General features: G+C 36.9%; 3 long non-coding RNA genes and 1 pseudogene across 7 annotated transcripts; 3 read left to right on the plus strand and 1 right to left on the minus strand.

The window, feature by feature from the left end:
• Window positions 1-932: 932 nt before the first annotated feature.
• Window positions 933-129794, plus strand: LOC309654680. 4 transcript variants are annotated; one of them, XR_014260395.1, is made up of 4 exons: window positions 933-21206; window positions 21306-21384; window positions 96382-96532; window positions 118646-129794. It is a non-coding gene; the product is annotated as an uncharacterized lncRNA (long non-coding RNA). The 4 variants fall into 4 exon arrangements; XR_014260396.1 differs by lacking the exon at window positions 118646-129794 and adding an exon at window positions 104175-114235 and having other exon boundaries at window positions 96382-96630; XR_014260398.1 differs by lacking the exon at window positions 118646-129794 and adding an exon at window positions 97131-98822 and having other exon boundaries at window positions 96382-96630.
• LOC309654691 lies at window positions 49770-56428 on the plus strand. Its single transcript, XR_014260417.1, has 2 exons — window positions 49770-51904; window positions 52576-56428. It is a non-coding gene; the product is annotated as an uncharacterized lncRNA (long non-coding RNA).
• A 131803-nt stretch (window positions 129795-261597) lies between the features above and the next one.
• On the minus strand, window positions 261598-284395 carry LOC309654674 (dnaJ homolog subfamily C member 7 pseudogene; annotated as a pseudogene). The gene has a single exon. The product of its transcript is annotated as a dnaJ homolog subfamily C member 7 pseudogene (transcript).
• Window positions 284396-284458: 63 nt separating this feature from the next.
• Window positions 284459-288255, plus strand: LOC309654692. Its single transcript, XR_014260418.1, has 2 exons — window positions 284459-287972; window positions 288029-288255. It is a non-coding gene; the product is annotated as an uncharacterized lncRNA (long non-coding RNA).
• Window positions 288256-288358: the final 103 nt, after the last annotated feature.

Raw genomic sequence — 288358 nt, forward strand, 5'->3', positions numbered from 1 at the left:
ATATACATGTATCTATTCTTTTTCAAATTCTTTTCCCATTTAGGTTATTACAGAATGTTGAACAGAATTCCCTGTGCCATACAGTAGGTCCTTGCTAGTTATCTATTTTAAATACAGTAGTGTGTATATATCAATCCCAAACTCCCATTTTTATCCCTCCCCCCACATTCCCCTTTGGTAACCATAAGTTCGTTTACTAAGTCTTTGAGTCTGTTTCTGTCTTATAAATAAGTTCATTTGTATCAATTTTTTTCAGATTCCACATATAAGCAATGTCATATGATATTTGTCTTTCTCTGACTGACTTGCTTCACTTAGTTTGATAATCTCCAGGTCCATCCATGTTGCTGTCAATGGCATTATTTCATTCTTTTTAATGGCTGAGTAATATTCCACTGTATATACGTACCACATCTTCTTTATCCCTTCATCTATGGATGGATATTTACATTGTTTCCATGTCTTGGCTATTGTAAACAGTGCTGCAATACCCTTTGACAAGCATCTCTTCATTTTCTCCAGCCCCCAGCTCCTGGCTATCACCATTTTACTCTCTGTTTCCGTGAGTTTGGCTTTTTTAGATTCCATATATAAGTGAGATTATACAGTATCTTTCTTTCTCTGTCTGACTTACTTCTGTAGCATAATGCCCTTAGGCTAATCTATGTTGTTGCAGATGGTAGGATTTCCTTCCTTTATATGACAATAATACTCTTGTGTGTGTGTATTTGTACATTATTACATTTCAATCTCTATTCACTTGTTGATGAACACTTCAGTTGCTTCCAAGTTTTGACTATTGTGAATAATGGTACAATGAACATGGGGTGCAGATGCATCTTTAAGATAGTGATTTCATTTCTTTTGGATATATATACAGAAGTGAGATTGCTGGATCATATGATAGTTCTATTTTTAATTTCTTTAAGAACCTCCATACTGTTTTCCATAGTGGCTGAATCAATTTACATTCCGACCAACAATGTACAAGCGTTCACTTTTCTCCACATCCTCACCAACACTTGCTAATTCTTGTCTTTTTGATAAAAGTTACTCTAACAGGTGTGAGGTGATATCTCATTGTGGTTTTGATTTGCATTTGCCTGATGATTAATGATGTTGAGCATCTTTTCATGTTGGCTATCTATATGTCCTTTTAGAAAAAAATGTGTATTTAGATCCTCTGCCCATTTTTAACCTAATTGTTTGTTTTTCCTATTGAGTTACACTAGTTGTTTGTATATTTTGGATATTACCTACTTATCAGATATAGGATTTGCAAATGTTTTCTCCCATTCAGTAGATTGATTTTTTATTTCATTGATGATTTCCTTTGCTGTGCAGAAGTTGTTTATTTTTATGTAGTTCCACTTATTTTTGCCTTTGATGCCTTTACTTTTAGATTAAGGTCCAAAAATTCATCACCAAGATTGATGACAGGGAGCTTACTGCCTATGTTTTCTTGTAGGAATTCTATGATTTCAGGTCTTACGTTCCAATATTTAATCCATTTTGAGTTAATTTTTGTATATGGTGTAAGATAGTTGTATAATTTCATTCTCTTACATGTTACTGTCCAGTTTTCACAACACCAGACTGTTTACTCATTTTATATTCTTGCCAACTTTGCCTTAAATTAACTGACCATATATGAGGGAGTTTACTTCTGGGCTATCTATTCTGTTTCATTGATCTATGTGTCCGTTTTTATGTAAATGACTTATTGTTCTGATTACATAGCTTTGTAATATTGTTCAAAATCAGGGAGTGCAATGTCTCCAGCTTTCCTTTCTCAAGATTGTTTTGGCCATTCGGTGTCCTTTGTGATTCCATATGAATTTTAGGATTGTTTGTTCTTTTTCTGTAAAAAATGCCACTGGAATTTTAATATGAATTGCATTTGATTTGTAAATTGCTTTTTGTAGTATGGATATTTTAACAATATTAATTCTTCCAATCCATGAGCACAAAATATCTTTCCATTTATTTTTGTCTTCTTCAATTTCTTTCATCAATGTCTTATAGTTTTCAGTGTAAAGGCCTTTCACCCTTTCACCTCCTTGGTTAAATATATTCCTAGGTTTTTTTTTTTTTTGGATGCAATTGTAAATGAGGCTGTTTTGTTGTGGTATCCTTGTTTGGTATTTTGGTATCAGGGTAATCCTGGCCTTGTAAAATGAGTTTAGAAGTATTGCCTCTTTACAATTTTTTTGGTATTAATTCTTTGAATGTTTGGTAGAATTCACCAGTAAAGCCATCTTGTCTTGGACTTTTGTATTTAGGAAGGTTTTTGATTACTTATTCACTCTCCTCACTAGTAATTGGTATATTTAGATTTTGTATTTCTTCATGACTCAGTCTTGGAAGGTTGTATGTTTCTAGGAATTCATCCTTTTTTTCTAGGTTGTTTAATTTGTTGGTGTATTATTGTTCATAGTCATCTCTTAGGATCTTACGTATTTCTGTGGTCTCAGTTGTAATGTCTCTTCTTTCATTTCTGATTTTAATTTTTTGAACCCTCTCTCTTTTTTCTTAGTAAGTCTAGCTAAAAGATTTATCAATTTTCTTTATCTTTATGAAGAGCCAGCTTTTCATTGATCTTTTCTATTTTTTTTTTAGTCTCTATTTCATTTATATCTGTTCTGAACCTTGCTATTTCCTTCCTTCTACTAACTTTGGGCTTTTTTATTCTGCTTTTCCTAGTCCTCTGAGGTGTAAAGTTAGATTGTTTATTTAAGATTTTTCTTTTTCCTTGCAAAAGGCATGTATCACTATGAATTTCCCACTTAGAACTGATTTTGCTACATCTCATAAGTTTTGATATGTTGTATTTCCATATTAGTTTGTCTCAAGGAATTTTCTATTTCTCCTTTGATATTTTCATTAACCCATTGGTTGTTCAGTAGCATGTTGTTTAGTCTCCATATATTTGTGATTTTTTCCAGTTTTCTTTCTGGAATTGATTTCTAGTTTTATACCATTTTCATAGGAAAAGATGCTTTAAATGATTTCAATCTTTTAAGATTTATTAAGACTTCTTTTGTGGCCTAACATGTGATCTATCTTGGAGAATCCTCCATGTGCATTGAGAAGAATACATATTCTGCTACTTTTAGATGAAATCTTCTTTATATATCTATTAAGTCACTCTATTCCAATGTTTTGTTTAAGGCACATGTTTCCCTTATTGGTTTTCTATCTATTTGGATGATTTATCCATTGATGTAAGTGGGGTATTAAATTCCCTAATATTATTATAATACTGTATTTTTGTCCTTTTACATCTGTTAAGATTTATTTTATATATTTAGGTGTTCTTATGTTGGGTGCATAAATATTTACAATGTTATACCATCTTGTTGGATTGACCCCTTTATCATTATGTAATGCCCTTTTTGTCTTTTCTTATAATCTTTGTTTTAAAGTCTATTTTTCTGAAATAAGTATAGTTACCTCAGCTTTATTTTGCTTTCCATTTACATGAAATGTCTTTTTCTATCCCCTCACTTTTGGTCTGTGTGTGTCCTTACTGTAGTGAGTTTGTAGACAGTGTATAGATGTAGATGGGTCTTATTTATTTTTGCTCATTTAGCCACTTTATGTGATTGACCTTAAATTTTTGACAGCTATTATCAAATCCCATTAGGAAAATATTTACCTTATCTAATACTATAAAATGCAATTGCTTCTAAGGAGATATCTTCTCATGCACCATAAGTTTTTTCTAGGATAAGGTGAATTCTGTGGTCTCAAGATACCTTCCTTTGCCACAGTAAAATTATCTATGTTTAAACCAGTCATCCACCACAAGCCTTGGAATGAAAGTCAGTAATCTGGCAGTACTTAAAGAATGTTGTATCATTATTGGCATTTTTAGCCAAAGTGAGATTTCTCCAATCCATAGGTGTCTACTTCAAGAAGTATGTTCATTTTTCCTACCAATGGCCTTTCACTAGAGAGAGCAGAAGACACTCAGTCCATAATAGGCTGAGATCTCTTACTAGTAAATGGTAATCATTAAGTGTTTGGCACACATAGGCCAGTGACTGTGATCTTTAAAGTTAGTGAGCAAATCCCCCCCAGTATGTGACAACCTAAGCCCTCCTAGTATATCATATGCATACCGTGACTGGTAGTTTTAGAAGGAACAAAGAATGCAGTAAAATATAATCAGTTCTTCAAAATTGATATGTTCTAAAAAATACCTTTTTATTTATACTTTCTCTCCACAGCATAATTCTCAGAATAAATGGTGAAATCTAGGCATTAAAAAATGAGGTAATAAAGTTCCCCGCCACCCTGAGCCTTTCTTATAAGCCTGAGCATCTTCTATTACTCTCACTCAGTAATTCTCACTGACTGAATTTCCTTTTTATATGAGTACCAGAGAAACCTCCCCAATGATAAGCCAAGAGTTTCTAGGGATTAGGTTAAGAATCTAAGATTTGTCTTATTTTTGTTTATTTGCTTGTTTTACCAGTAAGAATGTGACTACTATAGCTCTGGTCTAACTTTTTTTGTAGCCTACACCCACTCTCCTCAGTCATTTCTGTTCATATCAGTATGTTGACTATTTAATATGTACTTATATTTATGCTAAAAGCTTGGAGATACAAAGATGAATAAAATAATTTCTCTTCCCACAAAGAGTTCATAGGCATGGGAGACATTCACGTATAAAAACAGCTACTCAGGATCACCAGTAAAATTCTTCCCTTCTCACACTCATATAATTCTAGGAGCAAGTAGAAATACAAAAGGTCCTAAAGTCCACTGTAAATATTCACTTACAAGGAAAAGAAAAAAGTACTTTTTCTGTGTTATCAGTGCACTTTCAACTCAAGATAAACATAAAATTTTCTAGCTGGAAAATTTACAAGTTTAAAATAATGTATTCTTCAAAAGATTATATATTTTCTGTTAGATATGTTTTCAAAGTCATTAATTTAAACTGAAAATGTTTTGTACTGAATATTTGTAAGTTGCCAATAAAATAATTTTAGCCATATTACTGTTTTTAAACAAGCAAACACTTAAAATTTTCTTTCATGGTTTTATGAATAGAATTTTATTTTTACATATAGATATTCATCTTAATTTTTTAAAAAATTGAAACTGATCGTATATTCTATGACCTGATCCTTTACTGAAATGTACAACTTTATTGTATAAAATAGATGTATTTACATAGGCTAAAACATAGGCTAAAACAGGACACCCTACAACTCTCAGTTTTGCCTAAGGCTGATTTAGCCACACCCAAAGTTTAACCCAAGTTTCTCATGCTTAATTAAACTTAAGGCAAACTTATATAGATCTAATTTAATCAAGCATCCATCTGCCCCCCCCCCACCCCCCGCCTTCATCCAGTCACCATATCTAGGTTTGGATCATGCAGTATAAATGTGGTTTCCAGAGACCCATCCCTAGAAAGAGGGAAGAGATGGGAGACATTGTGATAAACTGAATACACAACCAGTAAGACATCAACTTGATTTCCCTATTTGGAGGGTGAAAAAATCTTTTGCTTTTCCCAGGAGATTCCAGTTTTATACATAATATTCACATGTACTTATTAACAGTATCCTCTTTCACTGTTAAAGACAATATGTTGCTCTGAACAATAATTATTTGATAAGTTTAGGCTTTACTTACATGGTATAAATTGACTTTTTTATCCTAGACTTTTTTTTTTTAATGATTATTAGGTTTGGGCCATAAAATGAGGTTGTTTCTAAGATTTCAGTTTATCAAGTGCATAAGTAATGCCTATAAGTATATGCAGATTAAAATTTAGCAAAAATATAAACTCACATTTTCCCAAAATATTTACATGTAAATCGAGACAAGAAATAATTATCCAGTTCTTTAAAACATTTATAACTTATGACCAGTAAGATAAAGCATTGAGATCCTACATAGTTTATTTCACTGATTTTCTATATTTCAGGAGGCCATGTTGACTTTTTAAGGTATATTTTCAAGGTTTTTATCATGGGTATCCCTATTTAAAAACAACTCTCATTTGAATACAGAGAATGGACATCTTATTTAAAGAAATGGGAACTAGAGGTGAAACTTTTCTGGAAAGGATGTGCCAGTTTAAGAAATAAATAGAATTTTAGCCTGTTTGTTACTATGCTTCAAGTCCAGCACAGGCTGATATAACAATGGAAGATCTAGTATTAATTATTCATGTGAAATCATTGATTTTGGCATACATGTTAAGCACAGGGAGGAGGAAAGAATCAAGATAGAATGTCTTCTAAGTAGACATTCCTTAGAAAATTGTTTTGCAAACTTTGAAAGAGGTGTTGGCAGCTTTTTAATAGGTGCTAAAGATAGAAGTGTCAGAGTATACCTCTCCTGTGCTCGGAACATCATTATCTGAGAAGACCTGGGTTACGATTATGAAACTCACGGTGAAAAATTTGTCTCCCTGATCATAGAACTGTGTACATTTCACTCTGGTTTCATTTTCTTACTGAAATGCCAAGAGGAGAGGAGAGAACCATATATGCAAATTGAAACCAAAATATAAACAAGGATTCAGTCCCATGGTACAATCCTCAGAGGAATGAAAATGCTAGGAAGAAAAGACGTTTATGAACTCCATGTTCAGTGGAAGCAGGCTACAAAAGAGTTTAGCTGTCCTTCTAGAAAACAAAAATTAATTTGCTTTGGCCAAATTAAAATTAATTAAAATTATGCAATGTTGCCCTTGTGTTAATTTTAACGGTGAGGTTGTTGTGATTTAAGGCTACAATTAGTTCTAGTGTTTGAAAGAGAAGCTCTGTAATCGAGACAGGACATTTTAATAATCCTGGTTATAAACATTTAATACATCATCTTTAGGGACTCACAAACACATTGTAATTAACTTTTACAACTGAAATAAATCAGATTGCATTAGCATATTGCAAAGGAAAAAATCATTTGCATGATTGAAAACAGCTTCAGAAAATTATGTATAACTGGCTTTGTGCAAACACCAGCATAACTTTTACCAGGTTTCTTATATGGGGATTATTTTTAACAAGTACAGTTTAGGATTCTTCAGCTAATTATAACTTTCACCATAAAAGGAAATATCCTAGTTTTGAAGAAGCAGCAAGAGTCATTCTGTGGTCAGTAGGACTATGTCCAATCTTATTGTAAACTAATTGGGGAATATTCAAATAAAAGTATAATGTGTATACTTTGTCTGTAGATACTTCTATGCTATGAACAAGTAATTTGGTCAGGAGAAAAGAAATCTTATTCATGCGTTATTCTAGTATCTAGTATTAAAATCATTAGCAGAAAGAAGGATGCTAATATTGGACTCACAAGTGTTCCTTTGTCCATCACCCAATCTGTTTCATAGACTCCAATGCCTTCTTGACTGGTCGAGCTGTGACTGTTAAAATGACAGTCTGCCTGGCCACTCTGAAACTGAGCCAATGGAATAAGTTCTTATTAAATATTGGCTATTATTTTTACCAAAAATTTTCAGGTCAAGAGGACAAGTTGGATATACTCTTCATCGTTTGGCTCTGGTCAATCATTTTGTCTATTGAGTGATCCCTGGTGCCTGAGTTGTTGTTAAAAGCACAGATTCTGTAGTCATATTTCCTAGGTTTGAATCCTAGTTCCATCACTTAGTATCTGACATTGTGTTCCATGCCTCAGTTTCTCCATCTGTAAAATGAGGATAATAAAGTATGTATTGAAAAGTACTCTTGTGAGGAATAAGTGAGATAATGCATGCCATTTATCTTAGAATGATGTCTGGAATATTCAATTAGTAAGCACTCAATAAATATTAATGATTATCATTGTCATTATTATTTCTGTGGGCTACCCTTCAGTCAGTGCCTAAGCAAAGAGAAGAATCAATTCATTATTGTCTGGAAGCTAGTGACTTTCCTGCATAGAATTTAACCAGGGCTTTACCAAATACACAATTTCCATTCATTAATTCAATTAATATTGTGCCTCTACTATGTACAAAACATTATCAGATTTGCAAGGGACGACATGGTTGTGACATTGGTATTGAAGACAGAATAGACACAGCAGAGTCTGGGATCAATTAACTGGTCAGAAGTCTCACCAAGTTATAAAATCAGGGTGAGGGGCATGGCAAGTTTAGATTTCAGGTGTTTAGGCAAACAAGTAGAGGCCCACCTTCCACCCTTCCCTAACCCTCCCTCCAAAAGGGAAACAGATAAAAAAACTAACAATCCCCAAGTAGAGTAGGACAAAAGTCAACATTTATGGATCAATCTTTGGTCAGAAGAAAGGAAGCAGGGTACGGAGTGTTGTTGAGAATACTCTGAGTTGCATTGCGGCTCTGTTCCCAGGACAATTCCTTTCACTCTACTAGGTCAGATCAGTGATTAACAGTTAAATGACAAGTATAATGACAGCATTTTGGAAGGAGTTGGATTCTGGGTGAAAGGCAGGTTAAAGCTGGTCATTGTGATATGAAGTAAGACAGAGATAGTTGATTTTCTTTTTGGCAGAGTTTTTTACAAAAAGAGATAACTGGTTTCTCTTCAAGTATTTCTATTCAGATTTCCATTTAATCTTGATTATAGAAATGGACCATGAATGAACTGGAAATACATTTCACTCTTAAAAATTCTTCTTCATTTGAGTCTTTGCTTTGAAGGAAGAAGAGGGGTCCCTCTATTCTGTCCCTTTTTTGGGGAAGTACCTGGACTCTTCTAATGGGAAACTTTTTATTTCTCCTGAGGCTATAGTTTATTGACTTAAAAGAGCAGTAGCTTAATTAACAGACAAAATGAAGCCTATTGCATAATTAACTAGACATTTACCTAAAATCAATAATCTAATTGCCACACCTACATAGGGGATAATGTTCATCCTATTGAAAACAATTCATTTGTAGCTACGTGTTAACAGGGTGATTGGTGGTTTAAGAGACTAACCCGATCTGTAAAGTGATAATTCATTGAACAATCAATTAATCTCTTTAGTACTACAAATATAAACAACAAAGGAAGAACGACAGTGTGTCTGCTTATGAAAGGTCAAGTTTCACAGACTCCCATACTGAATTCTTTCTCAATCAGCAGGAAGATGTGTAGGCAATGAATAAAAATTTTATTTTAACACTATCCCCTGGACATGGAACTTTCATGGGGAGCTAATAACATGCAAAATATTTGTAAATATGTAAAACAGTTTAGACTGGTATCCTGTCTTTATAATGGATTCCTACTCTAAATTGTGTTTACCTTTTGACAGATACCCATCAGCCTGTCCCAAATGGTTTTGGTATACCCAGCTATATATATATATACATACTCTCTGGGCTTTTAGTGCAACAGAAGGAAGAATCATTTTGTATCTAGGAGAATGAATTATTACATTTATCTGAGAATATGGGGTCAATGTCAAAAAGCTTTAAGGTTTAGGTGGAATTAAGTATCCCACAGTCTGCATGATTGTCCAAAGTTTATTTTAATCTTATCACCCTGCATAATTGGATATGACGTTTCCCAAATGTAAGGTACTCCCTGTTTTATAACTGTTCTTAAAGAATTTCATTGCTTAAAATAGTGTCATAGCTTAGTATGACACTTGCATCTATCTTCAAACTTGACTATCATTTAAAAATTCCAGCATTTATACCAAGATAGTTCAACCCGCTAGAAACATAAACACTATAATAATTATATCAACCTGTGTCTAGGTAGGAAGAACAATTTAAATATTCTAACCATTTCTAAGACTTGGACTCAGTGTCTTTACAAACTTCATAAAATGGGTGTATATATGCTGAAGGGCAAATAGAGAGGTGATTATGGAAAAACACAGTATGCCAAGCTGATTCCATGAAAAGAAATTTCTAGGTTTTAGACCAAGGGTTTTAACTTGGGGTTCTAAGCACAGTCATTCTTCATTTGGGCTTCTAGAGCAAGGGGCCTATGAAATTGCACGGACAAAAGTTGCATCTTTATTTTCACTGATTTCTAACTGAAAGGTAGCATTCCCTTTCACTATGAATGTGGATAAAACATCATAACAGCACTAACAATACTTGTGAAGTGTCACCAAGAGATATCACAGATATGTTCCTACTATATTACATGTGTCACAGATAACTCACAATATCATGTATGCTCAATACTTCTTTGTGTTTTTTTTTTTTAATAAATAAGTGGGGGTTTTTTTAACTTTTTTTTTTTTTTTTAATTTGGCTGCTGCTGGCTTGCAGGATCTTAGTTCCCCTACCAGGAATTGAATCCCAGACCTCAGCAAGTGAAAGCGAGGAGTGCTAACCACTGGACCGCCAGGGAATTCCCACTCAATACATCTTTGAACGATGGTAGATGGTAGGTATGAGACCTGTCACTAGATCTCATTATTTACTATCCTAACAAAGAAACATGTATATTATGGTATGATGAGTTTGTCTTTTTAACATTTTAATGATTGTTTTTTAAAATGCATTTTGTATCCTTTTTTAAGATCACTTTTTTCTGAGACAGATTCACAGGCTTCATCAACCTCCCAAAAGAATCCACAGGCAGATTTTTTAGAAAGACACCTGCCTTGGACCCCTGCATGGTGCCGACCCTCCCCATATAGTGCACAAGGCAGGTATGTTCATGGATCAGGGACCATTTCCCTGAGTGCGGGCTCAGACTCAGAATCCTTTTTATCCAAGCACTATCACCAACTATAAACACAACTATTATCCACTGATGGTTCCTCTAAGTCTTTCATTCCCATGAGAACCATCTGAGGTAAAATTTTCTGCAGTGTTTGTAACAATGGCTATCATTTATTGAGTACCAGGTACTTTACATATTATCTCACCTAGACTCACCACAATCCCATGAAGTGGATGTTATCATTGAATAGATGTGAAAAGTAGCTTAGAAGGTAACAGAGCCAGTTTTCTAAAATCTCTGCTTCTTCCAGTATCCTAACACCAACAACTGAATTTTTTTGAGAGAAGTAATAAGGTCATATATGTTCATAGACCCGTATGTTAGCCAATAGATAATGACATAAAATATATGTTTTATCATTATCATAATATGTGGCTCTTACCAGTCAAACCGCCCTGTGGCTTTGTATGATAGTTATCTGATGCTTTATTATTGTTATTGAAAACAAAAAACAGATGATTAAGAGAGAAATCCAAAGCACTAAGAGTGAAAGGTATGTTCTAGTTAGAAGACGTTGTCATGTCTTGAGTGCCTCTCTTTAGGTAGAGCTTTTGTGCTTGGTACTGAGGTGTCAAGGAGTTGAATAAAAGTATTCCTGCCTTCAAAGGGGTAATGGATGAAGGAGAGACTGCCAAAAACTATCCAAAATAAAAGGTAAAATGATAATTAGAGCTGAGGTTTATGGAGTATCACCATATGTTAAATATTTTTCTAAGAGATTTATATGTACTAAACCATTTAATTCTCAAAATAATTTCAAGAGCTAAGCACTACTCTTATTTTCCCCCTTGTACACATGAGGAAACTAAGGCAAAGAGAGGTTAAGTTAGTTGCCTAAGGACACACAGCATATGGTGGCCGAGCTGGGATTCTGACCAGGGGACATGCTCTAAACCCCTGCCATTCATAATGAACCAAATGTTCTTAGTGTGGTGGCACCAATAATGAAGGAAGAATGGATTCTGATTGAAAAACCAACGATCGTTTTCTCAACCTGTGTGTTATATACGCTTGAACACTTATTTGACTTATTTGACTCAGTAGATATTCCCTGAGTCTCTATTATGATGGTATTAGCTGCATCTGAATGATGCATCATTTCTGCTGTTACAGAGATTTTTAACCATTTCCTATCTGACCTGTGGAAGAAAAGAGCTGATTAAGGGTATCAAAGGGCAATTTACATTTTGTGTAAATATTAAAAATTCCCATGAACATTTTCCGTTGAAAATGTGGCCAAGGCAATTTTAAATAAGGAGATTATCACTCAGGAGGAAAAATCCCAATGACTTTGGGAGGTATTTAAATATGTTCACAATGGGAGTCTCCTCCCACATTCATATACATTGATTTTTTTACATAAATTTTTGAAATTTTAGAGACAGATTTAGAGTAAGGATAGAGCATTGCTTAAATGATTTATTTATTTATTCACATTTTTAGGATTTTTATGTTACGTTATACTTGGAGGTAAGAGAAAACTTAAGTCCAAAATAATGCTGTTTTCATTGATTCCCAGTGTTTTTGTTTTTGTTTTCTTTCTTTCTTTCTTTTTTTTTCCTTGAGAAGTCATTTCTCTACTCAACTAGGGAGAGTTTATTTTTTATTATTTAATTTTTAACTTATTTTATGCTTGTTCCTAATATAATTTAAAGCATTTAAATAATTTTGGCCACTGGAATGCCTTTTTAAGAGGCATGTCCTTCGTTTTTCCATTGGGTTTCTGAAGTCATCTATGTTGACTACATTGCTGCTATTATCCAATTTATGATTTTTCTCCTTTTAAGAGTGTACTCAATAGAATGCCCTACTAATGGTAAAAAACTAATTTTCTACCTTGGAGTTGGTTAACAGCTCAGATGGGTCCTTCAGGAGTCTATGTTCAGGGTATATATCAGACTAAGAATTTTCACAATATAGTTCAAGTGTTGGAATAGAATAGTATTTACTCATGTCTAAATAGGTATCTATTTCTGGACTACAGTGGAATGTGAGATCCTCCAAATTTTCAGTGTTAAAATTGTAACAGAGAAGTCAGGCAAAGACCTGGTAAGGATAGGAGCCATGGGCAGGAGTTGCCAAGTCAAGCCAGAACAAATACCAGATTAGTCTGAAATTAGAGTTTAGAAGAATTGATGAGATCAAGCAAGACAAGAGAAACTATAATTTGTACACTGGAGGCCCAAGCAAATTTGTCTAGTCAGGATTCCGGAATAATGAAGCCTTTTTTCAAAATCCACAGACCAGCACATGGGAATGTTCCCCTGATGGATATTGAAATCTTTGTATTAAAAACTCCCTCTACTTTCTTTTACTTTGAATTCTCCTTAACTTGTCAGGGCACCCCACATCTTTGCTGGAAAAAAAACTCTGCAATTTCCTTTGACTCCTTGAAAGTAGACAAAAGGTAGGTTCCTGATGTCAGAGAAGCTGGAGTGGGAAAGTTCCAGGAGGGGAAAAGCAGCCCACACAGGTGGACCTCATTGCTTTTTTTTATCTATAAAGGGACTAGTTAGCATTGAGATTTCTTTTAAAATAGAATTTTTACTTCACCTCTCAAACTTCCCTTGATAGTTTGTTTCTAATAGTTTGCCCATTATCAATTCTGGCCTTACCTTTTCTAGAGGACCATTGTCTTACTGTATTTAACCCTTTCTAGGTTTTGCTTCCTCTTCTCTGTGTCTTACTTTGATTCCATTGGACTTTAACCAGCCATACACAAACATCCTAGCTAATCTTTCCAAATTAGCACAGCACCAGCTCTGGAGGCTCTCATTAGATGTGCAGCTGAGATTTATCAGATCTCATTTGCCTAATATGGAGCCTAACTTTGGGCACCTGGCCCTTGCAGTAGGGGGTAAGGGAGAATAGGAACCGGTCTTTTGTCACTGCTATGCAGACTCACTAATTTGCTCCGCCTAATAAAATTACAAATGAATACAGCTTTATTCACATTGCCTTTATAGGTTATAATAACCTTGATACCCCATAACCTCCTGCTAGCTGAATTAATCAGATCATATTAATATTTCTTCTTACTTTCTTTTAACTGGTTCTTCTCTTAATTAAAGGGGCCAAAGATGTAAACAGGGTAGGTGACTAGAAACATAGCGTCAGGTTATAAACAAGGCTCATTAAAAAGATGGATGTTCAGGCAGACGGCAAAAATTGCTTACTTCGCAAGTGTACATTTTGTAATTTCCTGACGACTAAAAGAACTAATGCCAAATCCCAACCCCTCCCTTTTTCACATGTATAAAAGATGATAATTTTTGAATGCTGGGGTGGGAATGGCAAAACCGAGGAACCTATTCATCAACTAGAATAAGGTCTTTCACATTACGATTCTGCTCCTTTCCGACGAGGCTCCAAATGTGAAATATATTTGAAAGTGGAGGAAAGGAGAAAAAACAATAAAAATCAGGAAATGATTTAAGAAGAAAAAAAAGATGAGGAACTTTAAAAAGAGAACATCAAATGTATTAAACCACAGCTAAACTTGAAAGAGAAAATGAGGGATTTCTTAAAAGACTGATAAATCTTCTGAACTTGCACATATTCAAGGATGCCTAGGGCCTATACACATGGATTTGTTTGCACACAGAGGGCAATGGAGAGCTTAATCTTTATGCATGAGAACAATAGTTGTCGAAGTGGACAGTCCACGGTATCAAGCTTACACAAAGTTATAAGTACAAAAATCCAGTAGATCTGGAAATGGTATGATTTAGGAAATTTAATTCAAGTGTATCTTCTATTGTTGTAAATACTTTGTACCCACGTGTACATTGAAATGATGGTGCACCTATACAATGATGATAAATAAATCGGTTCAGATAGATGGAATGATTTTTTTAATATTATACATGTATTAGATAAAATTTATATGTTATTTATTATGTATTTATAATATATAAATATTTATATGTATAATACTTTTTTTATTGGTATACTCACACACATATAGATGCTCATTCAGTTCTGGTCCTCATTTTCGAAACTTTTGCTCACATTCACTTCACCTAGCGAGATGGCACCAGCATTTTTATTCTCACAGCAATTACTAGCAAAGCCAAAGCCTCCAATTTCCTGTCCTTCCATCTCCCTTCTCAACAAGAGAGAAAGTCATTCTGACAGAATGATGCACAGCACGACCAGGCAAGACCTCGCTCCTTCATGAATAAATTAGAGATGAAAGTTTAACTGATCCCCTTGCATTTTTATGGAGGGACCTCATCCTAATTTACCTAAATGCTTTGAGTAGAAGGAAAGAAAATGTAAGAGGCTAAGGTGGAAAGGTTAAAATCCGTGTTTAAATGGAGGTTTCTTTTTTTCAACACATCACAACACACGGATGCCTGCAACTGTACTGATGTTTCCTTACAGTCCTCAAATGTTTAAGGGAGAAACCAAAGAAAGGAAGAATTTTTTTTTCCCCTGTCACTATTGCTTTTTATATGAGCTGCTGCAGGTGTGACCAATAATTCTTAGTTCAAGAAATTCTGCACAGATAGGTTATATATATATATAAAACGCAGGACTGGAGACTCTGAACAATCTGTATTTAAGATATTATTTTTCTCAATGGAGCTCAAACTGTGTGCAAATGGCATTTTTTTTTCAAGCACTTCTAGGATATGCTTCAGTGAGTGACCTATTTCAGTGTGTTCCCCACCAATGCATTTTTAGTACTAGGCCGGTGTGCCTGGAGATGGGGGGGCAGGGTATGGTTGAAATACTAGGTTTTCCCATATAGGAGCAGACCAGTGGGCTAATGGTTTTGGAATCCTGCCTTTGGCGGTGGCCATTACCTGATGCTTCAGAAGCCAGGAATGAATTTGCATGACCCCAACCCTTAAGATGTCCCCGGTGGAAAAATAGGAAATTGGCAAGTAGAATCATTTCACGGAGGTGCTGAAGTTGTCATTCCTAGAAATCTTTGGCTTCAGCTCTGTGTTTGGTGAGTTCACCTACAAATGTATGAACTGTTCCTGTTTGCAATTGACCATTTTATAGGGAGAAGAACCCTATACTCATTCTTAGTCTTCCTTGACGTTGGCTCTTGAAAAGGTTACTAAATACCATGTCCTAATAATATTGGGGTTGATTGTGCAAACTTGTCAGGCATGATTGAACCAGTGAGGAATAATACTTTTAAAGAAGGGTCAATGAAGGAAATTAAATCATTTCAATCACTGTTTTTTAATGGCAGTTTAATATTCACTTGTAAAACTGCAGAGGAAAAATAGAGGCAAGTCTATTCATTTTGTAATTCCACTATTAAAACTTAACCAAATATTCTGAAGATTTAAATATGTGTTTTATGTTTTAAATTATGTTTTCCTAGCATAAAATCATTTTGACATCTCACTGCACTTTGTCCTAATAAGGAAAACTCTAGTCTGTGGCACACCACATAAACATTTTTATAGAAAGCCTTTTGATTTTACTTGAGTTTTTCGTAATTGTCATATCCGTTTCAAAAATAAATAAACCTCAAGGATAAAATATACTATTTTCATCCCAGTGACTCAATTTTAGTAACCATTCTAATTTAGTGTTAACTAAAAGCTCTCTGTGTGACTGGAGATTCTTATTTCACATTGTGTTTTTTGCTAATATGACTAAAGTTTCTGAAATATTTACCACAATCCACCATTAAAATTTCTGACAACATCTTAATTAGCTTTTGGGTGCACCCAAGATGATTTCTACTAAACAGAAGACAGCATTTTCAAAGAGTCCCACAGACTAGCTGTGTGTATTTTTTTAATGTTAAAACTATGTTTTTTTCCCTCTTCTTTTGATCATCTTTCTGAAATGGACTGTCTCTCTTTCCCTCTCACCATTTGTCATTAGAGGAGTGTAATTTCAAGACCCTTTTATTCTACTTGCAACTTCCTCTAAACAAAAGGACACAATGAATAAACACAGGAGATAAGACAGTTTCTCCCTCCTCCCCGCCCACTCCCTTCCCTTGAATCTCTTGAGCTGCCAGAACCGCTTTAGTCCTTCAAATATTGTCCTGAATTAGTATCCACGCTGATATAGGAGGCAAGAGTGTATGATAATAATAAACACCAAAAGGGGTCTCAACTGTATTATGTGTATTGATATATATTTTTTCTAGTACTTTTGGCAAAGCTATCTTGCTGACTATACTGATGAAGGTTGCAAGTGATTGTATGCGTTTCTGTGAAAGATAAATGACCTTCCTTCCCAAGGACGCTTGGCCAGGCCTTAATCCTGAGTGTGTGTGTGTGTGTGTGTGTGTGTGTGTAACTGTTTTTTTGAAGGCCTGACAAGGCATCTTGATCATTTCCTCATTTTGAGTCCTACCCACAGCCTCGCACACGGCCCCCCTCTCTGAAATGTTATTATTCTGTCGTGAGGCCTTCTTCGGCCAGGATGTTACTTCATTTCCACGTTTTGTCTCAGCCTGAATGTGAATGATGCTCTTTCAGCAATATACAGCCGCTTAAACTCCCTGCTGCTGGCTTACATAAATATACAACACCCGTCTCGCCCTATAACTCACTTTAGGCCTGGAAAAATAGTGACTTCCTTTATTGGTCAGATTCTCTCGCAATTCCCAACAGCTGTATGTTCTCACCTCTGAGGATCCTTATCTTCAAGTTTCCATTTGTCTCAGCACTATTCCAGTGGATTGCCAATAAAAATGATTCCCATTTTTATAACCCTTGAGAACACAGGAGCTGGCTTTCCAGAGAAACTGATTTCCCCCACACAAATAAACAAAAAAAAAACCTTCCTAAGACTTACCAAAAAAGGGTGTTTTTTTGTCTTAGGAGAGATGGCCTTAAAATTGAGTGAGTTGGGGGATTCAGGAAAATGTGAAGTGTGGTCTTGAAACACATTAATTATATTCAAGAAAATCTGTGTTTATTTTCTTCCTCGAGAGAACAAGTTGGGAGATATGGCATGTAATCATTAAAATAACACATGTTCAGAGGTGTATTTAATACCCATAGATGTAAGAGACTATACCGAAAAGGAATACCACATTCATATTACATTTGTTACTTTATCTTCATTAAGAAATTTAATTACTTCCCTATGCCTCTAAATTGAGAGTGATTTTAAAATGGGTGGGTTCTTTGAATTTATTTATTAAAGGAGATGTTGTAGGAAAGAAAAGAAAAGTGCTTTTGAAATTGAAATTGCTATGCAGTTGAATGATAATACAACCGCTGAAGGCGCTTAATTTAGTTACAGACTCCAGTGAGTCGTGGACTTGAGCAAGAGCTCTGATGCTTACTGATGTGGAATTTGGGACAACTTAATACCTGTCTCTGAGCCTCAGTTGCTACATCTGTCAAATGGGGGCTAAATCCCTCCCTCTCATGATGTTTGAGAATGAAGAAAGAAGAGATGAACTAACCAGTAAAATCCAAAGTGCTCTACAAACAGAAGATCTCATATTATTTTGTTCCCTCTGTAATAAAGTTATGGTTACGATAGGCAGTTATTAAATAAAAGTATTCTGGAAGAGTAGGGGCATGAGATGAAGAGCATGAGTAGTGTGGGTAGGTGTATTTGTGTCACAAAACCATGTACTAAATGGAAGGGCAAGAATATTAAATACTAATGTGTCAAAGCTACACTTAAAAAAAATGTGAATTTAAGGAACAGGGAAATTACCAGATTAAAGTGAGTGATCTCCCTCTCTTTTATGACCTCGCAAGTCTCCATAGGAGGAAAGAAGACGGCTGCAGACATACAGTGTGTGTTAGCAGATAGAACTGCATGGGAGCTTCATGCCCAGTGGAAACTGACAATTGTTACTGTCTTACACAAAACTCTGACTTTGGGAATTGTTTTCCTTTTCTGCTCCCTCTGTCCACCATTGCCCCAAAGCATGAATGATTATTTTGGAAAGTCACCTAGCTGTGTTCAACACATTAAACCTGCCCCCAAAATTAACAAATTAACTCAAATTATCCTTTCAGCATTTATGCTCAATACATCCAAGAAATGTGCAGGTTCTTCCTTCCTACTCTCTCTCCTTGGATGTATGTGCAAAAGGTGCTTTTTATAAATTCTCCTTGACACTCTCAAATCAGACCCAAATCTCCAAAACTGTCTCTCTGAATGCAAGGTGATTGTAATCTTATAGCCCACATCACTGAAGGCAGCCTGGTCTTCTTTCTCCCTTTACCTCAAACAGCTGCGGGTAGAACTTAACATTTTCTTCGGGTCAAATGTTCCCTTGTCAGTGGGGAAATTTTTCTGCTCTGAATGAAATGTTACAAAATACATTTTCCCCCCACAAAGCTCTGGACTCAGAGCTATTTTATTTATCTGACCGTTCTGAGGACTGTAAAACATGCTGTTTCACATTGTAACATAAGCTCTTTTTTAAAGTGTGCCCTGAGTATTTGCAATTATTATCAGGCCCAGATGTATCCTAGTGTCAGCTTGAAGCTCTGCTAGTTGGCTCAGATATATAGAACGTAATTAGGTCAAAGGCCTCTGTGCTAAGTTTGTGGTAAAATCATCGCCTGAGAATAACCATTTGCTTCTCTCCCCTCCTCTTCCCCACCTCACCTCCCCCCAATCCAAAATATGGTGACAAAAGTTAGAATCTCTTGTTCCTGATGCTGAAGCTGTTCAGAGAAGTGAAAATGCATGTTTTGATTGAGATTTTTGAATGAGGGAGAGCCAGTGGCCAAAGTTAGGTAGAGAAAAGAAGCAAGATGAATAAAACCTAGTACCGGAAGTAGATGGGTTTAGAGGATCTCCAACAGAAAATGTGTGAAGACTGCGTGCTTGAAATCCCAAATCATATTATTTTGCTTTCTTCTCCATTCGATTTTCTCCTTCTAGAGCTTCAACTTTAAAAAATAGGTCCGAAAAGGGACATTTACATTTTATAGACAACATTTCCCAACCAGGGCTCCATCCTGCGGCTATTTCCAGAGAAAAATTCCTAGATATCATAAAGAAAGCAAATCTGGTATAATATGACTGAGGAGGGGCATGGACTAACCAGAGCTAAAGTCTTCAGAAAACTGATCAGTATATTTGTTTCAGAAAAAAAAAGGACAAAACCAAACAAAAGTAGGTGAGTCAGTTACCCGATGCAGTCCACATTGGTGAAGGCAGCATAATTCCTTCCTGACCCTTGCAGGAAATCAGTTTATGCCCTGAAGCATGAAATTTGATTGTAATTATTTTAGCTTGCTCGGCTACATATGTTATTGATGATCTTTCCTAAAAATCACCAGGCTTTTAGAAATCCTGCCACAGTACTTGACTCAATGACCTGTAAGGTATACATAATAGAAAATAAACCATGCAGGGTTTTGCTATTGATTGTTCCATAGAACACTCTTCCTAAAGAGCAAAGCACCCGTGTTATTCAACAGTGGTGTATAAAACAAGATTGTATTTACAAATGTCTAAATATTTATAAAATGTGCAAATTCCATATGTGTTAACCAACTGCCTGGAAATTTTAAGTGTCTTGGAAGACTCAAAGTTCAAGTTCAAGTGGACATTTTGCCCTTAGCTTATAAAATGCTGTTTTTCTTTTTTCTTTTTTTTTTTTTGCAAGTTCACTGAAGTGATGAATTGAGATAATTACCTCAATGTTATAGGTTTCCAAGCCTATTGTTGAGAATACACCTTGAGGTGAAGATCCCAGCTAGTCAATATGCACTTAGCATAGTTTTAAAATAACTTTCCAATCCCTTACTTTGCTTTCCTGCTCTATAAATGAGTAAAAATACTAGATATGTAAATAAAGAATAAAGCAATCAGATAAGCCAGGTAATACAAAATTAGAACTTCCTAGGGGTGGTCCCTGAAGCCCAATATGGAGGTTTGTAGTATTTATGGGCCTGGTGGCAGAGCTAATCTCCTTTCCTAGCTATGTCTTATCTTAAGAAAATCAAAGATTTGTCTTGGTAGGCAGAGAAAGTTCTTTTTCATAATACAGGAAATGCATGACAGTTTTCTGTTATTTTGCTCTTTGGAGAATGTTGCCTTCTGTTCTGAGCAAGAAAACCTAATTGAGAGAATTAAATCTTGACTACAACTTGAATTTCCACCCAAATCCCCTGCTAGATCAAGTTTTATGCAGGATTTGGAATAGCTTCATGTACATGTCTCTTTCTCTTTATTCTCTGTCTCCAAAAATGTAATGCAAACCTACTACATGGTGTGTGAACAAACATTTTAAAAAGTAATAATGTAGTGAATTCTTGATGATCCCGTGATAAGTATGAAGGGGAAGCAGTGAAGGGAGTGCTCTGAGGGAACGCCCAGAGAAACAGACCCCAGATTGTGGCTGGGGCGGGGGAGAGGAAGCGTTCTCAGGGAGGGACACGGAATGAGATTTGAAGCTCCAATAGGAACTGCGAAGTCACATGGGAGGTAAAACACATTTCACACAGAAGAAATATTTCTCTTTCTCAGTGAAAGGCACTTGAGTTTGCTTGGAGGTCTGAACTCTTCATTCAGAGGAAAAGTCAGCCTCAGCACATTCAGGACAAGGTATGTACAAGACACATACTTTGTGAGTTGTCACAGGGACACTCAATCTCTGGGCATTTCTGTGATTCTTTCTGATTCCACTGTGATTTCTTTTTCCAGATTCCACTTCCACAGCCCCTGATTTGGCTCTGATGAGAGATTAGAAAACCTCTCCTGCAAGGGCTATGATACTCCAAAGGTACAACTCAAACTTTTGGTAATTCAATATAAAGGGTATAAACCAGGGTAATTTCAATATAAAGAGGTAGAAGAAGCATTTTACAAAATATCATTCTATTCAGAGAAGAGGATGAAAAAGAAGTGGCAGATAATGGAGGAAAAAAGGAGTCTCTTCTTTTCTAAAGATGTTTCCTATATTGTTAATAAAAGAAATAAAAGAAATAGGCGCCCAGATGCTTAAAGGAATGACAGCAGGGAAATAATGGAGAGAAAATGGGAGAAAGCACAAATGTCTTTGTACATGAAGATGCGCTTCCTTCCCTCCCCCATCATTCCCACCTGGTTAGATTTTGCAAGCTCTCACACCTCCTCCTATGAGATAATTTTCCCCTGTAGCCTTAGTTCTGCAAAGTCAACATGGCTTATGAAAATCAAGTTGAATTCTGTATATTTAATATATCATCTCTAAGGATAATCATTTTGGAATCTGAACTTGTTTCTGTTATCTAGCTCCGCTTGACAATGATTTATGAACCAGAAAACAAGACAGCTTCATTTTCATAAAGCAAACGGAACCTTCTGGGCCAGGAAGAGCTGGGAAACTTGTTTTGACTAGTAAAGTGAAACAAACATGACATAAAAGTCAATACAACCTCACCACTGGGCTCTCATTTTACAGAATCACTTTTTCCCCCAATCCAGCAGGATGACAGTTGAAATGGTGCATTATCCAATAGCAATTTTTATCTTACTAATTACCAGCCTGGTGTGATCACGAAGGGTGCTGAAAAATGGAAATATGCATGTGACAATCATCTCCTAGAGATGTCAGTCTCACTCAGGCAGTGGGAGATTAAAAAATGTTTTAAAGGAAATATTTTACAGTTTCTATTAAAAACTCTTTGATGCCTTTAACTTAAAAAGATGTCAATATTATTTGCCTGATGTGGGCATAATTTATCTATAGTAAATGTTACTCATAATGAGAATTTGCAAAATAATTTAATGATGGACACAAACTACACTAAACATTGTGTAGACCTTTTCCCATATACGTACATACATAACATGTACAAAATTGGAGTAATAATCTTACCCATTCATATGGGATGGAGGGCAATTTATCAGAATGGTAGAGAGGACAAACCACCCACAGTTCAAACCTGAGCATAGCCACTTATTTTGGCCAAGTCTTTATATTTCCTGTGCATCAGTCTTCTCCTCTGTAAGAAGGGGATAATTAATGTAGTATGAAACTTATAGAGTTATTGAGAGAGGACAAAAGGAGATATTATGCTCTGTGTGCCCTTCATTGTTCTCCGTGAGTTGTTCAGCAAACATTATGGAGTGTCTGTCACCTCCTTCTATTTCCTGTTGGACAATAAGACAAAGGTAAAAACTATTCAAACAGTATTTACAATTTTAACACGTGAGAGTATGATTTATCTAAATCTCCTAAAATTATACAACAATGGTGACTTTCAAGTTACATCATGAACACATCTGGGGGAAATGGGATGATAGTGGTTAAAGTGTCTGATTTAGTCTTTGAAAATTGTTTTAAAAAGAGACAGGAACATAAAACAATGGGCATTTTAATGGACTGCACTTGGCTAACTTCAACGTCTGAATAATTGATTTAAAATCATAATCCCCAGGCATATTGTTAACTATTAAACGTATATGGAGAGTATTATACAGAACACACGAGATCTCATATAACTCTCATGTATATTAAATAATCTCTGTCTAGCTTTGATTTAAAGCTGATACGCTACAGAATATATTGCTGTTTGTGACATATAATGCACAAGTTAGAGGGGCGCCCATTTTTACCTACACCAAGGACAACTCAATGGTTGTGTCAGAGTCTTTTTTTTTAAGTGAAAGCAAGAGAAAGGAACAGAGGTGTATTTGAAGTCACCTCCAACCTCTCCTCTCCTTTTATTTATCTACTGTTACTATTTTGAGTTTTGAAATTTATGTTCAAAAGATGCATAATTTAGAAGTGTACATTTTAAATAATTGGTGTTTTTAAAAAACACACTTGTACCTACCTTCCAAGGTTAAGAAGTATTACATGACCAGAGCAGTAAGGAGTATCTTTACCCCTCTTCACCCTCTTCCATCATATACCCGTTCCTTAGCCCATCTACTTATCATGCCCCTATCCTGAATTTTGTGTAATAATTCTCTCCTTTTCCTTTAAAGTGTTTTCACCTTCATATGAATCCCTAATCAGTATGAGATTTATTTGATTTTTAAATTTTTTTATGGAAATGGAATCATATGTGTATATATTTCTCTGTCTTTGTGCTTTCACTCAGCATTAACTTTTGAGGTTCACTGATGGTCATACACACAGCTGTTCATTTATTTTATTCCAGTGTATAGTTTCCATTGTATGAGCATGTCGCAATTTATTTTTTAATTCTACCATTGATGAAAATTTGGGTTGTTTCCAGTTTTAGGCTAGTTTGAGTACTGCTAAGCACATTTATAAGAATTTCTGAAGGTATACATCTAGAAGTCAAATAACTATGTTGGAAGGTACACGTATTTCCACATTACCTGATAATGTCAAAATGTTTTCCAAAATGGTTACATCAACATATTGTCCATTCAACAGTGAATGAAACATCCATTCACCAAGTCAAAATAGTGAGCATATTCACTGAAAAACAATTCAACCAAGGGACATTGAATCATGAAGGTGACATTTTGATGTTACAATCAGTTGTCTTAAAGTCTTATGAGTATAATCGCATTTAACTAAAATGTTCTTAGCTAGTTAACTTAATATTAGTGTTTGCTGTGGAACACTAAAAACTGAGTCAAGATGCTTGGCCAGGACTCTGCCCAGAATGCTCTGAGCAAATGAAATGTCATACAGCCTCTGGGACCTCAAACATGGAGGTGGGGAGATAAATGATAACAGCAGACATACAGAGAGCTGATCAAGGGCCCACCTTTCCCTCATCTGGACCTGGGGAAAAAGAAATATGACAACACTTGTCCAGTGTGTATGTCAAGGAAAGGAGAGCTCAAACAGTAAAACTTGGATTTGCTGTTTCTTGTTTTAGTGATTCAGGAAGACCAGCCAGGTGATGCTGAAATTTCCTTTTAGGCCTAAGTATTATAATATTGTCTTTGAATGTCAATACAAAAGTACAGAGAAGCTACAGAGTTGTTTAGACACATGAATGACTGTCCATAAATCCTTAGTCAATGATTTTGACTAATTACTCTGCTGTTTTACACATAAAGACTTAATCAAAAGATATTTTCTCTGATAGGATCAAATGTTGTAAGCTTAGTAAATGTACAGACTTAAATGAGTCTAGTTCTTAATGATTTCTAGCAATAAATACACTAAATGATTTTATAGCCAGTCACGTGACTGATGGGGAACAGTCACATATCAACAGATATTAAAAACATATTCATATTAATGAGACTGTGTGAGCAATAACATTTTCACAGGACAACTTCTCAGCACATCAAATTAATTGTTTTTCTTCAGACAAAGAGGCATAAGATACTTAAAAAAGGTTAGGTTAGCTCCTCATGTGGTGACCAGACCCCACTGAAAAATACACGATTTAATCATTTCCTTTCTAAGAAAAATCAGCCTTAGTTACTATATAAATAATCCATCACAGGCAATTATTGTACTGACTATAAAAATAGACAGAAATATGGGGTTGACCCTGCCCTGTCTTCTTGTTCAGGTGAGTAGAGAGATGGTACAATGTATGACTTGTCTTCTTTTCACCTAAATTAGGCAAATGCAATGGGAATATAGAATTTAGGGAAGCACTCCTAATAAAAATGAAAAAAAAAAATTAACTTGACAAAATTTAACCTAACCATTCCACTTTGTGAAATATATGTTGGAATATTCGTACAACGAAGGGACATAAAGGCCATAAGTGGAGTTGGAGATAAAAGTCTAAATTCTTTTGGATTGTTTATTCTCGGAATCATGTTTTTGAACAGTTAAAAGTAAATATTTTAGATGCATGCAAATAATTTGTTAACATGCATTTTGGATTACCCAGTGGTGTCTATTTGTCAATAGACAAATTTTTTTCCCCTGTTGCCTGAAAGCATCTGCATATGGTCTTGCTGTAAACGCAGAAGCAATTACATAAGTTAGTAAAGAAAAGCATGGACTAAATTAATCTCAGATCCAACTGTCATGGCTCCTCTCATCTGATACATACTTTTTTTTTCTTGCAAGTAACCCATGTTGATGGCCATGGGCCAATAGAAAACTCAACGTAAGGTGGAAGAAATTATAGATTCATTATGCACTCTTCCAACCAATATTTTTTGATTACCTACTAAGTGCTAGGCTCTGAGCTAGGTGCAGTGATTTTGACCGAAAGGAAAGTACTCCACAGATCCCTTCATTTCTTCTTTTTTTTTTTTACATTTTTAAAATATTTTTATTGAAGTATAGTTGATTTACAATGTTGTGTTAATTACTGCTGTACAGCAAAGTGATTAAGTTATACATATATATATATATATATATATATACATTCTTTTTTAATATTCTTTTCCATTATGGTTTATCATAGGATATTGAATATAATTCCCTGTGCTATACAGTAGGACTTTGTTGTTTACCCATTCTATTAATAAATGCTTACATCTGCTAACCACAACCTCCCACTCCATCCCTCCCCAAAGCCCCTCCCCTTGGCAGCCACCAGTCTGTTCTCTATGTCTGTGATTCTGTTTCACAGATAGGTTCATTTGTGCCATATTTTAGATTCCACATATAAGTGATACCATATGGTATTTGTCTTTTACTTTCTGATTTACTTCACTCAGTATGATAATCTCTAGTTGCATCCATGTTGCTGCAAATGGCATTATTTTGTTCTTTTGTGTGGCTGAGTAATATTCCTTTGTATATATCCTTCATTTCCCATTTGAGGTAGTGGTGGTAGGGGGGTAGGGCACACATCCAGTAACTAGTTGACTACACATTTTTGGCAATGTGTAGTAAATTACATGATATCGATACTGCCCACACAAGGCTGATGTTTTGTTCTGAGCTCTGGCACAGAACTGAACTGTGTATTTGACTTTAACCTTCTTTTAAGTCATAGAACAATTTGAGGTCCTACTGGAGATAATAAAACTCCCTTGATATCGTGTGTGTATGTGTGTGTCCATCCTTAGTTTTGGTATCGATTTAAGGCTATTGTTGACAGTAATTGAAATTTTATGATAAAGGTCATATATGAGGAAATTTACAATGTTAAGAATAAACACGACCCCTATTAAGATGTATGTCCTGTTTAAACATGAGACCTAAACCAAGTTTATAATTTTATTACATTCACCAAGTAATACATGTTTATTTTTGAAATTTAAAACACATAAAACTCTTGCAGTGTTGAGTCTTTGGGTTTTCATTAGCATTGTTGATAGGCATACGTAAGTCAATATCTCATCGCGGAAAGGAAGAAAAAGCCTTACAGGATTTCTGTACTTCAAAATAAATGTGGATCCTTTGGAAATGCACCATTAGCTACAGAATATATTGTAATTTATGCTAGTTTGCACAAAGGAAGGAGTGTATGTACAGACATTTCAAAGGCAACTAATTTAGGCCTTGACTACCTGGAACATTCTTCCAGGGTTTTGATTCTGACCTGTGTCCCTCTTTCCCATGTGTGAACTCCAGAGATCTTTGGGCAAGGAGAGCAGAATGGAAAACCTCTGGGCACATAGCATAGCGGAAGTAAGCAGGCAGCAAGATTACCCCAGAAAGCCATTCATTATATGTTTTCAATATCCTCTAAAAGGGTTGCCCACCCCTAACTACATATTTATACATATTTACTTGATAATCAATAAAGGAAAATGACTACATTATTTTGATTAAAATATCAACTCTACGTGTTACTATAAAATCACATTTAAGAAGCCAGAAAAGGGGAGATAGCAGTTCAGGCTACCCTCCAGCCTATGATATATGATATTTTCAGGCTGCAAGGAGAACAGACACATTAAGAAAATAGTGCTAATGATATTAAAGTACTTTACAAGGCTTGTTACTAAGAGCTGACAAACCTGTCAAGTGTATAATGTAGGAGGCTATCGTAACATTCTCAGAAAACCATACCTCTACCCCATTTCACTGCAATCTCCTAATAATGGAGCTGCTATAAATTCTAGCCAGCAATGGGACAGCCATGGCTTCTCACCCCAATGTGAGGACATGATAAATATAAAAGAAAATGGCTGTCAGTTTTGGCGCCCGAACCTTATTACAAAGTCTTAATCTTACTGGCCTCAGCACCTTTTATCACCGCCTTGTTATGAGCTGATGGCTTTTTTATTTGCTGGGAGATGGAGGATGTGTCATTTGATGTCCTTTTATGTAGCCACTGCTCTGTCCTCTCATGAAAAAAAAATTTTTTATATGTTTATTACAGTAACCGATTAAATGCAAGACTCAGGCTGTTGGCTCAGGTACTGTGGGCTTAGAATTTAACAGAGTCTGGATTTAAATACATCATCATGAGTATTTATGTGAATGGGACTCAAATAGGAAATTAATTTTTCTCAGCACTGGAGAGAGTACATTGCAATATTCATGCTTGTTTATTCTTGCTATTATTGTTATTGGGATTGGCCATTTTTGGTTCCAAGGTCAGCCGGAAATCCCAGCTCTCGCTTTTCTTCTTTCTTTAAACATCTAGCTCCGAGGAAGGAGGCCCTGTAAACACAGTCCAGCTCAAACTCGGCTCCCGTTCAATCAGCTTGATCCTTAAGATGAGATAAATTGCAGTGATCTAAATATTAGTCTAAAAATCTCACAGCTCACTTCCCATCTTCTTCATTTATGGCAAATGAGAGTCTGAACTTCACTGGAGACACTCACCCTGCCAGAACATCTTTCCACCGGAAGTGCTGCCAAGTGCCGGCATCAGGTACTTAACGAAACCTGACATTGATGGGCTGGTCTCAAGCTGTGGCCGGAGACTCCATCACTAGATCTTATCTTCAATTTGTGTCCATAAAATGCGATGGCCCGAGTGTCTAAACACAAAGAGCCTTATCCTGTCTGTTGTGCCTGCCAGCTGAAAATCAGCCCCTCCCCTCCCCCGCTCCCAGTGGGGAAATTAGCAATTTCATTCAAGGGAGGGACTTTCATGGCATGGTCCGCAGGCTTTGGAGCTCGTGCTCACCATACGTTTCTTTTCTCCCAAAGCGTTTGCATTCCAGCGTCAAAGGCCAAAGGTCCTCAGAGATTTATTTGTCTCTATCTTGTAGGAAATTGCTAAGTTAGTTGTTCTAGTTACTTAGTCCACGTATCTCCTAGCTATGAGACAGTGTCTATTGGAAGCTGGCAAAACTGGTTTAAAAATCAACATTGTTTATTTATTTGTTGTATGACTGAGACTTCCTTTAACTACACCCTACCAAATAACTGATCTCACTAAGTTTTTGACTTATGAGTTATTCATTTTATGAAAGGGACAGAATTAGCTAGTAAATTGGGCATTACAATGGTACAAGTCACATTCTCTCCTTTGTTTATGATATCTTGAGAAATTGCCTGAGTTATGCAGGAACCCATTTCATTCTGCGGTCTAGTTTTGGCCCATGAGAAGGGATGGAAAAGACCTTATGTTCTTTTCTTTGAAAATGAAAGCATTTGAGTGCTTCCATTTCCTGAATGCACCTTACATGGGAGAGTTAAAATCTCCTTGAGTATTTTTAGAACCTTGACTTTTCACTTGGAATTCTCTGTTGAAGGAGTGGTTATACTTAAAATGCAGCTTTGAAAAAAAAAAAAAATGCAGCTTTGGCATGAGTGGGCACCCAAATGGCCCCTCCTGTGATTGTTCCTGAAATAAGCTGTTCGTGATTTGCCACTCTACGAGGAAAAAGCTGATGAAAAACCGAATACGTAGGAAAAGGCAAATTGCATGTCTAGAAATTTAATTAAAAAGGAAATAACCCTCCCTGTATAAAGGTTGGCAGCCCCCTGCACAATCCTCTTCATACCCCTCCTCTTCCCTCCTCAATCCAAGTACAAAAATTCCTTACCAGTGAGATCCACACATGCATATTAATGAGTAAAAGCAGTCTGTTGCAAGTAACTCAGAGGTTCTTGGCCCCTGAGAAGAGGTGAACAGGTTAACTGGTCTATAACTTACAGAATCTCCTCTCATTGACTTTCACTGTGCATCCCTCAACCTGCTCCTGAATTGGTGATGACTCCAAAATCAACACTAATCATCAGAGCATTCCCTCGTGTCTGAATCACATGTTACGATTTACAAAACTTTTGCATGTATAATTTTTTTCATGTCATCCTCACCATCACCCTCTAATATGGTGAGTAAACATGAATATTCTCCTTTATCAGACAAGTATTCAGTAAACAATGAATAATTTTTTAGCATAAGTTATATCCCAATATTTCATGGGGCGTTTTCTATCCTGAAAAAATTTATTTGTTGCTTATCTGAAATTCAAGATTTAACTGGACCCCCTGGATTTTTATCTGCTAAATACATAAATTCCAACTGAAGGTCAAAGAAGAACTGGCAAGTTCATACAAGTAATACATGTCAGGGTTGTTACTAGACATTATAAGAGTTGCCAACTCTGATTTGTATATATTATATCATTTAATCCTGACAGTGTGAGGTTATTCTCCACATTTTCCAGATAAGGAAACTGAGGTCTCAGGGAATAAGTAACTTGCTAAAGTGGCAGAGTAGGGGTGCAGTTCCAGACCCATGTTTTCAAGCACTCCTCTGTTTTCAATTCTCTGCTGCGTTTGGGAGCTGGGATTCTGGCTCTGCCTTGCACAGTCCAGTTTGATTGCACATTTCAGGCAACTGGTTTGTGGCTTCCATGCCAGATGTTGCAGACTCCATAAAGGCACTAGGAGAAAGTCATGCACGGATGCCCAGTGTGCACTGAGTGTCAGCTCCCCTTAGTAGAAGTGTCTATATGAGATTTTGCACTAAGGGCATCCTTAGTAAACTGCCTTGACCCTATCCTGAGAAAGTCAACATCATCAAGTGAAGTCTGACTTGCACCAAATGAGAAATAAGGCACAGATAAGGGCTCCTTACTGTATGCAATTGGTTCAGACTCCTGAGGAGGTCTTACGGGAAAAAAAGCTGTGGCAGCAGGCTTACTCTGCAGCAGAGTTGGATAAGCCCAAAAGGTCTCTAATAAAACAACTTCATATGTAAAAAACAAATAAAACAAAACAAAAAAGCCCCCAAAATGGGGAAAAAGGTGAAAAGGAAAATGACCTTAAGAAGGTAGAAATTATGTTGCAATTTTTACATCTGTTCAACATCTGCTCTCAAAGGTAGACCTCAGAGCTTTTATTTTTTCCTTCTAAGCTTCAGATCTTGTTCCCTGTAAATTGCCGACAATACACGTATAGGATCTCTGGATACCCAGAGAAGATAGACACATGAATCATACTGTTACTGAGCTATCCTTGTGCTTATTTATCTGTCAGTATGTCATTGAGTGTTTGAAACATCAATTCTGAGCCATAGTTTGGGGGGCTCCAGCATGCTTCCCAACACTTTTATTAAACCATCAATGCATGTTCTTTCTCTACTTTCTATACAGCTCCCTTTTTAAAATGTCACTGTCTTGATTAATTTTCTGTTCCCTTTCATGTTCGGAAGACATGTGGAAAACAATTCTCCCTGGAGAACCAACTTCCTATATTCCTGACCACTCCATGGCACTTGAAGTCCATGAAAATTAGATTCCCCTCGGAATCTCCACACTCGGAAAGTGTAAGATGCTTTAATTACCCTGTTGTGAGTGCTTTGTAATCACATGACTAGCACTATGGTCATGTGTTAACAAAGTGAGAGAACATTGAAAACAATGCTAAATGGTATGTTTTATGGCTATTTACAAGAAGAAGGATCACTCTCTTCTCCTTATCCTGGGTGCTTTAGAATTGAATGCAATTTCTTCTGTGAATATAAAATAAAATTCTACTGTAAATATGCATAGCTAATGAAACATTTTGAAAATTCTACTAGTTTCCCTCTTCTCCCATCTCCACCCCTCCTCAGGTAACAATTTAGGCCTGAGGCTGGAATCTGGATGCAGGAGAAAATTTCATGAGGGACGTTAATTAAGTCTGACCCTGTAAGGCAAGGGAGAAAAGATGGGAGAGGTCAGAGGGAAAGGAGATCAGTCATAGATATCCTAATCTTCCTTCTTCTAAGTTTAAGCCAAAAAAAGGAAGTTTATATAATGGATTGAGAGGAATATCATAGACAGAGGTCCTTTATCCAACTCAACGGTTGGGACCTGGTAAGAGGTTATTCAGAGCCTTCATACACAGCATCTTGGGGGCTGCCATTCCACAGTAAGCTGGGTGGTTGCAGAGTTAGAGAGATGAAAGGCGTAGTTTGCTTTTCCTATGCTACCTTCCCATACACCTGGAATGGACCTAATTTAGAGAAACACTCATGTGCTTCCTGGAGACTAAGTGAGGGATAGTCAGCTTACCATGGGGCATGCTGGGACCTGAGGCAACGTGACTCCAAAGTACAAGCCATCAAGTGCACAGCCCAGAAGCAGGGCCAGATGAATTTTGTGATGGCGACACAGAAGAGCCAGCTACACTGTGAGAGGGATGACGTGAGGCTGATTGGGGAGCACCAGTGGGCCTGACGAGGTTGAATGAGACAGACTGTAAGTTAGATCAGACAAAGGGTGCAGCCAAGGCATGTACCTTCATGCTGAGGGTCACCTATGCAGGAAACAGCCCAGAGCAGCAACCTGGTGGGAGAGGCCAGAGATACATTGAGGACTCAGGGACCTCATCTCTCCTTGAACCCTGAGGACAGAAGAAGTGTTCAGACAACAACTCTGAGAAGAGAAAGGAGGATGGGGGTATCTCCAAATGACTGGACATTTTATCTAAAGGAGATTACATTGTCTAAAAAAACTGTTCAAATTATGCTGTTAAATTGACATCACCAGATTGTTCTCCAGTGTAGGTCTCTTTCCCCTCCATCAAGCAGAGGAAGGAAGGCCCATGAGAACAATCAAATAAATTAATATAAAAATACAATAAGTATATGAACTTTCATAAGGAGGTATTTTGTGAGAAACTAGGTGATCCTGTTACACATGTTTATGTGATACATAAATGTGCATTTTGAAGATCTCAATGCTTAATGAGCCAAGATTTGAGCTACTCAAGGAACACTGGAGAGGGGTGGGCTTGGAGAAGACCAGGAGCCTCATACATAGTTTTCTATTTTTAAAGAAATTGTTACAGTCATGTGTAGGAGATATCTTCCTTGAAGGTGCTCTGAGCTGTGTAGTGGTCTCATTCCTTCTGGAACTGTGCTTGATAGAAACCTCTCCCATATAAACATTTGGCCCCATGCTCCTCAAGACTTCTTAAGTGACAAATTGCAAGCTACAGAATACCCCAGTTGAAACTAGCATACAAAAAGGAGAGTATATTGTCCCGCAGAACACAATTCTGGGGAGAGGAAAGTTGAGGAGGATATGTTCATCCTTTATCTCTGTTCTTCTCAGTTTATTCTTGCAAACGAGCTTTCTCATAGGGTCCCTTGGCAGTTCCAGATTCACATCTCCCCAACTTTGTACTTTACTCACTGGTTATACCTTAAAAATTCCTCGGGAAAATATCTTTTTTGGCCCAGCTTGGTTTACATAAACATCCTTGTATTTGTTTCCTATTGCTGCTATAACAAATTACCACAAACTTAGTGGCTTAAGTAATACAAAATTACTAGCTTGTAGTTCTGGAGGTCAGAAGTCTGAAATGGGTCTTTTTTGAGCCAAATTCAACCTGCTGGCAAAGTTGAATTCCCTTCTGGAGGCTCTAGAGGAAAATTCTTTTTTCTTTCTTTTTTTTTTTTTTTGCTGTTTTCAGCTTCTAGAGACGACTGGCATTCCTCTGTTCATACTCCTTCCCGAAGCCAGCAACGGTGAGTTGAGTTCTCATATCACATCCCACTGACCTTCTCTTCTGCCTCTCTCTTCCTCTTTTAAGTACCCTTGTGATTGCACTGTGTCCACCCAGGTAATCCAGGGTATTCTCTCTACTTTGAGGTCAGCTGATTAGCAACCTTAATTCCAACTGGCTCCTTAGTCCCCCTTTGCCATGTAACATAATATATGCACAGATTCTGAGGATCAGGATGTGAACATCTTTGGAAGGCATGGTTCTGCCTACAACAACCCTCTTGAGCCAATTGTTTTGACAAAAGAAGTGAGATGCTCTGATTTACCCAGTGTGGATCAGAATTTTACCTTTTTGGTCAGGAGAGCAGTTTGACTGGAAGCACCTTCTGGAACCACATGATCAGGACAGGGCAATATCTGTCTCTACAAAGATGATTCTTTAAAGGAAGAGGGAGGAAAGAGTGACTTTATAGACAGCAATACCTGTCTTATATTCATACTTCCTGATATTTCACTCTTCATACAATTGCAAATCACATTGAAGAACTGATGTCTCCACAAGAAGCAACTGGATATTCCCAGAAGGTCACAGGACATAGTTTAAAAAAGAAGAATTTGTTTGAACACCTTAGAGATCTTGATTGGTTAGTTACCTGAATATATTATCCAAAGTCTAGACTATATTACCTCTTTACAACCATGTTCCCAAAGTAGCAACTATCAAATTATATGTCATAACATGGGGGAGGGACTTGGGAAGGGAGGCAGAGGAAAGTGGATGCCCTTCAATGCATGTGGGTCAGAAGCAGAATGACCAGGGGCTACTGCAAACCACACATTCCCTAAATTCTGAAAATGTCCCCCAAAGAGATTATGTCCCTTTGTGTGAGACTTACGGTCACATGGGCCAATGCTACCCATGTGACCATGGGGTGTTCCTTAATGGTACCATCAGGATAAGACTGAGTATAACCTAACTAGGTGTTAACTTGAAGAGGATTACTTGAGGAAATAGGTAACTAAGTGATTGTGATACAGATGGAAGTAATATTTTATAGTAGAGAAAAATATTTTAGAGTCCAGAATTCAATAGAAGAAGAGACATATACAGGTGAATCATTAGGTACTAGGTAAGTATACATTTCCCGGATGACATTTTAAAAAAGTATGTTACATAATTAGGGATGAAACTGATGTCAAGAATGGTAATATTTTTGATGGCATGTGGAAATCTAGTATTTATCCCACCCACCTGACCTATTGTACTTAATCTTTCTGTACAGATTTTCCAAAAGCTTTCTCATATATTAATTCACTCATTTCTTATAATAATACTTTGAGGTAAGCAGAGCAATTACTACTGTCCCTAGGTTACAGATTTGTCATTTCATAGTACCTTGTGCATATCATTAAGGAGTCTCTATTTCGCTCTAATGTAATTAGTCTTCCTTTCTTCTTTTTCCGTCCCTTTCTTCCTTCCCTCTTTCCTTCCTTTTTCCTTCTTTCCTTTTCTGCGAGCGTCCTTGATTGTTTTCCCACATTCTTCCTTTCTAAAATCTACTTCCTTACCAGATTGTACCTGGAAGATATCCCCAGTGCCTCTCGTATTTCAGGAAAACAATTTCAATACACATTTATTGGGAACTCAATTCAGGCTCATTGCAACAATCACTCATGAGTGATTAGAGAAATGATGAAACATTGGACAACAGGAAAGTTTAAACATTCATGGTCTAAGCATACTGTTCAATAACTGTAAACAACTATAAACCCCCCAAAAGTGGACAGAATGAATAAATAATAATACAAGCATAAGTTACATTAAATTAAGAAAAAAAATAGATGACAATACATCTAAACACTAGTCTCAGCAATACCAAGAAAATAGACAAATAGCTGCCACTTCCACCAAGAATTTAAAAAAAAACAGCAAAAAAAGAATTAAAATAAGAAATAAAAGTTTCTGTAGATATGGAGGAAATTTTGAAATAATTGTATGAGTATACGATGTACTCCTTCATGCCAAAATAGAAATCATAGAAAAAAAATTCTAGAAAAATGCACAGTATCAAGATTCTCTCAAGAAAATGGAAACTTGAATACATCAGCAGTCACTGAAAAATATGAAAGTCTTGTCAGAGCTCTATCCCTAAAAGAAAGTCCAGGCTTTTTAGTATGAATTCTATAGACCCTTTATGTAAGGATCTGTATTATAGAAAGTGTCCCAATGCACAAAATAATGTGGACATCTTCCTAACTGATTAGATGATGCTAGTACAATCTTTTTTTTTTTTTTAATTTTTTTTATTTATTTATTTTTGGCTGCATTGGGTCTTCGTTTCTGCGTGAGGGCTTTCTCTAGTTGCAGCGAGCGGGGGCCACTCTTCATCGCGGTGCGCGGGCCTCTCACTATCGCGGCCTCTCTTGTTGCGGAGCACAGGCTCCAGACGCGCAGGCTCAGTAGTTGTGGCTCACGGGCCCAATTGCTCCGCAGCATGTGGGATCCTCCCAGACCAGGGCTCGAACCCATGTCCCCTGCATTGGCAGGCGGATTCTCAACCACTGCACCACCAGGGAAGCCCGCTAGTACAATCTTGACAACAAAACTGTATAAAGATCACAAACACACACACACACAAACTCACTCACTCACAAAGCAAGAAAACTATAGACCAAAGTATCTATTATACACAGATGGAAATATTAGTGAATACAATTCCACACTACATTAAATGAATCATGACAGGGTATATCTCAGAAATGCAAAGGTGGTGCAACATCAAGAAATGTATTAATATAAGTTACAATATGAAACAAATGTGAAAATCAAATGAACAGGTCTATAATAGTAATAATAATGATGACAATAATAATAATAAATAACTTATTGAGTGCAATACTACTAACTCATTGAGTGCTATAAATTACTCATTGAGTACCAAGCACTATTTTAAGTTCTTTAACATTAATGAGCTCATTTTATCTTTAAAATAACCTAGTGGAGGAGATCTTATTATTTCTCCCTCTTTTCAGATGAAAAATTGTGGCAAAGGAAAGTTAAATGGTGGAGTGATGCAGGAAATGCAGAATTCTGACTCTGAAACTTGCTCTCTGAACTGATACATTATGATGCTGCTGTATAAAGGCCATTCATGATTTAAATGAAAAGCACATGACAACAATGACAACACTAAATAAGCTAAAATAGAGAATAAAAGCCTCAATCTGAATTATGGTATCTACCAGAAATGTATACTCCATGTCGCACTTACTGCTGGAATATTAGAATCATTCCCATCAGAGCTCTCAAAAAAATAAAGGGAGACTGACTATCATTACTGCTATTTAGCCCTGTATTAGAGATTCTGGTTAATGAAATAAAATGAGGGAAAAAAATGAGAGAAGTAAATATTAAAATGGAAAAGAGAGAAGGGTCATGATTTAGAGACACTATGATTATTTATCTAGAAATTTAAGAAAAGAATAAGAAAGCTAGTAGTGAGAATAATATTATCTATAAAATGGTGACCAGGTACAAGATCATGCTTTCTTGAGACAGGTACAATCAATTAGAAAATATAATCGAAATCAAACATATCATTCACAACAATAAAAAGCATAAAATACCTAGGAAAAACATTAATTAGAAAGAGTAAGTACTTACGTGAACAAAACAATAAAAAGAAATTTTACCTGATAACATAAAAGAATATCTAATTAAATGGAAAGTGGAGATGTATTTGACATACATTTAACATAGAAAAATTCAATATTATAAAGATATAATTTTCCTAAATGTATTTATAGGTTAAATATAACTCAAATCAAAATTGCAGTTCAATATTTAATGGCACATGACATGGTGATGCTAAGAGAAAATATACAAAAATAGTCACGAAAATTTAGCAAACAAGAACATCAATGGGACCTTACTCTATTAGACTGCCAAACATACTACAAACTTATAATAAAACTGTGGTACTCGCAAAGTAATAGAAAAATATATCAGTGGAAGAGAAAATATGAAAAACAGACCCATGTGCATATGATAATTTATTTATGAAAAAATTTACATTTTAAATTAATGGGAAAAGGAAAACCATTTAATACATTTTGAATTGGATGATTGATTAGATCCTTAAGGAAAAACAAAATTCAAGGTAACCCTCTACTTCACAGCAGAAAAAAAAAATTTTAGGTGTACTAAAGAAGTACATTCATTTGAAACTATAAAAATATTAGAAATATTAGAATAAAGTTCTGTACTATTTTTACAGTTTTACATGTACATGAAGTGTACCAGAAAACTTAGGAGACTATCATAATGACAATATAAAGATAACACATTTATGGATAAGAAAAGACTCCATAAACAAAAAACAAGTTCCAGTTTGGAAGAATTTAATATATTAAACTAAGTATTATTATCCAGGATATATGAAGAGCTACTACACATCATTAAAAGGATAACATACCTCTTTGATACAATTCATTACATTGAACTAAAGTAACTTTTTTGTTGTTTATTTTTTATTATAAATATCTGAATAGCTTCTATCTTTATAAGATTAAAATAATCAGGATAACACTTATGTGAGGCTCTCTTTTCACCTTTCACAGACTCCCTATTCCCCCCTTCTCCTCTGACCCCTAGAAATATCAGCTTTCTACAATTTGCTATACATCCTTCCAAGTGCTCTTTGGTAAATTTATATATACATTTATCTATATAATCTTCTTTGCATATAAGCATACATTCATTGCTTGCTGACTTTTGTCTTTTTTTCCACTTAACATATCTTGGAGGTCTTTCCACGCCAGGCATTTTTAAGGGATGCCTACAGTCCTATGGTACAGACACATCAAAACTTAGGTAATCAATTATCTAAGTGATTGGACATTGAGGCTATTTGTAATGTTTCACTATTATTGACAAATCTACTTTGAATATACTCATGAACAAATGTTTCTGTGCCCATGGTAGTAGTTCTTTACAACAAATTTCTAGAAGTGAGGTTGCTGGGTCCATTCACATTTGAGAGTACAAAACTTCCTGCCAATCCCTATCAACAATATATGACCATGTATCCTTGCCAAACTCTGCTTATTAATATTTTGGTAATTATTGTCAATATTGGGAACAAAAATTGATTAGTTTCTTTATTTGCTTTTGTCTATGACAAGTGTTTCATAAACATGTTGTTTTATAATTATGTTATGTTACTTTTTCATACATTTACTGTTTATTTTTCCTAAGAATTCTCTGTTCATGTTTTGCTCTTTCTTCTATGGAATTTCTTACTGATTTGTAAGAACCCTTTGTATACTAGAATGTTAGTGTTTTGTCTCAAATCATTACAAATATTTTCTCACAGTGAATTTTCAAAGAGAAGTAGGAGTTTATTAGGGGATAAAGAGAGCACATTTAGGCATGAAGACATTTTTGGTTACTTAATTGAATCAGGGGTTTATATAATGCATTTAATTTGCATCAATTCAGGTTAAAGCTTTTATATGTAGAGACAGCCTTACCCAAATATGAATACAAGAGAGTTCCTTTAGTCGTCTTGAACTACACCTTCAAGACTTATAAGAAAGAAGATCATGGCGTATGGCTGCCTACATTGCATTGCCCACACTATGAAAGGTCTGAACAATTTGACCTATTCAAAAATAATAACTATCATCTGTCTGCCATGTTATCTATAATTTCTTTCAATAAAGTTGTATATGTGTGTGTTTTTGGAGAGGGAGGTTTTGTTGAACTGAAAGTGGGAAGGGAAGATGGGAAGGTGATTAAAGCAAGGTACCCAGGGGCATGCTGCTAACATTTGAAGGATTACTGATGTCTGGCATTGACAGTTGCCCAAATGTTTCCACATATGTCTTAATCCTCAAAGGTGACATTTTGAGAAGTATAAGGCCAGTCTGTTCTCTTATATGATATTAAATGACTTGTTCAAGCTCAAGAACTGGTAAGGAGGAAGCCTCTTTCCTTCCCCCTCCTTCTTTTCTATCTCATATGCCTATAAAGGTAACTGCTTAACCGTTAAAACATCTTCTCTTTATTTTTTTATAGACATTTTTGTTGATCAGCTTAGTGGATTGATAATCATAGTTACCATATAAGCATAAGAATGTGACACAGCTTTATTTGTTAACCCATTCAAAATATGTTTCTTCATCACCCACCATGTGCAAGGTACAATGAATAGAGGAGAGAAAACTAAAGCAATCTTTTGCCTTGCCCTCAAGGAGTTGATCTATGGGGCAGAGAATGTTTCCTTGGTTTTGTCCTGAGTTTGATTTCAGCTCAAAATATGGCATCTACCATTTAGCAGGAGGGCTATAAATATATATTTTAGTCAGTGGGACTCAGACGTTGGATTTAATGGGTCAGTTATAACAATAAGAAAGACAAAAATAATTAGTAATTGGCACACAGTTGACTGTCAACATTCTAATTTAGCAAGTAAGGCTATTTAAAAACTACTAATCAGATAGCAATAGTAAATATATATGGACCCAACATTGGAACACCTAAATATTTAAAGCAAATATTAATAGAACCAAAGGGAGTCCTTTTCTTGTATTTCTGTCTATACAATAATAGTAGGGAACTTCAATACAATACTAATACAATAATAGTAGGGGACCTCAATACCTTACTTTCAACACTGGATAGATCATCCAGACAGAAAATTAATAAGGAAACAGAGGACTTGAATAATACTATAGACCAAATGTAACTAATAGATATATACAACACATTACATCCACTAGCACCAGAATACACATTCTTCTCAAACTCACAGAGAACAGTCTCCAGGATAGATCATATGTTGGAACACAAAGCAAGTCCTACTAAATTTAAGAAAATTGAAATCAAATTTAGTATCTATTCTGACCACAAAAATAAGAAACTAGAAATCAAAAACAGAAGGAAAACTGAAATACTCATAATGCATGTAAATTAAACAATGTACTCCTTAACAGCCAATAGGCCAAAGAAGAAGTCAAAAGAAAAATCAAAAAGTATCTTGACCATAATAAAAATGAAAACACAACATAAAAACTTATGTGGTGCAGCAAAAGCTGTACAAAAGCTAACAAGTATATAGAGGTATATACTTAAATTTAAAAAAGAGAAAACTTTCATATAAACAACTTTACACCTCAAGAAATTACAAAAAGAACAAACTAAGATGAAAATTAACAAAAGGAAGGAAATAATAAAGATTACAGCACAAATAAAGAAATGAAGACTAGAAAGACAATAGAAAAAATCAAGGAAACTAAATTAGTTTTTTTGAAAGGTAAAGATTATTGACTAACCTTTAGCTAGACTAACCAAGAATAAAGAGAGAAGACTCAAATAAAATTATAAATAAAACAGGAGAGATTACAACTGACCACAGAAATACAAAGGATCATAAGAGGCTATTATGAACAATTATATGCCAACAAATTAGATAACCTAGAAGAAGTTAATAAATTCCTATAGTATACAACCTCCCAAGGCTGAATCAAGAAGAAACAGAAAATCTAAATAGATCAATAAAGACCAAAGAGTTTGAGTAATCAAAAACCTCCCAAGAAAAGTCCAGAACCAGATGGTTTCCCTGGTGAATTCTATTCTAAAGAAGAATTAACATCAATTTTAATCAAATCATAACAAAAAATTGAAGAGACCAGAACACTTTTGAATTTATTTTGAGGCCAGCTTTACCCTGACAGCAAAGCCAGGTAAGCACATTACAAGAAACAACTTTAGATTTTTAGGCCAAAATCCCTAAAAAATATGAATGAAAAAATTCTGAATAAAATTTTAGCAAATCAAATTCAACAGCACATTAAAAGGATCATACACCATGGTTAAGTGGGATTGATCCCTGGGGTGCAAGTTTGGTTCAATATATGCAAATCAATAAAGGTAATTTTCCACATTAATAGAATGAGGAATAAAAATCATATGATCCTCTCAGTAGATGCAGGAAAAAGCATTTGACAAAATTCAACACCTTTCCATTATAAAAGCTCTTAAAAATTGGGAACAGAAGGATATATGTGAGCATATAAAGTCTGTATATGACAAACCCATAACTAACAAAATCAATGGTGAAAAGCTGAAAGCTTTTCCTCTAAAATCAAGCATAAGACATGGGAGCCCACTCTCACCATTCCTACTCAACATAGTAGGAATGGAAGTCCAAGCCAGAGCACTTAGGCAAGAAAAAGAAAGAAAAACACCCAAATCAGAAAGGAAGAAATAAAATTGTCTCTATCTGTGGATGGCATGATCTTATATATGTAGAAACCCTAAGGATTCCACCAAAAATTTTTTAGAACTAATAAGTGATTTCAGTAGTTGAAGGATGCAAAATCAATATTCAAAAATCAGTTGCATTTCTATAATTAACAATGAAATATCTGAAAGAAAAAACAATCCAATTTATAATAGCATAAAAAAAAATAAAATACGTAGGAATAAACTTAACCAAGGAGGTGAAAGACCTGTACACTGAAAACTATAAAACACTGATGAAAGAAACTAAAGAAGAAACAAATGAAAAGGTATTTCTTATTTTCACAGAAATAGGAAAAAACAATCCTAAAATTCATATGGAATCACAAAAGACCCTGAATACCAAAAACAATTTTGAGAAAAAAGAACAGAGATGGAGGCATCCCACCTCCTGTTTTCAAACTATACTACAAAGCAATAGTAATCAAATCAAAAGTATGGTACTGGCATAAAACACACACACATAGAACAGTTGAATAGAATAGATAGCACAGAAATAAATCCACAAATACACTGTCAACTAATATTTGAAAAGGGAGCCAAGAATACTCAAGGGGGAAAAGAACAATCTCTTCAAGAGGCGATGCTGGGAAAACTAGGTATTCACATGCAAAAGAATGATATTGGATCCCTATCTTACATCACTCACAAAAATTAACTTAAAATGGGTTAGAGACTAAAATATATAATCTGAAACTGTAAAAATCCTGAAAGAAAAAAATGGAGAAGCTCCTTTACATTGATGTTGGCAATGAGTTTTTAGATATAACACCAAAAGCACAATCAAAAATGGCAAAATTAAACAAGTGGGACTACATCAAACTAAAAAGTTTCTCTACAGCAAAATAAACAATCAACAGAATGAAGAAGAAACCTACTGAATGGGAGAAAATATTTGCAAGCCATATATTAGATAAGATGTTAATATCCCAAATGTGTAAGGAACTCATAAAACTCAATAGCAAAAAAAAAAAATTAACCTGATTAAAAAATGAGCAGAGGACTTGAATAGACATTTTTCCAAAGACAGGCAAATAGCCAACAAATACATGAAAAGGCACTCAAAATTACTAATCATTATGGAAATAAAAATCAAATCCATGGTAAGATATTCCCTCACACCTGTTAGAATGGCTATTGTAAAAAAAGAAAGAGATAAATGTTAGTGAGGATGTGCATAAAAGAGGAACCTAGTGCACTGTTGGTAGGAAAGTAAACTGGTGCAGCCGCTATGAAAAACAGTATGGAGTTTCCTCACACAATTAGAAATAGAACTATCCTATGATCCAGCATATATAAATATATATATGTATATATATGGAATAATATTCCATTATATATGTAATGGAATAGTGTTCAGGCATTAAAAAAAAAAGAAAGAAAGAAATCCTGTCATTTACAATGACCTGGATGAAACTTGAGAGAATTATGCTAAATAAAATAAGACAGAGAAACACAAATTCTGTATAATTTTTCTTATACATAGACTCTAAAATAGAAAGTCAAACTTATAGAAACAGAGTAGACTACTGGTTGTCAGTGGTTGCAGGGGTGGGTGGTGGAGAGATGTTGGTCAAAGTGTAACTTCCAATTGCAAGATGAATAAATTCTTGGGATTGAATGTACAGCATGGAAACTATAGTTATCAATACTGTATTACATGCTGGGAAATTGCTAAGAGAGTCAATCTTTATGTGTTCTTGTCACACACACACACACACACAAAATTGTAATTATGTGAGGCAATGGATGTGTTAACTAACCATATTGTGGTAATCATTTTGCAAGATACATTTCAAATCATCACATTGTACACCTTAAACGTACACAAAGTTACATGTCAATTGTATCACAGTGACATTGGAAAGAAAGATAAAATGTAGGAGCAAGCTGTAAAAATTTTTAAAAAACTATTAATCATACAAGTGGGATAAAAAAGAAAAAAATCACATGATCATATCAATAGATGCAGAAAAAGCATTGGACAAAATCTAACCCATTTATGATAAAAACTCTAAACTAGGAATGGAGAGGAACTTTCTCAACTTGATAAAGTTTATCTGAAAAAAAACCTCAGCTAACATTATACTTAATGTTGAGAAACTCAAAACTTTCCTACTAAGATCATGTACAAGTCAAAGATGGCCCTGCTTACCACCACTATTCAACATCCCACTAGAAGTCCTTGCTAATTTCATAAGGCAAGAAAAGGAAGTAAAAAATACACAGATTGGGAAGGAAGACAAAAATTGGTTTTGTTTACAGATCACATGATCATTTATGTAGAAACTCTGAAAGAACTGACAAAACCAGAAACACCTAGAACTAATAAGTGATTAAAACAATATTGTAGGATATAAGATTAATATACAAATTTCAATTGATTTCTTATATACAAACAATGAATAACTGGAATTTGAAGTTAAAAACACAATACCATTTACATTAGCACCCCGAAAGATGAAATACTTAGGTGTAATTCTAATAAAATATGTTCATGACCTCTACGAGGAAAACTACAAAAGTCTGATGAACAAAATCAAAGAAAAATTATATAAACAGAGAGATAGTCCATGTTCACTTTATTGTGCTTTGCAGATATTACATCTTTTACAAATTGAAGATTGTTATAACCGGCATCAAGCAAATTTATCAGCACCATTTTTCCAACAGCATTTACTCACTTTTGTGTCTCTATGTCAAATTTTGGTAATTCTTGCAATGTTTCAAACTTTTTCATTATTATCATATTTGTTATGGTTATCTGCGATCAGTGATATATTTTTTTTAATTTATTTTTGGCTGTGTTGGGTCTTCATTTCTGTGCGAGGGCTTTCTCTAGTTGTGGCAAGCGGGGGCCACTCTTCATCACGGTGCGCAGGCCTCTCACTATCGCGGCCTCACTTGTTGCGGAGCACAGGCTCCAGACGTGCAGGCTCAATAGTTGTGGCTCACAGGCCCAGTTGCTCCACGGCATGTGGGATCCTCCCAGACCAGGGCTCAAACCTGTGTCCCCTGCATTGGCAGGCGGATTCTTAACCACTGCGCCACCAGGGAAGCCCCTGTGATCAGTGATCTTTGATGTTACTATTGTAATTGCTTTGGGGTGCCACAAACCATGCCCATATAAGACTGGGAACTTAATAGATAAATGTTGTCTGTGTTCTGACTGCTCCACCAACTGGCTGCTCCCCCATTTCTCTCTCTCTCTCCTTGGGCATCCCTGTACCCTGAGACATAACAATATTGAAACCAATTTCAGGCCAATTAATACCCCTACAATGGCCTCTAAATGTTCAAGTGAAAGGAACAGTCACATGTCTCTCATTTTATATCAAAAGCTAGAAATGATTAAGCTTAGTGAGGAAGGCATATAGAAAGCCACGATAGTCAGGTAGGAAATTAAAAGTATAACTCCAGTGAATACATGAATGATAAGAAAGCACACAGACTTATTGCTGATATGGATAAAGCTTTAGTTGTCTGGATAGAATATCAAATCAGCTACAACATTCCCTTCAGCCAAAGCCTAATCCATAGCAAGGCCTTAACTCTCCTCAATTCTGTGAACACTAAGAGAGGTGAGGAAGCCACAGAAGCAAAGTTTGAAGCTAGCAGAGGTTGGTTCATGAAGTTTAGGAAAGAAGCTGTCTTTATAACATAAAAGAACAAGGTGAAGCAGCAAGTGCTGATGTAGAAGCTGCTGCAAGTTATCCAGAAGATCTAGCTAAGATAATTAAGGAAGGTGGCTACACTAAACAACAGATTTTCTATGTAGACAAAACAGCCTTCTATTGGAAGAAGACACCATCTAGGACTTCCATAGCTAAAGAGGAGAAGTCAGTGCTGGATTCGAACTTCAAAGGACAGGCTGACTCTCCTGTTAGGGTCTACTGCAGCTGGCAACAAAGTTGAAGTCAATGCTCATTTACCATTCTGAAAATTCTAGGGCCCTTAAGTATTATGTTAAATTATTCTGCTTGTGCTCTATAAATGGAACAACAAAACCTGGATGACAGCACATCTGTTTACAAAATGGTTTACTGAATACTTTAAGCCTATTATTGAGATCTACCACTCACAAAAAAAAAAAAAAGATTCCTCTCAAGGTATTAGTGCTCATTGACAATTCACCTATTTTCCCAAGAGCCCTGATGGAGATGTACAAAGAGATTAATGTTGTTTTCATGCCTGCTAACACAACATCCATTCTGCAGCCTATGCATCAAGGAGTCATTTTGACTTTAAAGTTTTATTATTTAAGAAATACATTTTGTAAGACTATAACTCCCATAGATAGTGATTCCTCTGATGGATCTGAGCAAAGTCAATTTAAAACCTTTTGGAAAGGATTCACCATTCTAGTTGCCACTAAGAACATTTGTGATTCATGGGAAGAGGTCAAAATATCAACATACACAGGAGTATGGAATACGTTGATGCCCACTTTCATGGATGATTTTGAGGGGTTTAAGATTTTAGTGCAGATGTGGTAGAAATAGCAACGGAACTAGAATTAGAAGTGGAGCCTGAAGATGTGACTGAATTGCTGCAATTTCATGATAAAATTTGCACAGATAAGTTGCTTCTTATGGATGAGCAAAGAGAGTGGTTTCTTGAGATGGAGTCTACTCCTAGTGAAGATGATGTGAAGATTGATGAAACGACAACAAAGGATTTAGAATATTACATAAACTTAGTTGATAAAGCAGCAGTGGAGTTTGAAAGGATTGACTCCAATTTTCATGGAAATTCTACTGTAGGTAAAATGCTATCAAACAGCATTGCACGCTACAGAGAAATCTTTCATGAAAGGAAGAGTCAATTGATGCAGGAAAATTTATTGTGTCTTATTTTAAAAAATTGCCAAAGCCACCCCAGCTATGATGTCCCTCAGTAGGCAAATGGATATATAAACTGTGATACATCCAGAGAGTGGAACATTATTCAGCACTAAAAAGAAATGACATTACATTATGAAAACATATGGGAGAAATTTAAATGCATATTACTAAATGAAAGAAGCCAATCTGAAAAGGCTACATACCGTATGACTCCAACTATGATATTCTAGAAAGGGTGAAACAATGAAGACAATAAAAAGATCAGTGGTTGCTAGGGGTAGGCATGGGGGAGAAAGATGAATTGGCAAAGCATAGAGGAGTTGGGGGCAGTGAAAATACTCTGTATGATGTTACAACAATGAATATGTGTCATTATAGATTTATCCAAACTCATAGAGTGTACATTATCAAGAGTGAATGAGCCCTAAGATAAATAATGAACTTTCGGTAATTACAATGTGTCAATGTAGAGTAATCCTCAGTAAAAAAAAAAAAAAAAAAAAAGTACCATTCTGGTGAGTAATGTTGGTAATGGGGGAAGCCATGCATGTATGGGGCCAGGGGTATATGAGGAATCTCTGTACCTTCCTTTCAACCTTCCTAAAACTGCTCCAAAAAATTGTCTTTAATTTTTTAAAACTATTATCTACTATGACTGTTATTTTGAAATAGTCTCCTCCAGAACTTGGGAGGAAAGGGCAAGATGGTCCCCACTCCTAGCCAGTGGCTGGTTTAGCTTCTCTTCTGGGCTATGTTCCTTCTACAGGGTAAAGACTTTGCTGGCAATTATTTGGACCCTGGGCCTGCTCTGCCCATCTCTGTCCACCTTCAGACTACTGAAGATTCACTCGAATATCTGGACCTGAAGGTTTGAAGGCCCAAATTACATAGCTTTTCTTTCTACTTTAGTAAATATAAATGTAACTCTTGGTTAGTCTTCATAGACACAGGACCTGTGGAAGACATCTGGAGTGATTAGCCAAGTTATACACGAGAGTGTATGCCTCAAAATTCAACAAAATGTACATTTGTATTATGTGTTTTTACGTGTTATGCTTAGTAATAAATGTGGGGGTTTTTGGTATCTGATTATTGGATTAAAAACATCAAATATATTTCTATGAGTTCATGGTGGCGCTTAAAAAAACAAAATCTTAAAAACAAGAAATCTCACTGGTCACTTTTAGAGATTGTTAACGAAAATTTCTTTATTCTGAAAACTAGTGTTTAATAAACTGTTTAATAAACAGTGTTTAATAAAATGTGACCAAAATTTCCTTTTAGTTTGTGCCTAATAAGCTTAGACCCAGCCTGAAGAAATGAGGCTAAACTAGGCAGCACTGATTAAGTCAACTCGGCTCATCCATCTCATGACTCATGCAATGATGAGACCTATGAAAAGGACCCTAACAGTACCAGGGGTCTGCCTTAAGGAGTCACTATGGCCAGATAGGGCTGCAGCCCTTGTCTGGTTGATTTCTCCTCGTGAGCCATGAAGGCAGACCCTAAAAAGAAAAGTGGAGAAGCAGAATTAACCAAGAAGTGTAACAGGCAAGGGCTCATCTCTAAATCACATTCATCCAGAGAAAGCTCTTAGCAGCGAGATTTGCAAAGTTTCAAGGTATCCACCAACAGGTGACAAGGGCTCTAGAATGGGCAACATGCTAGAAACCCATGCATAGAGAACCAGTTTGATCTGGTTAAAAATATATTTCAGGCTCTTCATCTCTAATATCATCAGTATACAAAACCCAGAGCACTAAAATTATAACGCCAGTTGGTAGAAAAGTTAATAATAAAAAATATAATAAAAATAATAATAATGCAGATGTGAGACCAACAATAAAATCATCAACAGCAACAACGACTCTTAGATTATGTGTATGCTTCCTCTGTGCCAGGCTCTGTGCTACATACCTTGTTGAATTCTGACAAACACCAGTGATTTTCCCCACTTCACATGTGAGGTAACTGGTGACCGCAGATAGGTTAAGTAGTCTTCTAATAAGTGGCAGACATGGGATTTGAACCTAGCTATGTCTGGCTCAAATCTTGTGTTAATAAACACTGGGACACACTCCTTCTATCAATTACAACCTCAGGAAGATGTTGCAAATTATGAGAAAAAAAAAACGTTGGCATTTTATTTCCAATGATAAAAAAATCATTTCTTCAAGGAACAGGCCCTGCACTTAATCAGTATTTGCCACATGCCATCAAGCTCATTTTCACAGTGGTAATATCTATTTAACAACCTGGGATAAAAGTGATCATCTTTGAAAATGAGGCCACAATCCAGTTAAAATAAAAATGTCTGATGCAAGGTAAGCTTTAATTTAATTTAAGTCTTGGAAAACAGCTTGCCCAAAAACGACTTTTGCAAGTCACGTACAGTATTTCAATCTGTCATTTCATATTGACCTTCACAGGCCTGAAATAAATTGCACTGGACTTGTGAGGCTTGTGAGAATGATATTAAAGTTGGTAATATTTTAAAAATCTTATTTTATATCCACTCTCATTTTAACTTCACTGTGTACAATTCTTGGGAAAAGTGATTTTATAGAGCATTCTTAGATATCTACCAGTTTTCTCATTAATTAGAATTTATGGAAGTTGATTCAATAAATCACTGTAAAGGTAGAACGTCTATTCAAGTAAAATGCAGAGAATCACATATTCAGAAGAATAGTCCCTGCAATATTTCGATGCTAAGTAGTGTTTTATTTTAAGGCTTTAAGAAAGTGTGTTTAAGGCCTAGCACTCAGTTTATTAAAGTTTGCAAATGTAAGTAGAATTCAGAATAACTTACTTTAATTAAATCTTACCTCGTTGAATATAACTCTTCTATAATCTATTTCTCCTATTTTAATTTTCACTTTTCAATAACCTCATAATAGAAATTAGTCTTCTTTAATGTGTGGCACCTTTTGCTTTGTTGGCCAATGTGGAACTCAATTTTGCATCATACATTCTGCCTATTTCACTTTATAGTCAGACATTCTCTACTAATGTTGGGAATAATCAATTGTTGAAATAATAACATGTTACTTCAAAAAATAGCATTTAAACAATATAAATATATTTTTTAACATCTTTATTGGAGTATAATTGCTTTACAATGGTGTGTTAGTTTCTGCTTTATAACAAAGTGAATCAGTTGTACAAATACATATGTTCCCATATCTCTTCCCTCTTGCATCTCCCTCCCTCCTACCCTCCCTATCCCACCCCTCTAGGTGTTCACAAAGCACTGAGCTGATCTCCCTGTGCTATGCGGCTGCTTTCCACTAGCTATCTATTTTACGTTTGGTAGTGTATATATGTCCATGACACTCTCTCACCCTGTCACATCTCACCCCTCCCCCTCCCCATATCCTCAAGTCCATTCTCTAGTAGGTCTGTGTCTTTATTCCTGTCTTGCCACCAGGTTCTTCATGACCTTTTTTTTTTTTTTTTCCTTAGATTCCATATATATGTGTTAGCATACTGTATTTGTTTTTCTCTTTCTGACTTACTTCACTCTGTATGACAGACTCTAACTCCATCCACGTCACTACAAATAACTCAACTTTGTTTCCTTTTATGGCTGAGTAATAACAATATAAATATTAAAGTGATGTTAAGCAAACACTAGGACATGTGGTACACATAATTAGAATCTTCTAGAAGGGTGGAAAATTATACATTATAGTACTTTAATATTTTTAAGTAAAAAGTTTCAAAAACTACAAAATGCTTTATAATCACAAATAAAATAATAAAACTCTTCTATGGGAGGTTATGTCTTTCATTTTCATTTTAATAGATTATCTTAATTACCTTATCATCTATTTGTATTTTTTAAAAAATAACCCCAAATTGGCTTCTCAATAAAGATACCTGTAAAACTGGAAAGGAAAAGATTTTCCACCCTAGAATTCTAGTCCAAGCAGACTACTAGTTAACAGGGTGTATAAAACAAGAATAATTTTAGACTGCAAAGTTTCCCCCATCTCTTTATAGCGAGCCATAGGGAGGATGGGCTCCACATATATGAGACTAAACCAAGAAAAAGAAAGAAAAGAGATACGGAAAATAGGAGACCCAGCATAAGAGACAGGTGAAGCATCTCACAACTGGATAGTTATGAAAGGAGAGCCCAAAATGACAGCTGTGCCCAGATAACAAGGGCAGCTGGTCTAGAGGGAGGTAGAAGTTTCCAGAGTAAAAGCATAGACAGAGTAACTGAAGTCTATAAATGTCTTGAGAGGAGATTCAGAGATTGCCAGAGAATTTAGTGATGACTTAGTGGCAACTACCTAGAAAGCAAGTAAAAGAAAAAAACAAACAAACAACAACTAAACTAAACTAAATTAAAAACAAAGCAAGTATTCACTCTAGGAAAATCAGAAAATGTTCAAGAAAAGGTTTTTTTATTCCCCTGCACAGCCCTCAGTAGAATTTATTAGTGATATTACACACTGAACATTAATAAAAAATGCAACATAACTGTATTAAGAATATTAAGAACCTGAGTGTAGTTGGGGACAGGGGTAGTAAAGAAAGACAAATCGTGATATTCTTTTGTGTAAAATCCATAGATAATGCCCCAAATTAAAATAATACTAAGAAGGAGAAGAAGAGGAAGAAGTTGTTAAGAAGTAGCAATACAAACATGTTACTTACGGATATGGAAGTGAATTCTGAAGAAATACAATAGAAATGTTGGAGGTAGTTGCCTTTAGGAAAAGGGAAATGAGATGAAGGGTAGAATCAGGGCTGGTCATTCTTAATATTTTGGAATTAGATGTTTGAAACTATTGTTGGTATAACTATACTACATATAATCTGTATTGTATATAAATGCATTTTATTTAGGAGAGCAAGTTAGAAAATCCGAAGTTTAGTCTGTAGAGAATAATCAAATTTCAAGACATTCGATAATGTCTTGAAAGAATTCTTAATAAGCTATGCTATCATTCTATCAACAACAAAATACATGTTCTGTATCATATAACTTCCGTTTGAAATTTATATAGAATTTACATCTAACACAGTACATGTTTTTAGGTCTCATGTGCATTTTAGCAGTCAGTTAGCCCTGACGATGCAGAAAAGCATGTGAGCCAGGCTCTTCAAACTTGGTTTTACTAGCACAATGGAATCATAATTTTCTGAATGAAATATATAAAAAGAAACACCTTGAGGTTTTAACAGTAGCAAACCATAACACAAGATCTGATTTAATTAAAATCACTTAATATTATAAAGTTCATAATTTCCATTTGATGTACATTCCAAATGATGCATTGATGCATTTATGCATTTAATTCAAAAACCAGACTGGGGACCGTTCATCAGGTACTCATCACATGGGTATTCAGAGATGAATGATGTAACTAAGGTGTCTGCCTCATGAGTCTGCTCATTCAGTAAGTACGATATTCTAAAATTCTCAGAAAAATGCTAAAATTCCCTTATTTATATTTTTATGTTCCTTAGGCAAACCATGTTCTCAAGTTAAGATCACTAGATCAGTCTCTTTAATTAAAGGTAAGAGATCTCCTTCAATTTAGGTGCAGTTGATTAGAGTGAGAATAGGATGAAAATGGACAGCTCTATATTCATGAAAAGACTTTTCCAAAGTATTCTTAATACATCTTACTTGGAACCTAGAATTCCTTTTCCTCTGGGAATAATACCAAAATGGGAGCAGCTAATATATTAAGAGTGTGTTTGATGTTCCTGGGAACCTATAGCTTATTTATTTTCTATTGGCTATAATCACACGTGTGTATTTGGATATGCAAATATATTCAGATCATGTTTTGTGTCTAAAAGAATTAGTAGTGTTGTCAATTGGTGTAGTTAGAAGTTTTTCTTTCCTTACTCCTTTCTGAAGGCACATAGAGCACTAAAAATACAGACGTGTGCCCAGATGTTTCAGGCAGCCTATGTTTCAGCATGAAATTCGATATTGGATGGTATATTATTTTCTCATTCCCATCAACATTTTTTGCGTGGACTGCATTATGCATAGCCTAGGATTTGGGGGAGGAGGTATACAAATTAATTCTCATTGCTATGAACAATTTGCTTCCAGGTATAACGCCAAGAAAAAGAAGAAAAAGGACTTTTGCAGTAAAGTCATTTCAATATGAATCTATTAAAATCTATTCAAATAAAGAGCTTTGAGAAAATAAACTTTTTAAAAACATTATTTTGAAACAAATATAACATTTCAAAATAGACAAACATGGACAAGCTCTGTCTTGGGCATGTTACTGCATATGTATGACTTTCTCATTTCAAAAGAAAGGGACCTTTTTGTAAATACCCTTTTCTAAAATGTGGGGGAACAATTTCCATTGCAAAGTAGGTTTTGCACAGTCTCTGCAATCATACCTAAATTATTAATTTTGTTAATCAGTATATTCCCTTCACAGATATTGTAGAGGGAGACTGGTCCCACTCCCTGTCCAAACTTTCACACAATATTAATTAGTAAATTTTTATTTTTTAAACGAAGACAGTATTAAACCCAGTCAATGCTCCCTTGTCTTATATAAGATCTATGATGCAAACTACTTATAACAAAAAAATTGGTATATTCCATTACAGTTTACACAAAGGAATTTGGTCTATAGTTCCACTACATATACGATTTGCATTTCATAACTGAACAGTTCCCCTCCCCAAACCCACTACAAATAATTTTTTAGATGTATAATTAGAACACCTGCCTCAAATCCTTTGAAGCGTTTTTAGTTCATTTCTTGGAGAAGCGTTCTGGCTGTTTCTTTTCTAATCAAAGTTACTTTGGTAAATTGCTTTTCAACCAGACCTCGGAATATTAGCTAAGGCTGGCTATGGCCTTGTCGCAATTTGAATATTAACAGTCATAGTTTTACAGCCGCTCCGTGTTGAGTAATGCGCTGTAACTCCCACAATTCAGCCGTCGTCGTTTCTTCCCTTCCTCAGCTGGCCCTGGCCCTTGGAATGTTTGCGGGGTGTCACCGTGGATGTGCTCAGAGCAGAGTTATATGGCATCATTTGGAGAAACATTGCGTTAATAACCAGAGTTCAAGGGCAAAGGATATAAACGGAGCAAATTACAAGTCTGAACAGATATATAGCTTTTGCTAAAAGGGACATGGGCTGCTACTTTATTTACTGGGCACTGGTGCACTTGCAGAAGGTGCCGGAATGCATGAAGGCATTTTTAAACAATCACATCACAGTTTAAGAAAACAACACAAATTTTCAGGCTAGAAAGAAAGGCAGTACAAAGATCAATGAGCCTGGGTTTCCTAATGAGAGGATACTATTTGCTATAAAGTACCTAAAGTTTCCGGGGTAATTTCACAGATGATAATATCATTTTATGTGCCACCATGAAGGGATAGCAGAAGCCTGCTGGAAACCTAAATTCAATAGATCATGTCAAACTGCACCCTGGCCCAATTTTGTCCAGGATTTCTTGCTGTGATTATTGTGCTATGATTATCTTAACCAGGGGTTACCACCTTAGTTCAAAATTAACATCATGAAAGAGTGATTTATAAAAATGTTATATTTTATTTTTATATGTGAAGGGCTTCAGGGCTACCTCAATAATGAAATAAAAAGGGAACCAAAAATTCAAAAGAAGGGAAGCAAAAATAATTTTTTAAAAAGGAACAAAAGGACTTTATTAATAATCAAAAAAGAAATAATTTTCATCTGTTAATTACCAAATATTTAAATTAATATTCTCAGTAACACTGAGTATACTGTAAAATATGTGACCTAATATTTTCCTATTGGTAGGATGGAAGGCTATAACTTTTTTTTTTTTTTTTTGGTAAAGTAGCTTGGAAACTATTACAAAACTATCAAAATGTCCATAAAGCATGGCCTATGTGTTCCATTTAAAAATTTATTTGAAATCAATAATTTCAAACATGTAAATTTTGCCTTAAGATGTCCCTTACTGTAGTATTTACTTTACTGAAATGTAGAAGCAACCTGAATATCCAACAGTGGGGAAATGTTTAAGCAAATTTTATATACACTCCATGAAATATTATGTTATTATTAAAATTGATGAATAGGGCTATTCTCTACTAATATTAAAAATTATTTTGATATAATATTATATGAAACAATCCCACAGGATTCAAACGTACTTTCTCCTTTATAAAAGTATTTAAGCATCCAAAAAGAATTCAAAAAAGAAACATGCATGAATTTATGTGTGTACTTATTTATTTGCTTCTTTTCTTTTTTTGTATATGCTATCAGTATTAGCCTGATGATTTATTATGTTCCTTTAAATTTTTCTGTTTTCTAAACTTATAGTATTAAAATATAGTACTTAAAAGAGAAATGCATGTGGCTAAGTTCTTTCTCCCCCTACTCACTTTTCAACACAATGAGATAAAGCACATCTTTCTGACATGATTCAGTCTCACTTACTGCTATTTTAAACGTGGCTTTCATTTTCTTGGTGGTGATAGTGGCGAAGCAGAGGGGGGTGGTTTATATTCTAAAGCACAATTAGACAAGAATAATATTTCCCTCACATATTAAAAAAAAAAAAAAAAGCCACTATATTCTCCAAACTCTCCAACTATATTGTTCTCAGAAGTGACTGCATCAGCGTTCAGCCAGGACTGCCTTATTCCCTGACATGAGATGTATTACCTTCGGCTCGGCAGCTTGTGCAGGACGAAATACTCACGGTGAACCGACACGTCGTCCTTCAGTTGCCAAAGAAGAGTCTGGATGATACAATAGCTCTCTACCAGCCCCATTTCCATGATGCTTCAGGACATATTTTTTTTCCTGTTATCCGTCCGCCTGCTTCAATCCCTGCTCTTAGCCTAATAAGTTTTAAAAAGGACACTTCTTAAATCAAATTACCAAAACCACGCTCCGTCATCTTTTTGCAAGGATAAACAAAACATTCAAATTGCTCATGACTTTTAAACACGTAAGAGCCAGTCAAATTATGAAAATTTTACACATTCTAATGTGGAAACGATATCTCTAGAACACATCTTTCTATCTCATTTTATTCTTTTTGAAATAAAGTTTTGTTAAGCATATAATATCCAATTGTCATATTTGTATGCTGCAGAAAGCATCTAAAGTACATTGCCCCCCCCCCATTTTTTTAAACCTATTTTCAATGATTTTAATATTTCCTGAGATAAGAGGATGCAACTGTTCAGGTCTGATTTCATATTGTTCCTCAGATCCTGATAGGGTATCATTCACATACCACAAAAACAGGACTTGGAAACTGTTTGCAGTTTGGGAAGGGGAGGCTTAGGGATGTTTTGATGGCGAAATGATTTGTCAAACATCAGTCCTAAATTATGCGAGGTTCTCCCTCCACTTTGCCAGAGTGCGTTTTGCTTTCTCCCACAGAGATAGAATAGAAACTCATCTTCAAAACCTAAACATTCCAAGCCGGGTCCTTTTGTGCCTGCGTCTTGCTCTCCCGGCTCGGTGCCGGTCGGCGCGGAGAGCGCGCGTATTTACATTCCCGGCGCCCCGCCGCTCGGACCCCGGCTGGGAGACAGGCCGTCCATCATCCGCCCCCCTGCCGCCGAGCTTGCCGCCTCGGCCAATCGGGCAGCAGGTGGGGCCGCACCTGCGGGACCGCCCACCGCATCCCTCTTCATCCCTCGGGTCTCCTCCTCGAGCCTTGCGGGGCTGGAGGTGCCTTTGCGAGCCCTTGCTTTCTCCAAGGCCAGAACCGGACAGGTACGCTCAGGTGACATGGACGGTGTGTGCCCTGAGCCCGCCGCTGGCGGCCAGGGGGGCGGCAGGATCGCTGGGGGATTCGTTTTCCCTTAACGCGCACGCTGCTTTGGATTGTGTTTGTGGACCCACGGGCCCTCACTGGGTTTAGTCTCTAAAAACTGGAAGAATTATGATGCTTAACTTTGGGAGGCAAGTGTAAGTGATAGAATTCGTTGCCTCTGGTCTGTTTCTGTGATAGTATGAAGTTTGCCAGTCAAGTCTGAACTCGACATGGTCTCTTGCACGCTTCAGGCAATATTCCCCTAAGACCTAAGTGAACAGTATTAACAAAGCACTAATAACTAGTCTCCATAGGGTGCAAAAACTACCCCAAACAAAACCTAACCTAGATCTTAAGGGCCATGAGAACAGATTGCAACAATTCAGAAAAAGAGCTGAACCTCAAATCACAGGAAATCTTTTCCAAATACTCAAACTAATTGTATTGCAAGCACCTTGCCTTTGTAGTTCTGAGTTCCTAGGCTGTTCTGTGAAGGCAGCTTCCGACACCCTCCCCTCCCTTATATGTTCCAAGAGTGTCTATACAGTTGTCAGTTACGCCCAGACAAGGCCTTGGAACAAAACAGTGCTGCTGGTGGCTTCAAGGCTTCGAGGTTTCTCAGAAAAAGCTTATTTCCTAAAAAAAAACAAAAACAAAAAATCCCAGCAACCACAGCAGCAAGCATCATCCCCCAACCCTCCACCCCTGTCTTGCTTCTGAATCATAAATCACGAAAAAGAGAGAGAGCAGTGATTCCAGCTTTCCTGCCTTTAACAACTGGAACTGATAATGCCAAAAAGGAAGAGAAACAAACGTTTGAGCCATATCGCTGCAGGGGGAAGATGCACATGGGTAGTTCCAGGTTTGCCATTTGTTAGAGACCTCCCAGGGCTAGGAAGGGTCTCTCCTCAAAGTTAGTGCTTCTCAAATCTGGCTTCTCAGGAGACTCACCTGGGGGGTTTTAAGAAAATAGCAGTGCCCAGAGCAACATTCTGATTCTCTTGGTCTAGGGTGGGGTCTGGACAGAAGTACTTTGGAAAATCTTTCCAGTCATTGGAATGCACAGTCCTCCAGCTGCACATTCCAATTTTGTTCTGTTTTATGGGATATATGAATGGGATTCATGGGGTATTATTCTGTTCTGTTTCATGGGATACAAGTGTCCCCTCTCCTTCATCCTTTACTCTACCCCCCCAAACACAGCACAGAACCCACATTGGGTAAACAAAGTCTCTGTCTCTTGTCTTTGTGAATTTAAAAAAAAAATTTATTGAAATATAGTTGATTTACAGTATTGTGTTTGTTTCAGGCATACAGTAAAGTGATTCAGTTTTATATATATATATACATTCTTTTTTACATTCTCTTCCATTATAGGTTATTACAAGATACTGAGTATAGTTTTTCCTTATCCATCACTCAGTCTTATTCACATTCTGGTCTGTTCATTCTAGGTACTAAAAATGTATCATTCCTCATTTTAATACCTTGAGAGCAGGGTTTTTTTGCTATTGATATTTTTATGTTTTCATTATTATATAAAATACTGGTTGGGGTGGGGAGGAATGGAGGGCATGTGATAGACTTGCTGAGGAATTCTGAAGTCTAAAATATTTTTCCCAGAAAGTTGCACCTGCAGTTTGTGGCTTTTATTCATCTGCTTTAGGACCACCTTGAGCCACCCTAGATCGCCCTCCAACGTCTAGATCCACATTTTGTATGATCAGAGAATCCTTACTGTTCACCAAAGTGGAACTAGAGTTTCTCTTTCCCTGGGTTTTTTGTGCTCTCCGTGGCCAGCAGTGCAGCATTGCTGGATTATGTTGTGCACTTTTCCTTGAGAGATAGATGATCTGTTCTTTGATTAGACACACTGACGTTTTACAGGTGTTGATCATTGATCTTGATCTGGGCTGGATAGAAAGCTCTTGACTCCGAAAAGTTCCTCTGCTGCCAACAGCAGAGTGAAATTCAATTTCTGCGTCCACACAGCCACTGCAGCAGGATTTCTCCTCAATTAGGATTTCTCTCGTTATTCTTTTACTTTTATTAAGCAAGCTGCAGCCTCTGCTTTCCAGCTCTGGCTTTTAGTTACAGTAATCAATTTTTCAGTGTAACTGGCTGTAATTGTTGGCTTGGATATTGAGCTTTCATGAGGCTTAGACATAGTGTGTTCCCATGAAGGGTCTTTTCCATACCTCGTAGACAGATGGGTAATAATACCATACATTAATACCTCCACATTGGTTTATGTGTGTTTGACCATAGTGCAAGCATAATTATTTTTGCCCAGTAAAAGCTATTAGAGATCTATTTGGTAGGTTTTACGATCAATAGCTCCTGTGATATTTGTGTAGCAGCCACAGAATAATCAATTGAAGGTCATATAAAGTAAATTAGCATCCTCCTATAATGATTCTTTTTTCTAGATGAGAATTGGGTTTTATTATTTCATCAGGAGCCTCTCACAACGCATGCTCTGTCTGTTTGAGAAAGAGAGAGATGAAAGTTGTGAGCGTGTTTTGAACATAGTATTAATATCCATTACTCAAATTTATGTTATCGGATTATTGAATTAGTGGATTCACACTGGAATTCCTTCAAAACCCTTTCTTATGGACTCAGTGCCACAGTTAATAACAGGTGGGAGCACACGGACATCTTTTGATGCACGGTGGAGTGAGTCACTTTGCAAAAGTCAATCTTCATAGCTGTCTCTTTAAAGCAAATTTAGAGTTGGTTAAGTGTGTTCTATTGACAGTGTGACTGAGTTTCTCTCTTCAAACCCTTTTGGAGAGTGACTAGTGAACTAAGCAGGGGATGGAGGCCAGAATGCTGAATACACTAATGCCCACCGGTAGCTCAAGGTGCAACCGAGGTCAAGGTGGAGTGGGGGAGGGCTCTGCACCTGCTTTCCTGGGGGGCTTCTCCCTCAACCGAGATGCCTAACCTGGATTTCAGATTTGCGGTGTGGGCCAGAGCGATGGCCGTGCCTCTATAAAAGATTGCAATTTGCCAACCAGAGGCATGCAATCCCCCAACTGTCTTAAAGGGACCCATTTTCAGAGTTTAGCCTTTCTTTTCGTGGGTGCAATCAGTTGTGCACTGAAAAACTGCAGCCACAGTTGGATAACTGCAGGCACAACAGGCCACGAGAGGCCTCTTTGCTCCAAATTTTGTACCTGCAACTAATTGCACTTACAGAAAATGGGAGTGTGGTAGGAACTTTTTTAAAAATTTGGGCCAGTAAATTCTCCATGGAGGGACTAGGCAAGGAGAGAGACAATTACTCACTTTCTTAAAGACAAAGGCAAATAGAGACATCCTTTTCTTCACACACTCCATCTAGTCTGGAGAGCAGGGTTTAGGAACCAAATACCAGGTACCGAAAGTGCCCTGATCATTTGGGACACGACCTGGGAATCTGTGACATTTTGCAAATGTACCAGAAATCATCTGTTGAAAAGTACAGTAGAAAAGATATTGGTGAGTTTAAGACTACAACTTTGGTGATAAATTAGTGTTTTAGAATCAATGGCAAATGCTCTTGTTTTTCCTTTAAAGAAATGGGTATTATGGATATTACTTTTCATTTGCTTTGGGGACAGTTAATGCAGAAGTTAAGATAGGTAGTGCCTCTAGACTTTAATCAAATGATAAATCAAGAGGCATTTTAAATTTATATAAATATAATATGTATTAATGTATTTATATATATTATATATTGATATATATTCATGTACTTATACATATATATGCATTTATACAAATTATAGTTGCATGTCTCTATACACATATATATACACACATGCACATATAGAAACACACATATTTCACATACACGTGCATATTTTATTTACTTTTTTTATGAGCCCCAGGAAAAGGTGATCTGCAGCCTGGGTCCCTTCCATGTCCCTGTGACTTTGTGTGGAGGGGCTTGTGGATTTGTGTCACAGGGACCTCGTCCTACCATCTCTTCTGTACAATGTGGTGACAGTCAACCTGAGCTTGAAACCAAGAACTTGTTTTCCACCTTTTGCAGAAGACCATAAGTTAAGCACACGTTCTGGAAATTGGCAGTTTTTATACAAAATCACATTGGAAATTTGAGATACTCTTCCAACAGAAATAGTTTGAAATATAATTGTATCCCAATGACAGAAATAATAACCGAACAAACCAGCAACAGGTTTCAGTAGTTCTTACCGTTCCCAGGAAATTGATGAGGAAGAGTATAGTAGTAGCAGTAGTTAAAACGGAAAGGAGTCCAAGATACCATGGCAGACCACTCTTGGAATAAGGTGATTAAAGGCCAGGAATTGTCCCCTGTTCCTTTCAGTTTACCTACTGTCTTCATATTACAACTTGAGTGTAAGTCACGTTTAGATAGTTTTTTCCATTGAATAATGTCAAAGGGAATTGTTAAGTTCTCCCAGAAGTTTACTTTAAACCTTGGCTCTTAATGTAAATCTAAAATCCAACAACGCAGCACTGAGTGTATTTTGGTACCAATAATGGCATTTTCATCTAGGTGTGTTGGCCTGGGAATTTAGTCTCCTAGGAAAATGCCTTCAAGAGCAGAGTTGCCACTGGAAACACAAATTAACCCTCAAGCAGATTGTTAAGGGCCACCCAACCTGCACCAAGACTGGAACATGCCAGATTGCAGAGCAGCCTTTTCACTTTCTCCATCTTTCTTTTCATGACACCTTATAAAATGAAACCTCCACCATGGCCCTTTGGAGAGTCAAACCTCTGCATTTGCCTTTGGTCCTACATTTCAAAAGGGGATGGAGAACTTGGAGAGGGTTCAGATAAGAGGAATCCAAATGATTTATGGGATAGAACATTGAGACATGTTTAGAGAATCGTTTGTTCTACACAGGAGGAAGGTCGAAGATGAGGAGAGTATAAAATGATCTATGAGGAAATTGCAGGACTGTTTTTCCTCAGAGGTAATAGTAATAACAATTTGGGAAATGGACTTAAACTAGGGACAATTTCATACATACAGAAAACATCCTCTGAACCATTGAAAGTTAAAAAAAATAGTTTTTATGAACAACACGGAGATGCTACAAAATATCAATCCTTATAATTAAAAGTGCTCTATGCAAATTAGGCATTAAATAAATAAATAGCTGTTATTGGACCTGATTGATTGATGATGATAATGCTGATGATCATTAGAATCACTTCCTTCCAAGTTTCTGTAACAACTTCCCGCTCTCTAACCTCTTAGAGCTTGCCTTGCCAAACCCCAACCTTGTATTAATCTGCCTTCTCCACAACTGTGCCAGCAGCTTCACTTGGCTAATGTGGTCTGACCCTGCCTAGCTCACTTTGGTTTTACTCTAAGAATAAAATCCCAAGCCTCAGATGGGCTCTTACCGCTGCCCTGAGGCTCTATTGAGTCTGCCTGCTAAGTTAGATCTCAAAGGCAAGAAACAATTCCATGCCTTCTCTTTTCTCCTGAAACTTCCAGTTTAAGCTGACCTTGCTTCAAATGTCACCTGGAAAGTAGCCATCAGTAAGGAATTTCTCATCTTTTACATAATTTTCAGTATTAAAACTCACCTACATCTACACTGTCTCATCTTTTCCCTTCAAAATTGCAACCAATGAAAGGTGCCTTCTGTTTTCAAAGGCCAGCATTTTGACCTGGGTTCTGAATCCTATCCCCTCATCCCTTTCAAGGATTTTGTGGTCCTTGGTCCATTGATCTGCATCCAGCACTCCTTTACTGGATCAGTTTACAAACTAAACAGTTGTTGACCTGAAACAAATAGACCACCAGATATTTCTCCAGCAAAGATTGGGTTTATTGGGATCAGCGGAGAATTGCAATTCAGGCTCTGCAACCACGGCGAGCTACATCCCCTGCACAGTAAGAGAAGGAGAAGACTTTCCTAGAGAGGAGAACGAAGTTGAGAGGGCTATAATAAAGAGTGTCCATGACTTTTCATTGGTGGAGCCCTTGCCAGGAAGAAGAGAAGTCTTTCTTTCTTTTCTGTTGGGCTCTGCTATTACCACAGGGCATGAAAGCTCCCCCTTCTGGTCTTCCAACTCTATTTAATTGAGGTTTCTGTTTATTAATTTTTTACACAGTTATAAACACCTAAACAAAAAAAAAAGCAAGCAAACAAACAAAAATTAAACCATATCTCTGGTAAAGGATGATAGCTGATCTTCAATATCCACTGTCCCCTTCTCCCTTGAGTAAAGAACTTAGGCTTTTAGCTGAGCCCATAAACACCTGAAACAGACATCCGCCAGACTCTTGCACTTAGGTGTGGCCATTTTAATGAGTAAGCAGATGCAAGAAACATCCTCAGAATGGGAGGACCTGAGGATTTCCTCACTCCCTCCCATGCTGATGTTGACATAGCTATATGGTAGAAGGATCTGGACCCCTGACGTTTGGGGAGACACCAGAGCAGCCCAGAACTTCTTACTGCCTAATTTAGTGAGGGAGAGAAATAGACATCTAGTTTAAGTGGTTATTTTGGGGCTTTCTAACATTTGGAGCCAAAAGTAAACTTAACAGATATACTAACATTCCCTTGATCTGCATTTCCTTAAAAGGAATGTCATATCCTTATCTCCCGTTCATGTCCAAGTATTTTGAATCATCTATGTATACAACCCCCACATCCTCACTCCCTTCAGGTCTCAACTGATTCTGGTATGGCTTCTACCATCATCTCTACAGAGACTGCTTTCGTTAGGCTCATGGACCTCCACTTTGCCCATACTCATGGTACCCAACATCGTTGTCTGCTCTTGCTTTCTCAAAAGTCTGCCTTTCATAAGATTCTGTGATATCACACTCTGCCGAGTATTCTTTGGCCTCTCTGGTCACCACACTTCAGTCTCCTTTGCAAACCTATATTTCAGTTGCCTTCTCCACCACTCCTCCTGTGTTCAGAAGCATTTTAAACATAATGCGTCCAAAATGGAACACTTGATTCTCTGCCTCCCAAGTCTGTTCCTACCTCCAACTTTCTCATGTTAGTAAGTTGATAGTGAATTCTCTAACTAGAATGTGGGTGTCATCTTTGATTCCTCTCTCTACCTCACTCTTCAAAACCCAAATTTTAAAGCAACTACGGTTGGATCTACCTCAAGCATACAAATAACATGCCTCTATTTCTGTCCATCTTCATCTTCATCCAAGACATGATTGTTTCCCTACTGGCCTATGGAACAGCATCTGATGTGATTTTCCCACTTTCTCTCTTACCCTATTCAATCTCAGGTTAATCTAAAAAAAAAAAAAAAAAAATGAAGCATACTGCTCTGTTCTCCAGACTCTGCAGGAGGTTGAAATTACACTAAGAATAGAATCTAGGCTTATAACATGGATCTCATGGCCCTGTACAACATTATTCCCACCCACATGAACTTCAGATAGACCAAAGTTTTTCCCACCCCAGGACCTTGGTACAAGCTGTTCCTTCTCACTAGGAGTCTTTCCCATCAGTGTTTCTTGTGGTTGGCTCCTTCTCACTCTTCAGATTTCCCATTAAATATTGTTGCCTCAGCAAAACCCACACTGGCCACCTTATTTAAGGAGAAACATATGTATGCACATTATTTATTTATCACTCTCCCCTCCTTAATTCCTTTAGAGCAATAATAATTATTTTTAACTAATCACTTCTGTAGTTTATTGGCCCAATTAATTTTTAAACATTTTTAAACAGCTTTATTGAGGTATTATTTATATACCAAGGAATTCACCTATTTTAAGCATACATTCAATGTTTTCTATTGTAAATAAACTTAGAGAGTTGTACAACCATCACCACAATTCAATTTTAGGATATTTCTCTCATGCCCACCTGGAGTCATTCCTCATCCCCATCCTCACCCCCACCTCCCCAGGCTCAAACAACCACTAATCTACTTACTGTCTCTATAGACCTTTTGTGGACATTTCATATAAGTGGATTCATATAATATGTGGTCCTTTGTGTTTAGTTTCTTTCATTTAGCATAATGTTTTCAAAGTCCATCCATATGTGTTATGACTTCATCCTTTTTTATTGCCAAATACTATTTCATTGTATGGATCTACCACAGTTTGATTTTCTATTCACCAGTTGATAATCATTTAGATTGTTTCCCATTTTTGGCTATTATGTATAATGCTGTATAGTGCTTATTATATTTAACGAAACATTTAAAAATATGTTAACTGTATATATCCTTCTTAAGGAACAAGAGCAAGGCTCTGCCTGCTGTTACCATCATGTGCCTGGTACCTAGATCATGCCTGTCAGAGTAGATGCCCAATATATATCTGTTTAAATGAATGAATTAACTCCATGTTGATTTCCAAAAATCTCTTTTAAAGTTCAGAAGCCAATTCAGATGACTGCAGAAGATGTGAGAAGGGTGATTTTCTAATTTTTGGGTAACATCAGCTCTGGAGGACAAAATCTTCAAATCTGCCTCCACTTCTCCTGGTCATATCTATTGAGGAAATATTAGTCTGGGGTGGGAGGAGCCTACATTCCCTCAAGGGTAGTCTGCAGTCTGCCCATCCCTGACTCTGCAAAGTCTTGAAGTTTGAAAAAAAAAAAAAAAAAAGAATGTTATTGTATATTTGTCTGGAGCTCAGGAGGAGAATCTTTGAAGGCTGTAGGGAAGTGCCTTCCATATAGTGAAATCATAGTACATGATCTAGGAATCTGCTCCTGAATAGAAAATTAAGACCGTTTCTAGATAGAAGTATGTATGAATCTTGCCAGACCTAGAATTCTGTTTTAGGCTTGGGTCCAGGTAGTTTAATTCAGCAAGTAGCGTGCATGTTTAGGCAGACTTTATTCCCCAGGCCAGAACTAAGACTTGACTTCCAGAAACTAAGATTTACAATACCATGTGAACAAAACAGCTCTCTACCATCTAAGAAAGAGGTGAAACTTGTGGTAGCTCTTATGAAGATGCTATATATCTGTTTAATGGAAACAAGATGTTCTAAACATATTGTAAACATGCCCTGGGTGTCAACTTTTGCAAAGAAGTGCAATCCTCATTGCTTCTTCATGAAACCATTAAATAAAAGTAGAGAATCTAGAAGTCCACTGAGAGAGATGTGGTGATTGTATCCTGCTCTTCAGGGAAGAAAAGAGTCCAAGAGAAAGAGAAGCTGAGGAAAGCAGGAGCTAAATACCCGGGGCTTGTGAGAAGCCAGAATTAGGCACTTGAGGCCAATCTAACAGAGACTCTGAAGGTCCAGGCTCTCAATAGCCAAGAGGCTTAGAGAGGGAAGGTTAAGCAATTTTCTTCCCTTGTAGACAGAATAATTTAACCAAAACTGTAAGAAGAATGTGGCAAATAAATACATCACCCTCCCCTGCATGTTCTATATTTATTGGAGGAAAATAAAACAAAGCAACCCCAAGCAATGTAAGCGAACTAAATTTTGAAAGGGTAATTGGAAGAGCTTTTGATGCGTGCATCCTGTAGCCAGGAGTTGGCTGGAAGCTGCCTGATTAAACAGGGTAGGAATAAGAATGAAGAGCAAGAAAAAAGCTTTTCCTAGAGCTAGAGGTGACAGCAGGATGATCTTCTTTGGGGCTTCTGGGACAATATGGAAAGCATCAAGTGCTCAGGGATGAGTCAGTTAGAAATGACTGGGAAATGAGGAGGCACTTAGAATCTGTCACTGTAGGAAAGAAAAAAAAAAGGTCTTGATAATGAGGTCCAGGGAAGAAGAATCCAGTTGAAGGAGAGAATAGACTCATTGGGAATAGGTAAGTTAAGTTGTGGAGAAAAGGATTCTGACCTAGAAAGGAAGGCAGGCTGATGGCCAGAAAACACTTAGCAAACCCGAAGGCTATAAATAAATGAATGATGTTACAGACTTTACAAATAAATTTGGAAATATGCAGTAACCAAAGCAGTCTTTTTCTTTGAGGTGTGTCTTCATGCTAAGTCACGTAAGACCCAACATCCACAATGATTCCTCAAAGTACGCTTGCTGCAATGTGTTTCTTCCTCTTTTTAAAAATTTTTTTAACATCTTTATTGGAGTATAATTGTTTTACAATGGTGTTAGTTTCTGCTTTATAACAAAGTGAAACAACTAGACATATACATATGTCCCCATAGCTCCTCCCTCTTATGTTTCCCTCCCGCCCTCCCTGTCCACCCCCTCTAACTGGCCAAAAAGCACTGAGCTGATCTCCCTGTGCTATGTGGCTGCTTCCCACTAGCTATCTATTTTACTTTTGGTAGTATATATAAGTCCATGCCACTCTCTCACTTCGCCCCAACTTACCATTCCCCTCCCCGTGTCCTCAAATCCACAAGTCCATTCTCTACGTCTGGGTCTTTATTCTTGTCCTGCTCCTAGGTTCTTCAGAACCAATTTTTTTTTTTTTTTTTAGATTCCATATATATATGTTAGCATAAGGTATTTGTTTTCCTCTTTCTGACTTCACTCTGTATGACAGACTCTAGGTTCATCCACCTCACTACAAATAATTCAATTTCATTTCTTTTTATGGCTGAGTAATATTCCATTGTATATATGTGCCACATCTTCTTTATCCATTCATCTGTCGATGGACACATAGGTTGTTTCCTGTTTATTGTAAATAGAGCTGCGATGCACATTGTGGTACGACTCTTTTTGAATTATGGTTTTCTCAGGGTATATGCCCAGTAGTGGGATTGCTGGGTTGTATGGTAGTTCTATTTTTAGTTTTTTAGGGAACCTCCATACTGTTCTCCATAGTGACTGTATCAATTTATATTCTCAACAACAGTGCAAAAGGGTTCCCTTTCCTCCACACCCTCTCCAGCATTTTTTTTTTTTTTCCAGCATTTATTATTTGTAGAATTTTTGATGATGGCCATTCTGACTGCTGTGATGTGATAGCTCATTGTAATTTTGATTTGCATTTCTCTAATGATTAGTGATGTTGAGCATTCTTTCATGTGTGTGTTGGCAATCTGTATATCTTCTTTGGAGAAATATCTATTCAGGTCTTCAGCCCATTTTTGGATTGGGTTGTTTTTTTTTTTTGATATTGAGCTGCATGAGCTACTTGTTAATTTTGGAGATCAATCCTTTGTCGGTTTCTTCATTTGCAAATATTTTCTCCCATTCTGAGGGTTGTCTTTTCGTCTTGTTTATGGTTTCCTTTGCTGTGCAAAAGCTTTCAAGTTTCATTAGGCCCCACTTGTCTATTTTATTTTTATTTCCATTTCTCTAGGAGGTGGGTCAAAAAGGATCCTGCTGTGATTTACATCATAGACTGTTCTTCCTATGTTTTCCTCTAGGAATTTTTTAGTGTCAGGCCTTACATTTAGGTCTTTAATCCATTTTGAGTTTATTTTTGTGTATGGTGTTAGAGAGTATTCTAATTTCATTCTTTTACATATAGCTGTCCAGATTTCCCAGTACCACTTATTGAAGAGGCTGTCTTTACTCCATTGTATATTCTTGCCTCCTTTATCAAAAATAAGGTGACCATTTGTCCGTGGGTTTATCTCTGGGCTTTCTATCCTGTTCCATTGATCTATATTTCTGTTTTTGTGCCAGTACCATACTGTCTTGATGACTGTAGCTTTGTAGTATACTCTGAAGTCAGGGATCCTGATTCCTCCAGCTCCGTTTTTCTTTCTCAAGATTGCTTTGGCTATTCGGGGTCTTTTGTGTTTCCATACAAACTGAGAAATTGTTTGTTCTAGTTCTGTGAAAAATGCCATTTGTAGTTTCATAGGGATTGTATTGAATCAGTCGATTGCTTTCAGTAGTATCGTCATTTTCACAATGTTGATTCTTCCAATCCAAGAACATGGTATATCTCTCCATCTATTTGTATCATCTTTAATTTCTTTCATCAGTGTCTTATAGTTTTCTACATACAGGTCTTTTGTCTCCTTAGGTAGGTTTATTCCTAGGTATTTTATTCTTTTGTTGCAATGGTAAATGGGAGTGTTTCCTTAATTTCTCTATCAGATTTTTCATCATTAGTGTATAGGAATGCAAGAGATTTCTGTGCATTAATTTTGTATCCTGCTACTTTACCAAATTCTTTGATTAGCTCTAGTAGTTTTCTGGTAGCATCTTTAGGATTCTCTATGTATAGTATCATGTCATATGCAAACAGTGACAGCTTTACTTCTTCTTTTCCGATTTTGATTCCTTTTATTACTTTTTTTCTCTGATTGCTGTGGCTAAGACTTCCAAAACTATGTTGAATTATAGTGGTGAGAGTGGACAACCTTGTCTTGTTCCTGATCTTAGTGGAAATGGTTTCAGTTTTTCACCATTGAGAACTATGTTGGCTGTGGGTTTTTCGTATATGGTCTTTATTATGTTGAAGTAAGTTCAACATATGCTTACTATGCCTACTTTCTGGAGGGTTTTTATCATGAATGGGTGTTGAATTTTGTCAAAAGCTTTTTCTGCATCTATTGAGATGATTATATGGTTTTTCTCCTTCAATTTGTTAATATGGTGTATCACATTGATTGATTTGAGTATATTGAAGAATCCTTGCATTCATGAGATAAACCCCACTTGATCATGTTGTATGATCATTTTAATGCGCTATTGGACTCTGTTTGCTAGTATTTTGTTGAAGATTTTTGCATCTATGTTCATCAGTGATATTGGCCTGTAGTTTTCTTTCTTGGTGACATCTTTGTCTGGTTTTGGTATCAGGGTGATGGTGGCCTCGTAAAATGAGTTTGGGAGTGTTCCTCCCTCTGCTATATTTTGGAAGAGTTTGAGAAGGATAAGTGTTAGCTCTTCTCTAAATGTTTAATGGAATTCGCCTGTGAAGCCATCTGGTCCAGGGCTTTTGTTTGTTGGAAGATTTTCAATCACAGTCTCAATTTCAGTGCTTGTGATTGGTCTGTTTATATTTTCTATTTCTTCCTGGTTCAGCCTCGGAAGGTTGTGCTTTTCTAAGAATTTGTTCATTTCTTCCAGGTTGTCCATTTTTTTGGCATATAGTTGCTTGTAGTAATCTCTCATGATCGTTTGTATTTCTGCAGTGTCAGTGGTTACTTCTCCTTTTTCGTTTCTAATTCTATTGATTTGAGTCTTCTCCCTTTTTTTCTTGATGAGTCTGCATAATGCATTATCAATTTTGTTTATCTTCTCAAAGAACCAGCTTTTAATTTTATTGATCTTTGCTATTGTGTCCTTCATTTCTTTTTCATTTATTTCTGATCTGATCTTTATGATTTCTTTCCTTCTGCTAACTTTGGGGATTTTTGTTCTTCTTTCTCTAATTGCTTTAGGTGTAAGTTTAGGTTGTTTATTTGAGATATTTCTTGTTTCTTGAGGTAGGATTGTATTGCTATAAACTTCTCTATTAGAACTGCTTTTGCTGCATCCCATAGGTTTTGGGTAACTGGGTTTTCATTGTCATTTGTTTATAGTTATTTTTGATTTCTTCTTTGATTTCTTCAGTGATCTCTTGGTTATTAAGTAGTGTATTGTTTAGCCTCAATGCGTTTGTATTTTTTACAGATCTTTTCCTGTAATTGATATCTAGTCTCATAGCATTGTGGTCAGAAAAGATACTTGATACAATTTCAATTTTCTGAAATTTAACAAGGCTTGATTTGTGACCCAAGATATGATCTATCCTGGAGAATGTTCCATGAGCACTTGAGAAGAAAGTGTATTCTGTTGCTTTTGGATGGAATGTCCTATAAATATCAATTAAGTCCATCTTGTTTAATGTATCATTTAAAGCTTGTGTTTCCTTATCTATTTTCATTTTGGATGATCTGTCCATTGGTGAAAGTACAGAGTTAAAGTTCCCTACTGTTAATGTGTTACTGTCGATTTTCCCTTTTATGGCTCTTAGCATTTGCCTTATGTATTGAGGTGCTCCTACATTGGGTGCATAAATATTTACAATTGTTATATATCTTCTTCTTGCATTGATCCCTTGATCATTATGTAGTGTCCTTCTTTATCTCTTGTAATAGTCTTTGTTTCAAAGTCTGTTTTGTCTTATATGAGAATTGCTACTCCAGCTTTCTTTTGATTTCCATTTGCATGGAATATCTTTTTCCATCCCCTTACCTTCAGTCTGTATAGTCCCTAGGTCTGAAGTGGGTCTCTTATAGACAGCATATATACGGGTCGTGTTTTTGTTTCCATTCAGTCAGTCTCTGTCTTTTGGTTGGAACATTTAATCCAGTTACATTTAAGGTAGTTATCGATATGTATGTTCCTATTACCATTTTCTTAATTGTTTTTGGTTTGTTATTGTAGATCTTTTCTTTCTCTTGTGTTTCCTGCCTAGAGAAGTTCCTTTAGCATATGTTGTAAAGTTCATTTGGTTGTGCTGAATTCTCTTAGCTTTTGCTTGTCTGTAAAGGTTTTAATTTCTCTGTCGTATCTGAATGAGATCCTTGCTGGGTAGAGTAATTTTGGTTGTAGGTTTTTCCCTTTCATCACTTTAAATATGTCCTGCCACTCCCTTCTGGCTTGTAGAGTTTCTGCTGAAAGATCAGCTTTTAACCTTATGGGGATTCCCTTGTATGTCATTTGTTGTTTTTCCCTTGCTGCTTTTAATATTTTTTCCTTGTATTTAATTTTTGATAGTTTGATTAATATGTGTCTTGGCATGTTTCTCCTTGGATTTATCCTGTATGGGACTCTCTATGCTTCCTGGACTTGATTGAGCATTTCCTTTCCCATATTAGGGAAGTTTTCAACTATAATCTCTTCAAATATTTTCTCAGTCCCTTTCTTTTCCTGTTTTTCTTCTGGGACCCCTATAATTCGAATGTTGATGCATTAATGTTGTCCCAGATGTCTCTGAGACTCTCCTCAATTCTTTTCATTCTTTTTTCTTTATTCTGCTCTGCAGTAGTTATTTCCACTCTTTTATCTTCCATTTCACTTATCCGTTCTTCTGCCTCATTATTCTGCTATTGATTCCTTCTAGAGAATTTTTAATTTCATTTATTCTGTTGTTCATCATTGTTTGTTTGCTCTTTAGTTCTTCTAGGTCTTTGTTAAATGTTTCTTGTATTTTCTACGTTCTATTTCCAAGATTTTGGATCGCCTTTACTATCATTACTCTGAATTCTTTTTCAGGTAGACTGCCTACTTCCTCTTCATTTTTTTGGTCTGGTGTGTTTTTACCTTGCTCCTTCATCTGCTGGGTGTTTCTCTGTCTTCTCATTGTGTTTAACTTACTGTGCTTTGGATCTCCTTTTAGCAGGCTGCAGGTTCGTAGTTCCCATTATTTTTGTTGTCTTCCCCCAGTGGGTAAGGTTGGTTCAGTGGGTTGTGCAGGCTTCCTGGTGGACGGGGCTAGTACCTGTGTTCTGGTGGATGAGGCTGGATCTTGTCTTTCTCGTGTGCAGGACCATGTCCGGGGGTGTGTTTTGGTGTATCTGTGACCTTATTATGATTTTAGGCAGCTTCTCTGCTAATGGGTGGGGTTGTGTTCCTGTGTTGCTAGTTGTTTGGCATAGGGTGTCCAGCACTGGAGCTTGGTGGTCATTGAGTGAGGCTGGCTCTTAGCGTTGAGATCCAGATCTCTGGAAGAGCTTTCTCCATTTGATATAACATGGAGGTGGGAGGTCTCTGGTGGACCAATGTCCTGAACTCAGCTCTCTCACCTCAGAGACACAGGCCTGACTTCCAGCTGGAGCACCAAGACCCTATTAGCTACATGGCTCAGAAGAAAATGGAGAAAGAAAGAAAGAAAGAAAGAAAGAAAGAAAGAAAGAAAGAAAGAAAGAAAGAAAGAAAGAAAGAAAGAAGGAAAGAAAGAAAGAAGGAAAGAAAGAAAGAAAGAAAGAGAGAGAGGGAGAGAGAAAGAAAGAAAGAGAGAGAGAAAGAAAGAGAGAAAGAGAGAGAGGGAGAGAGAAAGAAAGAAAGAGACGTTATTAAAATAAAAAATAATTATTAGAAAAAGTATGTTGAATAGTAATAAAAAGAAGAAGAAAAAAATAGAAAGAAAGAAGAGAGCAACCAAACCAAAAAACAAACCCTCCAATGAAAACAAGTGCTAAAAAGTGTACTTAAAAAAGCAAACAAACAAAAAAAAGAACCCCCCCCCAAAAAAAAGACGGACAGACAGGACCCTAGGACAAATGGTAAAAGCAAAGCTATACAGACAAAGTCACTCAAAGAAGCATACACATACACACTCACAAAAAGAGAAAAAGGAAATATATATATATATATATTAAAAATAAAAGAGGAAGAGAGCAACCAAATCAATAAACAAATCTACCAATGATAATAAACCCTAAATACTAAACTAAGATAAACATAAAACCAGAAACAAATTAGATGCAGAAAGCAAACCCAAGTCTACAGTTGCTCCCAAAGTCCACTGCCTCAATTTTGGGATGATTCGTTGTCTATTCAGGTATTCCACAGAGGCAGGGTACATCAAGTTGATTGTGGAGATTTAATACGCTGCTCCTGAGGCTGTTGGGAGAAATTTCCCTTTCTCTTCTTTGTACACACAGCTCCTGGAGTTCAGTTTTGGATTTGGCCCTGTCTCTGCGTGTAGGTCACCTGAGGGCATCTGTTCCCACCCAGACAGGACGGGGTTAAAGTAGCAGCTGATTAGGGGGCTCTGGCTCACTCAGGCTGGGGGGACAGAGGGGTACAGAATGCGGGGCGAGCCTGCGGCGGCAGAGGCTGGCATGACATTGCACCAGCCTGAGGCATGCTGTGTGTTCTCCTGGGGTAGTTGTCCCTGGATCGCGGGACCCTGGCAGTGGCGGGCTGCACAGGCTCCCGGGAGGTGAGGTATGGATAGTGAATTGTGTTTGCACACAGGCGTCTTGGTGGCTGCAGTAGCAGCTTTAGCATTTCATACCCGTCTCTGGTGTCCTCACTGATAGCCACGGCTCACGCCCGTCTCTGAAGCTCGTTTAGGTGGTGATCTGAATCCCCTCTCCTCCCACACCCCGGAACAATGGTCTCTTGCCTCTTAGGCAGTTCCAGACTTTTTCCCGGAATTCCTCCTGGCTAGCCGTGGTCCACTAGCCCCCTTCAGGCTGTCTTCACGCATCCAACCCCAGTCCTCTACCTGGGATCTGAACTCCGAAGCCTGAGCCTCTGCTCCCAGCCCCTACCCTTCCCGGTGGGTGAGCAGACAAGCCTCTCAGGCTGGTGAGTGCTGTTCAGCACTGATCCTCTGTGCAGGAATCTCTCTGCTTTGCCCTCTGCACTCCTGTTGCTGTGCTCTCCTCTGTGGTTCCAAAGCTTCCCCCCTAGCCGCCATCCATCTCCACCAGTGAAGGTGCTTCCTAGTGTGTGGAAACTTCCTCCTTCACTGCTCCCTCCCAAAGGTGCAGGTCCTCTCCCTATTCTTTTGTCTTTGTTTTTTCTTTTTTCTTTTGCCCTGCCCAGGTACATGGGGAGTTTCTTGCCTTTTGGGAAGTCTGAGGTCTTCTGCCAGAGTTCAGTAGGTGTTCTGTAGGAGTTGTTCCACGTGTAGATGTATTTCTGATGTATTTTTGGGGAGGAAGGTGATCTCCACGTCTTACTCCTCCACCATCTTGAAGGTCTGTGTTTCTTCCTCTTGATCTTCCATCTCCCCTTCCTCCTCAGTCCTTTCTTGTCTCCTCCTACAAGAGAAAGAAAGTGTGAGAACTTTTGTTTAAAATGTCATCTGAATAGTAGCCCTCACCCCTATGAAGACACAGAAAAAGATAAAAATTAACACAACCATTGACAGATGACTCTTAACAAAATTGAGACTAATTCCCACTAACTGGAAGGATGGCCAAAAAAGGAAAACTCATCACACATGCTACGCCATCAAGACATATATCAAAAGCTCCTTTCTTTGCACTCCCTTTCTCCTTCTCATTTCCCCATACCTTCTGCTCCCCTGAGAATCACCATTTAGCTCTTTAGCAATATGATACAGCTTTCTGGAGGCTCTCAGAATTCAGTTTCTCTCTTTTATTTCCTCCCGATTAACACTTAACTTTGTAATGTTGATAGGAATTATTTATTTCCCAGAAAAAAGATAAGGAGCCACACTTGGTGACTTCTTGCGATGGGAGAGCTGTTAGTGGCAGTAAAGTGGGAAATGGCCAGAGTGAATGTCACTGCAGGTCGTGTGTTGCCTATAAGATGGGTCCTTCAGAGAAGTGGTTACTTCTACAAGGTGTAGTTTTTATATCTGTTTAATATACCACATGCCAGGCAGTAAGATTTCGATAAGATCCAATTTTTGCCTAGTAGAGTAACTGGTATGGGAATTGGGGTGGGGCCTTTGGCATGGAAATGACTCCAGCTGAAGCTCTTGGAAGAGATTTCTAGTCAGTGCGAAGTGGGCAGTGAGTGGGGTTTAGGGTGCATCACTTAGAAGTAGTCCTGGATGGAGGGTGCTTTGGTTAAGTATGAATTTGAAAAGGAAACAACAGCAACAATAACTTGGAGAACCAAGAAAATATTATGGCCAAAGTGATAAATGGCATGTGATCTATTGCCAGGACCTGAAAAAAAAAAAAATCCGAGGAACAGTTTGACTTGATCAGTAAAACACAAGAAGACCTGGTGTAGGAAGGATTCATTCACCTTCTCCTTTGTTCTGCACCTTGGCCGTCACACAATTACCACACTTACAATGCTCCTGACACCAGATGTTTGGGGTTTTTCCTACACTAAGTATTCTCTGTGACACCAGCTGCACACCCTACAATTTAACTCTTACATTATCTACATGGCAATAACTTCAGATCCCACAGATGAAGGGATCAATCCTAAAAGGGTGCCTCCTTCTCCCACTTCAGATGCCTTTGCAAGTTCAGGCTGTCACCTGTTTCTGACCCACCAGTTATCAATCCAAGTTTCCAACAATCCCCTCCTCTGGTTTGATTTACTTGCTAGAGGGGCTCATAGAACTCGGGAAAGCAGTTTACTTATTATTTACCCGTTTATTATAAAAGGAGGTGATAAAGATCCAGCCACCCTTTCTGTTAAATCAAGTAACTTGGAAGGGGAAATTAGAAGAAAAGGTCTAGTGGGCATTTGTAAATTTGCCAGTGACTGAGAAAATCATATATGAATTTAATTATAGTAGGCTGAATAATGGCCTCCCAAAGATGTCCATGTCCTAATTCTACAAACTCATAGACATGGTACTTTACATGGCAAAAGGTAACTTTGCAAATGTGAATAAGGTTCTTGAGATGGGGAGATTATTCTGAATTATCCAATGTAATCACAAGGGTTAAGAGGGAGGCAGGAGGGTCAGAGTTAGAGAAAGATATGTGGCTGAAGCAGAGGCTGGAGTGATGTGCGGTCACAAGCCCAGGGAAGCAGGTGGTTTCTAGAAGCTGGAAAAAAGCAAGGAAACAGATTGTCCCCTAGAGTCTTCAGAAGGAACACAACCCTGCCAATCTATTTTAGACTTCAGACCTCCTGAACCCTAAGGTAATAAATTAGTGTTGTTTTAACACACTAAATTTTTTACACCTGGAATACATATATATATAACTATATATATACTTTTAGGTATATATCAATATATCTTAAAGAGTTATTGGAAATAATAATATTATGTATTTTGGCATCTGTGGAAATGAGACCTGTTTGAGAGAAATTAAGCTAGCTTACACAATTAAGAAATTTCCAATTCTGAGCCTTTGCATAATATCTTAAGTGTGATGTATCATACCAGTTACACAGACTAAACTAAAAATGCAATTGCAGAATTAAAGCAAGAATTGATAGAAGAAAAGGGTAGAAATCATATTGAAAGAAAGAAAACACTAGTGATATCAGGAACAGATTTCAGCATTCAAAGAAAAACATATTTGTGAGAATATAGTAGATATTGATAACAAAATGGAGGTGGAATCTAAGAAGTTATGAGTTCTGTAAGAAGAAGACAGGACAACTGGAACAGAAACAAAGCTCAAAGACAACATTAAAGAAAACTTTATAGTGTTTGTTAGAAAAACTAGTATATGCATATCAAATGGTTTCATAACAGTACAAGTAACCTCAGTGGAAACATTAACAGGCTGGCAAGATAATTAAATTAATAAAGTAAACATCATATAAGCACAGGGGACTAAAAAAGGAAACAAACAATAAAATTACCTAAAAAATAACACAAACTGGTCTGACCTCAGACTTTTCTGCTGAAAACGCTGAAGGTAATGGAAAAGCATTTGCTAAGTTGTAAGGGAAATAGACTGTGATTCATCTTTATTGTCACTAATCAAGTTTCCTCTAGGATATAAAAGCTTCATAGGTACAATTTCAAATATTTTGAAAATTGATCATCCATGTATTATGATTTTTGAAAATAAATTCACACTTATATACTGGCCAACAGAGAGATGAATCAAAATGAATAAATCAGGAATGGGAATTTCATAGCATTAAACAGCCCCATCTTCAGTTTTAGAAACACAAATTAGGAAACCAGTTTAGAGGATGATCGTGTGCTGAGAGGTATATCTTGCAACCAGAGGCAAGTATGGTTCTGCATTGCTCTATTTAGCTACTCCTTTCTAAGACACCTTCCTAGAACTGGGAAATGAGTTTTGTGTGTGTAACTTGGTTACTTGTGTCTGATTACTACTCAAAACAATAACTGATGAAGTTCTGTTTTGCTACTTATTACAGATGACACCACTATTTACATTTTTAGGTCATGATGCTGAACTATGAACCATCCTCTCCTTACTACCTCTGCTTCCTAGAACCAGGGATACACAGAACAGCAAAATGATAGCTATTTCATTTACAAGGAAATTGCCAAATGAATTTTTTGCATCATCAAAACTCATATTGAATGATGAGTTACTTTTTTTTTTTTTAATTGGGCAAAGTATAATTATAATCCCAAGAGTGGCAGGCAGTATCTCTCATGAAGCCTCATTTTTTTCCATGTTTTTAGTTATAAAAGGTACTATATTTTGGTTTTATCTTTCAAAATAAATTTATTTATATGTATACTGGCATATAGAAAACAGCAATGCAAAAAATACATTTCATTTTTGGTTCTTTTTTTTTTTTTTTTCTTCTTTTCAACTTGTAAACTCACTTCCCCCTCTTCTCTCTCTACCCACATCAGCCTATTTCTCCACAAGGAAATGATGTGAATTACCTAGTAATAAATCTTCCATATGTCTTCAGGAACATACATTCTTATACAAATATAATCCTAGGATACTCTGTGGGTGATATAGAGGGTATGTGTGTGCATGTTTCGTGTGTGTGTGTGTGAGTGATTACTTGTTTTTCCAAAATGGGCTACACTTCCTACACAAGGATTTTCCTACTCAGCAATTCTTCATGGAATTTCATCTAAGTCATCTGACATGGTTCTAATTTTTTTCTTTTTAGTGGTTGCATCATAGTCCCTGGCAAGAATGTACAAAGCTTAGTTTTTTTTTCTTTTATGGCACTATGTAGCAAACATTCATTATGTACACATATATATGAATATGTATATGTGGATATATATATCCTATATATTCATATATATCTGTGGAGATATATATATATGTCCTATATGTGGATATATATATATATCCTATATATCCATATATATATATATATATATATATATATATCCTATTTATCCATCCATATCCTACATACTGCCTAAAAGAGGAAGAGGGGGTTTCGTTTCATTTCTTGGGGTAGATTTTTAAGGATGGGACCAGAGAGTGGAAGAATATATGTACTTTTACTTCCCTGGTGGTGCAGTGGTTAAAAATCTGCCTGCCAATGCAGGGGACACAAGTTTTATCCCTGGTCAGGGAAGATCCCACATGCCGTGGAGCAACTAAGCCCGTGCGCCACAACTACTTAGCCTGTGCTCTAGATCCTGCAAGCCACAAATACTGAGCCCACGTGCCACAACTACTGAGCCCACGTGCTGCAACTATTGAAGCCCCCGTGCCTAGATCCCTGCTCTGCAACAAGAGAAGCCACCACAATGAGAAGCCTGTGTACTGCAACGAAGAGTAGCCCCTGCTCACCGCAACTAGAAAAAGCCTGTGTGCAGCAACGAAGACCCAATGCAGCCAAAGAAATAAAATAAAATAAAATAATAAAATAAAAAAAAAGAAACAAAATAAATAAAAAATAAAGTATTCCAACAGATTGCTTTTCTAAAATGCAAAAAGTCTTCACATTTTTGCAAACTGTGTATGAATGCACCCTTTACGGCATATTTCTGTCCTCAATAGGTGATATAACATTTTAAAAAAGTTGCCAGCTTGATGAATATAAAGTGCTATTTTGCTATTTTGTTATTTTCATTTTCCTGCTGCTAAGTGACTTTAACCATCTTTTTCTTTGTTCGGGGGCCACCTGGATTCACTCTGCCTCTGTCTTCTCACCACTCCTTCTTTTGGGCAGTTTGTCTCCATCTTGACAGTTTGTAAGAGCTCTTGGTGTGTATTCCTATTAACCCTTTTTCTCCATTACCTTTGTAATTAAAAGAAGCTTTGTTTTAGAAAAAGAGACAGAAGATAAAAGGATCTGAATTTCATTCAAAGATGAAAATGCTTAAAACATTCTCTCTTGGAAAGATTTGCATTTTAATTGGTCTCAAGCCTGAAAAGAATGAAGATCCTAGAGATACTTCTAATCATCAAGGAAAGGGTATAAATCAAACCTCTTTGATGGCTTGATTTGCACTTCTCTCACTGATATTTAGTCTGTACACACTATAGTATCTGGATACTCCATCATGCTGAAAAGCTAAGTATGTTTTAAGTTCAGACTTAACAGTGGAGAAGGAGTAGGGGCACAATGGCAGGGGAAGCAGTTTGCAGAGACTTAAACTTTCAGGTCTTAGGTGACTGTAGTGGAACATTTGTTTTGCTCTTATTTTTTTATTGTGGTAAACTGCATATAACATGAAATTTTAAGTACAGAATTCAGTTCAGTGGTATTATGTACATTCATAATGTTGTGCAATCATCACCACCATCTATCTCCAGAACATTTTCATCTTCCCAAACTGAAACTCTGTACCCATTAAACACTAACTCCCCCTTCCTTCCTCTCCCTTCTCCTGGCAACCACCATTCTACTGTCTGTTTCCATCGGTTTGACTACTCTAAGTACATAATATAAATGGAATCATACAGTATATGTCTTCCGTGACTGGCTTATTTCACTTAGCATGATGTCCTCAAAGTTCATCCATGATGTAGCATGTGTCAGAAACCCCTTCTTTTTTAAGGCTGAATAATATTCCATTATATGTAAATACCACATTCTATTTATCCTTTCATGCATGCATTGATGGACACTTGCGTTGCTTCCACATTTTAGCTATTGTGAATAATATTGCCATGAACATGGGTGTACAAATATTTCTTTAAGACCTTGTTTTCAGTTTTCTTGAGTATATTCCTAGAAATGGAATTACTAGATCATGTGACAATTCTATTTTTAATTTTTTGAGGAACTGCCATAATGTTTTCCACTGTGGCTCTGCCATTTTACATCCCTATCAAGGGTGCACAAGGGCCCCAATTACTCCACATCCTTGTCAACTCTTGTCATTTTCTGTATTTTTTAAAAATATGTTAGCCATCTTAATGGGTGTGAGTTAGTATCCTATTGTAGGTTTGATTTTCTTTTCCCTAATGATTAGGGATGTTGAGTATCTTTGCATGTACTTATTGGCCATTTGTGTATCTTCTTTGGAAGGACCTTTTGTTTTGAGGTTGCCGCAGGCTTGATTCCATAAAGGGAGCTGACATGCAGACCTCCTGGGCACATAGAAAACAAACTCTCCAGTATTTCCAGAGCACCTAGAATGTCTGGAAGAAGAGAGCTGATGTTTGCCTGAACAATTTAGAGGCAATAGAGGCAGGCTGACATAGTGCAGCACCCTCCCACCACCCCATCGGATAAAAAAGACAAGGACAACAACAGAGGTCCCTGGGCAAATACTCTCCTCAGTCTCTGTATCATGTGGCCATAGATTCCCAATGTGGGTACCAGTATGGGCTCCACCACTTACTACTTGTATAAACTTGGACAACTTAGGTATGTTACTCCCCTTATAGGATGAACATTGACTTGCTTTTCTGTAAAATTAGGAAAATACCTCCAGGACCTGTTCAAGCATTATAGGATCAAGAGTTGAATGTATATGAAGTTGCCTTCCAATTGATTTAAAACATTCTAGAAATGTGACTGCTTTGGCAACTTTCCAGAGAGAGGCTAATTTCATTCTGTGAGCTGGTAAGCCCTGAAGAGTTACCATTAAATATCTTTCTAGAGTGAGAATAAGATGGTGATTTAAGTTTGGTCCTTCATAAATGTTTGTATATTATTAAAACCTCCTCTTCAGTAAAGATGTCAGAGGGAAGAGACTTCACCATGGTAGGACATCCTACTCAAAGGTATGATTCATAACAGAAGGTGCTAGGCCATGGAATCTGCTTCCCCCTTCCCCCATTCAAAATTTCAAAAAGTGCAGATGAGCTACTGGCCAGTGAATGCATGCCTACGTGCATGAAGATAGGCCTTTTATAGATGAGAATTGAGGTCCTGGGGGTGTGGACGAGCAGGCAGAGCCCACGCCAGACCTGCTAAATAGGGCCCATGTTGTTCTCTTTACCGCCTCCTCATGGCAGCCAGGTGCTTTGCGAACCCAGAAACATTATTTCTGCCATTTACATCATATTTTTTAAAAGTTTGGAAAATATAAGTAGAAAGAAAATCTGTTGGTAGGCAAAGTGTTATGAATCACAGCATCTCTCTGAAGAATTTGAGCCAAGAGGATATTTTGATTTAAACAAGTCATATAATTCAGGCCAAAATGGCTTCCAGATTTGAACTTCCCAAAACAGTCACATTTCGCCATGTCATTTGGCTGACATAGATAGGGTAATCCCCATTCCTAAGATGAAATGAAAATTCTAGGAAAAATCAAAATCGGCTAGTACCTTTTACATCTGGAGGGCATGGGAGGAAGAGAGACAAAACAGGGAGCATTACAATATTATAATCTGTTAGTCATCAAAGAAATCTTTCTCTATGTTCTATAAATCCAGCTGCATAAACTGCACTAGACTCAAGGACAGCCTACACACACACACACACACACACACACACACACACACACACACACACACAAAGAATTGAACTAGGGACCACTTTAACAGCAAAGTGGTCGTAAACCAGTGTGTTGGAATTTTTCATCAATATGACATCATTCCCAATGTGACATCGGAGCGCCTACCCTCCATTTCCTCTCCCTCTATCCCTCACACTCGCCCCCTTTCCTCTTAAAGGGATGATGAAGCTGCCTGGGCAGCACAGAAGGATAATAAAAACCTGTATCCCTTAAGCTGAATTCAGCCCACTGAACTGCACAAACAGCAATAACCAAAACAAAGCTAGCAGGAAACGTTTGCACACAGCATCTGTTATGATCACATAACCACGAGACAGCTGTTTAATCCCAACTGTTAACATAAGATCATTTGTGTGTTTGAAGAGCAATCCCATTTGGATTTCCCCCTTTATTTATTTATTTTCTAGCTTTTCCAAGAGAGAGGCTTTCTCAGCTGTAGGATGCAATTTGTGTTTCTGGCTTTTTCCACTTTCACCCTCAGCTTCCGAAGGAGAAGGGTGGTATGGTTTTCTAACTATAAATACTCAGAGGGGAGAGAGGACGGCTGTGTGGTCTCCTAGCTGAGCAGGGCATGGCCCTTTCTCAGCCTTTGGGACCTGCTTTTTGATCCCCAGAACATTTATAAACCATTCTGGTCAGATTATGGGAAAAGGCCCTCACATGAAACGCGTCTGGTGGTCTCAGCCAAATTCTGGTGAGACTTGAGTTTTCTCAGCACCACCCAGGATTGGAACCAATTCCTGTAAAGTTCAGTTCCAAAACCCAATCATTAGGCTCACAATTGCTTTGAAAGGGTCAAGGAAGGATGTCAGCAGTTTGGGTGGCCTGTCTGAGTCCCCACATTGGAACAGTGAGCAGGACACCTAGATGGCTTATGATGGTGAGTTTTAAGGTCATACTTTTTTCTGTTTTTCCATTTACATCATACTTCACTGCCTGCAGGCTCCCTAAATGCTCAGTAATGAATATGCATGCTTCACTGTTGAATTGTAGCCAGCATACCATAGAAGTGGTTGATGCCAGTGGCAAGCAGGCCAGAGCTGACCACGTGGTCCTGGGGTGAGGGGAGCTGGCCATGCAAATGTGGACAAGCATTAACTTTGAAAACTGCCTGAAATTAGCATTACATAAATCTTTCTTCACCTCCTGCTTTAAATATTTCATTCCATCGAATCCTCCAATTTGATCCCAACATGGTGATAGTATTTGTGACACTAAGTTTATCTTTCTGGGAAATTTGAAAGTCTAAGTCCTTCTAAAACTTTTAATATATGTCTTAAACCAGATTCTTAGGACAAGTTCATTTCTAGGTCATACAAACCTTGGGAATGGAAGGGACTTTTCACTCCTCTGTCATTTTCTTTTCCTTTTTTCTATTTTGTTATGCCTGATGTTTAATTTAAATTAATTTCCAGCTTTTTAAAAATTATAATTGACAAGTTAAAGTTGCATATATTTAAGGTAGCCTACTTCATATTTTGATATACATATCCATTTTAACCACCATAATCAAATTAATTAGCTTTTTTGATTTTAACTTTTGAAAAATATAAGTTGTTTAAGAGGAATTTATGTCTCTTTTAAATGAAAAATATCACAGCAACAATTTTTGAATGACTGCTGAATTTCTCCTGATTTCTTCTCTCTTGTGGCTCCACATTCTCACAATTATTGCTTTATTCTCCATCTCTGTCCCCTCAAAGAAAAGTTACTCAGGCTTCTACAGAGGTCAGTTTTATGAGATTCAGTAGGAAAAACAAAAGTAGTCAGCGATGGCTGCAGTCAAAAGAGAGTGACTATCAATGTTAGAAAAAATTAAACATTTAGATCAGTCTAGGTGGTGATTTATTATCATACTTAGGTAAAATGCATTTACCTTTAGCTTGACATTCTTTATCACACATACAAAAGTTTGCATCCAGCTGCAGGGGTGGGGGAGCTACTGTGATCTCTACAGATTTTGAACATCCATCTTAATGGTCCACTTCCCCTGCATGGGACAAAATCACCAACATCGTTAATGGGAGAAAATCCTTTATCGACTGATTCATTTCCGTGTTTTGTTTCTGCAGCGAGACGGGATATCCTGTAAGGTGGCGAAAAGGGAGGGAAAATTAGTACTATCCGTTTCTGATTTGCCGTTATTATTATTGTTATTTCTACTCTCAAGATGGTATTTTATTTATCTACTGATTTTCATATATAACATGTATTTTTGGCGATGTTTTTCTCCTCTCCTTTCCCATTTTACCCCAGTTAAAAAATTACTCTTGGCAGGATTTGGAAGGGAGTTTATCTTTGCTACATAAAGAAGTCATATCATTTAATATTTGCTACTTTTAATAAAACTAAATAATGAAATAGTTATTAGGTACCCCAGTTTACTGAATAAAAGCCCTGGTTTATTTTATTTGTTTTGCTTAAGTATGGGACCAGTTGAGGAAATAGTTTTGATTGATTTTAACTACAAGAGTGGAGAGAGAAACTCCACTGTCTGAGCAAGCACACAAAAGTTACAAGTATCTCTCAGATGCTCATTAGTCAGCTAAAACCAGGAAATAAATATCCTACTGTTTTGTGATCACTTCCAGTTACTGCTGTCACAGGAAACATAAACAAGAGGGAGATGACCTGAGAAAAACTGGGTCCCAATTGGACCCTGACCAATTCACATACTACACACACCTCACCAGAACACTTAGCCCTGGTGAAAAGAACCAGATGAATCTGCTGCTGCCCCAGTAATGTTTGAAACTGGCCACATATATTTCTGAAACTTTAGCCAAACACTCAAAGTTTCAGAAAAGTATTTTTCTGGATAAGTTTTGCTGTTTTTTTGTCAAGTACAAAACGTTACATTTCAAAGCAGTATATATCTTTGAAACAAAGCTTGAGGATTTTCCCATTCAATAGACTTGTGTTCTGTGAAACATAAGACAGATCTTGGCAAACAACTATTCATGAGATTGTGGTTTTACAAACAAGCACATTTGAAATGAGGACAGGTAGGTAGTATATTGCTTGATATCAGAGGGAGGAAAACAGAAATAAACCAATTCTAAATTAACCAATTAAGATTTCATTTTGCAAAGTGGATCCTTCCTACATTATATCTTCTTCCTTTTTGCATAATGTGACTTCTGAAGTGGCAGCCCTTTCTCAAGCTGTTCATCTTGAATATAAGAAACAAATAAACCAAAAAATGAGTAAACAGACAATGGAGGTGAAGTGTTAAGAATGTGGACGGTATGCCAGTAGGAAGTTGTCCTCAGCAGTCCAATGCATCATTTCCTACCGTTTCTGTTTCCACCTCACCTTTCTCCTGTCCATACATCCCCCTGTTTTTCCATGGTCTATGCCCCATGGCCTGTATGGATGTGTCATGCTGAGTTCCAGCTTTGCTTTTTCTAATCTACATTTCCCTTCAAGGTTAGACCAGAGGTCAAAGAGAATTTCTGCTTACCCATTATCTATTCCTCTGATTATTTCATATTACATCAGCTTTCCTCATGATTCTTAATAATGAACTCTACTTGATAACTTATTCAATATTTTTTAATATAAGACACAGGGCAAAAGTTAGAAGCACTCCCAAATTTACCTGTCACACATCCTCTGGAAAGTTTGTATCTCAGTTAAGTCTTGGGGGAAAAAATGTTTGCAATTGCTTCTAAATTGTTGGACTGTAGCCACTCTTTACTCCCTCTTCAGATCACCTCCTATGTCCCTCCCAACAATCTGCACATACTATGGAGGAAATGGAAATTCTGTCCAAGACGGCTCAGTCCCATTGTCCTTGTAAATCTGATCAGACATAACTCAGCACGATACAAAGCGTAGATTTCAATTTACTTGTTAGAAATATTCCTGAGAACATTTTATACTTTGAAATATGTGTTTTAAATTTGTTAACTCGCTTGCTTGCTGCTGTTTGGTTTTCTTTTCTTTTTTCTTTGTTTTTTAGAAAAAAACTAAATTGATAGAATTGATTGGTAATTTGAGCATTGAAAACAGAAAGATTCTTTTGACAATTGAGTCAAAGGATGTTTGTTTAATATAAGAAAGGCTTTTCACTGAGAAGAAATACTTTGAGAAAAATAGTCTGATTAAGCATTTTATACATTCAGAAAAGAAAACTATGCAAACCAATTCCCGATACTTCATTCCCTCAAACAACTGAAGTGGTAAATTGAGGCAATTATCCCAAACACCTTTCCTTAATTATAGGGATTGTCTAGGTAAGCAGGTTCTGGGCCTAAATTTTTGCAATAATTATCTTAATTTGCACTTTGTTTTGCATGTGAAGACACAGCCTTAGCATCATGGTCACTTATAATTTTGTATCTGAACTCTGTGACTAAACACATTAGGTATTTTAATACTACTGCTAACTTTATTTTTTTAATCTTACATTCTTGAGCATGCATTACATTTATAATTTGAAACAAATGAGCATATCAAAAATTATATTAGAATAAAATACATTGAATGAATTTGCAGAGTTTCTCAATGTGTGATCTGGGACGGGAGATTGTGGCAGCCATCTTTGGAAAATACAACCTGTCACAGAGCCCTTCTGGTTATATGTGGTACCTGACCACTTCCTCTCTTTAAAAACCACATGATGGATATTAGGAACATTTTCTAGTTCAATACATTCAATGATCTTATTCAAACATGTAGGGCTGGTTTCTATGAACAGGATGTTCACTTAAAGTGAACTCTCGTCCTTGGTCTGTCCCATGGGATTTGTTCTCTCCACCTACAAGGCCACCCTGGTTCTCTTTCCTTTGTCCTGCCTCACACTTCTTTAATGATGCAAGGAAAATAAAAGCAAGAAGAGCAGCTACTTCAAATTATTGTTATTAAGGCAGGTCCTCAACTCCATCTAGCTCTGGGTTAGGCATTATCTTACATTATTTACAGTCCAAAATCAAATCCAAAAGACGAAAATCATGATTCTCATTTTGCCAGTGAGTAAAACTGAGGCTTGAACAAGGTATCTTATGCCCAAGGTCACGTAATCCAAGGTCACGAAGCCAAGAAATGCAGACATGACATTTGAATATAGGTCTGCCTGACTCCCAAAACGTCACGTTTCCTGCTTTTATCATATAAAATCGCTGATGCCATTGGAATTGCAATCAGAAAGATCCCAATGGGAACTAAACTTTTCTGCAGTCCCTAGAAACAGTAAGACTGAAGTTAAACAAACTCTGTTTTATTATTTGAAAACAAACAACCAAACTTTGAACTAAGGCCAGGCCAAAGAAAAATATAATCACTTCAAAAATTATTTTCTTCTAGAACTCACTTTGAGGTGGAATCTTATATTGTAATTTGTTGTTAGGGGAAGGGAAGGAAAACTTAATTACAGAACTTATTTTTGGCCAGATATTTTACATACACTCTTTAGTATACTTCTCACACCAAACCTTTGAGGTCAGTTCCCACTTCAAAGATAAGGATCAGGTTAAGTGACTTACTCCAGGTCCCAGCTAAGAAGCCACAGACTGGATTCCAACCCAAGTCCTTCAGACTCCATAATCCATGCCTTCACTCTGTTCAGTACAGAGTTTCTTAACTTAGCACTGTTGTTATTTGAGGCAGGATAATTCTTTGTTGCATGGGGGTGGGGATGTTGAATGAAGGCTGTCTGCACTGTGGGATATTTGACAGCATCCCTGGCCTCTACCCACCAGATGCCATCAGCACCCTTCCACCAAATTATGACAACTCAAAATAACTAAAAATGTCTCCAAACACTGCCAAATGTCCCTTGGCAGCCAAAAATCACCCCTAACTGAGGATCACTGTTCTAGTATTTACATACATCTCAATTGATCCATGAAGAGAAAAAGAGTTAAGTGGGTTGGTCTTTGAAATAGACTATGTTTCAGGATGATTTTCTGTTGTTATTGTACTTGGAGTGAGTTCCGAACGATAAAAACCTGAATTTTAAGAAAACACGACAGTCTCTTCAGTTAAGAGCTACACCAGCATATATCCTAGAATGAGGGAGAAAAATAGTAGCTAGAAGACTTCTAGTTAGGTGAAATCAGATAGGAGTTCATGAAAATTCAGAATTTTTTTCCTGGTTATTTATCTAATCATAATGAGGGAGGAGTTTTTGATATTTGCCCAACTGGATTTAAAGCACTGAATAAAAGTCTGTGGAGAGATTTTGAAATCTATTTCCCACTTTGGGGTTGAGAAGTGAACCACAGAACATGCACTAATTGGAAAGGCCACAACATCTGAGCCTAGGTTGCTCAGCCCAAGGAGATAACCAATATTCAAGAAGACTCAGATTTTGCAATATGGTAAGTGGCTGCTTCCTAGTACAAATGAGATGGTTGTTTCTAAAGAAAGAGAAATGATGACCCATAGCTAAGGTGAAAGAAAATAGAAGCAAATAAAACATGGCCTTCAGAACTTTGCAAAAGAGAATCTGTCCACCCCGTGTGACACCCAATTGCCGGTCTGGTACCTGTTCCTTCCTCCGCCAACCCAAGTCAGCCAGAACAGCTGCCTTTATCTTAGCAGTCTTCTCAGTGCCTGCTCTGCCCATGTGGTCTTTAAGCATTTCATATCTCTGTGTGGCTGGACATGTCTGTATCAGGCAGGTCTCTGACAATAAAGAGCCATTCAAGTTTCCCCCTGTGACCTGATCCCATCAACACTCCGATACTGGAAAGACGCCATAAATACTGTTCACTCATTTTGTAGTGTGGAATAAAAGGTCTTTACAGGAAGTTATTATCAACGGTCTGGAAAGAAAGGGGTCAGAGCTTTGCTTCCTCCCCCAGCTGTGGGAGTCACCCCAGCCTGGCTGGGACAGGTGAAGGGGCTGTGCAAGGAGGAAGCCCCACCCAGCCTGGGGGGGTCCCCTGTGGTTCCCCCCCTCCCCCATTACATGACCAAGATATCTCCATCACCAGTCCAGGAAACCCAAGGAAGGGGGCAGAACAGAGAGAAAAATGTTCACCTGCAGAGAAATGTCACAGTGTCCTTCAAACCCAGAACTGAAAATTCTCAAAACCCCTCCCCTCGAAGGGAGACTGCTTCCCCTCACCCTGGAACTGCCCAGCCTTGTTCCCCACCCACTCTGAGCACCAATGAGTTTCACATTCTGGAAACTTGCTTGCTGAAGAAAAGTTAACTTGGCACTCGTCTTAAGTATTGACTATCTGTCTTGAGGGTGAGGGCTGTAAATTCTCTCTCCTAAGATCCAAGTCGATTTGTTATCAAATCAGGCATTGAGAAGCTGATTCATTGCTATTCAGCGCTATGCTGATTTATATGCAGAATGTAAAACAGATGCCTTATGTGATACATATTTATGGTGAGTGCTGTTCTAGGAAGATTTATTACGGATTCCTTTGTCGGGGTTTGCATGAGCAGAGCCATGATGACTTGTATTTCCTCTCAGCTGCCAATGCCAAACTCATTAAAAAGAGGTGTGACTATTAATATACATTGTAATACTGACAGGCCCTAATTTATAACACCCTGGCTGGTTGGAGTATTCTTCTGACTTGAGAGGTGGTTTCTGCATTTCCTTCTCTGTAGCTAAATGGTACAAATAGAGATGTATATTCTCCCTCGGTCTCTCTCGCCTCTCTCTCTCTCTCTCTCTCTCTCTCCCTCCACCAATGCCCCCCCGCCACCCCCCCCACCTGCCTGTCTCACATCTCTTTGTCTTTTCCAGGCATCTAAGTCAAGTCACAGTCTGCTGAAAAAAAGCCAAATTCTATGTGATCATTTATTTTTTCCTTTCAGGTCAAATACGCCAAGGGTTTATAGCAGCGTAGAGCTGTGCTTTCATGCCCTGTAAACACATGTTATTCTCCGCGCTGGCACACTGTCTCTCTAGGCTGAACTAGCAAGGAAGAAGTTTGGAGCAGGCCACATCAAGCATTCTTGGCAGTGGCCGTGTCTGACATAAGCCTCTGGAGTTGAAGAACATATGTTGCCCTGTGCCCGGGAATCGGAAATCCACTGCCCAAAGGGCAGCATCAGGGAGAGACATGTGACTAATAACAGGACTCTGCAGCAGATGGGGGCAGTTAATCAGGTGAAGGATGGAGGGAAATGCAGTGTTAAGAGCTGGCATGAGAGCCCTGGCCTGATAAGAAACTCTGTACCTGGGAAACGATTTGACCAGTGGGCTTGGACGGTCTTTGAGTAGTGACATAAGACAGACAGTGCCTGGGAAAATAGCTTTTCTGCATCCTAAATTTGAGATGAACTAGTTCCTAGAGAGAGAAAACAGTGTGTGTAGCAAGAGCCTTTATCTGAGTGTCGGTAGCCCTCGAAAAGCACCATAGAGAGATCACATGGAAAATCACCATATATAAATTTTTTTTAATGATTACATGAAGAATGTTTTGGCTGAAATAAATTTCTATTGAATCTTAAAAAGCTAGATGGACAGAAATAAGACAAGTGTGCCACCATCTTTCCCTGGTCTGTAAGTAGCACTGGGAAGATGGTGAGGCAAGTGAAGTACCAAAACCTCAACGACCAAGATAAATAATATTTGAATGCAATATGCTAAAGTCAAAATTAATGCAAAAATCCATTATGAACAAAACATCAAAATTTAAAATAAAGATGAGATTATTATTACCATGTTTCCTTTTGCCTCAGGCTCCCATGTGGCTGGCGCAAATCACTGCTACTCATCTAGTCTTTATTTAAAATTGATAGGTCTCACTTACCTCACCCCAATCCCAGTCAAGGTGAAGAAAACATTCTCTTTTAGCTTTTTGTGTCCTGAGCCTAGCATCTTCTACTTAGTAGGAGACCATCCAATAATGGATGAGGATGATGGTGGTGGTGACGTTTAAAAAACCAATGAATGACTTCAAAATGAGGCTACCCTTTACATCTTTTAAAATCAATATAGACCTAGAGATTATCATACTAAGTGAAGTAAGCCAGACAGAGATAGACAAATACCATATGATATAACTTACATGTGGAATCTAAAAAAACGGTAAATAAACTTATTTACAAAACAGAAATAGACCCACAGACATAGGAAACAAACTTATGGTTACCAAAGGGGAAGGAGGGGGGGATAAATTAGGAGATTGGGATAGACATATACACACTACTATATATAAAATAGATAACCAACAAGGACCTACTGTATAGCACAGGGAACTATACTCTATATTTAGGAATAACCTAAAGGGAAAAAAACTGAAAAAGAATATATACACATACACACACACACACACACACACACACACACACGTATAACTGAATCACTTTGCTGTACACCTGAAACTAAAACAACATTGTAAATCCACTATACTTCAATTAAAAAAAAAATCAATATAGTCAAGTGTCACTCAAGCATTTCTAAATTGCAGTTGATTTTCTTTGGTAACAAATTAATGGGAGCTCAGGAAGATTATGATTTTGTTAGGTCCAAATAATTTGTCTAGGCAACCCTCCCCCCAGCAATTTCTCCATTTCATCTGTATGTTTAACCATACATTTCTAGAAAGTACCCCCATGGAAATCATTGAAATAGGTTGAATATCTTAAAGTGAAATACATATATAATCTGTACATATGTAATGGACATTAAGAAAAGAAGTCATCAAAATCCTATTTGCTGCCTTCAGCCAGAGTTCTAGGAACTGTCACATCAGTGACACCAGGAAAGCAGTGACATTTGGGGTTGTTTTTAGAGATGAAATTCTGCAATGAGGAGAAAGAAAGGCTGCAATCCTAACACACCACAAAATGTTCTAGACTTCCTATTATAAAAAAAAAAAAAATTGGCATCTGAGATCTCCTAGTATGAATAATTTTTGCCTGTGTGAACAGGGCTGAGATTTGCTTTCTCTAATTAAACCCCCATGAGACTAAAGCTGCTTTGGAGTTGGTCTTACTCAGAGAATGCTTTTCTCCTCTCCTCCTCCTCTTCCTCCTCCCCTTCCAGTTTGTAGAGAGCTTCCCAGAACCCCACTCCATATCTCAGAAATGTCAGCAGCCTCTTTCAAACCACATGGAGAGGGTGGGGAGCTAGATAGCAATAAGAAGTGGTGAGCAGTGAGTGCTTCTCTGGTCCCGCGTGGATCACGTGGTTCCCCAGAGCCATTTTTAAAGAAAGGAATTAAATTGACATGGTTATAACCCAATTGACATGTTTTGCAGTAAGAAAAGCCATCGAGTATATTAATTTTTGTTTTGGACTATTCTTTTTGAGGAAAGTGTTTGCCTATCACAGTGAAATAAATAAAACAATAGCCAGTCTGCTCCTTCAAAAATACTACTGATTACTTGATATCACTATAGAACTAGCATTATTTCCTGAAAAAATCCTGACCTCATGTCATTTGAATTGCAGTCCATACACCTTTACAAACCGGATACTAAACCTGCAGAACCAGTCTGAAAACAGAAGGGTAACCAAAGGCTACCCAGCTACCCAGCTACAGCCTGGTGGCAAAAGGGCTCAGGAAAAATGTGTAGCTGTGACTAGAAATCAAATATGGGTAAGGAGAAAATCTCTCTCTTTGTCCAAAGGAGTGATCACATGTTGACAGCTGGAATTTACATGGCTCCTTATTCAATAAACTAGCGCCTTCCCTGCATTCCAACATCAGCAGCACAATGGTGGCACAGATGCAAACTGACACATTACACACGGTCCAGCTGCCCCGTCCACTCTCCTTGGACCCCTCCTCCTCCTCCTCCTCTGCCTTCTCCATCTTTCTCCAATGTGAGCTTTCACTTGTGCAAGACCTAAACATACACTCTCATTCAATGGTCCTTCTATTACAGGTGCTTGATTTCATGTGCTTTCATATGCTCGCCTGCATGCAGGATATGAACCCTACCTGAAAGATAAAAAAACAAATAAGCAAAACAAAGCCAGGACAGGATAACAAACAAACAAATCCCTTCTACTTTGTTGTCAGCTCCAAAAGAGCTGGACATGATCAACGTTTCCCATATCAAATATCTCGTCACCGTCACAAATCCTTTTTACGTTGGGTGTACATGGCTTTCTTTATGAACTTGAACCCTAAGGAAATGTGACCTGTGAGTAACCAGTGCTGTCATTAGTGAGAACTGTTTTGGTTACATTTTGTACAAAAATAGCCATCTGAAAAGAAAGGTAAACTTCCACAATACCTGACAATACGCAATGCTTTCTTTTCTCCCAATTATTTTGGCAATAGCATACACTTCTTGGTTAAAAGCTTCCATTAAGAAGTTCCAGAATTTTTCCAGGAGGGTTGCTGTAGTGGGAACAATGGCAGTTTATAGTGGCAGTGTATATTATTCAGCAAAGCCCAGCAAAATGCATGAAAGGTATATGGAATGATCCCTTGGCTTGCAAAACAGTCCATTCGGTATAGTTTTCCTGTGAAAATATACATTTTACTGATTATGAAGAAACTCATTAGTACTTCCCGCACTACACTATGTTCTTAAAATATGGGAAACAGGGGGAAAAAAGGGTTTCTGTATTATGAAGCAGTAATTAAACTTTAATCTCTACCACTAGGGGGCGAAATGGAGTCCTTTTCTAAACTGACGGCTGGGCAATCAACCATCACATCATTGTAACATTGAAGGCACTTCAAAAAGACTCAGATGTTTAACTATTGTGCTAGTGATCATACATTCATATTGGGCTGCAGGCCAAAAGAGGGAAAAAAAAGCCAGAGAGTTGCAGCTGAACAGCTATAAAGCGGTGAATTTTACCTTAGAGCAAAACCGTCTTCAGTGACAAATTTCAAAAGCCATATGTATGCGATTTTCATGAAAAGCAGACGACCCTAAATTTCTTTGTTTAACTGGAAGCGATCTTCCTCACAGAACAAGCAGGTTCTTTTCTGCAGTTTCCCTTGTTTATTGTGCTGTTACAAATTTCACTTTCCTTTCTAGTACTACAATCAGGATTCTAGAAATGCTGTTTAATGCCAACGGGTATTTCGTTAACACTGTCACCTCCAGCATCTTTAAGGATATCACCTCAGGTACAACGTCACTGATGGAGAACATTTAGAGTCTTCTGATAAAATAGCGTGTTTTTTTTCCCCATTTTAAATGAAACCCTCCAACCCAACCTTTTTTCTATGGTAAAAGCTCAAAGTTCCCATCAGGCTTTGCCAATACAGGACATTATGATTTCCCCCTCAAGTGGTTAAAACACTGAAAGTGATGAATCATTAAAACGTGAGCATTATTTCTCACAAAAATAGAACTTCGATTCCTAGGACCTGTTCAGAGCATTTGCTTTTTAGGCTTGATAGCCAGATATTTCAAAGATACTCTGGCATATTAACACACCAAAACATAAGCCATGGCAGGTTATCTAAATTAATAAACTAAAGGGATAGATTTGAGGTGATGGGTAAATTCCACCTGTCAGCTAGACATTCAGAGAGTTTGCAAATTCCAATTCCAATACCTTTGGTTTTAAAAAGAGGCAAATTTAGCTCAGTTCCTATTTTCACTAAACTGCAGTCCCAGGAAAGCTGGAAAAGTCCCAAGTGAAGTGTTGGTTTGGCATCTCCCCTGCCCCCACCTTGTTTCCAAAGCACAAGACAGTTTTGTAAATAGAGATAGTGCCGAAAGGAATCCCCTCTTCCCTTTTACATCAGGAGTGTTACTTGATACGTATCAATATTTCCTGTCAGCTCCAACAAAGCAAAATCTTGGGCCTTCTGGTCTCCTTAGATGGCTAAATATCGTTTGCTTAAGTCAGCGCGTTCCAGACCTTTTATGTGGCCTGACAGTTGATTGGGAGAAGGCCCACTAACTTTCTTAAAGTGTGCAGTCATCCGTTTGGCGGCCGGCTCCGGGGGTTCCACATGAAATCCTCTTTAGATAAATTCATACTTGCCCAGGGTGATTAGCCTTACAGCTTGGCTGGCTCACTTGTCTTTAAAAGCAGGACATTTGCGATCAATGTGAGCCTGAAGTTGTTTTCTACACCTTAACTACCTCTCCTGCAGTCCCCAAAGCTGGTGAAGGAAGATGCAACCAAAAAACAAAACAAAACAAAGAAAAAAAAAGAAAGAAAAGAGAAAGGAAAAAGGAAAAAGAAACTTTTTTCTTTCCTCCCCAAAGATGACAGGCTGAAGTTGACAACCTAATCCTTCAGGCTTGTCTTACTTACTGAAAGGCTCAAGTAATGTCAAAGGAACCATCTGATAACAGTCTTCATGCCAAACCTAACAGCTTTATTGCAACAAGAAACTTTCACATTAAATTTCCATGTGTTTTCTCTCCACACTCCTTAACTTCACGGCCCAACCTCCCTCTGTGTGTGTGTGTGTGTTTTCCCAAAGAAAGATAAGGCTTCCCTGCTTCAAAAACCAGATAGAAATTGTTACAGAGGGCCAGCTGGGATATAGTCAAATTAGTGGATTATTATTACCTTGGGGATGTTGGAAATCAAGTTTGTTATTGGCAGTTCCTGTTTCTGTAAGAGTTGTTAAGAGCTAAAATTTAAAGGGTGTTGGTCAATCAACAGAATGTTATTTTCTTAAGTGGGGAACTGCTATTTGTCATTTTTACTTTGCTGCTGCTGCTGGATGACCTGCCACCAGGTTTACCTCTAATTCTAAACTCCCACTTTATTAGAAATAATGCCAGTCTTCACAGAAACATAAAGGACATTTTTCTTCACATCTAGACTTGTGGGCTAAAAGAGAAGGTGGGTGGATTAGGAGTCTCAGTCTGACTAAGAAATCTTTTAGAAAGTGGTATCGAATTGTTGAGCGTATTTGAAGATATAATAAATACAGACATTGTCATATAAATAAGAGCAGCTCATTCTTTGTGTATTCTTTGGATGTTATGGAGAGAATGTTTTCAGTAAAATACAGATCCTTCTGTGCTTACACTTTGTGACATTCTTGCTGGGACAGTTTTACATTTTGAAGCTAAGGAATTCATTGAAGAATTTTAAAGTCCATGTTTTCTTTTGTTTTGTTTTTGTTTCAGCTGAGGATGGTCTTACTTCTCCCTGTTCTGAAACCATTTTAAACAAAAACAAAAAAAACGACAACAACCTTGCAGGGAACTCAGAGTAAACAAACAGTCTTTGTCTGTTAAGTAAAATAGTTCCTTTAGGTAAGTTACTTTTCCAAGGAAATTACAGTATATCTCAATGTTGAATAGCCGGCTTTTTCTACCAGTCTGATTGATGTTTAGGAAAAAAACAGATTTTTGAAAATTAGCCTATTTTATAATTATGTGTCTAATTGGAACAGCGAAGTGTCTTAGTTAAAAATATTTTTTTAAAAAAGATCTCACTATTTCCTTCCAAACCTTCTCCAATTCAATTGTGTTTACCCTTGGATCTGCATTATTGGTTAGGTGACTAGATTGATTAAGGACAGACAGGGATACAGATTTCCAGCTAAAGAAACTCTTATCAAGGGATTAATCAGCTGGTAAACTGAATTACAAACATATAAGCCAAAAAATGGTATTTTTTAGTAAGATCTTTCACAGTATATTCCTTAACTATGTTTGAAAACTACATTCACAAGTTACATCACATCTCTAATAAACTCTGCACCGTGAGCTGCAGAACCTTCCAAGATAGTCTGCGGAGTGTGTTGTATTTTCCACATTTCTATATTTAAAACAAATTCCCTGCCCGCCCACCCACCCCCTTGTTGAATTCAGGGAAAAACAAATAACTCATAAGCTTTGCACTGAAATGAGTTTGTTTTGCTTTCATGCCTAGTATCGCTTTTGAAATTGTTCAGCAGTAAAGAAAAGCGAAGGCTGCTGGTATTAGCTTTAAACACCAGCTACAAACATATTGTCTTCCTATTTATTCTAGGTTTTATTTACCCCAAATCAAGGCACAATATATTTATTTATAATGAGTTTTATAATGGGTTTATTTCACATATGATATCTGAAATATCATACATATGAAACAAACCCATTCTAAAGAGAACTCAAAGTATAAGAAAACTAAGAATTCTGACTTTGGTGTTTTGCTATGTCCGTTTTGCAGATGGGGAAACTGAGACAAGATCTTGGCCAGAAGATTACTCATCATGTGCATTAATAGCAAAAGCAGCTGGAAGACTGGGAGATTTTACCATCAGGAAACATGCACAAATACCACCATTCCCAGAAAGCCCATCCAAGCTGTTTTGTCAAAGGTGTGTCTGGGAGGTGGTGGCTGGAAAAGATAAATGCAAACTGAATCTGGGGGGCATCTCTTCGTGAGGAGCAGGAGGAAAAAAATAGTCATGCACAGGTATGTTCCTATTTTAAAAGAAACCCCGTCCGAGACACAGAACTTGCCTGCTTCTCTGAAGAAACAAGGCGGATTATTTCAGCTCTCTAGGGCTTGGAAAGTGTGTTTGCAAGAGCACCCTCATAGCTGCAATAATAAACATCTCCAGCTGCAAGAGCTCTGCTAAACAAGCCTGGGCAACACAGTCCAAATTCCTTTCCTTTGACCATCTTAGATGTCCCCTGCAAGAGGCAAGTCAGGGAGCCGGCCCTGGAAGGGTCCTTCCAGCCCCGCGCAGCCCTGCGCTTCCCCAGAAACACACGCCCTCCCCCAGCCCGCCTCTCCACTTTTGTTTTATTTACGAATATGTTGCCAGAATTCCAATGAGTTATCTATTCTGTGGCCCCGTCAATTTTCCCACCGAGGCCTTGTCGCCGGCTGACTCAGGGTCCAGTCGCAACAGTGAGAAGAAAAGACCAGAGCAAAAGAATTCTTTTCAACTTTTTTTTTTTTTTTTTTAGGTTTCACTCATTTCTCTCTCTGCTTCCCCCCAGCCTTCTTGAGCTCCTTTACCCCTTTCTGTTACAAGATCGCTCAAATTGAAGCCCTGGAGGATCCTATAGGGAATGCATAGGATCCCTGGGAGAAAAAAGCCCCCAACAAGCTATACACCAGATGTATAACGTTATATGGTCAAACTGGCAAACACAAAAGCCGAAAAACAAAAGGCGTGAATTAGGGAGAGGCATTCAAAGGCGTGTTTTCAAAACAGCCCGGCCAAGAGCCTGGATCCCCCTCCTGAGACTAAATGCTTGAAAGAAAAGGTGCTAAAGAAAGAAAGGAAAAGAAAAAAAAAAAAGCCCATTTTTTCTAATTAGCTGAGGCCTAACAGGCACTGAATTTCGCAACTAGTTTTCATCAAGGGGGTTGTGGCTAGTGAAACTGAAAAAATGTGCTTTTGAAACCTGTGATGGAGGCCTTCCTTGGACCTAAGCTAGATTCAGTCCTCGGGCTTTTTTTTCCCCCTTCCCTGGCTTTTTGGATCCTGCCTTGCTTCCTAGGTCCATCCCACTTTCACACCTTTCCCCCAAAGTATAAATATTATTTAGGTTTAAAAAGAGAGCAGGAGAAAAAGCCACAATGGTGTTCCCACCCCTCCTTTCTGTCTCGTTGGAAGGGGGCTTCTCCACACCAGCAACAGCCCTCTGAGTCGCTATGAATCTCATTCCAAAGCACCGCCAACAGCCAAGGGGGAAAAGGTGTCACTGCAGACCGAGGGCGTGTGTGTGTTTTCCGTAAATGCTGGGATTAAGATGAAAAACCGTCCACCACTGTGAATTTAGATATTTGGAGAATGATCTCTCGCTGTGAGTTTTTTCCAATGCAACAAGGCAGTGTTCAAGACAGCAAAGTGGATTGCCCAGCCTTGAAAAAGGACACAGGCAGACAAGTTGAATTTTTAGAACATTCTTACTGAAAGGGGACACAACGGTGTCGTGGCCAGAGACTGATTGGTCTTCCGCTGTCTGACAGATTATGAACTTGCATTCTTCAATGTCATTTCTAAGAAGAAAATAAAACAGAACTCGTGGGTGAGAGTTGGTGGGCAGCCCGAGTTTTGCAGGGAGGCAACTTTAATTGCCACACTGTCTGGCTTGGATGCCTGTGGTCCTGCGTGGTGTGTTTTAATAGCAAACACTTGTTCTAATGAATTAGCCTTATTAGGGGCTTCTCATATTCTTTCATAAAGAGCAGAGCTATTCTGAACTTCTGAATGCAACAGTCTCTTGATATTCTCACACAGATAGCTGTATGTGGGATTGCATTTCCTCCCCTGTATTTTCATAAGGTTCATATATTTTTTTTCATGGCAGAAGAGTGAGAGGCAGAAAGATAAGAAAAGTACTGGGCTTGCAGGTACAGGCCATACACCCAGGGCCATCAAAGACACTTGCAAACTCGCTGAAAATGTATTTGCATTTCCAGCTGAACAATCTGGATCTTAGTCACCTCCTGCATATTTTTTGGATACCCTCGTGGCATTGGATAAAACACATTCATTAGCTTTGATTAACCTTCTTTAACTAGAGTTAAAAACCTGCTGTAGGCAGCTCAGCTACCAATGCAGCTTTAAGATACTTTATCATGTTTAAGACCCAATTACTGTTGCAGTGAATAAGAATAAAACATCACAATAAAATGTGGAACAAACAGCCACTCTAACATGCACGGCAAATAATCATTAATTTATAACAGCGACTTTCCCATTTCTATGGTTCGTCTGATGGCTGCACTTAATTCAGGTTGAGTACTCTGGAATCTGATGCTCATAGAAGAAACTAGTTCCCCTGCCTCATTGATGTTGACTTTTTTTTTTTTTTTTCTTCTGTCTTACTGCTTGAGTTTGGAGTCTCAGCAGGCTCTTTTAAAAAGTTGAAAAGAAAACAGACAGAAAAGGGGAAACTAAATCTAAAACGGATTCTGTAGAACTAGGTCTGTATGTGAGAGAGCAGATTGAAGTGTGATGGGACTTCAGAAATTGAGAACAATTTGTCAACAATTGGAAACATTTAAATATTAAATGTTAGAAAATTTAAATATTAAACACCGGCCAGTAAAATCAGCACTGAGCTATTTAAAAAAGTTATTTCTATAGGATCTGCTAACTTTTGAAGAGCGATGGCAAGGTTTGTGCACTTTGTGTAGAAAGAAACAGAGCTAGAGCATAACTCCAGCACACAATGAGTTAATTTTGGACAGGATTTGACTGAACCGGGAATAATGAACAGTGAGATACTGCAGCTTTCAGGCAAAACAGAGTAACAACAATTAAAAAAAGAGAGAGAGGGAATAAAGGGGGGAAACAATCTCCAGTCAGTTAAATAACAAGAGCAGTCCAGTGTTTGAAACAGATAAAGCAGAGGCCACCAGGAACGCTGCTGTTCCCATTGCTTGCTTTGTGCCTGGATGTGGAAAGCCTACAACATTTGTGAGCCAACTGACTGCGGGTTTCTTCTCATCTGCTTTAAAATATTTGGTGTTGTCGTATTTCCATAATAACCACAACCACACTCTCCCCTCCGAAAATTCCCCCACAACAGCAGATGTGTGTTCTAAAAGGAAATGGAGACACTGATATAATCAGACACTAGTTAGAGCGCTTTCATACTAAATTCTCCAGCAAATTCCCAGCAACAAAAAAACTCTCCACCACTGATGGAATTAATCTAAGATCCTTGATTATTTGAAGTTCTAGAAGTTTTCATTTTGCATTTTGTTGGTGAATGTATAGGGCTTTATTTATCAAACTGCAGCGTAATTTTCCCTTCAGTTTGAGGCTGTGATTGTGAAACAAATAAACTGAAACTTACGGGCCTGTTCTCTCCAAATTTAGTTCCATTATCACTTCAAGAATGCACACTACTTGATGATACAAAATAGGTGTATGTAGCTGGTTATTTAGTTGCTAAATCAGCAGTATGTTGGGTCTTTTATTGTCAGGTGTGTGTGTGAATTATAGGGCAGCAATACATCTTCCAAGTATTTAAGATTTTCCATTTTAAAGTGAGAAAATATGAATGAAGTTTTGCGAAGGCTTAAATAAAAATAAGACATTTTAAATAAGGGCACACTTGAAAATAAGTTGGGATGGGGTAGTAGTGGTTTTTAAAATACCATATTTTATCAATATTATACTTCCATCATAGCTATGGCTTTCTGGTATGTATCGATATGCACTTAAAGTATATTATGTGTCCTACAGATACTCTCGAGCATAAAAGAACATGAAATATATTTGACTGTTTTTGGCAGGAAATAATTTTGGCCATAGTGCTGTAGCCGCTGCGTTTGACTTAGAATAGTTTAGTCAATCTTCTTCCTCTGAACATATTCTTAGAATATGTCTACCTCACTGAACTGTAGTTGGGGGAGGAAAGAAGAATTGAATTAAAAAAAAATTATTTATGGTGAGTATCTCTTTGGCTTCCTGCCTCTATATCCTTCTAACCTTAGAAGCTGGAACCACTTAACCCCAACCTACAGGTCCAGGCTGAGATGACTCTGGAAATCATCCTGACCCTGGGCCGGGGGAATTCAGGGAGCTGTAGACCAGAAGTTCATCAGCCAGGCATGAAGTCCCCTTGGCTGCTGGACAAAATCTATTCCCCATTCCTAGAGGACAGGTTCCAGGCTTATTCCACAGGACAAGCCTTTAACTCTTAGCCTCGTTGAATATACTTCCTCCTGCCCATGAGTCCCAATTCACTCATTGTCTTGCTCTCTATATGGTACCCCTGTTCTGAGCACCATTGAATAAGTTCTCCCAGAGCCTGGCATGCTTTCCCGTAACTCTAGTGCTCAAGACTAGAGTTCAAACTGGCTTTGCTGTACTTCCTAAATGCTGATTGCTCTCTGTCTTAGACATCTCTCCACACCTGTTGCCAGACCTCCCTGAAGCCTTACTTTGTCTTCCTGCTTTGGTAGGAACCAGTGAACTACTCTTGGACCTTTCTAGAGGTCTAAACTTTTTAAGGATCTGTTCCTTCCTAGATCAGCATCTGCTACTCTGTCGGAAACCCAGGTTCTGGCCAATTCTGCACTGTCTGGCCTCTCTCATAACTGGAGAGAGTTCCTAGCACAGAACATAAAGAAAGATGAAAAGACAGTGGCAGGAATCTTCAAGAATCTTCCTTACATGTCTCCCTTGTCCTAATTACCTTCAGATATCTGAATATCTTCTAGATTCTTAATCCCTTTGTAATTGTCCAGACTCCACTTTGAACACTAATCATTATGTCCACCAAAACTGTGGGAATTTTGTCTCCAGCATTCCAGTATAATCCAAATGCCAGCTCTGCAGAAAACGTGTATAATCCATGGCTTCAAACAAGGAGCATCAATGTACTTTATACAAAATCAGTAGCCATCTGTAGCCATCAGTGAGAGATGTTGGCAGGCTAGCTAATTTCAAAAGGAGGCAGCCCCTCAAGTCTGGGGTTTGAGAGTTATCAGGAGAGGGGAGAAGCCCATTCTTGAGACTCCTTTGTATAATCAAAGAGATAAGACTCACAGCATGTGCCCACGAGACAGACCATACTGGGCTCCTAACATACTACCTCCTCATTCTTAATGTGGAGCAGACCATGAAGCTTTGGTAGCAAGTGGTGACATTATAAGACCCACCAAGATGGTGTCAGTTTCTACCTGCCAGAATAATTGCCTCCTAATAATTGCCCTTTGATACATATCCATGTGTCATCTCGGATAACTGACAGCTGAGTAATGATGGGAAAGGTGATTTGAATAGAATAGCTTTTCCTTGCAAATTTTCATCTTAGAACTTTTAAATCAATGGTTCTCAAGACTGACTACAATTAGAATCACTTGGGAAACTTAAGAAACAGAAACAAGCAAACAAAAATACATAGATGCCCAAGTTCCACACCAAAGGATTGGGTTCAACTGGTCTGGGGTTGGGATAGTCATGTAAATTTGATTTAGAGAAGTTCAGGGATTCTTTCTGTTTCTACAAGATTGAGAGCAGTACTTTACATCTTCAGAAAGCGGAATATGAGCAAGCTATTGCTCTGCTGAACAATGTAAAACCCCAAATGATTACTGACTTTCATCATCACCGAAACTCCGTTTTCCATGCTTCTAAGACCAACACCTTCTCCAGACAGCTGACAGAGGACACGATAGTCTTGCCAACCTACACACACCCTTCTCCAAGGACCTACACTGTATAGTTAAGGCACAAGTACGAATTTGTGGACCTTTAAAACAAAGGACCCTTTCCTTAAATCCCAACTAACCCTTGCCTAACCACCTCCCTGACTTTTCCAATCCTGGCTCTTTCTTTCCAGATCACTAGAGCCTGATTTGTTCATTAAAAACAGAAACCCATCCTGCCCTTCTCCTGTTACTGTACTGTCTGCTTCTATTCCTGGAGAAGCTGCAGAAATATCCTGCTGTTGATACTGCTGGTGATCAGGCCCAGAGTCAGAGTTTGGGCAAAGTTTTCAGTTCGCTTCAAGCTTTAGAAACTGCTTCCTATGCCAGCATCCTTATTTTTCTTCCCCAGTTACAACATCCCCTGGTGGAGGAACAAGCTTTGTCTTCTTCCCTGCTACCAGATTCAGCCCCAGTCTTTGGAACCTTGATTCTAGGTCTTGGTAAGCCAGGAAACCAATAAAGGCTTATTATTCATTAGTAAGCTCTAGATATGAAAATGAAATCCCGCAGAAAAATAAAATTTTTCACTAATTAGCTCTTTACTGTCCCCCGCCCCAAGTCATTCTCTAATGAGAAGGAAATACAGTCCTTGGCTGCTAGCTCACTGAGTCTGTAGCTGTATAAGAACCGGAGACTTCTTATAAATTCATGGGCTCTGACAATATCTAAGAGTGGCATGGCACCTTGCAATTTAGATAACACTTTTACGCACATTATCTCATTTAATCTTCACAAGAAAGTGGCTGATTCTCGTATATAAAAATAAAAAGAGTGGGCACAACACTTAACTACAAAGCATTGTTGAGAGGATGAAATAAGGTGACACTTAGTGAGGTACCATACAGATACTCCGTAGATACCTTTTTCCTTCCTCCCTGGAATGTACCCATTGCTTATACAATGCTAACCTGTACAAGGTAGTTGCCACATTATATTTTTTTTCCTCTCTTTTGGTATAAATAGTGTACAAAGTAGGAAGATGGGCCAGGTGACTCTTAAGGTCTCTCCTAGTTCTTTGTTAAGATTCTTTATTAATTACCTAAGCATACATTAGGATATTTCTAAATTATTTTTTCCCTGGGATATTGCATGTTTTTAACTATATCACTGATCAAAAAAATGTAATTTGATGTTAGACCTCAGTACAGGGTAGCGTTCAAGGATTCTTCTCTTCTGTTTCAAGTTTTCAAGTGGTTTTCTTGAGCTGGTACACAATCACTGCTCTAGTCCTGTATGTAAAGAGTGTACCTTTAAGGTAACCTGTGCCCCATTGCTATTTTGTTTCCTAGAAATTATTATGAGATTACATGGCTTCATTAAGGTTTCCATAATTTCTTAGGCTTGATGACTCATTCACAAAAATGAAGAACAGAACTTCAAAACCAGAACTCATTAACCAGAATTATGAAAATCATAACTGATTATGATGTGTGGAAATCCGTTCATGATAAATGTATGAAATTCCAATATGAAGGAAGGGGGTACCAATTCATTGTGTCACCCAGGGATCACATCGGAGAGAGATCCATCCTCACTCCTGAAGCCAGGGTTTAAAGTTCCAGACTCTTTATTAATTGCAGGCAATCAATAATATTGGTCTGAACAATTCACTCATTCATTTAATAAATATGAAAGCAACAACCATCTTGTGCCCTGTTTTGTGCACTGTGGGCTCAGCAGGGAACAAACCATGAGTTTCCAAACTGAACTATTGGGTTTCCCTATTTTAACCAGGAGCTGGTCAAATTTTTCAAGAACTAAGGTAGGTGACAAAAATGATTTGTGATTTTCTGATAATATCCAAATCCACGGTGCTGTTTATGTTTTAGACAAATGACAGCAAAAGTGAATCAAATGATACATTTGTCCCTGGGAAATCCCATTGCCGTTACTGATGGTCATTGCTGGAATCTGCATACAGAGGCAGCTCTCTACAGATGACTGAGACAGAGCTAGCACGTGATGTGTTTGGGCACACGATGGAGAAAGGCTATGAAGACCCTGCTTGATTTCCCTTTGGTGCTTATGGAGAAACATCAAGGTTATAAAAGCTTCAAATAATCTCCCCCAACCCCGTCTTCTATTCCATTCCCTAATTTTTATGAAATGACATTTAACATTTTGACTTTGCTTAAAATAAGGAGATTTTTGCTTTTGTTTTTGCTTATTCTTTTAAAATAAGCCTAACTTTGATCCAGTCAATAAAAGTCAACCACAGAGCAGATAAAAATAAGTGTCTGAAGGTATGGTATGTTTCTCAGACTCTGGAAGTGACTTGAATTAGATTCAAGAAGGCAATGTACTCTTTCTTGTTCTGATATAAACCAACAAATAAACAATTTGAAAAGCTCAGTTCTGCAGACATGAGACATCTGGATACTCTAAAAAAGAAGCCACATTCTTGGCAGTGTGTCCAAACTTAGGATCCAAATCTTCTGAAGTTCACACATCACCCTTGTGACAAAATGCTGTCCTGTCATGATGTGTCTCCATAATGTCATGTCAACATTGTCTGTTCTGCAGAACATCTCGTTTAAAAGTTGACGACCTAAGGGGAAATGTAGTTTTATCCCATAAGGCCCCAAAATTTGATCCTATTTGTTCATTATGCACAGAAGGTACTCTATGTAATATGCAGCTCATGATGAGAATGCTTGAAAAGGTCATTGGCTTAGTTCAAATAAACAAAACACATTCTCTATAACTTTCTGGCATGCTAGTCAGAGATTTAGAGCAGTGAGAACACTGTTGAGTGTAATGAAAAAATCATAAGGCCAGTTTGGTTAGGTTTAGGGTAAGACTATTTTTAGTATCCTGAAAAATTGCTGGAAAGAAGGGAGTGGTTTGTAAAGTAAAATAAATAAAAACTGGCCATGATGTCATGTTTTCAAATAGGCAGTGATTAATTATTTTAAATGAGAGTCACCTTTAAGTCAGTTGTACCCTTTTCAGGTCTAATTGGTAGAAACCACTGTCATCCTGAGACCCTGGTTCTACTGTTCTCAGTGCAAAGTTTTCTGTCACTTGAGACTTGGTGGCAACAGAAGGAGAAAAGAGGCTTTTCATGCTTTAGAGAAATTTCCCAAAGCCTCATGCTGAGAGAGGAAAAGCAATCAAAATATTATTTAAGGAGATTTCTTATTTTAAAAGCCCTTAAACCTTGTATTCAATAGATTTGTATTTTATATTTTTGAAAGACCTACTATGTGCTCAGCTCTTTACATATATTTTTAATTTAGTCCTCCCAATAATTCTAAATCTATACCAAATACAGTGTAAACTACTATATTCATGAGAAAAAACTGAGTTGCAGGGCTTAAATAACTCCCCCAAAGTCAGAATTAAGCCCCAGAACAGCTTTTTTTCCCCAAAGCTCAGTCTTTTGACTACCCATAATGCTTCTTAATAATGAATGAAAGCAAGGAGTCCCAAGATGCCCCCAGAAGAATTTCAAGTCTTGTAACTGCCAACCAACTGAATGGTGACATTAAGTTATTTTTCAAGTATGGCTTCACCAGGTGCTGAGTTCATGGACTCAAAAAGAAATCAGGTGTGAAAAGAAATACTGGGTATGTTTGCAGTGGGCTTTAGCTAAAGAGCACCTTGAAAAAGCTGATGGTTTTTCAAGGCCAACTGCTAGATTTATGGGGAAGGACTTGCCTAACAAACTTGTGAAAGTTCCCTGCAGGTATTATAGCATGCTCAGCCAGGAAACACACTGCATTCTGTACCCCATCAAAGAAAAGCATTTGATAAGACTTCATATCAAAGTGTACTGCTTGCAGTAAGAAGTCAGGCTGTGGTGAGACTTGGAGACCAAATCAGGGCTCAGAAGGAGCCAACATGAGATGCCTTCTCCAGCTTGAAAGAATCTTCCAGCAAGGCAGCTCAGGGGACTGCTTTCCAAAGCTCTCCTGTTTACATAAGTAGTCAAGGACTTGGGGAACAAAAATGCCAAAATGAAGATCCAAAGGGTAAGAAGAACACCCAGCTGTGACATAAGAAGTCACCTCTCTGTATTTATGGTTTTGTCTGTTGTTGCAAATGGTGTTGTGGGTGTGAGGTGGACCACAACTTCCCCTGGGGGTGCACAAAGCCTCCTCAAATGCCTATGCTCTTCTAATGGAAGTGGAGACTAAGAAAAAAATAAACCAGAAAACCTCTCCAGAATTCTACTGATTACAGACTAGACAAAACATCGAGTGAAATGCTAACTTAGAGGTTTAAAGAGAATAAGTGGTGCTTTTCTAACCTATCGATGACATATGGAATAAAAATAATTTAAACTTATAAATAATGAATGTTGATCTCTGTTGTATTAATTGTCCTTAACCAAAGATTTTGCCCACGTCATATGTTGGAGAAAAACAAACGAATAAACCGACAACATACACACACACATCCCAAGTAAGATAATATTAAAAGTTTGGGGGAAACATAATTATACTTGTCAAAAAAGTGTTGATGCAATGGCCTATTAGTTTCAGAATATAAAGTTGATCTCATGTGTTGAACAACCTAGAGCTTATTTTTTTAGCCCTTTCAAATAATGGCAACTTGAAGCATACTTGGCTTTGTATAAGATAAATGTGACATTGACCAGATCATATTTGCATATAGTCATACATATGCATGTATTGTCATACATAAGCATATATTTATGTGTTTATATTGATGATGCAATTTGTAAAATGCTGTCACACCTCTTGTCCCAATGATCTTCTCATCAAACATATGAAGTGCTTATTCTCCAACTTCTCTAGGCAGATTTCAAAAATATCCTGACTATCTCCAAAATGCTAAGTTTATACCTCAGTTAAAAATCTTAGGAAACTCCCAAAATGAAGTTTCTCATATGCATGTGAGAAACTGTGTTCTCACCATATTTGTATTCCTGGGTCATGCCTGCTCCATACAGACTCCTGGGTTCCACTAGAGAGACCCCAAGATAGTGAGTTTCCAGCTAGAGAACATGAGGATTTTTAGGCATTTGGGCAATACTGATGCACCCAATACCTATCCTGGCATCTGGGAAACATTTTGCAGGCTGCCCCATCTCCAGTGCCTTGAACATCATGTGCCTCATTGAAACTCCTGCAAGATTTTTGAAGGGCCGTATACAAAAGGCACTCCAAAAATGGCAGTTAGGAAATGGTAGGCTTAGGACTTGAACTCAGGTCTTGAATTCAGGAATTGAAGCTGGGTCTGTTTTGTGTTCTCAATATTAGGGTATTAAATCTTTCCTTTTACTCAGTGAAGATTTCCAATCTGCCCTTGATTCTTGTGTTCAGGCATTTGAATTAGGGGTGGGGTAGGGTAGAGGGACACAAAAACAATTTAACCATATGATTTCACTTTGGCATTTTAATCTCTCTTCTGCTTTTTGAGCCTGAATTACATTGCCCCAAAGAAATAGATTAAATTCACCAAGCATTTACTACTGCTCACCTACTCTATGCAAGGAACAGCTGCAAAAAAAGAGTAGCTGTCACAAACTATTCTGCCTGTTTATTCGTTGCAGGCCTGAGTATGTCATAGTTCCTGAACTTCTTCTGCTTTAAATAAAACCATGGAAAGAGCAATGAGCTCCAGGGTTAGGGGACATGTTTTCAAACTTAGGACAAATGGGAGTCCAGAGGAGAACACCTTAATATACCTTTTGGAACTGATTAGTTTGTCTGTTCTTGAGAACCAGTTAACTTTTCTTTCTGTGATCTACATGATGGAAAGTGGGTACATTTGATCAATTTCAGCTAATTCATATCAATCCAAAAAGATTTCAGTTGATTTGACTTGCCACAGTTCAACTTTATCACCAAGACAGATAGCATGGACATAGAGGTGCCATCCCTACTTTGCCCTGATGACACAACATCCACATTTTCCAGAAAATCAGTCTCACTATATTTTTCAGTCTTGCTCCATTTCATCTCCAGTTGTGTAGACCCAGCCTTAATGTATCTAAACCAAATGAGGTGTGATTTCTCTCCCAATAGGACTCAGCACTTTAAATACCTTTAAAGAACTGGGAAAAGTGTGATTTTTGTTTTTACATCCAGAAAGAAAAAAATAAGACAGTGGAGGTGTCTTTCAAACCACTGCTAAAATTGGAGGATCAGCTGAACAAGTCTATGGAGAGAATACTTAGTCAACTATATCATTTCTCCTACTGTTTACTATCCGAAAGAATGAATCAATTAAATATTAAGTTAACACAGTTCATGAAGACTATTTTATAAAAATGATTATGAACTTTAGAAAAGAGACCTGCTTAATGAGTACTTATACTATAAAGTTCATATTTGGACATTGTCCGTTTATTTTTTAGTAATCTGAAACATTTAACTTAAACTTCATTTCTCATTTCTGCCCAAACGAGAAGAATCAAAAATACCATGAAGGCGCATGAAATTTCCAGCTCACATTTCCAGTCTCCAGAGGTTTGAAAAACTTCATCTATCTATTTGAATGTCTTGGTCATGATCCAAATGGAATTTGAACTTTAGATATTTGAGACTGACCCACCACTGTTTTAAGTCCAAATTGGCCACAGAGAACCCTATGGACTATTAGCTCATTGTTTATTCTTGTAAATTATAAATATTTTTAAAATCCCAAGTTCTGAAGTTAGAAGGGACATTTTATATCTGTCAGCCATTGTCACTTTTTTTCTCTCCTGTTTTGGGTGTTGGCCGTATATCTGAAAGTTGAGTGGGTAAAACAATCAGTAATATTGACAGGATGATGTATTCTTGTCTTAAACCACATTTCTCAGCCCTTTCAGTTCTCAGGAGACAATGGGAAATGTACTTATCAAAACTCTATTCTAAAGATCTCATTGTTCCAAATATTTAGTTTAAGTCAAATCATTACTCCATATGCCCAGTGAAATAAAATTTTACTTTCTCAAGGTATGATGGAAAGGCTATATATCATATACATGTCTTCCTCTCTTCCTCTTAGGATATTGTTATTAGAGCAAAGCAATATAACTGTGCATAATTCCATATATATATATATATATTATATGCATAGATAATATGGAGGGAAGAGAGATATCAAAGTCGTAAAAACAACTCACACAGAGTAAGAATTTCATAGAGGTATGCTCAAGCTGAAGTCCCTTTGTTTCTACTGCCTAGTCTTCATCTGCAATGTTCACACCCTTCCTTTCTCATGGTTACACCTTTCCCTTCTTCAGATCTGCTTCTTTTAGCGAAGCGTTTTTGACAATCCCAACATGGAATTCTTTCTTCTTAATGTCTTAGCCTGTAAGGGTTGAAACCATGCCTTGCTGGTTATTCCATTTATAACTGTTTTTTTCATCAGTAGTTTTTGCATAATGATAATAGATACACCCAACTATTTAATCATGCTAAGCGCTTGGACAAACATTATCCCATAGATTTTTATAACTGCTCTGTGAAATACACAAAACAGGTAATATTGTCTCTATTCTTCATCTAAGAACATAGTGACCTTGGAGAGGTTGGCACAAATTTCCATAACTGATTTGTGAAGACTCAAGAATCCAAGCCTGGTGTGTGGATCCAACAGAAAGCTCTTGCCGGTCCCCTCTCAGGAGCTGCAGCAGGGATGTGAGGGTGTAGTAGGGATTCAGTGCACTTGGGATGATCACTTGCCTGAATGCCCAAATGAACATACACTTACATTTTTAAATGCTTGAGTCATTGAAAGTGTATGCATATCCCAAAGCATAAACTTACTTAGAATCATGCATGTTGTCTAGAATAAGAAAGAAATAGAACAAGGAAGTATAAAATTACAACAGATCCATCCTGGTTCTCTGCATTTCCTCAGTGACCCATGTTGTTCGACTTTCCTATATGCTATTGTTAAGCAGAGAGGAAGTTTCTTCTTACACCAGAGGTAGCAAGGATAAGAGCCATAGGAAACAAAACATTCTTCAGGAGAGCCAAGCTTGGGCCAAGGAAGAGGGAGTTGAAAGTGGGCAAAAGAAATTCTACTTCACCTGTATTTCAGGTGTGCAAAGCCCTCAGTCTAGAAGAATAAGACTTATTGCTGCTCAGGCTTAAGGGACATACCACCTTTACATTATTTTCAGTGCAAAATACACTAAGCACAATGTGACAGATCATAACACTTTAAGAAAAGAAAGAACAAGATCTAAGTTGTTTCCAGGCTGACTCTTGACAGATTCACCAGGGAAAGGAGAGGGGAAGTGACTCTTGCCTTAGCCTGTTGGTGAAAGATCACAAGGTTGGCCTGGATACTATAAAGCTGAGCAAGCTCCATTCCAGCAGAAACAAATCTTTGCCATGTCATGGTTGCCATCGGATATCTTTAGTTTGAGTTTTTGATCCAATTTTCACAGCCAAAATAGCTCTATGCACCTCTGCTTGCTCTTTAAGACCCTCTAACCCTGCCTCTTAAAGGGTCTCTCTGTCCTGGGCCAGATTTGCAGAGATTCAGTTAAAAATCACAAGTAGCTGCTAAGGTCCAATTATCTCTTTACCAAGTGTTAGAAAGCATATAAAATTTAAATTTCCTCAATCACTAGGCACTTAGGCATCCAAAGGTTTAAAAGAATCAAATGACAGGAGTTCTGACCTTCAGTGTAAGGGGGGAAATAGTTCCAAGAAGTCACGTGATCAATACAGTGATGGTAAAAACTCCACTGCCACATAAAAGATAAGAGAACGATGTTCAGATCTTATCTTTGGGAACTTCATATATTTATGAGTGTTTATTTCATTAGGCCATTACAAGGGACAGAAAAAGGGCGCTTTTTATGGGTTGAAAAATTCCCACAAGACTCACAAACTCAGAAATTAGAAATGGAAAGACCATGTTGGGTTATGTAGGGCCAGTTCCCCTTGGCTTGGTCTCCCTGTTTCATCCCTTGCCTGAGTTTTATACAAACCAGTCTGACTCAAGCAGAGGGAATTCTCCCTCTTCCCTTGAGGTGTTATTTCCCAGCTGGAATATTTTTCTAATATTCAATCTGAATTGTTGTCTCATGAATTCATCATAAAATCATGAGATCTAAAAATGCCTTAAACCGTATTCATTTTTTCTTTAAATGGGAGAATTCAAAGGCTCTGTCAAAAACCTAGGTAACACATGGCAGTTAATAAATAAATCAAACCAAGACATGTTGGGCTCTCCTGAAGTCCACCAATGAGAAACAATTCAGATCTTATTGAGAAGGTGCTACAATGATAAAAATTCTGCATACAAAAGGGGGATAAGGTAAACTTACCATGAGCACTAAAAACCCCAAAGGAGATCCACTCTTTAAACTTCTATGATTGGACCATCTGGTGTTCTCAAGAGCATCTTAGTTGTGTTAAGTACCAACAGCTGGAAATGAAGTACAACCAGATCTATATACACAGGACCCACATGCAGCAAAACCTTACAGTCTGAAGTGCCCAGACCCATTCTTGGGCTGAACACAAGGAATTTCGCTAAATAAAAATACATTTTCTTTAGTTCCCTACACCCATTTCAGATATGATTTTAAAACAACACTGATACATTTTTTATAATTTTTTTTCTAAAGATTTTTTTGATGTGGATCATTTTTAAAGTCTTTTTGAATTTGTTACAACATTGCTTCTGTTTTCTGTTTTGTTTTTTTGGCTGCGAGGTATGTGGGATCTTAGCTGCTCGACCAGGGATCGAACTCACACCCCCTGCATTGGAAGGCAAAGTCTTAACCACTGGACCACCAGGGAAGTCCCACATTTTTTATAATTTTAATAATAATGTTTCATCATGAAATGGCTTGAGATGGAATAAAGAGTAAAAGCAATTGGAAAAGTTTAAAAAAAGGACTATTCCTTTGGCTGGTCTAATTATGGAATTTTAAATACTGGGATTTTCATGGGGGGTTTTAATGACCATTAGAAGTTTACTGTTTCTCCTTTCTTATGCTGAATTTTTTATCATTTAACACTTAGTTAATAGGATCTGCATCATTTCTCATTCGTGGACTTCAGGAGAGTGTTAACATGTTTTGATTTTACATATGGATTAACTGTTGTTTTATGGGAACATTTTTAATCTTTAGGATCTAGGCTTTTGACAGAGTCTTCGAGTTCTCTACTTTTATAACTGAATGTTAGTAGAAAGCTGCACATATTGTTTGAGTTCTACCCTCCCAAAGGAAGTGAGTCTCGTGAGTGAGTGTGTCTCCTTGTGGCTATTACTCATCACAAGGAAAAATAAAAGATGAAGAAAATCCATGCACAAGTATACTATCATGCGAGGATTGTATGGACTCTTTCAGAAGCCGATTAGTTAACAGGTAGGAGGAAAGAGTGGCTTCAGAAAGCTGGGTGCAGCAAACCCAGTGAATAACCCATGGAACATACCTTCTAAAGAGAAAGACAGATAACATGCAAACAAAGAAATACACAGAAGAATCCAAATTATGTGTGAGGATGTCAACCAATGCGCTTCTCTAGAGAATTGACAAGGTGGGTGAATGCTTCAAGAAGGGGAATAAGACAAAGGTCTCTGAGGAAGTTATGTTTAAAGTGAAGCCCAACAGATGAGGAGGATTTAGCCAAGGGGGGCGTAGAGGAAGAACGTTGCAGTCATATGTGCATTCAAGTCATGAGGTGGAAAGAACATGGAGGAACTTCTGGAGAAATTGTCAGAAGTTTTTGTGGCCAAAGCCCAGGAAGGGAGCACATGAGAGTGGAGAGTGAGTGAGAGGCCAGCACTGGACTGGGTATAAAGGACAGATGAGTAGGGCCTAGCCATGGAAGGGGAAAGGAAGCATCAAGGAAGACATGCAAGTGTGAGGTGTGTGAAATGGAGGAGCCAGGAGAGACCAGAATGTGGTGTATTGGGGATGGGGATGGGAAGCATGGAGATATCCAGTTTGGACTTCTTAAGTCCAAATATAGTGTCTGTGAGACATCCAAGGCCCTCCTCTTTCACTCCTCATCTCTTCCTCCCTCCCACCTTGGTTGAGCAATATGGGTTGGGGGACAAAACCAAATAGGATTCAGCTTCTTGCTTTAAGAAGATCACGATCTCCAGGAGGTGAGTGTGAAAACATAAACAGTCAACTAACAAGCACAGGGTAGTAAAATAGTAAAAGCTGGGTGCGAAGGGATCCAGTGGACAAGGAGAGAACAGCCACTTTCTCTAACCTAAGAATTGAAGGGGTTCATTGAAGTAAGAAGACGTAGCTCTACATATATTGAAGGGTATGAACGCTGGTTCTGCATTGAGAAAAAAAGGAAGAATACTTAAAGCAGGTGGAAGTGTAGATGAAAAGACTTGGAGGTACACAAGAAGAGAACAAAATCAGGACAAATTAAGTGATTCTGAGTGACCAAGCACAGAGTGCCTTGAAGGGAAGGTGTAGATTATTGAGAAGCCTTGAATGCCATGCTTAGGAGTTTGGTCTTAATCTTGCAAACAAAGGGTTAGCACAATGTGTTCTTTAGGACAACCACCCTGGCAGCAGCTGGGAAGAAGGTGTGGCTTGGTGAGAGCCAGTCCCTGAACTGTGAGGATGATTCCAGAAGCCATGATATGAACTCCCAGGGCTTGTGGTCTGTGGTTCCAAAGTATCACCTTCCTACTAAAGCCCAGTGATGGCTGGGACATGCTGTCATCTTTTTTTTTTTTTTTTTTTTTTTTTTTTTTTTTTAACATCTTTATTGAAGTATAATTGCCTTACAATGGTGTGTTAGCTTCTGCTTTATAACAAAGTGAATCAGTTATACATATACAATATGTTCCCATTTCTCTTCCCTCTTGCATCTCCCTCCCTCCCACCCTCCCCATCCCATCCCTCTAGGTGGTCACAAAGCACCGAGCTGATCTCCCTGTGCTATGCGGCTGCTTCCCACTAGTTATCTATTTTACATTTGGTAGTGTATTTTTTTTTTTTTTAACATCTTTATTGGAGTATAATTGCTTTACAATGGTGTGTTAGTTTATAACGAAGTAATGAAGAGACACATGCATAGAGAACAAGGAAGGCTATTTTATGAGTTAACAGTAATTCTGAGATTAATGGAGAATAGTATGGAGGTTCCTTAAGAAACTAAAAATAGAACTACCATACAACCCAGCAATCCCACTACTGGGTATATACCCTGAGAAAACCATAATTCAAAAAGAGTTATGTACCACAATGTTCATTGCAGCTCTATTTACAATAGCCAGGACATGGAAGCAACCTAAGTGTCCATTGACAGATGAATGGATAAAGAAGATGTGGCACATATATACAATGGAATATTACTCAGCCATAAAAAGAAACAAAATTGAGTTATTTGTAGTGAGGTGGATGGACCTAGAGTCTGTCATACAGAGTGAAGTAAGTCAGAAAGAGAAAAACAAATACCGTATGTTAACACATATATATGGAATCTAAAAAAAAATGGTTCTGATGAACCTAGGGGCAGGACAGGAATAAAGATGCAGACGTAGAGAATGGACTTGAGGACACAGGGAGGTGGAAGCGTAAGCTGGGACGAAGTGAGAGAGTGGCATGGACATATATACACTACCAAATGTAAAATAGATAGCTAGTGGGAAGCAGCTGCATAGCACAGGGAGATCAGCTCGGTGCTTTGTGACCACCTAGAGGGGTGGGATAGGGAGGGTGGGAGGGAGATGCAAGAGGGACGAGATATAGGGATATATGTATATGTATAGCTGATTCACTTTGTTATAAAGCAGAAACTAACACACCATTGTAAAGCAATAATACCCCAATAAAGATGTAAAAAAAATACTAACTCTGGGATTAGAAAAGACTCCTGGCTCCTATTTTCACCTACAGTGTCACAAACCTACTTTTGATGTTTCAGACTCTCCAAAATAAATAGACAAAACACTCTCTGAACCTTTATCTCCAGACTAAACCTGCTAACATAGTCTTAGATTATAGAGGATGATGAATGTACATTTTTCTAGTCATCATGCTAACATTCCTCAAACATAAAATACCGTCACTGTTATAAACTAAAATAAGCATTTACAGTTTCCTGAAGTTTTTTGAAAGTGCATCAGCAATTACATTTGAATTATATAGTCAGCTGAAATTCAAGGCCAGACTGAATTCCAAGGCTGATACATGGCAGCACATTAAAGTGAAGAGGCTACAGCTGGCCAGGCTTGGAAGGATTGGTTCTCTAAAAGGACAAATTGAGCAAGCTGTTGACAATGACCTTACGATGGTGTATTGTTCTGAGATTAGTTTCAAGAGAAAAAGAAAAGATTCCACAAACCCTAAATCACTTATTAGCTTAGGATACAACATGACTGATACTGTTCTCAGCCTAGAAATAGAAGTTCAAATTCTGACTCTCTGGGATATCTGCATTCAAGAAGAGTTCAAGTCCAAGACCAGTGGATCCAAGGAAGGAACAAGATGAATTCCATTTTTACTATAAATTTCAAGGGGGATTACTTCCAAAAGGAAAGAAAGAACATGCTGAGGTATGGAAACTGAAATCAATACACCCGTGGTGATGGATTCAATTGGAATAAGAAGAAAGTTCATTTGTGTATCAACAGCAAACTCCCTTGCTTTAAGATGATACTTTGAGGCAGCATAAATCTTATGGACTACTCATATATCCACAGCACTACACTTAGGCTGCTTTATCCAGGAGATATGAGAGGTTTGTCCATGATAGGGTTCTCACCTGGCCTTCCCTTTTGATTCACAACAAACACAGGCAAGATAGCAGAGCCAGCGAAAGGCTGGTTAGTTCCTTAAACCAGCTGCATCTGCAGTGGGAGAGAAAAGAATAATACTGTGATGGTGGCTTATTTGGTGTTATTGCCATTATTATATAAATGATCTAAAAGTCTTCTTTTTAATTGTTTAAGATATTTTCCCAGTCAACAGCAGAATCTTTCTTATTTTGGTCTCACACTTTGATTTGGAATCCAAGCAACTCACCCATAAGAACTAATACTGTTTTGACCAACAAACTCTCCCAATGGTCCGCCTCAGAAACAAGGCTAGTTAGTTTTAGTAGGTAAAAACCGTCAGATTTTATGAAGACATTACAGGTAGTAGATGACCTCACACAAGCCTACGGACACAGCATGTTGGTACTGTATAAAATCAGTTCTTTTGACAGGAAGTCAGAAAGTTTTTTACTCCATGCCTTCACTAGATTCTGGGCTGGTGGCCGTATTCAGAAAAGGTTGGCAAACTACCTAGAAATCAAGGTTTGCCAGTTGAGACAGTTTTACTTTTTTTTCACACCTTTTTTTTTTAAAAATGAAAACTTTTATTTAAGCAGAGGTTCAATCTAGAGCATGTGAAAAAAAGACATAACTACCAGCCTTTCTTAAGTGGGCACATCCCTGCACAAAGCTTCCCGGTGTGTGGCATGAACACTTTGATTCCCCAAAGATGGCCTTCCTCTTGTTGGACTTAATTTTGGAGGGAACTGGGGCAACATTTGGTGAAAGTCCTGTAAAATAGGTCACCTACCACAAGTGAAAGGAGAGAAGTCACTCAAACTGTAGCCAGGAGCAAGGACGTATCACAATTCCAACAGAATAGGATTTAGTGATTGTTACACAAGGACACTGTGTCCAAAGACCCTTTCAAAGGGCTCAAGAAAGAAGCCTTTGTTGGTGGGAGTGATTGAATCTGCCTCCGTTCCCTTCTTTTACACATTACAGTATCCCGTGACACAGCACGCATACCATTTAAGGGAGGTGGGCGTCATGTGATACAGCTTAATAAACACAAAGATGGAAGGTTGGTGTCCTGTTCCCAACCCCCGCCCTACTTGCTGTATCACATATTAAACATCACAGCACACTCTGTTCTGGGCACGACTAATGCCCAGGCATTAGCCTACCATTGAATGAATTAGGTACAGTACTCAGGCTAGCTTCGAATCAGCTTCTGTTATTTTTGTTAAGCCAACCTCTATGTTACCCCATCTTCATGTTTATTACCTGATTTCACTGTTTCTCAGAGACATGTGAGCCCAGGAAAATGGATCCTCCACAGGCACTTTAATCCTATGTTCTATCTTTTGGTGAAAAGTCACTTTTCAAACATGCTTCCAACTAGGTAGTATAAATGTCTATTTACCAAAATTATTTTTCTTTTGAAAACCAAGTTTAAAAATACGTATACATTGAATAAAAGGTATATCTTGAGATGGGTTTTATACTGTTATGTTCCCAGTTTTCAAGTGCATTCTTGATGGGGGCAGAGTCTCTAACCGTTTTAGAAGAGCGATAATGATCAATAGTTAATATTTATGTGACCTCTCATACACTTGTTGAATGATCAATAGTTAATATTTATATAACCTCTCCTGTACTTGTTGAATTACATTTTGCATGATTTTGCATCCTCAAGCCCCTTCACATAGTCAGAACATTTAGCCTATTACTCTGATTAATTGTTTTTTCTTCTGTAAGAAAAGCTAGTGGTATCATTGTTTTACAAATGAGACCACATGGAGTTACAGATCTGTATAACCTGTTTGAAATCAGATGGCAAATGGCATCAGAAATAGTTGGCATATGCTTTTAAGGAGCTGACTGACCCCAATCAGAAAGAAAGCATTTCCTTCTTAAGATAGATCACAAACTTAGTCTCAGCAATGCCAAATCATAAAATAATTAAAACACGAGTTGTTATATAATTTTCCACAGTGTGACATTTTGCCACGGACTATTTTGGCGTCAGTTAAGCAAAGCTTCAATGCAGTGGCTCTCCACCCAGGGTCGATTTTGGCCCCAGGGACATTTGGCAACAACTGCAGATATTTTCAATTGCTACAGCTGCAGAGGAGGAGAATGCTCCTGGCAGGTATCTAATGGGTAGAGTTTGGAGATGCTGATATACATTTTACAATGCACCGGACAGACCCCCTCACAACAAAGAATTAATTACCTGGCCAAATGTGTCAATTGTGCCCAGGCTGACAATCCTGGGGTAGCATATTTCAATGATATTTTGACATTAAAAAATTCAAAAAACAAAAACTGAAAAGTGAGATATTTAGAAGAGTTAGGCAATTGCTCCCTTAAAGTAAATTTGACAGTTACCTAACTGGTATCTAGGATACCTCACTTTAAGATTATTTTAGAAGCAAATTAATTGTTTATAGTGATTCGGCAAGGGACACTTCCTGTGGATCTATAATTACATGAAGATTTCAGAGGGAGATTGATTTAGGAAAAACTTGTATCAGAAATTCTGCTCTGATAATAAACTTCCTAAGCATGCAAGTTTTGTTCCTTCTGGAGGATCCTTCATTTATCTAAATTCTTTCTCTTGCCTTTTTTATTACAGATGTTTCGTAAACATCTGGGATCAAATGCAACAGAATTGAGCCAAAGGAAGCCAATTCTTTACTTTGAGGTTGATCATGAAAATCATTCTTTCTTCTGATTCATTCCTTTCCTTTGCAGATTGGAAGCACTTGCAAGGAAAAGGGAAGAGCTTAGTCCCAAGCCTTCTCACTGTTTGGATTCTTTTTTTTTTTTTTTCAGAAGGCAAAAAAGGACATTAATTAAAGCCAGGTATGGGCTGTATTCAGACTTCCCATATTTTTATCCCATTGCAGTAAAAGTTTCTCTCCAAAGAAATTTGGTCCAAAATGGAATGAAAGAATGAAAGACATTTTATTTTCTCTCCTAGATGTTGGCAGTACTTCACTCCTACATGTCTGAAGTTGTTTTCATCTTGCAGAGTACTTTGATATTTGTGAATGTGGCTACATGGCTTAAAACAAGAGCAGTGATAACTCAGACTAATTATTCATCTTGTATATTAATGCTTGACAAGAGAGAAAAGAACTTTTTCTTCCTTGATGATGGTTGTAAAAATTAAGAAACCCAGGAGGAACTGAAAGATCTGTGTTCTTGAGAGCAAAAACCTTCCATTTCACAGAATTCTCATGTCTGAATCATCGAGAGTGTTCTGCAACAGAGGTGCTCACCTTTTGGACTCTCAGTCTATGCAAGCCAGGTCCGACTAGGCCTGGTATCTCCTGTTCTCTTACCAGGCCTGAGGGTCTCACCCTTTGGGGCATCAGCCATGAGTCTGAAATAAGAACCATCTCTCCTTCTCCGTCTGTGATCCTCATTTCTAGTCAAGATGAAATTCTACTAAATCAGATATTCTTATGAGAATTTAGCATTGCCATTGCTAGGTCTCACAGAAGCTTGCAATAGAAATTGGGGTGGTGGGGGCATCACTTTTCATCTGTTTAAACTTCCATTTAATATTTGGAGATTCAAATAGATTCAATGTGATGTCCCGGAGTATAAACAGAATATGAATGAAATTGTCTGGCCTACAGAACCAAACAATGAAGTCAGTTTAGGGGTGGGGAGTAAATAACCAAGCCATTTATGTTTTATTAAATCTATAGGTCACTTTGAAGTCAGTTTGGAATAACAAGTATGTTCTTTTCTCTTGGAATGTAGCTATTTCCTTTGAAAGCTGAATGGGACACCCTAGAGAGGAAACAGTATGAGGAAGGCCATCTGGAAGGGCAGGAAAGAAGATCTTGGGGGAAGCTCAAAAATCCTCTAGAGAGGAGCTTCCTTGCTGCAAGTCAAGCTCCCCCTTCCAAAGTATTCACAATCAGCTGCACTGTGTCCTCTCCCTCCCCCCACCCCACCCCCAGAGCCAGAGATGCTCTTCTTTGTAGGAAGGATCATGATGTCTTGGTCAGGCCTGAGCCAGATTTGGACAGCACCTTGAGACCAGCTTTCCTACTCACCTGCCATGTTAAACCTCTACTCTGTCAGAAAAGAAACCCCATATTGTAACTTCCTCCATAACCCATTCCCTTCAGAAGCAATTACATCTAATTTGATGTTGAAGTAATTGATATCCAGGTGAGTTTTACCTTCTAATGAATTTGTGCTAAAATTCAGAATATCACGTTACACTTTCGCCAAAGAATAATATAAAGGGCAAGCAAGAAATTGAACATTATAGAATACTGATCCTCAAATCCTGTTCTTCAAAGAAGTAGAAAACAATCATAGCACTACAACACAAATACCTGTCACTCACTCCATCCAGCTGTGACAGTGGTCCCATGACAGGATTAACAGATGTGCTTGCTGGAATTTAGCTTGTTTCTCCCTCATTTTAGGTATTTTTACTGGGGTATTTTCTATTTTGTTCTCAAGAATGAATCCCCCCCTCCCTTGATTATCCTTGATATAATAATGTTTACAGACGGGTCTTGGAATTTCAGCAAAAATCCCAAATGATTATTTTAGCTTTTTCAACTGTCTCCTCTTCAAAAATCTGTCAACAAAGTCACTGATGAGTAAATATATAGACAGCCTTGAGATTCACTATTTGTTTCCCCTTGTATATTTTGGAAGTACTAAAACAAAAACAACAGCACAAAAATAAAAGAATAGGAAAGTTGAATGGAAAAATAATTAATAACCAAGTGACTGGATAATATTCATAGATTGGAAACTCAATTCTGGTGGGAAAGAAGACTATCAACTGAGTCCTCTGAGTGTCAGGTATTCATTTAATCTCCACAATGGAGTTAATACAAACGAGGAAAGGAAGAGCTGGTAAATGCCAGACTTGAGGTTGGAATCTAAGTTTGTTTCTTTTTTACTTGAAAGACTGAACTCTCTGCTTTCTTGCTGCTGCTTCAAGAGTTGTTTGCATGTACCATAAGGCCACATAATGATCTTGACACCTTGGAATTCTGTTTAGAAGGATGCATCTATGTACCTTATCTGTGCCTTAAAAGAAAGAGGCCTATCCAGAGACCAGGGTCTCTGTGAGCAGAGTATCAGCTTTCAACATCTTCTTCAATCACCTGGGGTTTTGTTAAAAGGCAGATTCTGATTCAGGAGGTCTAGAATAGGGCCTGAGGTTCTGCATTTCAAACAAGTTCCCAGGTCATGGCAAAGCTACTGACCCAGAGCCCACACCTTAAGCTGCAAGGGGAGACTATTAGAAGACAAAGAAACGGAAGGACCTGGAAAGAGGTTTAGGATAAAGGGCCAAAGGAACAGAACGTTATTAAAAGTAAAACTTGGCTTCCCAGGGCAATTCCTTTTGTGGATTTCAAAACAATTTGCAAAGCACCTTAGGGACTAGTATACACTTTTTGTTGTCTGTCTGTCTGTCATCAGCAAACTTGGGGTTCTCTACCTACACACAGTTCCACTGAAGTCCACAGCTGTTTTGTTTGGGCAGGCTGGTGACAAAGCCTGAGCTTGCACATAAAGGGTTTATCATCAACACAGACCTTTATCTGACAGCTGTTTTCCTGTCCAGCTCCAGTGTCCTGGCCAGAGGAAAGGGAAAGGGCTGAAGAAAGAAGTGGTTGTGTCAGCAAGCTGTGGTAGTTGCCTGGCTTCAAGACCTTTGAGAGTCTCACACACACACAAACACACACACACACCAGATGGAAGATCAGAGAATAAGGATAGAATAAGTAATTTGATAAATCTATTGGTTTTGTCCATAAAACCTGCTGGAGAAGCAGGGACTCAATTATTTCCTATAATAAAACAAGGAATTTCTACAAAGACTAATTTTCAAGTCCTATTGCAAAATCTGATGTGGGTATATGTGTCCATGACTGAACAATATGTATCCCACCAGCATGGGATTAGGGACATGAAATCAGTATTGGGTATATGAGTGCCGCATCTAGTAGAACCGATAAAACTCAGGGCCGTTGTCAGCCGTGTAAATTGAGAGACAGAGGCACCATCAGTGACTTCCTTTGGAGAAGGTTTGTTTTGTGCTGGTGAACTGCTCCCCCTGGTGGATCAGAGATTGATAGGTTTGTGATTCCAGAGTGTAGGGAACAAACATGCTTAGGAGAAAACGGCAATTTCAGGTATACAGACATATTTTCCAGGAGAAAGCTAATTTTCAGAGCACCAAAAATAAACTGAAAGCCTAGCTTGGCCCCTGACTGATTTTGAGCTTAGCACTCCTGCAAGGTGCAAGGAGTTTTTTCTCCCACGCTGCCACGTGTGTTCTCATTATTATGGTTGTTTTGAAATCGTGAGTTTGTACTGATTTGAGAGATGTGGAAAACTCTAAGTTCTATATTTTATTTTCTTCCCCTTTAAAAATAATTCTGGACAGGGCAAACAACCCACATCGGAGAGAACATTTTGCTGTGAAATCATTCGTTTCCCTTACTTCCTGTTTACCGTACTCTTCTTTCTGAGGTGATCATATTGATGTAGTTAGTTTATGCCCAGATCCCTTGTTCTACATACCTGCTGTCAAGATTAAGGTAAGTTTTATGATTTTCTGAGGATCTTCTTTCTACCAATACTATATGTTTCGATAGCAAGATAGTCTGTGTTGTTGTTTTCCTTAAAGAGGCTTTCTGTATGCCCTGCCAGGTGCAGAGAGGAGATTTTTGAAGGTCAGATAGAGATGAAAATCTATGGCAGTTCTCTCACTCTTTTGAACATTCTGCAACGATCACACTGCAGCCTCAGTCCAAACAGTTTATCAGCTAAATAAGGAGGTATTTTAAATATTTATTTAACAAGACATATTTTAAATAACTTACGTATGTAAATAGAGCATCCTTAGCCTGTACATTATTGCCAGGTCGATTCTCATGTTCTGATATATAATTAATTACCGGTTTATTCCTCTGTAAACCAAAGCAGAGAATAAATCAGCGATGCCAGGTCACTGATGTCAGCAAAAATTGTAATACCCTCTTGTCAGTGGGTCTGTGAAAGGAGAATTGAAACTGTAAAATCTACGGAGCTGGTGGACCCAAGTGTGTCCAAATGGCAAGTTTCTATCCCAATTTTAGTTGCTTTCTCCTGATGTCTAGACTTTTTGTCTGTGCTCTATAGATAGGCATGGAATGCCCATATCCTACTTTAAAACAAACTCAGAAAGCATATGCAGTGTGATCTATGATTTTATAAGGTAGAGTCGCCTAAAGTAAATGCATATCATGAGCATTTTAAGAAGCATTATTATATTTAGAAGCAAAATCCACACAAATACCAATAATTTTGATAATTTCTAGGTAGTTGAAAATATGAATCTTTTTAATGCTTCAGCAAAATCCATGCATCCATTTTTAATTTTTTGAGAAGAAAATACATACATACACTTCTTTTTCTTTTCTCCTTAAAATGAATGTCTGTCTTTTAAATTTTTCCACTGACAACTTCTAAAGGATGGAAGTGTTGCATTTCAAATTTGTCATGAGTATAAAGAGACCTCTCTAGGGAAGAAAAATTAAACAAAAAACATAGCATCTTTTCTTTTTAGATTTACATTCTGATGATGTAAAATGAGTAATCATCTCAAGTATCACAGCAAATTTTTGGCCTGGGTCAGCGCTGAGATAAGCATGTTTCATTTAAACATAATACACAAGGCTTACCAACAACCCAACTCAGAGTTCCAACTCCCAGTTCAGCAAATTAGCTTGCCAACATAATTCTAGCCAGTGATTAGCAATATTAATTATCTTGGCCCATGGCCAAAACATCTGGAAAATTTAGTGTGGAAATCACTTAAAATAATTCTTTCATGCCATCATGACAAACAAACCCATTGGTTAATTGACCTTTTCACTATCATCCAGTTGTTCGGCCACACTCTAAACCCTTCTGTATTCAATTTGCATTGGATCCTTTTTTGCCATTCTACATTGGGAAGAAGTTTTACATCTTTGGGAAAGTAAAACCTCAGTAACAACAAAGTCAGTTGAATTTTGTGGTTGAAATGATCATCAGATGCATTCTTAGACACAGAGTCCATATCTTCATTTATGGTATTATTTTGGTGCTTAGAATAAGTGCCCTTTTGGTAGTTAGTGGAATAGGTCCAGTGAGATGTAAATTAATCTTAGCAGCTTCTGAACTGAGTGTTGTTATGCAGTTACATAAAGAGGGAAATTAAAGGTTAAAACTTGCTGATCCACCTACCCTCCAGTTGTGCTCTGTGACACAGCCTCACAAGGCATCAGGGGAAATGATGACTTTAGTGCACGTACAGAAGGACTCAGGGACTTGTTTCTTTAGGAATTTGAGGTGACTTTGAAGATTTGCCATAACTAATACATTAGTATTTTAAAATAAAAATGTTAATTAAGTTTAAGCCTCCATACAGTATGGAAAAAGAATTTTCCCCTAAAGATAAATGGTGGCAGCAAGATACTCAGATTGTCTTCTCATTAAATATTATTAAGATTGATAACCTCGTTTTTAACCTAGTAAATCAAGTGTTTGTTTAAAAAGTTCTGCTAAAGGTGGAGAACACATACTTTTCTCTATTGCTCCTGCTCTGTACAGATAAAACCCTGGAAATTATATATAAAACAAACATAAGATCTGAAAAGTGGAGGGAAGAAGGCAGACCAGAGAACTCAGGACCCAAGGAATGACATAATGGCGAGTTCCCTGAGTTTTAGTTTTTCCTCATATATTTCAGACCTGGAGCTAAGAAAGCCAACAACTCAAAAACAGTAATAGGCACAGACAAGAAAAGACCCAGGAAAAGCCTGCTGTCTCTAGCCAAAGGACCAGGGAAAGGGCAAACTGGCAAGACAAAAAACATTTAGACAATAACCACTGTATTCTAACAAACACCACAAAAAATAACTGGGTGGTGTTAGAGAAGGTTGAGTTGGGACCTGTGACTTTCAAACCTGCCACACAGTAACCCCTGTGGTGTCAGTGGACGGGGAGCAGTAACAAGGCACACTTACCCCTCCCATGTATGAAATTATCCCTGGAGGTCTAGTGGGGAGCAGGAACTCCTACCTCTGCCCAACTCAACAGTAATGAGGAGCATCCTTTCTCTCAAATGTCAACAGAAGCCAAGTGGGGAGTTCTAACCCCACCTGGCAGTAATGAGGGGGCACTCCACCCTTCTTCTACCAGAATGGTGTCAGAGGAAGCCAATTAAAACAGAAGGTTTAAATAAGACACAGGGTCTCAGAGCATACCACCAAATGTCCAGAATTCAGTTAAAAAATCACTCATCACACAAAGAACAGGGAAGAACTCAAACTGGATGTAAAAAGACAATACATATATGCCAACATCAAGATGACACAAATATTAGAATTATCTGATAAAGCTTTTAAAGCACTACCATAAAAATACTCAAATGTGCAGTTAAGAATATTCTTGAAACAAATAAAAAACAGAGCTTCAACAACAAAATAGGAAGTCATAGTAAAAAATAGAAGATATAAAGATGAGCTTAATGGAAATTTTTTAACTTAAAAATACGTAAAACCATAAAAACTCAATGCATGGTCTCAACAGCACAATGGAGGAGACAGTGGGAAGTATCAGTGAAATGCAAGATAGATCTATAAAAACTGTCTAATCTGAACAACAAAGAGAAAATAGACTGGGGAAAAATAAACAGAACCTCGGGGAGCTGTGGGACAGAAAATAAAAGGTCTAACATTTGCATTACCAGAATCCTAGAGGGAAAGAATGGGGCAAGCCTAAAAAAGTACTCAAAGAAATAATGGCTGAAATCTTCCTAAATTTGGCAAAAGACATAAACTTACAGATTTAAGAAGCTGAGTGATGCCAAAGATGATAAACTCAAAGAAATCCTGATCACAACATATCACAGTCAAACTTCTGAGGGCTAAGGACAAAAAAACCAAAAACAAAAATAAAAAAACCTCACAAGACAGTGAAAAAAAAAAAAAAAGGGATACCTTACTTATAGGAGTGACTTACAGGAATGACTATGGATTGCATATCTGAAATCAGAGAGGCCATGAGGGAGTGGCACAATATTTTTCAAGTTCTGAAAGGAAAGAATTGTCAGCCTCAAATCCAATATCCAGTGAAATTTCTTTCAGGAATAAAGGGAAATCAAGATATTCTCAGTTTTTAAAAAATAAAAGCACTAAGAAAATATGTTGCCAGCAGACCTACCCTAAAAAATAACTAAGGAAATTCTCTAAACAGAAAGGAAATGATAAAAAATGGAATTCTGGATCAACAGGAAAGGAGAAAAAACACAGTAAACAAAAATATGGGTAAATACAATGAGTTTTTCTGCTCTTAATTTTTCTAAATTACATTTGAGGGTTGAAACAAAAAGTATAACTATCTCATGTGGTTCTAAATGTATATAGAAGAATTATTTAAGACAACTGTTATATAAAAGGGTGAGGGTAAGGGACTTAGAGGGAGGTAACTCTTCTATAATTCACTTAGATGGGTAAAATGACCATAAGAGTAGACTGTGATAATTGATATACATAAATATATAGTTATACCTAAAGCAACCACTGAAAAAGCTATACAAAGAGACACACTCAAAAACACATAATAAATAACAATAGAATTATTTTAAAAATTCAGTAACCCATAGGCAAGCAGAAAAAAAAAAAAAAAAAAGGAGAAACAGGGCACTTCCCTGGCAGTCCAGTGGTTAAGACTCCACACTTCCACTGCAGGGGGCACAGGTTCGATCCCTGGTTGGGAAACTAAGATCCTGCATGCCATATGGTGCAGCCCCCCCAGAAAATGGTAAAACAAAAAGAAAAAAACAGAAAAAAATAATAAATTGATCTCAGACATAAGCACTAATAGATCAATAATTACATTAAATCTAAAAGGTATAAATACACCAATTAAAAGACAGATTGGCAGAATAGGTTAAAAAATAAAATCCAACTATATGCTGTCTGCAAGAAACTCACTTCAAATATAAAGATATTGATAGGTTGAAGTAAAATAAAGGAAAAATATATACTATGCAAACATTACTCTATGTAATGATACAAGGGTCAATCCATGAGGAAGACTAAAAAGGTATTCACCAAGCAACAGAGTTACAAAATATATAAAGCAAAAACTGATAAAACTGAAAAGACAAATAGACAAATTCCCAATTGCAATTGGAGAATTAAAACCCTCTCTTGACAATTGATAGAACAACTACACAGGAAGTCACTAAGGGTGTGGAAGAACTCAACAACAGTATCAATTAACAGTATCCAATTGATATTTATATAACACTAGATGTAACAACAGTAAAACACAATTTCTTTTCAAGTGCTCATAGAACATATATTAAGATAAAATATATTCTGGCCATAAAACAAACCTCAACAATTTACGGGACAGAGTAAAGCAGTGATGAGAAAAATCTTTGCTTAGCAACAATTTTATTAAGAGGATGGAAAGACAAGTTACACACTGGGAGAAAATATTTGCAAAGCACATATTCAACAAATGATTTGTATCTGGAATATATAAAGAACTATCAAAATTTAACAGTTAAAAAATAAGCACAACATATATACAGTGGAATATTAGCCATAAAAAGAAACAGAATTGAGTTATTTGTAGTGAGGTGGATGCATCTAGAGTCTGTCATACAGAGTGAAGTAAGTCAGAAAGAGAAAAACAAATACTGTATGCTAACAGATATATATGGAATCTCAAAAAAAAAAAAAAAGATTCTGGGGAACCTAGGGGCAGGACAGGAATAAAGACGCAGACACAGAGAATGGACTTGAGGACATGGGGAGGGGAAAGGGTAAGCTGGGACGAAGTGAGAGAGTAGCATTGACATATATACACTACCAAATGTAAAACAGATAGCTAGTGGGAAGCAGCTGCATGGCACAGGGAGATCAGCTCGGTGCTTTGTGACCACTTGGAGGGGTGGGATAGGGAGGGTGGGAGGGAGACACAAGAGGGAGGGGATATATGTATACATATAGCTGATTAAACAAACTGTGGTACGTACATGCATGCCAATAAAAAGGAACTAACTATTGATACATGCAACAACCTGTATGAATCTCCAGAGAATTATGGTGAGTGACAAAAGTAAATTTCAGGATGTTACATACTGTATGGCTCCATTTATATAACATTATTGAAATGACAAAATTATAGAAAGTGAGAACAGATTAGGGGTTAAGGTGGGTATAAGGGCAACATGTAGAGAGACAATCAGAAGGATTCTTATGATGGCAGCAATGTTCTGTATTATGGCTGTGTAATGTCAATATCCTATTTGTTAGATTGTACTATTGTTTCATAAGATGTAACCACTGGGTGAAATTGGCCAAAGTATTGTTCTGCATTATTTCTTACAACTACATGTAAATCTGAAATTATCTTAAAATAAAAAGTTTAATTTAAAAAAGTTCTGCAAGATTTATAATGTAACATCTGTATTATTCTACACTTAAAAAATTGACTCTGACAACTGAATCTTATATAATCTTAGACAATTGTATTCAGCCACTGTGAGCCTACTTCCCTTTCAGTTAAATGGATGTAATGTTACCTGCATATTTATCTTTTACTCACTGTAGTCAAGATGCAATGAAAATGGAATAATGATTGTGAAAGTGCTTCTTAACTCTTCAAGCACTACAAGAAAAGAGCTAACATTTGTTGGAGGCTAATGTGCGCCAGGCTAAGTTAAATATGTTCCTTACTTTATATCTATATGGTAGTATTTTATGTGAAAGTTTTAAAAGCATGGCTCCTGTACCTTAAAGGAAGAGCATGTGACATTTAAAGAACCACTAAAGGGAAATTCTCATCTTTCGTCATATCTTTCTCAGACATTCAAGAGTGTCCACAAATGAACTTATTTACGAAACAGAAACAGACTCACAGACATAGAGAACAGACTTGTGAGTGCCAAGGGGGTGGGGGGGGGTGGAAGAAGGATGGATTGGGAGTTTGGGATTAGCAGATGCAAACTATTGTATACAGAATGGATAAACAGCAAGATCCTACTGTATAGCACAGGGAACTATATTCAATACCCTGTGATAAACCATAATGGAAAAGAATGTATATATGTGTGTATGACTGAATCACTTTGCTGTACAGCAGAAATTAACACAACATTGTAAATCAATATACTTTAATTAAAAAAAAAAAAATGAAAGAGTGTCCAAGTCCAGAGGCCACAGTAACTTTTGTCTCTGAATTCTTCAACACACTGAAACTCCTGAGACCCTCTTACTCTCCTTTCCTTAAATGTGCCAAACCAAACTTTCTATCTTGGACACTCACCCTCCTTTCACTTGCTTGTTGGATGTGACCCAACAGGATGAGCTACCACCAGCACACATTCTCCCTGCTGTTCATTTCTTCCTTTGCACCTTCCTCCGTTTCCTAGTTTCCTAGGAAAATTAGTCCATGGGGCTTGGTCCTTTTCTCCTTATCACACTCCCCTAATACTGTGCCTGTGAACTGGAGAAAAACAGAAGAATTTGTAGTTGACATGTTGATGGATTTTATCACATTTCATTTATTATTGCCATTTTACAGTTGAGGAAATGTTAGTAATCTACTGAGGACTTATAGCTTTGTTAATTTAGGACACTTAGGAAATATTTAATCAAGGAAGGAATAAATTTGTACTCCACATTTTGCATGAGATTTTTCTGTTCTCGTTTCTGCCACGAGACTACATTCCTTAAAAAAATGCATTTGTTTATTTACTCATTTGTTTATTCATTCATTAATTCATTTCATCACCTATTCAACAATGACCTAACACCCACTAATTGCAAGGCTCTGTGCTAAACCTTAGGGATATGAAGATGAGTAAAATGTAATCTGGAGAGACACATATGAAAACGATTCTAATGGGGATAGGGTTTATGGCACAACAGAGGCATGAAGTTACCTTGAGAACACAGAGAAGGAAACCCTTCAGAGAGAAATTGGAAAACTCAGACGTCTGCAGGGGACAGGTATGGAACAAACTCCTGTGCTGGGGAATGCAAGGAACTGTTCTGATGAAATTTGATTTAACAAATGTGTAGAAGTGAACATAGCATTCTAGGGACTAGGAATATTATGCATAATCATGATGATACCCTGTGGACTCCACTTTCAACATATAGCTCACACCTAACCACATGGTTTATCACCATATCCAATATTACCCTCCTAGTCCAATACTTTGGACTAGTCCTAGTCTAGAACTTCTTTCTCCTCAGGTCGAGTGCAAAGGCTTCCTGTTTAGTCTGCTGCTTCCATGCTTGCCTTCCACAATCTTTCCTCAGAAATCAAGGGAAGAGAACACATAAGTAAGTTCATGCCATTTCTGCACTCGGTGACATCCCATGTCAGAGTTAAAACAAAATCCCCTGCCTTGGTTTGATACCACATTTCTTAGCTGAACATTAGAATACCCTAGAGAGTTTTTTAAAAGTGTCAATGGCTGGTCCCCACCTCCAAAGTCCTGCATGATCTAAAGTGGTGACCAGGCTGCAGCCATCCCCTCCTCTCCCTCCCTCACTGGATTTCAACAACTCCAATGTCACCTTCATTTACAACCCTACCTAAGCATCACTCTTTATTTTCTTTCACTTCTTTACTTTTATTCATAGTACTCGTCACCATCTGCATTTGTACTTATTGGCTGGTGTGTTTATGGTTCTTATTCCCGCACTAGAAGATGGACCCATGAGGTCAGAGACTTTACCTCTGGTTTGTTTATCACTCCACTCCCAATGACTATAAAAGTGCCTAGCACATAGGAGGTGTTAAATAAATAATTTTTAAAATACATTGAATGGACAAAGATGAGGAAGGTTTTAACACATTCATGGGAAGTGGACTGAGAGTGGCAACATGCAACGGGAAATGGTCCAGGAAAGAGGAGGAGGTCTTACAAAAAAATAAAGGACTAGGGTATTGTTCCTTAAGAAGATGGGGAGCCTACACCATTTTAAACAAGAGACTTTCGCAACCAGATTTGTATTTTAGGAAACTCCCTCTTAGTGCATTTTGAGGGGTGAATTAGTCCCCAAAAAGGGTTAAGAGGACTAGAAATAGCTGTTAGGAGACCCTCGTGATCACAATGAGAAAGGTCCAAAGATATGACACATTTGAACACTGCAGTATGGAAAGAAGTCGAAACTAAGCCACATGTGGGTTGGTTTTGTCTAACACTGTGACAGACGTAACTATAAAAGAGTGAATGGTCACTTGTATTTTAGCCTTTATAATTCACTGCTACTTCTTTGCACAAGCTTACCTTTGTCTCTCAGGCTCTCTCACTATTCTTGTTAAACAAATACAAACTAAGACAGGCTTTAAAAATGCAGAGTTAAGACATCTCCAGAAACCAAGCAGAGGTCATTTAAGCCCACCTGGATCCCTTTCACTTGGGTGCTCTTTCCCATGCGTGGTATGAGTGATCCTGTGTGTTTTCCTTCACAACCTTGTCTCACAGGTCTTTCTGTACATTTATGATCCTCATGTGAAACAAAATGCTACATAACATCTGTGTCTGTTCTAAATCTCTTCTATTTTCCATTTATGCTCTATTGTTCTATAATCTATTCGAAGCTGAAAATAGAACTAAGGTGTGCTCTTACTATAACCTCTAGTGATTAATTTTATTACTACTTTTTTCCAACTGAATAAACTCACAGTAAATAAGAAATGCTTCATCTGGGAGAGAATCTCCAAATAGACTTCAACCTCTTACTCTTCAATCTTTTCTAAACTTGCTAACACAGTATTAAGTAAAGTCCTTCCCCTCCTCCCATTCTTTCAGTCCAATACTACTTTGGTTAAAGAAGTAAATCTAATTAAAGGAGCATGGGAAATGGAAGCTGTTTTGTGTGCTAGGGAAGCTGGATCTGTGTAACTTTCACCAGTGATTGGGCTTACAAGATGGAAAATTCCTTATACTGCTGGGCAAAGTACTCTCAATGCTGTTGAAACATCTGGTTTTCTTTGTGTAAAATCTTTTCCACGAGGTGGGCTAAGATTTTTATTCTAATTGAATTTGTAGTTAATTCCAGATAAAGATGAGTTTCTTTTCGCTGATGCTGCTCAAATCAGGGGTCCCAGTCTGATGACTCGAAGCCCATTTTTACTCAAAATTAATCAAAAAAAGTGGTGAGTTGCTTGGCTCAATTGTTTGTATTTTTAGGACAGAAAAACTATTTCTAAACCACTGGATTCCTGTCTTGGTCTTTCGAATCCTGTGTGATACAGATTGAAGTGCAGACTCCTGTGTCTTAAATGCAGTGTTGCTAACCAATTAAGGGCATGGATGGGCTTTGATTTGAAGATGGCTTACCACTCTCCCTGTGAATGTTTATCTGGTGTAATGGATCCTAAACAATTTGTTTATGATCCTAAACCATCTAAAAGAAAAGAAGGAGTCAAGCTTTCCAATATGTCTTGCAATATTTGTTAAACAAATTAATACCTGTATAAACAAAAGAATGAATACAATATAAAACATATGAGTCTCCCAGAGTCTTTGCCACCTACTTGACAGACTTCTGCTTTTAACAATGACCTTTTGGTACCAATGTTTTCTACGAGTTCATATTTTGGATATTATGAAATAAAGAAGACTATTAAATTGTAATTAGTTTCCTTTTTCAAGCAACCCTGATAAGTGAATGAACCTTCCTTCCCTCTCTCCCCTACCAAATTTCATTTGGGACAGTACAATAGAAATTAAAACCAGGACCTAGAGCCAGAAACCAGAATAAGAAGTGAACTTAGGCCCTCCACAGCTTATCTGGTAACCTGTCCCCTTTCAGGGTCACTTAACAAAGCTGACATCCCATTTTTTTCCAGAGGCTTTGGACCTAGAGAAGGACACCCCTTTTTCTCCCCTAAAGAGAGCAATGTCAATCAAATGCCATGAGTACAGATCTTAAAGTAATCTTGGTATTTTCAAAGCTCCCATTACTGATTAACCCTTGCTAAGCTTTTCTCATTCTTATCATATTTACAAGCAAGGCCTAGATTCTAACTCTTCCTCCCTGAGGTATCTGTCCTGATTCTTCCAGCTGAGTCAGTTATCTTTTATCTGGACCTCTTAATATCAAGAATTTGTATCTATCCATCACTGCACCTTTTTATCTGTTCATGATTTTTATACACACACTCTCTCCAAAGACTTCTGCTGTTTATCTGAGCAATTCAAGGGTAGAAGGAAGATGACTAATTCATTCCTAAAATTCAGTAGACAGTAAATAAATGATTTTTTAATTAATAAACTCAAATAGTTGTAGTAGACTTCATTGGGAAAAAATGCATTATTTAATTGGCCGAATCCATTATTTGGCCAAAGTTGCAAGCCATCGTATGCAATAATGAGAAATGTTGGCTGTGCTAGGTCAAATTAAATACAGTAAGAAAAGAAAGTGCTGTCTCAGAATAAGAGGAGGTTGATTCCAATTTTTCTCTAATATAAATAATATCTCAATGAACAATCACAGAAGTAATTTTTGAGTGCATCTCTGGTTATACCTGAAATGTTAACTTCGTGCAAATGAACTACAGGGCCAAAGGATATTTAGCCATATTCTTAACATTGAGTTTTCCATATTCTCATTAACATTGCCTATTGTAATTAAGTAAAATAAAAATAACAGATGGGAGTAATATCTTCTTTTTGTCTTATGTTTATATAAATATATATCAATATTACATATATCAATATTAGATATGTATATATAAATAGATATAATACCGGGGAGGATTATTGGCCCCAATTCTTTATCCTATCTATATCTGCACTCTCTGCTATATATCTTTGCAGTATACTTTTACAAAAGGTAGTACACTTTTTTTTTTTTACAAAGGCAGTATACTTCCTTTTTTTTACTTTGGGCTTCACAGAGTAACTTTCTTTGGGCAATGTGAAGGTAGAAGATATGATGTAAGAGGAACTTAAAGTGAGATTTTGTGGCTGGTTATGCTTTCTCGTATTTATGCCATTCTTAAAAGAGGCACATGGCCCACCCATCCTGCTGGTACAGGAGGAGGATGAGTGGCAGATGGAGTACAGCTACCCCACCCAACTTGCAACATGAAGCTGAACCATCCTAGCTGACTTAGAAACTCATGAACAAAAAGTAAATGCTTATTGCTATACCCCACTGAAAATCTGAGATTATTTGTTATGCAGCAGTAGTTAACTACTACATATATTTAGTATGGGCCTGTTACTGGGAATATACAACAGTGATTAAAAAGGCAACAACACTATTTATACTGGATCGAGGGGAAAATATACAATGTAAAAATATTATCTATATCTATAGTGATTTGATTGGAAGAAAAATTAAATCAATAAAGAATACAAAGTGGCATGTAAGGGGAACATCTTTGATGACTAATGAAGTTGAATATTTTGTATTCTCTTCTCTGAAATTTGCCTCTTAATGTGACTTACACATTTTTCTTTAGAGTGTTCATCTTTTTGTAACTGTAGTTGTTTTCACATTACTTATATTTATATATTACATGTTTACATATATCGAGTATTATAAATGTTGCAAATATTTTTTGCAATTTGAGTAAAATTGTATATTATTGTTAAACAGAAATTCTTTAAATTATAATTTAATAGTTCTTTGCTGTATGCTTTACTGTATGTTTAGACAATTTTTACATTTCAATTAACCATAATTGTCGATTTATTTTTGTGTATTTTGTGAATTAAGAACCTAACTCTACTCCCACCTCTGACAAAGGTTTTCATCTCCAATGTTTAATAATCCAACTTCTCCCATTTGATGTGAAATGTTACTATTGCTATATAATAGGAGTTGGGTGAGATATATTTTTATTTCAAATAATATTTACCCTATAGCCTCCTTCATTATATTAAATGGTATTAAGACATATGCATGAAATTACTTTTGATGAAAAAAACAGTAACATATACAACATGATATGTCCCTAATTCTATGAAACCAATATGCACCCACAAACACATGCAAGGACGATTAGAAAGAAATCCAAAATATTAATGATACCTAATTCTGAGTGGTGGAAGGATAATGGATAACTTTTATTTCTTCTTTGCTGTTTTCTGTGCTTTATAGATTAATTATCTAACATGTGTAAAACAATAAAAATGTTTACAAATAAATAAATAATTTTAAAAGAATAAACTAAAATAAGATTTCAATAACTTGAAAAGTTCTACTACCTAGAATGCCAAGTTTATTTGCTTATTTGTGTTTCAGATAAAATAGCAAATTATTCATTGATTTTTTAAATTAATCAAATGAGATGTCCTTCAGCTTGTATTTAGCCAAAAAAAATCATTAATTTAAATTTTCTTCTTCTAGAAAGTAATTTCCCAACCCATCCTACTGCTATTCTTAGGTGTAAGGGCTATTTAGTGCTTTAGGTTTGCTTTAGGTAATTCCTAATGTCACAGAAAGAAAGCAAGACTTAAAGCAGCTGCCTAGAAGGAGTGCCACCCTGGGCTCAGAGAAATAAATTTGCCTAAATATCCCTATATCCCACCTCAAGAGGTTTTCTGTAGACGTTGAGAGATTCTATACTTGGAGGGCAGTTGGGCTCCATGACCTCTGAGGATCCATCCAGTGCCGTAGTTAGATAATTCTGTAAATTACCAAGACTAGGCATGGGGTACAGCAATTCAGTGGCTGAACTCTTGAGGGAAAACCCAAGCCTGAGAAAAGATACGTTTACAAAGTGAGTGAAGAACACCTGGCCTTCTTGCTCCATCCCAGGTACACATCTCAACATATCCAAGGTTACAAGGTAATAAGGAATAGGAATTAACCACAACCTCTCTGCCACATGCCAAAATTAATTCTACTTTAAATGAGTCTTAATTATGCCAGTGAAGCTTAGACTTTAATAGAAAGAACCTGTTCCCTGAAACTGTAACTTTTACTGTAAGGATTAAGAAAGATTTAAAGTCAACTTTACTTTAAATGTAGTGAGCCTAATTTGAAGCTACAGTATTAATTTTTCAGGCAACAAACCTAACATCTCTCTTATAGAGCAGTAGGTTTGTTGTCATTCCTTGTCTGTAAATTACTTACCCTAGGGAAAACCCTCATCTTCTAGAAAACATTTAGCCTCTGATTGTCTGAACTTGGTGTGTTCAATTTCTGTACTCAATTTTTTATTCAAATTTATCCTTCTTGTGAAGGGTATAAGACCTAGCAATCTCGTAAACATTTTTTTTTTTTTTTCCTATGGCTAGAAGCCACCCGGTTTTTGATAGCCTACTGTGTGCCAGGAGATGAGCTAAAACTATGGGATTTAAAGACATTTTTATTGAAATATAATTGACATATAAAATTATATTAGTTTCAGGTGTACAGCATTATGATTTGATATATGTGTATATTACAAAATGATTACCACAATATGTCTTAACATCCATCACCACGTGTGGTTACATTTTTAAAAATATTTACATCCTCACTGTATGGCAGATGCATCTTTTTTTAGATGAAGAATCTGAGATATAAAAATGTAAACATGCCCAAGGTCACATCACTTATAAAGGACGGGACTCAAACGCATACCTTTTTGACACCAATGCTGGACATTCTTCCCACGAACTACATCATCTCCTACAAGGGAAACCTTAATTTCATTACTGCATTATGTTACTTTTATGGAGATGCACACATTGACAGTGAGTAGTGCTTATTTGCCAAATTTCATCTCAATGTCAGTCTTCATACATGGGCAGAACCTCTCCCATGTATGCAGGTTAGATGGATGTCTACCTAAATCATCCATTGTCTGGGTTTCCAAACAGTATTTTCTTGTTAATCTACCATTTTGTGTTTTTTCTAAGTCTTTACTTTTTCAGAGCAGTTTTGGGTTTACAAAAAAATTGAGAAGAAGGTAAAGAGATTTCCCATATACTCCCTGCCCTCACACATGACTAGCCTCTCTCACTGTCATCCTCAGTGGTTGGAGGTAGACAGAATTGGAAGGAGCAGGCTGGGTGTCCACACATGTGGTGGGAAAGGCTTCACACTGCAGAAGGAGCAAAAGTTGTAAGAGAAGCTAAGCCAGCCAGAGACCAGGGGGACTAGCCTTCCTTCTCCTCTCAAGTTTTGGAGAAGATAATAAAATAATGCTAATAGTAGATAATAATTATTATTTTTTTTAATTTTAAAGAATTTGGCTTTAAGAGACGTTTTAGATTGACAACCAAATTGAGAGGAAAGTAAAGAGCTTTCCTTGACCCTATACATGCATGGTTTCTCCTATTATCAACATTACTCACCAGAATGGTACATTTTTTCACTAAGGATGAACCTACACTGACACATCATTATTATCAAAAGTTCATTGTCTACCTTAGGGTTCACACGTGGTGATGTACTTTCTGTGAGTTTGGATAAATCTCTCATGACATATATCCATTATTATAGCACCATACAGAATATTTTCACTGCCTGAAAAATACTGTGCTTTGCCTATTCATCCTACTTTTCTGAACCACCCCCATAACCACTGATCTTTTTATTTTCTCCATAGTTTTGCCTTTTCCAGAATGTCATATAGTTGGAATTACACAGTATGTAGCCTTTACGTATTGGCTTCTTTCACCTAGTAATATGCATATAAGATTACTCCATGTCGGGGCTTCCCTGGTGGCGCAGTGGTTGAGAGTCTGCCTGCCAATGCAGGGGACACGGGTTCGAGCCCTGGTCTGGGAGGATCCCACATGCCGCGGAGCAACTAGGCCCGTGAGCCACAATTGCTGAGCCTGAGCGTCTGGAGCCTCTGCTCCGCAGCAGGAGAGGCCGCGATAGTGAGAGGCCCGCGCACCGCGATGAAGAGTGGCCCCCACTCGCCGCACCTGGAGAGAGCCCTCACACAGAAACGAAGACCCAACACAGCCAAAAATAAACATAATAAATAAATAATAAATAAAAATTTAAAAAAGATTACTCCATGTCTTTTCATGGGTCGATAGCTCATTTCTTTTTAACATTGTATAGTATTCCATTTTCCAGATGTACCATAATTTACCTACTGAAGGGCATCTTTGTTCCTTCCAAGTTTTGGCAGTGATGAAGAAAACTGCTCTAAACATCTGTATTCAGCTTTTTGCATGGACATAAATTTTCAGTTCCTTTGGGTAAACAACAAGGAGTGCAGTCGCTGGATTATATGGTAAGAGTATATTTAGTTTTATAAGAAACTGCTAAAATGTCTTCCAAAGTGGCTGTTCCATTTTGCATTCCCATCAGCAATGTACGCAAGTTCCTGTTGCCCTCCATCCTCACCATCATTTGGTGTTGTCAGTTCTCTGGATTTTGGTTATTCCAACAGGTATGCAGATTTTTCTTGTTATTGTTTTAATTTGCATTTCCCTGATGACATGATGTGAAGCATCCTTTGGCTCGTTTTTTTAATCAGTTGTTTGTTTTCTTATTGTTGAGTTTTAAGAGTTCTTTGTGTATTTTGGGAGATTGATCAAGATGGCGGAATAAAAAGACATGAACTCAGCTCCCACCATGAACACATCAAAAATACATCCATATGTGGAAAAATCCTTACTGAAAACTAACTGGAAACTGGTAGAAAGACTCCTGTGCAACCAAAGCTGTAAGAAGCATTTAGACAGAATCAGGTAGGAAAGGAAGAGAAGGGATCAGATCAGGACCCACGTCCCTGGGAGGGGACTCAGAGGAAAATGGAGATAACATGGGCAGAAATTCACCCTGAGGAGTGAGAAGTTCAAGCCACTTATTGGGTGCTCCAACTGTGGGGGCCTACACAGGGAAGGTGATTCCCCTTGTCTAGTTGTAGGGCTTCTGGGACTAATAAGAGAGCTATGGGAAGCCTAGACTCCACTGATGAGGAACACATGAATGTTAGTTTGCCCCAAGGCAGAGCAGAGAGGTCAGATTGAGACTGCTCTAGTGGTTGCCTGCTTTCCCATGACTGCCCTGGCACATGCCTCAGCCTGAGCTGGGCAAATGTTCCAGCCCCACTTAACTCCACACTGCAGCTTTGCACTGGGCCTAAGGCTGCCACAACCAAGGAGAGAGCCTGGTCATGGGATGCAGAGGTGACTCAGATCCGAGGATGCATCTGGGTGGGGTGGGAGTGGACATTGGTGACACTTACTCAGGTAATGCATAAGAAGCACCCTGGAACTCTCATGGCAGCTGGTCCACCACAGCCTTTGCCCCAATTCCTGATACACACCAAAAGCCCACATGGATCCCACCTGCCCTGGGGTGTGGCTCCACAACAGGGCAGGGGGTGGCAGAGGCTGGGGGGAGAGATCAACTGTGAGGGACAAAGAAGACTTGGACCTGAGGTTTTGTGTGAGCAGCAAAAGGGCAACAATCACTGGCACCTGCACAGGCAGTGCATTGGAGGTAACTCAGACTTCTCTTTGAAGCTGACCAGGTGCAGCTCGTGCCCAGTCATGAGCTGAGAGCCTGAATGGGTCCCACTTGCTTCATCATTGCTCCTCTCTGGGGAAAGGGTCCCGGTGCTGGGAAAGAGGAAAACACACACTTAAAGGGAAGAGAGCCAGCTCAGAACAAATCCTCAGGATGTCTGCCCCAGCAACTAGGGGTCCAGCCCCACCCCCCAACGGGGTCATGACAGCCCCTGAGCATACGGGAATACCTGCCTTCAGCCCTAGACTCTCCTTCTCCAGTCCTGCCTCCTACCAAGGTGATAGCTGACAGCATACCCTAAGGAAAGACATAACTTGCATCTAGGTCAAATCTAGCCCTACAACAAAAGGCACTGAGCACAAGCAGTCTGTACAGGGATGCTCCCCTATAAGGACACCCCTCCAAGACTGCAATATATAACTGATTCACCAAAATTCATAGAGATAGAGAAAGCTAAGCAAAATGAGAAGACAGAGTAACTGGTCTCAATTGAAAAAGTGAGAGAAAGCCCCACTTACATCAATGGACAGATCATCCAAGCAGGAAGTCAATAAGGCAACAGTAGTCATGAGTGACACAATAGACCAATTGGACTTAATAGATATCCACAGGACATTATATCCAAAAACAAACAGCAGAAAGCACATTCTTTTCAAGTGCACATGGAATGTTCTGCAGGATAGATCACGTGCAAGGCCACAAAACAAGCCTTAAATTTAAGAGGATAGAAATGATATCAAACATTTTTTCTAACCACAATGGTATAAAGCTAGGAATCAATTACAGAAAGAAAAACAGGAAAACACAAACATGTGGAGACTAAATGGCATGCGTCTAAAAAACCAATGGGTCAATGAAGAAATGGAAAGAAATCCTGTGCTATTGGACTGGAAGAATTAAAAAGTCCATACTACAAAACAATCTACAGATTTAATTCAATCCATATCAAAATACCCATGACATTTTTCACGGAACTAGAACAAATAATCCTAAATTTTATATAGAAACAAAAAAGGCCCTGAATCCCAAAGCAATCTTGAGAAAAAAGAACAAAGTTGGAGATATCATGCTCCCTGACTTCAGACTGCACTACAAAGTTATAGTAATCAAACAGAATGGTACTGGCACAAGAACAGAACATAGATCAATGGAACAGAATAGAGAGCCCAGAAAAAAACCCATATACCTATGGTCAATTAATCCATGAAAAAGAAGGCAAGAATACACAATGGAGAAACACAGCCTTTTCAATTAGTGGTGCTGGAAAAACTGTACAGCAATATGTAAAAGAATGAGATTAGGACATTTCCTCATACCATGTACAAAAATAAACTCAAAATGAATTAAAGACCTAAATGTAAGACCTGAAACTGTACACTCCTAGAAGAGAATATAGGCAGAACACTCTTTGATATAAATTTTAGCAATATTTGTTTGTTTCACAAGGCAAAAGATATAAAAGCAAAATTATAAAAATGGGACTAATTAAACTTAAAAGCTTTTGCACAGCAAAGGAAACTATCAACAAAACAAAGACAAGCTAATGAATGGGAGAAAATATTTGCAAATGATAAGACCAACAAGGAGTTAATATCCAAGATATATAAACAGCTCCTACAACTCAATATCACAAAAACAAACAACCCATTTAAAAATTTGGCAAAAGACCTGAATAGATATTTTTCCAAAAAAGACATACAGATGGCTAACAGGCACATAAAAAAATGCTCAACATCATTAATTATTAGATAAATGAAAATCAAAATAACGAGATATCACTTCACACCTATCAGAATGGCTATCATCAAAAATTACACAAATAACAACTGTTCCTGAGGATATGGAGAAAAGGGAGCCCTTGTACACTGTTGGTGGGACTATAAATTGGTGCTGCTGCTGTAGAAAACTGTATGGAGATTACTCAAAAAATGAAAAATAAAACTACCATACAATCCAGTAATTTCACTCCTAGGTATATATCCCCCCAAAATGAAAATACTAACTGGAAAAAATACATGTAATGCAATGTTCATAGCAGCACTATTTACAATAGCCAATATATGGAAACAACCCAAGTGTCCATAAAAACATAAATGGATAAAGAAGATGTGGTATATATATATACAATAGAATACTACTCAGCCATAAAAAAGAATGAAATAATGACATTTGCAACAACATGGTGGACCTAGAGAGTATTATGCTTAGTGAAATAAGACAGAGACAAATACTGTAGCTATCATTTGTATGTGGAATCTAAAAAATAAAACAAATTAGTGAAAATAACAAAAAGGAAACAGACTCAAAGATATAAGAACAAACTAGAGGTTACCAGTGGGGAGCAAGATAGGGTTAGGGGATTAAGAGATACAAACTACTATGTATAAAACAAATAATCAACAAAGATATATTGTACAGCTCCAGGAATTATAGACATTATTTTGTAATAACTTTAAATGGGGTATATGGGACTTCCCTGGCAGTCCAGTGGTTAAGACTTCATCTTCCATTGCAGGAGGTGTGGGTTTGATCCCTGGTTGGGGAGCTAAGATCCCACATGCCTTGTGGCCAAAAACCAAAAAATATAAAACAGAAGCAATACTGTAACAAATTCAATAAAGACTTTAAAAATGGTCCACATCAAAAAAAATTCTTAAAAAAAAGTAAATTAAATAAATGGGATATAATCTATAAAATACTGAATCACTATGCTGTACATCTGAAATTAATAATATTGTAAATCAACTATATTTCTATTTAAAATAAATAAATAAATAAAGTAGGTAAGTTAAATATATACTTCTTTGTATATTTTGGATAAATCTTTCACCAGATGTGTCTTTTGCAAATATTTTCTCCCAATCTATGGCTTTTCCTCTAATTCTCTTGAGATTGTTTCTCACAGAGCAGGAGATTTTAATTTTAATGAGGTCCAGCTTATTAATGAAGATGAGTTGTATCTTTGGCATTGTGCTTAAAAAGGCATCACAACACCCAATGTCATCTAGGTTTTCTCCTATATTATCTTCAAGGAGTTGTACAGTTTTGCATTTTACATTTAGGTCTATGGTCCATTTTGAGTTAATTTTTGTGAAGGGTGTAATGTCTGTGTCTAGATGCATATTTTAGCATGTGGCTGTCCAGTTTTTTCAGCATCATTTGTGGAGGAGACTTTCTTTGTGCCATTGTATTGTCTTTGCTACTTTGTCAAAGATCAGTTGAATATATTTATTGGGAGTCTATTTCTAGGGTCTCTATTTTGTTCCTTTCATCTATTTTTTTTCTTTCTTTCTTTTTTTTTTTTTTTTTCCCAAAACCACACTGTGTTGATTACTATAGCTTTATTGTAAATCTTCAAGTTAGGTAGCATCGGTCCTCCAACATTGTTCTTCTCCTTCAATATTTTGTGGCTATTCTGGGTCTTTTCTCCCTCTATATAAACTTTAGAATTAGTTGCCAATAGCTACAAAATAATGCGCTGTGATTTTAATTAGGATTTCATTGAATCTACAGATAAAGTTGGGAAGAATTGGAATCTTGACAATATCAGTTCTTCCTATCTATGAACATGAAATATGTCTCCACTTATTTAGGTTTTTTGGAATTTTATTCATCAAAGTTTTGTAGTTTTCATCATACAGATCTTGTATGCATTTTGTTAAATTTATAACCAAGTATTTTATTTTAGCGGATGCTAATGTAAATGGCATTGTGTTTTTAAGTTCAAATTCCACTCGTTCTTATTTGGTACATAGAAAAGCAATTGAAATTTGTATATTAATGTGTATTTTGCAATCTTGGTATAATTGCTAACTAGTTCCAAAAATTTTTTGTTTGTTTTGGTTTTTTTGTTGTTATTGTTGGTTCTTTCTGATTTTCTACAAATAGTCATGCTATATGCAAAACAAAGTTTTATATCTTCCTTCTCAATCTGTATATATTTTATTCCTTTTTTTTGGCCTTATTGAATTAGCAAGGATTTCCAGTGTGATGTTGAAAAGAAGTGGTGAGAGAGTACATTCTTGTCTTTTACCTAATTTTAGTGGGAAGTTCTTCACTTTCTCATCATTAAGTATGATGTTAGCTGTAGGTTTTTTGTAGATAATCTTTATCAGATTGAGAAAGTTTCCCTCTATTCCTTGTTTACTGAAAGTTTTTAATCATGAATAGGTGTTGAATTTTTTCAGATGCTTTTTCTGCATTTATTTAATCATATGATTTTTCTTTCTAGTCTGTTGATATGATGAATTACAAAATTGATTTTTATGTTGAACTAGTCTTGCGTATCTGGGTTCAAGCCCATTTGATTTTGGTATATAATTCTTATTATACTTTTGGTAATATTTTGTTGAGGACTCATGCTCATGGGAGATAATCTGTCATTTTCTTTTCTTCTAATGTCTTTTTCTGGCTTTGGCATTAGAGAAATATTGGTCTCATAGAATGAGTTAGGAAGTATTAATTCAGGTTCTATCCTTTGAAAAGATTGTAGAGAACTGGTAAAATTTCTTCCTTAATTGTTTAGTAGACTTCACTAGTGAACACATCTGTTCATAGTGCTTTCTGTTTTAGAAGGTTATTCATTATTGATTCAATTTCTTTAATAGATAAAAGTCTATTCATATCATCTATTTCTTCTTAAGTGAATTTTGGTATACTGTGTCTTTCAAGGAATTAATCCATTTCATCTAGGTTTTCAAACCGCTGTGTTTTCAGTTCTCACCAGTAAATTCATTGGGTTAAGATTTTTATCTAGGAGAACTCGGCTGAACTGAAAAAATATATAAAACATGACTTGGGTAATTATGCTATTATCATATGGTAATATTTGTGCAATCAAGGTTTTTAGGTTAGATTGTTATCATGTAGGGAGGGCGAGAACAAAGAATGGAAAATGGAACTGTCAAAAATGATGGTGGAGGACAGTTGAGGAAGGTGGCGGAAGAGTAAGATGCGGACATCACCTTCCTCCCCACAGATACATCAGAAATACATCTACACGTGGAACTGCTCCTATAGAACACCCACTGAACGCTGGCAGAAGACCTCAGACCTCCCAAAAGGCAAGAAACTCCCCACGTACCTGGGTAGGGCAAAAGAAAAAAGAAAAAACAGAGACAAAGAATAGGGACAGGATCTGCACCAGTGGGAGGGAGCTGTGAAGGAGGAAATGTTTCCACACACTAGGAAGGCCCTTGCGGGCAGAGACTGTGGGTGGTGGAGGGGGAAGCTTCGGAGCCACGGAGGAGAACGCAGCAACACGGGTGCAGAGGGCAAGGTGGAGAGATTCCTGCACAGAGGATAGGTGTCAACCAGCCCTGACCAGCCTGAGAGGCTTGTCTGCTCACCCGCTGGGGCGGGCGAGGGCTGGGAGCTGAGGCTTGGGCTTTGGTCGGATCGCAGGGAGAGGACTGGGGTTGGTGAGGTGGACACAGCCTGAAGGGGTTAGCGCACCACAGCTAGCCAGGAGGGAGTCTGGGAAAAAGTCTGGAGCTGCTGAAGAGGCAAGAGACTTTTTCTTCCCTCTTTGTTTCCTGGTGCGTGAAGAGAGGGGATTAAGAGCGCTGCTTAAAGGAGCTCCACAGACAGGTGCGAACCACGGCTATCAGCGCGGACCCCAGAGACGGACATGAGATGCTAAGGCTGCTGCTGCCGCCACCAAGAAGCGTGTGTGCAAGCACAGGTCACTATCCACACGTCCCCTCCCGGGAGCCTGTGCAGCCCACCACTGTCAGGGTCCAGTGATCCAGGGACAGCTTCCCCGGGAGAACACACAGCGCGCCTAAGCCTGGTGCAATGTCACGCCAGCCTCTGCCGCCGCAGGCTCGCCCCACATCCGTACCCCTCCCTCCCCCAGGCCTGAGCGAGCCAGAGCCCCCGAATCAGCTGCTCCTTTAACCCCGTCTTGTCTGAGCGAAGAACAGACACCCTCAGGCGACCTACACGCAGAGGCGGGGCCAGATCCAAAGCTGAACCCCGGGAGCTGTGCAAACAAAGAAGAGAAAGGGAAATTTCTCCCAGCAGTCTCAGAAGCAGTATATTAAAGCTCCACAATCAACTTGATGCACACTGCATCTGTGGAATACCTGAATAGACAACGAATCATCCCAAATAGAGGAGGTGGACTTTGGGAGCAAGATATATTACTTTTTCCCCTTTTCTTCTTTTTGTGACTGTGTATGTGTATGCTTCTGTGTGAGATTTTGTCTGTATAGCTTTCCTTTCACCATTTGTCCAAGGATTCTGTCCGTCCGTTTTTTTTGTTTGTTTTTTTAACTTTAAAAAATTTTTTTCTTAATAATTATTTTTTATTTTAATAACTTTATTTTATTTTATCTTACTTTATTTTATTTTATCCTCTTTCTTTCTTTCTTTCGATCTAATTTTTCTCACTTTTATTCTGAGCCGTGTGGATGAAAGGATCTTAGTGCTCCAGCCAGGCATCAGGTCTGGGCCTCTAAGGTGGGAGAGCTCAGGACACTGGTCCACAAGAGACCTCCCAGCTCCACATAATGTCAAATGGTGAAAATCTCCCAGAGATCTCCATCTCAACACCAAGACCCAGCTTCACTCAATGACCAGCAAGCTACAGTGCTGGACACCCTATGCCAAACAACTAGCAAGACAGGAACACAGCCTCATCCATTAGCAGAGAGGCTGCCTAAAATCATAATAAGGCCACAGACACCCCAAAACACACCACCAGATGTGGATCTGCCCACCAGAAAGACAAGATCCAGCCTCATCCACCAGAACACAGGCACTAGTCCCCTCCACCAGGAAGCCTACACAACCCACTGAACCAACCTTAGCCACTGGGGACAGACACCAAAAACAATGGGAACTGCGAACCTGAAGCCTGCAAAAAGGAGACCCCAAACACAGTAAGATAAGCAAAATGAGAAGACAGGAAAACACACAGCAGATGAAGGAGCAAGGTAAAAACACACCAGACCTAACAAATGAGGAGGAAATAGGCAGTCTATCTGAAAAACAATTCAGAATAATGATAGTAAAGATGATTCAAAATCTTTGAAATAGAATAGACAAAATGCAAGAAACATTTAACAAGGACCTAGCAGAACTAAAGAGGAACCAAGCAATGATGAACAACACAATAAATGAAATTAAAAATACTCTAGAAGGGATCAATAGCAGAATAACTGAGGCAGAAGAGCGGATAAGTGATCTGGAAGATAAAATAGTGGAAATAACGACTGCAGAGCAGAATAAAGAAGAAAGAATGAAAAGAACTGAAGACAGTCTCAGAGACCTCTGGGACAACATTAAATGCACCAACATTTGAATCATAGGGGTCCCAGAAGAAGAAGAGAAAAAGAAAGGGACTGAGAAAATATTTGAAGAGACTATAGTTGAAAACTTCCCTAATATGGGAAAGGAAATAGTTAATCAAGTCCTGGAAGCACAGAGAGTCCCATACAGGATAAATCCAAGGAGAAAGATGCCAAGACACATATTAATCAAACTATCAAAAATTAAATATAAAGAAAAGATATTAAAAGCAGCAAGGAGAAAACAACAAATAACACACAAGGGAATCCCCATCAGGTTAACAGCTGATCTTTCAGTAGAAACTCTGCAAGCCAGAAGGGAGTGGCAGGACATATTTAAAGTGATGAAGGAGAAAAACCTACAACCAAGATTACTCTACCCAGCAAGGATCTCATTCAGATTTGATGGAGATATTAAAACCTTTACAGACAAGCAAAAGCTGAGAGGGTTCAGCACCAGCACCACCAAACCAGCTTTACAACAAATGCTAAAGGAACTTCTCTAGGCAAGAAACACAAGAAAAGGAAAACACCTACAATAACAAACCTAAAACATTTAAGAAAATGGTAATAGGAACATACATATCGGTAATTACCTTAAATGTAAATGGATTAAATGCTCCAACCAAAAGACACAGACTGGCTGAATGGATACAAAAACAAGACCCATATATATGCTGTCTACAAAAGACCCACTTCAGACCTAGGGACACATACAGACTGAAAGAGAGGGGATGGAAAAAGACATTCCATGCAAATGGAAATCAAAAGAAAGCTGGAGTAGCAATTCTCATATCAGACAAAACAGACTTTAAAACAAAGACTATTACAAGAGACAAAGAAGGACACTACATAATGATCAAGGGATTGATCCAAGAAGAAGATATAACAATTGTAAATATTTATGCACCCAGCATAGGAGCACCTCAATACATAAGGCAAATACTAACAGCCATAAAAGAGGAAATCGACAGTAACACAATCATAGTAGGGGACTTTAACACCCCACTTTCACCAATGGACAGATCATCCAAAATGAAAATAAATAAGGAAACACAAGCTTTAAATGATACACTAAACAAGATGGACTTAATTGATATTTATAGGACATTCCACCCAAAAACAACAGAATACACATTTTTCTCAAGTGCTCATGGAACATTCTCCAAGATAGGTCATATCTTGGGTCACAAATCAGGCCTTGGTAAATTTAAGAAAATTTAAATCGTATCAATTATTTTTTCCAACTACAACGCTATGAGACTAGATATGAATTACAGGAAAAGATCTGTACAAAATACAAACACATGGAGGCTAAACAATACACTACTTAATAACGAAGTGATCACTGAAGAAATCAAACAATACCTAGAAACAAATGACAATGGAGACACGACGACCCAAAACCTATGGGATGCAGCAAAAACAGTGCTAAGAGGGAAGTTTATAGCAATAAAATCCTAGCTTAAGAAACAGGAAACATCTCAAATAAACAAACTAATCTTGCACCTAAAGCAATTAGAGAAAGAAGAACAAAAAAAACCCCAAGTTAGCAGAAGGAAAGAAACCATAAAGATAAGATCAGAAATAAATGAAAAAGAAATGAAGAAAACGATAGCAAACATCAATAAAACTAAAAGCTGGTTCTTTGGGAAGATAAACAAAATTAATAAACCGTTAGCCAGACTCATCAAGAAAAAAACGGAGAAGACTCAATTCAATAGAATTAGAAATGAAAAAAGAGAAGTAACAACTGACACTGCAGAAATACAAACGATCATGAGAGATTACTACAAGCAACTGTTTGCCAATAAAATGGACAACCTGGAAGAAATGGACAAATTTTTAGAAATATACAACCTGCCAAGACTGAACCAGGAAGAAATAGAAAATATGAATGGACCAATCACAAGCACTGAAATTGAAACTGTGATTAAAAATCTTCCAACAACAAAAGCCCAGGACCAGATGGCTTCACAGGTGAATTCTATCAAACATTTAAAGAAAAGCTAACAGCTATCCTTCTCAAACTCTTCCAAAATATTGCAGAGGGAGGAACACCCCACAACTCATTCTACGAGGCCACAATCACCCTGATACCAAAACCAGACAAAGATGTTACAAAGAAAGAAAACTACAAGCCAGTATCACTGATGAACATAGATGCAAAAATCCTCAACAAAATACTAGCAAACAGAATCCAACAACACATTAAAGGATCATACACCATGATCAAGTGGGGTTTATCCCAGGAAGGCAAGGATTCTTCAATATATGCAAATCAATCAACGTGATACACCATATTAACAAACTGAAGGAGAAAAACCATATGATCATCTCAATAGATGCAGAGAAAGCTTTCGACAAAATTCAACACCCATTTATGATAAAAGCCTTGCAGAAAGTAGGCATAGAGGGAACTTTCCTCAACATAATAAAGGCCATATATGACAAACCCACAGCCAACATCATCCTCAATGGTGTAAAACTGAAACCATTTCCACTAAGATCAGGAACAAGACAAGGTTGTCCACTCTCACCACTATTGTTCAACATAGTTTTGGAAGTGTTAGCCACAGCAATCAGAGAAGAAAAAGAAATAAAAGGAATCCAAATCGGAAAAGAAGAAGTAAAGCTGTCACTATTTGCAGATGACATGATACTATACATGGAGAATCCAAAAGATGCTACCAGAAAACTACTAGAGCTAATCAATGAATTTGGTAAAGTAGCAGGATAGAAAATTAGTGCACAGAAATCTCTTGCACTCTGCCAATATACTAATGATGAAAAATCTGAAAGAGAAATTAAGGAAACACTCCCATTTACCACTGCAACCAAAATAATTAAATACCTAGGAATAAACCTACCTAAGGAGAAAAAAGACCTGTATGAAGAAAACTGTAAGACACTGATGAAAGAAATTAAAGTTGATACAAACAGATGGAGAGATATACCATGTTCTTGGATTGGAAGAATCAACCTTGTGAAAATGACTGTACTACCAAAAGCAACCTGCAGATTCAATGCAATCCCTATCAAACAACCAGTGGCATTCTTCACAGAACTAGAACAAAAAAAATTCAGAAGTTGCATGAAAACACAAAAGACTCTGAATAGCCAAAGCAATCTTGAGAAAGAAAAACGGAGCTGGAGGAATCATGCTCCCAGATTTCCGACTATACTACAAAGCTACAGTCAACAAGACAGTATGGTCCTGGCACCAAAACAGAAATATAGATCACTGGAACAGGATAGAAAGCCCAGAGATAAACCCATGCACATATGGTCAACTTATCTTTGATAAAGGAGGCAAGAATATACAATGGAGAAAAAACAGCATCTTCAATAACTGGTGCTGGGAAAACTGGACAGCTACATGTAAAAGAATGAAATTAGAACACTCCCTAACACCATACACAAAAATAAACTCAAGTGCATTAAAGACCTAAATGTAAGGCCAGATACTATAAAACTCTTAGAGGAAAACATAGGCAGAACACTCCATGACATAAATCAAAACAAGATCCTTTTTGACCCACCTCCTAGACAAATGGAAATAAAAACAAAAATAAACCAATGGGACCTAATGAACCTTAAAATCTTTTGCATTGAAAATGAACACATAAACGAGATGAAAAGACAACCCTCAGAATGGGAGAAAATATTTGCAAACGAAGCAACTGAAAAGGATTAATCTCCAAAATATACAAGCAGCTCATGCAGCTCAATATCAAAGAAACAAACAACCCAATCCAAAAATGGGCAGAAGACCTAAGTAGACATTTCTCCAAGGAAGATATACAGATTGCCAACAAACACATGAAAGAATGCTCAACATCATTAATCATTAGAGAAATGCAAATCAAAACTACAATGAGATATTATCTCACACCGGTCAGAATGGCCATCATCAAAAAATCTAGAAACAATAAATGCTGGAGAGCATGTGGAGAAAAGGGAACACTCTTGCACTGTTGGTGGGAATGTAAATTGATACAGCCACTATGGAGAACAGTACGGAGATTCCTTAAAAAACTAAAAATAGAACTACCATACGACCCAGCAATCCCACTACTGGGCATATACCCTGAGAAAACCATAATTCAAAAAGAGTCATGTACCAAAATGTTCATTGCAGCTCTATTTACAATAGCCAGGACATGGAGGCAACCTAAGTGTCCATCAACAGATGAATGGATAAAGAAGATGTGGCACATATATACAATGGAATATTACTCAGCCATAAAAAGAAATGAAATGGAGTTATTTGTAGTGAGGTGGATGGAGTTAGAATCTGTCATACAGAGTGAAGTAAGTCAGAAAGAGAAAAACAAATACAGTATGCTAACACATATATATGGAATCTAAGGAAAAAAAAAAAAAAAAGGTCATGAAGAACCTAGTGGCCAGACGGGAATAAAGACACAGACCTACTAGAGAATAGAATTGAGGATATGGGGAGGGGGAAGGGTAAGCTGTGACAAAGTGAGAGAGTGGCATGGACATATATACACTACCAAACATAAAATAGGTAGCTAGTGGGAAGCAACTGCAGAGCACAGGGAGATTAGCTCGGTGCTTTGTGACCACCTAGAGGGGTGGGATAGGGAGGGTAGGAGGGAGATGCAAGAGGGAAGAGATATGGGAACATATGTATATGTATAACTGATTCACTTTGTTATAAAGCAGAAACTAACACACCATTGTAAAGCAATTATACTCCAATAAAGATGTTAAAATAAAATGATGGCATATGGTAATAATTCAGAGTTTTAGTTTTTTAGTCAATAAGGCCAGGCTGGGCGTGACTTGGAGAATGGGAAGTAAATAGATGCCTAGAAGAAAGTTTAGGAAAGCATAAAGCTCTCAGAGGATTGGTCCAGGAGAAAATGAAGTCAGACTTCACTTTTGCGGACTCGGAGCAAGAAAATGAACTTTCTGAGTTTAGGGTAGAGTGGATTTCACTGTGGATCTTGAGCAAGTCTTAACTTCTCTGAATGTTTGTATCCTCATGGGAATATTAATATCACCAATACAGATATCAAGGATTGATGAGAAGTTCATATAAGAAAATATGTTAAGTGATATTCTAAGTTCGATATTGTAAACATCCTTCAGTAATATTTTGATAGAATCTATCTACGAAATGAAACAAGAGAGGAGAAAGAAAATGTGTATCGATTAATAGTGACTGAATTAAGAAAATAAAATTCCATTAGTTTATCTTCTGAGTTCTACTTTCTGATGTAATAGAAAGCAAAACCTCTATTATATTTAAGTCCGCATGACACACATTTTTTTTAATGAGGTAGATTATAAACTTGACTCATCAAATTATTAGCTTTAGGGAGCCCACCCCACACACCTGCAGCTCCCATTGGATAACTGAAAGCATCGCTTCCTTCTCTTGGATGTGGTAAATTCCCAAAAGCCACTGATGATTTAGAGACTTCTCTGAAGAAAACCACTCCTGGAATAGGAAAGAAGCGTCAATGTTTTTAAATATGCCCTAGCTCCTTAGATTTAAGGAACAACAACAACAACAAAATAATTCTAAGTAAAAGAGAATCAAATAAGAATTTCCAAATATTTTCTTTATGAAACCAGATGGTAACTATTCATTGATATTTTCTAAACGAGGCATCAGGAGGGACAAACGAGTGGGAATAGATAATCCAGAGCTGCCTATATTCAACATAGCATCAAATTTAGAAGCAAATACAGGGCAGTTAAAAGTCCAGGCAGTCATTACTTAATCTTTACAGATATCTATTCCTTTAAAGGGCTTTGCTTTTGTTATTTTTGACTTAAAAAAAAAAAGTGTTTTTCTTTTGAAATAATTAAAGGGAAAGGAAGTCTAAAGAGAGACTGAGTGACATCCAATATTCCCTAATACCGTCTTGTTGCTTTAGGTGATTGGTATACTTAATTAAGGAGGGTCCTGGGTCTATCATCGACCAGGGCCTGACCTGGGGGTGGAAACAAGTGAGCTGTAACCTGACCATGCCCAGGTGTGTGCCTGCAGGTCACACACTGGGAAAACATGTGGCCTCAGCAATCCTTTCCCAAGTCTGGCCCTGCCTTTAACTGTTTGAGGTCTTCTCAAATGTCCACATTCTCTCATGCTTAGACGATGTCAGCATGCTTTCCTCTAGGTTAAGATTTCAAGTTGGAAAAGGAAGTGCATAAGGTTAAGGGTCTTATTTAAGGCTGTAAAGTCTGTGGCAAAGAATATAACTCATCTCTTCTGACTCCTAATCACTGCTCTGTTTGCTGCATTTGCTGCATTTGCTGCAACTCAGTTCATTTACCATGCACACTCTCACTAAGCCACACATATCTATTACTTAAAATAAATCTTTTCTTCTTCTAGGGCATAGCATTACTTTATTTTTTCTTCCTTTCTTCTTCCCTCTCTCCTTCCTTCCCTCTTTCCCTTTTCTTTTTCTTTCTTTCTTTTTCTTTCTTTCTTTCTTTCTTTTTCTTTCTTTCTTTCTTTCTTTCTTTCTTTCTTTCTTTCTTTCTTTCTTTCTTTCTTTCTTTCTTTCTTTTCTTTCTTTCTTTCTTTCTTTCTTTCTTTCTTTCTTTCTTTCTTTCCTTCTTTCTTTCTTTCTTTCTATTCTTTTTTTCTTTTTTTCCCATTTATCCATCTGTTTGTCCACCTGTCTACCTGACACAGGTAAAGCAGTCTTTGCTTTTACTGGGTTCCAGAAAACTCAGTCCTTATGCATCTAGAATGTAGTGTTAAGGAAAACACAATGGCAGATAAGCTGTTTTCTCTGTGAATTTTCCTATCCTACAAGAGGTATTTATTTATAGAAAGACTATGGGTTGATGAGGGAGTCTCCAAATCCCACACATACAGAATTAGGGGGAAAAATTTAAGTGTCTTCTCTATGGACACTCTTATTGTATATTGTCCATGAGCCACAAGATATAATAACATAGAAAAAAACATTAAAAAATGATCTTACTTCACATCAACAGATAACACACCAGTTTTGAAAAAAAAAGTACCTGCATCTGATTATTTAAGTGGTTTATATTTCAACCCTTTTATTTGTAATTCTATTTATGAAAAGCGTACTAGAACTGATAACATATTTGCCTTAGTTTTTAAATAGAGTCAACGGACCTTATATTGAAGACTGTCTTCATTGTGAATATTAATAAACTAACTATTCTCCACTCAGTACCTTAAAGTCATGTACTACACTGATTGACATCTTTTCAAAATGTCACATGAATACCCTTAGGAGCCATTAAGGTACAAATACCCATTTGGCCAAAGCCCACTTGAACTCCAATGGACTACCTTATGCTAGCACAATCAAGCAAAACTATGTTATGTTGAGGCTAGATGTTCTAGTTCCTTTTGTTAGGGGAGTGGGTGTAGTAGTGTGAATGTGGGCATTTGGGTCACAAGGCCTGAATTGCAAATTTACTTGCTATATGTGAACTTTGGGCAAGTTAATTAACTCTTAAGAACCTCAATTCATACATAAAGTGAGAATAAAAAGGAACACTCTGCAAAATTGCTGACAAGAGGTAAAGGCACTAATAAAGTAAATGATCCAATTTAGCACCGAGAATAAGTTGATGCTCAATAAATAAATTCCTTGCCCTTGTCTTTTCTGATGTCAGAACGACTGCTATTCAACTTCAACAGAGCTTCCAATCCCGTCATCCTTCCTGACATTCTGCTGTCCTCTTTCCTCACCTTGCCTTTCTTTTATCTTTTTTTCCTTTTCTGTTGATATTTGCTTCCAAGAATCTTTTCTGCAGAAAGTAGTAGCCAATTAGGATGGTCTGCTCCTTCTGATCAGTGAACTGATTAATTGGTGCTCTGGACTCTATAAGTTCTTTTTATGTTTGTAGCCTCACTGACTTCCTAATATATCTATTTTGACCACCAGGACTGCTTTTGCTATACCCTCACTCAAAACCCTCACCACTCCCAAACATGTGTACCTGCTCTGTTGTTTTAAGATGACATTTTTCCAGATACTTGTGCATACCAGACAACTGAGTTTTGTCTGTATTTAGGAGGTCTGAATTTGGGTTTACGAGCCTATGATAAGGACTGCTATGAGGCAGAGGTAGTAGATAAGACTACTGTTTCTTTCCTTTCTCCTCTATTTTCTCCTGACCTTTTAAACCCATCCTGGAATGCCAGGATTAGAACTCCAGAAATTCTGAAGTCTCCCTCAAAATGGCCTGTGTCACCTCTTTTTACACATAAATTGAACAACATTTTCCTTATCACTGAATTCTGCTGTTTTAAATTGGAGGTTGCTTAATTACAAGAGCATTTTCTGTCTTCACATCCTATTTTAATTTTTTCACTATTTCTTCTTTTGCCTGTATCCTTATCCTTATTCTACTAAGAGGCTGAGATTTTATTTATAAATTGTACAAGCCTTTCAGTAAATAAAACAGAAAATTTTGATCAATTATTAAGATTATTCATCTGCATATTACCAGAGATATTTAAATTTTTGGTTTCTGAGAATACTAGTACATCAGTTTGGGTTAGAATGAGTGAATCAGGAAGAAACATGTCATGATAAATAAGTTTGTGAAATAATGAGATAATTTTAATTTTATTATCTAAACTGCTAGTCCACAGAACTTCTTTTTGGTAGAATGTGTTGTGGGGTTGATACTGTAAGCAAACACTTGGGGAAATACTGGATACACAACTGAGTTTTCAGGTTTGAGCGCTATCATCTGAAATACTGGCATAGTACTAGAATCAGTTAAATAGTAGAAAATGTTTAGGTAAACAAATTATAAGAAGCCAATTGAAACATTTTGAATAGATTCAAGTTAGATTGGGAAGTAATTTCCCTTTGTCAAAGTTAATAATTCCAACAAACACACACATTCCTGCACAATATAGGTGTTAATTGCCCCCAAGATCCAAAAAAGATGACTTTGAATTTTAAAAAGTGTTGTAAAGAGTGAATTCAGCACTTATTTCTATGGGGCATGAAACAGGTTTTCAGTCTGTCTTCTAATGTAGCCAATATACCCAAATCAATTCAGATAATCTGGATTTCAAGCACTATTCCAGAGGAAAAAAATCCAGAAATTTTATTTTCCATTTTTATCCTATGTGGCCATAGTTCTGGAATTGAAATAATCTATAATCTCTTCAAATATTTTCTCAGTCCCTTTCTTTTTCTCTTCTTCTTCTGGGACCCTTATAATTCCAATGTTTAATGTTGCATTTAATGTGCATTTAATGTTGTCCCAGAGGTCTCTGAGACTGTCCTCCATTCTTTTCATTCTTTTTTCTTTATTCTGTTCTGCGGTAGTTATTTCCACTATTTTATCTTCCAGGTCACTTATCCATTCTTCTGCCTCAGTTATTCTGCATTTGATTCCTTCTAGACAATTCTTAATTTCATTTTCTGTGTTTTTCATCATTGTTTGTTTGCTTTTTAGTTCTTCTAGGTCCTTGTTAAAAGTTTCTTGTATTTTCTCCATTCTATTTCCAAGATTTTGGATCATCTTTACTATCACTACTCTGAATTCTCCTTCAGGTAGACTGCCTATTCCATCTTCATTTGTTTGGTCTGGTGGGTTTTTACCTTGCTCCTTCATCTGATGTGTGTTTCTTTGTCTTCTCATTTTGCTTAATTTATTGTGTTTGGGGTCTCCTTTTAGAAGGCTGCAGGATCGTAGTTCCCATTGCTTTTGCTGTCTGCCCCCAATGACTAAGGTTGGGTCAGTGGGTTGTGCAAGTTTCCTGGTGGATGTGGCTAGTACCTGTGTTCTGGTGAATGAGGCTGCGTCTTGTCTTTCTGGTGGGCAGGACCACGTCCGGTGGTGTGTTTTGGCAGGTCTGTGACCTTATTATGATTTTAGGCAGCCTCTCTGCCTATGGGTGGGGTTGTGTTCCTGTCTTGCTAGTTGTTTGGCATAGGGTGTCCAGCATTGTAGCTTGCTGGTCGTTAAGTGGAGCTAGGTCTTAGTTTTGAGATGGAGATCTCTGGGAGACCTCTTGCCATTTGATATTGTGTGGACCTGGGAGGTCTCTGTGGACCAGTGTCCTGAACTCACCTCTCCCACCTCAGAAGCACAGGCCTGACACCCAACCAGAGCACCAAGAAACTGTCAGCCAGATGGCTCAGAAGAAAAGTGAGAAAAAAGAAAGAAAGAAAAATAAAATAAAATAAAGTTATTAAAATAAAAAATAATTATTAATAATAAAAAAGAAAAAAGTAATAAAAAAAGAAAAAAATAGAAAGAAGAGAGCAACCAAACCAAAAAACTCATCCACCAATGATAACAAGCACTAAAAACTATACAAAAAAAAAAAAAAAAGGGCAGAGATAACCCTAGGACAAATGGTAAAAGCAAAGCTTTACAGACAAAATCACACAAAGAAGCATACACATACACACTCAGAAAAAGAGAAAAAAGGAAAAAATATATATATCTATATATTAAAAAAAAGAGGAAGAGAGCAACCAAATCAATAAACAAATCTACCAATGATAATAAGCTCTAAATACTACACTAAGATAAACATAAGACCAGAAACAAATTAGATGCAGAAAGCAAACCCCAAGTCTACAGTTGCTCCCAAAGTCCACCGCCTCAAGTTTGGGATGATTCGTTGTCTATTCAGGTATTCCACAGATGCAGGGTACATCAAGGTGATTGTGGAGATTTAATCTGATGCTCCTGAGGCTGTTGGGAGAAACTTCCCTTTCTCTTGTTTGTTCGCACAGCTCCTGGTGTTCAGCTTTGGATTTGTCCCCTCCACTGCATATAGGTCGCCTGAGGGCGTCTGTTCTTTGCTCAGACAGGACGGGGTTAAAATAGAAGCTGATTAGGGGTCTCTGGCTCACTCAGGCCGGGGGAAAGGAGGGGTACGGAACGTGTAGTGAGCTTGCGGCAGCAGAAGCTGGCATGATGTTGCACCAGCCTTAGGCGTGACTCATGCTCTCCTGGGGAAATTGTCCCTGAATCACAGGACCCTGGCAGTGACGGGCTGCACATGCTTCTGGGACGGGAGGTGTGGATAGTGACCTGTGCTTGCACACAAGCTTCTTGGTGGCTGCAGCAGCAGCCTTAGTGTCTCATGCCCGTCTCTGGGGCCCACACTGATAGCCGCATCTTGCGACCATCTCTGGAGCTCTTTTAGGTGGTGCTCCAAATCCCCTCTCCTTGTGCACCCTGAAACAATGGTCTCTTGCCTCTTAGGCAGTTCCAGAGTTTTCCATGCACTCCCTCCCAGCTAGCTGTGGCGCACTAGCCCCCTTCAGGCTGTGTTCACACAGCCAACCCCATTCCTCTCCCTGGGATCTGAACTCCGAAGCCTGAGCCTCAGCTCCCAGCCACCACCCCTCCAGTCAGGTGAGCAGACAAGTCTCTTGGGCTGGTGAGTGCTGGTCGGCACTGACCCTCTGTGCAGGAATCTCTCCACTTTGCCCTTTGCACCCCTGTTACTGCACTCTCCTCCTTGACTCCAAATCTTTCCCCCTGCCACCCCCCATCTCTGCCAGTGAAGGGGCTTCCTAGTGTGTGAAAACTTTTCCTCCTTCACAGCTCCCTCCCAGAGATGCACGTCCCATCCCTATTCTTTTGTCTCTTTTTTTCTTTTTTCTTTTGCCCTACCCAGGTACGTGGGGATTTTCTTGCCTTTTGGGAAGTCTGAGGTCTTCTGCCAACGTTCAGCAGGTGTTCTGTAGGAATTGTTCCACATGTGGCTATATTTCTGATGCATTTGTGGGGAGGAAGGTGATCTCCACGTCTTACTCCTCTGCCACCTTGAAGTTCTCCTCCACCTTGACTTTTCTTTGAAGAAATACTCAGCCATACTGTATACAGTCCAAAAGTAGGGAAGAATCAGTGTCTGTTCTTCCTGCCCAAGGAGAAGAACAGTGGCAACACTAATAGGATTATCTGTCCCAGAAATTCAAATTTTATCAAATTTTTTCTATGAGGACCTGTATAGAAAAAGAGAGCTGATTCTTCTGTCGAAAGCACACAAAAGACACTGTTTTTCAGTTCTCAGGCCATTGGCTGACACATCATGAATGTCCTTTCCTACTTTGCTTTGATGGTATTTGAAAAATCTAGTTATAGACGCTACTGGGTTTTTCACATGCCCCATTTCTGTCATCTTAAATGAATCATGACTGCATCAACCAATCAAGTAAACATCCCTTTCCTGGCTCAGCTCTGTGCCCACTTAAATTCTATAAATACAAGATGGACATCACCTACCATGATATTCACTAAACACCTCAATGAGTCCTAAACTGATGAAATTTTGCCACTTCCATGTTACTCCTGAGCATTGAAAACAGTGATTTAGTCTTTTCACAGAGATTTTTGTCTGATGCCATGAGTGGTATGGATACTTGTACAATTATGTGCATATAGTAATGGTAAAGGTTAGAGGAAGCCTGTGGATTATGCCCAGTGAAAGCACAATCCTAGTCCTGTTCCCAGAAGTGAAAAAAAAAAGAGAGAGAGAGAAAGAAAACTAAAAGAGAGAGAGTTAATATATTGATCCAAGTGTTGACAAACTATAGCCCGTAAGCCAAATTCGACCATACATATCCATTTACGGACTGTCTATGGCAGCTTTTGTGCCCCAATGGCAGAGGTAAATGTGACAGAGATCACATGATGGGCAGTGTCAAAAATATTAGCTATCTGGTATGATTTAACTTATATGTGGAATCTAAAAAACTGAACAAACAAACAAACATAACAAAACAGGAACAGACTCATAGAGAACAAACAGGTGGTTGCCAGAGGGGAGGGATGAAGGGGGATGGGGAAATAAGTGAGGGAGATTAAGAGGTACAAACTTCCAGTTATAAAATAAATAAGTTAGGGGAGATGTGATGTACAGCATAAGGAATATAGTCAATGATATTGTAGTAACTTTGTGTGGTGACAGACAGTAACTGTACTTAACCATGATGATCATTTTGTAAAGTATAAGAATGTTGAATCATTGTGTTGTACACATTAAACTAATATAATATTATAAGGCAATTATACTTCAATAAATAAATTAATTAAATAAATTATTTAAAAATATATTTACTATCTGGTCTTTTACAAAAAAGTTTGCCAACACCTGGATTTAACTACATTCTGTACACTGATGAGAGGAGAGCTGAAAAATTTTGTAATAATGCTGTTTGGTGTCCATCGTTATTTTGAGATTTCCAAAAGAATGCCATTTGGAAAATCTGGATATAAAACCTTCACTTCTATCACCTATAAGGCTATTATACCTAACCATTCATTTAACTTCTCTGAGTCTCAATTTCCTCCTAGCGAACCTGGGATAGCAGTAACATCTAATTCTCAGACTTACAGTAAGGCCTGTAAGTATGCCCTAGTATATTTGAATATAATCTATGAAGTTTGAGCTGTCTTAATTTTAATAAGAACACTCAGAGGTAATCTCACAATTCCCCAAATGCATTCTCTCTTCCCAGAGGCAATTACTTCTACCCATTTTTGTTAAAATTCTAGACGTTCTTGTCTCCAAATTTAAATAGTATGCTATTTCTATTTCTTCATTTAGCAACTTGAAATTTATCTGTTGAATTCCTGTTATGATAGGTAAGAATTTCATGTGTCCCACTTTCAGTTTATCTTTCTACAATTCTATTTAACATAATTAAACCTTTACATCTTGTTCTATCTACTTCTTTCTCCTTTTTACCTTTCAACTCTGTCAGATCTACTATTATTTTTAATTTATTAATATTATTAACATAATTTCATTACATTCTGAAATCATTACAGATCATGTATTTTTCCAAATGAAAGGTTTTTTCATAGGGACTGGACTAACTTGAATATATACATTTATATGTCATAAAATAGCTGACTACTGTATTTAATTTAGTAAATTAGTAAAAGAAAAGTATATGAAAGTATATTCTATAGAATATAGAATATAAAATACTTAGAAGTATTTTCTTACTTTTCTGTTTCTATGGAGCAATCTTTTTCAAAGTCTTTACGTATATCACCGTCTTCTCTAGAGATACTTGTGAAGCCATTAAAGACCGTTTTGGAATCATCTTTGCTTCCATCTTGACTGGTTCAGATACAGATATTTTTGAGTTCATACAGTGCTGTCACTGTAATTTTATCTCAAGCTTCAAGTTACCAATTACATTTAAAATTTTAATCTGTAAGAGAAAAGTCATACACTCCATAATATAACCACTTACTTTGTTTTTAAAGAGCTCTTGAAAAGGTATTTTATGTTTTCACTTATATGTAGAATCTAAAAAAATAAAACAAAGGAATTAATGTAACAAAATAGAAACAGACTTACAGATACAGAGAACAAACTAGTGGTTACCATTGGGGAAAGGGGTGAGGGGAGGGGCAAGATAGCAGAAGTGGAGTAAGAGGAAGAAATTATTAGGTAAAAAATAAATAATATACAAAGATATAATATACAGTACAGGGAATATAGCCAATGTTCTATAATAACTTTAAATAGAGTATATCTATGAAAATATTGAATCACTATGCTGTACACCTGCAACTAGTATAATATTGCAAATCAACTATACTTCAATTTTAAAAAAAGATATGTTTGCAGTAACTTTCATCACTTGCAATGTGAGGTCTAGGAATAACAACCAAATCTGTGTGAAATTTCTTTGCTTCTATTGTTATTAACATATTTAATGCCATAAGAATAATAAAAATAATAACTAGTAATAAACAATAATAATTCTCCTTCTTTTTTCACCTCCTCTTCCTCTCCCCCATTTTCCTCCTCTTCCTCCCCTTTCTCCTCTTTCTCCTTCCATCTCTTTAGATGGCCTATTCCCCCCCCCCCCCCATGGAAACTTTTAAGACCTTCCAGTTCTATCTTTGGCATTCTGTAATTTCACATTTGTGTGTCTACGTTTTGCTTCATTTTCAGTACTCATGCTTGGCACTTGACAGGCCTTTTCATTTTGAAACTGCATGTCTCCCTGGTGTCTTTTAAGTCTCTTCTATTACTCTGAAAATTTCCTCCTACCTCATTTGCTCATTTCTCTCTTTTTGATACTACTATTAATTAGACATCAAAGTTTTGGAGTTAACTCTCCTGTTTCTTATTTTTTCTGTCACAGTTTGTCTCTTCTTCCTTTGTTCCACATTCTGAGAGATGTACTTATATTTATTTCTCAATTCTTTTTTTTTTTATCTTTTTTTCCCTCTGCAATCATATTTTAAATTCCTAGAAATTCACTGGTTCACCAATAGTTCATTTTTCATAGTAACTTGTTCTTGTTTGATGAATACAATATCTTCTCACATTTCTCTAAGAATAATTATTAGAGATTTTCTGTTTTCATCTTCCCCATCTCCTGTTGAAGTCCATTCTTAATTCTATTTTTTTTTCCTTATTTTTGTTTAAATCCTCTTTTCTTTATGCCAAAATATGCCTCAACTTTCTGGAAATAGATCTGTCCCTATTCAAGAATGTGGAAGGAATAAGTTTGACTTGAAGCTGTGAGCACACAGGTAAGGCTTGTTGATTGATGGACCTTGATTTAGTGTCCTTGGGAAACACCCACAAAAGCTATAGGAAGAGCTTTTTTTTCCTGCAGTCCTAAACCTTCACTTCCCAAGTTCTCCTTAGACAATTCAAATTTTTTTAAAGAATGATTGTGTGATGTTTTTTCCCGGGAGTATACACCAGGTTGCCAATATTTATGCCTGCTGCATGAAGGAGGAAATTGACTGTTGACCATCACTTAATCCCTCTTTTCCAGTCTCACTTTTTCCTCCCAGTCTAATGCCAGAACCTCTCAAAGGCCTGCCAGCCAGCCTGGCAGCTCCCTCAGCATTAGTCTACTCTACATTCATTCATTCTGGGCTGTGTCTTCCCCTTGACTTCATAATACATTTCCCATACACTTTCTGCTTCCAGAAATGTTGGAGAAGCTCTGGTGCTCTGATGGCCTGGGGTTTTGTAGGTTTATGTCTATTTTTATTCCTTACTATCTTTTACATTCATTTGCTGGGTATTTGGGAGACAGAGAAGGAAAATCATATGGTCAGTAACCTGTCTTGAACTAGAATTCAACCTTCATTTCATCAACCTTCAGGTATTACTTTGATTATTTCCCAGTTATCTCCTTTCATGAACAATAATACAAAGTTATCATACTGGAAATAAAGAAGATAGATACCAGATACTACCTCCTGTAAAAGTTTAGCTATATTAGCCTTGATTCACACAGCACTCACCTCTTCCTTTGGCAAAGATGTTTCCATCAGTGTCATTTCTAGAAGTTAGTTACTGAGTGAAGCAATTTTCAGTTTTTACTTCTCTCACACTGCACAACTACATCTCTTAACACTCTTTCTCATTCTCTCTAAAATATGTTTTAATTGCAATCTAGCTAATATAGGTCTATTCCATAATCTATTTAGAAGATCTTGACCTTGCCATTGAGACCTGACTGTGGTATATATCTGCTAATGTCTCAAAGCAGCATTCATTCTGTGTGGATGGAGAGTGTTCTCTAGTCAGTAAAAGGTGAATGGAACTTCTTGTTGAGTTTCAGGCCAGCTGTCCAGGTAACCTCCTCTGAATTCTTTTAACACCAGCTGTGGCATATTGCTCTGACCTTGGCTTTCACCTATTTCCTCTGCATCTGGCTCAGCCCATTTTGGCATTCTCTGATATTCAAAGGGCTTTCTTTTTCCTTTTTTTTTCTTTTATTTTTTTCCTCCCTCCTCCAACACATGTGTCTCCTCCTTCATGTGGCTCAAAGAGGTAAAATTCCGCCTTTGGTAGACAGTGATTCCACACTGAAAATCTCTGGAAGCACTTAGGGTATTTTTCTCCTGATGTAGGCACTCTCATATTGGGCCATCATGGATTCAAGAGGTGTGGTGTAACTTGAAAGCCAGACATGTCTGAAATGATGCCAGTCCAAAAGACTTGTGGCCAAGATAACTCTTTTGTAACTGTTTCAGCCTTTGCGCACCATGTGCCCTTTGGCATTTAAGTAGGTTTGTCAAAGATAAACAAACAAAGCCAGACACTAGCTAATGTGGTAAGGACAAACCTAAATCAGTAATATGTTGTTGCAATAGGGAAAAAGGGCCAGTGTGAACTGAATTCAACTTTGATTTGTACAGGGGTGACTGGGTGTTTTAAAGGGAGAATGAAAGAGTAGGGAGGGGGTAAGTGGGGGCCCAGTGGAGTCAGGGATGTGAAAAATTACAAAATGGGGGAAGGGGGTTAGTCCATATGAAACCCCTCTGGGTTTGCTAACTGGCTAACTGGCACTTATGGAAGTTAGGCTTCTACCCTCCCATAGACGCAGGGAGACAGGAGCTGGCTGGAATAGACAGTACATTCTTCTGGTAGCCTTGAGTTTTCTCAGGCAGGTACTTTAAGGGGGCTAGGGTCATCCTAAGGATGTGGCTGTGAGCTGTTAGAAATTATGTTGGTGTTTTGTTTCCTTCTTTGCAGCCCAAGATTGAAGCCCAGCAGAGAAAGGGCTCAGAGAACCCTGGATAGTGTTTGGTCAAGAAGAGAATCTTTTTCAATGTATCAAGGGTGTGGTCTGGTTAACTTAGTCAATTAATGGTCAAGTATCAGGATCCTGGCTCCAAATTTCAGGTCACAGATTAAAGGGGAAAAAAAGACCATGTTCCAGGTTCTCAGACTAGGTGTGGCTAATATATAGTTGGTCACTAGGGAAAACTTTTGAGAGATAGTGGAGAATTTAGTTTAAGCCATGATGAAAAGGAGATAACTCCACTCAAAGCAAGTATGCTTTACTGCTATGCAGCCTGTTTATCATTCATGGGCCTTTCCATAGAAGATGTGTTCCCATTTGTCAAAAAACTGAAAAGAAAATAGAACCCAATACATTCAAGTGTAAGAGGTCTGGGGGTGATGAACCCACAGAGGAAAACAAGCTTGGACAGAAAACAGAGATGAAGTCTGGATGTTACTCCAAGCCCCTGCTATTCATTACTCTTCCTGCAAAGAGTTTGCAGTCCAGAGATTAACATTTTATATTTCCATATGCTTGAACATTTTTGAGTGCTATTAAAGTTGCCCATAGAAAATGCAGGTCACACTGACTATTTAGACTACACTTGCCAAGCCATATTTTTGAAACCTCACTTCTATTTTTGTGAGCTAAAATTTTGCAGGTGGTAAGGTGGTAGATGCAAATATCACAATGTGGATATGAGCCAATTAACCAAGAACCACATTTTATGAGGTTGAAACCACCTAATTGTTCTGTGTCTGCAGCTAATTATTTCTGGGAGATATTTCTGCACATGGAAAAGGAGTTTGTTATTATAAGTGAGTGTACTACAAAACAAAAGTTCTGCTGTAGTATATCAAGGGCAGAGAGAGCACGTCTTCCCTCTGTTTTATAAACTACCATAAATCACTTTGGGCCCATGGATTCTAAATGATTATGAACTGCTAATCGCAACATGATTCTAAAGTTTGGAAAACAAATCAAATAGCTGGATGCAGTGAATAATATCCAAGATATAAAATATTAACAGAATTCTGTGTGGTTGGGATTGCTGTTAACTCATTGACTGCTCATAGATTCAAACAAGTTTTGAGCTGGAAAGAAATATGGAGGTCATTTATTCCAATAACTTTATCTTAAAATTTGGAAATTATGACTCACATAAATTATGTGACTTACCTAAAGTGTGATGCTGTCAGGCCCCCAGAGTGTATGATGTCCACACCAGTACTCCCAACAATGGACCCCAAACTTCCCCGATTTCTTCTTTAGTGGTAGAGGCAGCACATGTCAATGGAAAACGTGTGTCTTACATCCATGCATGCCAGGTCATAATTAATTTTATGGCAGGAGGCTAAACTTATTCTTATAAATTGGTCTGTCCAGAGGAAAAGTGGGCAAAGTATGCAGTTTTATGCAGATAGATTTTATTTTTTTTATTATTGCAGCTGCTCATTGATATTTTAATGCAAGTTTTTATTGAGCTATGCCCCAAGGCTTTTTAAATTGAGGGATCAATTATTTCTAAAGTCTAATAATTAAGTAAATTAATGAGCCTAGTCAGAAATCTGGCAACCTGATTATAAGGATTAGACACAAGAAATATTAACAGGAGGGAGGTTTTTTCCCCTCTTTACAGGAAGATCTTTTAAAATCCTTTAGACTATGCTTCATAGATGTAAATGAAGTCTGACACTGAGATCCATAAACAAGCCAGTGTGCAAATTCAGGTTACAGATATAACTTAACAGCAGATGGGGGTGGGCAGGGCAGACCTTGTTATCTGTTTCCCCTCCCTGGCCAAAGCAATTTTGAGTTCAAGGAAGTACAGCCTCTAGAAATACAGAAGAATATTACTGTGTTCATGTCCCTTCACTTAAAGATAGCAATTGATAAATCATGATATGTTCAGAAGAAAGTAATCATAATATGCACTCAACAACCATAAGATGAAGCCAAGTTAAAGAAATTAGGAATGTTGGCTTGGGGAAGATTGATTCCTGGAGCGCATGATAGATTTCTAAAAATACTTTAAAAGAAAACCATGCTGACTCTGAACGACCCTGGAGAATGCACCTAGAGATTCAGCTTTTGGTTCTACATGCTCTTCTGTGTTATTGCTTTGCTCCTAGAACAATGACTCAGTCCCAACCTGGGTCTGCTGCTTGGTTTTCAAAGTGCAGTCTGAGAGAAAAAGTTACTTCTCCCTAGTTTCTGAGCCCACAGAATTTCTATTTAAATTCCGGCCTAAATGGGCTTTTTATTTCAGTCCCAGTTCCTGAACTTCGGGTATGGTAAGTTTTACAACCCTCTCTCCTCTCACAGGACCACTTGACTCCATGTCTTTATGCTAACCTAACTCTCTGGTCTTCTACATATCTTTCTTCTGAGGGTCCCTTGAGCTATTTCTCACCCAGCTACTGTGCTGCTTATTTTGCCTGATTCAGACATAGAGATGGACAAGATTTGACATGCTTGTATAGTGTTTTGACATGATGGGTGCTTATCTGAAGGAATTTTTTGGTTTTAAAAAGGCAGAAAAACTCCAGCATAGTATTTTTATGTTCTTATCCTCTTTATGGCTTAACACCATGTTCTTGTAGTAGCCTATCATAATGCAGAAGTGCAGAAACTGAGATTTGAATGCCTTGGGTGGCTTGCCTGAGATCCCACAACAAACAAAGGCAAGCCTGGAATATGGATGGTTATCTGATGGCAAAACCCATGCCATTTTCACTACGGTACCCTCCTCTCACTATTTCATTCATGCTCCAGATTATGATTCATTTTTATACAAAGACAGTGAAAACTACAAGGACTCTTTATGAAGTACAGTCTGGTGTAGTCCAGGTGTGTTCATTATTCAAACCAGACATAATTATTAAAACCAGTGTTCTAGGACCTTCTAAAGTTTAAAAGCTCTTACAATCTACTTAATTCCTTATTGCACAAAGGATGTTTTGTCCTGGAGATTCCAGATGAATATAGTTAATGAAATGGAAAATTTTTCCATAAGCAAACCAAATGATGAAACTTGGAAAAAAGGCTAAGGTCTTGAAGTTGGAGTGAGAAAAACTAAGAAATATGTTCAGACACACAACAAACTACATTGGGAATTGGACTACTGCAAAAAGGCTTTCTCTGAAGCTCCCCAGGGACACCAGACCCCACTCTGAGTTCTGCTGACTCTTTTGATTCCTCTCAGTGAGCTTCAGTGGCTGTGGTGGGTGGGCTGATGTGAATGCCCTGCTGGGAGAGTGGACAATTGTGGAGATGGAATTCCCAGCATCCTAGGTAAAGGGTTTCAATCTAGTTGAGGAAATATCCCAACTGGAAGAGAAAGTGTGATGAAATGAGAAGGTCATGCCCTTCAAGTCAGGCGGAGCTCTACTTGCTGTGTGATTTGGCCCATATTGTTTGTTTATTTTTCTCTGAACCCCATTTGCCTCGTTTGTAAAATAGTTTTAATGCTGCTCATTTCATCAGTTTTGATGTCAAATTAAATAAAATAGCATTATATAAAGTGCCTTGCATGAAAACTTATTCAACAAACAGTTCCTATTTTCTATACTCTTGGGCACAGAAAAATATGTCTTTTCCAAATCATTGTACACTGGAGAAAATAAACCATGCCATTTAATTTTTTTTCCTTGTCAGTATATGAGAATGGCAGGGCTGCATTGTTAGTTTTCAATGTTACCTCTCCTCTTTAGTAGGAGAAACAGTGCTCCTGCCTCTTTTCCATGTCATAAATGTTCCTCCTAATATCATATAGTCTATTGGGAAGAATAATTGCCCCATGGCATTTTTCTTATCTGATATAATGTGGGTGCATAATAAAGGTTTGACAAAAGGAGTTGTTATCCAAGAAATCCAGGCAAAATAATGTGTTTGCTTGGATTACCTAGGTAAACGTATCAGTGTGCACTTGACAGATAAAAATTGGCTATTGATTATGTTGCATCAGTGATTGCTCAATTTTATATTTAAAGTATAATGTGGCTGGAAGGAAATTCCTGGTAAGAAATCCGTAAGCATTAACTTCTTGTCTCCACTGACCAGAGTTGCTCCTGGCTCATAACACCATGCATGGTTTAGTAAGCAATTTGTAATATAAACAGCAGATTTGACTTGTAGTTCCATAATCTAGGCAGGGTGGCTCTGTGTTATTTTTTTAGATAGAAGGTAACTATGTAAAAAATCCCACTGTATCATCATTAGAGATTACAACAAATGTAACTTGTCCTTCCCACAAATAATATCCATGTAAGCAAAAAGCATACTTTTCAGTTGAACATGTCATCTTTCTAAATAGGAGCGATTACTCTCTTCCAGAAAATTTTCTCTATCTCCCACTACAAAAAGGGAAAACAGATTAGAGTTGAATTGGCCACTATTTTGTAAATAGAATGTGAAAAGTACTAACTGTACAGAAAAGGGTTGATAAGTGAATTTCATTAAAATTAAAATGTCTGTTTATCAAGCCAAGGTACAGGAGGGGGAGAAGAAATAGAAAAACATATTTGACAAAAGACTCATTTCCAGACTAAATAAAGTAATTCTACCAAAAAGAGACTAACTTAATTTATAATTGGGAGAAGACTTGAACAGTTACTTCACAAAAGAAGATACCCAAATAGCCAAAAAATATGAAAATGTACTCAATAGCTTCAATCAACAGGGAAGTAGAAATTGAAACAACAATGTGAGCTCATCATACAACCACCAGAGTGGCTAGATCAACTATTCAACCAGCCAGCCAACCAACAGACATTTGACAGTGTCAGTGAATGATGAGGACAACTAATGGAGAGAAGGACAGCCTACAAGCAGAGAATTCTCATACTCTGATGGTGGGAGTGTAAATTAGGACAACTACTTTGGGAAACTTTCTGTCAGTATCTACTATGACTAAACACATGCATCCTCCATGAACTTGCAGTTTTAATCCTACATATTCACCCAACAGAAATACATAAATAAGTTCTTCCAAGGCCATGGTGGTACCAGAATTATTCATGATAGCCCTCACATGAAAATAATCCAAATGACTATCAGCAATGGAATAGACATAATGCAATATGTTCATTCAACAATTAAAAATAACAGATTGCTGCATACAACTGCATGAAGGGATCTCCAAACATAATGTTGAGCAAAGGAAGCCAGATCACCAAAAGTACATACCATAAATCAATTGATAGAAAGTTCTAGAACAGGTAAAATTAATCCAAGATTAGTCAGAAAAATGCTTATTTTTGAGGATTTAATGACTGAGTAAATCAATAAGGGAGATTTCTAGAGAGATAGTCATGTTCTATACCTGTGCTTCTCAAATTTCAGTGTGCATATGGATTTCCTTGGAAATCTTGTTGCAATGTAGATTCTGATTCAAAATGTCTCAGTGTGACCTAAGTTTCTCATTCTAACAGGCTCCTAGGTAATACCAAGACTTCTGGTAAATAGATCACACTCTGAATAGCCAAATTTGATATATTTTTCTGAATGGTGGATGCACAGGTTTATTTGTAAAATTTCGTCAAACTATGCTATGTGGACTTTTTGTATATATGTTATACTTCAATTAAAAGCTCTCTATATAAAACAAATGCTTCTTGGAATGGAAGCCCAGAGTGAAACTTTTGGCTGCATTTTCTACGTGACAGAGATAGAACCTGGAAACTGTAGATTTTGATTGAAAGCAACAGACACCAACTTTGAAAAACTTAAACCAATAGGATATCTATTGAAATTGTAGGGAGCACCTTATAGAACAGGAGGGAAAACCTATGGACCATCGTTGAAAAGGAAGAGACTCAAGTAGCACTAGCGGGCCCTGATATCAGGAACTCAACAGACTAGTCTGCACACCACTGTTGGAATAAACAACCTCAAACATTCTCAGCTATTCTGACCTTCTATTTACAGTTCAAAAGCCAAGGAGAGCATGCCCACTTTGCCTAACTTAGGGGTACCTGCCCATCCACAAAAGGGGGCAGGGTGACTGATTCATGTACTCTCATCAGACTCCATCTAAAGTGGGTGAACTATTTTCCAGAAGGCATGTTTTGGTGCATGTTTTCAAAAGATGGTTGGACTGATGCTGAGTTGGCAAAGACGGTGATGTGGAGGAGTCAATCAAAAGAAAGACTCACTGAAGCTACCTTCTAAATCCCTATTTCTTCTCTCTCTCATTGCTCCAGTAACTTTTCCACACTTACTCCACTCCCTGAGTTTAATTCTGTGATAACGTGTGTGTGTGTGTGTGTGTGTGTGTGTGTGTGTGTGTGTGTGATGGCAAAGTAGGAGCAGCCTCAAGCCAGCATTTATACAAGACAGTAAAAATGTACGGGATTGCTGCTCCTTACTTGATTCACTCTGAGGTGTTTTAATACTTACAAGTGCAATTCTGGAAAAAGCTTAGGAAACAAAAACAGCAACAAGTAAACATGACCCATACTAAAGACAATAAGAAGTCTTCATTATTTCTACTATCATTCTAAAGGCAAGTGCTAGATATGGTGTGAGCTTGGATTGCTAATAGGGTTTTTTTATTCAGTTCCTTTAGTGGAAGTAGGTTGCTGCTAGGGTCGTGTTGAGTTTCTTAAAACTCTTGGGTAATGATGGAATCTAGTTGTTAACCTATGCTGTTAGTCATCCCAGAAGTTATTAATTTGTAGTAATGGTCAACTGCCTATTTCCCACCCCTTAGGAAACTCAGAAAAGTGTTTTGGATCCATCTGGGTAGAAAACACAGCATAGGCATAAGATCATTATCATCCGTGACACATTCAGGTCATGTTTCTTCCACATTTTGTTAGTTTCAATGAACCAGGGACTGCTAATGAATGATTTCCATTAGATAATTTTGTTTTTTCTGTTTCAAGTTTCAAGTTGCCTGTCTGGATTTCATTAGCAGTGCAATGATTTACCCAAGAGGGCTTTGTTTCTTAACTTGATTGGGAAAGGGACATTGGGAAGGTGGCTGTCTTTGTGGGAAAGGAGATTTTTTTTTAACCTTGTAGTGATTGTATATGTGTTTGGAAGAAGTTTGAGGAGTACAGTTTGCATTTGCAGCTGACTTTGTCTTCCTCAAACTATGTACAGTCTGTGTAAATTGTTGCAAGCATATTTGTCAGTCAGATACCAAAGCCATTAGCATTTTATTACTCAGGGTAAATTACTGCTTTGAAAGTAAAAATATTTAAGTAATGTATTGGACGTTTCTGAAATCCTAATAAAAGAGAGGAAACACTGATTTGTGAAGCTAATTTTATTTATCTTTTTGTTTATATATTATTGCTTAATTTGGTTCTTTAGAACTCTACTACTTAGCTCATTTTGTCATGTTCTTTTTCTTCTTTGCTTTATGGTAATGATTTCACAGGTGTAACTAGTACAGAACAGAATCAAGTTATTTCATCAGGTTGGTAAAATATGACATAAACATAGTATAAAAAAGTCTTATTTTTTTTCTGGAATCATCTGAATTGTTTGCTAACCAATGTCACAACTATGTTTTTAAGAGAATTATTGATGGGATGAAGCGATGAATCTTCCAGTTAACTAGCACCTCCACATTCTCTCTACTTCTCACATCAATGGATTTGTCAACTCCCCAGGAGACTGAAACCTTGCTACATGTCATTACTGTCACACTCTAGAATTACCAATCTACGTTTGATGGAACCCAGGTTGTGAAGTTAGTTTTCTTATGTAACCCTAGCACATTCCCATGCTAGGGATCATGGATCTTTTGTCAAGTTACTGTTCAAGTCTTTTGCCTATTTATTCAATTAGATAAGCTTATCTGTTGTTGAATTGAAAGATATCAAAATGACAAGTAATACGTGGAAGGTGCTCAATTGCCTCAATTAATGCCCATGAGGGTGAGCAGTCTCAGGGTACTCATGTTGTGGTCACCTTAACTTATTTAATTGGTTATGTTAGTAGCTACAGAACAACCTCAGGGTGAGTATAGTTAGGACTTGTGATTTGGCATACTCAGCAAGGACTGCAGAGACACCAGGGACCCATGGCAGATGGCCTTTTCCAACAAATATAAATCAAGAAAATGTAGAAAATACAAATTGAAATTATTGTTCACATATATTTTTAAATTATTTTTTAAATATTTAAAATATCTATAAAATTAATAGAACACAAATGGACTAAGATATAAATAAAATATGTTTAATAAATCTGAACAGTTTTAACTTGTTTTCTTTTAATTTAATTACATATTATTAAATATATTTAAAAAAATAAAACTATTTGCATTTCTGCCAGACAATGTCCATGTGGTTGCCAAATTAAAAAAAAAAAAGTGGTAACACTTTGTGGTAGGCAGAATTCTCAGATGGCCCCTAAGATTCTTGACCCATAGTGCACATGCCCTTTATAATCTCTGTCTGCTTAGTAGTGGGCAGCCTGGTGAATATGATGGGATATCATTCCCATGAGTGTGTTACTTTATACAGCAAAAGAGATTTTACAAATGTAATTAAGGTCCCTAATCAGTTGAATCTGAGTCCCTTCAAATGGCGTTTATAGTGGGTGGGAGCAGTCTAGACCTAATTGATGACAAGAAGAAACAGCAGCAATTCTCCTGTTGGCCTAAAAGATATGAGTCACCAAGAGTCCTACATCTACAATGAATTGAATTCTGTCATCAACCAGAATGAGCTTAGAAAAGACACTGAGCTCCAGATGAGAATGAACCCAGTCCTAGCTGACACCTTGATTTCAGCCTTGTTTGACCTGAGCAGAGAACTCAGGTGCACCCTGACCAGATTTCTGACTTACAGAACTGAGGTAATAAATGACAATTTTTTTCAGTCACTAACTTTGTGGTTGTTTTTGCTGCAGCAGCAATAGAAAAGTAAAACAATCTTTATGCATATTATAATTAGAAGTGCATATCCAAATGTAGTGTACTCAAAGCTCTCCTACATTTCCTGTGTAATCCTTTTGACAAGGTACAAAGTAAGGTGGTCATCCACATTTATCTACTATTTCTTACCTATAAAGAGTAATTCAATTCCTACCTATAAGTGTGGATGACCATCCTACTTCACATGCTTTTGAAAAGATTACACAGAAAATATAGGAGAGCTCTGAGTACAGTGCCTGGAATAGGAGAAATGGTCCATAAATGGTCACTCTCCTTATTGAGCCAAGACCTTGTTCATGGCCACAGGCAAAGCAACTCAGAACTTTTATGCACCATGATGGCCCATAAACTCTCAGTTCTTAGTAACCAGATGAAGAACAGGCAACCTGTTTGGGCAGCAACTGCTGAATCCTACAGTTGATAAGTGGTGGCAGCTCATACATCATAACCCTGGACCTCTTCTCCTTGAGAAAGTGCTGGAACAAAGAGAAAAGAGGACTTTTATTATTATTCCTCAGAGTGTCCCCATTTGGATATTCTCATATGACTAAACGGTGCTGTAGAAAAAACTTCAAGACAGCTGTAAAGGTAATATTTTGCCATCATATATAATCTTCATTTAATCGTCTGTAATGTTCTCATAGCTAAATAGGATGATGAGCAGGGCAACGTTTGGCGGGGAGGAGAGGACATTCTTGGAATTAACTAAGCTTTCGGCTTTTCAACTGAGGAGTGGGAAAAAATTTCAGTAACAGAAAAACTGTGTTTATTGCACTAGACAAGTGGCTAAAAAATTCTCCGTGGGGGGAAAAAAGAGATGATTTCCACCTAGTGCAGTTCAAGGCAATAGGATTATATATTTTTTTGTTATGAGCTACTTTTGCCCATAGATGTGAAAAAAAAAAAAATAGCACATATCCCCCTCTGGTTTACTGTTTTGTAAGAATCATTGGTTTCTGAAAATGCCTGTCCCCACAAATGAAGGAGGATGAGGAGGGTTTGTAGTATATTTTACACATAAGTCCTGCTTGTAAGACTGTTAAAGACATCAGACTCTGGAAGATGAAAGGAAGATTTTGATTTATCTAAATTCTTTTAGAATTTCTTAGTCTCTAGTGTTCCAAACATTGGAGAAGTCTTTGAATTATTATTTTTTCTCTTCAGGCATGTAAAGAAAGGAATGGAGGTGAGGGGAGATCATTCTGATGGAGCAAGAGTTGGCTTTTCAGTCTATGTCATGATTATATTGTATTTCAAACATTTAGAAATTTTAGAAACATTTGTAAATTCATAAACCTTTCCAGAATTCTCCCACTACTAGTATGTTTGTCAATTATATAACTTAGAAAAAGGGCACTTGTCTCATCGCCCACACACACTAGGGACATTGAGAAATAAATGCTATTTTGCTCTAAATAGTGTCACTTTTTTCCCATCTGGATCTTGTTACCTTGATCTATGCAGAAAGAAGGCATTTCTTATTGAAGTAGCCAGTTCGTGAACTTTGCCATTCTTTTATTCTAACTATACTAAAGTGTATGATATATATCTAGTCAATATCCCCCTGTACACATAGGCATGAATATTCTGTGTTTTCTGTGAGCTTGTATGTATATGTAAGAAGAATAGCAACATCTATCTGGAAGCACATGAGAAGGGTTAACTGTCCTCCCACACTCTATTTTGCTCCTTGCTTTAAGCTTTAAGACAAATATCTCCTTGTTTTTCATCTTTAATATCCAATTCCAAGCTCACTAGGGAAGAGAGGATAGGCTGCCACAAAACTCACTTTGTCTCAGCTAGAACTGTAACACAAACAAGACATACAACAAACTTTTCATGCTTCATTTTTTTCTTCATACTTCAGAAGACACCTGCCCCGGGGGCTTTCGGCTAATGGGCTGCAGAAGGCTCAGGTCATCGTTCAAATTCAGTAGTCCCCATGTGATGCCCAGTCTGAGATCAGTGATTCCAGAATACTCCACTTGTCTGAGTCTGCTTACCATGCAGCTTTTTTCAGGACTTGAAAGTCTTCTTACCACCCCCTCCCTGCCTCCTGCCTCCAATGCCTTTTAAGATAGAAAGAAAGAGTGACCCTTGTGGGTTAGACAATCCTACATCAAGGTGAATTTTTGATAACCAGCTCTGTTCCCCCTTATACCTTGTAAACATGCTAATTAAAAGAGCTTGATTTTGAAGATCAAGGGAGAAAGAATCACAAAGCCAGGGCCAATAATGTCAACCATAGCTCTTCCCACTTACTGCCTGAATTTTTTGCTGGCTTGCTTCTAAGAGTCCACCAAAGGGAGAGCGTCATGATCTGTAACCTCTCAACATCTACATTTTAAAAATTGTCTTCAATAACAAAAGCAGACACCACAGACACCATTTGTATCACAGAAACTCCAAAGCATGACTTCTCCTCTCTACCCAGAACATTTTAGCACCATCATAACCACAAGACACAAAATGCTGTCTCACTCCCTCAACACAATGGGATTCTCATGGAGAGTCTCCTTAGGAAAAGTTTGCCTCTTTTCCACTTTTTCCAAGATGCATACAATGAAAATACACAGTTCTTGGTGGATGACCTCAGGCTCACATACCTCTGTACTTGGGCATAAAGCCCACTTGCCATATTCACATCAGAGCCCTTCTTGACAGCCCTCACAAAGTATGTACAATGGGCTGTTAAGTTCCTACTTCCCAGGCAGCTACAGGTGTTAACAGAGCAGATTTTCTTGGATTTCAAAAGTAGCACTAAAAACAATCCATAAACCGCCCATTTAGAAAATCTATGAATTTTACACATTTATTTCTATATTCATTGTTTAAAAAAATCAGGATCAGGATATGACCAAGTGAAATTAAATGACCAAGGTCAAGGGGGAAAGAGACAAGTGTTGTAGGTTCTCACATATTTAATAACATGGAAGAGTTAATTTGGCCCTGAGTTTTCTATTGGCCAGGAAAAAGGAAACAAGAGAGGGCAGTTAGTGGTTCTCAACATGAATGTGCCTCAGAATCCCTTGGAGCACTCTTAAATAATGAGATTCCTGGTACCTTCCCTGAGACTTGCTCAACCAGCATCTCCAGGTGAACCTAATATTCAGTCCGTTCTAGAAACCACTGGGCTAAATGACTTGCTTGTTTTTTCATAAAGAAATATATCAATTCTTAAAGAGAAGCAGAATATTCTGGAATTTAGATCTCCTTTATGATGACTCACCTGACTCATTTCATATAGCCTGAAGTGATATAGGGCAAGATCTATTCAACAATATGCTTAATATGGTAAATTTCATAAAATATGTTTTCAGATCATTTTTTTACTTATTTGATACACTGTATTTAGACTTCCACCATTAAAATGTGCCTCTAATGTATACATTTCTAACAACAAAAAATGATCTGAAGTTGAGCTAATTAAACCAAAGTATGAATGAGAAAAATAACTTTACAAGCAAAACAGCAATAAGATTTAGAAGCATGCATAGAGTGTGCAGATTTTCCGAATGAAGACTGTTTTCAGGAAAATCTCAATATTTTTCAGATTCCAAAGAACTGTCCCATTTATATATTTGTTGTTCTTGGAGAAAAAAATCCTAAGGGGTCAGTTTTTAAAGGCCTTTTCATAAAGGCAAATTTCATAATTCTTGTAATTATACACACTATTACAGCAGTAAAACATGGACACAGTAAGACATAAAATAACAGAAGGGCTCATATTCTTTCCTTCAGAGTAGTTTCTCCCACCAAATCCTCCTTCCCAAAGGCAACCATGTTTATCATGGTCTGTTCTTAGCCCTTCTAGTGTGACCTCCACAACTGGAACAGATGTTCATAGAAATGTTTGGCTTGTCAATTTCAGACATTAATGATTGATTTTCACTACGAGAGAAGATACAACCTGTTTAAAATATCTCAATTCCCTACCCCATCAACATTTGACAGGTAGATCAAAAATACTATTTTTAGTTCTTTTATTGGTTATTTTATAATTCAAAATGACATTCCTTAAAAGTCTATTTCTTGTTTTATTATTGGTTGAGGCATCTTTTTGCTCCCCTCCGTATAACATGGGGATTTTGAAGCCCCTAACTTTCCCTTCTATGTTCCTCCCCACAGGCATCACTCCTTTCCCCTTTCACATTTCAGCACAGATAAATCACTTCTAGACTATATGAAAATTCTTTAAGTGTTGTCTATAGGTTGATTCTAAGTTTTAAAAACCTAATAATTATGACTCTATGCATACATTATGACTGTAGAAATATTGTCCATTGCAGAACCAATAGGGTGCTACAGTTATATTTTCTTTACAAACTCAGTTTGAGTGAGAGTGAAGAATGCCTCTGATTCCAGGTTGAATATGTTCTTTTTGCTTAAATCCCTTCTGAGTAACATGCTCATAATCATGCCATTTTAGGGTTTGCTTCATAATTGTCCCAAGATATTCTTTGTACAACCTTGTTTGCTATTTTTAAGTATCTAATCACATCTTTATTTTATTTTTTTAAAAGATGCCTCTTCACCTTCTCATTTATAACTCTCATTTTTGTATGCTTTCTATTTATTACTTAGGATTCATTCTTTTCTGTATCCAGGGACCCACTGATTTCCTATTTTTTGCCCAGTCGCTTTTCTTTTCTTTTCTTTTCTTTTCTTTTAGACCTGCCTAAAAGGAAATTATATCTAATTAATTCTTCTGGGACCTTGCCACCATTTCTTCTATCACGTCATCCTCTTTTTTGACATTCACTCCCATTTTCCTGAAGTATATGATGTAATATCATCAAGGATACATAGAAAATAAATTTTTTAAATCTGAAAAAATATCTATGCTTGCTAAATCTTCTGTTTTATATAAAGTTGAGAGTCGGAATGAAATGGATAGTTTTTAATAAAAATATGATACTAAATTTTTTCTTGCAAATACAGAGCATTTCATCCATTAGCAACAAAGGATATTGACAGATGTATTAAAGTAATATTGCCTGGTAAGCCCCAGCATCCAAATGGTTTCATAGGTAGAGTCTTTAAATCATTCAAGGACTAAACAATTCTGATGTTCTTAACTAATCCGGATCCCGGGGAAAAAAAGGAAACGTCCAAATTATTTTTATAGACCCAACATAATATTAACATCCTAAACTTACAAACCACAAAACTAGAAATAGATACTATTTGAATATTGATGCAATATCTTAATAAATTATTAGAAAATAAAATTCATCTGGACACTAAAGAATAAAATATTCTAACCAAGTGGAGTTTATTCATAATGACTTCAAAATAGAAAATCTATTCATAAAATACATCATATCCAAAGGTCAAAGGAGAACATTATTTATGAATATCTCAATGGATGTGGGAAAAGATTCGACTGCATTTAATATCCATATTTATTTTAATGAAATAGGAATGGATTATATAATATTATACATAAAGAAATAAATTTAACTTCATATATAAATAAAGGAAGCACATTATATGTGTATGTATGTCAATAGAACTAGGCAAATGAAAGAAAGAGCAGATAAATACAATGGGAATATAAAAAGAAAATTATAGTTATTTTCGTATGATATATACCTAGAAATCTTAGGGAAATCATCAGAAATCAATACAAACAAGAGGTCAGTTACAAAATTAACAATAAAAATGATATCTTTTCTATATAGAAGTCAATATTGAAAATATAATGAAAGGGAACAAATGGTCTAAAGCAGGAGTCAGCAAAGAGTCAAGTGGTCAATATTTTAAGCTTTGCAGGTCATATGGTCTCTGTTGCAACAACTCAACCTTAAGCAACAATGGATGGTATGTAAATGAATGGGCGTGGCTGTGTTCCATTAAGCTTTATTTAAGCAAAAATTAAACAGGCAACACCTGGTCTAAAATAACAAATGCCCAAGCACCTTAACAAGAAACATTTATTACTTATTTAAAGAAAACTAAAACTCTACTAAGACAAAAAAGAAAGTCATTTTGTGCTCCTTTACAGTAAGATTCAATACTGTAATGATGTCAGTTTTCCCAAATTCATTTGTAAATTTGATATAATCCATTTAAAATATCAACTGAAGTTCATCTAGAGCCCAATAGAGAAATAAAGAAAGGATAGGAAAGGGTGAATAACAAAAAAGAAACATATACATAAAAAAACATCTTGGTGGAAGTATAAATCAATGTGACCAGCTTGGAAGGCAGTTTTGTGACATCTGTCAAATTTGTAAAAGCACGATCCTTCTGATTCAATAATTCTGCTGATAGAAATTCACCCTATTGATGTGTCTGCAGATGTTACCAAGAGCTGTACTGTTTGTACTGTTCTACTCCTTTAACCATGTTCACATCTTACTTTGTTTATATTGTTACTATGGTCCCGGTCATGTAGGCAGGCTATTAAAATATATTTTATTTATTTTTATACTCGTTTCTCTATTTTTTAAAGCCTTAGTAAATGTTTTGTTTTGTTCTAATATCCAAGAGGACATCAGCATACTCTGGAAATGGTTTGAAAGCTGAAATTATAATCTGGCTACTAGAACTATGTTGCTCAATTGCGTACTATTGGCACTGGTGTACTCTACTCCCCACCCCACCCCCGCCCTACCACCACATTAATACATGTTCCAATGGGAAAAAATGGTTCCACTTTAGATTAAGTTTGGGAATGTGCATTATCAAAATGTATTTAATAAGCAAACATTTTTCTTTTCCCTTCATGAAGAGTTTGGGGAAATATAATCTCAGAGAAATTAAAATAAATTGTACCAGTGTTCCTTGGGAGAATGGTTCTGAACTATATGTAGTATAGTTGTTGTTTAATTGTTAATATTATTATTGCTATTTAAGTGTTCTTGGTGGCCAAAATTGAATAGATGTACATGATAGCCTGTTCACTTTTTTTCTATTTGTTTACAAAAGGTGGTGAGAAAAGGTGTTTCTGACATTAGCAATTCTCGAATGCCGTATTATATACCTCTGTACATTTTCCCACGAACTAAAAAAGAAAAAAAAAAAAAATCCTAGTTCTAAAGGGCAGAAAACCGTAAGAGTTGATTAGAGCCAGGAAAAACAATCGCTCTTTTGTGTAGACACCGTCTCCACAGCCTAGAAATGAACAGTTTGTCAGAAAAAAAGAAAAGAAAAAAATTTTTTTTCTGCAAACAGATTCAAATATTTGCCTTCTATCTGTCTGGTGTAATGAGGAAATGAAAAAATGGCATGTCTTTTATAGCAAATCTCAGCGTTTCTGTGTCAGGACTTTTGAGGGAGTATGTGGGGATTGCGGGGTGCCGTAGAGGACCTTGCACGGTGAGCGCCGGCTCGGAGTGAAGAGGCTGCACATTCTGACTTTCATAGCCTTACCCTCGCTGCTCTGCCTTTGACACGATCACCTCTCTTCCTAGTTCTTCCTCGGCCCTCCGTCCCCGCCTGCCCCCAGCTTTATTTTATGTTTTCATATTCTCTGAAAATGCAATGGAGAATAAAAATGTGGTGAGACCTGCCACCAGTACCTATGCCCTCCAGTTCTAAACTGACAAAAATGTCAAGAAAGTGACAGTAAAATATGCAAAGAAAAAGCCCTGCAAACAGGAACAGACCCCAGACTGTTTGGAGCTTTCACCACACTGTGTCATGGTTTTCTAACAGAAATAGCAGTTGTGGGATTTATTATCTCTAACATCACTTGTTAAATTTTACACTATGCAAATGATATATAAAGAATACCAAAGGGAAGCTACAGAAGATGGAATAAGCAAATGGACAGATGGACTCCATAGAGAACTAATGGAGGGACCTTTGCCACCATCAGTGGAAGGAGTATTGTTCCACCTCTGCAGATGTATAATAGGGTGAAGGGGGCTGGTAAGGAGAGCCACCTCTGTCTACACTAGTCCAGTAATACGGTTGAAAAGTTGAAATATACATCTATTTAATTGGACAACCCCTGTCAGATAACCTAGTTAATTTCCCTGAACACTTTCAGTATTTATTCAGTATGATTCTAAATGGTCCCAAGCACATAGTCTTCCTGAAATGAAAGAGAACTTTTGAGAAGTTGTGAATAATAACTGTCACTGTTTTCTGAGCTCCTGATGGAGGCTGGGTATTTCAGGAATCATCCAATTTAATCTGTACAACTGTCTTACAAGTTATGTTTTTGTTTTGTTATTGTTTTTTCCTCATTTGAGAAAGGAGGAAACTGAGGCGTAGGAGAGAGGAATTTTCTCAAAATCATAGAGTTGTTAGTTGACAAAACTTGGATTTAAATCTACAATTGTATGATCCCAGATGGCTGTCTTGACTCAATGACAGAAAACAGATCCCTCCATGAGAGAAAACAGTTTATTCAAATTCGTTAATAAATATGCTTATAAGCCATTATTTTAAACAGTGAACACAACTTGTGGCATGCTATAAGAAAGAGTTGTAGGTATTTTGTATTTATAAATTTAAAATTGCATTAACCCTTTCCCTTCTAAAATAAATTGAAAAGCTCCATAAATGCTCTTTATTTCTTTATCTTTTAACAGATTGAGAAACCAAGGCATGTAAAAATGAAATGTCCTGTTTGGTTTACATTAATAACCACTGCACTCTTGTAAAAGCAGGAAGAAGCTTTCATATAAAATGACTTCATCAAAGCAGAATTGGGTTATTCCCTTAAGACATCAGATATCATGGATATGTTTATAACTGATGGTTTTAAAGTGCAGTTGAGGTGCCCTACTTAGATTGGGGTATGTACAACTTAATTGCATGTAAAATGGGCACCTCATGTCCTTAAAAAAAGAGAAAAAAAAAGAGAAGAAGAAAAACAAAGGGAAAAAAAAAAAGAGGAGCAAGTGAGAAAGCACATAGGACTCAATTGCCCTTGAAATTTGCACACATTTGCCACAGGCAATTAATCTGCACACAGAAGAAGGGGAGGCCCCTGTAATCTTATGTGACTTATTCAAGGCACCCAGCAGGTGACTGGCAAAGCCAGGAATAAAACCCAGGGTGTGTGGTTCCCTCTCCTCTTCTCTCTCCGGACAGGCGGTGGAACCATCTACACACCTCCACTCCAATCACAGCTGTAAAGAGAGCCATAAAACAGCCTTTGGAATCCAAATGTCATATCAGTGGAAATATCTTAGCCAATAACGACTCCAGTGATAACTCTTTAATGTTCAAATAGATCCCTGTGGGCAGGAGAGACACAGCCTTTCCTTCAAGACGGCCAGCAGGGGCTTGGTTCAAAGCCAGAACATGCTAGTGTCCATAAGCCCGCGTCTCTCATGGCACTCTTCCATAAATTTTATTACTTTAAAAGCAGAGTGTGAGGAAGAAAGAATAACAGCTTTAATTCAATTTACATATGAATGGAAGAATATGTTCAGGTATTGGAAATGAACTTCTACTTAAAATATGAGCTGCAGAACAAAGACAGCCTGATTAGGAATTTTTGTATGAGGTGGCAATGTTCTCATTTACCTTAGCTGTAGTTCAAAGTGTTCTCAACAGGCTGTGACCACTTCCTGGAACTTTTCAAAACATTATTTTCAGCAATTCTTCTTTTTTCCTCATTTAAATTATTCCAGTTTACATTTTGTGCAGATAGAAGGTATGTAGTTATTTTGAGTGAGAGATACAAATGTAAATAACTTATTTTGGAGTTAAGCCTCTTCCGTCTTAATTTGGACCATCAGTTGGTGGTAAACTGAAACAGTATTTTTAACCAGATGTAATGAATATAACTGCATATGTTATTTATATTGGTCACATCTTATCCCACTGAGAGGTCTCTTTTGAAAACAAAAAAACAAAACAGAGGAAGGTCTTGCTGTATATCTTACCTTAGAGGAAATTAATATATTTGTATTTCTGCCTACCCAGAAATCTAAACCCCTGTGTTTTTTGCTAAAAATAGGAAAATTTATAGTGAGAAACGTTTTGAATTCCCATTTTTTGTTTGTACCAGACACTAAATATAAATAGTTGAAAATTGATTTACAATTAGTACATTGAAGAAGTCCTATTGTGTACAAGAGCTTCCCACATCATTTATCAATCTCAACATTCTTTTGGTCAAAATCTTGTGTACCTGATTTTGATCGTTAGTCTAATTGTAAGTTTACCAGTTCATTTCTTTCTTCACTATTTTTCTTTTCAAAATTCACAGTCATTAGAGAATCTGTGTTTCCTATATCAAATGCTGGATGTTGAAGTTGGTAACTTTCTGGAAATGAAGATGTCTTTCAGAGGTCTTTTACCTCTAAAACTGTGTTTATAATTTTCATAAAGCAAGAGAAGCATTCTACTCCTTCAACACATAACTAGTATATTACGTGGTTTTAACTGAATTTCACTAACCCTTTGAAAACAAGTCTTAGAAAACACTTCCCTTTTTTCTTGTAGTCAGTTCTTTATTTTCCTTGGTAGTTTGTGCATGGTATGATTTAAGTGGAAATTGAAAACCATACACATTAGATTTTTAATCATAAGCATATATTTACACAGGCCTATAGGAGACCTAAAGGAAAAGTGAAATAGCCAAGAGAAAAATAAAAATAAAATCTAATTTTCCTACAGGCTGTGTTTCCTTAAATGGTATTAACTAACCAGAGACACCATTATTCTAAGTTGACCTGACGAACTATTTAGAAGTTAACAACACAACTTTGACTTTATATAGACTGAGTCTTTGACTGCCACCTGCTAACCATGTGATTTTGTGGAATGTCAATCTCTCCATGCTGTAGTTTCCTCTTATATTAAATGTAGATATGCATAGTACTAATTTCTAGGTTTGTATGAGCAAGTGAAATATTTAGCACCATAGAGTAGGATCTCGTTATGTGTCATATTCCAATGTTGTTATTAATAGTAGTAGTACTAATAATAGTAATAGAGATGCTAAGCCTTAGACACACACACTCAGAAGCACTGAAAATAAGCTTCCAAAAAACTAGCCCAGTACAATCTGTCCTGGCTATCCAGGCTATAGCACAGATTAGTGAGTAGGTGCCCTGTGCTTTTGTCTCTTCTGTAATTCTCATATCTTTCCTAACATGACCTATTTAACACTCTTTCACGAATGTCTTTTCTGCTTAATTTAATCAGGGTCAATTTCTGTTGTTTGCAACCCAAGAGACCTGACTGTTGCAGATGAGACAACTTAGATATTCTATTTCTCTCTCTGAAATCACCATGTTCCTCATATAAAGTTGATTCATAATATATTGTTACTTCAGTGACAGAATACTACTCTGAAATAGTTAATACAACTTCCAGTGCATAGCTTGCAGTCTCTAGAAAAATATGTTACTACATTTGCATGGTAATGCCTTCTGGTCAACTCAGTCCAATGACCAGTCAAGTTGGTGGAACAAAATCAGCTAAATTGGATGTTCAGCTGCCTTGACCTTTCATGTCAGTCTAAAAGTATGATCCCATGCAATGTTTTGGTCACAGCTGTGAAGAGCCATGTCCCAGCACTGAATCTGAATGGATTATAGAGAAAATGATAGAGCTAGTATTTTAACATGACTTTTAAAAAATATTTTTATCTTTAATCTTAACAACCTGGAGTTTAAAATAATAGGAAACTAAAGTGTTTAGAGTTTATATCATTACTACTTAAGCTTGAAATTATCTAAAGCTTGAAATTATCTAAGGAATGTGCCTTAATGGGGCAAATAAGGCTTTGAATATTTATTTGAAAATCTGGATTGAAACCCCAATTCTGTCACATAGTAACAGAGCCACTTCCATTGAAGTAGGTGATATCCTCCGAATCAGTTTTTTCGTCTGCAGAGAGGTCTTGGCTTAGGTATCCCATAGGCTATAATGAGCACCAACTGAAAATGGATATCAAGTAGTGCTTACTGAATAAATGAATAAACATTGGACATGAATATAGTATTTTGTAAATTGGAAAGCACTATACAAAGCTACTCTGCCCATCAATTCTATTACCCTTTTCTAGTGAGTCTGTTTTCCCATTCTCAAGATTAATGCTCTCTTTTCTCCCATACAGTCCCCTTTCCCTTTTTTGTACCCCTGTTGTCTCCCATTTTCAAAAGCTAAACGTCTTGCTTCATACTACAATGAAAAAATACTTGTGTTGGCCAAAAAGTTCATTCAGGTTTTCATCAAGTGTTATGGAAAAACCCAAATGAACTTTTTGGCCAATCCAATATAAGCCAACATACAGTTCCACAAATTCAAAATATTACTTTCATCTGTACCCATCTATAACTTTTCATATCCTATTAGAAATGAAGAAATCTTTCATACATGAAAGACTACAACATTTGCTTGTGCTATACATCCCATCTCCTCTTGCCTTCAGATGGCACCTGATCCTTTGACTATTTCTTACCTGGAATGATGACTCTCTTTGCTTCCTACCCCTACGTCTGTGCTTTCTCTGTTTTCTTTAAAGGCTCATTTCCTCTATTGGTAAAATGCTGGCATTCCTCATGCTCAGTTCTAGCCATTTTCCTTTCTTTCTCTAAATTATCTCTCTGAATGATCTCTGCTATTGTTGTGGTTTCAAAGATCATCTGTACCTTTCAGGATAGTAGTCTCAGCTGAGCTTCAGACCTACAGACTTAAATTCCTTCTTGACATCCAAAATGTACCCCGCCAACAAATCTATTTCTCTCATTTTCTGAGTTTCTGTAAAATCATCTTCATTCACCATTTCTGACAACTCTCTCACCCCATATATCATCAATTCCTGTTCTTTCTCCCTCAAAAACAGATCATGAGTTTGTCCGTTTGTCTCCATCTCCACTACTTTCCCTGAATTCAAGCCACCCATGTCTCATTCTTAGATTAACACAAATAATAGTGAACCTACCTCTCTCCTTGTTCCAAATATTGGCCTCTTCCAATCTATTCTTCACGTATCAGCCCAAGTAATATTTTAACAGCCTCTTCCTCTACTTAGAATAAGATTAGAACTATTTACCTACCATAATTTTCAAAGCTTTGATTAATCTGGCAGGATTTTGTTCTTTCACCCATCCTTGGCCACTCTTTCCTTTGCCCATCATGTTCCATCAATTACTTTTCCAACCCTTGAGGGCACCAAGGACTTTCTCACTTTAGAAACTTTGTATGAGCTATTCCCTATGCCTGGAGCACACTTTCCTTTAATATTTGCTTGGCTCAGTCCTTATTTCCATCATATCTCAGCTTAAATATCTTTACCACTTCACTTAAAACTACACTTTTACCCTTCCTTTAAATAGAACTATCCCTATTTTTTTCATAGCACTTATCAAAACTCATAATTATATTTTTACTTCTGTGTTTATTTTCCATCTTCCCAAATAGACTGTAAGCAAAAAGAAGTTATGTTTCAGACCCATTTTATTCTCCAGTGTATAGTGGGGTACAACACTGTCCCCAGCATATATTCATTCATTCATTCACTCAACAAATAATGGTCAGCTTCTATTACTAGTCAACTTCTAACACCAACTTTTTTTTTCTTTGTGCCAGAAATGCTAGAATTTGTTTATAATTCCATGTTTCAACCATTTTGAGTACATGTGATAAAGGTTTGTTTTGAAGATAAGATTTAGCAATTATATTAAAGGTATTTTTCTGTATATATCTCATTTAAGGGCACTTAAATATTCCCATAACATTATTTTTTAATGCCCTAGGTTGTATAAAAAGTGTAAGTGGACTCTTTGAAAAGAATGAATCTTCTAAGCTTATCAAATTCTTTATTTCATCAATGAACAGAGTTACCCATGCCAGAAGTTTGAAATGTGAATAATTTTCAGATGTTCTTTTATCTTTTTAACCTGCTCCCTAGATTGTCATTTCAAGAATGGATGTCCTAACTCTACTGATGAAAGAGAACTTGCCTAGGCTGTAAACTCAATGAGCCATTAAATAGGTGACAATAATCTTGATAGAAGTTTGGAATATTTAATTAATGCAAAAAGTACTCTTAGCCAGCGCTCAATTACTTCCATGGATACTCCCCAAAATATCAACCAACTATTTTGCATGTCCATGAAATGCTTTGGAAGACATTTAAGACTGAAAAAGGAGATAATATTTCATCTATTAATTGAGACTTTGACATGCTTGTGCATGTCCAGTAATAAAGTTTCAAAGTGAATTCAGTTTCGATCCTTGAGATATTTTTAAAGGTGACATTTTTATCCTTAAGTTTACATGAAAGTAACTCAGAGGCTATGAAAACCTCTAGTCTAGAGAAGGGAAGTATATCATCTGGTATACCCAATACTATCATTTTTTTTTACACATTATATGCACCGGCCAAACACCAATAGAATAAAGAAAGGAAACAAGAAAATTATAATCTTGTAAATCATAATCATGATTGAAAAAATAACTCTTCAGAGTTGGTCTTTCAGCACAAGAACAAACAGCTTAAAGGGATAATACAATGGAGAGGAGGTAATAAGAAGGAGGAAGAAATGGGGAGGAGGGAGTGGATGTTTTAAGTAAGGGAACATATGGACACTTGACTTATTTTTAAAAGACATGACTCAGTATCCTGTTAGTTTATTTAATAGGAAAAACATGTTATGGTCTCAAGGGGTGGGACTTCTAAATTGGTTACATCATTCCTTTTCTTTATCAAGGTAAGAAAACAATAAGGAAATATTTGCTCTTCCAAATAGGCTCATGTTTTAGACAAAATGGAAATTTAGTTCGATGTTTTACAAAAACTATGTCACCCAGATTTCCTTACCTAAGCAGTCCTGAGATTATAATCCTGGCCCACATGGGTGTGAGAAGCAGGCAAAATGCTTATTCTCTGGGTTATGCAGCCTGATAACCAGCCTATTCATCAGTGCCTCTCTTCAGTGCTTATAGACTGTTCTGGGGAAAAATTCTGGACAAGAGACTCTTATAGAGATCCATAGATGAAATTTTGTATCATAAAATAAAAATAATGTCAGTAGGAGTCCAGTAGCCACCAAAAAAAATTCCATCCTTAAGGAGGACTTGCCCTTCCTATTGAGTGTGTTGGCATTTCTTAGTTGGCTTAGTTCTATCATCTATTGACAATGGATTGATTCTTATAAAATGTGACATTAAGCCAATAATTTATTTGTTAGTCATTAATTGATTGATTAAGTACTCATTTTTGAATGCTTAATATGAACCAGGCACTCTGCTTGACTCTGGAGGTACAAGGATGACTCAACATCAACTAGCTTAGTCTAGTTTTAGGACTAAATATGCAATAACTGTAATACAAGGAAATGTTATTGATGCTGAGATAAAGTTTGTATCAGATTCTGTGTGAGCACAGAGAAAGTTTAAAATCTATCTGGAGATAAATGAACAAAAATCCTCCTAGACACTTTTTGGAAGTAAAGCTTGTAATGGGACAGTAAACATCTCTTCAGACAATGGACTCAAATAAAGTTTCATTAAACTGTTCTATTGCAGGGGAAGTATCCAAATTTTAGTGTCTTTTTCAGTTTTAATTTTTTATAATAACTGTTAGTCATAATGGATGACTATATAGCCAGTTCACTTATAAAATCAATGAAGTCTGGAGTTTCCTTATGAGAAAAATTTAAACTATTATTCAATTTTTTAAAAAAGCATAGGAATATTTAAGCTTTTTATTGCTTTATAAATTAGTAGTCACATTTTTCTAAGGATATGTCCTTTTTGTCTAAGTTTTCAAAGCTGTTAACATATTGATAGTTGATAGTGTTTGCTTTTCTTGTTGTAAAAGATTTATTGAGATATAATTCACATCTCATAAAACTCACCATTTTAAGAGTACAATTCAATGATATTTAGTATATTCACAGAGTTGTCCAATAATCACCATAAACTAATTTTAGAACAGTTCCATACCGCTCAAAAGAAACCTTAAACTCAGTTGTCAATCTCCATTGTCCCCCATTCCCCAGCACTAAGCAGTCATGAATACACAATTTATATCCAGAAATTTGTCGATTTTGGACATTTTGTATAAATGGAATCCTACAATATGTTGTCTTTCATGACTGACTTCTTAGCATTTTTTTCAGGCTCATTCACATTGTAGAATTTATCAGTCTTTATTCCTTTTTATAGCTTAATGATATTACATTGTTTGGATATACCACATTTTTTTATCCTTTCACCAGTTGATAGATGTGTGTATTATTTCCACCTTTTGGCTGTTGTGAATAATGCTGCTGTGAATATTTGTGTATAAGATTTTGTGTGGACATATGTTTTAATTTCTTTTGGGTATGTATCTAGGAGTGGAATTGCAAGGACATATGCTAATTCTACATTTAACTTTGTAAAGAGCTGCTAGACTATTTTCCAAAGTTGCTGTGCCATGTTATATTAGCACCATCAGTGAATAAGGGTTTTGATTTCTCCAGATCCTCACCAACACTTGTTATTATCTGCATTTTTTATTGTATCTATTCTGTGTGTATAAAGTGATATCTCACTGTGGTTTTGATTTGCATTTTCTTTACTGAGGTTGAGCATTCTTTCATGTGTTGATTGGAAATTTGTATCTTTTTTAGAGAATTGTCAATTCAGATCCTTTACTCATTTGTTGATCTTTTTATTATTGAGTTGTAAGAGTTCTTTATATATTCTAGATACGCATCCTTAGATATATGATTTAAAAGTACTCCCTTACATTGATGGTTGTATTTTCACTTTCTTGATGGTGTCCTTTGAAGCACAAGTTTAATTTGATAAAATGTAATTTGTTATTTATGTTCATACTTTTGGTATCATACCTAAGAAATCATATCTTGACAAATCTAAGATCACAAAGATTTACCCTAAGCTTTCTTCTAAGAGCTTTATAGTTTTAGCACTTAGATTCAGGTCTTTGTTCCATTTGGAGTGAATTTCTGTATGATGTGAGATAGGGATCCAACTTCACTTTTTGGCATATGTCTAGCTGGTTGTCACTGCACAATTTGTTGAAAAGACCATCCTCTGCATTGGACTGTATAGGCAATTATCAGAAATCAATTGACTGTAAATGTTAAGTTTTATTTTGGGGTTTTCAATTCTATTCCGTAGGTTTATATGTCTCTTCTTATGCCACTGACAACCGGATGTGATTCCTCTTACTTTGAAGTAATTTTTGAAATTGGAAATATGAATCCTACAACTTTATTCTTTTTCAAGATTGTTTCAGCTACTTTGTGTCCTTTGAGTTTTCATATGAATTTTAGAATTATTTTATCAATTTCTGCAAATAAGCCAAGTGGGATTCTGATAGAGACTGCACTGAATCTGTAAATCAACTTGGAGAGTAGTGCTATCTTAACAATATTAAGTTACCAGATCTATGAACATGGGATGTCTTTCAATTTATTCAGGTACTTTAATTTCTTTCAGCAATGTTTTGCATTTTGTACTTATTTCATAGTAAAAGTTTTGTATTTATTACATTTATTCTTAAGTAATTTTTGTTTTATTATAAGTGAAATCATTTAATTAATTTTATTTTTGGATAGTACATTGCAGGTGAATAAACTTACTACTTATTTTTGTGAACTGACCTTTTGTCCTGCCAACTTGCTAAACTCATTTATTAGTGTAATAAGTTTTGAGGCAGATTCTTTTGTATTTTCTATATACAAGATCACGTCATCTGCAAATAGTTTTAATTCCACATTTCCATTCTGTATTTCTTTTATTGGATTTTCTTTCCTAATTACCCTTGCTAGAACTTCCAGTATGATGTTGAATACATGTGGTGAAAGTGGCTATCCTTGTCTTTTTCCCGTTCTTAAGGGGAAGCATTCAGTCTTTAACCATTAAGTATAATGTCAGCTCTGAGAATTATGCACATTACCTTTAACCGGCTGAGAAAGTTCCCTTCTATTCCTACTTTGCTAAATGTTTTTATCATGAAGAGTGTTGGAATTTGTCAAATGTTTTCTCTGACTCTATTATATATCTTTAAAAAATTATTTTGACATGATGTATTTACATCAATTGATTTTCAGATGTTAGATCAATCTTGTATTACAAGGGTAAAGCACCTTTAGTCATGGTGTATAAACCTTTTCATATGTTCCTGGATCCATTTGCTAGTATTTTGTTGAGAATTTTTGCATCTATACTCATGAGAGAGACTACTCTAGTTTTCTTTTCTTGTAATTTCTTCATAATCACAGTTTTACCAATGAGGGCATTACTAGCCTAACATAATGAGTTAGAGATTTTTCCCTCCCTTTATATTTTTAGAAGCATTTGTGAAGGGTTGGAATTAATGATTAAGAATTGTTTGGTAGAATTCACCAGTGAAACCATCTGGATCTGGGTTTTTCTTAGTAGGAAGTTGATTGACTACTAATTAAATTTCATAAATTTTTATAGATCCATTCATATTTTCTATTGCTCCTTGAGTCAGTTTCAGACTGTGTCTTCCTAGGAATTGTACACTTTTATCTAAATCATCCAATTTATTGGCATACAGTTGTTCATAGTATGCTCTCATAATCCTTTGTATTTCTGTTAGTTTCACAGTAATGTCCCCTCTCTCAACTATGATTTTATTAATTTGAAACCTCTCTGTTTCTTTCTTGCTGAGTGTAATTAAAATTTGTCCATTTTGTTGATCTTTCCAAAGCACTAATTTTGGTTTCACAAGTTTTTGCTATAATTTTTCTATTATTTATTTCATTACTTTCCTCTCTAGTTTGTATCATACCCTTCCTTCTGCTTGCATTAGATTTAGTTTACTATTTTTTCTACAAGTGTCCTCAAGTTGGAAGTTTAAGTCATTGATTTTAGATGTTTCTCCTTTGTTAATGTAGATGTTTACACCTATAAATTTCCCTCTAAGTACTGCTTTTGCTGCATCCTCTAAGTTTTGGTATATTATGTACTCATTTTTATTCATCTCAGAGTATTTTCTGATTTCCTTTGTGATTTCTTCTTTAACCAAATCTATGCAAGAATGTACTGTTTAATATTCATATATTTGTGAAATTTCCCAAATTTATTTTTATTATTGATTTCTAATTTCATTCTCAGTGAATGTATAACATAGTTAACTCCAATCCTTTTAAATGTATTGAGGTTGTTTTATACCTACCATGTTTTCTATAGTTGATAATAGTGTATGCATACCTGAGAAGAATGTTCTGCTATTAAGTAGATTTTCCATTATATCTAGTTAGTTTATAACAACATTCTAGTCTTCTATTGCCTTGCTTACCTTTCATTTATTTTTATAATGTAGATTTGTCTACAGTAACCCTTCCCACTGTCATCATAATATTATTTGTGTATTCTCTCCCCTTATTTAGTCTTGCTAGAATTTTTTTCTACATTATGAGGTTTCCTTTTTTAAAAACAACTTTTGCTTTTGTTGATCTATATTATACCTTTTGTTTTGGTTTTTTTAACCATTATTAATAATATTAATTATCATATCTTTATTTTCAGTTCTTGCAGTTTTTACTATTGTATCCATATGGAAGAATCCATATCTAGGATTTTTTTTTCTAGTTTTATTGAGAAGTTATTGACATATAACATTGTGTAAGTTTAAGGTGTAAAACATGATGGTTTAATATCTATATATATATATGTATAGATAGATATATCTATCTATATATAGAAAGAATTACCACAATAAGTTAGTTAACACATCCATTACCTCACACATCACTACTTTTTTTTGTGGTGAGAACTTTTAAGATCTACTTTCTTAGCAACTTTCAAGTATACAATACATTATTGTTAACAATAGTCACCATGCTGTACATAAGATTGCCAGAACTTATTGATCTTGTAAATGAAAGTTTGTACCCTGTGCCCACTATCACCCTTTTACCTCCATCCCACTCCAGCCCCTGGCAACCACCAATCTACTCACTGTTTTAATGAGTTCGGATGTTTTAGATTTCACATATGAGATCATACACTTATGATCTTAAAGTATTTGTTTTTATCTGATGTAATTCAATAAGCATAATGCATTCCCTCAAGATTCATCCATGTTGTGGCAAATGACAGGGTTTCTTCTTTTTAATGACTAAATGATATCCCATTATATGTATAAACCCCATTGTTTAATACTTAAGTCATTTTCATCTCTTAGTTATTGTGAATAATGCTGCAATGAACATGAGGTGTATATATGTCTTTGAGATAGTGATCTCATTTTCTTCAGATAAATTCACAAAATCAGGAGTGCTGGATTATATGGTAGTTCTATTTTTAATCTTTTGAGGAACCCGCATAGTGTTTTCTTTAGTGGCTGTACAGATTTACATTCCCACCAAAAATATTCAAGGGTTCCCTTTTCCCCACATCCTCATCAACACATTATCTCTTATCTTTTTGATGATAACTATTCTACCAGGTGTGAGGTGATACCTCATTGGTGTTCTGACATGTATTTCCATGACGACATAAAAAGGTTGAGCACCTTTTTATGTACCAGTTGGACATTGGTACATCTTCTTTGGAAAAATATCTATTCAGTTCCTTTACTCCTTTTTCATTGGATTTTTTTTTTGTCTTTTTTTTTTTGCTATTGAATTCTATGAGTTCCTTATATATTATGGATATTATCATCCTTATCAGAAAAATGATATGTACATATGTTCTTCCATTCCATAGTTTACATTTTCATTTATGATTATTTCTTTTGTTGTGCAGAAAGCTTTTTAGTATGATGTAGTGACACGTTTAGTTGTGCTTTTGTTGCTAGTATATTTGGTGTCATATCCAAAAAAATTGATGCCAACACCAACGTCAAGAAGCTTTTCCCCAAAATTTTCTTCTATGGATTTTATAGTTTCATAACTTCTATTTAAGTTGTTGATCTAGTTTGGCTAATTTTGTGAGTGATGTAAGATAATGGTTCAATTTTATTCTTTTGCATGTAAATATCCAGTTTCCCCAATAGCATTTATTGAAGATAATATTTTTTCCCCACTGAGTACTTTTGGATCCCTTTTCAAATGTGCCTTGACCATATATGTGTAGGTTTATTTCTGGGCTTTTGATTCTGTTCCATTGGTCTATGTGTCTGGTTTTATACCAGCACCATACCGTTTTTATCACTATAGCTTTGTAATGTATTTTGAAATCAGGAAGCAACATGCCTACAGCTTTGTCTTTATTTCCATGGATAGCTTTGGCAATTTGGATGTTTTGTGTGTGTGTGTGTGTGTGTGTGTGTGTGTGTGTGTATGTGTGTGTGTGTGTGTGTATGTGGTTCAATTAGAATCTTAAGATCACTTATTCTATTTCTCTGCAAAATGTCATTGGAATTTTAATAGGATTGCATTGAGAGTATAGATGGCTTTGAGTAGTATTTACATATAACAATGTTAATTCTTCCAATCCGTGAAAAAGTAATATCTTTCCATTTGAGTCTTCAGCTTCTTTTATCAATGTCATTAGTTTTCAGTGTCCTTTTTTAACCTCCTTGGTTAAATTTATTCCTAAATATTTAATTATTGTTGATGCTATTGTAAATGGAGTTATTATTTCTTTTTCAGATAATTCAATATTAGCATATAGAAATACAACTGATTTTTGCATGGTGATTTTGTATCCCAACACTTTGCTGAATGACTTGATTAGTCCTAACAGATTTTTTAGTTGGGTTTATATGATTTTCTCTATATAGGATCATATAATCTTCAAACAGTGACAATTTTACTTATTCCTTTATGATTTGGATGTTTTAATTTATTTTTCTTGTATAATTGCTCTGGCTTGGACTTCCAGTACTATGTTGAATAGAAGTGGCAAGAATGGGCATCTTTGTCTTGTTCCTAATCTTAGAGGTAAAGTTTTCAATCTTTCACTGTTGAGTGCAATGCTAGCTGTGGGCTTGACATATATGGCTTTTATTATATTGAGGTATCTTCCTTCTATAACCATTTTTTGGAGTAATTTTGAAAAATTTTATCATCAAAAGATGTTGAGTTTTGTCAAACACATTTCCTGCATCTATTCAGATGATTCTATGATTTTTATCTTTTATTCTACTAGTATGATGTATCACATTTATTGATTTCCATATGTTGAACCATTCTTGCATCACATGGATAAATTCCACTTGATCATGGTATATGATTCCTTTAATATGCTGTTGAGTTTGGTTGTTATTATTTTAGTGATAATTTTTGCATGTATAATTTTTGCACATATTTTCAGGGATGTTCACCTGCTTTCTTTTCTTGCAGTGTCCTTTTCTGAGTTTTGTGTATCAAGGTAATTCTGTCCTCATAAAATGAGTTTGGAGGTATTCCTTCCTCTTCATTTTTTTTGGAAGAGTTTGGGAAGACAGGTGCTAATTCTTTTTTAAATATTTGATAGAATTAACCAATTATTTAATTATCTGGTCCTTGGCTTTTCTGGGTTGGGAGATTTTTGATTACTGATTCAATCTTGTTACAAAAATTGGTGTATTCAGATTTTCTATTTCTTCATGATTCAGTATTGATAGGTCATATATTTATACATATTTATTAATTTCTTCTAGGTTATCCAATTTGTTGTCATATAATTGTTAATAGTAGTCTCTTGTGATCCTTTGTATTTCTGTGGTATCAGTTGTAACATCTCTTCTTTAATTTCTGATTATTTTTACTTGAATCATCTCTCTTTTTTATTACTTTAGCCAAAGTTTTTCAATTTTGTTTATCTTTTCAAAATAACAGCTCTTACTTTTATTGATCTATTCTATGGTTTTTCTGGCCTCTGTTTCATTTATTTCTGCTCTGATCTTTGCATTTCCTTCCTTCTGCTAATTGTAGGCTTAGTTCTCCTTTTTCTAGCTCCTAGAGGTGCAAAATTAAGTTGTTTATTTAAGATCTTTAGTTTTTCCTGATGTAGGCATTTATCACTGTAAATTTCCCTCTTGGAAATGCATTTGCTACATCCCATAAGTGTTAGTACACTATGTTTACATTTTTCATTTTTTTCAAGATATTTTTAAATTTTTCTTTTTAATTCCTTCTTTGATAGCATTGGTTATTCAGGCGTGTGTTGTTAATTTCCATTTATTTGTAAATCTTCTGGTTTTTCTCCTGTTATTGATTTATAGTTTCATACCACTGTGTTCAGAAAATATACTTGGTATTATTTCAAGCTTCTTAAAGTTAATAAGACTTATTTTGTGACCTAACATGTGATTTATCCAGGAAAGTGTTCCATGTGTGCTTGAGAGGTGTATACTGTGGATGGACTGTTCTGTATCTATCTTTTAGGTACATTTGATCTAAAGTATAATTCAAGTCCAATGTTTCTTTATTAATTTTCTGTCTGGATGATTTATTCATTCTTGAAATTGGGGTATTAAAGTCCTCTACTATTATTGTGTTGATGTCTAATTCTCCCCTCAGATCTTAAAGTATATAGGTGCTTAATATACTTAGGTGGTCAAATTTTGGATGCATATATATTTACAATATATCATCATGATGAACTGAGTCCATGTCTGAACTGTATCCATTCTTCTATTTATGCCATTTATTGAATTATTTAATTCAACTATCATCTTTTTTATTCTTAATATTTCTGCTTTATTATTTTAATGTTCTTTTGTTTAGTTTCATATTGCTAATATTTTATTTTTCAATAATGTTCATTAATCTACTTTTTTTTCTTTTATTTATTTATTTTATTTATGGCTTTGTTGGGTCTTCGTTCTTGTGCGAGGGCTCTCTCCAGTTGCGGCAAGCGGGGGCCACTCTTCATTGCGGTGCGCGGGCCTCTCACCATCGCGGCTTCTCTTGTTGTGGAGCACAGGCTCCAGACGCGCAGGCTCAGTAATTGTGGCTCATGGGCCCAGCTGCTCCACAGCATGTGGGATCCTCCCAGACCAGGGCCCGAACCTGCATCCCCTGCATTGGCAGGCAGATTCTCAACCACTGCACCACCAGGGAAGCCCCCATTAATCTACTTTTAAACTTTTGTGCCTATTACTTCTACTTCTTATGGAATACATCATCCTGTTGATATTCATTTGAAAATGTTTGGATTCTCAAACATCTTGCTATTTTAGCATACAAGCTTATGTTCTCCTACAAGTATTAGTTACTCTATCAGGTAATGAATGCATAAAGTAGAAAATCAGGCCCGATTATAAGTCAGTCCCAAAAAGATCACTGGAAATGAAGGGAGAGGGAAGATAGAAGAAGAACTGTAAAGAGTACATTACCCCAGAAACCGGAAAAACATCATTCCCCTCAAGACAATAACTAAGCTAAGACTTTGCACTTTTCTGGTCAAGAAAGAGAGACATTAAGAGGAAACACTTCTTAGATTTTAATATTACAGCCCTGTAATATTTGATAGATAGTATTAAAAACCTAATACCTGAAATTAGTTACTCCCTCTGCCCATTTTTTTCCTCAGCTATGCAAAAGGCTAACCTGATAGTAGTTTTGAAGAAATCTGAACCAGAGTCACCACAAATGAGATGGCAGACATTTATTTTTTGTCTCAAGGCAGTGACAGAAGATCAATATCAGAATTCCAAAGATGCCTTTCCTACTTGCACATATCATAGCTATGCTATACTGCCTCTTACTTGGGCCAAAGCCAGCACCTCATACACACTGTTTCAAAATAATACCCTGTTACCTGGGAGTTTTTTTTTTTTTTTTTCTCATCTTTCTCTTTTTAAGTATTTTTCCTCTAAAATTTGTATTGATTTTGGAGGAGGGAGCCAGCAGTCTTATCTATTCTATACTTAGAAACAAAACCTTCATACATCTTTTTAAAGGCAACATTGTTTTGAACTATGAAAACAGCAACAATTGCCTGGCATTATTAGATGTTTTATATTTTTGAAAACACCACATTTATTAACTGGTATGATCATCATAAATGTCATATAAAATACCTAAAGTGTTAATATTCCTGTTGTACACATGAGGAAACTGAGATTGAAGTAAGATGAATGATTTACCCAAGACCTCATATTTAGTTATTCATGTGTAATGACTCCCTCTACAGAAAACTTTTTCATCAGTGGCTAAACTCCAGGCAAATTATTTAGCTTATTTCAACCTCAGTTTCCTGTATAAATATTGGAGAAAAATCTCCCCAGTCTTTCAGCAAAGGGAGCAGAAAAGAAGCCATTTTTAAGTACACCAGAGAGCACTTTGTTCTTCTTAACAAGGGAACACTCAGGAGAGACTACAAGCATAACTTGTTTTATTGTGTTTCACTTTATTGTGCTTTGTAGATACTGTGTTTTTTACAAATTGAAGTTTTGTGGTATTCCTGCGCCAAGGAAGTCTATCACACCATTTTCTCAACAGCATTTGCTCATTTCATATCTCTGTGTCACATTTTGTTAATGCTCACAATATTTCAAATGTTTCCATTATTGTTATATTTGTCATGTTGATCTGTGATCAGCAATATTTGATGCTACTATTGCAAAAAGCTGATGACTTGCTGAAGGCTCAAATGATGATTAGCATTTTTTTTGGAAATAAAGTATTTTTAAATTAAGATATGTATATTTTTTAAGACACAATACTATTACATACTTAATAGACTACAGTATAGTGTAAAAGTTTATATGCACTGGGATACCAAAAAATTTTGTATGACTTGCTTTATTGAGATATTTGCTCCATTGTGGTGGTCTGGAATCAAACCCTCAATATCTCTGAGGTATGCCTGTAGTTAACCAGACCCTAACCTGCTGGAGTATTATCAGAACCTAACTGACCTGGGAGAAGGGAAATACCAAATTCCAGCCTATTCTAGACATCCTGTCCCACCAAGGGGGGGAGAAAAAAACCTGAAAACTCCTGCAAAGTTCACAGTCCAGAGTATAAGCTCACTGGAAGACTGAGACCTGATCATAGGACTATATAACATTTCCTCTCCCCTCACACCTCACCATCACAATACTAAAGACCACTTACAGCAATTCCTTTTACTTGATACATAATATCTGGCTATAGAGAAAAAATTACAAGACATACCAAAAGGCAAAAATCACAACTTGAAAAATAATTATGATTAATATACTCAGGGCTCTAATTGGGATAAAGTAGACAATATACAAGAATAGATGGGCACTGCAATCAGATAGACGGAAATCCTAAGAAAAGAACCAAAGAGAAAGCTACAGATTAAAAACTCTAAAACAGACATGAGAATGGAAACTGGACATGGCTGAGAAAAGGATCTCAGAGTTAGAGAACATATCAATAGAATCCTTGAAAACCAGGAAGCAAAGAGAGCAAAGACTGGAAAAAAAAAAAAAAAAAAAAGAACAGAATGTCCAAGGACCGTGGGGCAATCTACAAAAGGTGTAATTTGAATACCAAAAGGAGAAGAAGAAGAAAAAAAAGAAAGGGACCAAATAAATTGAAACAATAATAACTAAGAATTTCCTCCAAATTAATTTCAGACATCAAACCACAGATCCAGGAAGCTCAGAGAACACTAAGCAGGATAAATGTCAAACAGCTAACAAACAAACTCTACATCTAAGCTTATTTTTTCAAAGTACAGAAACTCAAAAATAAATAGTAAAACTGGAAGAAGCCAGAAGGAAGAAACACTTTACATATAGGAAAAAAGAAAAAAAAAAGTATTATTATATCCAACTTCTCACAAATTATGTGAACAAGAAGAGAGTGGAGTGAAATGCTTAAAGTGTGGAGAAAAAAAAAAAAAAAAAACCTCACCAACCTAGGATTATGTACCCTGTGAAACTATCCTTCAAAAGTGAAGGAGAAATAAAGACTTTCTTAGACAAACTAAAATTGAGGAAATTTGATGCCATTAGACCTGCCTTGCAAAAAATGTTAAAAGAAGTTCTTTACACAGAAGGAAAATAATAGATCAGAAACTTGGATCTACATAAAGTAAGGAACACCATAGAAGAAGAAATAAGTAAAGGTAAAATTAAAAATTTGAGGTTTCTCTTTCTAGATTCATCTAACAGATAACAGTGTGTTCAAACTAAAAGCATCAACATTAATAATGTATTTGATTGTGTATTTTTATGGATTTATATAATATATATGTTTATGTATGTTTACACATAAGTGAAATGAATGACAGTAATACTACAAGAGATTCAAAGGAGAAGTTAATATTATTTTACTATAAGGTACTCACACTACCCATGAAGTGGTATTGTGTTATTTGAAAGAAGACTTGGATTACTTACAAATGTATAGCACAAACTCTAGGGCAACCACTAAAAAAAAAAAGAAAGTTAATATAATCCATATGCTAATAACAGAGAGAAAATGAATTACATAAAGTGCTCAATTAAAGATATAAAATGCAGACAAAAAGTGGAAGACACAACAAAGGCAACAAATAGAAAACAGTAACAGATATGGTAGATATTAATCCAGCTAGATCCAATTCATCTGGTTGGATCAATTGTTTAAATGCACCAATTAAAAGACAGAGATTACTCCCTCCTGTGACAGCACTGGAATCACAACTAACTGCTGAACGATCATCAATAGGAAGACACTGGAACTCACCAAAAAAAAAAAAAAAATACCACACATCCAAAGACAAAGGCGAAGCCACAATGAGAGGGTAGGAGGGGTGCAATCACAATAAAATCAAATCCCATAACAGCTGGGTGGGTGACTCACAAACTGGAAAACAATTATACCACAGAAGTCCACCCACTGGAGTGAAGGTTCTGAGCTCCACGTCAGTATTCCCAACCTGGAGGTCTGGCAACAGGAGGAAGAATTCCCAGAGGATCAGATTTTGAAGGCTAGCAGAATTTGATTTCAGGACTTCAACAGGACTGGGAGAAACAGAGACTCCACTGTTGGAGGGCACACACAAAGTAGTGTGTGCATCAGGAAACAGGGGGAAGGAGCAGTGACCCCATAGGACACTGAAGAGACCTACCTGCTAGTGTTAGAGGGTCTCTTGCAGAGGAGGCGGGTGGCTGTGGTTCAGGACAGGGATAAGGACACTAGCATCAGAAGTTCTGGGAAGTATTCCTTGGCATGAGCCCTCCTGGGGTCTGCCATTAACCCCACCAAAGAACCTGTAGCCTCCAGTGTTGGGTCACCTAAGGCCAAACAACCAACAGGGAGGGAACTCAGCCCCACCCATCAGCAGACAAGCTGATTAAAGTTTTCTTGAGCTCTTCCCACCAGAGCAACACAGCTCTACTCACCACCAGTCCCTCCCATCAGGAAGCTTGCACAAGCCTCTTGGATAGCCTCATCCACCAGAGGGCAGACAGCAGAAGTAAGAAGAACTACAGTCCTGCAGCATGTGGAATGAAAACCACATTCACCGAAAGACAGACAAAATGGAAAGACAGAGGACTATGTACTAGATGAAGGAACAAGATAAAACCCCAGAAAAACAACTAAATGAAGTAGAGATAGGCAAACTTCCAGAAAAAGAATTCAGGATAATGATAGTGAAGGTGATCCAGGACCTCGGAAAAAGAATGGAGGCAAAGATCTAGAAGATGCAAGAAATGTTTAACAAAGACTAGAAGAATTAAAGAACAAAAAAATGGAGATGAATAATACAGTAACTGAAATGAAAAATACACTACAAGGAATCAATAGCAGAATAACTGAGGCAGAAGAATGGGTACATGACCTGGAAGACAGAAAGGTGGAAATCACTTCCATGGAACAGAATAAAGAAAAAAGGATGAAAAGAAATCAAGACAACCTAAGCGACTTCTGGGACAACATTACACAAACCAACGTTCACATTATAGGGGTCCAGGAAGGAGAAGAGAGAGGGAAAGGACCCAAGAAAGTATTTGGAGAGATTATGGTCGAAAACTGCCGTAACATGAGAAAGCAAATAGCCACCCAAGTACAGAAATCACAGAGAGTCCCAAGCAGGATAAACCCAAGGAGAAACATGCCAAGAAACATAGTAATCAAACTGACAAAAATTAAAAACAAAGAAAAATTATTAAAAGCAACAAGGGAAAAACAACAAATAACATACAAGGGAACTCCCAAAAAGATAACAGCTGATTCGTCAGCAAAAACTCTACAAGCCAGAAGGGAGTGGCATGATACATTTAAAGGGATGAAGGGGAAGAACCTACAACCAAAATTATTCTACCTGGCAATGAACTCATTCAGATTTGACAGAGAAATCAAAAGCTTTACAGACAAGCAAAAGCTAAGAGAATTCAGCACCACCTAACCAGCTCTACAATAAATGCTAAAGGAACTTCTCTAAGTGGGAAACACAGAGAAGAAAAGGACCTACAAAAACAACCCAAAACAATTAAGAAAATGGTAATAGGAACATACATATCAATAACTACCTCAAATGTAACTGGATTAAATGCTCCAACCAAAAGACACAGGCTTGTTGAATGGATACAAAAACAAGACCCATATATATGCTGTTTACAAAAGACCCACTTCAGACCTAGGGACACATACAGACTGAAGGTGAGGGGATGGAAAAAGATATTCCATGCAAATGAAAATCAAAAGAAAGCTGGAGTAGCAATTCTCATATCAGAATAAATAGACTTGAAAATAAAGACTATTACAAGAGACAAAGAAGGACACTACCTACTGACCAAGAGATCAATCCAAGAAGAAGATATAACAATTGTAAATATTTATGAACCCAACATAGGAGCACCTCAATACATAAGGCAAATACTAACAGCCATAAAACGGGAAATCAACATTTACACAATCATAGTAGAGGACTTTAACACTCCACTTTCACCAATGGACAGATCATCCAAAATGAAAATAAATATGGAAACACAAGCTTTAAATGATACATTAAACAAGATGGACTTAATTGATATTTATAGGACATTCCATCCAAAAAAAACAGAATACACTTTCTTCTCAAGTGCTCATGGAACACTCTCCAGGATGGATCATATCTTGGGTCACAAATCAAGCCTTGATAAATTTAAGAAAATTGAAATTGTATCAACTATCTTTTCTGACCACAATGCTATGAGACTAGATATCAATTACAGGAAAAAATCTGTAAAAAATACAAACACATGGAGGCTAAACAATACACTATGTAATAACCAAGAGATCACTGAAGAAATCAAAGAAGAAATCAAAAAATACCTCGAAACAAATGACAATGAAAACATGACGACACAAAACCTATGGGATGCAGCAAAAGCAGTTTTAAGAGGGAAGTTTATAGCAATACAATCCTACCTTAAGAAACAAGAAACATCTCAAATAAACAACCTAACCTTACACCTAAAGCAATTAGAGAAAGAAGAACAAAAAAACCCCAAAGTTAGCAGAAGGAAAGAAATCATAAAGATCAGAGCAGAAATAAATGAAATAGAAACCAAGAAAACAATAGCAAAGATCAATAAAACTAAAAGCTGGTTCTTTGAGAAGATAAACAAAATTGATAAACCTTTAGCCAGACTCATTAAGAAAAAAGGGGAGAGGACCCAGATCAATAAAATTAGAAATGAAAAGGGAGAAGTTACAATGGACACCTCAGAAATACAAAGCATCATAAGAGACTACTACAAGCAACTTTAAGCCAATAAAATGGACAACCTGTGAGAAATGGACAAATTCTTAGAAAGGTGTAACCTTCTAAGACTGAACCAGGATGAAATAAAAAATATGAACAGACCAATCACAAGCACTGAAATTGAAACTGTGATTAAAAATCTTCCAACAAACAAAAGTCCAGGACCAGATGTCTTCACAGGTGAATTTTATCAAACATTTAGAGAAGAGCTAACATAAATTATTTTCAAACTCTTCCAAAAAATTGCAGAGGAAGGAACACTCCCAAACTCATTCTACAAGGCCACCATCACCCTAATACCAAAACCAGACAAAGGTACTAAAAAAAGAAACTTACAGACCAATATCACTGATGAATATAGATGCAAAAATCCTCAACAAAATACTAGCAAACAGAATCCAACAACACATTAAAAGGATCATACACCATAATCAAGTGGGGTTTATCCCAGGGATGCAAGGATTCTTCAATATATGCAAATCAATCAATGTGATACACCGTATGAACAAATTGAAGGATAAAAACCATATGATCATCTCAATAGATGCAGAAAAAGCTTTTGAAAAAATTCAACACCTACTTATGATAAAAACTCTCCTGAAAGTGGGCATAGAGGGAACTTACCACAACATAATAAAGACCATATCTGACAACTGACAGCAAACGTCATTCTCAATGGTGAAAAACTGAAAGCATTTCTTCTAAGATCAGGAAAAAGACAAGGATGTCCACTCTTACCACTATTATTCAACATAGTTTTGGAAGTCCTAGCCACAGCAATCAGAGAAGAAAAAGAAATAAAAGGAATACACATTGGAAAAGAAGAAGTAAAATTGTCACTGTTTGCAGATTACATGATACTATTCATAGAGAATCCTAAAGATGCCACCAGAAAACTACTAGAGTTAATCAATGAATTTGGTAAAGTTGCAGGATACAAAATTGATGCACAGATATTTCTTGCATACCTATACACTAACAATGAAAGATCAGAAAGAGAAATTGAGGACAAAATCCCATTCACATTGCAACAAAAAGAATAAAATACCTAGGAGTTAAACTACCTAAGGAGGTAAAGGACCTGTACTCTGAAAACTATAAGACACTGATGAAAGAAATCAAAGATGACACTAACAGATGGAGAGATATACCATGTTTGTGGATTGGAAGAATCTATATTGTGAAAATGACTATACTACCCAAAGCAATCTACAGATTTAATGCAATCCCTATCAAATTACCAATGGCATTTTTTAGAGAACTAGAACAAAAAAATCTTAAAATTTTTATGGAGACACGAAAAACCCTGAAAAGTCAAAGCAACTTGAGGGGAAAAAGAAACAGACCTGGAGGAATTTGACTCCCTCGCTTTGGCCTATACTACAAAGCTACAGTAATCAAGACAGTATGGTACTGGCACAAAAATAGAAATATAGATCAATGGAACAGGATAGAAAGCCCAGAGATAAACCCATGCACCTATGCTCAACTAATCTATGACAAAGGAGGCAAGGATATACAGTGGAGAAAAGACAGTGTCTTCAATAAGTGGTGCTGGGAAAACTGGATAGCTACATGTAAAAGAATGAAATTAGAACATTCCCTAACACCAAACACAAAAATAAACTCAAAATGGATTAAAGATCTAAATGTAAGACCGGACACTAAAAATCTCTTACACGAAAACATAGGCAGAACAGTCTAAGACATAAATCACAGCAAGATCCTTTTTGACCCACCTCCTAGAGTAACGGAAATAAAAAAAAAAAATAAACAAATGGGACCTAATGAAATTTAAAAGCTTTTACACAACAAAGGAAACTACAAACAAGATGAAAAGACAGCCCTCAGAATGGGAGAAAATATTTGCAAATGAAACAACGGACAAGGATTAATCTCCAAAATATATGAACAGCCCATGCAGCTCAAAATTTTAAAATCAAACAAAAAATAAAAAATAAAAAAATGGGCAGAAGACCTAAATAGACATTTTCCTAAGGAAGACATACAGATGGCCAAGAGGCACGTGAAAAGCTGCTCAACATCACTAATTATAAGAGAAATGCAAATCAAAACTACAATGAGGTATCACCACACACTGGTTAGAGTGGGCATCATCAGAAAATCTATATACATCAAATGCTGGAGAGGGTGTATAGAAAAGGGAACCCTCTTGCACTGTTGGTGGGAATGTAAATTGATACAGCCACTTTGGAGAACAGTATGGAGGTTCCTTCAAAACTAAAAATAGAATTACCATATGACCCTGCAATCCCATTCTTGGGAAGAAAAAAATGACAGAATATTTCCAAATTGCAACTCATAATGAATTTATGGTTCTAGGTATTAAGAATTTGGGGTTGTTAATATTACAAAAGGATAGATTATCAGATAGTATGTGGCTTCTGATGGCAGAACAGAAAATATTATGAAATCATTTTAATCAGAAAAGAGAGAAAGAGGAAAGAAGAAAGAAAGAAAGAAAGAAAGAAAGAAAGAAAGAAAGAAAGAAAGAAAGAAAGAAAGGAAGGAAGAAAGAGAGAAGAAAGAAAGAAAGAAAACGGAAGGAAGGAAGGAAGGAAGGAAGGAAGGAAGAAAGAAAGAAAAGAAAGAAAAAGAAAGAAAGAGAGAAAGGAAGGAAAGAAGGAAAGAACAAACCTGAATCTGATCAAGACTACAGTTCCAACCTCCAACCTCCAATTTACAGGATATACAGAGAACAAAGAGACATGCTAAACTTCAGGACAAGTATGCAACTAGAAAAATTCAAATTTCTGCAAAATATAGTAATGATTGCTTCCTCAAATTTTATGAAAAAAAAAAAAAAAAGAGGCAGAGAGAGAGAGATGGGCAGTGACCATCAACCATTCTCAATGTGTTAACCTTATTTGGATCTTTATTTAAAAAATAAAATCTCAAATGGTTAAAAATATTTGGCATTATAATATTTATGAAATAATTTAAATTTTTAACACTAAATAAATATTTGATGATATTAAGGTATTATTTTAAAATTACTTTAGGATATGATATGTGTAATGGTTATGTTAAAATCATCTTTATGTATTCAAGATACATACTGAAATATTTATGGTTGAAATAATATAATAATATATTTTAAATATAAAATAATAATAATATAATGGGATTTGCTTAAAAGTCAAATAGGAAGTGTGAGGTGGGAGTGAGGATGTATCAGAGGATGATCAGAGGAGATCATTGGTACATGATTTGTAAAGCTGAGTAATGAGAACCCAGCAGTTTATTATACTATTTTGTCCACTTTTGTGTTTAAGGAAAATTAGGAGTATAAGCATATCATTTAGTAATATGGAGGTAAATCAAGAGGTAAGACTTACAAAATGTAGAACGGATGCTTCAGGGAAAGGAAATGGGGGTAATGAGTAGTGGTAAGTCAAGAAAGTACTATTTTTTTTATTTGGTGCTCAGTGGTTTTTGACTTATAAAAGTATGTGCATATATTATTTTGTCAAAAATGGAAATGCATATAATAAAATTAAAATGTTTTTGACTTGCCAATACTAATTCTAACAATTTATCTGGCAGAACACCTTATATAATTAATATAATTTAATAAAATGTCCGAAGTGTATTAATATGTTCTTTAAGTTATGGTTGTAAGAATAAATAATTGAAAACAAAGAATGACCATGGCTGGGGATTCATCTAATGTTATTCTAGATTGTGGTTAAAAAGAATGAGATTGTGTTATACATCTAATCTGAGAAGAGCTCCAGAATAAACTGCTAAATGAAAAAAAAAAAAAAAAAATTAAGTCCTTGAACAATATAAAGCAATGTATGATCTATAACAACATATAATAGTTCACTTTTGCTTTTTATAGTGGTAATACTCTGCAACAAACCTATTTACTTTTAAGGTACTGCAAATTTTTTTGCTATTGTATATACTTTCAATTTGAGGTATTGTTATAGTAACTATTCTTATCAGTGGTTTTAGCACTAGATTTTGAACTCTCAGTAGGCAAGGATTATGCACATTTTATGTGCTATTTGGCTCTTTTTTAAGGTATTTATGCAAATAAATATATAAATGGTTTTAGCAAATACATTAAAAAGAATAGAGAAATGAAACTATTGTTATTTATTAAGAGAGATTATTAAAAATTTTGATTTGTATGTACTTCTTTTCTCCCTTTTTATATAAGAATCATTTATTTCTTTAATTATCAGAGAAATAAAGCAAGGTAAAGAAGAAATAGAAATGGAAAAATACAAGACAAATCTTTAAAAATGTGCGTAGCTTTCAGCACCATCTAGAACCAAAATATTTCCACTATAACAATGTTCATTGAACCACTAATTTTCTCTTGACCAAAATGTGAGTAAAATGTGTAACTTCCTATAAAGTTACTTCTAGTTGAATGGCAAATAGCAGCTAATTGTACAATTCAGTGTTTACTTATTTTCTTTCCGTATTATTATTTACAGAACACGTACAAAGTAGTCTGCTGCTGATTAGAAAGGAAATTCCATCTAGTAGTTTCTCAGAATGACTTATTTTGATGGATATTTTTTAATGAACCTAATTTATGTGAAGGTTGTTCTGTTAAAAGAAAAGTTCACAAAAATATCACGCATGATTGATCTCATGACTGCGCCTCGATCCAAAGACAACACACAACAGCAGTCAAATATACATTTTATGGGCTTTTGTCTGTTTTGCAATAACACCGGAAAACATTCTTTAATTAAAATTTAAAACCGTAACTGATTAATTTTCTGTGTAAACAATCCGTGTAAACGTGGAATGTCAGCATTTTAAGACTGTGTGAGTATAAATTTTACTTTCCTTACATAGGCATTCTGGGAAGAACTTTGACACAAGCAGACGGTCAGAATGTGACCCAGAGGCTAGAGGAGAAGGGTCTGGAGCCCTAGCACGTTCTGTAACCCCACTCCTGTCCACTTAGCTGGGGCCCATTCAGGGCCAGGGAAAACGTCCTAAGCTGTGTGATGGTGTTGGCAAGGGTCCGGTCGTCACTCAATCCATAGCTCTTTATTTACTAGCGGCAAATTGCCAGAGGGTTCCAAAAGCCCCATCCAGTAGCTGGACCTGCTCCTGCCTCATTGGTGCAGCAAAGGAGACATTCCCAGGGATTTGGCCATTGACACGGCTGTGCAGAATTTAGACTGAGCACTTCCATTTGGTTTCTGTGGCTAAACATAATCCCCAATTTTTACAGGAGCCAGAAAGCAACCTCATTTCTCCTCAGCAACTTTCTGATTTTTTTTTTTTCTTTCTTAAATACAGAGGCAAAGTTTAAAAATGTTACTTAAATTAGTCTTGAGTGACTTTTTCAAGGAAACATGGAAATACATTGCCAGGAAAATGGGGGAGTATCTTCAAAGTAAAGAATCTAAAATCTCAGTGTAGACATGCATATAAAACTTTAAATAAAAATGCTCATAATCAAGTTATTTTTATTAGACATTTATAGTCTTGCCAATAATGAATTACAGTGACTTTAGTTCTTCTAGAGTCTAGGAAAAGAGCCAGAATTGAAGTCCTCTGAGGTGACAAGCTTGGGTTTGCATTTCCAATATGGTTGAGCTCTTTTGGATAAATTGTACACCATTTTCTTACTTACCCAGACCCATCCTTCATAACAAATACCCATTTTGGGCTAGGGTAGAGGATAAACCATTCAAAGTAAATACTTTCACACTTCTGATCCCTATTTCTCTCCCAGTGAACTTATTTCACTTATAATTAAGCACGAAGCTTTCTAAAAGTTTCCATACAAATTAATCATATTTTTGATACTACAGGAAGAAAAAAGAATGTGAAGACAATTTCCTCAAGTGAAAGAAACTTTACTCTTTTACCATGTCTTGCAAACAGGTTGTGTATTGGTACATCACTAAAACTGGGCATGTGTTTTTGTGAAGGGGTTTATTAGTTAATCCCTCCATCACATTCATTAGCAAAGTGTTTATTAAATGCCTGATTCAGGGACCAAATGGTATAGAAGATAAAGATTTTGTACATCCTTCATAGAGGATATGAGAACAAAAGAAAGTGTGCCTGTAAGCTCTGCATATAAATAGTAAAGAAGGCATCTTCTTTAAAAAGCACTTACTGGAAGTAAATCTATATATGTTATCTCATGTAATTTCAACTTGCCCACGTAATTACCAGAGGGGGGAATTGAATTTTTACGAGGTTAGAGAACTTGGCGTAGGGCACAAAGACAAAATACTCAGGGTTGGGATTTAGAATTTAAACTGAAGTGTGAACTCTAAGCCTAAGTACTTCCTGCCATAATTATGTTGCCTCATGGTAGATGGAATTGGTCAGGCAAAGGAATGACCTGTGTGTTGATCCTAAATCTAGAGGAAAATCAGACATGGACCTTCAGGTAAAAGAAAAAGCAGCAACCTAGGAAGTTCAAATGGGGGGAAAGGTTAGGATCACTTTTTTGGGGTCAAAGGAGTATAGGTGAAATGGAAATGGGGCACATCGAGACTTGACTTTCCACTGGACAATGAAATAGTTGGGTATGTTTCAATTTGTGTTCTGTTCAAAGACCCCCTAAGTCTTGGGTCTTTATGCCTACAGGGCATTCTTTTCCAACTCCTGTGGTAAGTTGCTTAGGGTAGTCATACCTTTATTGCTTTAATTCACATACCTATAGGTCTATCTTGTGGGAGAACATGGATTGGCTTTAGGAGAGCAACCAGGAACATGAGATGAAATCCCCTGACATATAAGCATCCAAGCCTTTCCTTGATATAAAATAAAACAAATATTCAAATGCCTAAAATGTCTACTTACTCTTTATTATTAAACAAAAATTAGATTTGTGCATTCTGTAATTCCTCCACCAATGGGTGCGTTACCCCACATGAACATGGTTTCTTGGTCACCCACCATAGTAACCACTACAAAACTACATTAAAGCCCCCTCTTTGCCTTGTTCCTAATGAGAACAAGAATCCTTAGAGTTCCTAATTAAATAAAACTTCTCTAAAACTCAAGGTGTTGCCAAAAAATTGAAAGCCTTGTTCTGACAATGAGCTTGGGAATCTTACTGGAGGGCTTGGTGAACAGCTGCTTTAAACAACATCTAAACCTTGCATCATGATAGTCATTTACTGGACAAACCATTTTGAAAATCATCTCTACCAAAAGACACAGAGATCATTACTATCATGTTCATTTTTCAGATGAGGAAAGGGACTACAGAGAGATAATACAATCCTGATCTCAAAAAGTCAGATCAATGGTTCGCATGGATACATTTGGAATGGCCAGAATAGGCACGTGGAATTTTGGCTGGAAATGTGGTCATCATCTGTCAGACGAGTGAACCTTATGTGTTAAATTCTTTTTCAAGGAAGTGATATAACATGGAGTGAGATCTGGATTTTTCTCCTGGCTCCACTATTTTCCAGGCATGGGATCTTAGATGAATCGTGTAACTTCTTTAAATCACAGGATCCTCATCTGTAAAATTAGAAAAGATAGCAGAACCTACTTCACAGAGCTGTTGTGAGGATTAAATGAAACGACACATATAAAGCGTTTTAACACAGCAACTGGCATATTTATAACTCAATAAACGTTAGCCACAGCTAGTGTCGGCACTGAGATTATCCCTTTCCAAGTTCCTGAAACAGTTTGTCGTTTTAAACTTGTATATTCAGCAGTGTAAACAGTGCCTTATCCACAACTGAACCTCCTTACCCGCTACCCCAATAAATGCTGGTGGAATTGTTTAATATGTTCTTTATTAAACTCTGGGACCATGGGATAGACATCAAGAAATAAGAGCTGGGATTTTGCTCTGTTCTCACTTTGTTCCTACAAATAGTCCTCACCCCCACTTCGCCCCCGAGTCACAGGCACACACATAGCATCATATTTCTTTATGTTGAGCTGGAAGGGGTGTTCATGTCGATAAGAAACCTTCCTCCCACCCCACTTTGTCTGCCCTGCACTTAGGAACCAAGGTTGAGTTCAAACAGGGGTCAGGGAGATAAAAGCCTGAGGCTTAACCACCAATTCACTAGTCTGGTGCCTAAAACTTCCGTCATTTATTTATTGCCATCAGAAAGGATCAGCCGGGTCCTGTGTCATGAAGGCTGGAGACAGAAGCCTCTGCCGTTTATTATCTCCCCTCTGGTCGGGACGCCATTTCCCCAGGACATGCTGCCCTGCGTGGGGACTGAAGTCTGAATGGAAAGGGAGGGACGTTTCCTTGCTCTTTATGGGCTCTTTTGTTTTTCCTCAAGAGGCCAAGTCCAGAAATTTTGAAATAATTGTCAAAGTCAGAGCACAGGCAGACCCGGCAGGGGAAGCCAGTTAGCCCGGGAGAAAGAGGACAAACACCCATGGCTGAGGCTTCCAGACCAAAAGAGATTTACTGCAGCCGCTACAGAGACTATTTGTGAGAGAGGAGAAGATAAACAGGAGGTGCCTTTGGAGCCAGTGGTCATGTGGAAGGTGCTAGAAGCATTCCTGGGCAAGAACAGGACCCAGCCTCAGCGGCAGCTGGTGGCTGTCGACTTAGGTCCACTTTGCTCAAAACGTTCATCTTAAGTTCAGATCTGTGCTTGGGCTCTTTTAAATGTTAGTGCAAGGGACTACCAGCCAGGCGTCCGAAAAGAACAACTGCACGATAGATTTGACTGAAAACACCAGTCCCGATGCATCCAAATAAAACCTGGACGGCACCAGCCAGGAAAGCCAGAGCAAGGAATGGTCTTCGGGGCCCCTGCCTTTGCTGTGGAGCTCACACGAGTCTGAGCAATGCCATATCTCTCCTGCTACGGGTGCACCCAGGTGTTTCTCCCCGCTCCTCCACTTTGGCAAAGCAAGCAAGTTCCTAAAACGTCAGATGTGGGCTTGTCGCTGTAATGCTCCCATGGTTATGACTAAAAATGGCCCTGGAACAAATCTGTGAATTGAATTGCCTTTCTGGGTAGTGGGCTGCATGGACCAGAGCTGCTGTTCATGGAGCCCAAACGAGTGTGTGTGTGTGTGTGTGTGTGTGTGCACTGCTCATGTTAAATTTCTAGCAATCGCGAGCCCACAGGGTTAAGCCTAGAAGGCTAGAATGATATTTTCGCTGCCTTTGATGACACACTAAAATAAAGAACGTCTCATTTTGTAGCAGAACATTGCGTCTGTGAAGCCAATGTACATGTGGTTACTATTTGCAGAATTTGGCATTTTCTACGAATAGTATAAAACAGGCATTGGATCGGCTGTCATGTTTTGACAGGGTTGTCCTTTTTTGCCAGAATGCCACTTTCCCTATCCCCTACACCCCCTCCTATTTGAGCAGCAACCCTACCACATTTTTTTTCAGTGGACTAAGAAAACTGATGAATAATGAATTAAAAGCTGGACTGGGTCAGGAGTTTAAGGCACAAGGAAGCAATCACCCTGAAGAGAGTGGCCCCCCTAAGGGGAAGCAAGTCCCTGTTATGACTGTTGGTCGGATTGTCTCCAGACAGGGCCTCACCCGGCCCCAGAAATGGGAACAAGGTCAGGGACCAGATTAGTTAACAGTGTGAAGTGGGAGTTTAAAGCTGTTTTGTTTATAACAAGCTAATCAGCCTGACAGAGAAGTACCCCAGCTCTTCTCTCCGCTCAATATATTTGATGTGTTCCAAGCTGTCTGGGCCTCTGTTTTTAGATTCTCTCAATTCTGCACCTTTCATCCGTCCACAAACTTGACAAAAATGAAGTTGACAATGAGAAATAATTTTACCTCTTCACCGTGACACACATCCATCAGCTTCAGTCCCAGGGTGTAAACCTGGGTGTGAGGTTTCAACTTCTCAGTGAGAGATGGAGTTTGCTGTGTTTAACCTGTAAACCATTATTAAACACATGTACACACAGACCCACAGACAGAGAAAGCCCTCTTTTAACCACTTGAGAATTTGGACCTTAGGGTTTTGCTCCGTGTCTGGCATGTGTTAAATTTTTATTTCGAAAGCTGGATTTGACTCTCTCATTTTCTTAACTCTCTTTTTCTTTTGTTCAACATCTGTCACTTTTTCCTTTGATTTCAAGGGACCAAAAGCCAGAGTAAACCCATGTTGAAACACGTTTTCTAACTAACCCTTCAGTTTTACATCAGAATGGTCTCCCTGAGTATCCTTTCTTCTGTATGAGCAAAAACAACTGAGCTTGCGTTGGGGAAAAAATAGCTCTTCCATGGATTGTGAACAAGTGATAGGTTTCTGATTAAACAGCTTTATCATGCATGTTTAAATGAACAATATAATTATACTCAAAACTGAAACCAGTTGTCAAGATGTCTATGTTTGGCTTGGAATCACTACAGTACAAATCCAGTCATGGAATTTCTCAGAACCGTAATAAGAATAGCAAACAGGCCAGGCACTGTATCATCATTTCATTGTTATTTATGTTTGCCTGGACTTGATTCAGAGTCTCAGAAACCTTATTCTCATGACATTTTTACCTGTTAAATCATCTAATTCTACCAGGAACCTGTAAATGAGACTTTTCTTAAAAAAAAAAAAAAAAATGAGCTTCCAGTATTAAATTCTTATCTTTGTTCATCTTTGATTTGTATGGAGGTCACCACTAATTATTATAATTATCATTAATCAATGAAAATTGATGCATTTAGTCATTCATTTATGTTTCATAAAACATACTGAGCATCTAGTATGTGATAAACATGCTGCAAATTCCCAGGTACATGAAGAAAATAAAATAATTTCTGTCTTCAAATTCCTCATGAGATGAGAGATAAAATAATAGTTATATAATATACAATAAGATATATGTATATCTATGTAATATTCATATATTATATAGTTATGAATTGTGTAAGTGTAAATTTGTTTTTCTATTTCCAGGGAAAACAGTATGGCATGAAGAATTATCATCATCCATTTTTTTTTTTGATAGAATATTTCTGGGAATGTCTCCAGGATTGTACAGTTTAGTTATTATAATAATTAGTAAGGATAATTTGTATATGGCAAGGAGAGTTTCAGGGGACTTTGACGTATATTGATACTATTTTATTCAAATTGTCAATTTTATAACACTTTTAACCTCACATTTCACAAAATAATGCATAATGGAAGTTCTTCACCTAGGAACTTAACAAATATAAGGGTTTGAAATAAGCAGCTCATTCACTGAACAACAAAATAAATATTAATCAATAAATATGTGTATTGAGCCCCTATCTTGTGTCACATAAGTAGAACTGAACAAAACAGTTCCTTTCCTCGCACATACAGAGAGTACAGGATAGAGAAGGAAGACATTGTACAAATAAACATATAATTAAATATTGAACAAAATGTTATTAAGGGGAAAATAGGGTTCTATGAGAGAGAAAATCAATAAAAGCATGTGGTTTACCATGGAGAACAAGGGACAGCCTTCCCTAAGGAATTGGTGTATGGTGTGAGAATTGAAGGTGAAATCAGGCAAAGAGTACAAGGAAGAGTGTGCCTGACAGAGGAACAACATGTACAAAAGTCCCAAGTAGAAAAGAGCAGCTGTATTTAGAAACTGAACCATGCAATGTGCTGGGAATGCAGTAAACAAGGGGTGACTAGTACAAAATGAGCCTAGAGAAGTAGCTCTTGGAGGGCCTTGTTCATCAGGTATATTAGTCAGTGTTGGATAGGCTCTGCTGCAATAACACATAAATCCAAAATCTCAGTGGCACAGCAAAATAAAAGCTTATGGTAGTTTATACATCTCACACTCCTATATGATGGTGGTGGTTGTAGTCATGATGGATGGAGAACTTCTACTCTGTATAGTCAGGGGGATGGAGTGAGGAGAGGTACACAGAGAAGGCTCACATGCTTTCAATTGCCTTGACCTACAAGAGGCGTTTCTCACTTCAACAGGATTCCATTGATGAGAGCTAGTTCCCAAGGCCCCACCAGGATGCAAATAGGTTTGAAATTTCCTTTTAGTTGGATTCCTAGTACAAACAAATGATTTGGCAAGGCTCTACCCAGTCTCTATTCAGAATGACATGTAAAGGAAAGGACATTACACTTTATCCTAAAGGCTATTAAACAGTGTTATAACATAGTCTAACATCAATTTTTATGTGATTCTTCTAATATCAGTGTTAAGAATAGAGTAGAGGGGCTCCATCTGGCTTCTGAGTAAACCTAGGAACTAGATATCTTTTTTTTCTTTTAGGCAGAAAACATATTCTTATGTTTCATCCTCTTTTTGTGTAAAACTAAAACTTATAGCTGACTTTGCTTGGGAATCGCACAGAGGAAAAATAATATTTATTGAAGTTGAGTCCACCATTTAAAAAGATAACCAATTAGAGAAAAAAGAGAACTTGACTAAAATTAAGAGTCAGGAAGTACAAGAAAAAAAATTCTAGAGTTCCAAGAAGTATAAAGTTTAAAATATATAAGTGAAGAATAAAACATCACACTGAAAAGCAATGCTCAAAGACAAAATGTAAAGAAAAAGAACAAAATAACATTGCAATTGTAAAATATAGTCTTTAAAACTTTTAATAGTAGTCAATAGAGTTAAATAGCAAGTTAGACATATGTAAAAAATGCATTAGTAACTTTATGGGAAGATACTTATCAAGAATCCACATAAAAATAAAGAGATGGCGAATAGGAAGATGAGATCAAGTGATATGGAAGAGAGAATGGAAGAGCCAAAAGGAGAATGGGGGAAAGGGGATTTTGATCAGCTAAGGTTTTGCCATTATACAAAGGACTTGCCTTGTATTTAAGAGGCATAAGACCAAAATATAAGAAATTAAGAAGAGTGTCACACTGACCATGTAGTCAAGCTTTAAAACACTAGGGAAGAGGAAACTCTTTAAGCAACCATGGGGAATAAGCAAATTACCCGCAAATGCATATCCACTCACTAAATCTACCCTAAACTTTTTGCAAAGGTAATAGAGGACATAAAACAATGAAATGATAATTTCAAAGTACGAGTGAAAAATAACCATCAACTTAAGATTTTGTTTTCAGTTAAATCATCCGTTCAGGGTGAGGACACAATGAAATCATTTTGTTTAAAGTCTAAGAGAGTTTCCCAGTTATAAAAGCTTACTGAAAAAATAAAATTAACAAAAAAATACTGTAATGATTATGAATAATATGAGGGGTATGAAAACATTCTGGAGCTATACACTGATGTTGATGATACATAAAATTTTTGAATAATCCTCTATAAATCTTATTTCTCATTTTAATGTGTCATATTGAAACTAGGCTATGTATTCATATTTCTCTTTCTATTCACATAGCTCAAAATAGTTGTAGAACTTCTATTTGTCAAGGTATGTGTAGCTACAAAAAAAAAATATGTCCAAAAGAATAAATGTCCAAATAAAAGGAATAAAAATGTCCAAAAGACATGCTCTTAAATTATGTGGAGGGAAAGATGAACATTTTATGGAACCTTATTATTTTTTATCACATTTATTATAATCTAAATAATCACCCTTCTAAATTCCTTGTGTTACAACTGCCATTTGTATACACTGAGATTTGTAACACTGCACACACCTATGGTTTATGTAAAGGTGTAAGTTTGTGCACATGTGTGTGTATTGTATTTATATTTGGGAGCAAATGCTTTGTATTTAGTGGGACTATTGTAGAAAAGCATTGATTGTGATACTAATTAATATTAATTCATTGTGATATAACATCCTTCCCATCTCTTCCAATCCTCACTCCATCTCTTTGCAAACTCATTTCCATTCATCCTTCTCTACTAACTACCTTCCCAGAGGCTCAAACTTTAACCAAGATGTTACCATATTAATAGCCAACCCCACCAACTTGTATATCTCCCTGGTTTCCACCATCTCTTTCTTCTTCCCTTCATCATGAAGTCTTTTAAAAATGATTAGTCATTAATATCGCTACTTTAAATTTCTTTTTTCTCTAAACATCTACTGCCACACGTTTATTTTTTATTTATTTAATTTTCTCATTACCATCCCTTTATAACTACATTAGCAAGCTCATCAATTACATGCTAATTTCTAAACACAATGGTTTCACCTTACAATCTTACTCAAGTGTTAGAGCAGTTAGCATTATGGAACCCTCCATTCTTCTTGGAGTTCCTAGCCTGAGCTTAGAGCCATCACACTGTCCTGACTCTCCTTTAATCCCACTGACCATTTCTTTTCAGTCATTACTACTGTCTCCTCTTTCTCAGAGCCTCTCCTTCTGCAACCCCACCTCTATGTTAATTGATGGACGCATCTTCTGGAGAGTTCGTGTTGTCTGGTGCACTTTCATCATAATCTGGGATTAATTAGCCAATTTGATGGCTGGGAAGCTTATGTACAATCCCTTGTAAACATCTTCACTGGCTTGGCAAGACCTGAGGACATCAAGTCCCCTGTAAAATCCCACAGACCAGGAGAGATTTAGTGGGGAGGAAGAGGAGGCCAAGGAGATTAGAGACACATTATAAACCTCTTTCATTACAAATCTCTACTCTAAGGGCTGAGAATATGAATCACAAGCCATTTAATTTCCTCTGCCAAGTGGGAGGGTGAACAGGGTGAATCGGCCATTAAGATGAGTAAATTCAAGGGAAACAAAGACGTAAGATGATCAAGTCAGCTTCCAACTTTAAAGACATTTCTTGATTGGTTCAAGTTTTGTATGCCCTGTAATACTATCTTTTCTGGTTGCCTCTCTCCATTACCTAAAAAGAGTTGAATTTTATATTTGAAACTCTTCCCCTCTTATTTCTCTAGAAAATAGTTTTGTAACTTTACCCAGTAAGATTCTGTATAAACTAGAGGAACATCAAAACCTTTAAACAGCTAAACCTTAGGTTTAAGCCTCTTTCTGGTGTGGTCTTTATATGGAGAGTCTTTATATAGTTGGCAGACAATCAGCCAAAGTGACTGTTGGTCAACATGTGTACAGGCTCTTGCTTGGTAAACATAAAGTAAGGTGTAGGAGTATGCCATTAAGACAAAAATGCCCCAAAGGAAACATCTGATTATTTTTGAAGTGGAAATATAAATGTCTTGGGGAATAGATACTTCTGGATGCTTGTACAAAGTCCACTCCCATTTCCATCCTTACTGACAGAATCTCAATTTGGGGCGGGCGGGGGGACAGCAATGTGATCAGATCAAAGTTACATTTCTGGGTATGTTAGACCACTAGTGGTGAGCACAGGAAACACATTTCTGGTCATCCTTATGTATTTCTAGAAAAGTTTTGCCTTATTATTATAGGTACTACTCATCCTCCTGTTCTTAACTCCTTTCTACTACCTAGATTACAATCATGATGGCTGGAGTTGCAGCTGCCTTCAGGTGCCTGATCACAGTGGAAAACCTGAAAGCATTTCCCTCAGCCAGCTCTGGACAGCTTAGCTCTGAATAAATCTCTATCTTGTCTAACCTCTGGTTATCTGGCTTATCTGTTGTATGCAACTGAACCCAAATCCTCAGTGATGCAGTTACGAATGAGATGAGTCAAAGTGGAAAAAGCAAAGACCTGAGGTTTTTGGGCTCCTGGTTTGTATTCCAAGTTCACCAGTTACTAGCTTGAGACCTAAGGCAAAATAGCAAAGCTTCTGAACCTCAGTTTCCTCATCTGTGCAGTGGTGCTTACAGTACAGAACTCATTTCCTGAGGCTGTTATAAGGATGAACTGAGCTAATAAATAGTTTCTGTAGATAGAAATTAAAATTATAATAAAATCTTAATAGAAGAAGGTTGTGGAAGTTCTCTCCAATGTAACATATATCCAGAAGATTCCATTTAAAGGTGGAGTCAAACTATTTCTGACCCAGTCCATTTGTTTTATGCACTGCCAGCAATATCACTGTAGTGGAAAACATATTTCATGGTGTGCTGGGTGGTTGAAGTAGCACTTAGGCACACTTGCACTAATTCCAGGTCAGCAAGAAAGATCCAAAGCACCCTGACAAGACCCAAACTGACCCCTTTTAACTCTTGAGTGAAATGTTATTTTACTCACCAAAGAAATCGCTGAAAATGAAACTAAATCTCAAAGAGGAATAAAATTGCCAGGGAAGGGAAAATTCTCCTTGGGCGGCACTCTGAGCTTCTAGATTTTAGTTATTTTATTTAATTTTTTAAAGAAGAATGCAGAGCACCAGGTGTGTTTTCCATTTCCCTATAATTTCAAAATGATGACGTATACTAACACACATCCTAGTTTGTCCTTTTCTGCTACTTTCTTTCCTCTTTCAAGATTGTGAGAATATTTACATGGAATTTCCAAGATCTCAAGTGTATCTTTGACATATGGTAAGCATAATGGGCCATGTGTTGGGACAGGAGTAGAGAGTGTGGGGACTTCTTTTGGTTCCAAGGAATAGAGATTTATCTGAGTGTCTTCAGGAGAAGGGGGAAGAGAGAGGTAGTTAGAGAGACTGAAACAGGAAAGCAGGCTGAAACTGACATGTTCTAAAACCACTGGCTCTTCTGGGTTCCATACACTCTTCCTTGGCTCTCTCCCCTTAAAGGCTTTCATCTGTATTCTCCATCAAATAATCTCCTTTGCAACAGTATGAAAGATACCAACCCCAGAGCTTTGTGACCCTGACTCTGAACCTTTTCAGTAGGATCGTTACTATTATTGTCTGTGTCGAGATTTAAAAATCACCAAATTTTTTATATCCACTTTTTCATTCTTCAAAATGTACCTTCTCTAGCACTTAACTGGAGTCATGATGACATGGCTCAACTCTAAATTAGTACATGATCTGTGAAGATTCAAAATCATCATGGCCATTTAATATCTCAAAAAAAACTAAGTCATAACTCTTGGACAAAGTGTCTCTATAAGACCTTCAACTAAAATCAAAGCCAAATGTATCATTCATACTCATTCCACAATGAATTCTTCTTTCTGCAGTGCTCTTTCATTCACCGACATTGCCATCAACCATCACTTGAGTTTGCTCAAGTTATGGTCAAAGTACCAGAGTGCTTAAGGATCATGGACTTTTTGTTTCAAACAATTGAACAGAGACTGGACAGTGTCCTTTGATTCAGTTGCCATATGTCAGTGCTTCCTGTCTGTCCTGGAATGTTGCACCTTTCTCTGCATCACCCATGTCCTGCCTCTCTTTTCCTGTCTTGGGAAGTATGACTTTTGTCAGTGTCTCTGGGGAATTAGCTGTCATTCTCTCATTGATATCTGTTTGCTTATCAACCTCTCAGGGAGGTTTTTGTTCAATAGTCAGGAGGAAACATTGATCCATAGAGCACATCTGTTCGTTCTTTGGTGGCAATGGTCAGTGGAGCTTCAAAAGATATCCTAAATATGAGGGGTAATCAAGCTGTTTACAGTTGCCAAAGACTAGAGATGGCAGGAACCATTGCACGTAATAGAAAAAAAAAAAAATCACACAAACCAATTACAGGATTTTAAGAAACAAGAACATACTTTTAAAGTTGGAAGTAGATTCAGTTAAGACTTCATCTACATGCAAAGATTTAGGGGGAAATAAACCTGCAATTTGCATTTTGGTTGCAAAATGATATTAGGATTTTATCAGTCCGGCACCTCCTTTTACATGTTGAAAAACAGCCTAAATATCTGACACATGAAAATAAATGCATTTCCTCATCATGTTTCTAAGACTACAGAGGTGAGTGAATAGCATGACACATACAATGAATCCACATGTTTTATTTTCCAAAAGGAAGGATATTTTAGATTATATTGTCATTTTCTTAAAATTGCAAGAAAAATATGCCCCCCTTTGAAAAAAAAATTTATAAGAACCGAGGTTAGATGGAAAGAAGTCACTATGATAAACATTCACATGGTCATTTTAACTCTCCAATATTTTCAGTTACCTGTAAAGAACATTTTGCACCATTCAATAGCCAGATAAAAGAGCATGGCTTATGACTTCCCACAATTCTAGGATATATTCTTTCAGTTATTCCCTTTTAAAAGCAAGTAATAAAATAACAACAGGGTAATGATGTATCATTCTACATTCCTAGGGGTAAGTAAGCTCTTCCATAGAAAAGCCTACATAATGATTCCTAAAACCCTAAATTGGGTCCTCAAATAAAAAACTCATCTGCATATCTTTTGTGATGCAATTTTGTCAATAAAAGAAAAAAATCATTTTCCTTATGACCTATTTGAGTGGGATGATTCTTCTTGGTGCCTCAATTGCCAGTTTGGGCTTACCTTCATCAATGCTCTTGTCACTGATCACTCTCTAGCAGCATGGTAAAAATATGATGGTATGGGCTTGTAGTGGCCAGAAAATTAATATTTCTTGAATGCATGAATGATTTTCAAAGGAAGTAAAGGTACCCTGTGCATCCTATTGAGAAATATATAGAAGAATATATAGAAGATTTTATTTTAATACTGCAAGTGCTATACTCTATAGTGATAAGTAATTCCTCCGATTATATATATGTTCTACAGAAATTTCTATCTAGCAATGATATGAACGTCAAAGCTATTACCGTGTCTTTTAAAACCCACATTTGGGGAAATAATATGGGATTTGTGAAAAAGAACAATGAAAGGTTAACTAATGGGGATATAAAGACATATTTACAACAGAGAATCTCTGAACCCAGTAACTCCACTTCTGAAATTTTCAACTAAGGAAACAATTCAAAAGAAGGAGATTACTTTCTTCATAAATATTCTCTTGCATTACTGTTGTCAATAATAAAAGTTTGAGAACAATCTAAGTGTCCAACAGAGGGGACTGATTAGGGAAAAATGAGGAAAACAATGGAGTCTTAGCCTCCATTGAAATGGAAAATTATGAAATGTAAGGTACAGTGAAACATGCCCAGTAAAATGCGGCATCTCTTTCCTCACTGGAACTATTTAAAATTCATATGTGATTCTGTACAAGGACTGGGAGAGAAAGTGAAAAAACATGAAAATGGTAAATTTATTATAGTGGTGGTGTTTTTACACACATCCACTTGTTATATCTTAGTACAAAATTAAAAGAAAAAGAAAAGGCTTGAGATGAGGAGCAATAAATGGAGTAAGATCAGGAGTTCCAGGAGGCCAGAACCTGAGAACCAGGAGACGACACCACAGGTTCAAGGATGAAGATAAAGAAGGGAGGCCTCCATCACAAATGGACTCAGCAGAGGAGAGGGCCTTCAGGTGACAGTCATTCACTTACCTCTGTGCCCAGTCCTGTTTTCCTTGAATCCCAAGGCTGCCATTTGGCTTTTGCCTCCAGCTTGCTGGTCATCCTTGCCCATGACAGTTCTCCCCTGTGATAATCCTCTCTCTCACTTTTATGTTCCCACCCCGAGGCGGCAGTACCTTTCTGGAGGAAGTCACTGAATTGGGTGGAAATGACCACTACAGATTCACACTATCCAAATCCAATGGGGCTGTCAGTACTGATGACTATCTCTGTTGATTCTCTAGTTCAGTTTCTACCATAACTCTTGTATTGATAAATATCTTCCTCACCCTTTACAGTAAAAGGCAAGTGCCTTCAAGAGTGTGGCATGGCAGAGGACGGTTCTTCAGTTAGATAGACCTGAGTTCGGTTTCTGGTTCTTCACCTATAATCATATGGATTCAAGCAAGTTACTTCCCCTCTGAAAGCCTCAGTATCCTTTCACAAAAAGAGGTAATAAAGCCCCTCTTCTGCAGTGCTGTTCTGAGACTGAATCGTAGCACCTGGAACATAGAAGGGGTTCAGTTAATGGTATTATTAACAAAAAACTACAAATCTTGTAGCATTGGGGTTACAAATGCTGGTGGGAATGGAAAGGGGTTGCCAGATTGGAAAGCAATCACTGACATCCAGGAGCTGAATAGCTGTGAGCATGAGAAAGTGGATGGGGTCAAAGGTAGTCCAAAGTTCTCAAGCTCAGTAATAGTACAGGGATGTTCTTGCCACTGAAGCAAAAAACAAAAACAAAAAACAAACCAAACAAAAACAAAAGCAAAACAACAACAGAAACAAACTATGAGGCTAACTAAATAAGTAAATAAATTGTTGGGATTTGTGAGGGCATGGTAGTGGGTTGTCATTTTTTAGCCACCCATTCCTATTTTACCCTCCTTCTCTCCCACAAGAAAAAGGTGTTTGTCTTCCCTACAAGAAAAGTTGTTTACATCTTGACACAAGTTCCTGATTTCACTTGCTCTTGTTACCACTCCTTCCTTCAAATCTCCCTTCTCTCCTCATTCCCCTTGCTCCCCCTTTCAACTGAGGAACCCCATGTCTGTTTTCATTTATGCGAAAGTCCCTGCATTGAGGAAAGCTCCCTTGGTTCTTCAGTGGTAGCTACCATATTTTCTTTTTCACTGAAGGCTTCTAAGACTTCTAGCTGCCTATTTTTTCTTTTTGAATCCACCACATCTTCATCACCCAATTACATCTTAACTCCCTGCCTCTGATTTCAACTCTCATGACTAATCCAAAAATGTACTCTCTCAAAGTTCCACCCTGTGACTTCCTTTTACCCAGATTCGTGTCTTTTGTTAATCTACATTTTCCTTGGTGTACCTCTTTGGTGTGGAACATATTTAATGCAACCATCTTCTTGAATTTTTCCCCTCATGGTTAATTCTGTATTCATCCAGTGTTTTCCCCTCCAATTTCTTTACCTGTGTTAAATATTCCCCATTAGTTTTGTGGCTAAGGGGATGTGCTACAGTCCGAAACACTTTATTTCTGTTTTCTTTGACCTAGAAACTTGGGCTTCTCTAAGATTGAATGTTGCCATCTATAAAATGGGGTTAATTATCATATATATAGAGTTGTGAGGATTAAATAAAATAATCTCCATCACAGATCTTTACACAGAGAAACTGTCTATAAATATTATTAGTGTTACTGTTATCCTCTTCTTTTTTTTATTATATTATGGAAGATTCTGCAGAATTCCCTGCTTAGGATCAAGAACACTTGACACTACCATGTAACAATTTTACCTATTTTGGTGAACAGCTGGAGCTAATAAATCGATTATGATCTTTCTCTTCAGCAATATTTGTAATGTTGTCTGAAAGATACTATAGCAGAACAAGTAATATCTAAAAATTTCTAATTAATTTATTCAATTAAATAAATTAATATTAATTTTTAATTAATTAAAATAAATCTCTTTGTTTAGAGGTCATGGTCACTAGTCTTTTTTTATCTTTCATCTCCTTAGACAGATTAGTAAGAATAAAGCTTGTTCCTCTCTATGAAAAATAAGGCAAAGTGATATGCCTATTGATTTCACCCCTATGGAACCTCAAATAGCCCCCTGGAGAAAGTAATAAAAAGAGTCAGATGAGTCCCTATCCAGATTAGAATTGGTAACCAGTTGGCTCCCAGATGAGTTTGACTCATCATCCTGAGCTCCCAATCAGGAATGGAGGTTGTGGCTCATCAGCTCTGCCTCTTGGGATCATTTAGATGACAGAAAATTTGCTGATTCAGGTTGAGTATGTCAGAGGTAGTAGGAATAATATCTAGATATTGTTCAGTATTGCTTTTGAAGGCAGGAGGGCAGATAGTGTGAAGCCCATTGGTTTTATCTCTCCGAGAGTTACATCTTGTTGAAATAAAAATCTCAAAAAATTTTGCCTGGGTTAGACAAAGGAGATGTCCCAAAATAGGTAGACTCAGTGCAAATCCTCAAAGTTCTCATTTGCTTTCAAATGTCTTCAAATATCACCTTATTAAAACAACTTCCCAAACCTTTTTTTGTAGAAAGGTGAGACGTTTATCAAGACAGTCTTTTTTCTACAGTGAGGGTCTGGCACATGTTTCTCCTGAAGTGTTTCCTGTCTTTGCTGGCTCAGCATTATCCTCTCCTCTCTTCCTCCAGATGAACCAGCTCAATACAGAATGTTACCATTTGATCAGTCCAGGGCTTGAAACTTCATGGGCACCATCAATAACTCCTTTTCCTTCCTTTCAAGCTCAAACTTTATCAGTTTCCAAGTCCTCTTGATTTTATCATTGAGATCTCACATACCTTTAGTTTCTTCCATCTTTAATTTAATTCAGATCCTTTCTTATCATGTTATGACTGGAGAATAATGAAAACTTCATAACTCTCTTCCCTCTTCAATCCATTCCTGTAGAAGTAATTGATCTGAGATTGCTTTCCATCATTTTGCCCTTTCAAAGACCATATATCCTCAGAATGAAAGCCAGACTGACATTCAGAATCTCTGACCAGTGGTTCCAGACTATTACAAACTCATACCTCTCACTACTCTGATGCATAAATTCTATCTTCTATTTAAAATCCCACTTAAACCTGCTTTATGCCTTTGCATACTCTTCATACAATATACTAAAAATGCCAGCCTCTCTCCTCTCTGTCTTTTAACTACTACCCCTTCTCCAGAACCAAATTCAAATTCCATCTTTTCTGTGAATCTTCTCTAATCATTCAGCTAGATTTTTTTCTTCCTATAATTTTTTGGCATTTACTCTCTATATGGCTAGTAGATTTTTCAAGCATGTCAGTCTCATTTCTCCATATAATCTTTAAGTTCCTTGAAGATAATACCTACATCTCATACATTTTGGAATCCCTCTAAGGATCTGGCACAGGATTAGTAGAAGATATTAGAGATATTGTTGATTAATTGTGGAAAAGTAGGTATTTAAACTCTAAAAGATGACTGAGAACATTAAGGTAGATTGATAACTTCTCACATCAGAAAGGTCAAATTTAGAGTCTAAATAATCAAATACTCCCTAATCAGGGTAGCTGGTATGGCAATATAGGTTGTTCACAGCAACAGAGCAGAACTGAAAGCATTAATATGAACTTGTGAAGGTCCATGAATTGAACACATCCTGGGAAAATTCATCATGTGTATCTCATAAAATCCAGATGCGTCAGAGTTCCACCTATAAATGGAGAATGTATATAAATGGCAAAATGCACAGCAGTGCTTACCAAATTGTCAAGGAATATATTTTTGTCCACTAAATCATACTATGTTTTGTACTTTTCTAGCCAAAATTGTATTCCTCCATGTAAAATGGTTCATCTACTATGGAAAATATTTTGTCAGTTTCTCAAAAAGTTAAATATAGAGTTATCACATGCACCAGCAATTCTATTCCTTGGTGTACACTCAGAAGAACTGAAAACAGTTATTCAAACAAAGTCATGTACATGCATGTTCATAGCAGCACTATATACAAGAGCTAAAAGGTGAAAACAACTTAAATGTCCATCAGTCGATGAATGGACCAACCAGTTGGGGTATATGCATACAACAGAGTATTATTTAGCTATAAAAATAAATAATATACTGATACATGCTACAATGTAGATGAAACTCCAATTATACTAAGTGAAAGAAGCCAGACACTGAAGGTCACATAGTGTATGATTCAATTTATATGAAATATTTGGAATAGGTGAATCTGTAGAGATGGGGTCAGATTGGTAGATACCAGGGTCTGGATGGGGAAGAATGAGGGGAAACTGTTAGTGGATATTGGGTATACTTTTGGGGTGATAAAAATATTTTGGAACTAGATAGGGGTGGTGGTAGCATAACATTGTGAATATACCAAATTTCACTAAATTGTTAACTTTAAAATAGTTAATTTTATGTTACTTGAATTTCCCCTCAACAAAAAATTGTATTTTTCATCACTATCCAACATATTCAATATATTTGTTGCTTTTATAACATGTTTCCATCATTATACTGTGGAAGAAGAAGTAAACAGTTCCAGGCCATCATAGGTTTTATAAACCTTTTGGGAGGTAAGTCATAAAGCAATGGAATAACAATACAAAACAGACTATAATAAGATGGTACCATTGTCATCTGAGAAGTATATGCTTACTTTGCTTCCTGGCTTTTAAAGATAGCTTTTGACCCTGGGAAAGTCATTTGATGTCCCATAGGTTACAGAAAGAGAAGACTGAATGAGATGGTCTCTAGATTTTCCCCCAGGCCAAAAATGATTGGGAGATTTTTAAAGACAACATTGGATTGTAGAGATAATACATATCATGGAAAGCAATATCTGAGAATATGCGAGTGGCAGTATTCCTTGGGCAATGCTTCAAAAAAGACTGTGGGGATGGGTATCACCCCTATCCTAGAAGGCTGGGTAGGAAAGGTTGCCAAGGTCACTTCAAAATATCTTTACTATTGAACAAATCTGATGAGAAGGTCAAAATATATTCTCAAGTTATAGCTAAATCATCTACAGATTAAGTTCTGAATCATCTAAAGTTGTGTTCTTCTCCATAGCTGAAGCCCAGGCATATAAAAATTCTAGGTAGCTATAACAACATCATGAGTGACCCAGCAAAACGCAGGTTGTATTTACCATTACAGCAGTTAGATTTCATCACATTTAAATTGAAATTCTCACTTGTTGATTTTGTCCTGGCAATTTTGATGATATGAACTGAAGTTGGGATGAGTAAGATTTAGGTGTGAAAGCATGGATAAGATTAATTTTTTTTAAATAAATTTATTTATTTATTTATTTTTGGCTGTGTTGGGTCTTCGTTGCTGCGCACAGGCTTTCTCTAGTTGCGGCAAACGGGGGCTACTCTTCATTGCAGTACGCAGACTTCTTATTGCAGTGCCTTCTCTTGTTGCAGAGCACGGGCTCTAGGCGCTCGGGCTTCAGTAGTTGTGGCACTCGGGCTCAGTATTTGTGGCTCACGGACTCTAGAGCGCAGGCTCAGTAGTTGTGGCGTACGGGCATAGTTGCTACGTGGCATGTGAGATCTTTCGAACCCGTGTCCCCTGCATTGGCAGGCGGATTCTTAACCACTGCACCACCAGGGAAGTCCCAGGACTAATGTTTTGTACTAATTGTATATCACCAACCTCAAATCCATCAGTTATTTCTCAGTATAAATCACACAGAACATACTGCCCCCCCAAACAACATTACACTAATGCCTTAAATAGGCATTTTCTCAACCTTCTGAGAGTTAGATGCATTATTTCTAAGGAGAGTGAAAACATCTGATGAATTGCTATGGCTTTGGTGTCCCACGGTCATTGTGCAAGCCTGCATTCTCCATTCCCAGGTGACAGAGCAGAGGGCCTGGATTTTCTTCTTCACAAACAAATATTCTTTGAAAGGTGCTCTCCTGCTCGCATTTCATCTGGTATGTAAATTACCCAACTGCAAAGCTGTTTGTCTGTGAGGGTTTTATAACCCTTCGTTGTTTATACATGTCACTGATGAGTTTCTCCTTTGCTGCTCGGCATGTTTGGCATGTTATTTATTTGAAAAAAAAAATCCCCACCTCCAATTTAAGGAGCCCTGTCTTCTTCTTTCTCCAGCTGGAGGAACGGAGTGGGAGGTGGGGGAGGATGGAAGGTAGGAAGTAAACCGAGAAATTTTCTCCCCTGGAGAACCACTTCCTGTCAGAAGGACATCAGTGACTAACTGTCATTTGAATGATCAAAAAGGGGGAAATAGCAGCTTGGAGTTTGGAGAGGATGAGCTTGCACACCTCCAGGCTCAGAAAGCCCATGAGTACCCATGGCCATGTTCCCAACAAGCCTTCCCCACACCTCCAAAGACCCCCCTATACATACATTCACATATAACGTGAATAGACTGAAAGGAGTCTTTAAAGAAACTGCCCCAGCCATTTCTTCTAGCTCCTTGGGTGCCGTGGCTGCAGGGACACCTTCCAGAAAAGCAAGCAAAGATTTTTGTCCCTTTTCACACCTTCTTCAGCAAATTTCTGTGGCAGAATATTTGGGAATGGGAACAAGTACAAATGCAAAAAAAAAGTGTTTATGAATAATGGAACATTTCAAATCCATCTGGTTTCTGAGACATTTTTTTAGTTTCTCACTACAGCCAATTATATAGCATGCTTGAGTGAGAACTGGTTCTATCCTGAGGCTCATTCTGCTCTCAAATTTCTACATTGATAGTTGCTACCAACCTCTGAGGTTAGTAGCCATATGGTAGTCCAATATGGTACTTTATACTCTACTTGTTATATAGTAGGTGATATTCTGGTGAACATAAATTCACATTGTAGTAGACGCCATAAAAGGGGGATCCGGGATAGGGAAGCTGGAGGGCCTTCCCAGATTTTGGCATTGTACAATGGTTTCCCTTTTTAGTTTAAGGATGCTGGGGGATTATTTCCATAGTTCTTCCTTTTGTTGCCCATGTATACCCAGTGTATCCCTGAATACATGGCAAAATCCCATGAGAAAAATAGGTAAAAAAATGTTTTGGTTTTGGGAAAAGGCATTCCCTTCATGCCATTCTCCAAATAGCTTGCATTTTAAAACTTTTTGTTTTAGACTATTTCAATTTATAAATGTATTTTTCAATTTATATATTTCAATAAATGAAAGTAGAGATAATACAGTACTGAACCACTGTATGTTTCAGTGGGTATCCTCAAAAGATGAACTCTATAAAAAATAAACTTAATATCATCACTCTAAAATTTCACATCAGTAATTCTTTACCATCATTAAATTTCCACTCAGTTTACAGAGTAATAAGGACTCTCCTGCTATCTAAAAGAAATCTTCCTTTATTGCTGGGTGGTTCACTAGAGACTGTACATTTTTATAGATGGGAAAATGAGGCTCTGAAAACATAAATTAGGTGCCCAAATTTGCATGGCAAGCAAGAGCAGAGAAGAGCTCAACCGCAAATCTATGCCATCCAAGTAGGATGTATCAGCTGCTTTGCCTCCCTCCTTAATTACTGAGTTCTCCAAATGCAGCTTTAAACTTAGAGAAGCAGGACCAGAGTGGATAAGTTCAAAGACAACACTGAAGTTTTAACAATATTCAGCTGGTTTCACGTCTGTAGAACTAGAACTGTGGAAGGGATTTGAATATGCATTTAATACATGATGCATTTATACTCACAATGGATGTGGGCAAGGCTTAATATCTCTCAGGGAGGAAACTCTAGGTTTTGCAGTCTTTCTTCAATGACTGTGGCCTTTTCTGACTTGTTTCCTCCTTGTCGCCACTAAATTATAAATTCCATATTTTGAAAGTCAGTGTAGCCTTTCCAGTGGCTAAACCATACCTTATATGTGGAAGGACTAAATAAATATTCACTAAATGAAAGAACATAAAAAAACACACACTTATTAGTATTGCGAACTCTACCTCCAATAAAATTTTAGTTAACATTTGTCTAAAATTTTACTCGAAACTGCCTATAATATAATACTTGGAATAGCTCCCAAGCTAAATGTAACACAAGATAAAAATGTTATAAAATGTCTAATAGTATATCCCAAGCCCCAGATGGCTTATCTACATAGTTTGGATTTTCTGCATGCCTGTACTCTCTGACCTTGGCACAAAACATCTAGATTTGCTTTAGTTAATTATGTGGTTGACTATGGCAAGTTCAGCAGGACGACCTGAGTGATTTTAAATGGCTGTAGACTTTCATTTCTTAGTTACTAAATTTTAAACAGTAAAAGATTATTTACCAACAACTTTATGAATCATTGAACAGTCTTTTCATTCAAATGTATCACAGTATTTATGTTCTCTCATTTTTAAGTTAATAGTAATTTCTTATATATACACATATAACATAAAGATAATTTCTTTTATATTGACTGAGCACCAGATACTTTACTTGTGCAGTTGAGATTTGCCTTTTCATTAAAAGGGATTTATGCTATTTTTCTTATTTCAAAACTAAGGAAACGAAGATTTGTGGAGATTGATTGAATCAAAGTGACCTCAGTTGGTGAGCTGGACCTCACACCAGTTTCTCTGACTTAGCTCAATTATTCTCCTCCTCAGAATTTTCCACATTGCCTGACTCTGAGAATCACTGGGCTCTTGTTAAACAGACAGGTCCCCTGGCTTCTCCCCAAGAATAGATTCATCAGTATAGGATGAAGGCAGCTATGTTCTCTAATTTTTAAAGGTGAGTTTGATCTTGAAAATAATGATTCGACTAACCAACTGAATATCTTCTTAACCGTGCTCTTACATGTAAAATGCCTGGTATAGAGACCAGCACGTAATAACTCTCAGTAATGGAAGGTGATTATAATGCTGTGTAAATGTTAATTCCCCACCTGGCCTCAGGTTTAGTGGAAGGCAAAAGGAGCTACACAGAAAAGAGAGAATGGCTTCTCACCTCCTTCTAACTTTTTAAGATGAGTTTGTCCAGGGACCATCTGTTTGCAGGGGATTTGCCATTTCTCCTTATGCATGAATGACAGCACAGCCCCTCAATGAGGTGGCCTCCCCAAGTTTAATTCATGTAACACTCAATCACTCCAATATTAGTAAAATTTGTTAAAACTTGCCTGCTTGGTATTTGTGGAAATTGGTGGGGGGAAACAAAGAGGAACAAATAGCTCTGGGCAAAACCAGGCATCTGAGAACAGATGGTGTGCGAGCTTATACCACTGAGCATGGCTGACAAACCGTAGCAGTAACCTGTTTTGATACACAACTACTGGGAGTTTAGTGAGTGAGAATTCTCAGCAAAGCCAAAAACTTCCCTGGTGACCTTGACTTCACTTGGTAATAGTGCTACCAAACACAACTTTACTGGTAACATAATGGGATAACAATACAAATTTAAAAGTCCATTTTAGTAAAAAACTACAGGAAATATGTGATCCCATCATGCCATGGAGAGAAGAAATAGAAACTGAAACCATCCAAGCAGATCTGGGGTGACCCAGAGAATGTTCAAGTATTTGTCTAATCTCCAAAAGGATTTTCACTAATTTGGAAAAGTGGGGAGTTGCCGAGTGACTATGGATTCAGCCTCTATCTTTTGTCTACTTCTGTTCTCTCTTGCCCGCTAAAAGTACAAAATAAGTGAAAAACAGCAAAAGTAAACCATTTAACAGGGCCAAATATCTCCTTTAAATCAGGGGTTCAATTATTTTTCCAGTCCTAATTTGGAAACCTCAAAGTCATCAATTACCAATAATATCCATTCTATTTCCACTTTGCCCTTTAATTCTGTGTATCTTTCTTTAACCATCTCTCAAATGTGTGCCTTTCTGTCTTTATCATTGCCAGTCACACTCCTAATTCATACCCACATTTTTTCAAACCTGGAATACTGTGACAGCCTCCCATCTGGTCTCTTTGTCTTACGTCTAGTGATCATACCCTGTAACTGGGGAAATACTTTAAGAAACTCCCCTTTCCTGACCCCAGGTAGATCTTAGAAGACTCTGCCACCAACACCACTCCCTCAGACAACTAATTATTACCTTAGTTATTCTGATACATAATATATTCTAGCTATTTCTGCCATATTAATTCCCATATAATTTTTATCTTGCCAAGAACCTTAATGGCTCAGTGTCCCTATATTTCACTGCCTGGTTTTGATTTCAGGTGGCCTCGGCCTGCAGTGGCTTGAAGCAGGATTTTGGTTCCCTGGCCAGAGATTGAAGTCAGGCCACAGCAGTGAGAGCGCTGAATCCTAGCCACTAGACCATGAGGGCCAGTGACCAGTGACAAGACCCTGGCCTGTCAGCTTGGTAGAAATGAATTCCCACAAAGAGATGGAAAGTAGTGAAACAAGTAAAGTGTTTATTAGGAGGAAAAGAGTACATGTGAATAGGTGCACACGGGTGGGCTCGGAGAGAGAGTTGCCCCCTTGTGGTAGTTTGAATCACTTATATGGGACATTCCTTCCAGCTTTCCTCTGGCCAATCATTTTGCTTTGCCTGGCTCTGACTCCGTATTTGGTTTATCTCAGAGTCTTCCTCTGTGTGCACATGCATCTCTTAGCCAAGATGGATTCTAACAGAGAGGTCTACGGGTAGGTTGACATCACCTACTAAGGAGTGGCGCCCCCTCCTTTTTTGACCCCTGAGGAGCCTTTCTGTGCACGTGTAGTTGGGAAGGTCTCCTTGACCTCAAGAATGGGAAATATGTGGTTTCTTTATCTCTTGTCTGGGCAGAGCTCATCTCCTCTCTGCCCCTGCCATTACTGTTATCTTAAAGTATCCACTGGAGGCAAAGTCCACGTAGTGTTGCCCAGTCGAGGGGTCAACTCAATGGACCAGTGGTATGTGCTGTGATTTCCTGTCAGTGACTTGTGTTCATGATTATGCTTTCTCTTTCACCCATGTGAGTGCAGGCATAAAGCAGAGTTCAACCTAATAACTTGCCAAGACTTCTATCCCAGAAGGACTATTCACTCCATTGACTTCTTATGAATGGATGCTCTCTCTCTCCTCATGTCACTTGTGTTCCTCTTTCCTAAATACCTTTTTATTTCTTCTGTGTTATTATTTTTTTTTTTTTTAGAGGGAAGGATTTTTAATTAATTAATTTATTTATTTATTTTTGGCTGTGTTGGGTCTTCGTTTCTTGTGCGAGGGCTTTCTCTAGTTGCGGCAAGCGGGGGTCACTCTTCATCGTGGTGCGCGGGCCTCTCACTATCGCGGCCTCTCTTGTTGCGGAGCACAGGCTCCAGACGCGCAGGCTCAGTAGTTGTGGCTCACGGGCCTATCTTCTGTGTTTTGCTACTTAAATCATATCCATTTTTTAAAGCCCTTCTCATATTCTACCTCCTTCATAAAGTCATCTACAGACTCCACCTAACATTTCCTTATATCACTCTTGGTCTATTCTCTATGCCATGTATTCCAAAGGTTTACTGAATGATTAATGGCAGAGTAATAGAGTGGAAAACTTCTAAGTAAAAATAACTGGAATTAAAATTTGGTTATATTACATGTCATCTGAGAGATCTAGGAAATTCATGTAATGTCTTTGAAATTCAATTTATTCTGTACAAATATGGGAACAAATATAATAATTCTATGTCACAAAGTTGTAAGAATTCAATGAAAACAGTTATCTGAAAATAGTCTATAAATTATCCAATGCTAAATAAATGGGAGGTTGTACTCTCCTGTTTTATATTTTCTACAAATTACAGCATCAAATTTAGTTTTTCTCCCTTAAGTAGATTTTCAGGTCCTTAGAAACAAGGACTGCACATCTGTTTTTATCCCTTATTGCAACCTTCACACTCTCTTGAACACAATAGAAATTCAGTAAAAGGAAAATCATTAAATTGAGTTAAGATAAAAATAAACCAGTCATTATAAGAATAAATTAGTTAATAAAAATGAGCACCTTTATTTTTAAACACACTTTTAATGAAAGAAAAAGTGTTTTTTTGATCCATGAAAGATCAAAATGTACAACCAGAATATGATCCACACATTGATGGAGTATTTATTTATTTTTAATTGAAATATAGTTGATTTACTATCTTGTGTTAGCTTCAGATATATAGCAAAGTGATTCAGCTATACATATATATTTTTTTCAGATTATTTTCCATTATAGGTTATTACAAGATATTGAATATAGTTCTCTGTGCTGTATAGAAAATCTTTGTTGCTTATCTATTTTATGTATAGTAATTTGTATTTGTTAATCTCGAAGTCCTAATTTACCCCTCCCCCTCTCCCTTTACCCTTTGGTAACCATAAGTTTGTTTTCTAGTTTGTGGGTCTGTTTCTGTTTTGTATATAGATTCATTTATATTATTTTTTAGATTCCACATGTAAGTGATATCATATTGTATTTGTCTTTGTCTTATTTCACTTACTTTACACAATGGGTTTCAGTCCATTGATCAAGATTCTTTTAATTCAGTTTTGTGAGAGTTAGCAAACAAAAATATAGGATACCAAGTTAAATTTGAATTTTAGGTACATAAAAAATAATTTTTAGAATGAGTAGGTCTCATGCAATAGTTAGGACATACTTATACTCAAACATTATTTCTGTTTACCTGAATTCATATTAACTGAATGTTAATTTCAATTCATATACTGCAACAAAACTGAAAATTATTTGTTGTTTATCTGAAATTCAGATTTAACTAGGCATCCTCTATTTTATCTGTCAACCCTACAAATTTAGTCACAAATGAAAGGAATCCAACTTAAAGTAGTTTAGACCAAAAAGAGGAACTTAGTGGACCATTTGTTCCACTGGTGGAAGGGCAAGGAATACCACTGGGCCTCCTGCTCAGCAGGGTATCGTGCTTAAGTGTCATCAGAAGTTTTGCTAAGGGTTGGCCGAAACGTTCGTTCAATTTTTTCCTCAAGACAGTTCTAGTAGCATTTAGTTGTCTTTAACTTCATTTGAAACAATTTCGTTCGATTGTATTGTGACAGCTGTCATATCAGTGTGCATTTAAAAATAACTTATCAAAATTGGTGAATATTTGTGTAACCAATTTAATATTGAAGATGGAAGGGAAAAAAAGCAATATTTTCGTCAAATTGTGCTTTATTATTTTAAGAAAGGTAAAAGTACAACTGAAATGCAAAAGAAAAAAAGGATGTGTGCAGTGTATGGAGAAGGTGCTGTGACTAATAAAATGTGTCAAAAGTTGTTTGTAAAGTTTCGTGCTGGAGATTTCTCACCGGACGATGTTCCATGGTCGGGTAGACCAGTTGAAGTTGATAGCAATTAAATCAAGCCATTAGCTGAGAACAATCAATGTTATACCACGCAGGAGATAGCCAACATCCTCAAAATATCCAAATCAAGCGCTGAAAAGCATTTGCACCAGCTTGGTTATGTGAATCACTTTGACATTTGGGTTCCACATAAGTTAAGCGAAAAAAACCTTCCTGACTGTACTTCTCATGCGATTTTCTACTGAAACATAATGAAAGCGTTCTGTTTTTAAAGCAAATTGTGATGGGCGATGAAAAGTGGGTACTGTACAACAATGTGGAATGGAAGTGATCGTGGGGCAAGTGAAATGAACCACCACCAACCACACCAAAGGCCGGTCTTCGTCCAAAGAAGATGATGTTGTGTATATGGTGAGATTGGCAGGGAGTCCTCTATTGTGAGCTCCTTCCGGAAAACTAAACAATTAATTCCAACAAGTACTGCTCCCAATTAGACCAACTGAAACCAGCACTCGATGAAAATTGTCCGGAATTAGTCAACAGAAATGGCATAATCTTCCATCAGGATAATGCAAGACTGCATGTTTTTTGATGATCAGGCAAAAACTGTTACAGCTTGGCTGGTAAGTTCTGATTCATCTGCCATATTCATCAGACATTGCACCTTTGGATTTCCATTTATTTTGGACTTTATAAAATTCTCTTAATGGAAAAAATTTCAATTCCCTGGAAGACTGTAAAAGGCATCCAGAACAGTTCTTTGCTCAAAAAGAGAAAATGTTTTGAGAAGATGGAATTATGAAGTTATCTGAAAAATGACAGAAGGTAGTGGAACAAAATGGTGAATACATTGTTTAATACAGTTCTTGGTGAAAGTGAAAAATGTGTCTTTTATTGTTACTTAAAAATGAAAGGAACTTTTTGGCCAACCCAATATTATTCATCTTTGTTTTTCTCTGAGTGAGCATCATTACCTCTGATGGTCACTCTGGGCCATCACAATGGGAAAAGGTAGTTTAAAAATTAGTTTAAATCACATAATCCTAGACAGGTTCTAGCTTATTGCCCAGATTCTGGTCACCCACTCCTCAGAGCAATGGCTGTGAAAGGGGAATATGGTCCTCAGATTGTGAAATATTCCCATACCTAGATCAACTATAATGACCATGGAAGTATACTGATCATGGCACCATTTCAGAAAACATATTTGCAAAGGGAGGGAGAAGCAATTTCTCCAAGGTAGGAAAGAGGAGATTTCCAAAAGAAAGAGAGATTCAGAACAGAAAAAAATAATAATATTCACTTTAACTAGAAATCTAAACAAGAGGATTTTTATTTTCAGCATTCTTAAAATGACTTCTTTTCCCTCATTTTGATTGGCAGCTTCCTGGAAGTCTGGGTAATCCAGTTCACTGTGACATGTATGTAGGTGCATGGCTCCATATACTTGTGAGTCTTCATTGAACACCCTAAATAAATTTTGGAATAGTTTCGTATGACTTTAGAGTCAAATCTTCTCTCAAGTGAGGGCTCCCCGGCTCTCATTTTTCTTTTGCTTTGATAGAGACATTCCACATGAAATAAGGGGGACAATGCTTCCTAGACTAGTGAGGCAGGGTATGGCCTTTCTCAAGCTTGAATACCTGGTACTTGATAATTCTACAAATAATTCCTGGAAAATCTAGGCAAATCTGAGTGACCAGTTCATAATTTCATCTTCTGAGGTAACTAGCCAGGCATTTTAGAAAGTAATGCATGAATAACCCAGGTTCTAAATTGAAAATGAGCATGTTTTAAACAAGTCCAGTGGAAAGGAATTAACAGTAGAACTAAAACACCATATGCTTATGACAGGAAAAATTGCTCAGAGCAATATGCTAAAATGATATAATTGAGTTAAGATCCAATTGCATCAGGACAAAACCTAAGACAGTGAATAAGTTAAACCTGTAACTTATGTTGCCTAGTTAAGTTGATACATCAAAAACAAGAAGCCTCTTGTTGTCTTTTATTTATATTAGGGAAAAAATATATCTCTGGCTGGGCTTCTGCTTCTAGTAATGAAGAACCAAGCAATTTGAGTATCTTCTTTATCCAGAGAAAAGCTGGATATGTATTCTCTTTGAAAGTATAAGATTACTAACAGGACACTGAAAATGACTAGGCCAGGATACCAGAGGGGGACAGAGGTCCAATGAGAGTGAGTCTAGGACTTGGGGTCACTTTTCCCCTGGGGGATGTTGCCATTCAGTATCTGGTATTTGAGTGGATGAAGGAATCATCAGTGATTCTAGCCATCTGTGGAGGTCAGAGAATCAGGGATTAGAGTTTGGAACTTAGTAAAGGGGGCCCAGATGAAAATCCTCATTTAAGCTGAGCCACAGAAAAGTTCTAGTTTAGGGAAAGATTGCAGCTCATACAGACTGCAGCTTAGCTTTGAATTTTCTCAATCAGCACACTGGATGAAGAGAATTCCAGATTGCTAATACCTCCAGTAACTGGCAGAAATAACTGCAAATCATATCTGGAGGAAGATACAACAGGCTTTGTGTTATTTCTACAAACAATTTTGAAAGTATAATTTATAGCACATAGTAAAATATCACCGGCTTATAAGAAACTAAAACAATATGAAGAAAAACCAGAAGAAACTTCAGACATTACACAAAGCCTCTTAAGGGCTTGAGATACTATAGCTATCAAACATAGAATTTAAAGTAAACGTGTGTACTATATTCCAGGAGATGGAAGAATAACCCAGAGGTCAAGGAAAAAAAATCAAAATGAGAACTTAAAAAGTATCTGGAACTGAGTGATAACAAAAAGTAAGATACCTTAAAACTTTTGGAAGACAGCTAAAGCCATAATTAAAGGAAAATTTATAGCTTTAAATGCACATCTTTGGAAATAAGGATGGGTGAAAAGTAATAATCTTAAAAACCATCTCAGGTTAGAAAAAGAACAACAAACTAAATTCAAAAGAATTACAAAAAATGAAACAATAAATATAAGTGTAAAAGTAAATGAAATAAAAAATAAATACATAATAGATCAACCAAGTAAAACGTTGTTTATTGGAAAAAATAAAAAATTACTGTAGTTGTGATGAGTTTGATAAAGAAATATATGCAAAGGAACTAATAACTTATGTCAAGGCCATCACTACTAAACCTATGGCATTCAAAGAAAAATATATATTTTGAGGAAATTTACACCAGTAAATTTGAAATTTTAGATGACAAATTCCTAGAAAAATACTATTTAGCAAAATGAATACAAAAATAAATTAAAAAGCTGAATACCACTCCTTTCAGAAAAAATTGAATCAATAATTGAAATACTTGCCTCAAGAAAAATTCCAGGTAGTTTTGCCAGAAAATTTCACAAAGCTTTAAGGAAAATTTAAAATCTCATGCAAAATATTCCAGAGAATAAATAAAGTGGCAATAATTCTTAATTTGTTTTATGAGGTCAGCATAACCTTGATATCATAATCTGAAACAACATTAAGATAATAGACAATTACAGTGTAATTATGTCACACATTAATATAGATAAAATTATTAAATAAAAATTCAAAAATACAATTACCAATTTGGAGCTACTCCAAGAATGCAAGGCTAGTTTGGCATCTGAAATATAAAATTACTGTTATTTACTGCATTAGCGGAATAAATTTTTTAAACGATAGGAGTATTTTGATAGATGGAAAACTTGAATCTTATAAAGATCAACATCTCTCATAACATTTTTAAAAATATCAGCATTATGTGAATAGAAAGAAATTTATTTTCTCCATTAGAGAGTGTATGTCAGAACTCACATCAAAAGAGCACATTTAATGGTAAAGTATTCCAAGTTGTCCTTTTGAGACTGGAAACAGCAACAATAATAAAAAATATGCTTTCTATGGATACTAGCCAATGAAATGAACAAGACAATTAAATCAAAGGCCTAAGTATTGGATAAGAGTAAACAAAACTGTTATTATTACAGATGACACGTTTTTATGTATAAAATTCAGGAGAATCAACAAATACATTTTGATAAATAAGTACAATATGTAAATAAATGAATTTGGCAAAGTTTGATACATAGCAACAAATAAAAACTCTTTTCTTTTCTATCTGCCAACAAAATTTATAAAATTATCAAGTGGGCTGTGTCTATCATATATAAAGAACTTCTCTATAAATCAATAAAAAGAAAAAAAAAGATAGAAAAATGGACAAAAGACCTAGGAAACACTTCATAAAAGATGTATCCAAATGAGTAATGAAGCTCAACATCATCACTTACAACAGAAACAAAGTTAAAACCACAAGGTGATACAATTAAATACACATCAGACCGCCTAAAATTTTTAAAAAGTAAAAAACCCCTGCTATATGAAACATTCATACACTGCTGTCAGGAGTGTAAATTGGTCACAGCCACTTTGGAGAACAGTATAGCATTTTTTTTTAGTGTTGAAGATATGCGTATTCAAATATGTACCAAGAGACACATAGATACAGGAAAGTTCATAAATGCATCATTTTTAATAGATCTAAACCAAAAGTAAATCAAATGTTCATCAATAATAGAATGGGTAAATAACTTAATGATCATGAAATAGTGAAATATACAATGAGAAGATTAATGAACTACAGCTACCCATAAAACCTTGATGAATATACCAAACGTAATGTGGATAAATAAAGCCAGACACAAAAGAATAAAGTTTACACAAAGTTCAAAAACAGGCAAAGCTCAACTATCATGTTTAGGGATGAATATGTAGGTATTAATGTAGATTAAAGAAAATTTTACTTTAAAATCACAAGAGTAGTGATCTTTGGGGGAAAGAATGGTGCTATGATTGGGAAGGCATTTGTTGGAGACAAGCAAGGTTTTGGGGAGCATGATAAAATTTGAAGTGCTTGCTGATTATACATGCATGTTTTTATAATCACTCATTGAGCTCTTGTGTATTGTGTCATTGATACTCTCTTGTGTGTGTATATTTTATAACCACAATAATTAAAGCATATAAGGATAAACAGTTGAAACTGTCAAGCGCCTTGTGGTTTTAACTGCACGTCAGGTTGCCTAAAGATCACAGAGCAGATCCCTACAGCCCTCTCCTCCACCCACGTTTTTCTGGAGAAAAAGAAATTTCTTCCTCTTTGATCTCCCAGAAACCTGATAGCATCTAGCCTCTCCCTTGCTTTTCTTCCTGAAATTTGACTTAGTTATCTAATGTTCTGTGAACATGGACTGCCACTTAAAAATTCCTCTTTTCTTGTCAAAATATGGGGGCTGGTATGTTATACCTTGTTTAAACTGCTCATGCTTCTACAATGTAATTGAGCCACCCCCTACTGATTGAAAAGGACCAAACGGACTTGAACTTCCAATTGTCAGAGATTATGCCTTAAGGCAAAAAGATGTCCAACACACTTTCTAAAACACAGAAGACCATACTTTCCATGTCACATGTAGGCTATGACTCTTTGTATTTGCCATTGGACCAACTTAATATACACTTTTTCTCATGTATTTCTATACACTGGAATTTGGAGAAACCCAAGCTCAGAGGATAATCACTCAGTACTATACCTCTGACCCATTGTCATGCAGACTCTGAAATAAGCTACAGAGACACCTGTGGGAGGTGGGAGGAGGGTTATATATCTGATGCCTCTTACAACATTCACAGGTTCACTGTGTAATGACGTGACTGGTTCTACAGGCCTTGGAATCTTAAAACTTTGAGAAAGATATAAAAACACATATCCTATGGGTTAATGTATGTATCAAATAGCCATACCAACCATCATAGAAAGATCATAGGATTCAGAATATATGGGTTCAAATTCTGGCCCTGCCTCCTTCTGGTATGTAATCCAGGATCATTTTCTCTGGGGACCTTAATTCCTTGTTTCTACATTGATGGTGGCCACTATACAAAATAATTCAAATTTAAGTGTCTAGCTGTTTCTTGGGATATGGAGTCTATTGTAGGTGCTCAATAAGTCCTGACTGAGTGTTCACAGTAAGGTCAAAAACAATACATGCAATACATTGGGAAAATATCTTAAAGGAAAGAAACAATATTTTAAAACATATCTCAAGAGGTGATTGATGCCTAATTTGATGATTGTATTTTCCTTTTTCAAAATGCAAAAGAGGAAGATTAGAAATGGAATGCATGCCACTGTAGCCTGGAGACCATTCCTCTTAAGTCCCTTTAAGAATTCTCTCCCTGCCCAGTGTACCAGAGGGTTCTGGAGACAGCTCTCTCCTCTTCCAATGATGCAATGCTCTCTGCTCACTCTTACAGACCCTCCTTCCTTGAGTCACCATCTGCATATTGGTCCCATCCAAATCCACATCTTCAGCACATTTGCCTCTCCTGAGCTCCAAATTCCACATGTCATAAAACAGACTCTTCCTATATTCAGTCTGTAGTTCTTTCTCTTTGAAAAGAATATTTTAATGGCTTTGAGAATACTTAAATGCTGATTTTGATAGCACACTTCAACCTATGCTATATATATCCCAGAAGCCAGTCAACCAGAGGTCACCTGGAAGGCTCCTTGGCTTCCCCTGGTGCTTTGAGGAATTGAGTTCACCTAGAGTTATGATTGGTTCTAAGCCTCAGGCAGTAAATGTGTAGCTGTCTACATAGACATCTATTTTAGTTCTTCAGTTATTGCCATAACAGAGTCTTCTGTACTTGCAGTGGGACTGTTGCTAGTATAATAATCCTGTCATACACAAGTTTTAATTCAATTTAGAAAGTCAGTTTTCTATCAGAGAGAAGGATATCACTGAGTTCCATGGAAAATGTAATTAAATATGAGGCATTCTAACCTCATAAAGACTTAATTCACTTGACTTAGATTTGTACTCCAGTCCCTCCAAATAATTTCTATCCAAATAATTGGTGTTTCCCTGGAAAATAGTGATGGAAAAACTGTTCATCACTTTTGCCCCAGTCACTCATTTATTTCAAAATATTTATGGAGCTCCAGGCACTAGGCTAGTCACCGAGAATCTCTAAATATATGAAAAACTCAAGTGACTACAAGAATTCAATCTAGTGTTGTGAATTGGGGCAGTGAGTTGGGGGGGGGGATATTTTGCACATTAAAAGAAACTGCGTGATTTATAATAAAGATATTTTTCTCCCTTATCCAAGTCTTTTGTAAAACTATTCTACATGTTTCCATTTTTCCCTCACTCTTCACATCGCTGCAAATTGTCTTTGACCTCCACACTTCCCTGAAAATGCTCCAGCCAAGTCCACCAATAACTTATTTACTTCTAAAAATTATATGGATGCTTATTGGTTTTCAATTTTATATTATTTCCTTGAAATGTACTACCCCTGACCTCGTCTCCTTCATAAACAATTCTTTTTCCTTGGTTTCCTTGGTGGTAATTAATTCCCCCTGGTTTTCCTCTCTGGCTAGTTCTTCTTAGTTCCCAGCCAAATCACAATTGTTATATTTCTTCAGTGTACAAACCTCAGCTCTCTTCTCTTTTCATGCTGTACACACTTCCTAAGTAGTTTCATCTATCAGTTACCAGCTCTTTGGTGGTTGCTTCCCAGTACCCATCTGCAGTCTAGATGTCTTCCTGAAGGCAAACCCACCATACAAGATAGATATCTCTTAGATACCTCAAATTAATGTTTCACAGGCAACCTAAACTCAACACCAAACCACACTCGGTACTTTCTCCCCTGAAGTGGTTCTTTCTACTGAGTTCCCTACCTCAACCAAAGTTATCACTGCCTCCCAAGTTCTCAGGACAGAAACCTGTGTATCATCCTTGTGTTTACATCTATCTGGCTCCTGCACCCAGATAGTCATCTGTTGATTTTATCTTCTAATAATTGACAACTTTCTCTACTTTTCTCTATTCCCGTAATGATTTGCTGCATTCAAATCTCCATTATCATCACTGTAAGTCCCAGCCTCCATTGCCCTTAATAAAATGTAAATTCTTAACTTAATCTTTTATAAACTGAACTCTGCTTATTTATCCAGTCTATTTTTAATCAATTATCAATATTGGATTTTGTGCATTAACAATTTGTTCTATTAGCAGTTCTCCCCGAAATCTGTTCCTTACCTTCTGAAAAGAGAAATTGTGAACTCTTTCCTTAAACTAAGGAGGCTTTTTCTGCCTTATCCCTTTTCCTACTCACTGGGACCAAACTCTCCTTGTGAACTCTGGAAGGGTCATGCCCTTAACAAGGAAGATGCCCTTCATACATGCTCTGATCATATATTGAGTTTACCACTTATGGGTAGTTTATTGTAACTGCCCATTACTTTTCTCCCTGGAGTACATAAACTCTGCCTTGGTCTTGATTGTATTTCAAGCTCTAACACAGGCTTAGAACATTTTTTTTTTTTAAACATCTTTATTGGAGAATAATTGCTTTACAATGTTGTGTTAGTTTCTGCTATATAACAAAGTGGATCAGCTATGTATACATACATCCCCATATCCCCTCCCTCTTGCATCTCCCTCCCACCCTCCCTATCTCACCCCTCTAGGTCATCAAAGAAGCACCGAGCTGAGCTCCCTGTGTTGTGCAGCTGCTTCCCATTAGCTATCTATTTTACATTTGGTAGTGTATATATGTCAATGCTATTCTCTCACTTCATCCCAGCTTACCCTTCCCCCTCCTCGTGTCCTCAAGTCCATTCTCTATGTCTGCATCTTTATTCCTGTCCTACCCCTAGGTTCATCAGAACCTTTTTTTTTTTAGATTCGTATATATGTGTTAGCATACGGTATTTGTTTTTCTCTTGTGACTTATTTCACTCTGTATGACAGACTCAAGGTCCATCCACCTCACTACAAATAACTCAATTTTGTTTCTTTTAATGGCTGAGTAATATTCCATTGTATATATGTGCCACATATTTATCCATTCATCTGTCGATAGACACTTAGGTTGCTTCCATGTCCTGGCTATTGTAAATAGAGCTGCAATGAACATTGAGGTACATGCCTCTTTTTGAATTATGGTTTTCTCAGGGTACATGCCCAGTGGTGGGATTGCTGGGTCATATGGTAGTTCTATTTTTAGTTTTTTAAGGAATCTCCATACTGTTCTCCATAGTGGCTCTATCAATTTACATTCCCACCAACAGTGCAAGAGGGTTCCCTTTTCTTCACACCCTCTCCAGCATTTATTGTTTGTAGATTTTTTGATGATGGTCATTCTGACCCGTGTAAGGTGATACCTCATTGTAGTTTTGATTTGCATTTCTCTAATGATTAGTGATGTTGAGCATCCTTTCATATATTTGTTGTCAATCTGTATATCTTCTTCGGAGAAATGTTTATTTAGGTCTTCTTCCCATTTTTGGATTGGGTTGTTTTTTTTTTTGTATATGTGCTGAATAGTGAATGAATCAAAGTGTGTCCAAAATACCACTGGGAGCCCAGAGGATGGAGTAGTTTATTCAGCTTTGGGAATGACTATATGTCATAATATGTCATTTGTCATAAGAAATGACATTAGAACTGGGCCTTGAAAGGATGTGAAGAAAGATACAAATTGTTTGTCTATCATAGAACAAGAAACCTCAGTTATGTTTATTCTCATAATGGAATAAAGTAAAATGCAGCTGATCTGGTCATTCCTGCCATCCTTCTATTTCCAATGATATTCTTTCCTGAGATGATATTCAAATTAGATATTAGCACTAGCCACCATATAAAACACATTGATTCTCACTATGGAAGAAAGCGACCTAATTGTGAAGGGTGTCCACTCTCCAGACCAATACTTTGGTAGTTGATGAAGTCAGCTGCAAATAAGACATTAAATTAGTATTACTTCAGCTCATACATTTAATCAAGCAGAGGTCGGAGAACAAAGAGGGGCTGGGGTGACCGTGAAGCTCAGGACAGAGGATTATTGTACCATAGCTTCTCAATCACGTGGATGTTTCTCCTTCAGTTCTTGTGTCATAAAACTGGTGGGCCTGGGGCTGCCTTTGGATTACAGTCCCTTGAAGTGATAAACATGCTGTTTCCCTGAGATTTGCCCCAGGAGATAAACATTTCCGATGGATTTTTCTGACAAAGCCAAGAAAGCTAATAATTGCCATGTCAGGCAAAGAAAAAAAGTGAAAACTAATTCAGTGTGATCCCTTATGAAAGAGGGAAAAAGAGCAAAAGATGATTCACAACTGGAAGCATGAATTGTCAGAGCTCTTTGAGGATTTTTTGAATAAGCACTTCCGCCAGGTTATAAATAATGACAACAGACAGTAATTTGCATGGATTAAGGTTGTTAACATTGATCAATTTCTGCATTTTAAAATACTCCCAAATTCTTGATTAGGAGTGTCTCTTTGTAGTGAAGGATTGATAGTGGGAGTAAAAGAATCTGATGAATTTAAAACTCAGATGAGAGAAAGCAAAGCCGTGCAGATTTAAACTGAGATACCATTAGTAGTTCCCATAAATCAAATCATGTTTATAGTAAGGATACAGCTGAATTACCATCTGGACTTTTTAACCTCGACATTTATTTCCGAATCATTCCCTAATATTGGAAGTAAACTTAACCCTTCCTTTCATCTCTAGGGTTTGCCTTGATGCCAGTTTTCTTTGAGAAATGATCTGATTTTTGATGGGGACAGAATGTCATGTGTGGCATAAGGTTGGAAGAACCAGAGAAAATCTTGCATAACATTAAGCTGTAAAAGAAAGAAAACATTCTTAGCTTTGAAACCACATCAGCTGAGAAGAATTTAATGTCAGTGGGTAGGGGAAGTGGGAAATTTGTATTCCAACTGCTTAAGTTTGGGACATAAGTTTGGGGCATTTTTATGTATGTAATTAAATCGATTTCAAAACACTTCTATGTAGCTATAGACAAGGTTGACAACAAATATAGAAAGAAATCCACACGGATTTTCTAAAGCTCTAATTGAATGACTAAATAATTTTAATCAGGTCACTTATGCCTAGAATCCTTTTGGGTTCTTATTTTTCTTTTTAGTTTTCTACTGGCAGTGCTTATAGTGATAGAAAGAGAAAGCCCAAATTCCTATCCAAAGTCCTATTTTCTTTTAAATTCTAGATTTTTAGACTTTGCAAGACAACACTAATCAGCTGCTTCAGTAATCAAGTGTCCTGAGCATGAATCAGGTAGCTCAAATTAAAAAAAAAAAAAAAAAAACAGAAGAGACTTGGGGTCGATATGGGGGCATGGATGGTGGGAAGGTAGGGACTGAACAGAAGGTGGGATGCTTACCCTTTATCTAAAGAGACATGAGGTATGTCAATCTTGTTTGAAACAAATTTGAAACCAAATTATGGGGAAGCATCTCATTGCTTATTGAGATAGTCATAATTATACTTAGTAATAAATACGTATTGCTTTAAGGACAAAGACTTTTTTATGACTGAGGGGAAGTTTGTAGAATACAAGGTCATAGAATGTAAAGGCAGGAGAATACAGACTTAGGAAACAGAAAAATCTAAGTTCAAATTTCAGCTGTCACTTACTGGTAGAACAAAGTTGGGCAAGTTCTTAAGTTCTCTTGAGTCAAAATTTTTGTTATGCAGAAAATGATGATCACAATATCTACTTGGCAGTTTTAATATAAAGCCTAAATGAAAAACAATGTAGGTAATTACTTGATACATGGTATGTGTTAGTTATCATTGTCTATGTAAATACGACATTTTTTGAAATGTGTTTTTTACTGCATCGTAGGAAAATGGCCAGATGGATTTTTACCAAAATTAAAAGGTGTGTGTCTTAAAATACACCCCATGTAGCATGTGTAAAATTCACATCTGAGGGGCTTAAATGACCCCCAGAAAAATGAAGAAACGATGGATCAGAAACCTATAGTTTCATGTGTGAGCCTCAAACTGTAAGTCAGAATGGCCTGTGGTCCAAAGAGAAGGTTCCAACATAGCATTCAAGTGACTGTCCACTCAGTATGTACTGTGTTCCAGGGTAGTTAGCAGTTTTACTGATGGTTAATAATTTTCCTTATCAACCCCAGGGGATAGTGGATAGGTAGTGATTTAACACAACCAAGTACAGAACTTTTCCATTTACTTTACTATACAACTGGGAAGATTATTAAGGAGAAAAATGATTTTTTTCTCTAGCATATTAACCGCAGAATTTTCCCACTGTGGATTTACAACATCTTACTTTCTAACCCCTTCACAAAAAAATTTTGAGTTACTGAAATGCTGGCACTTAAGGTGCCAGGGTGGAAATCAGAACATTTTGCCTACCGAGAAGGGGTTCCTTCCAAGGCATTTGGTCTGAATATTGTTTGTGCAAAATGACTGGCCCATCTGTAATTGACTGGTTGGAAACAATCTGAAATTAATGTAGAACCGTGAGTCTAATTCCTGTCTAAGTGGAGCCAAATCTTAGGAGCAAAGAAAGATAATCATTTCAGACCTGGGATCTTTGAAATTTAGGCTATCCTCTTCTATCATGATTCAGCTCTGATCTCATGGTTAACATCTTTCTCAGAAGTTCAGCATTTCTAGTGCCAGGAGAAACAAAATGTGTACTCTTTAGAAAAATACATTCTCTTCCTGTATATAGCTCTCTCTCTATGTCTCTCTCTCTCACCTTCAAATTTTAAATGACTGTAGTGTAAGGAATAGGACATGCTTTTTCTGATTTTATATGTAAACTGGCTCACTTGTCACTACCAGCTGTATTCTGTCAGTGCCATTTATAATAAGTATGAAAACTTAAATAACAAGAAATTTGGTCAAAAATAGAAATGCCTTATTAAAGATATTTAATTGAGGCAAATTCTGCTTAATCTACTCCATTTCATTTTTAAGTTGCTGTTTCCTTTCCTTTTCCTCATAAATGAGAAAAATTTGGCTCAGAAACTTGGCTCATGAGATTGTGAAGAGAGTTTATCCTACGTGGAACTCGACACACGCTGATCAGGGAATTTCTTTCGTCTGAGGACTTTCTTTAGGAAAGAGGAATTAGTTTCTTAACTGCTTTCAAAGTTGCCTTGATAAGTTTCTTTGTGTCATTATATCTTTCATTTTGAGTTGAAGGTTTTTCACCCAGCCCTTATTATAGATGACCTAACATTTCGTTCTGGGGCTTATGCCAGAATCCTTTTCCTTTAGTTCCTGGCAAGGTTGCTGCCATTTCCTATCTCTCTCCTTCCTGAATTTACCTAAACTGAAGTTCCAGGCTTTTGTTGAAATGCTTTTCTCCCTTCCGCTCTTGTGTGTCCTGTGTCACATTATCTGCAAAGGTTGCAACCAACTTCCCTTCACTGTGGACACAGGAAGGGGAAATGAAGAGGAGAGAAGTTACTGATCTGTTTCTAGAGGTCAAGTGTGTGGGGAGGGTGAATGTACATTTTTCAATAGCTTTCACTGCAGTGTGTGCTTTCCTTTGTTAACGAACCTTTGCTATTGTGTTGAGAAGCCTTTTAATAACTGCCAGCAGAATTGACTAAATGGCAATACCAAGATGAAAAGGACCTGGTAAAAAATTATATGTGCACAGATGCCTGGACATATACATAGCAAATACCTGCCTGTTTCTGGAGGGTGTAATGTGCCTGTGACTTTTCTCAACCATCAGAGACAGTATCAACTTTATTGTATTCAATCCTCACAGTATCTCATTAAAATGAGTACTATTTTCATCATTTTACGAGTGAGAAAACTGAACAGTGAGACTTAAGGAGGAGTGGTCAGTTGCCAAAGATCACACAGCAAGAGGCAGAGCAACCATTCAAAATGTATGTCCATCCCTGCCCTTTCCAATCTCTCATGCTGCTGTAATGTACAAGCACACACACTGCTGACATGGAAATCAAACTTTCAATCTAGGACAACTTTTCTCCATCAAAAGGCAGTGAGATTTTTTTTTTTTTGCATTTAAATTATTCTCTTTTGGTGACAGGCTAATTAATGTTAGCATATTTCCATTCTTACATCCCGGAGATATTTGGACAATGGCTCTCAAGGTGCCTGCAGATCTTTCAGTTGCAACCTGTGTCTTTTCCAGACCTTAATTTCGGTAATTAGTCTCCTCTGCTCCACCATCTCTGCAGGGCTGATGGTAGCCCTGTGACACTTCCTTCCGGTTTATGGTGATTACAAATGGGGCCTCAGAGTCACATAAGAGGGGGCACCCCTGCTCCAAATGGGTCTCAGATTCAGGAGTGCAATGCCTGGCATGGTTAGGGGACAAAGGACATTTAACACAGCAGCCTAGCAAGCTTGAGCTTTTCAAGACAATTAAGAGAATGCTTTGGAAAGTGCAAAAGTAGATTAATGAATACACAAATGTCTTTGATTTATTATTATCACTCTTAAGTGTCAGAATTAATGGAATAACACATCAAAGGTAGTGTCCTTATCAAGGAGGGAGGGCTCCATAAACAGGAGTAGTGGAGAGAAAGGAATTAGACATGGTGAAGAGGTGTCATAACCAACCCAGTGCCTGATCCAGGTCTGTAGAAGCAATCCTTCAGTCTGAGCATTCCCTGTGGTCAAGCCCAAGCATTGGGACCAGAGTTAAAGGAAAAGAGAAAGAAAGAAAGAAAGAAAGAAAGAAAGAAAGAAAGAAAGAAAGAAAGAAAGAAAGAAAGAAAGAAAGAAAGAAAGAAAGAAAGAAAGAAAGAAAGAAGGAAGAAAGAAAGAGAAAGGAAGGAAGGAAGAGAAGAAAGAAAGGAAGGAAGGAAGGAAGAAAGGGAGAGAGAAGGAGGGAGGGAGGGAGGAAGGAAGGAAGTAAAGAGAGTATTGGTGAGATAAATAGAGAAGCCAGTAAGGACACAGACAAGTAATCTTCTGTATTTACTGTAAAGGTAGAAAGCTGTTTTCTCTGTTGTCCAATTCAAGGGCACATAGTGAAAGTATTTTATAGAGGAAAATGAAACAGCTAGAGGTTAAGTGGGTAGCTGGGAGGGGCACCCAGGCTTTCTGGCTTCTGGTCCAGTCCAGCTGTTCTTCCTCTTCATCCTGGGCCACACCCCAGACTGTAGAATGAGGCATCCAAATAAAGCAAAACCAAACAAAACAGGCAAACCTTTCTGCAGCCTTAATCAAAGCAACTCAAGGGGGCATTCCAGAGACATTAACCAGATCATGGCATAAGGGTCATATTTTCAAGTCAAGGAGTATCACAAAACACATATTGATCTAATTTGGGTTGTTATAAGAAGTGGAAGAGTAAAAAATTTAAAGGGTGTGTATACCTGAAACATTTAAGAATGCATTGCTCTCCAAAGCTAAATTGTTAGGGTAGCTGAGAGCTTACACTTATCAATATCATTTTTATCTTCTATTCTTAACTTCTTTTTTATGTTACATCCTTAACTTTCTCATTGGATGAAGGAAACAGAAAACAAAGGCAAAGATTTTCCTCTTACATTAGAGTCAACATATACCCACTTTAGAAAATAAACAAACATATCAGGAATAAAAAGAAAAACTTGCTATGAATGTCGACATACCCATACTTTGGAGTGTTTGAGTGGTGGGGTGGTAAACAACAGTCACTGTCAGCTGCATCTGAACAGACCTAACTATCCAATTAGTTGGTCTAATCCCAACTCTGCCCCTTCATATCAGTGGATCTCTGGGAGAATTATTCCCTTCATGTGTCATTATCTCCATTACAAAATGGAGTTATTAAGAGTACCTATATCGTAGAATTGCCTGAGAGGAGCAAAAGCTGTGTGTTAAGTGTCTGGCATGGCAGCACTTAGCAGGGTTTATTAAGCACAAACTATTTTTCCCAGACAGTGGGCTCATCTTCATACACAGATTATCAAGTCATCTGAGGAGGAACTCAATTTTGATCCTCCAACCCAGAATAAGAAGAAAATAAGTATTGGCTATAATTATTGCCAATATTTTTCCCAGGGATAGTTCCCAAAGTCGAGGTCACAAAATATATATAATTTTTCACATTTAAGTGTAGTGTTGTAGCATAAATCCTACTGTTTATAAACACTCAAATATTTTTGGTATCTGCAAAATACTCCAATATAATACATTAAATAGTTTACTTAAGTAATCCTCAACTATTGTAATTTTACATTTTTAAAATTATATTAAAACTGAAGAGAGCATTTTTTATTTATCAGCTTTTTAAGGCATTTTAGATATTCGCTCACTTAGAATAAAATTAGTGGATCAACACTTAGGTACACTTTTAAGGTGTAGGTTGCATATTTATGAATTACTTTACACATTGTGGACTTGATAATTTTACTTTCTTGATATGGAAATAGACTGAATAGAAATTTAGAACTCTGCCTCCAGCTTAAATAGTATGCTCTTATATCATTAAACAGTTCAAACCAAATAACCCCCAATTTACCATAGGTAAGTCAGTCAATGCTGAGAACTTAGAGTGCATTTTATCATAACAGTGGGCTTTGCATATGCATAACAGTTAAGTCCAAAAAAGCTCACTTAGCACATAACATTTTATAACAGAAGCATTTGCCAATTGTTCTCAAAAACTAGATATTGGGGAAAAAAAATTATGGAGAAGTGGATTCAAAATTTTAAATGGGACAAAATCTCTGCTTCCTCAAGCTCACCTGTCCACCAGACAGCAGCAGCCAAGTTTCCCACGCCCTGATAGTAGGTGTATCTAATGGACTCATTAGCGTGGGGTTTCCAGAAGGCAGGGTGAAGGCTGGTAATGAAGACTGGAGAATCAGGTTATAATAGGTCTTTGCTGTGAAGCTGTGTGTTACACATTAAGAAACCCGGGAGGCATCTCCCACACTTCCCTCTGCCTCGTTCCACACATCTGCTTAACCTGGTTTTGGTTTCTACTTTCAATGTATCCCTCAAATCTTTTACCAACACCACATTCCACTTCTGCATTTTAGCTCAGACCACCATTATCCTGACATCATTTAAAAGGCCAACAAATGTAGCCAAAGGACAGTGAGCTATAAGAATTCAACCGAGGGTAAGATTGAGACTTCCTGTGAGGAAAGTAAAATCTATTATGAAAGACATCATTTAAAGTCCTTGTTAGCTATAGTAACATTCCTTAAAATCATGTGTTTTGTGTTCTTCAGCAGATTAGGGTGATTTAGGTCAGTTGGAACAAGGACAGTCCCCAGAGAACGTCTTTTGTTGGTCCCCTTACTTATAGTTAGATTTTCCTTTTGAAAAAATCTGTTTCATTAAATATTTATACATTACTTTTAATGTTTGTGTAATGTTTGATTCAAATGATTGTATCATGATTTACTATAAGTTCACCCATATTTGAAACCTTAGTTTTGTTTTTTGTTTTCCTAATTTTGACCTGTTATAAACAACACTATGGTGGATATATTTCTAGGTATAACATGATGAATCTTCATGATTATTTCCTTAGGAAAAATTCTTGGAGAGAGAAATGATGAGAAATGATTAGTGCAAGATACCTTCCAAAAATATCATAACAAGGTTCATTGCTACAAATGAATAGCTTATGATCATACATATGTGTAATACATATGTACATGTACACATATAAACACATCAACATATAAGCCAATGAGTAGCATATGTATGTTCACACAAGCACATTTTTAATTTAATTTTTTAGTACTAAGGAAATTGAATTTTTATAGCTCTCAAATATTGCACTAAGAAAAAGAAAAAAAAATCCTGGTTATTATAACAATAAATATTCCAGGTGAAATTAGGATATTTTATCAAGTCCCTAATCTCAAATCATTCTGGAGTATTAATTGGAATTGTACTATCTTTATGAATTAACTTGTGGACAATTGGCATTTATATAACATATGGTCTCTATATTAGAGCATTCCGTGTTTCATCATTTATTAAAATATTTTTAAGTGTCATTCAGGAAAAGCATTTGTAATTTTATTTAAGTGGATCTTAAGAAGGCTTATTGATACAAGTATTCCTAGACATTTACACTTTTGATTTTATAGTAAATAGTAGATTTCTAAAATATTACAGTCCAACAGGTATTGTTGCTCAATAGGTAAATATTTATTTTCTTATCTTGCCTTTATAACGGACCATTTTACAGAATTCTCTCATTAGGTTCAGTAGTTTTTCTTTTCCAGTTATTTCTCTTGGATTTTCCAGCTAGATAATTATTATAAATGGTAATAACTGCTTTCTTATTCCATGTGTATATTTATTTTTTCTTGTCATGTTGCATTTGTTAGTATTTTAAGAACAATAATACAAATAACAGTAACAGTTGGAATTTATTTTCCTGATTTTAATGGGAATGTCTGTAGTGCTTTACAGTTGGGTATAATATGGGCTACTTATTTTATTTTAGCAAAATATTATCATACTACAGAAATATCATTTGATCAACATAATTTTTGAAAGTTTTATGCAAAACATATGTTGAACTCTATCAAATGCCTTTTGGCAGATTTTGAAACAAATAGATGGTGTTTCCTTTTTGATATATTGATGATATAGCATATTAATTGATTTCTTTACATTGAATGCTTCTCATATTTACACAATAAACCCTAATTTATCATGGAATATCATGGAATATTATCATGGAATCTTATAACTAATATACTGCAATACTAGTATTCTTTAACTATATAACATTGATTTCCATTTAGTGTGAGAGTAATTTGTTTTGGTACTGGGAATTGTCACCTCATGATAATAACTATAAAGCTTTCTATATATTTCTAATCTTTGGAAAGTAACATAATAAGTATCTATTTCTCAAGTTGTGAAAGACTTATATGTAATACTATCTAGGCTTTATACCGTTGTTGGACATACAGTAGACATTAAATGCTGTATTTTGACAAACTTTATAAAGTTTCTTCCTAAGTTTTTAGTCAAAATGTTTTCTGTCTATTCTCAAGTAAATTTGTGTATTTTAGTTTCCTTGTAGAAAAATCATTTGTTTTACCAAAATGTTCAAATTTGTCACCACTGAGTTGAAATAATATTTTCTTATAAAATGGTGTATTGATTCCTTTCATAGATACAACATTTTAAAAAAATATTTATGTGGGTTTTCTGTCTTCCTTCTCAATAATAGAGATCTGTTCAAGAAACTGTTCTCAGATTTTATTGACCTTTTGAAAGAACCATTTCAGATCAATCCATTTTTACTGCTCTTCTAATTCATTAATGTATACTTTCATCTTTATTATCTCTTTCTTTAGATTTTATTATTCTTTTTCTTGATTCAGTTTAATCTATGATTTATTTATCATTTAAAACATTTTTTTGTTTAATAAAAGCAAATAACTTGGATTTTTCCCTACCTGTTCAATATGTCCCTCTTACCTACAAACATTTCCTCTAGGCCTGGAGGTTAATATTTTATTTAGACCACCACCCACTGCATTTTTGACCTTTACAGTGAACTGGCTTGACATCACTTCACCCTCTCTACAGTCTGACTTCCTTTACTACATGTAGGGAGAAGGTGAGTTTGAGGGAGATGGCTGTAGGATTATTATAATCACTTTGAACACATAGAGTGTTGGTCAGAATCTCTTTTTCCTCCAGTTGTTAAATGTCTTTGGCTTTTAAGCATAAGTAGTAAATACCAGAAATAAAGAACCCAGGTTCTGGTACTATGAAGAAGAGCTTATTTCACCACTTTCTATTCCTTTGACTGGACTCTATCCTAGACTGGTTATTCACATTCACAACCACAGCCTTCTTTCTCCCTTTCCAAGAATTAAACCATAAATACAGTTTAATGCTACTAGCTTCTTAAAATATTTTGAATTATCCAGATCTTCAGGGGACAAATTACAAGTCCTTTTATCCCCTCTCTTATCATATAACATTTTTTTAACCCCTGTAACTACTATAATCAGGCCTGGCCTGGTGGACTTGGTAAGATGGCCATTCTCAGAAGTCAGTTGTAAGATAAATCTCAAAACAGAAATGTGAATCCAGAGTAATTTATATACTGAACATGAAAGATAGCAGGTATGACTGAGAAGAAAAATAAATAAATAAATAAAGCCCCATCAGCCATGGAGCAGAACATAGAACATTCCAAACAACCTTTAAATTTATTTTATATTTAAATTAAATGTTATATTTATATTGGGTAATTTTCTTCTCTGCATTAAATGCTGTTTAGTTACTTATGAATGAAAGGGGAAAAGCATGTTAACAAAAGAATTATTGGACTGGAAACTATATCTCATCCTAAATTTATTTTTTCCTCATTTGTTGATGACAAGGTTTATACTGTATTTTATTATTTGAAGGATTAATTTTATAGAAAGACTGAGAAAAAAAGGTTATTCAGGAAAATGGAAGTACTCAGAAAAACTACAAATGGTGGTAAGAAGAAATAAGAGTTGGTAAAATGAGTGCAGTTTAGGTGAAAAGAGAGTGGGGGAAGAAGCTACATCTTAGTGACTTGTGTCAAAACCTAGGTAACTTTTGACCCTTTTTCAGATCACAAAGCCCCTGTCTGAGAAGGTGTGGAACCTGCCACACAGGTAAAGTTCTCCTGGACTTAATTTTTTTTTCCATCTTATGACAAATTCCTATAGCAAATACCAACTTACACCATAATTTCCACATTATTGTTCAGTTTGGGACCTTGGAAGCTTGAACTTTCTTAGTGTTTGAAATGGTAAGGATTAATGATATCTACCTTAAAGCATTCAGGTGACTATAAACATGGAGGCTTCACCCCTAACTCAAACAGATTTGTAGCTCCTAAAAATACATTTGATCAGTTCTGAGTCCCTCATAACACCTATCGTGGTCTCTCCTTTATGCCTTATCAAAAATCACCTATTGCCTAGGAGAATAGATATGGAAAAGACCCTCACCCTCATTAAGCTTTCTTATTCATTTCTCTGTTGTCTGTATCTACTCCACTAGAATAATTTTCCTAAGAGAGCCGATTCAGTTTCTCATCCCCAGCTTATCCTCAGTGCCTGAATCAATGTCTGTCACATAGTAAGGAATCAACAAATATGTGTTAAACAAATATGAATGGAGTCATGGGCTACAGTACAATATTTTTTGTACAAACAGGCTGATTGCCAGGAAGGCAAAGTGTATTTGTCCTAAATAAAACACCATAGAGTTTTGAAAATGGCATTTCAATTTTTTAGTTACTCTTTAACTGTCCTATTTTTTTTGTTTGTTTGTTTTAGTTTAACACAGCCTGTATCTTCAGTGATAGGCCTGGTGAAGGCAAGGATATTTGGCTTCTATAATTACTTATTTCTCTTCCCAAGGAGCCCTGGAGTTCTGTCATCTGAACTAGTACACCAACCCACTATAGAGTAGAATGAATTTAGTTGTTTTTTCTACTTGTCATGAAGTAACCATTCCAAACTACCTTATTGGATTTACATTGAATATGGGCAAAATAGTTGATCAAATCAGTTAATTCCTATATGAGTAATTGGGAGTATTTAACCAGAAGAAGAGATGAATACAGAGGAGGCACAAATATCATCTTCAAGTACCTGAAAGTCTACCTTGTCATTTAGAAGAAAGTGTGGAGTGTGGCCTTGTTCAGTGTTGCACATATTTTATTGTCCCTTCCTATGACTCCTCCAGACAAGAAAGGGAGCAGGAATCAGATCAGTATCATCAGTAACCTGCAATCAGGTGGAACTGCCAAAGTCAACAGTTCTCCAGATATACAAAGTTTTCCAAAAGTGGAGCAATACAAGGAGAAGCTAAGTTGCTGTATGAATTTTCATCAATGTAGTAAGAATGACTTCTTCACTATGTGAGAAAAGAAATGACCCAGGTGTTCCTTTATTTGGATTCCAACTCTAAATTCCCAGGAATGTTGACTGAATGAGTACCTAAAGTATATTTTTCATTCCCCAAGAAGTTAGGTAAGTCTATGAAAAGTGTAAAACTTGCAACATGTCTTAAGGAGGTTGCAATCTGATGGAGGAATCCAGTATTAAGTGTAAGAATGCAATGCAGGAGTTAAACGAAGGGACTTCAGAGTGTAGGGTTGTTTAGTACCATAATTTCCCATAGCAATAACATTGAAGGCAGGTGAGTGGTTTCTCTGGGCTGGCAGAATGTTCTCTGTTACATTAGTCCATGTATTCCTATTTGAGGGGCTCTGAGATGGGCTTTAAAAAGTCAGGAATGTGGATCCAGGAATGTGCGTTTAACAATTGGTTGCTGTTGAACCCAATTTGTGGGCCTGATGCACAATGAAGCCAAACAAACTGAAAGGTTGGAGTTTGGAGCAACGAAAGGTTTATTGCAAGGGCCAAGCAGGGAGAATGGGAAGCTTGTGTTCAAAAGGGCCAGACTACTTTTTCAGGGAAGAGTTTTTAAAGGTAAAATTTGGGATGAGGGCTGCAGCATGTGTGACTTTCTTTTGATTGCTTGGTGGTGCAGTAACAGGGTGATGTCTCCAATATCTCAACCTTCTGCTTCCAACCAGTCTGGGGTCTGTGTTCTTTTGGTCAGCATATAGTCACTATCCTCCACCTGGGTGAAGGTCTTAGTTTCCATAGAACAACTCAAAGATATGAATAAGATTGTTATTTATATTACTTCAGGATGAACTAGTAAGCCTGTGACTCTATTGTCCTACTAATTGCTTGAATCTGCTCTTTGGAACTTGATGAAGTCCTAGAAGACCAAAGACTTTTTTTTTCTACAAATAAGAAACAGGGGACATGGAGGGGCTTTTGTAACTGGGAGGTCCCCCCAGGGTCCTGCTCAGTTTCATGGTCGCCAAAAGACCTTGGTTGCAAAGGGTCTTACAGGGATGGGTCTAAAAATCCTCAGAAAGAAATGGATGGATATTTGAGAACATTTGAGATTAGACATTCTCAGTTTTGAGTACTTTTAGAGTTTTGTAACTTTGCTCACTCCTGGGCTTAAATGGAGAGAAAGATATGTCACCAAGGTGAGCATTGAAATTTATAAGCAACCCCTTCTCAATTTATAGTTGCTTCTTGTTTAATATATAGTTTATTTCACTCCTAACATCTGTCCTGTGAGGAAGATATCATTATTTCCATCTTACAGATGAGGGAATTAAATATGAATATTCTTAGGATATAGCTCTTACCCTGATTAAAAATCCAACTAAAACAACTGGACTGTGAATGGAGTTTGGTGGTAAAATTTGAGATTGGGAAATTACACCAATATGTTAAGGTGGAGGGGTACACATGTGACACTTTAGAATTATCTATTCTCTATAGATATATTCTACTATCTATATATAAATAGATACATTCTACTATCATCTTGGAGGCAGTTGAGTAACCCCTGTGGTAGAAATCCTCTAGAATAGCTTCCAATGCCTCTTCTTCATAGTTTTCATGCTCTTGTATCATCTTTTCCCTTTAAGTCCTTTAAGTACATTTGAATCTACTAATTCTTTCCTTATGAGTAGAATACAGCGAAAGTGATGGGCTGTCACTTCTAAGTTAGATCACAACAGCACAGTGACTTTTGTGTTGTCCTCGCTGGCTCTTTCTCTCAGAGCCCTTGCTCCAAGAGTCAGTGAAGACTTGAGGTCTGTCAACAGCCATTTGAGTGAGCTTGTAAGCAGATCCTTCTTCATTGAGTCTTGTGATGACTACAGGCCAGACCTACATCTTGATAGCAACCTTGTGAGGGGCCTTGAATCAGAGGTACCCAGCCAAGACTGATCCAGACTCCTGACCATGGAATTTATGAGATAATAAATGATGACGGCTTTAAGCTGCTGCATTTTGTCATATTCATTACACAGAAATAAATAATGAATACACCAATCATATTAAAAGTGAGATGTCTTTGGGACCTAGAAAAATTTAGGAAGATTTTGGGAAGAAGAGAGGTAGTTTGAATTCTAAAGACTTGAATAATAGAAAGCCTTGGATTGGTGTAGAAAATGTTGTAAATATACAAAGACACTCAGGCTAATTGACCCTGCTGTAGCTTAGCAGGGTAAGAGATGTTGGGCAACAAACATGGAGTAAAAGTTGATGCACTGGGAAATAATAAAACTTAAAATGGCTACTTGTCTACTTAGGGCAGCTGTTCCTAAATTTGTCAACTACAAGGATGCTTTCTTCTTCTTCACTATAGGAACCATATAAAACCAACCTTGTCACACTCTCACTTAAAACCTTTTAATGATGCCCTATTGCCACGCAAAAATGTCTAATCCTCCTGTGCATCACATTAGTCCCTCCATCACAGAGCCCCCGCCTGCCTCTTCAGATGCATCTCTTACCAACCTCTCCCTCAAACTTCCTGCTCCGAGCTCTCTAAGTGCATCAAAGTCTTTAACATCTCTTGCCTTTGTAGACATGATCTTGCTTTCCTGGAAAGTTCTTTACCACCTTCTTCAAAGGTTAACTACTCATTGCCTTTTACGATTCTGTTGAAGCATCCCACCAGCCAGGAAGTCTTTCCTTTCTGTGTGACCCCTGAGGAACAGTTGTAAATGACAATTGTAGAATATACCATGTTGTAATGACATCATCTTTTCATAGGTCTTTCTTCCAGCCCTTTCTCCCCATAGGCACTGAACTGAATTGCCCCATCATTTGAAATATTTTACCATGAAACCTGTTTTTATCATTTTCCTTTTTACTTAACCAGAAGCTTATATAGCTGCCCACTAGAGCTTAAGATCAGGATGAGTTAAGATCACGATACGTTAAGATATACTGAATCTGTATCATCCATATCAAAAGCAGATTATTTCAACATTCCTGTAACTTTATAGAAATGAAGGTAGGGTTTCTGTTTGTCTCTTTAAAATATTTCAGTAGCTCAAAGACCCCCACTGGTGCTCTTGGGACCTATGGGGCTCTTTGCAGGACCCTCTGATTTCTAGTTTTCCTCCCAGAATCTGTTGACCTTCTGTAAATTAGAAAGACAAAATAAAATTAAAAAACCCATACATAGGCTTCTTTTATACATGTCTCTTGAGTGAGTTCTCAGAAGTGCTGTAGCAGTGTTTGTCAACATATCAAAGCCTCTGCGGTATGGTTTGTTGTTGTTGGTTTCAATCAAACACAATTCAAACTACTATATTCATGCACCCCTTACCTCTCATGGTTCTTCACATTTTTTATTTAGCAAAAGCTAATATAATATTACAAAAAGAAGACAGTGACCTAAATCTCCCTAAAAGAATGACAGATTTTGAAATCTAAGCAAGAATCAGAGACTGCCTGGTGCAATATCTTAGTTTTTAAAGTGGTTAATAGCAATAATCTCAGTGACCTCATGTTCCAAGCAAGTTCCAGCCCAGGGGGTTTCTCCATTATATCACCAATCCCAAACCCCAACCAACATTTGGTCTACATGAAAAATGGAAATGATGTGGGAACTGAGACAAATCAATAATTTTCTATTTGTTAGGCAAAAGCAAATTGCCTCAATTTTGCTTCAACATTCTAAATATTTGGGACCAATAATATTTCCACTTTAACAATGCAAATTTTAGCCCATTTGGAGGTCAAGCAATGTGTAGCATTTGTATGGTGGTGTGCTGGCTCACATTTTCTCTGAGATCCTGCCTTCAGTTTTACATATTCCTTTTGTGTGTGAAATCATGGAGCACACCACAGCCTGCAGTTAAGCTGGCTGACAGAACATAAATAGAATCAGTTCCTGGGAGCAAGGATTCAACGCTGGAAACATCCAGCACATTCTGCTAGTAAGCCTTGTGCTATACGTGCCTCAAGGGGATTTCCCCAGGATGTTGCTTTATAAGAGAAACATTTATAAAAACTACCCACTGTGCAAATCTGACATCAGTTAGTGGTTTCCATACAACTCGTAGGAGCATTGCACAATTCTGTGAAGAGAAAGCAGTGACGATCCCACAAAGAGACCTCCTGAGGGAAATAGGGGTCTGAGTATTCAGGAGGAAAACCCAAGTCTGTTGTATACAAAGGTACTGGGCTTCTGATTCTTCCTTTGCCTTCTTGCTCTACTTGAAAAAAGTCAGACCATGTGTCAAGATTCTAAGTATCCAAGGAATCTTATTTTTCAAGGGTTCAAGAAAAAACAAACAAACAAAAATATGTTTTTCATTCCCCAAGAGGTTAGGCAAGTCTATGAAAAGTGTAAAATTTGCAACATGTCTTAAGGAGTTTGCAATCTGATGGAGGAATCCAGTATTAAGTGTAAGAATGCAATGCAGGAGTTAAACGAAGGGACTTCAGAGTGTAGGGTTGTTTAGTACCATAATTTCCCATAGCAATAAAATTGAGGGCAGGTGAGTGTTTCTAATCAGTTTGGGCTGCTATAGCAAATTATCATAGATTGGGTGGAATGAAGCATTTATTTCTCATAGTTCCGGAGGCCGGAAGTCTGAGATCAATGTGCTGGCAAATACATTATCTGTTGAGAACCCAGTTATTCGTTTGCAGATGGCCATCTTCTTGCTCTATCTTCAGATGGTGAAGAGCAAGAGAGAGGGCTAGCTCTCTTCCTCTTCTTATAAGGACCCTAATCCCATTGACACTCCACCCTCTTGACCTAATTTCCTCCTAGATGCTCCACATCCCAATATCATCGCAGTAGGGCTCTGATTTCAACATATGAATTTTGAGGAAGCACGAACATGCAGCCTCTAACGTGTCCCCTTAGTCACCACAATCTATTCTTCCTTCCACTGTAATTGAGTTGGAGCTAGGCACATAGCAAAACTACATTCCCAGCTACCTTCTCAGCTAGAGAAAGTCAAAATCTAAGTTCTCACCAGTGGAATGTGAGCACAGGTGATGTGTGTGTGTGTCTTCAGATGTAAGCCGTATGACTGAGGGTGTGGCTTCTCCCCATTTTCTTCTCCATCTTCACCTGCTGGAACCCAGACAGGGTAGAACTATGCAGATATTAGGGAGGTCCCCAGATGACCACGTGGAGCAGAACGCCTACCAGTTGAAACGCTCACCTAGGTCTGTCATGAAGAAGAGAAATATATCACTAGATACTATATTTTGTGAAAAATCATAACCACTTTACCATTTCCTGATGAATGTAGGAGTGAGCTAACATTTATATTGTATACTTATACCAATTAGATGCTTCACTGATTTGACTGAAAACTTCTTATAACAATTCTGCAAGGTGGATGTGATTATTCTTATTTTACAGATAAAGAAAATGAGTCTAAAGAGCAGTTAACCAACTTGACCAAGGTTGCACAGAAGACAATAAAATGTCTTGGTGAGGAGTGGAATCTTGAGTCTCTTGACAAAGCCTGCCTATGTCACTCATTAGAATGTAACCATTAATCTTACAAGGCCTCATTTTCTTCTTCTGTAAAATAAGGATAGTGATAGAACCTGTCTCATAGGGTTCTTGGGAGGATTAAATGAGATAATACACCTAAGGTGCCTGGAATATAGTTAGAGCTCCGTAGGTGCTGGTATCTTTTTTCCGGTGCTAGTAAGTGGTTGTGAAAAATTCAAATGCAAATCTCTGAAGCTCCAAAACTCATAATTGTGTCACCCAAAGAGCAAGCTCTGGTATTTAGATCTTGTTCTCCTCTGTGCTGCCTGTTTCATGCCTTTGGAGTACATCTTCCCCGTCTTTCCACACCTGTGGATGCTCTGATTCTAGCTTTTAAGGCCATGGGCAGATATTATATCTGCCACTGAAACTAACAGTGGTCATAAAGAAAATTCAGTTTCTTGCCATTAGAATGATTTTCCTTCATATCCAGGGAAAATATTTCATTCATTTAATACACAATGCAGTTATATAGGTCTTCCAGTCAAAATACTCCAACATGTATATATTTTAAAAATAGTTAAGATATCATACTTTCCCTTACAGGACTTTAGAGCTAAATGTGCAGCAGTATTTTGTCTGTTCTTTTTTTGTGTGTGTGTCCTGAGGTTATTTCTCTTTCTTCCTAAGTATTGATGTACTGGCTCTGCTGGTCCCTTTCCTGCAAGCACACAAATGTGGCCATGCAAAGACCTGCATATGAAATAATTCACGTCCCAAAACATAGATGCCCTTGACTGATATCAGTCTCCAGTTTGGTCTGTAGTCCTTTACCTTCCTAACAGAATGTTTATCATCATAAGTAAAAATAAAATTACGAAGCCTTCCCATATTTCTCTAGAAGAGCCCCATACGACAGAACTTTCTGCAGTGATGGAAATCCTTTATATCTGGACTGACCAGTAGGGTAGCCAACAGCCACATATGTCTTGGGGATTGAGCCACATTGAGTACTTGAGGTGTGGCTAGTGGGACTGAGAAATTGAATTTTTAATTACTGCATATTTAATTTTAATTCATTGAAATGTAAATGGCAACATGTAGCTGGCAGCTTCTGTATTCACAACACATTTCTGAAGTCTAGATGAGCAATGTCCAACAGAAATGTAATATAAGTCACATATGTACTTTTAAATTTTCTACTAGCCACATTAAAAAGTTAAAAAAAAGATTCAGGTGAAAGTTATTTTAACAATATATTTTGTTCTTATATCACCATGTAATCTTGTAAAATAAAATAAACAAGTACTTGACATTAAACTTTTGATGATGAAGTATTTAACATTGTTTTTTCATCATGTTGAATGTATGGAAATATCTTTATATATTTTACACTCTCTGTATATCTCAATTCAAACTAGACAGATTTCAAGTGTTCACCAGCCACATGTGGCTGGTGGTTACTATATTGGATACAACAGCCCTATCCCATTAAAATGTATACTTTTTAGTGGCAGAAGTGTGCCTTTTTCATCAATAAACCCCTTGCTCACAACACCATGCTGGCCCATAACGTCTTTAATAAATATGTGTTTACTGACTCGCATCCACAGTGATCAATTCTCACTCTGGATTTACAGGTAAACCAAAGAATGCTTGCAATAATATATTAAGCTCTTCTACTAGCTCTCCTATTTAGAGTTAAATGTTTATTTTTACAACTACCTAATAAGAGCTATGAGTTTCCATGTGTATGATCAAGTGTAATGTTTTAGATCAGGGATCAGCAAACTTTTACTGTAAAGGGCAAAATAGTAAAGATTTAAAATTTTGTAAGCCATACAGGCACTGTGGGCAACCACTCACCTCTGCTGCTCTAAGGTAAATGAAGCTATAAATGATATGTAAATGAATGAGTGTGGCTGGGTTCCTATAAAACTTTATTTACAAAATCAAGTAGTGGTCAGGATTTGGCTCTGAGGGCTGTATTTTGCCAATCTCTGCTTCAGAGTAAGGTCTGTATTTTAAATTTATTTTGTACCTCACACTTCTCCTATAGTACTACATAAACTAGAGGCCCTTAATATATAAATGTTTAGTAAATATGAGAAGAAAATACTCTGCTTATGCATAAAAGCATTAACTCATATAGTAATTTATTCATTCACGAAACGTGTATTGCCTATTTAAATTGCTGCGTCCTCACTTTTGCAACATGCTAGACATGTAGTGAGTGATTAACAAATGTTTAATAACTAAAAAATAGATTAAATGGTCTGCTAAGGGCTGAAAGAAGCCAGGAAAACTTCAAAGAGGTGGTGATATTTATACTGAGTATTAAAAGTGAGTAGAAGTGTAGTGAAGAAAACTGACACGCACTCCTCAGTCAGGTGATCAAGGTCAACATAAATCATAAATCATGTCGATAAATCATGTATCATGTCAATAGTATGTACTCGTGATGAATGTAGTGCTTTTCTTCTGTGTTTTTCCTTTCAATAACTCATAACTGTTTTTTTATCATGTGAAGAACATCAGATAACTTTCAATATAGGGGCATCCTAGAAAATATCTGACCAGTACTCCTCAAAATGTCAAGGTCATCAAAAGTGAGAAAAGTCGGAAAGGCTGTCACCCTTAAGATTCGCCTAAGGAGACATGACAACCTAATGTAATGTGGTGTCATGGGTGGGATCCTGGGACAGAAAAGGAACATTATGCAAAAACTAAGGAAATAGGAATGAAGTATGAATTTTAGTTAGTAAGAACACACCAATATTGTTTCATTAATTGTGACGAATGTACCATACTAATTAATGTAAGATGTTAATAATAAGGGAATTTGGGTGTGGGATATATGGAAACAGTCTGTACTGTCTGCTTAATTTTTCTGTAAGTATAAAAGTGTTCTGAAAATATAGTCTATTTAAAAATAAATAAATAAAGAGCAGATACAGCCTCCCAGCTAGCAGGACTGGAGTACTAACTGCAAAATGCCACAAAAAAAAAAAAAAAAAAAAAATAGGGTTCACCAGAAAGAAGAAAAGGGCACATCATTGCAGGTAGCATGAGCACCATGTACAGAGACATGGTGACTTGGTGTATTCTGTGCCTTGCACTTCTTGTAACAGCCAGGGAGAGGCATGGGAGGTGTTAGGGTGGAATGGGGTAAACATGACCAAATTTATTCTTTAAAACTGAAGGGTAGTGGTCAGATTAGGACCAGAGGTAATTTTCAGGGGACAGTGAAATGGTAGTAGGGGTTGAGTATATTTCTTTTTGCAATAAGGTAACATTTGTAGCATTAATCTCTTTTTCACTATTTAAAACTAATAAAAGCTATTTATTAGGTATTGAAACAAGTGTATTAGTATCCTGTGGCTTTTGTAACAAATTACCACAAAAAAATGTTGGCTTATAAACAACAGGAATTTATCTCTTTCTTTTCACTATTTAAAACTACCTTCTAGGCTGAGTCATTTTCTACCAGCAGTGAGAGTCCCAGGAGAACTAAGATCGATTCATTCTAATTTTTTTTTCTTTTCTTCTGTTATTCAATTCCTGTTGTGATAATGGTATTGAGGAGTGAAGGCTTTGAGTGTCTAGAACTACGCTAAGGAACTCGGTATGAAGTTTACACAGTAAACTCTAATATTCTCTGTTAATACCCCCATTGTATAGATGAGTAAATAGAGGCACAAGAGAGATTGAGTTACTAGTCCTAGGCCTAACAGGAAGAATCCAAATCTTTACACAACATGGTACGATTGTTGCCCTAACAAGTATTATTGTGATTAAAGGCGATACTCTTTTGTTTAAGTGAGAGATGATTACAGTTATTACTTTTGCTTTAAAGATTCTCATTACTGGATAAGTGAACCCACATAGACTTGTGAAAAGGAAACATGTCTAAACCAGGATACAGACCTGATACCCTAGCAGAAGATTTTGAAAATATGTCACCCTAGGTCACCAGATGGTGCAATGTTCATCTCAGTATTGATGACACTACTACACAATTGGAAAAAAATCTATGTGTAAAAAGCTATTTATTAGGTGTCGAAGCAAGTGTATTAGTATCCTGTGGCTTTTGTAACAAATTACCACACACACAAAAAAATGTTGGCTTAAAAACAACAGAAATTTATCTCTCAAAATTTTGGAGGCCAGAAGTCTAAAATCAAGGCATTGGCTGGACCACATCTCTACTGAAAGTTCTAGAAGAGATTCCTTCCTTGTCTCTTCTAACTTCAGATGGTACCAGATATTCCTTGGCTTGGGGCTGCAAAGATCTAATCTTTGCTTCCATCTTCATATGGTCCTTTTCTCTCTGTATCTGTTTCTGGTGTGTCTCTTTTAAGGAATCTTGTCATTGGATGTAGGTATCATCCATATAATCCAGGATGAGCTCATCTCTAGGATCTTTAACTTAATTACATCTACAGAGATTATTTTTCCATAAAGGGTCACATTCACAGGTTCCAGGAATTGAAATGTACCTCTCTGGGACCATTATTTAAACTAATTCATCTAAAAGAAATTGTCCAAGATTCTATGATTCTATGAATTTCATTTTTAAAAAAACAATTGGTGGGGTAAACATCTACCCTCTTTACACCATGTGGCAATAGACACCACCATTCATGCTGTAGTCACTGCTTGACTCATGATTGCATTGTGCACAAGGATATTGGTCACAACTTTAGGATGACTTTCCCATGCTTTATGCTATTATAAGGCTAGAAAGTAAGCTATTGATTGGAATCAAAATGCAGGGCTTTTGAGTTTTTCCACCTCACCAGTAATTCTGACCTGAAATGTTCAGATCCCTAGAGGTCTGGGAAAGCAGCAATAAGAGACCATGGGCTATTTCCTGTATTTTGAAGAGCCTAATTGAAATTGTTCATTTGCTTATAGGCAAGATGTGCAGGATAACCAAAATGTCAATCTTTTCTGTTTTGGACTGGAATAGAATGAACTCAATGTAGTAACACTGACTGACCCCCTAGGACTTTAAGTGATGACTAGCAGTCATATAGATGTTGTCTTTGTTCATTTCAAAAACAGAAAAGTCTTGCAGCCACTATGGAAAACAGTATGGCGGTTTCTCAAAAAAACTAAAATATAACTATTGTATGACCCAGGAATTCCACTCCAGGGTATATATCTGAAAAAAAAAAAAAAGAAAACACTAATTTGGAAAGATACATGCACCCCAATGTTCACAGCAGCATTATTTACAATTGCCAAGTTATGGAAGCAACCTAAGTGTTCATCAACAGATGAATGGCTAGAGAAGATGCAGTATATATCTATACAATGGAATACTACTCAGCCATAAAAAAGAATGAAATTTTGCCATTTGCAGCAACATGGATGGACTTGAAGGGTATTACGCTAAGTGAAATAAGTCAGATAAAGAAAGAAAAATGCTGTATATTATCACTAACATGTATAATCTAAAAAATACAACAAACTAGTGAATATAACAAAAAGGAAGCATTCTCACAGACATAGAGAATAAACTAGTCGTTACTAGTGGGGAGAGGGGAGTGGGGAGGGGCAAGACAGAAGTAGGGGTTTAAGAGGTACAAAGTACTATGTATAAATAAATAAGCTGCAAGAATATATTGTATACCACAGGGGATATAGCTAATATTTTATAATAACTATAGATGAAGTATAACCTTTAAAAATTGTGAATCACTCTGTTGTACACCTGTAACTTATGTAATATTGTACATCAACTATATATCAATTTTTTTAAAGTTAGAAAAAACAAACAGAAAAGTCTGGTCAGAGTTGTTCAAGATACTCTGCTTACATGTACTCTGTTATGTGCTTTAGCAAAAACTACTGTGTGTTGGGAATGAAAAGTGAAGGAGAGGTCATAATGATTACTACAATGTTTATTCCTTACTTGTACATCATATTAAAGCAGAGTTTCATGAGCTATCTGAATCAGTGATGCACTTTCACCACCTGCACCTTGTAATTTCAGTAACTGAAGATACCAATATACCCATACCCTAAAGATTGAAGACTTCTACTGCAAGGACATTTTTTAGTTAGCCTGACTGCCAATTACTTTGATAAAGATACATTTATTTTATCTTGTAAGCCATTCAGGATAGAGAATTAATACCGGGATCTAGTTTGAACATGAAAAAGACAAACTTTGGAGACAGGAGTCTATATATCTGTCTGTTCTACTGGCTATGGAGACAGCAATTCTAAGATCAAAAGCAATGGACTGAGCTGGTAATCAGGCTGGTGAGAATAAAAGTTTGGTCGGGACCGCTTTAGTGAGTAATCTCAGCAGCTTTCTGTTGATGCACAGCCCATGATTCAGGCCTCATAGCGTGTGAGAGCAGAGACCTTGAATCTCTGACTGTCTCCTTACTCTGACAACAGGGATTTTATCAGAGGTCTGTGTAAGCCTGGGACTTTGGACATGTATCATATCCATTCCATCTGAACAGTTACTATAATCTTCTATCCCTGAGCTCATAATGGTTATGCAATTTCCCCAGAATGTTGGATACTTTACCTTCAACTCTGGTGTGGAAGTTTTCCATACTGAGGCGATAAGAACAGTATGGCTCTTTATGACATCTCTCTCATAAATATGCATTTGAAAGCATGCAAGGTAACATGGGTCTATGGTTAAAAATGAGGTGTCTGATCGCAGTTGTGACTTCATGGCCTGAAGTTGCTGAAAGATTTGGTGATTGTCCAGTTAATTTGATCAATGCTGACAGCATCGTCATCCCACTCCAATGCAAAACGTGTCTGCTTCACTTCACATTTTTTAATAACATGTTATTAAGATATACTTCCATACCGTACAGTTTACTAATTTAATATATACTCTCCAGCATTTTTTAAAGATTTTTTTTTGATGTGGACCATTTTTAAAGTCTTTATTGAATTTGTTACAATATTGCTTCTGTTTTATGTTTTGGTATTTTGGCCGTGAGGCATGCGGGATCTTAGCTCCCCAACCCGGGATCGAACCTGCACTCCTTTCTTTGGAAGGCGGATTCTTATCCAGGGAAGTCCCTCTCCAGTGTTTTTCAGAATATTCAAAAAGTTGCATATAGATCAGCCCTATCTAACTTCAGAACATTTTCATCACTCCAAAAAGAAACTCCGTAAACATTAACAATCATTCCTCATTCCCCCCCACCCCCGTCCCCAGCCTCTGGCAACCACTGATATAATAATTTCTCTCCCTATGGATTTGCCGCATTGAATGTATGTGGAATCACATAATATGTGATCTTTTGTGTCTGGCTTCTTTCACATAACATGATATTTTCAAGGTTCATCTATGTTGTAGCACATAAACAGAGCTTCATTCCTTTTTATGACTAACATTCCATCATCTGTATGTACTGCATTTTGTTTATCCTTTCATCAGTTGATACACATTGGGGTTATTTCCACTTTGGGGCTATTATTAATAATGTTTTAAATTTTATCATTATTATTAATAGCAATTATTATTTATTATTAATATGCTTTTGTATAATTTGTTATGTGAACATATGTTTTCATATCTCTTGGGAGTACACCTAGGTGTGGAATTTCTGGGTTATATGGTAACTAAGTTTAATATTTTGAGGAACTGGCAAACTTATTTCCAACATAGTTTCATAATTTTGCCTTCCCACCAACAATGGATGATATTTCAGTTTCTTCATATCCTTGCCAAAACTTGTTATTGCCCATCGTTTCTATTATGGTCATAATAGTGTGTGTGAAATGGTATTTTATTGTGGTTTTGATTTACATTTCCTTAATGACTAATGACATTGAGCATTTTCATTACTTACTAGCCATTTTTATATCTTCTTTTGGGAAATGTCATTTTAGAACCTTTGCACATGTTTTCACTGGGTTTTTAAAAAACCTTTTCATTGTTGAGTTGTAATACTGTTTTTAAATATTCAGCAAATAGTTCTTTATCAGATACATGGTTTGCTAACACCATGATTTTCTAACATCAATGAATTCTCTTTTCACTTATTTGATGGTGCTCTTTGAAGCACATTTTTAATTTTGATAAAGTTCAATTTATCTATTTTTTCTTGTAATTTTACTGTCATATCTAAGAAACTGTTGTCTAATTCAATGTCGTGAAGACCTCTGCCTATGTTTTCTTCTCAGAGTTTTATAGTTTTATCATCTACATTTAGGCTTCTCTTTCATTTAGAGTACACTTTTGTATATGGTAGGTGGTAAGGGTCCAACTTCATTCTTTTGCATGGAGATATCCACTTGTCACAGCATCATTTGTTGAGAAGATTGTCTTTTCCCCATTCAGTTTTCTTGGAAAACTTGTCAAGAAATCAATCCCCCATAAGTGTAAAGACTTATTTCTGGACTCAATTCTATTTCATTCATCTACATGTCTATTCTATGCCTGCACCACATTATTTGAATAACTGTAGTTTTGTAGCAAGTTTTGAAATCAGGAAGTGTGAACCCTCCAACTTTGTTATTTTTCAAGATGGTTTTGGTTATTCTCAGTCTCTTGAGTTTCCAAGTGAATTTTGGAATTTTTCAGTTTCTGCAAAGAGGTCAAAGAGTATGCTGATAGGGAACGCATGATTTTTCAGAACAATTTGAAGAGTAATGACATTTTAACACTATTAAGTGAACATGGGATGTCTTTCCATTTATTTAGATCATCTTCAATTTATTTCAATGATATTTTTCAGTTTTCAGTGTATTAGTGATGCACTTCTTTTTTAAAACTTATTTCTATGTATTTTATGGTCTTGTGGATGGAATTATTTCTTAAATTTATCTTTGAAATTGAATTTTTTATATTGTTCATATCCTGCAATTGTGTTTAACTCATTTATCAACTGCAATAGTTTTGTGGTGAGTTTGGTAGGATTTTATATACAAGATCATATCATCTGCAAATAGTGGTGGTTTTATATCTTCCTTTCCAATCTGGATGTTCTATTTCACTTTCTTGTCTACTTTTCCTATCTAGAATCTCCAGTGCAGTGTTGAATAGAAGATATGAGAGTGAAATTCGTATCTTGTTCTGATCTTAAGGGAATGCATGCAGTCTTTTACCATTAAATGTGAAGTTAATTGTGGATTTTCCATTGCTACTCTTTATAAGGTTAAGCAAGTTCCATTCTACTCCTAGGTTTGTTATGTGTTTTATCATGAAAATGTGTTAAATATTATAAAATTTTTTCTGCATCTTTTGAGCTAATTATGTGAATTTTGTCCTTTATTCTATAATATGGAATGTATTAATTGACTTTAGTATGTTGAACCAGCCTTGAATTTCTGTAGCATATTCCATTTTGTTATGGTGTTTAAATCTTTATATATGCTGTGGGTAACAGTGGCCTTATAGAATGAGTTGGGAATTGTTTCCTCATCTGTATTTTTTTTGGAAAGGTTTGTGAATGATTGTTGTTAATTCTTTTTTAAAATATTTGGTAGAATTCACTATTTGGTAGAATCTATGTGGGTGGGCTTTTCTAGTGGAAATAATTTTTGTTACTAATTCACTGTCTTTACTTGTTATAGGTTTATTTATATCTTCTATTTCTTCTTAAAGCAGCTTTAGTAGTTTGTATCTTTCTAGGAATTTGTTCATTTCTTCTAGATTTTGAGTTTGATGGCATATAGTAGTTCATAATATTCCCTTATGTTTTACTTTCTATATATGTCTTAGGTGATGTCCTTTTATTCCTAATTGGAATTTTCTTTCTTTCTTAGTTAGGCTAGGTAATGGTTTGTCAATTCTGTTGATCTTTTCAAGAACCAACTTTTTATTTGTGGATTTTCCTTATTGTTTTTCTTCTTTACTTTTCATTAATTTCTGCACTAATCTGTATTATTTCCTTCCTTCTGCTTGCTTTAGGTTTAATATTCTTTCCTTTTACTATTTTTTTCCCTAGTGGAAGGTTAAGTTATTAATCTAAGTTCTTTTTTAATATAAGTGTTTACAGCTGTACATTTTCTTCTAATGACTGCTTTAGCAATGTCTCATAAGTTTTGTGTTACCATTTTAATTCAGTTTAAAGTATTTTGTAATTTCCCCTTGAATTATAGGGGAAATTATAAAGAAGAATCCCACTGATTCTTCTTTGCCCATTCGTTACTTAGGAGCATGTTTAATTTCCACATATTTCTAAATTACAAAGAGATTGCTCCAATGAGCTCCATTCCTACTCCCCTCATCTCCACTGTGTGGACATACAAATTACAAATGTATACACTATAAACATATCAACACAGTTTTATAAGGATTGCTTTATGCAGTTTTTAAAAATCAGAGAGGATTAGAAAAGTGTTACAAATGAAAATACACTGATACTGTCTTTTATATTTACCTATGTATTTACCTCAACCAGTGTTCTTTATTTCTTCATGTGGATTTAAGTTACTGTTTAATATCCTTTTATTTCGGCTTGAAGTTAAACGTTTTATTATTTCTTGTGGAGCAGACATGCTATCCATGAATTCTCTGATTTTATTTACTTGAGAATGTCTTAATTTCTCCCTCATTTTTCAAGGTTAATTTTGCCAGATGTAGAATTCTTAGTTGACAATCTTCTATTTCAGCACTTTAAACATGTCATCCCACTGCCTTCTGACCTTCCTGATCCCTAATGAAAAGTCAGATGTTATCTTACTAAAGATAGCTTGCAGATGATAAGTTGCGTTTCTCTTGTTACTTCCGCCTTCTTTCATTATCTTGGTTTTCAGCAATTTGAGTAAGATGTCTCTAAACATGGATCTCCTTGTGTTGATTCTACATAGAATTTATTGAGCTACTTAGATTACAGTATAATACTTTTTGGTCAAATTTGGGAAGTTTGGGACCATTCCATCTTCAGATAGTCTTTCTACACCTTTCTCTCTCTCCAGTCCTTCTGGGGTCTACATTAGCCATATGTTGGTATGCTTGATGGTGTCCCATAAGAACCAAAATGCCCTGTTGTTTTTATTTATCCCTTTTTCATTTTCTTTCTCAGACTGGATAATCTCAATTGACCTTTATTCATGATAACTGATTCTTCCTTCTGTCAGTGTAATCCCTTGTTGAGCCCCTCTAGTGAATGTTTTATATTAGTCGTTTTACTTTCTAATTGTAGAATTTCTACTTGGTTCGTTTTTTGTTTTGTTTTGTTTTGTTTTAATAAAGTTAAACACTAAAACAAAAATTCACAAGCTGCCCTGTCCGCCCCCCACCTCCCTCCCCTACCCTCAGTCTTCGGCGCTGGCTCCCTTTCCTTCACCCCACTCACACAGACACTGGGTATCAACTGAAAGAACAAAACTGCTCTAAGTACGTGGATCATGATGAAGGGAGGAGGTGAACTGTGTCCACACTGGAGGTTAAACTGAGCAAGTCTGCATTTTCTGCGTTCTGGATGGTTTCCTTTCATTAGTCAAATTGAAAAAAGAAATTCCCTGGACCAGATGCTTCAAAGCTAAAGCCCCCAGGACCGCCAAAGAATGCCTTAAAAATATTGTTTGCATCAAAATCACCCATATTCATGCCCTCTTCATCCAGGTCTTGTTCACTGTCATAGCGAGTATTTTTCTTGGGATCAGAGAGAATGGTAAAAGCTTCTCTGACTTCCTTGAACTTTTTCTCCTCCTCCTTCTGAACTTCAGCAATGGCTCCACTGTGCCGATCTGGGTGGTGCATCAAGGCCCATTTCCGATAAGCTTTCTTGATCTCGTCCTCAGAGGCATTCTTGTCTACTCCAAGAATCTTGTAGTAATCTTTCCTCTTACTCTTCTTCAGTTCCAGCTGTGCATTTTTTAGGAGCTGTTTGTGTTCTTTTGTTTTCTACGTCTGATATACTTTTTCATAGTCCCGTACTGCTTCTTCATAGTGTTCTGTGTCCATGTAACACTGACCTCTTCTCAAGTAGGATTTTATGTAAGTGTCATCAAGCTTCACTGCATTTGTGCAGTCTTCTATTGCATCATCTAGTTTCCTAAGCTTGGAATTAACCATACCCTGATGACAGTAGAGTTTAGCATTTGTTTTTGTATTATCGGGGTCTATCCCCAGGTCTTCTGTGTACAGTTCACATGCTAGCTTGTAATTTCTTTCTTTAAATGCTTTATTCCCATCTTCTTTCTTTGCTTTAAGTGCTTTGGCATTTCTGCAAGTGACGCAGGCCTTCTCATGGTCAGGAGCCATCCTCAGAGCTTGGACAAAAAACTGAACCACCTTCTCAATACAATCTTCATAATCAAGGCAAAGACCTTGTACATACAGAGCATGGGCATTGGTGGAATCCATTCGTAAAATGTCACTGGCCACACACTGTGCTTCTGGATAATGACCCAGCATTGCTAAACATTCTGCTTTGAGGATTTTGAAGCGATGGCAGGCAGGGGCGTATTCTAGGGCACAGTCCATGCAAAAAACAACCTTCCAAAAATCCCGCTTCTCAAAATCCGTTTCTGCTATTTTCTCATATTCTATGACTGCATTGGCATTCTTGAACTCCTGTTGTGCCTGAGCATTTTTGTGACCCAGTTCTAGGGCTCTCTGGAAACTACAACATGCCGCCATGGCACTCCCTAGAGATAGGTGGCATTTGTCCTCTCGTAGGTGTCCCTCACTGACTGCTGTGCATCTCCAAGAGCTTCCCGGAACTTTCCGAGCATCATCAAGGTGGCTGCTCGATTCCCGTAATAGCTAGCATTTTTAGGACACATATCTCTTCACTTCCTCTTCGTCTAGCAGCTCTGGTTCGGTCGCCGCCATTACCACATTGCACTCTGGGGAAGCCGCCATCTTACCTCTGGGACCCTCTACTTGGTTCTTTTTTAAACTTCCTGTCTCTTTACTGATATTCTTTATTTGGTGACACATATTTCGCATTTTTATATAAGTTTTCCTTTAGTTCTTTGCACGTATTTCTGATAGCTGACTTAAATTCCAGTAAGTTTAACATGTTACTAGAATTCTCAGGGTCAGTTCCTATTGACTGCTTGTTTTTCCCATTGCCTGTGTATAGGTTATACTTTCCTGTTTCTTTGGGTATCTTGTAAGTTTTTATTGATTATCTAGACATTTAGAATAATGTGCTGTGGCACCTTTAGAAATCCAATTCTCTCTCCCACTAGGGTTTGTTGTCACTGTTATTTGTTTTATTGTTATTGTTATTTAGTATTTTTTTGACTGTTTCTTTAGAGTGTGTATTATCTGTTATGGGTGGCAATTGATGTGTGCTCAGTTACCCTAGTTGTAAGCTAACAAATAGAGATTTTTCTTAAATGTCGCAAACCAGTGAGTCTACCAACCTTTGCTGAGAGGCTCTGTTTAGCATGTCTTTAATGTTTTGACAAGCAGTCTACCTCTCTGTCTTAGCCTTCACTTCCTGATTGTGCGGAGCCTGACAAAGCCCTAAGTTTTACCTCTGACTGGTGTCACTACCTCAGGCAAATGTTATGTTAAACAATTGCTGCTGATTCTTTTCAGCAAATACCATACAGGTTAGGGCTGTTGACAGAGAGTGAGTTCTGAGTTGGGTCAAGTAAAAACAAGCACTGAAACTGGACTTTTCATCATGCTGCAAGCAAGTCAAAGGGTGACAGTTCTCTGGGGCTTTTTAGGAAGCTCCAAACTATTCTGGCTCCTCCAGTGGCTGCTAGACTACTTGATTTCACAGTTACTATAGTTGTGAGACTATTGCTTTTCAAAGCTCCCATGGAGCTGGGGAGAGAGTGATCGGATTATGGCAAGCTAAAAGACTGCAGGGCTCACTGTTTTTACTAAAATTTAGTTGTTTTTTCTTGAATAAACATTTCATGGATTTTGCAAGCCTTTAATTCATTTGCAGAGTTTATATAGCTTTTATAGGGGAGACGATTTTCAGAAGTCTTTACTCAGACATTTGGAAATCAAGCCCCTCTGCTTCATTTTTGATGATCAAAACAAATAGTTCACATTTGTATAGTATGCTAGTTTTTACAAAGGACCCTCACGTATTACCTCTTTTTCTTTTTAAATTTTGATTTGTGAAATATTTTAAACATAAAAAGTAGGGAAAACAATTTATAGAGTATTCTTGTACTCACTATCCAGATTTAACAGATGAAATATTTTGCCATATTTGCTTCCTTTTTCTCTTTTTATTTTGAAAGAAAGAAATATGTTGATTATTTTTCTTTCTTACCCCCTAAAGAGGTTACTTCTCTTTTGAGGTTCACATTTGTTAATGCTAACCATATTTGCAAACTTTTGTACATGAATGCATAAAAATACATGTGTATTTATCTATATATGTATACTGTTTTGTGTGTTCTTTAAATGATAGCTTACTTTTATACATTTCTTTTTGAAACTAGCTTTTCTTTATCATTTTGACATTTATCCATGCTGATGCATATAAATCTATAGTTTAACAGAATAGTACTTCATTAAATTATCAAATATACTCTATTTATTCAGTTCAGGAGATGACAGTTCAGGAGAGTTGTTGTGAGTGGTGTGAGCTCTGAAGCCAGAAATCCTGGGCTCTAATCCCTTTTGGGTTACTTTTATTTGTAATTTGGGGGAAATTATTTAACTGCAGTGACTTGATTTACTCATATGGGTATAACAATCGTACCTACCACATAATTTTTAGGATTAAATTACATAGTACAAATGAAAATCTTAAAAGAGTTCTTGGGAAACAGTAAGGCCTTGGCAAGAATTAGTTCCTATTATAAACAATGCTGCAGGAAACACCCTCATACATATCTTATGAAATTTCTGGATAATAAAATATGCAATGTCCAGCTCAAAAGAATGATACCAAGGTGCATTTCCACTAGCTTTTCCCACATTCTAATCATATATTGGTGGAATCAGACAACCAGCCTGGGTCAAGGTATTTGACATGCATATATTCAACAAAAAAATCAGTGTCCAGAAGGCACATTTACTGAAACCTTCTGTAAGTTTGTAAGAAAAAATATTCCCATTAAAAAATGGGAAAATAAGTGTGAATAGAAAATTCACTGAAAAAGAAACTCCCATGACCAATAGAGTCAGAGAGGCTAATTGGCTAACTGGTAGTTAGAAACCTTGTAAGTAAGTGATCCAAAGTAGCTTTAATGCACATTTCCCAAGTTCACACTCAGACTTTCTCCACTACTCCACTTTTCTTCCAATTAATCCTCCAATTACTGAATCTCTGCTCCTCTAAGCAATGTGTAACAGCAGCGTGTTCCTCCTGCTTTTGGAGTGTCCTTTTATTTAAACAAAAACATTTTTTCTAGGAAGATTTCTCTAGGCCGAAATTAGCTAGAGAAACTTGTAACACATGGTGTGTTATCTACGGATGTGTGCATGCTTTTAAAAAATCTGTGTAGTTGTTTCTACAAATGTATGAATGTAACAGGTGTCCAGGCACACATGTGTTTTTCATAGCTACTGCTTGCAAAAGAGTTGATGGAAACGATCTCCTTTCAGAATAGCAACAGGGCTAACACAGCTATTCACTACAATTCACATTTACCGAAATGAAACAGGAATTTGGCAACTTGAAGTGGAGTTACCAGAGGTTGGTATGCTCATGGGCTTCTAAAATATATGAGGGAAAAACATTTCCTATCCAGTCTTTGACATTCTATGTTCCAAAAGATTTTTATTTTAACCCCAGTCTTAATTGCCCTTCAGTATCAAAATTAATTGTGTTTTCCGCTAAAAGGCCAGTGCAACTTAAGGTTGCCCTGGGGTCTCTGCAGCCAATGCATCTTCTGTAAGTGGCTTGATTGCCGTCTGTGGAGAGGAGTGCTGGGAAAGATGTGCTTGACCGAGGCTATACATTACAGTCCAATTAATGTGAAGATCACTACATGAGTCTTTAACTTTATCTAGTAACTGTCGTAATCTCTAATGGAGACCACAGAGAGAGCAGAGGGACATTTAGAATCCACTCTCTCTACCAGGCAGGAGGGGGAATGGCTTTGGTTGTATACCGTTGTATACACCGGGGCAACTTCTCTCAATTTTTCTGTCCTCCAAATGCCTCTCTTACTCCTACTATCTCAATTAAGAATTAAAAACAAAAGCCAGAACCTTCAAGGTACATGTGAATATGGGCATTACCAAGTATAGTAGTGGTTCCTAGCAAGTGCTCTGGAGTCAGGGACCTTGGTGAGAATTTCAGGCTATTTGAGTTGGGTTACTAAAACCCTCTAAGCCTCAGATTCATCAGTCAATAATGGGAATGAGAATCGCATCCCTTTCATAAAATTATTAGAATGATTAAATAGCCTCTGGGTTTAAAGAATCCTGAGTCCTAAGCAATTTGTACACATTTGCTTTTATTACACTGTTATTGAATATTAAAGAAAAATAAAGTTCTGAGTGTGTCCCAAAGTCAGGACATCCAAGGTAACTCACCATGGTTATTCATTGTGTGGTCTTCTAATGTCAGCTTTTTAGTCGTTTTCTTTGCTGCCCTGATTCCTCTGTGGTCATTGAGCATTTTCTAGGCTCACTTGAGCTCAACTCTCTCTTTGTGATAAAAGCTTTAGTATAGCAATTTTTTGACTTCCACCATGGAAGGACTGGCCTGTTCAACCCTTCTCTTGTGAGTGCTACTTGTCAATACTGCCTTCCATCAGTGGTTCCTCATGTCTCCCTTTCTTAAAGGTTTACCTCTGGTCTCTTAATGCCTCTGTCTCACAGATCCTCTCTGAGCTTTTTAAACACCCCCACTGGATACATATCAGATTCTACTGAGAATAGGGGGAGAATGTCTGCTACCTCATACCAGAGGATTTAGTCAATTTCCTTTCTTGATCTCTCACCCTTTGAGAATAGGGTCTTCCCTTCTCTGATACCTTCAAGGTCAAAAGTGGAATAGAAGATTTGAACCAGCCTCCATATCATTAATTACAGTACAGGATATCATACACTCTCTATTTCTCCTCACTACAGCACAGATATATATATATATATATATATATATATATATATACACACATGTATACCTATGTTCTGGTACTAAGGAGACTACTCAGTGGGCTGCCACACCTAGACTTTTTAGCTAAATTTGAAACAGTCTAAAAAGAATTAATATTATGCTGACCAAAAATCAGGTGTGTTTGTTCAAGATCTTTTTATGTCAGGTTTATCATTATTGCAACTATATACTTTAATTAATGAATATATAAATGGATGAAATATGAGCGTGAGTTGTTGCTACTATAAAAATTAAATTGATAGTTTGGGAGAGACAAGATAAAAGAAAATTACTGTCTTAGTCATTGTCTTCAGGCTACTATGACAAAAATCCCACAGACTGGGTGGCTTAAACAGCAAACATTTATTCCTCACAGTTCTGGAGGCTGGGAAATCCACGATCAAGGTGCTGGACAATTTGGTTCTTGTAAGAGTCCTCTTCCTAATTTGCAGATGGTTGCCTTCTTATAAGGTCTTCACATGATGACAAAAGAGAGGTCTATTCTTTTTCTCTTCTTATAAGGACACGAATCCCATCATGAGTGCCTCAACCTAATTACCTCCCGAAGGCCCCACCTTCTAATACCATGATATTAGGAGGTAGGGCTTCAACATATGAATCTAAGAGGGTTACAAACACACAGTTCATAACAATCATCAAACATATTTGTTGGGAATTAAGTATGGGTGATAAAACTAATGTGAAATAATAACAAAAACCATGTAAGACGGTGCGCTTAACTTGCTGAGCAAGTGCCATGTTACTGCACTTGCTACACACCATTTTAAAGAACTGAAGATCATTGCTGATACATTATAGATGTGGCTTCTGTTCTTCATGAATTGGGTAATTTCCATAATTTAAAATAAAGTAAAGTATTTTAATTGTGCATACTTATTTTTAGGATTATTTGTTTTAAATAACTTTTAAAAAGTCCTAACCCTGTAGTCAGAGAAAAGACGTGTATAAAGTTCAGAACTAGTTTAGAACTTTGAGGGGCATTCTAGGGTATGACCCCCATCAGGATCAATCCTCCTGTGCTATCTCCCCTGTCTTCCCCACTAAGCCAAAAGGCCATGTCAGAGGAGAGAGCTATGCGGCTCAGAGACATAAACCAAAGAAAATATTTGTTATGTCATCATTCTCCATTTTGTTAGAACTAAACAAAGAACTAAAAATAAAAGGCAATAAAATTACATGAAAAATAGCCTTTATTTACATTTGTTTAGTGTTCAAGGTAAGAGGTGACCTGTGAAGATTCCAAAGAGGCCCTCTGATATACTTTCAAGGACTTTACTGAGCGTCAAAACCGAGGATGACCCTGATCCTTTACTATGTGAAACTTTCTTTTGCAGTTCATGAAATTCAGAGACAGAAAACCAAAGAACAGAGGCAAAGAAGATGGGGTGAAACACCAGGAGAAACTAGGAGAAACAAAAAGTAAAGGAAGTCAAGAGAACAAGAGCAGAATTTTCTGAGGGGAAACACTCTTAATATACATATGTGTATTTATAAATTCACAAATAAATAATTATGAAGCTAACATTGAATGGGAGTTTACCATATGCTGTCTCCTTATAATTTCCTGTTATATAAGAAATTATTTTCTTGAGTGAAAGAAGGTTTACCTTTAATTCATGTGCTTCTGAAAGCCTACCTCATCCATGACAAGCAGTAGACTTATGTTAATTGTATCAATCAAGGTAAAAATTTCATAAATTGCAAAAGAAATTTTGGCATGGTAAAGGATCAGGGACACCCTGGTCTTGACACTCAGTAAAGTCCTTGAAAGTGTATCAGAGGGCCTCTTCGGAATCTTCACAGGATCACCTCCTACCTCAAACAAATAAAGCAAATAAAGGTAAATAAAGCCTAAGTAAATAAAGGCTATTTCTTATGTAACTTCACTGCTTTTTTAAAAGTTCTTTAAGAGTATAACAAAATAGAGAATGATGACTTAACAAATATGAAAAATTTTTTATATTCTCTAATACATCATGAATTGATAAAGTAAATGTATGTATAATGTTAAAAATGAAAAAGCAACTTCATAATACTGTTTACAATGAAAAATTACAAATATAAATAATTTAGGGTCCATACGGATTAAAGATGATTTATATAAATTGCTTGGCATATAGAAGGTGCTCCATAATGTTAAGTATTATTATTGCAAGGGTTTTGTAAGCTTTGTTTTATTCTCTTGGGAGACGTACACATATTTTTTGTATTATTTATATGGAAAAATATTTTCCCAGTTCCAAGTGTCCAATTTATAAATGAATTTTTAGGCTAACACATTTGAATATTGTACATTATCTACAGTAATATATATAGAAGCTCAACCTGAAAATGGTAGGAGAAAAAACAATGCCAGGATCTTACTATTTACATCATCCTTTTGTTTCTGCCTATTCCCAAGGTGGCCCAAATTTGAAAGTTGAGAGAAATGTTGCCAAGTGTATGTTGACCAAAAGAGAAAGTTTCTTCCAAATCATTTTATTTAAAAGGTGCCTGGAAGTTATGAGTGCAAATAAGAAAGACCAACAGAAAATAACAGAGTAAGAAATGATCTCCACAATTTTGTATTTAGAAATAAAAATATTTAACCAGACAAATGCTTAAAGATGAAATCACGTTAACATTTATTGTAATTTTTTTAAAATAGCAAAACAAATTTAAGTGCCCAGCTCTGGGGGACTAGTAAGTCTGATGGTGGTGCATGTGTATAATCTAATACTCAGCAGCTGATAAAATGAGAGTAAATTGCTATTTCCTACTATTTCCTGCCTCTTGCAATTGTCACGTGATTATGCTAATTTATAAGCTGAGTGTGCGTTTGTGTGTGTGTGTGTGTGCATCTAGAAAGCCAAAGACAAAATGTTCACAGTCATCAGTTCTAGATATTTAGATATTTTGTGACTCCCAAAAGAAATTAATTTTTCTACCAATATTTTCTGTTTTCTATATTGATCCTCTAATCTACAATTACAAAAGGAGTTTCATGGTTATGCTTTTTTTCTCATTGGTGTATGTTTTCTTTTTCCTGGGGTTCTTAGAAACATTAATCTAAGGAAAAATCTAGAAAATGAGCCAAGGTATAGTTGCATAACTGTAATTTCTAGGCACTGACAGAAGAGCCTCCTCCCACATCGCTGTCAGCAAATCAAACTCTCCACTGATGATAATGTATTAAATAAAAGCTGCTTTTTTAAATTGCAACAACTACAGCATAAAAGAAAAGATGGGTTTCATATGGATTTTTAATTTTTTTCAGATCATTTCCAGACTTTTTTGTGAATTTCTTGCACCAAAAGAGCCTAGCTCAATTTCAAGTGCCCCAACACTATCCTGTGCACCCCACCCAGGGGGCACACAGCTCATCTCAGCCGTCAGGACTGGCTTCCCAGGGAACTGTGGGATCTCTGATCCCTGCCTGAAGACCACAGGACACCACCCTAAGCTGCCCAGAAACGCTGGGAATGTAAATGGGAGTCTGACCCAGACAGGTGCTCTGCCTCTACGGGCTCTGCTCCTCCTCATTAGGCTCCAGAATAGTCTGTGGAAAGTCCCCTTGTCCTCTACTCCGGCTTGGGTATGCCATCTGCCCTCCTCCGAGACTTGGTGGCCCCAACCAGATTTAGATGCATTAATACCACGTGCTGTTAATGGCTGGTGTCTGAAGGGCGCACAGCTCATCTCTCCCCAGCCCTGCTTTGTTACCTCTGACAACCACTCGAGGCTGGAAGAGACCTTGTATCACTTACACTCAGAGCCAGCCCAGCAGCTAAGTATGTTCTCACTGGGAACATCAATCTCAGATGCCAAAGTATGGAGATTTGCATTGCAAATAGCCTACTGTGGTGACATTTCACCACTAGGAGCAGAACCTGAGGCATCCTCCCTGGCTAGATCCATAGAGGGAGAAACCCACTTTGTAGTCAAATTAAGTGAGGAAGAAAGGCAAGAAGGGGATGGGAAGAAATTGGACCAGTTGCCTTTGTTTATTTTAAACTGAAGTATAGTTGATTTACAATTTGTGTTAGTTTCAGGTGTACAGCAAAGGCATTTAGTGATATATATATACACACACTAAGTATATTTAGTATATATACTTAGTGTGTGTGTATGTGTGTGTGTGTGTATATATATATATATATATATATACTTTCTCAAATTCTTTTCCCTTATAGGTTAATACAAAATATTGAGTATAATTCTCTGTGCTATCTAGTAGGTCTTTGTTGGTTATCTATCTTATATACAGTAATGTGTATATATTAAGCCCAAACTCCTAATTTATCCCTTCCCCCACCTTTCCCCTTTGGTAACCATATGGAATCTTAAGAAAATGATGCAAATGAACTTACATACAAAACAGAAATGGACCGCTTGCCTTCTGAATGACACAAAGAACATTGATTTTTAAAATATTGGGGTCCCCGTTCTTTTCAGATCACGAGCTGTTTCCTACAGGACTTAGATGAGCCCTAAGATTCCCATTTCCCACCCATACCTGACACCTGATGCCCTACACATGGCCTGTGAATGGTCTTTTCCTGACCCATGTCTTCTGGAAAGCTATTTCTTGGTTTGTTTTCTTCAGTTCTTATGTTTTATTCAGATCTCTTACTACTTTGATTCTCTAGCATTTTCCATCTTTAACAAGGACTCATCTTTGAGAATGAAATAGGTTAGTGTATCCAAAGGGCTTTGCACTTGATGCATCTTAGCTATTATTGTATTGTTATTTTGGATAGTTACTATTATTGTATTCTTATTTAGGATAGTTACTCTTCCAGTGTGTTGTATTGAAAAACCTCATTTTGACATCAGAAAAGTCTGGGCACTGATGTTAGCTCTACTGCTTTCTAATTTTATGACTTCAGACCAATTACTTAGCTTCTCCAACAGGACTAAACATACATAAAGTGGGGATAATAAGAGCACTTACTTTCTAATGTTGTAAGAATTAAATGGGATAATGATTCTGAGCATAGAGGTTTAGCCCAATGATTGGCAAATAGTAAGGCCTGATTAAGAATTGGATAGTACTGTTATGTAATTATACACTGAGCTGCTAGACAGAGTCATAGTTGTGGATGTGGGGTAAGATGGGCCTGGTTTGGATTCCAGACCTGCCACTAACTTGTTGTTTATGTCTGAGCAATTTATTTAAAACTTCAGAAGCTAAATTTTTCATTTGAAAAGTACAGATATTAAATCATACTTGATAGTCATTTTGAATATTAAATGAGATATATGGGTTTGGCAACTAGTAACATTTATTATTCATTCTTATATTACACAAAATAGTACAAACTGTTCTCTAGTTTGGGTACCAGCTGCAGTTTACCCATTTTTTTTCTTATTAGAGCCCTTGTCCTATTAGAGTTGTTGTAACACTGTGATCCAGGAACCTATCAGAATCCCTGACATCCTTTTTGGGATTTGTGAGTCCAATATTATTTTTCATAAGAAGACCAAAACATGATTTGCCTTTTCCACTCTTCTTTCCTCAAAAATGTACAGTGGCATTTTCCAGAAGCTACAGGATATGGGATGACATCACCACACTGATGGTAACATGTGATGGGTTTCTAATTGTCTTTTCAAAATAAATTTCATAAATAAATATTTTAAGCTTTTTTCCCTTCTAATTCCTAATATAGGGAATTTTGACAGATATAATCCATACAAACAAAATCTCTTGAAGGCCCCTCAATAATTTTTAAGAGTGTAAAGGCGTCCTGAAACTAAATCTTTGAAAATCCCTGTCGGGGGTGTGAGCCACGGCTAGCAGCATGGGCACCAGAGATGGGCATGAGATGATAAGGCTGCTGCTGTAACCACCAAGAATACTGTGGGCGAGCACAGGTCACTATCCACACCTCCCCTCTCAGGAGCCCGTGCAGCCCGCCACTGCCAGTGTCCCGTGATCCAGGGACAGGTAGAACACATAGTGCACCTCAGGCTGGTGCAATGTCAGGCTGGCCTCTGCCACGCCAGGCTCACCCGCATTCCGTACCCCACCCTGCCCCGAACCTGAGTGAGCCAGAGCCCCCGAACCAGCTTCTACTTTAACCCCATCCTGTCTGGGCAAAGAAAAGATGCCCTCAAGTGACCTACATGCAGAGGCGGGGTCAAATCCAAAGCTGAACCCCAGGATCTGTGCGAACAAAGACGAGAAAGGGAAATTTCTCCCAGCAGCCGAAGGACCAGCGGATTAAAACTCCACGATCAACTTGATGTACCTGTATCTGTGGAATACCTGAATAGACAACGAATCATCCCAAAATTCAGGCAGTGGACTTTGGGAGCAACTATAGACTTGGGGTTTGCTTTCTGCATCTAATTTACTTCTGGTTTTATGTTTATATTAGTTTAGAATTTAGAGCTTATTATCATTCGTAGCTTTGTTTATTGATTTTGTTTCTCTCTTCCTTTTTTTAAAATATATATATATATACTTTTATTCTTTTTTCTCTTTTTGTGAGTGTGTATGTGTATGCTACTTTGTGTGACTTTGTCTGTATAACTTTGCTTTTACCATTTGTCCTAGGATTCTGCCTGTTTGTTGTTTTTTTTTTTTTTTTTTTGGAGAGTTTTTAGTGCTTGTTAGCATTGGTGGATTTGTTTTTTTGTTTGGTTGCTCTCTTATTTCTTTCTCTCTTTCTTTTCTTTTTATTACTTTTTTTATTTTTAATAATTTTTTCTGTTTTAATAAATGTTGCTTATTTATTTATTTATTCTTTCTTTCTTTTTTTTCTCCCTTTTCTTCTGAGCTGCGTGGCTGACAAGGTCTTGGTGCTCTGGCCGGGTGTCAGGCCTCACTCTCTGAGGTGGGAGAGCTGAATTCAAGACATTGGTACACCAGAGACCTCCCAGCCTCACGTAATATCAAACAGCAAAAGCTCTCCCAGAGATCTCCATCTCACTGCTAAGACCCAGCTCCACTCAACGACCAGAGAGCTACAATGCTGGACAACTTACACAAAACAACCAGCAAGACAGGAACACAACCACACCCATTAGCAGAGAGGCTGCCTAAGATCATAATAAGTTCACAGAAACCCCATAACACACCACTGAACGTGGTCCTGCCCACCAAAAAGACAAGATCCAGCATCATAAGCCAAAACACAGGCACCAGTCCCCTCCACCAGGACGCCTACACAACCCACTGAACCAACCTTACTCACTGGGAGCAGACACCAAAAAACAACGGGAACTACAAACTTGCAGTCTGCAAAAAATGAGACCCAAACACAGAGAAATACACAGCAGGTGAATGATCAAGGTAAAAACCCACCAGACCAAACAAATGAAGAGGAAATAGGCAGTCTATCTGAAAAAAAATTCATAGTAATGATGGTAAAGATGATCCAAAATCTTGGAAATAGAATGGAGAAAATAAAAGAAATGTATAACAAGGATTTAGAAGAATTAAAGAGCAAACAAACAATGATGAAAAACAGAACAAATGAAATTAAAAATTCTCTAGAAGGAATCAATAGTAGAATAACTGAGGCAGATGAATAGATAAGTGACTTGGAATATAAAATAGTGGAAATAACTACCGCAGAGCAGAATAAAGAAAAAAGACTGAAAAGAATTGAGTACAATCTCAGAAACCTCTGTGACAACATTAAACGCACCAACATTCAAATTATAGGTGTCCCAACAGAGACCTCTGTGACAACATTAAATGCACCAACATTCAAATTATAGGTGTCACAGAAGAAGAGAAAAAGAAAGGAACTGAGAAAATATTTGAAGAGATTATAGTTGAAAACTTCCCTAACATGGGAAAGGAAATAGTCAATCAACTCCAGGAAGTGCAGAGAGTCCCTTACAGGATAAATCCAAGGAGAAACACACCAAGACACCTATTAATCAAAATATCAAAAAATAAACACAAAGAAAAAATATTAAAAGCAGCAAGGGAATAGCAACAATTAACATACAAGAGAATCCCCAAAAGGTTAACAGCTAATCTTTCAGCAGAAACACTGCAAGCCAGAACGGAGTGGCAGGACATATTTAAAGTGATCAAAGGGA

The sequence above is a fragment of the Balaenoptera physalus genome (genome assembly GCF_965194825.1).
Source record: "Balaenoptera physalus genome assembly, chromosome: 2".
In the NCBI taxonomy this organism is placed as follows: Eukaryota; Metazoa; Chordata; class Mammalia; order Artiodactyla; family Balaenopteridae; genus Balaenoptera; species Balaenoptera physalus.